General features: G+C 32.2%; 11 protein-coding genes and 1 long non-coding RNA gene across 26 annotated transcripts; 6 read left to right on the top strand and 6 right to left on the bottom strand.

The window, feature by feature from the left end:
* The first annotated feature begins 12631 nt into the window (after positions 1–12631).
* On the top strand, positions 12632–61351 carry LOC139522921 (protein FAM135A-like). Of its 3 annotated transcripts, none has more exons than XM_071316569.1 (22): positions 12632–12802; positions 23200–23281; positions 25605–25684; positions 27023–27162; positions 27961–28031; positions 28522–28698; positions 29173–29266; positions 30503–30650; positions 31058–31107; positions 31471–31626; positions 33441–33514; positions 34620–34780; positions 39173–39232; positions 40739–42098; positions 44543–44602; positions 48843–48949; positions 49311–49402; positions 50171–50265; positions 50919–51070; positions 52198–52308; positions 55022–55138; positions 55813–61351. In XM_071316569.1, the coding sequence occupies exons 2-22, from the start codon at positions 23205–23207 to the stop codon at positions 56016–56018; spliced, it is 3588 nt and encodes a 1195-aa protein (XP_071172670.1). In that variant the 5' UTR covers positions 12632–12802; positions 23200–23204; the 3' UTR covers positions 56019–61351. The 3 variants fall into 3 exon arrangements, with proteins under 3 accessions (XP_071172670.1, XP_071172660.1, XP_071172678.1); XM_071316559.1 differs by lacking the exon at positions 39173–39232 and adding an exon at positions 36998–37099; XM_071316577.1 differs by lacking the exon at positions 39173–39232.
* Positions 61352–79411: 18060 nt separating this feature from the next.
* On the bottom strand, positions 79412–84051 carry LOC139522899 (uncharacterized). Of its 2 annotated transcripts, none has more exons than XR_011664517.1 (2): positions 83892–84051; positions 79412–80028 (listed from the first exon to the last, which is right to left on the bottom strand). It is a non-coding gene; the product is annotated as an uncharacterized lncRNA (long non-coding RNA). The 2 variants fall into 2 exon arrangements; XR_011664516.1 differs by lacking the exon at positions 83892–84051 and adding an exon at positions 82314–83226.
* A 5811-nt stretch (positions 84052–89862) lies between these two features.
* LOC139522935 (ankyrin repeat and SOCS box protein 13-like) lies at positions 89863–97307 on the bottom strand. Of its 5 annotated transcripts, none has more exons than XM_071316618.1 (3): positions 97164–97307; positions 93906–95183; positions 89863–91756 (listed from the first exon to the last, which is right to left on the bottom strand). In XM_071316618.1, the coding sequence occupies exon 2, from the start codon at positions 95176–95178 to the stop codon at positions 93910–93912; it is 1269 nt and encodes a 422-aa protein (XP_071172719.1). In that variant the 5' UTR covers positions 95179–95183; positions 97164–97307; the 3' UTR covers positions 89863–91756; positions 93906–93909. The 5 variants fall into 5 exon arrangements, with proteins under 5 accessions (XP_071172719.1, XP_071172692.1, XP_071172711.1 ...); XM_071316591.1 differs by having other exon boundaries at positions 97164–97302; XM_071316610.1 differs by lacking the exons at positions 93906–95183; positions 97164–97307 and adding an exon at positions 93108–93191.
* Positions 97308–97388: 81 nt separating this feature from the next.
* On the top strand, positions 97389–123400 carry LOC139522954 (dimethyladenosine transferase-like). 2 transcript variants are annotated; one of them, XM_071316636.1, is made up of 11 exons: positions 97389–97565; positions 102633–102706; positions 102970–103056; positions 106469–106530; positions 114360–114503; positions 114993–115116; positions 117010–117102; positions 118267–118331; positions 119724–119787; positions 120534–120640; positions 123337–123400. In XM_071316636.1, the coding sequence occupies exons 1-11, from the start codon at positions 97508–97510 to the stop codon at positions 123377–123379; spliced, it is 921 nt and encodes a 306-aa protein (XP_071172737.1). In that variant the 5' UTR covers positions 97389–97507; the 3' UTR covers positions 123380–123400. The 2 variants fall into 2 exon arrangements, with proteins under 2 accessions (XP_071172737.1, XP_071172746.1); XM_071316645.1 differs by lacking the exon at positions 97389–97565 and adding an exon at positions 102380–102403.
* Positions 123401–132132: 8732 nt separating this feature from the next.
* Positions 132133–144858, bottom strand: LOC139522880 (tetratricopeptide repeat protein 4-like). Of its 3 annotated transcripts, none has more exons than XM_071316515.1 (12): positions 144766–144858; positions 142300–142455; positions 141997–142105; positions 141229–141390; positions 140383–140460; positions 139846–139912; positions 139339–139396; positions 138234–138320; positions 137728–137930; positions 133623–133713; positions 132828–132910; positions 132133–132237 (listed from the first exon to the last, which is right to left on the bottom strand). In XM_071316515.1, exons 2-12 carry the CDS (start codon positions 142450–142452, stop codon positions 132138–132140), a joined length of 1191 nt encoding a protein of 396 aa, XP_071172616.1. In that variant the 5' UTR covers positions 142453–142455; positions 144766–144858; the 3' UTR covers positions 132133–132137. The 3 variants fall into 3 exon arrangements, with proteins under 3 accessions (XP_071172616.1, XP_071172624.1, XP_071172607.1); XM_071316523.1 differs by having other exon boundaries at positions 144720–144781; XM_071316506.1 differs by lacking the exon at positions 144766–144858 and adding an exon at positions 144548–144565.
* A 2880-nt stretch (positions 144859–147738) lies between these two features.
* LOC139522873 (digestive cysteine proteinase 1-like) lies at positions 147739–161878 on the bottom strand. Its single transcript, XM_071316493.1, has 10 exons — positions 161747–161878; positions 157450–157605; positions 154903–155078; positions 154181–154418; positions 153477–153672; positions 152733–152926; positions 152545–152636; positions 151432–151593; positions 150459–150648; positions 147739–148337 (listed from the first exon to the last, which is right to left on the bottom strand). Exons 1-10 carry the CDS (start codon positions 161799–161801, stop codon positions 148150–148152), a joined length of 1647 nt encoding a protein of 548 aa, XP_071172594.1. The 5' UTR covers positions 161802–161878; the 3' UTR covers positions 147739–148149.
* A 3168-nt stretch (positions 161879–165046) lies between these two features.
* Positions 165047–178570, top strand: LOC139522859 (D-amino-acid oxidase-like). Of its 2 annotated transcripts, none has more exons than XM_071316480.1 (11): positions 165047–165287; positions 167846–168041; positions 168311–168428; positions 171381–171457; positions 172280–172345; positions 173331–173385; positions 173832–173933; positions 175769–175845; positions 176678–176795; positions 177830–177925; positions 178262–178570. In XM_071316480.1, the coding sequence occupies exons 2-11, from the start codon at positions 167848–167850 to the stop codon at positions 178373–178375; spliced, it is 1017 nt and encodes a 338-aa protein (XP_071172581.1). In that variant the 5' UTR covers positions 165047–165287; positions 167846–167847; the 3' UTR covers positions 178376–178570. The 2 variants fall into 2 exon arrangements, with proteins under 2 accessions (XP_071172581.1, XP_071172574.1); XM_071316473.1 differs by having other exon boundaries at positions 165236–165333.
* A 6824-nt stretch (positions 178571–185394) lies between these two features.
* On the top strand, positions 185395–192877 carry LOC139522846 (uncharacterized). 2 transcript variants are annotated; one of them, XM_071316461.1, is made up of 6 exons: positions 185395–185737; positions 188616–189352; positions 189588–189684; positions 190617–190694; positions 191068–191373; positions 191949–192877. In XM_071316461.1, the coding sequence occupies exons 2-6, from the start codon at positions 188651–188653 to the stop codon at positions 192767–192769; spliced, it is 2004 nt and encodes a 667-aa protein (XP_071172562.1). In that variant the 5' UTR covers positions 185395–185737; positions 188616–188650; the 3' UTR covers positions 192770–192877. The 2 variants fall into 2 exon arrangements, with proteins under 2 accessions (XP_071172562.1, XP_071172555.1); XM_071316454.1 differs by lacking the exon at positions 185395–185737 and having other exon boundaries at positions 188398–189352.
* A 2658-nt stretch (positions 192878–195535) lies between these two features.
* On the top strand, positions 195536–222203 carry LOC139522830 (D-amino-acid oxidase-like). 3 transcript variants are annotated; one of them, XM_071316442.1, is made up of 11 exons: positions 195536–195587; positions 205182–205378; positions 206164–206281; positions 207166–207242; positions 208749–208814; positions 210093–210147; positions 211115–211213; positions 211489–211568; positions 218762–218879; positions 219668–219766; positions 220489–222203. In XM_071316442.1, the coding sequence occupies exons 2-11, from the start codon at positions 205185–205187 to the stop codon at positions 220603–220605; spliced, it is 1023 nt and encodes a 340-aa protein (XP_071172543.1). In that variant the 5' UTR covers positions 195536–195587; positions 205182–205184; the 3' UTR covers positions 220606–222203. The 3 variants fall into 3 exon arrangements, with proteins under 3 accessions (XP_071172543.1, XP_071172525.1, XP_071172534.1); XM_071316424.1 differs by lacking the exon at positions 195536–195587 and adding an exon at positions 200190–200331; XM_071316433.1 differs by lacking the exon at positions 195536–195587 and adding an exon at positions 200420–200520.
* Positions 222204–225769: 3566 nt separating this feature from the next.
* On the bottom strand, positions 225770–228969 carry LOC139506744 (uncharacterized). Its single transcript, XM_071295533.1, has 2 exons — positions 227520–228969; positions 225770–225819 (listed from the first exon to the last, which is right to left on the bottom strand). Exons 1-2 carry the CDS (start codon positions 228967–228969, stop codon positions 225770–225772), a joined length of 1500 nt encoding a protein of 499 aa, XP_071151634.1.
* Positions 228970–229340: 371 nt separating this feature from the next.
* LOC139506734 (uncharacterized) lies at positions 229341–232847 on the top strand. The gene is made up of 2 exons (XM_071295525.1): positions 229341–230790; positions 232777–232847. The coding sequence occupies exons 1-2, from the start codon at positions 229341–229343 to the stop codon at positions 232845–232847; spliced, it is 1521 nt and encodes a 506-aa protein (XP_071151626.1).
* Positions 232848–233098: 251 nt separating this feature from the next.
* On the bottom strand, positions 233099–267303 carry LOC139522828 (phosphatidylinositol-glycan-specific phospholipase D-like). Its single transcript, XM_071316409.1, has 24 exons — positions 267190–267303; positions 263486–263541; positions 261762–261840; positions 260983–261080; positions 257390–257500; positions 256618–256666; positions 256037–256100; positions 255389–255496; positions 254714–254741; positions 253919–254058; positions 250422–250617; positions 249462–249586; positions 248845–248963; positions 247807–247910; positions 246357–246470; positions 245950–246021; positions 242852–243002; positions 241453–241508; positions 240721–240806; positions 239971–240313; positions 234903–234990; positions 234291–234391; positions 234012–234095; positions 233099–233319 (listed from the first exon to the last, which is right to left on the bottom strand). The coding sequence occupies exons 1-24, from the start codon at positions 267275–267277 to the stop codon at positions 233218–233220; spliced, it is 2562 nt and encodes an 853-aa protein (XP_071172510.1). The 5' UTR covers positions 267278–267303; the 3' UTR covers positions 233099–233217.
* Between the last annotated feature and the right edge of the window lie 554 nt (positions 267304–267857).

The raw sequence follows: 267857 nt of genomic DNA, 5'->3' as shown, positions 1-267857 counted from the left end.
AAGTCAATTTTGTATGCCAATTATTTTAGTTTGGATTCTGTGAACAAATTTGAATACAAAATTGACTTTTGTGAGACAAAATTGATTTTTGTGAGACAAAATTGGATTTTGTGAGACAAAATTGACTTTTGTGAGACAAAATTGACAAAATTGACAAAATTGAATTTTGTCTCACAAAATTGACAAAAATAAATATTGAATTTTGTGTCTCACAAAAGTCAATTTGGTCTCACAAAAGTCAATTTTATCTCACAAAAGTCAATTTTGTCTCACAAAATTGAATTTTGTATCACAAAATTGAATTCTGTCTCACAAAATTGAATTTTGTCTCACAAAATTGAATCTTGTCTCACACAATTGACTTTTGTGTTTTAATTTCCATATCAGGTAACAAAAGTCAATTTTCATACCTTTTTGACAAAATTGACTTTTGTCATGGCAAAAATGAATTTGATCTACAAAAATGAATTTTGTCTACAAAAATGAATTTTGTCATGACAAAAATGAATTTTGTTATGACAAAAATGAATTCTGTCTACATAAATGAATTTTGTCATCACAAAATTGAAGTTCTCATAAAACAAGTCTGTATCACATAGTTTTGTAAGACAAAAATGATTTTGTTATGACAGAATTGAATTTTGTACAAAACCACAAGAGTCCCGTTCGGCGCCCAGTATAAAGCTCATGTCTATGTTATATAGATATCATAAATAAGACGATGTGTGCTATTTGCAGTTTTTCAGTTTAAATTTAATGCAAGAAGTATAAAACCAATTTAAGATTTTAAAATTCAAAACTATAATTACTGATATTTTACAAACCAACGTCTTGTGGCCATCTGAAGGATTTTATTGCTGTGTTGAAGACTCATTGGTCGGATTGAGCTGTTGTCTGCTCTTTAGTAGGTTTGTTGACTCTTTGACACATTCCCCATCTCTATTGCCAATTCTATGGTAATTTTCATAAAGAACAAGGAACGATAAGGCCTGTTTTCTCATTTTCAAAGTTTGTTTTGGAAAGCTACTTTTCATGTTAAAATATTCCCCGAGGTTTGAAGTTAGTTAAAACATATTTATCTATAGTGGATTGGGAAACAAGTTTTGCAACTAATATTAATCTTTTTCCACTTTGCGGGTGCGAGTGCTGCCTTGTAGTGGCATTAGCCTGCTCTTTTTCGAAATCTACAAGGGTGTCTTTAACGTGCAAGAGATATGGCTCTCTCTTAACACGGGTCATTTATCGTCCTCTTCGGAAGTTCCCACGGACTATTATCGTTTCCTCAAGACCATACTCGCAAATGGTGTCAAGGGAGAGCCGAAAATTCAGTCCCTGAAATTGTCATCCCGGAACGGGAATCGAATCAGGAACCTTTGTGTTAGTAGTCCGATGCACTAACCACTACACCACGGCTCTCAGGTTTGAAGTTTGCTTGGATGAATTTCAAAACCATTTATTTTAGCAACTGGATGAGGTGAAGGAGGTAAACTCTCTGTTATTATTAAAATATTGTAATTACTATTCACTTAACAGGTGTTCCGTACAACGATTTTTTTAAGTGCCTGCGCCAACGTGACCCGAGAATTTTATTATTCCAATGTTGTTAGAACTGTGTTTGCTGTCTCAATCGTCATAATTTTCGCCGGGTCACTTAGGCGCACGCTATTTTATTTTAAGAAACAATGGCCAAAAATCTTAATTTTTCCTTCTTTTGGCGTTTTTGATGCATCCCAAACAAATTTCAAACTTATGGGAATATTTTAACATGACAAGTAGCTTTCCAAAACAAAATTTGTAAAATGAGAAAACAGAGAGCCAAAACAGATGCTTATCGAACCTTGTCCTTTCGATTTAAAGAAGACAACGGGAATCCTGATCATCCATTCCCAAGAGTTTTTATATTTTGTATCAACATTAATTGAGATGTAGGTTGACTGTGCTACTTCATTCTATCTATTAACTGCATACTAAATATACCATCTACTTTTAAGTTGCAGTGATACTGGTAATTTAATTAACAATGTGTCTCTTTCAAAAATCAGTATTATTGGTATGTGTGAATGTGTTTTATATTGTGTATACCTTGTTTATTGTTATTGTGTATATCTTGTTTTCTGTTTGTCCGTCCATAATTTAATCAAAACTGTTTCCTTTTAGATATTTTACTTATTGATATTGTATAATTCAGAAAACTTCATAGAAGACCTATTTGTGGCATATTTGATTTTTTACCTCTTATATATTTTGATTTTTTCATTTATCTAATTAATAATCTTTTTTTCGATGTTTGTGATTTATTTTTACTAATAAATATATATATTTGTACCTTATAATCAAAGTATTCGAAATAGAACAGAGGACAATTTATTGTGATTAAAAAAATGCTTCCATCTGTTAATCAACCAGTTATTTCGCTTTTCATTTATAATAGTTCATGCAATTCAGTGAATAAAGGCCGATGCTTTTACCTAAAAAAAATCCTCATGACATACTTTGCATAAATTTACTGCAGACTTCGAACGAAAATGTACTACTTCAATTCCAGCAAGCTTACAGAAAATGTCAGATTTTCCAATGAGTCAACTTAAGCAACTATATATCATCGTACAGACTTCAATAATGAACAAATACTTATACCGTATAGAAAGCGATAAAAGGCAGCTTCATGACACAAAGTAAAACCGTTCAAACAAGCAACCAACATCCGAAAAACAAATATATCAATACTGAGAAACGACTACAACAACTAAATGTAATTCCTCACTTGGATCAAATGTATACAGAATGTTTCAATGTTAAAACATGTTTAGGGGCACCTAACCCTTGCTTAACAAAGGCCAGCGGCGTAACAGCACAATATTAGAACAACTATAAAAAACAGTTTGAATGTTGACATATCTGATCGACAAGAAACACAAAGACAACTAACAATATGATCGACAAGAAACACAAAGACAACTAACAATATGAAAGACACAAAGACAACGACAACTAACAATATGAAAGACAAGAAACACAAAGACAACTAACAATATGAAAGACAAGAAACACAACGACAACTAACAATATGAAAGACAAGAAACACAACGACAACTAACAATATGAAAGACACAAAGACAACTAACAATATGAAAGACAAGAAACACAAAGACAACTAACAATATGAACGACAAGAAACACAAAGACAACTAACAATATGAAAGACAACAAACACAAAGACAACTAACAATATGAAAGACAAGAAACACAACGACAACTAACAATATGAAAGACAAGAAACACAAAGACAACTAACAATATGATCGACAAGAAACACAAAGACAACTAACAATATGAAAGACACAAAGACAACGACAACTAACAATATGAAAGACAAGAAACACAAAGACAACTAACAATATGAAAGACAAGAAACACAACGACAACTAACAATATGAAAGACAAGAAACACAACGACAACTAACAATATGAAAGACACAAAGACAACTAACAATATGAAAGACAAGAAACACAAAGACAACTAACAATATGAACGACAAGAAACACAAAGACAACTAACAATATGAAAGACAACAAACACAAAGACAACTAACAATATGAAAGACAAGAAACACAACGACAACTAACAATATGAAAGACAAGAAACACAAAGACAACTAACAATATGAAAGACAAGAAACACAAAGACAACTAACAATATGAACGACAACAAACACAAAGACAACTAACAATATGAAAGACAACAAACACAAAGACAACTAACAATATGAAAGACAAGAAACACAACGACAACTAACAATATGAAAGACAAGAAACACAAAGACAACTAACAATATGAAAGACAAGAAACACAAAGACAACTGAGAATATGAAAGACACAAAGACAACTAACAATATGAAAGACAAGAAACACAAAGACAACTTACAATATGAAAGACAACTAACAATATGAAAGACAACTCACACCATGAAAGACAAGAATCACAAAGACAACTAACAATATGAGAGACAAGAAACACAACGACAACTAATAATATGAAAGACACAAAGACAACTAACAATATGAAAGACAAGAAACACAAAGACAACTAACAATATGAAAGACAAGAAACACAAAGACAACTAACAATATGAAAAACAAGAAACACAAAGACAACTAACAATATGAAAGACAAGAAACACAACGACAACTAACAATATGAAAGACAAGAAACACAAAGACAACTAACAATATGAAAGACAAGAAACACAAAGACAACTAACAATATGAAAGACAAGAAACACAAAGACAACTAACAATATGAAAGACAAGAAACACAAAGACAACTAACAATATGAAAGACACAAAGACAACTAACAATATGAGAGACAAGAAACACAACGACAACTAACAACATGAAAGACAACAAACACAACGACAACAAACAATATGAAAGACACAAAGACAACTAACAATATGAAAGACAACAAACACAACGACAACTAACAATATGAAAGACACAAAGACAACTAACAATATGAAAGACAACAAACACAAAGACAACTTACAATATGAAAGACAAGAAACACAAAGACAACTAACAACATGAAAGACAAGAAACACAAAGACAACCAACAATATGAAAAACAAGAAACACAAAGACAACTAACAATATGAAAAACAAGAAACACAACGACAACTAACAATATGAAAGACAAGAAACACAAAGACAACTAACAATATGAAAGACAAGAAACACAAAGACAACTAACAATATGAAAGATAAGAAACACAAAGACAACTAACAATATGAAAGACAAGAAACACAAAGACAACTAACAATATGAAAGACAAGAAACACAAAGACAACTAACAATAAGACAGACAAGAAACACAACGACAACTAACAATATGAAAGACAACAAACACAACGACAACTAACAATATGAAAGACACAAAGACAACTAACAATATGAAAGACAACAAACACAACAACAACTAACAATATGAAAGACACTAAGACAACTAACAATATGAAAGACAAGAAACACAACGACAACTAACAATATGAAAGACACAAAGACAACAAACAATATGAAAGACACAAAGACAACGACAACTAACAAGATGAAAGACAACAAACACAACGACAACTAACAATATGAAAGACAACAAACATAACGACAACTAACATTATGAAAGACAACAAACACAACGACAACTAACAATATGAAAGACAACAAACACAACGACAACTAACAATATGAAAGACAACAAACACAAGGACAACTAACAATATGAAAGACAAAAAACACAAAGACAACTAACAATAAGTAGACAACAAACACAAAGACAACTAACAATATGAAAGACAAGAAACACAAAGACAACTAACAATATGAAAGACACAAAGACAACGACAACTAACAATATGAAAGACAAGAAACACAAAGACAACTAACTATATGAAAGACAAGAAACACAAAGACAACTGACAATATGAAAGACAAGAAACACAACGACAACTGACAATATGAAAGACACAAAGACAACTAACAATATGAAAGACAACAAACACAACAACAACTAACAATATGAGAGACAAGAAACACAAAGACAACTAACAATATGAAAGACAAGAAACACAAAAGACAACTAACAATATGAAAGACAAGAAACACAAAGACAACTAACAATATGAAAGACACAAAGACAACAAACAATATGAAAGACACAAAGACAACGCCAACTAACAATATGAAAGACACAAAGACAACTAACAATATGAAAGACAACAAACACAACGACAACTAACAATATGAAAGACAACAAACACAACGACAACTAACAATATGAAAGACAAGAAACACAACGACAACTAACAACATGAAAGACAAGAAACACAACGACAACTAACAATATGAAAGACAACAAACACAAAGACAACTAACAATATGAAAGACAACAAACACAAAGACAACTAACAATATGAAAGACAAGAAACACAAAGACAACTAACAATATGAAAGACAACAAACACAAAGACAACTAACAATATGATCGACAACTAACCCAAAGACAACTAACAATATGATCGACAAGAAACACAAAGACAACTAACAATATGAAAGACAACTCACACCATGAAAAACAAGAATCACAAAGACAACTAACAATATGAAAGACAACAAACACAAAGACAACTAACAATATGAAAGACAACAAACACAAAGACAACTAACAATATGAAAGACAAGAAACACAAAGACAACTGACAATATGAAAGACAAGAAACACAAAGACAACTTACAATATGAAAGACAAGAAACACAAAGACAACTGACAATATGAAAGACAAGAATCACAAAGACAACTAACAATATGAAAGACAAGAAACACAAAGACAACTAACAATATGAAAGACAAGAAACACAAAGACAACTAACAATATGATCGACAAGAAACACAAAGACAACTAACAATATGAAAGACAAGAAACACAAAGACAACTAACAATATGAAAGACAACAAACACAAAGACAACTAACAATATGATCGACAACTAACCCAAAGACAACTAACAATATGAAAGACAACAAACACAAATACAACTAACAATATGATCGACAAGAAACACAAAGACAACTAACAATATGAAAGACAAGAAACACAAAGACAACTAACAATATGAAAGACAAGAAACACAAAGACAACTAACAATATGAAAGACAAGAAACACAACGACAACTAACAACATGAAAGACAACAAACACAAAGACAACTAACAATATGAAAGACAAGAATCACAAAGACAACTAACAATATGAAAGACAAGAAACACAAAGACAACTAACAATATGAAAGACAACTCACACCATGAAAGACAAGAATCACAAAGACAACTAACAATATGAAAGACAAGAAACACAAAGACAACTAACAATATGAAAGACAAGAAACACAAAGACAACTGACAATATGAAAGACAAGAATCACAAAGACAACTAACAATATGAAAGACAACAAACACAAAGACAACTAACAATATGAAAGACAAGAAACACAAAGACAACTAACAATATGATCGACAAGAAACACCGATATAAGAATACTCACAGTTACTGAATGTTCGCAATACAAAGAATATACAATTACTAATAAAATATAAAACGGCACTAACGAAACGGGAATGGAGAACGCGTTTGGAAATACAACAACCAGGACCCGTTTGTTCATCTCTCGTTTAGATATAACACTTGGTTGAATATAGCAATGGTTAAATATAACCATGGTTAAATTTACTAACCGTTCCAATATGTTAATTTCCACAGTAAAATTACAGAATTCTATATCATTTAACCCCAAAGTATAATCAATGTACAGCATTAATTTTTATCAATTTGATTATCAATCATGATGTAGTCGGTTTTTTGTGAGCTTGGTCATAAACTATGATTCATTACAATACAGGAACAATCTGTTATTAAAAGGGTTCAACCGGTCCCCATAGAAATACATTCAACTTGCCGATACACTTTATTCCCGAAACGTATATGAAAAAATATCAAGGAGAAAAATGTAACAGTCTTAATCCTTAAGGCTTAATATTAATTGAAGCAAATAAATTTCAAATAAAGGGCCTTTTAAATAAACAAGTACTAGTATATCAAAATGTACTTTTTCAGCAGACCTGCTGCGAACTCCTTTATAGATATGGTATGAGGGCCAATGAAATAGATACTAATTAATTTGCATAAGCATACAGATTTATGGTATGCAAATGGTATGTCCATCTACCATGTCCTTGTACCATTATACATTCGTATATGTACTTTTCTGAAATATTTTTCTGCATGGCTGGTATTCTGTTCTAAAATATTACTTGGCAATTACTTCATAAAATCTGTTTTTTGATTAACACAAGCTTGACATGAAGATATTCTGGTTATTGGTCCATTCCTCGCACTATTTCTTATTAAGGCAAACTGGTTAACGAAACGGTAAACATATTTGTTTATAATAGTGGATTGGGAAACAAGTTATTGCAACCCTTTCCACTTTGTGGGTGCGAGTGCTGCCTTGTAGCGGCATTAGCCTGCTCTTTTTCGAAATCAACAAGGGTGTCTTTTACGCGCAAGAGATATGGCTCTCTCTTAACACAGGTCAGCCATGTATCGCCCCGTTCCGACGGACTATCATCGTTTCCTCAAGACAATACTCGCAAATGGTGTCGATGGAGAGCCGAAATTTCAGTCTCTGAAATGTTCACCCCGCAACCTTTGTGATAGTAGTCCTATGCACTAACCACTACGCCACGGCTCTCAATTTTTCTTTGGTGAAGCTTTGCAATTCTAGAAGCCATAATGCCATCAAATTAGGCATGTTGAAAATAAAAATCTTTTTGTCGGTAATAAATGAATTATTTAAAAAAAAATCTTGTTTGCTGAGCCAGATCAGTACTTAGTGTCTTTTTGTTGTAATGTACAAATACCCTGTCTCGTCCACTCTGTGTTTCTGTTAGATGTATTTCTATTTGCATATCGATCTGATTAGTGAAAGCCTTTTTCAACTGATTTATTATAGTTCGTTCTTGTGTTAATTGTACTGTAACACCACTGTCTCAGATTAGGGGAGGGTTGGGATCCACCTTACATCCTCATTCCCGCCATATTCTCTATGTATTTGCCTGTCCCAAGTCAGGATCCTGTAACTCGATGATTGTCGTTTATTGCTGTGTAACATATTTGTTTTTTGTGTCTTTTTTGTTTGTACATTAATTAAGTCGTTAGTTTTCTCATTACATTTGAATTATTTTACATTTGTCATTTCGGGGCCTTTTATAGCATACTATGCGGAATGGGTTTATATCATTGTTGTACGGTGACCTATAGCCGTTAATTTCTATGTCATTTAGTATCTTGTGATGAGTTGTTTCTCATTGGCAAACATACACAAATGTACCACATCTTCGTGTTTATATTACCAATCATTTAAACAAACTCATCTTAAAAGTTTGTCAAAATCAACTCTGTTAAATTAGTAAATTGTTTTGTGTCATTGACAATTTAGAATATCGATGCATTCTTCGTGAAATCAAAATAAAATAACAATTACCAAACACTGCCATTGAAAGATACAAAACTAGCGACCAAAACTACTTGAGTCAAAGAGCAGATAACAGCATGGTCATATAATATTAAGAAAGAGAGAAAATATCCCACAAACTCCTACACAGAAGATGAAAGACTGATTAACACTAAATAATAGCCATTTATAAATCGTCTAAGGCTAACTTTTCAATTTAGGCCTGTAAATTTCGAGTTCATTAAAGCATGATTGTACACTGAAACTAAGATTGCTATACTCTGACGTTAATTACTATATTTGTTTTAATATAAGAGTTGTCTCATCTTAACTTTCCTAAGATTGAAAAATGTATTCGAACAAACACAGATATTTGGTTTTGGTTAAACAGTTATAAAAAAACGCAATTAATGTTTTTCTCATTTAAATATAAACCCAGTCTTACATTATTTCAATTGCTAATCTGTCTCGTAATTTGCAGATTTAGGCAAAGAACAAAAACCGATTGTGTATTGCTATTTTTTACAATCCAAAATGGCGGTATACCTTCTTCGTTTTCTTTCGTAGTTCCCTGCTGTTTCAGTAGGAGCACTCGGATGAGATCGATTAAATTTAAAGTATCTGCACATATTAACACATATAAAATCCTTTGTTAAAAATGAATTAACAGTTGTAATATTCACTGTATTTACTGAGACTACTATAGCATAGAATTATACAACAATTTTAAAAGTTGTGAGTTTACATTTTAGCATCAATATAGGGACTTTAAAAGTAATGTTTAATAGTTTACAATGTTGCTATTTTAGACTCCTTTTATAATCTAAAAATATGTATTTGATGGTTTTGACTAGCATTGTTTTTTTTTAAATAGCTTAGCGGCGTTAGTTTGAAATGCCAAGACATAAAAATAATGTATCTATGGCGCGGAGTCAGGGTCATAAATATCGATTTTAGTATATCCTAAAATGATTTCAGTATATACTAAATTACGTAAATATCGATTTTAGTAAATCCTAAAATGATTTCAGTATATATACTAAATTACATTTTAGCATATATACTGAAATCATTTTAGGATATACTAAAATCGATATGTATGACCCTGATTCCGCGCCATATGTATCTATAAACTAGAGGCTCTAAAGAGCCTGTGTTGCTCACCTTGGTCTATGTGAATATTAAACAAAGGAAGCAGATGGATTCATGACAAAATTGTGTTTTGGTGATGGTAATGTGTTTGTTCATTTTACTTTACTAAACAGTCTTGCTGCTTACAATTATCTCTATCTATAATGAACTTGGCCCAGTAGTTTCAGTGGAAAATGTTAATTAAAAATTTACAAATTTTATGAAAATTGTTAAAAATTGACTATAAAGGACAATAACTCCTTAGGAGGTCAATTGACCATTTCTGTCATGTTGACTTATTTGAAAATCTTACTTTGCTGAACATTATTGCTGTTTACAGTTTATCTCTATCTATAATAATATTCAAGATAACAACCAAAAACAGCAAAATGTCCTTAAAATTACCAATTCAGGGGCAGCAACCCAACAACAGGTTGTCCGATTCATCTGAAAATTTCTGCGCAGATAGATCTTGACCTGATAAACAATCTAACACCATGTCAGATTTGCTCTAAATGCTTTGGTTTTTGAGTTATAAGCCAAAAACTGCATTTTACCCCTATGTTCTATTTTTAGCCGTGGCGGCCATCTTGGTTTGATGGCCGGGTCACCGGACACATTTTTAAATTAGATGCCCTAAAGATGATTGTGGCTAAGTTTGGATTAATTTGGCCAAGCAGTTTCAGAGGAGAAGATTTTAGTAAAAGATAACTAAGATTTACGAAAAATGGTTCAAAATTGACTATAAAGGGCAATAACTCCTAAAGGGGTCAACTGACCATTTCGGTCACGCTGCCTTATTTGTAAATCTTACTTTTCTGAACATTATTGCTGTTTACAGTTTATCGATCTCTATCTATAATAATATTCAGATAATAACCAAAAACAGCAAAATTTCCTTAAAATTACAAATTCAGGGGCAGCAACCCAACAACGGGTTATCCGATTCATCTGAAAATTTCAGGGCAGATAGATCTTGACCTGATAAACAATTTTACACAGTCAGATTTGCTCTAAATGCTTTGGTTTTTGAGTTATAAGCCAAAAACTGCATTTTACCCCTATGTTCTATTTTTAGCCGTGGCGGCCATCTTGATTTGATGGCCGGGTCACCGGACACATTTTTGAAACTAGATACCCTAAAGATGATTGTGGCTAAGTTTGGATTAATTTGGCCAAGTAGTTTCAGAGGAGAAGATTTTTGTAAAAGATCACTAAGATTTACGAAAAATGGTTAAAAATTAACTATAAAGGGCAATAACTCCTAAAAGGGTCAACTGACCATTTCGGTCACGTTGACTTATTTGTAAATCTTACTTTTCTGAACATTATTGCTGTTTACAGTTTATCTCTATCTATAATAATATTCAATATAATAACCAAAAACAGCAAAATTTCCTTAAAATGATCAATTCAGGGGCAGCAACCCAACAACGAGTTGTCCTATTCATCTGAAAATTCCAGGGCAGATAGATCTTGACCTGATAAATAATTTTACCCGTGTCAGATTTGCTCTAAATGCTTTGGTTTTTGAGTTATAAGCCAAAAACTGCAATTTACCCCTATGTTCTATTTTTAGCCATGGCGGCCATCTTGGTTGGTTGGCCGGGTCACCGGACACATTTTTTAAACTAGATACCCCAATGATGATTGTGGCCAAGTTTGGTTCAATTTGGCCCAATAGTTTCAGAGGAGAAGATTTTTGTAAAAGTTAACGACGACGGACGACGGACGACGATGGACGACGACGGACGACGGACGACGACGGACGACGGACGCCGGACGCAAAGTGATGGGAAAAGCTCACTTGGCCCTTTGGGCCAGGTGAGCTAAAAAGGAGATGTGGTATGATTATTAATGAGACAACTCTCCACAAGAAACCAAATGACACGGAAATTAACAACTACAGGTCACCGTTTGACCTTGAACAATGCCTAGCAAAACCAATACCGCATAGTCAGCTATAAAAAAGTAAAATCACTAAAATACTGAACCTAGAGGAAGATCAATTGGGAAAGTCCATAATCACATGGCAAAATCAAATAACAAAACGCATCAAAAACGAATGGACAAAAACTGTCATATTCCTGACTTGGTACAGGCATTTTCAAATGTAGAAAATGGTGGATTAAACCTGGTTCTATAGCGCTAACCCTCTCACTTTAATGACAGTCTGATCAATTTCCGATATTTTTACATTGATGCGTTAAATAAACAGACACAATAAATATAATAGGACCCGAAATGACTTGTTCGTTTGGCTATGGAATCATAATAATGAATAACAAGTGTTCTTATCATGCAATGATAAAATAAAATGCAATTTTAAAATCTTAAAGTATGATTTTAATAATATGTGTCATACAAGCAGCTTAGACTTTACAAGTGTTTGCTTGACAAAATATGGTCTAAGGGAGATAAACCTGATTAAAATCTGGTTTTCTCAATAATTGATTTGGGACCAGTTCAAACCATTACGCAGGAAAACCGGAAGTGAGTGAATGGATTGGTGTTCAACTCTTGTTGGTTGTTATGATCAGAGACCAAGAATTATTATCATGTAGAAGCACTTCTGATAAATTTACATTTACAAAGACAATAACTCAGGTGAAATACAAGCGTATAAAATGATCAGTCAAGATAGCTTTGCCGATACTGTCATGTAATTCTGTGTGTCACTGATAAAGAATTTGTATATGTTCCAGACCGTATGAGTATTTGGACCGTACGCGTACGGTCTGGACCGTATGCGTACTTTTTCGAAATACTCATACGGTCGGACCGTACGCGTACGGTCTGACTAATATCAAGGAGTTGGTCAATTGTACTAGATACAAATACATATAACAGATCAACATAACTTAACTCTCAAATAAATAGAAAAACAAATCAATTGTAATTGAAATAAAAACTTTATATTTTAACTATTTAAAAAATTCACGCTAATTAAATCTGTAAATCTCTAGTATTTTAATAGCATGTAGATCAGTACATGTAATATTATACATAATACACTAATTGAATTATGACAATTATTCTCACTGAAATTGAATGTGTATAATGTGGGAGGACAATTGCTTTAATATTTAGCAACTTTTCAAATAAATGCTAACCGAAAGGAACATGCATGAACTGAAAAAATGTAAATATGAAAATATACTTTTGGTAGCGAGTGTCTTTTGGTGAGAGTTTCAAAATAGGATTCAGATATATACAATAAAACAAATATCTAATTTAAATTGTTAGGTAGTTCATTTTATCCATCTTATAGTAATAATAACAATTTGTAAAACTAAAAATAAAGATTGTGATAAATGTTTGTATAGATGTAACCCATATGATCCAATAACATGTATGGTCAGCTCATACTGGACCATACGCGTATACTCATACGGTCCGACCGTACGCGTATGGTCGGACTGTACGAGTATACGTATACGGTCCGGACCGTACGCGTACGGTCCAAATACTCATATGGTCTGGAACATATACAATAATGTCAATACATTTTTACACATGTACTTGTTGTTGGTACATGTACATCCCCTCATAGGTAAATGTTCATTTGCAAGTGTTCATCTCACTATGGAGGAGGGGAAAAAACCTTAAATGTGTCATATGTGGAATTAAATAACTTATGCTTATTAGTCAGTTATCAAAGATCTGTCAGGAACCACATCAGCTTTTATTATGGTTTCTTTATTATTTAGATCAAGTATGTTTTGCCTTTGGTCAACTTGTAAATTTATCAATTATATGTTCCTATTTTGGGTGGCAAAAAATAAGAATATGTTTGGTGCAAATCACTAAATTCCTTCAGAATTTTCAGTCAACAGAGAAAATTTCTAGCTAAGGTCTTAACTGTTGTAATTGTATGACGTCTTTTGTTAACAAAGGCAATCTGCAACATTAGCCGCTAGTTGGACGCCCACATACATGTATAGTAAAATTTTATTCAGACCAGTTTATTGTAGTATTTTCATAAGTTAGTTTAGACACAAGGTAAATGTCAGAAAATTGGTCTTCAGACAAGTAGATTTTGGTGTAGACTGAACAGGTACATTGTACTTGAAATCTGCAATCTAGGATTTATTCATGTATAAATGTATCATCTGATTTATCTTGCCCTGATTACTGTTTTGAGGCTTTATTTTCACCTGTTGATATAAATGCTGTGAAAGTAGTTTTGTGTAAAAATATATATAGCAGCATTATAACTATGTTGAAAGGTGTGCTTAATGTCAAATCATAAAAGACATATTTGTTCATTCTCTAAGAAAGCTTGTATAATTTCTGCTGCAATTCTTGCTTAGTGGGTGCAATTTGGGTACTGTGATGTTATATATCCCAAAAACTTCTTGTAATCAGAAGGAAACTTCATGAAGTTGCATGCTCCTTTATCATTAATGAAAATATCAAAGAATCTTTCACACCAGATCTACCAAAGTACAGACAAAATTTAAGAAATATTGATTGTCTAGTCTTGTAAAGGCCACTTTACCAAATTTTCCTCTCTTGCTTTGTTGTAATTCAAACTTACCACACTGGCAATGAAGGCTTTATCCCCAGAAGTTGTTGCTGGATCCAAGCTCTTTTTCTACTGTTCTCTCCCTTAAACATGCTTTTATTATTTATTTAACTTCTGTAAATTCAAAATTATTGCGTGCATTTATTATTGCAATGATGTCATTTTAGACTAAAATGCAATTTTAATTTTTGCTTTATTTATTTAAAAAATTTAAAATACAAGTTTAAATTATTTAATTACAACCCTGTTGCATTTTTCACAATAATGAAAGCAGCTCAATAATTTCTGAATTAACAGTACATGTATCATTTATATATGTGTCAAATATTGTGGTTTTCTTACAATTTTCTGATGGGTTGGTTTAAAAACCAAAGAACTTGCTTATTAGATATATGATTATGGACTCTGCATACAATGTGTGACTTGATCATGACCCACACACTTTAATAGATACATGTAGTACTTTTATTTTTATTTTTGGCCATGGCGTTGTCAGTTTATTTTCAATTTTGGCCATGACATTGTCAGTTTATTTTCCCACTGGTATCTTTCTTCCATCTTTTACATTTGTACACATGCAAGTTTACAAGGCTAAAGACTCACCCTAACCAGAAACATAATTCAGATTTTTTTTTAGTGAAGGTTTAATAAAGTGTATAAATTTTTGGTATTATTTTGTAGGGTTAGGGCAATTTTGAGCCTGTCCCAAGTCAGGAGCCTCTGGCCTTTGTTAGTCTTGTATGATTTTTAATTTTAGTTTCTTGTGTATAATTTGGAGTTTAGTATGACGTCCATTATCACAGTACTAGAATTCATATTTTTTAAGGGGCCAGCTGAAGGACGCCTACGGATGCGGGAGTTTCTCGCTACATTGAAGACCCATTGGTGGCCTTCGGCTGTTGTCTGCTCTATGGTCGGGTAGTTGTTGCTTTGACACATTCCCCATTTCCTTCTCAATTTTATTAGTTACATGTAACATGCTTGGATAGTTATGGTAATGTAATAATGGTGTCTTGTCTATTTATATACTAGTTTAAACATATTTATTTATAGTGGATTGGGAAACAAGTTCTGCAACTTATATTAATCCCTTTCCACTTTGGTGCGAGTACTGCCTTGTAGCGGCATTAGCCTACTCTTTTTCGAAATCTACAAGGGTGTCTTTAACGTGCAAGAGATATGACTCTCTCTTAACATGGGTCAGCCATTTATCATCCCCTTCCGACGGACTATCATCGTTTCCTCAAGACCATACTCGCAGATGGTGTCAAGGGAGAGCCGAAAATTGAGTTCCTGAAATTTTCATCCCAAACGGTCTATTTATATAATGAGGTGCCAAGGACTAAATGGCTCATCTTAGTGACTTAAGTGAGGACTTTATTTACTACCCTTGTTGGATCCTCATGATCAAGATAATTGACAATTTTAATTAAGAAATAAGTTATAAATTGTTAATTAGTATCAAGGATCATAGCATAACAATAATATTGCACAATTTAGATATGGTTTGATGCAATGAGTTTGACATATAATATATATGATATCAATAGTATATTGATTAGTCTTCTTGGCTATCAATATTGCTTATGTTTGTTTGGATATTTTCATCAATAACTTTCTACAAGAAAACCTTGATTAAACAAAAGATGTTAGAAAAACAATGACAATTGAGATTTTAGACATGTAAAATGAGGTCTCAATATTTTCTCAGATAGATAAAGACTTTTAAAAAAAATGCACTTTTAAAAGTTTAATTTTTGTCACAATTTATTGCCGTTGAAAATAAAAAAATTCTGATGATTATAGAAGCAGTTGAAATTACACAACAACAGTTATAATTTTATGTTTAAATGTCAAATGTTAATAGCCTGTTTGCTTAGATTGGATATATAACATGAATGAATGAATTTATTTGCAAAAAGCATTTACATGCTATACAATCAAAACATATATTACATATATAAAGTATTGATTCTTTCATTTCCATGTGATAAACCTGAAATTATAATTCCTAGAAAGATAGAAAGCTATCAATAATCTCTAGAAATCATATTAAAAAACTGCTGGTTTGTGTAAACATCATTATTAGTCTGTTAAATTGCAATTTTGTAGTTGAATATAATATACATGTATATTTTATTCATCCTGCATGTATGCAATCAGTTATTAGGTGTTCATACTTTTGGTTGAATTTTAACATATATATTCTGTTGTAAATTAAAAAAAACAAAACAATAAGAACCTTACTGATTGCATTTTGAGGAGCTTACCCTTAATCATAACCTATCTCACTTTATAAAGTACATGTAAGCGACTATTTAGTTTATCATGTAGCTATTTCACTATACCATGTATATGTTACAGTAAATAGGTGAAATTAGGAATTACATGTAATTCCCGAAGCACTTAGTAAATACAAGTAATTCCTAAAACTGCCCAGTTATTACCAGTAATTACTATTTTTTTAATGAATTTTTACACCTATTTACTAACTGTTAAAACAATGTTGTTGTAATATGGTCAGCTGATCAAAAGTTATGGTAATACCTACTAGAAGATCAGTGAATACTCTTCGAAAGTGATCAACCTAAAATGTTCTTTTTTGATATTGGTGCATAAGCTACGAAATATATAGCAAATTAAATATGATTTTTGTGTTGTTAAGTCATTAATTATAATGAAATTAGAATTCACTTTTAGCAGGCAATCTCACTGGTTCTATTTTGTTAAATATGCTGAGAAACATGGTTGATGAGTTGTGCACTTGCAAGTTAATAATTGGACCTCTTTGAATGTAAATTAATGTTAACTTGGAAAAAACTAAGATCAGCTATAAGTAATATACGATAAAAGTATTATTTTACAAACTTTACTTCAAGATATTATCTTATGGTCATAAACAAGCTTCTGTCCAAGTTTGGTGGAAACCCAGTCATAGTGAAAAAGTTAATGTTAAATAGCATGAAAACTACAAACAAGCTCATTATAACATGTATAATAAAATGAAAAGGATTTCATTTTTACATGATTTATTTACCTCTTAATATTTGTCTTATGATCATAAACAAGCTTCCTTTCAAGTTTGGTAGAAATCCAGGAAAATTTAAGAAAGTTATCAACATTCAGCCGCTGATGACGGAACATAGGTTGGTTCGCTATGTCTCGCGTTTTTGCGATAAAAGCAGTCTGCACGGTTAGCCACTAGTCCGATGCCCCAGATTAGTAAAATTTCATTCGGACTAGTAAGCTTTTGCAAAATTTTGCTTGGCCCAATAAGAAAAATGTCAGAATATTGGTCTTTGGACTAGTAGTTGAAAAAGTTTTTGGTGCAGACTGTAAAAGTCACATGCATGCTCGACAAAAATGAAAATAATGCCAACAAAAGGGGTGAAATTTTAAGGTGACTTATTCAATCCACAAAAAGATTAGATTCATCACAAATGTCCGACAGAAGAAGTCATTGTTGTCGCTTTGACACATTTCTCATTTCCTTTCTCAATTTTATAGTTAATAGATATAGAAAGATGTGGTATGAATGCAAATGAGAAAACTCTCAATTCAAGTAACATATTTTTTTTTTTTAAATAAACCATTGTATGTCAAGGTATGGCCTTCAATACTTAGCCTTTACTCACACCGAACAGCAAGCTATAAAAGCCTCCCAAAATTACTAGTGTTAAACCATTCAAATGGGAAAAAGAACAGTCTCCCTATATAAAAACGAGAAACTAGGAAAACTGATGAACTATTTAGAACAAGGAATTTAACTTTTGTCATTAATATTCCCTAATCCTTAAGTATAAGCCCTAAAAATCCCTATCCCTTTACTTTCTTGTTTGGTATCTTGAATTATGTCTTTAATTTTAAAACCAAAAAAATCAAGTCAGTAAATAGCGGTCCAACGATTTACAGAAAAGAGCGACGATTTACAGAAAAGAACCGAAAAGAACCGAAAAGGACCAAAAAGAACCGAAAATGGACCGAAAAGAACCGAAAAGGAATACATATATATTTATTAAATAAAGTTAAAACCATGTATATATACGTGGATTTTTTATAGTGTTAAAGTTTTGACTGCCAACAGTCCTTGTTAAGGTAAATATTTAGAAAATTATTTATCTTTTTATAGGTAAAATACACTAATAAACCTGGAGCGCATAAGTCAATGTCAACACTAGTATTATTGAATTATTAGAGTATATTGATATTATTTTGTTGCGTGTTTCCTGTAGTATTTTTTCATTACTCATATTACATATCTATTGTCTGTGTATTGCATATATATATATATATTGTTTGTATGGCTATATGCCCTCCTAGGGGCCCTTATTTGGTGAATAAAAAAAAATCTTTTCTATTTTTCTATTCTATAAAATAGGCATCCAACCCTACCTGTAATTTTTCACATACATGTGAGTTAAAATTAGTCCTCTCACAGTATAAGGTTTTCAATGATTTGCAATTTGCTTATTTCCTTCGATTACAAAAAAAATCGATATCCTTTTCGGTTCTTTTCGGTCCTTTTCGGTTCTTTTTGGTCCTTTTCGGTCCTTTTCGGTTCTTTTCTGTAAATCGTCGCTCTTTTCTGTAAGTCGTCGAACCCGTAAATAGCTGTAAAAATGACAAAAATAATCAGTAAATACCAGTAATCACTGAATCAACTAGTAAATACATGTAATTACTAAATTGGCTAGTGATTACAGGTATTTACTGAAATGTTTAGTAATTACGTGTAATTCCTAATTTCACCTATTTACTGTAACATATACATTGACCTCTTTCATGTCTTTGGACTTGAAATATACAAGATAATGATTCATTTTCTCAAATTTGAGAACAAACTTGAAGCAAGGATGCATCTGGAAAATAAAATAAGCCTCCAATGAAAAGCATGTCTACCTTGTGACTTGTGACTTGTGTTTATCTTTTTCTAGTTTCTACATTCTGATTGTGTATCTTAAAACTTCCATAAGAGCTATGTGTCACATAGGATGTGAGTAGTAGCTACTGCTGGTTATTGTACTACTCCAATGTCCTCCATTCATTCAGGTTATCTTTGTCGTCCTTTCTACTTAGTTTCCTTTGGGCGTCCTACATTTGTATTCTTGATGGTTCCCACATAAAGGCTATTTAACAGTGGTTCCAGGGGTTGGAACCCTTCTTTTTTTTCGGACGATCAATGTGTTTGAATTGGGGCACATGGTTGAAACCCCCCCCCCCTTTTGAAAATGGATGGGTGCAGCCCCAGCGTTCAATTAGCATTCTGTCAGTCCATTCATAGTTAATTTAAGTAAAAATTGAAAGACATTTGAATGTGTTGTGAAAAGTATTCTGTTAAATAAGCACATTATCCTTAACTTTTTTCTCTCACAACACGCGCTATGATTTTTTTTGTGGTAATGACCATGATGATACATGTAGGTTCACCATGGAATCTTCACATCTCTTTTAAATAGATAAACATGGTGGATTTTGAAGAATCATATTAAATATATGGTATAATTGTACAAAGGTGCAATTGGTGTTCTTATACATGTTATACAGCACTTATGATTAGACACATCATGTACATACTCAGAGCAAATGAGATACAAAATATTATAACTTGAATGTTTTTTTCTATATTTATATGATACTGTATTTGATATATTGCCTTTGGCATACTAGGGTTGTGGATCATGGCAGTTATTATTAATCACACCTGATAAGCATGATAAGTGTAAATATTTTGCACTGAATATTTCATAATATTATTGATTTGGTTAAATTTCCTCAGTTATATAAAAGTTGACACAATTTGTTTGACCTATGTCATTTCACAACGAGAGGTGTTTGTCAAGACATTGGGAATTACATTATAGAACTACCAACATGACCAATTGGGAAAGCAGTGAAAAAGGAATAATTTCTTGAAATTTCTATGTTGCAAAATATATTTCAAAATGAATTAAAATAGTTTTAAAAAAGTATTATTCGAAGGCGTTTCTTTTTATAAAATAATGATAACTATTTCTGAAGACTATTAGTTATAAATTGATGGGATTTAATCTAGACAGGGTTTTACAGCTTTTGTATTGAATTTTTCGACTGTTTTTTTTCTTTTCGAAATGAACTTTTGATTGTTTGCCTTCTCAACTAGACAATAAAAATTTGGCTGACACAAGCATTTTGTAGAGAAAAACCCAATATAGGTGTAAAAGGTAGAAGTGATATATTTATTGATATCTGACCCGATTTGCAAGGGAACTGATCATGATGTGGATGGTTAGATTTTAGGCTCCTTTTAATTAGCCAACTTTTTATGCCCCACCTACGATAGTAGAGGGGCATTATGTTTTCTGGTCTGTGCGTCCGTCTGTTCGTTGCATTCGTCTGTTCCGCCGTCTGTCAGTCAGTCCCGCTTCAGGTTAAAGTTTTTGGTCAAGGTAGTTTTTGAGGAAGTTGAGGTCAAATCAACTTGAAATTTAGTTCACATGTTCCCTATGATATGATCTTTCTAATTTTAATGCCAAATTATATTTTTGACCCCATCACGATCAACTGTACATAGGAAGTGAGAGTGCAAGTTTCAGGTTGAAGTTTTTGGTCAAGGTAGTTTTTGATGAAGTTGAAGTCCAATCAACTTCAAAATTATTACACATGTTTCCTATGATATGATCTTTCTAATTGAAATACCAAATTAGATTTTTACCCCAATTTCACGCTCCACTGAACATAGAAAATGATAGTGCGAGTGGGGCATCCTTGTACTGTGGACACATTATTTTTTGTAAGATCATTTTCCTCTGGATTTTTTTTTTGAAGAATTTACATACATGTATAGCTTTAATTTGTGATATATTTATTCTGTTAATTCATTACATGTTTTAGAAGTGTGCAATTTGCCATTTCTCTAGCTAAATACATGTACCATCATCATGATCATTACTGTTGTATTGTGTATGTTCATGCTGTTCAGTGGTATAAATATATTTTGTGCATCTACATTCTTTGTCCAGTATTTTTTCACCTGTTGGAATGGGTGATTACTGCAAGTTCATTTGTGAAAAGTGTCTAATTGCGTTATATTTTAGTTTACAGGTTCTGAAGTTGAATCGTTATATTTTGGGACTTGAAATTAAATCAGTGCAAATGATAGATATATAGTGTCTGATTTTAAAAAGAGAAATGAATAATTTTGTTGCTAAAACTTGAATGATATATGTTTTATGCTTTTGGAGTTTTTCTTTTTAGTTGATCAATGAAGTACACAAAGTTTTAAGTAGGAATTTTTTTTATGCCCCACCTACGATAGAAGAGGGGCATTTTGTTTTCTGGTCTGTGCATCCGTTTGTTCGTCCTTCCGTCTGTCTGTCCTTCCGTCCATTCGTCCCGCTTCTGGTTAAAGTTTTTGGTCAAGGTAGTTTTTGATGAAGATGAAGTCCAATCAACTTAAAACTCAGTACACATGAGCCCTATGATATGATCTTTCTTATTTTAATGCCAAATGAGTTATTTGACCCCAATTTCACGGTTCACTGAACATGATAGTGCAAATTTATGGTTAAAGTTTTTGGTCAAGGTAGTGTTGTTGAAGTTGAAGTCCAATCAACTTTAAACTTAGTATACATGTTCCCTGTGATATGATCTTTCTAATTTAAATGCCAAATTAGAGTTTTTACCCCAATTTCACGGTCCACTAAACACAGAAAATGATAGTGCGAGTGGGGCATCTGTGTACTATGGACACATTCTTGTTTTTTATGAATTTTACAAATTACCAGTCATATTTTTTTTTAAATGAAATCCTTTTAAAAGACAATTACTCAGGTAAAGATATAATTATAGTAGACAAATATTTATCTATATTGTCTACAAACTGATGAAATACCTTCATCAGAATAAATAAATCATATAAATTTACTAGATTTCAGAATGACTTCTTATGATTTGTTGTTCATAATGTATTGGAAAATTATAAAACTACATCCTTCTTTAAGTGTTCATAACCTTTTAGACCTGATTCTTGACAATAAAAAATCCATAATCCTAAGTAAATGATGATACTGAATATCTGCAGTAAATTACATGTTAATTTCTTTGTTATATCGCTGACAAAGCTTACCTTGCTACAAACTGTTATAATAATGATAATGGTTTACATGGTTTGATCAAACTCATCAATGAGGGGAAATGATCATGTAGAATTACATGAATTGACACGGTGTATTTGTTTTTGTAAAACAGATCTGAAAGTTAGACATTTGTTTTTTTTTATCAACATGAGACCTGAGAAGCAGGATAGGATTACATAGAGGTATATTTTATACACCTCCAATTCAAATTATCAAATGATCTACATATATAACATATATAATCATGATAAATAAAGGTATGAATCTGGAAATGGACATAGAGTTTTACTTTGAATTTGGTATTTACTATAAGAAAATGCTTTGTTTTAGAGTGATCAAACAACTTTATATATTATTTTCAGATGATATGTCTGAACTACAGGCCATCTTAGAGTTTCTGGTTGAATTCCATAAATTCTACAATGTAGATCTGTTTCAAAGAGGGTAAGTCATATAACTTATTTTCTTGTCATAACTGTAATGAATGTTTGTGTATGACAGTTACATGCAGTAACATTAAATATATTAATATTGGACTTACCAAATGATATTTTATTTTAGTTTAATTCATTTAACATAGGAATTGGACAAATAAGGGCATCATTTATACATGCAAGTCTTTTGAAAGAAAAGAAATAGAATTTTCACTCTAAAATATTGGTGTAAGGAACCATATTGATAATTTTGCCTTCACTATGTCTTTTCCAATCTTTATCTGTATTAGAAGTCAGAGTTCTGTTTATTCTATTCATTTACATTTCATGAAATTTATATATAAAAAAAATTTTTGTTGGTTAAAATTAATTCGAAATGTATTTGTATGATATTCATATTAAACATTCATCAGTGACATGTCTGAGGTAAATTTGTACCTGTTATAACAAGTTTTGTGTATGAAGAAATTGTTATAAAGAGAAAGATATTGTAGATTACATTGTAGTTCTGATTTATCTGTAATTTCAACATGTGTTGAGATAACAGTTATTGGCAATTTTCTTTTTCCATCGATATCCTCAAATGAATTTCTGAAGAAAAATATTGTGATACATTGGTACAATTTTATTCTGCCTACAAAGCCATTAAGAATTAAAAAAATAATATCAAAAGTTTCATCATAATAGATTACATGAATGGAGTGTTGTATACATTTAAGGCCTATGTATGTATGTACTGAGATTCCGCCAATTAAGACGCACCCCTTGATTGACTGCAAGGGTACAGCGGATCCATGTACACTCCCTAAGGATTAATGGAGATGTGTCCTTTACAATATTTTCCCACCACCAGAACAATCCCCACCCAACACCGCCCAAGGGAGCATGTAGGACACCAGGAAGTCTGTTATTATGGTGGAGGAAGCCGAAGTACTCGGAGTGAACCACCGGGCCACTCGGTGGAAACAGACAAACCAGAGAGATATCAGAAGATTGATCTCCAGGTCAAAGTAGGGGACAACTTTGACCAACCGAGGCCCCCAAAGTACCCATTCTAGTTTAAACTCCGGTCTGGGTACCAGAGATGTGTGTGAGAGGGTGAAAATTACCCTTCTGATGTACTGATATTTTTAGCACCCCGAGTGAAAATCGAACTCGGGACCTTCAGCACTGTAGCCATCGGTCTTAACCACTAGACCACGAACTTACATAAAAAAATGGAAAAAAAACATGTTTCAAGTATCCTGTAAAAATTCAGACATTGCCTTTTTTTTACATGATGCACGACTTTTGTTGGATTGCTGATCATAAAAAATAATGATGATGGTTAATTTTCTGACCTTCTCAAATAAGATTTTGGTTTGTAAATTATGTTCATTGAAATCCAAATGTTTAAAACGACATGGGCATAGCATGTGATACACAAACACTGCAAGATGGTGCCAAAGGAACATCACGGTCCAAAAAAGGAAAACAACTCCACTAATTTTTTTTTTTTACAGAATGATAAAAATTACCAATATCATGATTATCAACAATTGTGATACATTAAAACGACTTACTTTATATTGAGTCTTTAAATATTCAAGCACATTCCATTCATGCATAATCATGATAGCAGTTGATACAAATACTATGCCCATCTCAAAGGTGCAAAAAGACTTCAAAACAGATCAACTGACTGGAATGATGCTTGAATCAAAAAAAATATAAAAGCTAGATAAAGTATTAAGTTTAAAGAGCATGAAGAACCTGTAAGGATTTGTCTGTTGTCAATATTGTCAGAAAAGACTGAAAAGGTTGCTTAAGGAGGCTCGAGGGTATAAAAATTTCGGAAAACAATTAAACATTTGTTTTTCATTACAAATTTTATTGATTATCTTTTGTAGTTGTTACTTTATCATATGGTACAAACAACATTCAAAACTATTAATTCATGTCGGCCCCAGATGACTTTTAAAATGTAAACATTTTGAATGAAGAATGAGTAACTGCCTGACTGGTAAAAAATTGTAGCAAATACAGAGCTTTCATTTTTCATGGTTTTGTAAAAAGGTTTGTTGTGAAGTACTTAGAAATCATTAGATTGGAAGCCTCATTAAGATGCAATTTAACCCATTGAAAATGCGAAGCTTTGTTGTGCTTTATAAACAAAGTATATCATGAAATCCATTACTTTCTGATGACAGATTTTTGGCAGAATTACTGCCCTTGGAATTCATGAAATATGTAAAGATTGTTTTGTAATTATAAAACATGTTCATGCTCATATCCTGTATTATATTGCTGTGTTAAGGTGCTTCAATCTATTTATTAATTGACTTTATGTTTAGATATTACCAAATAAGAACAACTTTAAAAACCTCAGCCAGAGTTCCAGCTAAGATAGAAGTTACTCTGCCTAAAGCTACAGGTTAGTTAATGATAGGGAGGTATAGGATGTTGAGTAATTATATTTGATGTAGTATGTTATTACATTAACAGCTGAGTTGTCTTATTGTTGTTTATACTATATCTTTAGAAATAAGAAGATGTGGTATGCGTGCCAATGAGACAACTCTCCATCCATGTAAAAGTAAACAATGAAAGGTCAAAGTACAGCCTTCAACACAGAGCAGTAGCTCAAACAGAACTGCAAACTATGAACCACATCAACAAACTAAAACATCTGAATTTCCCACATCTTGCATTATGAGGCTTGACAGCTTCTTAAAATGCCATTATCCGGTAAAAAGGAAATTCCCTTATTGTCATCTCAGGAAATAAAATAATTTAATTAACTTTGATTGATTGTTATCGCTTAACAGCACTCGTGGCCACATTTAATTGGTGGTGGAAGCCCAAATTACCAGGCGAAAACCACTGTCCTTTGGCAGGAAAACTGGGAATTCTTGTCAATGAAGATGTGAGTCAAACACATTTGCTGCAAGCGAATTTAAAACTCACAACCTCATATTTGACAGGCTAGTGATCACTATAGACAAACTACTTCGACCACTGGGTCACTGAGGTCCGTATCAAATTATTAACCTTTATTGATCATGCACAGTTTATACAGAAAGTTTTGTCAATAATGATTCAGTCATAATAGTGATATGATGATACATGTAATTAAGATATGACTGGGAGTGGTTCAAAGTATAGATTGATTTCACTTAGAAAACATAATATCTCTAACTATATATATATATATATATGTAGGTGTTTTCTCATTTTAGACGATTAGGGTAATTATAGTCTGTATTATTGCCATTCTTGACACCTAACTTTTGACCTGCTAATTATCTGTCTGGTTATTCTTCAGCCTTTATTAACACAATATACAGTATCAATATTTTATTGCAGATTTACAAAAAATGGATGATGAGATTTTTTCTGTAACAGTCCCATTAGTAAAAGTAACTTTTAAAGAAACCCATCACTTTTACCTATTTATTAAATCAGGGTCATAAGAAAGTGATTGTTAAATACATAGACAATGTATGTTATCAGTAATATGCATGATAATGTGAAATGTAACATAATTTACTGCTGCATGGAATGAAATGGTCTTGCCATCTTTCTGACCCACTTTCTGCATCAGCTGTTCATTATATTCTCAGATATATCACATTCTGATCTTGACAGCTAGACAGAATTTGATGAATCTTTCACAGAATCAGAACAACATTTTCTTTGCTATTGGTATAGCTTGCTTATCAGATTATATGAATGTGCTTTATACTTGAGAAAATATATCTATTTCTTATAGGTGAAACATTAGTGCTGCCCTCTTGTGTCAATGGTGGATCAGCAATCAGCAAAACTTTTCAGATCTTGTATCGTAATGAAGATGTTACAATAAATGATTTGATATCTTTTAGACTTCACACCATTATAGACAGTTCTAAGGTTGGTTAATTTGAATATTTCTTATGTAAAAACTCTTCTTTATTCACATACAGTCAAACATGTAATAAGCAGTCACTCATGGGAAGTATCAAAAGGGACATATTAAATCAAGTTGGAATTTGGATGGCTTCACTTTCACGGTTCTGAAGTTATGTGCCTTCTAAATGGAAAATTTGCTAAATTGTTGTTTCCACATTATAATTTTAGTTTGCCTCAACCAAATGCTCTTAAACTTAAACACATTGCTTATTAATACCAAACACAAATTAAAACCAAACTTGGGTGGCTGCACTTTCACAATTATTTATTTTAGTTATATTCCTTTGTTAATTAAAAAAATTGCAGAATTTGTCGTATATTGACATGCAGGGGAATCTGTGTCCCATGTATAAATTCTTCAGTTATCTTTATTACATTTAAAATCAATTTGAAAACAATATCAATAAAATCATATCAAAATTTGTTTTTTTCTGAAAACTTAACAGTTCATGATTGTTGTTAGTTTGTTTATAAGAATTATAACTAAATATGCGAGTGGTTTATTTCTACACATTTTACATAATCCCAAATAAGAGAACATTCTACTTTTACACCGTTAAACAAATTTGACAGACAGTATAGTGGACGGAAGAATAAATTATAATAATTTGTATTAAGTTCTACAGTCGGCAAGTTAAAAGTTGTTTAAGCGCTGAAATTATACAAAATAAATTTGAGGATAGAAAACCATCTGTTTAACTAATTAATTTAAAAGAGTTCAACATAATACAATTACATGTTTTTATTTTGTATTAACAGATAGAAGAATGTCTTGAGAAATTAGAATTACAGCTGGTTTTAGAATTATGGTTTTCAGAAGAAGATGCAGGGTAAATATCTAAAAAAAAATTACAACTAAATTATACTAGATATGTACTTTGTGCTTTAATAAATTAACAGCTTAAGTTAACTTGTTTGTTTTGTAATCAACGGATACTTTAATTTATTTGCTATTTTAAAATGGGAACAATTTGATCAAACAGTTTTATTCAGTCACTATTATGTTACATATACCATGATTTGATTGACTCATATATAGGAGTTAACTCAGCTGTTACCCGGTCATGCAGTTAATAACAACATTTTATTTCACCCAGGAAACTAGAAAACATTTATTAATTCAATATTCTTTGTACTCCTTCGAGTACTTAATAATTTCTGCCAAAAATAAGTATTTAATCATGGATCTTTCAAGTGATGTTTACATTGAAGCCTATCATTGCATTGTTTCATACTTATTCATACATGTATCAACACTCAGTCAACAATTTTTCTGCAAGTTTCAATAAAATTTACATAAAATGTATATATTTATTGCAGGCCTGGTTCCTTGCAGGACAAAATGGAGTCTGTAACATCCAGGACTTTATCTCTCCACTTCAGTCCAACTAAAGGCATACATCATCATGTTCCTGTTCTGTTTGATTACTTTCATTTATGTGCCTTAGATACAACTGTACACGGCACACTTATAGGTCTTCACCAACCTGCAATTACGTAAGTAACGTACGCATAGATACATGAATGATACACTGACATATAATAGGTCTACATCAACCTTCAATTTGACAACTTCATTGCAATTAAACCAGATATGTTGCATTCTAAAATTAATTTGCGCAGGTTGTCAGTTCTAACACTGTCCAGGTCATAGTAAACGTCTTGAAAGTTAGTATTTGCTGCTTCTCAGCTAAGCACCCAGTATTGACAAGTAAGTGCCAACTGTTTTGGATTGGAGTCAGAATAATGTGTCCAGTAAGGGTGACATGTCTTCCTGCAGACTACCAGAATAAAAAAAAATTAAAAAAACATAATACATTTATCATTCTCAAGATACACAATAGGTGATCAAAGGTTATATGGAAGAAAACACACATTTTGAAATTTCATTGAGTGCAAATTGTGATTAATAATAATGATATAGCAATATGGTTTGAAGGATAATTTGATATTTGTAAAATGCCATTGCAGCTTACCAAGACCACCAAAATCAGCATGGACTAAGAATGGACCTGGAGAGAATAGTATAGAAATGGTCTACTTTGGGTCAGCAGCACAGTATGGGGTAAGACATATCTTATTTCTAAGCCTGTAGGACTTTATGTAGTGTGAGCTACCCTAAAGTGGGTTATTTTCGCGGGTGTAAAATTTTGCGATTTTCATTGACTAAGGTACATGTATATGAAATATTTTGGCGGTTATTATTTTCGCGGATTCAAAACTTTATAATAACTTTGCATGTACACTTTTATTTTGTGGAATTTATTTAGGCGATTTTGTTCTATCCGCGAAAATAAGCAAAACTTTACACCGTGTGATAATAACCCGATATACAGTATTAGTTAACTCTGTAAGCAAAACTACAGGAATATTATGTATAACTTTAAGGAATATGACACTATCTGTATGTATAATAAGTACTTATAATTCTCATAAAAAAATATTTTTGATTGATGAAAGTCAAATTTCCAGTATTAATATGCAATGATAAAGTGTTCATTTTATATCCATGATATCCTCATAATTATCGTATGTATTGGAAATAATAATGTCATGCTGGTGTTGCTTTTGATAAGAATTATTTTACAATTCAAAATTCATTTATAGCATTTGTTTATGTATCTGTTTTCTTTAGGTGACATGTTGATGGTCTAATTGACACATTCGATAGTCTTTAATTTGTTGATCACTTTATTTCAGGTTTATTCGTGTGATCACTACAATTTACATGAGTCAATGTTTACTTTGCAATTTCCATAGACAATTTGTAACCTTCATTTCTAATGGCTTCAATTTTTCAATATTTTTTTTTTAGAAAACTAAAATCCACGAATTTAAAACCCCACAAACATTTAAATGTTGCCCAAACCAGGAAAATTTATACCCACAATATGTGATGTTCGGAATGAGACAACTATCAACCAGGGACCATACAATGTGGATATTCACAACTATAGATCACTGTATGGGCTCCTACAATGAGTAAAAAACGTGACTGTACAGTTTGTTATTAAAGGCTCTTACATGACAAAAATAGATACAATTTAAAAGAGAAAATCAAATGCTTTAATCATGCTTAAACAATAATTGAAAAACAAATATGACAGCCAGCAACAAACAACAATCACTGAATTACAGGCTGCTTACTTCGGACAAGCGTAATGAGAATGTGGCAGTGTTAAATATGTTTGTCCCTAGAACCTAGAACAGTGTTGAAAACTATTCGTAAGGGCCTGTCTAAACATATCAACCAGTTGTTTGTAGTATTTATGGCCACTCATACTTTATAACTTTTTTGTAGGATTATTCCAGAAACGATACAGTTAGATTACACACAGCTTTCAACGTTCACAGAAAACTTTGTACTGTTTTGTTATCTGCTTATGAAAGTTTACAGGCAACATTTGAATTATACCTCAAAACTATGAGAAATTCCATCTTTAAACTTGGTAATATTACTTTTAGAACTCATTTTGCTATATATGTGCAGTATGCCTGCTCCTCTTGTGGACTTGAATTTAGTAAATGAATCAAGGTCAATTATTTTCTAGTTTGATGAACTCACATGACTGAAAGCTTTTAATATAAAACTCAATCATGATCAGGAAAACATTCAAGAAATAAACTCAGATATTTTCGTAAAGTTGCTAATTTAAATTTTCTGGACTTTAATACAAAGAAGAAGAAATGAATTGGTTCAATGGATGAGTAAATGCATAATGATGAGTGCTTACCAACCCTCATACATACATTTGATATGAAGTAGATCTAAAAATAACTTTTGTTTTGATTTATATTGTGAGAAAATAATGTGATGCTGTTTTAATTTCCCTTTTTCATAATCATTCTATTTCAGAACACATGAATTGTCATAGACGTCTAGAGATTATAATGGATAGTATACAGGTTAATATTTACACAAACATAACTTATTAATGACTTTCTGTTAAATAGAAGATTGATTTTACAGTTGATTAATCATAGATTAAGGTACAAATTCATTAAAATAAAGAGTACATAAAAATATGCAAAAGTCATTCTTAAAGATCATGAAGCCCGCATTATCATTAGGATTCATCTATCAAGGTATCAGACTTTATCAACATTATTTTTAAATGGTCTATTCATACAAAACTTGTTGGTAAATTAAAAATAAGATAATCTGACTAATAAAGAAATTTGTCTGTTTATTGTATGAATTACATATGGCAGTTGCCTACAAAATTTACTTGTAGTATAAGATGAAATTTTTTTGCCATTTCATTACAGTGTTTTGACAACGAAGAAGACCTGATTAACAAGGCGACAACAGATGTAACACAGCTTTGTGCAGAGAATGTCAACTTATGGTTCCAGTTTGTAGAAGTGGTAGCTTTAGACAGAAGTGTTCTTCATCTCCTGACTCAGGAACATCATACTTCTAGGGTACAACACTAAGAAATATACATTTTAGCATAACCATCTTTATTACATGTACATGTAATCCTAAAAGTTTTGAAATTTGTTGTAAAAGAACCTGAAAACTTTGTAAGCCCAATGATGTAGAAATTCAAATCAGAGACTGTATCAGTATGTTAAAATTGCAACAAATCTACCCCCAAAAAAAGTCCATTAAAGTTATTTATTATTTTTGAGTTTCTAACAAAACAGCTTGCTGTTCTATATTTGTTGTAGTTTGACTTCTCTGTTAGTCAGTGATCATGTGATTATGAGAGCTGAGATTACACTTGTGCATCTGTAGATACTTTCATAATACACTCTGAAATTGTTTTCCCAACTTTAACTTTAGTTTGCCTCATCCAAATGCTATAAAACTCATACATAATACTTATAACCACCAATCACAAATTAAAGTTTAAATTTGGTTGGTGTCACTTTTGCTGTTCTTGAGTTGTGGCCCCTTTATAAATGGGAAATTTTCTGTTTCCACACTCTATCTTTATTTTGCCTCAATCAAATGTTATGAAAATTGTACACAATGCTTATTACCACCAAAATCAGATCATGTTTGAATTTAGGTGGCGTCATTTTAACATTCTTGAGTTATGTCTCTTCATACAAGAAAAATTGTTGAATTTGCCATTTCTGCATTCTAACTTAACTTTGTCTCTATAAAATGTGATGATACTTATACACAACACATATTAATTACCTCCAAACACAGATCAAGTTTAAATTTAGGCATCACTTTCACCATTCTGGAGTTTTGCCCCCTTTCTCATCCTTTATAAATGAAAAATTGCCAAATCTGCTTATTGCAAATCTCATTAGGATTCAAAGAAAACAAAATATCTATTGATGTGAATTAGTACACTGACTCTTTTCATATGTGAGGTTGGGGCATCTGTGTCACATGGACACATTCTTGTTTTGTTGTTGACAGATTTGCATCAGATATATTATAATTATAGCTCCTTTAGTTTATATAGAATTAAGAACACTTTATAAAGTAAGTTCAAATACTTTTGTTGATAATCCTTTATCAGAAACACTCAAACCTTAACATTTGAAGGCAAGGAATTCAAATGCATAAACAACGTCATATTATGGTTAATTAAGATATTGTTGACCATTGAAATCATTTATACTGATAATGATAACAAGAACATGAATTAAGTGGTAGATATTTGATTTACCCTGGAAGAAACTAATTTAAACTTGCTGCTTGATGATTATTTAAGTGTGTGTAGACTCTGATGATTTTTAGAAATATTTTATGTTCTCCACAGTGAAAATTATTATAGTTGTAAGAAAGCATTGGTGAGAAAATCGTTGTGACTATTAACATGTAACCAGTTTCTGTATGTCTCCCTGCATTTTATGATTAAAATACAAATCTGCTTCAATGGAAAGGAAACAAGTGTGAAGACTGTTTGGTGATGGTACTGTTTTGTGATAAGCCTTGTTTTCTTGGAGTCATTTTTGTTTAGAAATATTTTCCTCATTTTTTTTTATTCCTGAATTCTGATTACAAAACAAATTAATACAAACATTATATGATAATATATGACTTTAGTTTTATAAATGATTTACAGAAATCTTGTCGAAGAAATATTAATCCCATAAAATTACTTTAATTAAAAATAGAAAATGTAACACTAGCTGTAACAACCATACTCGTTCATGGATTTAACGGTATATGTTTCAAACATTGCTCAACCAAAATGTTATTTCATAATCGATTGCTTTCATTTTCATTTTCTGATTGCCAAATTTGAATTGTTATATCTTTTTTGTAGGCCAAAAGATTTGCAGAAGGGTTTTTCACACATGATTACCCCAAACCAGAATGTCTTTCATGTTATGAACCAAGGTTTGTGTTTGTATAAAAATAAGATGTATGATTGCTTATGGGACAACCTTCTGCCAAAGACCAAATGACGTAGCAATTACAGGTGACTGTTCAGCCTTAAATAATAAGCAAAACCCATACTGCATAGCAAACTATAAAAGACTTTGATTTGAGAAATATAAAGCAATTCAAACAAGAAAAATAACATCCTGATTGTATATTAGAGACCATTGGCTTTGTATGAAAGAGATGAATAATTTGAATATTCATGCCTGATTGTATATTAGAGACCATTGGCTTTATATGAAAGAGATGAATAGTTTTAATATTCATAGATATAGGAAGATGTGGTGTAAGTGCCAATGAGACAACTCTCCATACAAATAACAATTTAAAAAGTAAACCATTATAGGTTAAAGTACGGCCTTCAACACGGAGCCTTGGCTCACACCGAACAACAAGCTATAAAGGGCCCCAAAATTACAAGTGTAAAACCATTCAAACGGGAAAACCAACGGTCTAATCTATATAAACAAAACGAGAAACGAGAAACACCTATATATTACATAAACAAACGACAACTACTGTACATCAGATTCCTGACTTAGGACAGGTGCAAACATTTGCAGCAGGATTAAACGTTTTAATGGATCCAAACCTTCTCCCTTTTTCTGAAACAATAGCATAACATCACAACAAAGAAAAACATACGATAAAATATCAATTGGCAGACTTAACTCAATCAAAAAACGTATGATTAAACAACGAACGAATAAATTTGATCTGCGATATCTGAATACAAATGCACAGTTAATTAAATATTAGAGACAAACATTCATGACCAAAAAGCTAACAAACAAATTCAAACACAGGACATGACTGAGAAATATTTATTCATTTAATGCCTTCATGAAAAGTTGATAAAAATTTTAAAACATAAATTGCTGCTGAATTGAAAATTTAGAAGGGGAGACAACCTGAATGAAATCTAGTTTAACACTTCTTTCTAATTGGTAATTGGACAATCTCAAAATCTTTAGTAATATCATGTCTTTGTCTAGTATAATGATTGATATTGAACTTACAAGTTTTCTTGATGATAACTGTGAGATTATTTATTTGACAGTTTCCATGGACATGCTGAGTTGTGTAACATTGTACGGAGCTCTGAGTATTTCCAGAACCTGCCGTCTTTACAGTTAGAGATCTGTGATATTGATGGAGATTATACCACACTACCTATTATCTTTGAAGATGTTTATTGTGATCACATTCCTATGTCAAATGGTATGTTTATACTTATATATAAGGAGGAATGTGGGAGATTGGAGAAAATATGTAGGGATTGTTCGCCCTCTTATAAGTCGTAATCAAGGCTTTAAAAATTTGACATTGTGGTATGAATAAAGATTATATGGTCAATCTGTTTGAATTTTATGGTCAGTTAGACAAAATATTGTTGTATTTATTTATTTTTAGCTCACCTGACCCGAAGGGCCAAGTGAGCTTTCCCATCACTTTGCGTCCGGCGTCCGGCGTTGTTAACTTTTACAAAAATCTTCTCCTCTGAAACTGCTAGGCCAAATTAGACCAAACTTGGCCACAATCATCATTGGGGTATCTAGTTTAAAAATGTGTGGCGTGACCCCGCCAACCAACCAAGATGGCCGCCATGGCTAAAAATAGAACATAGGGGTAAAATGCAGTTTTTGGCTTATAACTCAAAAACCAAAGCATTTAGAGCAAATCTGACAGAGGGTAAAATTGTTTATCAGGTCAAGATCTATCTGCCCTGAAATTTTCAGATGAATCAGACAACCCGTTGTTGGGTTGCTGCCCCTGAATATGTAATTTTAAGGAAATTTTGCTGTTTTTGGTTATTATCTTGAATATTATTATAGATAAAGATAAACTGTAAACAGCAATAATGTTCAGCAATGTAAGAATTACAAATAAGTCAACATGACCGAAATGGTCAGTTGACCCCTTTAGGAGTTATTGCCCTTTATAGTCAATTTTAAACCATTTTTCGTAAATCTTAGTAATCTATTACAAAAATCTTCTCCTCTGAAACTACATGGCCAAATTAATCCAAACTTGGCCACAATCATCTTTTGGGTATGTAGTTTAAAAAATGTGTGGCGTGACCCGGCTAACCAACCAAGATGGCCGCCATGGCTAAAAATAGAACATAGGGGTGAAATGTAGATTTTGGCTTATAACTCTGAAACCAAAGCATTTAGAGCAAATCTGTCATCGGGCAAAATTGTTTATCAGGTCAAGATCTATCTGCTCTGAAATTTTTAGATGAATCGGACAACCCGTTGTTGGGTTGCTGACCCTGAATTGTTAGTTTTAAGGAAATTTTGCTGTTTTTGGTCATTATCTTGAATATTATTATTGTTAGAGATAAACTGTAAACAACAATAATGTTCAGCAAAGTCAGATTTACAAATAAGTCAACATGACCGAAATGGTCAATTGACCCCCTTAGGAGTTATTGTTCTTTATAGTCAATTTTTAACAATTTTCATAAAATTTGTAAATTTTTACTAACATTTTCCACTGAAACTAATGGGCCAAGTTCATTATAGATAGAGATAATTTTAAGCAGCAAGAATGTTCAGTAAAGTAAGATGTACAAACACATCACCATCACCAAAACACAATTTCGTCATGAATCCATCTGCTTCCTTTAATATTCACATAGACCAAGGTGAGCGACACAGGCTCTTTAGAGCCTCTAGTTTCTATTGGTAACAAAATTAAAGAAATTAAATTATTTTTATTTTGATAATTAATTACATCAGTGATTATTTCCCTTCATATGTTTTTTTCATGATAAATAGAATATCCCTCCTATTATATAAAACTTTATTATAAGCTTTTTTCATTTAATACTATAATGCATAAGAAAACTTTAAGCTTTCTAAAGTATTTTCTGTACATTTTTCAAAACAAGATATACGTTTATTGAAAATTAATAATGCAAAAAGATGATGTAGGCTTTCCTTCACTACTCACAATGTCACAACAGTTTATTAATTTTGTACATTAGCACTTAGATTGATCAAACTTTGAAAACAGAAGAATCATAGGATTGGGATATATGTCACTCTGACCTTGACCCCTATGATAGTTAATTGTTTTCAAGCAAAACTGTTCATAAGAGATCTTATGTTAATTGAATAAAGTCAAAATAAAGACATACATGATACTAAGAGAATGTCCTTTGAAAATGGGGTACCTTCTTAACAAGCAATTTTAGAATTTTAATTACATTTTCACAATTCAAAAAAGGTACTTAAAAACCAGACACAGTAAAGATTTTGAAGTACATTTGCTGTGTCCAATGTATATTTTAAGGGAACAGACCAAAGTGACACAAATTAGGTGTTAAACCAATAGATAAAAAATATTGAGAATTGTATAATTTAGACAATCTATTAACTGAAATTACCTTTACATGTTTTGACAAATTTATGTATGATTATGATAACACAGATGACCTACCAGTATCACCTCTGTTTGAATTATTTCAAATATTGACGGTATCCACACATAATCTGCATAATGCAATTGATGTTAGTGATGTAAATGTAATTGGTGAGTAGATGACCACTGGTCAAATAATGATGTGTGACCATCAATCATCAATAGAAAGCTAGTCAGTCATGTAATTGCATGAAATACAAAGATGTAATGAAATTAAGGTTGTCATTTGAATTTCACTAGGATATAGGGATAGTAAGATACAGTAAAAAACACAATCGTTTTCAATACTCTAAATGTTTCCAAGACCATGATTTGGGAACCTCTTCAAGAATGTAGTATAGCATTAAGCAAGAAACAATCAAAAACTTAAAAATGCATGTATAATTAGTTATACTTTCTTTTATTCTGAAACTTATATGAGTATTTTACTCAGATCATCTGGATATCAATAGGCTTAATTTATTGTAAGGTAGATAGACACTTAAATTTAAATATTCATATTTTTTCCTAAATTTGTCCTCTTCTATTCCTTAAAATACTAACACAGTTTCCAAAATATTGGTCCTTAACTTTCAATATTTTGTGCAAGATATTTATGGGAAAGCATTCTTAAGTGAAGGAAATAGATACTACATCTAGAAAGACAACAAGTTATGATAACCTTAATTTCTCAAAAGTTAAGCTTAATCATTTACCATGGAGTTGGTCACATAATTATTTATTCTGCACCAGGTTTTTTTTTAGCAGATACTTTTTTTACACCGCATAAAGATTGATGACAGAAACTCATGTGTTAATAAATTTTCTTGCAAGTTGTCAGTTTTATTTACATTTTTACAGAAGCTATTTAAAAAAAGTAATAGTTGGTATATAATTGTTTTGGTGAAACAGCTAGACTTGCATTTTTATTATTAATATATATATTACCAAAGCAATTTTCATTTTAACAACTATTAGTTTGGCAAACAGCCTCTTGAAATTTCTCAAAGTTGGATCCAGCACTGTCAAACTAAAAATAGAAATGGGCTAAAATACCACAATTGTACTGCAAGAAGGAGAGCCCTAGCCTGGATCCACCTTTGTTAAGATAAAGCTGACTATTTAGAAGAAATCATAATACATGACATAGGTATACACTTTGTGATGCATGTGCCACTTTGTCAAGTCATGCTTGTAACTTGAACAGGCCTTGAATGTGTTTTTGTTTTGCCTTGATGACTAGAAGTTGAAAAAGCAAGACTTAGGTGTGCTGTATCCAGTGTTTGTGGCAGTATCAACAATGTATTAGTTTGTGATGAGAAGGTCTAGTTTAAAGGGAACCACTTGTGAAAGGTCAATTATATTTGGTATGCAGATGTATTAGCATTGATACATCTCATTTCCATTGAGTTTACTTGGCCTAGCCAGCTAAGTCATCTATTGACTTTAAAACTTTTACCTAGTTTACATGTTCAAATTTGTGATTATCAGTTTAGGGGACCACTAGTGGGTTGTTTGTGCTAGTTGACATGCAGTTGTATTATCATTTCCATGGATATAATATGACCCCTCCCCCTTCATTATTGTTCTTTGACTTTGAAATTTTTCATAGTTTAAATATTAAACTTTTTTGTTTGGGTCAGTTTAAAGGAAACTACTTATTATAATCAATGGTATTTTACACTGCATCTTTAGTCCATGGTTCAATGTTCAAAGAAAAAAATTATCAATACATTAAAGTATTACTTTATAAAATCTATCTGAATAACATGAAGCATGCATCTGTTCTTTTGTAGTTCACACTCTGAATTGTGAAAAACAGAAAAATTTATAAAATAACAAATAAAAAATAATAAATTTTCCTTTTGCTTAGATAATAAATGTTCTAATCGCATGTATTTTCAAGTGATGACAATGTTCAAGTTAACATTTGAGAACAGTGGATTAACACTTATAGTTAAGATATAAAGTTGATAATAAGTTTCTATCCAAACCATGCAAACCGTCAAGGCAAATATTTCCATTTATTTTCTATTCTTTTTTTTTGTGTGATTTCTTTCTCTAGCTATGAATTTTTATATTTTATGCAAGTTTTAATTATTTCCTGAAAGAAATTACAACATCAATTTTAAAGTATTTTATGTAACTAATTTCAGACCCAGAATTTATTTAAGTTTCTAAACATGATGATTTGGGTGTTTTCAGTTGAATCCATACCAGTACCAAGTAGAAAAATAGTAGAGAGAGCACAGAGCTTTACTTGTGGTATACACAACATGCATGTTATGTTTGATGATTTGTAGTGTTTGAATTATTTGTTTGTTTATTTTCATGGGTGTCATGTTACAATTAATGCTTTTGTTTAATGTGTTTTACAGTATTTACTTATTTTGTATACCATGACCAAAAACAACTTGGGCGCAATAGCAAAAAATTGTCATTGTTTTGAAATTATATGGTTTTGACATTGCTTGTTCCAGACCATGCAAATGTATATCTTTTTCTGTTAAAATACATTGCCTAACAATATAATTTTAACACACTATTTAGTATGTTAATATAAGAATGTTTAGAATATTTACAAAATGATGAAAATAAATGCAATATTATGTAAGTTCATAAGAAGGCATATTTTAATACAGACTTTCTGACAGCAAAATGGGTGTTGTTTTATAAATGTTGAAGATCCTTGCCTGACTGAATGTATGTAGGATGTCCCAACTTCCATAATTAAAATCAATTTGGGGCATTCATTTGGCTGTGTCGGATGTATAAATATGCTGCTTTGTTTGTTCAAAATGGGACTGTAAAATCTGGTTCCTGTGAGAAAGAGAGGTTTTCTGCATGCTAAAGAACCATTACAATGACTCTTTTGTAATGAAATTGGCCTGTTTCTAGGCATTGTTCTGACCTTTTGAAACAAACCTTTAAAAAATTTATGGTGGTAGTCAAAATTTATTCACTTCATCCGATTCAATCTACTTTAAGAATCTGGCTATTGGAATTATTATTCATCAGTTCCTACCTATTTAAAATATCCATAAATATATTTGACACTTGATGTTAAAAAGTTTAGTTCAATGTAAGTTTTATTTAAAGTTTTAAAAGGTCCAAGTCCAATTAGAATGTTAGTAATTTGAATGCTGTTATGTTTTGATTGGGGCGTCTTAATTAAGGGAAAGGAGGTTGGGTAGATTTTCATTGTGTCAGTTCTTGATCATTTTGAGATATATATACATTTTTGTTCAAATTCAAATCGAGGAACATAGAGTAAGTGACACTACATGACTACAGATGCAACATGTTTCCAAGGATATTCTTATGTTTATGTTGACAAGTTGAACGTGGTTTGTTTAATATAGTTTTGTTGTCTCTGACTAATACTTTAACCAGTGTTAATAAGAAAAAAATGTTTTATATTCATAAACAATTAAAATCAGTTTAAAAGACTATTAAGATATTCTTGTTTCAGGCAATTTTCAAGGCTTGACAAGCAGTCTAGTAAATAATTAAACTGATGGATTATAAAATAATTACCGTTTAACTTTGTAACTGTCAGTATTATTTTGCATGTAGATGTACATAGATTAAAATAGAAATTGAGGTGTAACTTCTAATTGCATGAAAACCAGTATACATCCATATTCCTTTGTTTTAGTGGATGGTTGTCTCATTGACAAATTTAACACATGTCCTTATTTTGATATGGTTCAGAACTTATACACTTAAATTATTCATTGGTTGCTGAGACATTTCTTTTTTTTTTTTCAGAAAAATTTCGAATCAAAACTCAGGGATCACAGAAAGAAAAAACAGAAAAGCTGAAAGCAATTAGATCTAATTCAAATGCTTCAATCAGTTCTAATACAAGTAAACAAAAAAAGAAATTTATTAAAAATATCCGACCAGACACTTTCAAACGTCCATCTTCTTATTCCTGCTCTGAAGCTGAAGCAATTGCTGCCAAGGATCCAGTAAAGGATTGTATGCTAGTTGGGTACCGAAAACTTGACCAAACAACGACAGTGACAGCCACTGACACTAGATCCTCTAATAGACAGTCAATAGTTCTCGGAACATTTAGTCCTGCCCCAAACAGGGGTGAAGCTGCAGAAAACATTGAACATCCGCCATTATCAAATGCAGCGTCGATGCCGTCCCTTTTCAATCGGTCAAGTTGGAGTAGGACCAGTATAACATCCTTACCTGAATATACAGGTAGTTCTGGGTCACCTCACACTCACCGTAGGTCAGTCAAGTCAGCATTAATGAAAAACAAACACATTCATTCAGATTCAGAAGTGTGTGTTAGGAAAAAAGTTTTTGCCGATGAATCATCTTTATCTAAAGAAGATTCAGTTGAGGAGAGTGAATCTTTAGGTGGTACAAGTGAATTAACACAAGGTGACGACAAGGTCAGTGAACGTGATATAAACTGTGATATAAATAGTGCTACAGGAGAAATCGGTAACGAAAATGTTTCTTTGTCCAAAATTGATGAACAATCTTCATGTAGTAAATTAGCTAATGATATTACACAGGCCTTAAAAAAGGAAGAAGATTGGTTTATAAGGTCAGATGTCGAAGAAAATGACGACCAAAGTGATGATGGGACTTGTGTTGCTAATGGATATGATGATATATTAGAAAACTATAATAAAAATGACCAAACAGAGGCTAAAAAGCCTGTAAATAGTACTGTTCATAAACTAAGCAAAGGATCAGACCAAACTAATGGGTCTACACCTAGTCTTTCCAAAGACAGTGGCATTATTACTCAAGATTCAGATGAATCTGAGCACGAACAGGAAGAAAAAATGACTGTTGCTGAATTTTTACGTGACGAATACCTCAGATTAAGAAATTCATCGGAATCTAAACCGGTGTCTACAGACAATACAGACACGACAAAGCCTGATAATTCCACAGAAGAAACAGCTAGTGTAGCCCATCATAGAGCAGCAAGTGATTCTAACATTGTTAAAAGTTTGGAAAGTTCAACAACATCCATTCAGAATTCTTCATCCGAGTCTAAAGGTTTTCATCCATCAAAGTCTTATCCAGAACTTTTATCACATTTACAAAATGATAGTCCTAAACTTGTTTCACAGATAGGCCATGCAACATTAAGGTAAGTGTTTTTCAGCAAAAGAGAAGGTTTAACTGTAGATAGTGACCTGAATCATCTTTTTGTTTTTAATCTTCATGTTACAGTGAGGAACTGTTTTTTTGGGAGGATAAGGCATGAAGGGGAGGCTTCTAAAATCTTGTGTCGTTTGTTGGTCTTGACAACATGTACAACTAAATTTGTTCAATTTCATTAAATTAACAATTTCAAGACAAGTTTTTCCAGTGGCCAAAATGATGATTGAAATAAAAAATTACACAAACTTTTAGATTAATAGAAACATTTGCAAATGATTTGAAGAGGTCTAGGAAACAGACTGCTAGTAATGTTAAAAGTCTTTAAGGTTATTTGTTATTTAAGAATTAAATGCTTCTTTTTGTAACTTCATTGGGGTGTAAAAGTGTTGACCGAAGTACATTTTGTATTTCCGTGCTTCATTCTTAAAATGTGCACATGGTCAACGCTTTTACAACCCTATGAAGTTACAAAAAGAAGCATTCAATTCTTATTATTACATTTTTTAGCTAGGATGATGAAAACATGATTTTTATCAAGTTTTTATTTAGTGTACTTGTGCACTTTATTGTGGGACCTCGTGTTATCGTGAATGATAAATTTTATTGTGTAATGAAATTGGTTAAGGAATAACACGAGATTGCACATGTTGCAGTGTAGCCAATCAGAATAACGTATTATGATGAAACATACATCTAATGTAATTATAACAAAAATGTTAAACAATGTTGAAAGTTCTTTTTATCAAGTCAGTCGACACAATACTACTACTGAGTACATCATCTTTTTTGTGTATTGATGACATAAAGAAGTCTTGTATATGAAAATAGATTATAATTAACACTAGATATATATACATGTATGTATTAGGTTTGGTGTTGGACTTGTCGGGTATGTAGATATATTATCATTTTTCAGTTGACAATGGGTTTTTTAATACATTCCTATTTTAGTTTTATTTTATCCTTTTATTTTTAAAGTACACGAAACTTCATGAATGATCACACATAACGATATGATTTCTCTTCTTGATTTATTAAACAAAGGCAATATTCAATATCAAGGCAAGTTGATATACAGTGTTATGCAACCAGTAACTATATGAAAGGCACATTTGATGTAGTTCTGTAATGCTAGACATGAAAGGTATGATTGGAGCTGTTTAAGATCAACTTGCCTCATATATATTGTTTTGTTGATATCAAGGATGAAAACTAATAGCTTGTGTGTGATATCATATCCAGTGTTCAGGCCACCCAGACATTCCATGCCATAATACATTTACATGAAGGTCTACAGTTTTCATGAAGGGTTACAATATAATGTTTTTGACTGTACACAAAAGGAGTTCCTCTGTTCCTTGAAAAAAGTGAACACTTGTAGTATCCCCATCACATTTTTACCATGTTCATGATTTTCACATCATTACTATTACAGAATTTATAATTTTGAGCATGACAATAATAACCCAAAGATACAGAGCAAACTACTTGATATTTTATTTTGAGATCACGACGTACACACCACATATTTGTTGTTATTGTAAAGCTTGATGCATAGTATGTGTTGTAAATTTGGACACGTTCACCATCATGTGACCATGTTTACAAATTATTCTGGTTTATTCCCAATTTCCATTAATTTCCTTTGTACAAGTTAGATGCTTTTTTTCAAAACACAGATGTTATTTACTGTACATTATGTATCATGTGTTTTGAGCTGATTAAATATATTGTAATACAAATGTAATAGTAAAAAGAAAATTGTAAATTAAATATTAAATTGTCTTAACCATTTTTACAATTAGATAGGTATAAACTTACATTGAGAAGATGTTACATTAAGTTCTGCTTCCTAAATAAAAAATACCAGTTTTAGGACATAAAAAAATAATTTTACTCTTGTTTTCCATAGTACCTATGTGTGGTGTATGTCACAGATATATTATGAAAATGATTTATCACATATTGAATAAACATTAGCTATTTTGCCAACAGTTATAACATGCAAAGTAAAAAAATATAAAAACAAGGAGATATGGTATGATTGTCAACGAGAAAACTATCCATCAAGGAACAAAAATACCGGTTCAGCAAATATCATGATTTCAGGTCTTCAATGATGAGCAAAGCCTGTACTATCACCTAAGCTTTGAAAGGCCCAGGATCGAAGTAAAAGTGAATCTTTTCTAAAGGCACGACTAGCAGCCTTAGTTAAGTAAATTACATTTAACCAGTACAATAACTTGTCTGGGGTTCCACATAAGAAAATTGCTTATTCTTCATACCCTTTTGTTTGTCTAATCGTCTGATTAAAGATATATATTGATTCAGGACTTTGGAAAAATCAGAAAAACAATGATTTCATAGAAACAAAAATTGTTCATATCCCATTTTTTTTTAACTTGTCTTTTTTTTTTTTTTTAATTTCAGCTTTGTAGAGGCAAGAGAGAATCTGAAAAAACAAATGAAATTTGATGGGCAGCTTTATAGGTGAGTTAATACATATGATGTCTGATGGGCAGTGTTATAGGTGAGTTAATACATATGATGTCTGATGGGCAGCTTCATGTTTGAGTTAATACATATGATGTCTGATGAGCAGCTTTATAGGTAAGTTAATACATATGATGTTTGATGGGCAGCTTTTTAGGTGAGTTAATACATATGATGTTTTCCTTTTCAAGCTACATGTTCATCATGTTTATAGTATAAAATATACTTGTCAGTTCTGTTTTATCAAGCTACATGTTTATCATTTTTATACGACCGCAAATTTTGAAAAAATTTTCGTCGTATATTGCTATCACGTTGGCGTCGGCGTCGTCGTCGTCGTCGTCGTCGTCCGTCGTCCGAATACTTTTAGTTTTCGCACTCTAACTTTAGTAAAAGTGAATGGAAATCTATGAAATTTTAACACAAGGTTTATGACCACAAAAGGAAGGTTGGTATTGATTTTGGGAGTTTTGGTCCCAACATTTTAGGAATTAGGGGCCAAAAAGGGCCCAAAAAAGCATTTTCTTGGTTTTCGCACTATAACTTTAGTTTAAGTTAATAGAAATCTATGAAATTTTGACACAAGGTTTATGACCACAAAAGAACGGTTGGGATTGATTTTGGGAGTTTTGGTCTCAACAGTTTAGGAATTAGGGGCCAAAAAAGGGCCCAAATAAGCATTATTCTTGGTTTTCGCACAATAACATTAGTTTAAGTAAATAGAAATCAATGAAATTTAAACACAATGTTAATGACTACAAAAGGAAGGTTGGTATTGATTTTGGGAGTTTAGGTCCCAACAGTTTAGGAATTAGGGGCCAAAAAGGGACCCAAATAAGCATTTTTCTTGGTTTTCGCACCATAACGTTAGTATAAGTAAATAGAAATCTATGAAATTTAAACACAAGGTTTATGACCATAAAAGAAAGGTTGGGTTTGATTTTGGGAGTTTTGGTCCCAACATAATAAGGGGCCCAAAGGGTCCAAAATTAAACTTTTGTTTGATTTCATCAAAATTGAATAATTGGGGTTCTTTGATATGCTGAATCTAACTGTCATGACTGTGTATGTAGATTCTTAACTTTTGGTCCCGTTTTCAAATTGGTCTACATTAAGGTCCAAAGGGTCCAAAATTAAACTTAGTTTGATTTTGACAAAAAATGAATCAGTTAGGTTCTTTGATATGCTGAATCTAAAAATGTACTTAGATTCTTGATTATTGGCCCAGTTTTCAAGTTGGTCCAAATCGGGGTCCAAAATTAAACTTTGTTTGATTTCATCAAAAATTGAATAAATGGGGTTCTTTGATATACCAAATCTAACTGTGTATGTAGATTCTTCATTTTTGGTCCTGTTTTCAAATTGGTCTACACTAAAGTCCAAAGGGTCCAAAATTAAACTTAGTCTGATTTTAACAAAAATTGAAATCTTGAAGTTCTTTGATATGCTGAATCCAAAAATGTACTTAGATTTTTTATTATGGGCCCAGTTTTCAAGTTGGTCCAAATCAGGATCTAAAATTATTATATTAAGTATTGTGCAATAGCAAGTCTTTTCAATTGCACAGTATTGCGCAATGGCAAGAAATATCTAATTGCACAATATTGTGAAATATCAAAAAAAAAATTAATTAGAGTTATCTTTCTTTGTCCAGAATAGTAAGCAAGAAATATCTAATTGCAAAATATTGTGCAATAGCAAGATTTTTTTTTAATTGGAGTTATCTTTCTTTGTCCAGAATCAACTTAAATCTTTGTTATATACAATATACAATGTATATTCACTTTTTACTACCAACTGATAAATTAAAATAATCTTTACCATTCAGTGATAACAAGCAGTTTTTTTACATCTTAATATTTTATGATGTATTTAAATGAGTAGTTATTGTTGCAAACTCCATTAGAAATTTTAATTGAGATTAGTTTTGGAATAAGGGAAAGGGGGATGTGATTAAAAAAATTGGGTTCAATTTTTCTCATTTGAAATTTCATAAATAAAAAAGAAAATTTCTTCAAACATTTTTTTGAGAGGATTAATATTCAACAGCATAGTGAATTGCTCTAAGAGAAACAAAAATTTTAAGTTCATTAGAACACATTCATTCTGTGTCAGAAACCTATGCTGTGTCAACTATTTAATCACAATCCAAATTTAGAGCTGAATCCAGCTTGAATGTTGTGTCCATACTTGCCCTAACTGTTCAGGGTTCAACCTCTGCGGTCGTATAAAGCTACGCCCTGCGGAGCATCTGGTTATAGTATACAATATACTTGTCAGTTCTGTTTTATCAAGCTATTATAGATCACTTATCAGTTCTGTTTTATCAAGCTATTATTCATTTGCAACTTTTATTGATCTTAAGAAAGCGTTCGATTTTGTTGACCGAGATTTGCTGTTATATAAGCTTTTGTTAAATAACATTGATGGGAAAATTTACAACTCGATTAAAAACATTTACCTTAGTACTTCTGCTTGTGTTCGTGTGAACAACAGACTTTCACAGTGGTTTGTATGCAGTTCTGGTGTTAAACAAGGGGATAAATTTATCCCCGACGTTATTTTCGATTTTTATCAACGATCTGGTAGAGGAAGTAAACAGTCTCGGACTTGGTGTAAATATTGGCGACTCAACGCTTTCATTACTTTTATATGCGGACGACATAGTCTTATTGGCATCATCCGAAACTGACATGCAATGCATGCTTGATAAAGTTCATGAGTGGTGCAAGCGATGGCGTGTTTTGATAAATACAGAGAAATCAAAAGTTATGCATTTTCGTCCGTCTCGATCTAAAAGAAGTGAATTCCAGTTCAAAAGCGGTGACAATCTACTTCAAATAACTGACACATACAAATACCTCGGTGTAACTTTTCACGATTCATCATCTAAAAGACTTTGGAATTAAAACTTTTGAGAAACTTTTTACCTCTTGTGTAGTACCAGTGCTTGACTACAGCTCTTCGATCTGGGGATACAAAGACTTTGCTTGCTTGAATCAAATCCAGAACAAAGCAATTCGTTATTTTCTTGGCGTCCATAAATTTGCACCGACATTGGCAATAAACGGTGAAGTTGGTTGGGTGAACTCAAAGGAACGACGATGGTGCAATATGATAAGGTATTGGAACAAACTTATATCAATGGACGACACTCGTATATGTAAACGCGTCTTCAATGAAAAACATCATGTCAGTTATAGGACTAGAGATCAATTTTATTACAAAAAACATATGCGATTCACTGATGTGTAAAACATTGCTCAAAGATAAATGCTGCGCAGATTGGCAGAAAGGTTTAACAAACTTTCCGAAACTACGAACATACAGGCTCATAAAATCTGAATACTGCTGTGAACAATACATTGAACTTAATCTTAATCGTACTGAAAGATCCATAATAGCGCAACTCAGGTGTGGCATTCTTCCTCTCAGGTTAGAAACTGGTCGTTTTGTAGGTGAAGACGAATGTGACTGTTTGTGTAAAATGTGTAGCGATAACTGTGTGGAAAACGAATTTCATTTCCTTATAAACTGTAACTTTTATAACAATCTTCGACTGCAACATTTCTCACAAATAGACAATTTATGTATACTATCAAATGAAGAACAGTTTAAATATTTACTATGTCAACATCCGAGAAAAACTGCTAAATATCTATTGCAAGCTTTCAGTAAGAGAAAAAACTTTTTATATGAAAATTTTCGATAACATTTTATTTATTTTTGTTCGTCGTACCATCGAAATTTATGTTTAAAGTGACTTATAGACCCAAAGGGTCGGGTGTTTTAATTATTGTTTTTACATCTCACTGTATTATATAATATTTTGTGAAAAACACATGTCACTATAATAAATAATTTACTACTACTTACTACTACTATAGATCACCATACCATAAGTATATTAGATAAAGAAGTGTAATTCCAGATTTTTGTATTTACCAAATAATCTTTATATATTTGTAATGCTTTTTCTCAATTAAAGTGTTCCATATAATACAATAGTTTGTACGTAATAATGACTCTTATCATTGGGTGTGAGCAATTGAAAGACTATATTCTAGCAATATTTTCAATATTTTATTATTGAGTTCCACATACGTGACACTACAATTCAGTGGTGCCAATCATGGTGTGGATTAGTATTCATTATTTCATAGTTTAAAAATGGTTTGGGTCTTTGTACCACTTAAGAGTCCATATGCCACCATAAACTAAACTTAATCTTTTTCAGTGAGTTCCAGACCTTAGCATCCACTATCCCATATTTTATGATGCCACCAGATGGCGTTGATGACAGTGAAGGCCATCATTTGATTGTTTGTGTTCATGGATTAGATGGTATGTTTGTAATAAGACGACAGAATATTATCAATTCTAAAATAAGAAGTTCTGTTAGTTTTTAAAAAATTGCTTGACATTTGATCAAGAATAGAGTTATGTCCCTTCCATCAGTATTTGCTTCCCAAATCATAATTGCCATGGTAATTTTGTACACAATTATTTATGCATGCTATTTATTGTGTCCTAAAATGAGAAAAATATGCAAGACACAAAAATATAAAGGAATTTCATGTCCATCAGTTAATCAGAAATAAATCACAATATTGAATAGTTTCAACATACATGTAGTGAAATGTGTATTAATTCTTTATGCCTAATTATGATTTTACCATGTAAATCTATATTTTTCTATTGCCAGGTAACAGTGCAGATTTAAGATTAGTAAGAACATATATAGAAATGGGACTGACAGGGTATAAACTGGAATTTCTTATGTCAGAAAGAAACCAGGTAGGTAAATGCTAACAATAAAAACAGAGTTGTTATGATTTGTTTAAAATACTAAAGATGTATATAAAGTTTTTTCATTTATTCAGTTCATAAATGTTTCTGCTTTAGAGGCATTAGCTACCAAAACATGTCCTTTGAAATTGAGAGTTTGCATAAATTTGATCGACATAATTTTTTTAGCTAATACCTCTTTATAATTAGGATACTGGACTACTTGAAACACAATTAATTTAGTCATTCAAAAAACAGCATGTTTGTCTTAAGTTTGTTAACAGACATTCAAATGCCAATAACTGGTTCAAACCTAGAATTCCTTACCATTCTCATGATGGTGCCTGGACATTCCATTCTCATGATGATGCCTGAACATTCCATTCTCATGATGATGCCTGAACATTCCATTCTCATGATGATGCCTGAACATTCCATTCTCATGATGATGCCTGAACATTCCATTCTCATGATGGTGCCTGGACATTTATGATGTACAATTCTTTTTCTCCTAGGTAGATTTATAAAACTGCTGAATAGTTGTTTATTTTAATCTAGGTGTAGTTTCCCTGATCTCAGTTTTAATCAGAATTCAATTATGACTTCAAATAACTTTTTGTCTTCTGATCTCACTAGCTATTGTGAAATCCCAAAAAAGACAATTCTACCTGATTACCTCAGATTTTATTGAAGAAAACAAACTTAATTCTGGTTTGTTTTTGGAGTAGGCGTAAAAATAATTTTAGAAAGTAAATAAAAAATATTGTTCTTTTACAGGACACATTTGCAGACTTTGATGTAATGACCGAAAGATTAGCCAATGAAATTATAGCTTACATTGATATGTATGGATTAAATGTTACAAAACTAAGGTAATATATTTGTATAAGATCATGAAGAGTACATGATTTTGTATATATTAGTTAACTGGTATATGTATATTTAAGAACTCAAAGCAATTATCATCACAGTTTTCAGTGTTTCACCAAGTTCTAATTAAAAATTTGTAGTGCTAGTGACTTTTTCCCTCAATGATTAAAATTCATGAAAATATGACTACATTAACACATTATTGATTTAAATGCTGATTTTCATGTCTCTATGTATATGTATGATAATGAGGAATATTTGATAATTGTTTATATTTATATAACATTCAGAGTTCTGTTTGACTTATTTTGTTAATTAAATTACATCTTATGGACTTAAAAAAAATCACAGAAGACATATAGAAGAATAAAGATCTGTATTGTAACGTATTTTCATCACTGGGATTTTTGTATGTAATGATTATATAGCCATATGAATACTTGTTTTTTCAAGGAGAAATTTAGAGTCCCATTGAAAAATCTCAACAAGTGTTAATAGCTATATTATTCAATTGGACTATTTACTTTGCTGTAATATAAGTGACAAGGAAAACAACCAAGTGATTTCCAGGAAAGGTTTTGCTTCCCTCACAATAAGACTTGTCTATCATTTTATTTAAGATTCTACCTTCACATTTTATCACTTGTTTTTACAGTTTTATTGGTCATTCCCTGGGTAATCTCATCATCAGATCTGTAGTGTCTAGGTCTAAACTGAAACATCTAGTCCCAAAGTTATATACATTCTTATCTCTGTCCGGACCTCATCTAGGAACATTGTACAACAGTAGTGGACTAGTTAATATGGGTATGTATGGTTTGACATGTATATAGATAAATCATAAGCCTTAAATTTACAGACTCATTATTTTATGGACCCATCAGAGTTGTTGCTTCTGCTCTTTCGTGTTCTGAGAGTGTTTCACTCTCTTTACAAGAGGCATCAGTTTGAGTTTCCCAAATTTCAACTTCATGTTGCTACATATTTTGTATCCTGCACAGCTAAACAGATGCCCACTTTAGTTAAGAATTCATTGCCAGAATAGAAGTCAAGGTGACCATATATCTGTACCCCAGTCCACCCTTATTGTCTATACATCTTTAAAATATCATGCATGTATATGAAATTTTAAATTCTCCCTCGCCCTGCTCATCTTAATTTAAAGTATTTAATCTCTAAATTCAATAGGCTATAAACAAGACAAACACAGGATTAGTTGCTCGCAGTAACATATTATTTTCTCTTACAACTGCAAGCTGACCTTCGATACTAATGCATTTAAATGCCAAACTTTATATAGTACCATTAAACCACACCCATAGAAGTCGCCAACACTTTCCTCTTACCTTATGCACCTAACACCAAACTTTATAAATAGTACATACTGTTGCAGAACCAGTATCAGAACTAGTTATACTAGTTCCCATCTATAAATAATTACTACAAATAGCAAACGGGAAAACCCCAATTTCAAACGAAATAAAATAGATTTAAATTCATTTGTTTTCTTCAACTACAAGTCACAAATTGTTGGTCAAAGTATGTTTTATGGACTTTATGATATCAATAGTTATTTAGTATGACTACGGTTAGTTCCCTAAGAGTTAGACATCTTTGAAGGTTACAATTATAAGATAACAAGTAAATCATTATGGTGGTAAACTATTGTTATCTGTGAAAGAAGTTAATTTGATTATAATCTTAGTTATAGATTTTAATGAATATTATAATGCCTGTAAGATGATAATAATACTGCTGATAATACATTTTATTGTGTTAACTCTAGATCTTGTTTTTACAAATAAATATAACTTACAAGAGTACATCACTGCTAGACTTTTAATCCTTTCAGACAACACAATTTTTTTTAAATGTATAAATATCAATATTTTGAATTTATATCTGTAATTCAGTTTGATTTTTAAACTTTTTAGGGATGTGGTTTATGCAGAAGTGGAAGAAATCTGGCTCCCTGTTACAGTTATCACTGAAGGACAATGTAGATCCCAGACAATCATTTCTGTACAAATTAAGTCAGAAACCAGGTAAGTGTAGACATCTGGTTCCCTGTTATTGAGCTTTTCATTTTGCCATTTTTATCAGGGACTTACCGTTTTGAATTACTCCAAGGAAAATTCAAAACGGGAAGTTAATTATTTTTGTGATTTTACTTTTTAGCATCAAAGGACACTGTTGATCAGAGACAATCTTTTTTTGATACTTAGAAACCAGGTTAACCCTTAGACTGCTGCATTGATTTCTATTGTACTTTTGTGTAATGCTGAGTAAAATTTTAATCACTGATGAAATAAACATGTTCACTTACAATTGCTGTATCTTTGTAAATATTGAATATTCATCAATAAAAGTTATATAAAAAAGTATTGTTAGATTCTGTATTTTTAATTTATTTTATTTTTGTGTGAGTCTCTGGTCATGTTTTACCTGTACAGGTGCGAAAATAGGTAAACAAAGGTAAACTTATGTTTTCATGTTTTATTAAACGATCCATCAATGTAAAAGTATCCATGACTTCAGAATTGAACCAATATAGTTTAAAATCTCTTTTAAGAACTAAGTTCCATTGTGATTATCAAAAAATAAAAGTTTCTTCTCAGACCAACGGCCTTTTTTATGCAAATATTTTCCGGTATTTTCCTCCAACTTTCACTGCGCCGACTTTTACTTCCATGTACAAATATATTTACACGACAAGTTCATTTTTAAAGCTTTCATCAATATATAATCTTGACAAACTTAAAGTTCGGGTCTATCGATGTTAGTCAATATTGATTCACATTTGAAAGGCGAAATGATAAACATCGCAAATCCTGTTTCATGTCATCCATTTTGAACAATGTCTGGGAATCCCCGTAATTCTCGCTTTAAAAGTCTTCTGTTTGCAGTTTTGATAGAATACTTCCATTTCTGTCTAATATATCTTCGGTTCTCGTCCAAATCCTTTTAATCGTCCGCCACTGTTAAATCGTTATCATTGAAATACTCCGAACGTGTTGGCCATTTCTCCAAACAATGTCCGCCATTTTGTCACTTTTTTCATCAAAAATTTTCACTTTCGGTTTATCACTTATACCTGATTAAAAGTCAAGAGACACTCGAAAGAACGCAGATTTTAAGCCAATCAGAATCCATACAAGTCGAAACTGCCGCAATCTCATGAATATTGACTCCGCCCATTCCATGGTAACTGTGTAAACAAACGAGTACGGAAAACGACTATAGTCGCGAGTAGCAGTAGCGGACTGTCTTATCGGAACGACAATGGTCGCGCGTAGCAGTCTAAGGGTTAAGAAAGAAATCTGGTCCCTGTTTTCTGCTCAGTTATACTATGCATAATATACAATATAAATAATTGTGTTGTTTTTTTTATAAAAGGATCTTCATTATACAAAAAACTTTTATCTCCCTAAAAAGATTTTGATTCAAAATTTTGTGGAAAAAAATCATAGCTGGTAGTTGAAATTTAGTTTTTGATTTGTCAAAAAAGTGATATGATAGATGTTAACCATCCCCAAGTTAATATCCAAAATCCAATACTCGATCTTATTAAGTTTGAACTGTAGATCTGAGTTCTAAGTCAGAATTTTAAAATGCTTATACATAGTTGTAAATTCTTAGTTAAAGATTATTACATGCTAAAGCTGTGGTCACACCTTACCGGATAGCACAAACTGACGCCTAACGGATGAAAATAAAAGTTTTCCGTTGACAAAATTGTTATCTGTTGGGAGTCCGTTGATGTATTGACCAAATAAAACAGATGCGTAACGAATGCATAACGGACACACACCGCATATGCAACGTACCAGAAACGGAAATGTACCGGACAGAACTGATGTCAAACGTACATCCAACAGACGAGTACGGCATAAAACAGACTCCTAACGGAAGCGTACACAATGAAATAAATGAACAAGATATACAAAAAAGTTAAAGGCAACAATAGTAATACATGTAAATCACATAAATATTCAAAAAGTTTCTGTTTAACTGGTTTTGGTTTGTTCTTCAAAATGCTGCCAAAGGGTAGTTTCTGGCCTGAATAAGATCTGTTTGATAGTGAAGATGGATTATGAATAATAAGAATTCATGACACGCAAGAAATCTGAGATACTAATAATTGGCATTTTTTACGCGAAATTTTCAGTTTGCATTTATCCCTTCAAGATCCGTTCATCATCCATTTTATCCGTTATAGGTTCGGTAGAAGTCTGTTTCACATTTGTTCAACATCCGTTTTATCTGTTATACGTCCTGTAGAAGTCTGTTGGTGAATTTGTCTACCGGACCTCTAACGGTTGAATAACGGATAAGTAACAGAAAAAAAAACGGAAACGAAACAGACGAGTTCCGTACAAGTTGGACGCCAACCGGACGTTCAATGGAAAATTCATCTGTTGGAAGTCCTTTCAAAGTTTTGAACATGCTCAAAATTTTTCAACGGACAGAACGAACATTGACGGATAAAATGTACGCTAAACAGACATGAAACGAATATGGACGGACATCTTACGGACACGAGCGGATTGAAAAAAAGTTATCTGTTCGAGCTATCTGTTAAGGTGTGAATGAAGCTTTAGATATCAATGTGGCATTTCTCTTCAATGTTTTGTCCTTAAAATAGAACTAATATAGCCATTCTGTCATTATACATTCTTTTTTATATAAGTAAATCTTTTGGTGAAATGCAGTGGATTTCAAAATATTGAGAAATTTATTTTGACATTATGATTACAGGTTTGGAATTATTTAGACATGTATTGCTAGTAGGATCATCACAAGATAGATATGTACCTTATCATTCCTCGAGGATAGAGATGTGTAAAGCTGCACAAAGAGAGAGTTCTGGCATGGGTAAGAGCATAGACGCCAAATTTATTGAAATAGAAATGTTAGCAATCAAAGCATAAAGTCAAAAAGGGTAGTCTATAAATGACAATTGATACAGAGCAGAATGAATTGTACAATGCAATGCTATTATTTGAAAATACTCCCCTTAAACCAGTGATGGATTTTAGTGAAACTTTCTGAGTATTCTAGATTTACTTTCCAGGGGTAAAAAATGTGTACTATACCCACCTTAAGATGGTACATTTTGTATCTGCAGCTAATAAACAAACAGAATAAAGTAACTATTGGATTTAATCAACTTCTACTTTGAGGTTTACAATACAATACACAGACTTTGCAAAATAGATGCCTAGAGCCAGTACAAATAGAATGAACTCTACTCACAGTTTTCTAGTTTTCATGTGTGATAGATTTGAAAAGACAGTATGATGTCTTTATTATTTTCATGTATCACAAGTCAAGATTGCAACCCTGTTCTGTTATACTTACACTTATCTCTTCCAGTTTGTGTTGGTGGTTTTTTTTTTTACTTAAACTATTTTAATTTATTGAAATGTGAATATCAGATTAAAGATCTGTTACAGCTTTTAAGACAAAAAATATTTATTTGTTACAAATGCTTATTTTTTCCTTGATTTGAAACTGCAGTTTAAAGATGTTAATTTTTTTCTTCACAGGTGCTATATACAGTGAGATGGTTGCTAATATACTGACTCCAGTTGTAAATAACATAAACTGTAAACTGGTACGATATGACGTCTTTCATGCTTTGACCAGCACAGCAAATACAATTATAGGCAGAGCAGCACATATAGCTGTGCTGGATTCAGAATTGTTTATTGAAAAGTTTATGATTACAGTTGGTTTACAGTACTTTCGGTAGCTTGTATGCATATTGGAGGTAAAATGTGGAGGAAGAAAGTACAAATTTGTACTAGTTTTAGAAGTAAAATCTAAGTAGAAAGTACAAAACTGTACTTATTTTAAGTTTAAGGTGTAGGTTACATCTTATAACATTTGAAGTTAATCTGTTGTACACTGAAACATTAATCATAGTCCAGAAAAAAAAGTTGTGTAAATCTGGTCCATATCCAATAGATCTCACACTTTGTGATTTTCACTGGTTGTAATCTTTTTTTTAAAAAGAGCAAATATTGTTGTGGTATTATTATTGTGTTAGTTTCAAATATTGTCTAAAAGTAAGTGATTCAAGGAGACTATTCTCTATAAATTTGTTAACTGTGATGTTTCCAATGAACATATTTTGTAAAGAAAATAGTAATCTTGCTCTTGTAAATCTCAAACAAGTTTTTAGAGGGTCTTAATTTTATTTTTATGAGTACCATGACCTTTGAACTCAGATATATTAACAATACATTATGCTGTTATAAGCATGGCTTACAAATGATGATTTTAAGATGGAATATTATATGGTTAAAGTTTGTATGGTTATGACTTCTGTACAAAGCTTACTTCACACTTAATGGTCAAGTTTTAAGATGTATTATTGTATTTCTTACAAAATATTTAATCATGTTTTGAAATGAGTAATTTATATGTCTTATGTTAAAAAATATGTACAGAATTAAAAATATTGAATAAAGAACTTGTACATTTTATAGATACAAGTTACAAAAGAAACTGAAGTTAAAAGAGACCTGTATTTCTTTAGATATTTTTGTTGGTGTGTTAAATACAATCATACTTCAATCTAATAAAAAAGAAAGTTGATTAAGGAATGACTAAAATAAATTTATATATATTTATGGTACTGAATATTTTTAATTTTCCATTACTGTCAATTTGATGAATAGATCTTATGATTCAATACATGTTGAATTATCCCAACCCTTCAGATCTTACTATTTTGCTGTTTTAGTTTTGTCCTTATTTTTTAGTTTATATGCAGCAGATAAAGTCAGCAATACTTCTCAATTAATTTGAATTTCACAAGAATAATTACTTATGAGTATGTTTAACTTTCTTTAATGTATTTTGCGAGTAAAATAATTTTAGTTCTGATTTGTTCAGAATTTAAGACAATTATGGGCATTAACTGACAGACAGTTTTACTGTATAGCTCAAAAACTTAGTTATCTTTATAAACCTTAATTACAATGGAGGGTTTATTTGATGTTGTACCCTCTTTATGTTTGGTGGTATGAAATAAATTTATCTGTAGTGCTAGTTCCAAAGAAAAGGTTGCTGAACACTTATGTTGTCTATTTAATCTTTCAAAATACCTCGTACATTTGGTAAATACAATACATATATAGCATTTGTATAGTTATATGTAAAAGAATGCAACAAAAGTTTGTAGTTTCAAGCTGTCTTTAATGAAATGTTGTGCCTCCATGTTAGTCAATATGGATACTGTACATATCAAATTTTATCGTTTCTGTTTTTATTTTGAAGGTTATTATTTTTTCGTTATGTTATTTATGTTATTTATAATCAATGTATTTTATTTTTTGAAAGTGCTGTGAATACACTTCTATTAATGTAAACTAATTCACCATTTCAGAATCTCATGAAATCTCTGTTTTATTATTATCAAACAAATTTCACAAAACATTTTTGATTAGTTATAAATGTCCGAAACAATAGTATTCTTACAGTGGCATATTGGTGGTGAGATTCTGTAGTGGCAATCATTTGTCTGAGATATATCATGTATGTGCTAGAAAATGTTTTGAATATAAATGAATAAATAAGAGGCTTGCATTGCTTAAGTGATATTCACATGTGGTTGTTTCTCACAATATGATAAATATTCGTAATAGTTTTTTTTCTAATTTTCTTTGCTTCATTTTACATAAAATATTTTACATTATAGTCATTGGTTATTTGTTGTATAAGAGTCTGTTATATAATCTAGTTAAGCATTGTAAATGATGTATACTTTGACAGTAGTCTTTCAAGAACTGTGATAGAATTAGTTTGATAAAGTCTTTATGTGAATTAGTCTATGTTACTTTAATAACTGAATCGACTTGTAAATAGTCATGAAGCTTTGAATCATAAAAAATAATTTAGTTTTCTAAAATCATCACTATAATAAGGTATCATGATTTATTATGTAACTTGTAGACACAGGTTAATTTGCTAATATTTATACAGGTGTTTTGGTGCAATTGTATACCTTTAAAAGTAAAATTTTGGGCAAATAATATATCTCAAATATATAGCAATTGGCATTAAAAGGACTGCAGCCAAGTCTTCAAAGGTGATGGTTTTTTCTTGACATTCCAATTTATAGTTGGTCACAGAACCCCTGGTGATAAATACTGTCATTAAACCAGTTTCACGAGATACTCAAGACTAAGAATGAATGTATTGAACCGAATGTTGAAATAGCAAACCAAGGGCTCAATAAATATATCTTAGTTATAACATGGAAAGGAAAATATATTGTTTAAAGTCATAAGAAACCTCAAATTAAAAAAAATTATGCATATGTTTTTTATAACTAAATGGATAGTTTTCATTATACAACTTATGTACATATACTTTTTCTGAGGAAAATTCTTTAATTTGTCCACATTTAGAAGTAGTTTACTTTTTTTTAATTGCTTCCTTCCAGGAAGCAATTCAACGACATATTTTCCGTATGCATAGTGACTTGAGTGTAACCCTCCTTGTAAAAATCTGGTGGTCGCAAAACGCATGGATCTGTCATTAAAATAAACAATTCTCTGATTGTATATGTTAAACATGTGCTCAACACCCATGCTTTTTGTTATTTGTTTACTATAAGGTGACAATCCGCAAATTTCGGCTTCGAAACACGGCATTTAATGAGCAGCCATATTTGTTAAATTATAACAGAGTAAAAAAAATTGATGATTATACGTTATATTTGCGTTAAAAATGAGAAAATTGCGCACAGAGGACTAAGTTTATGATATATACATGCACTGGAACAAGAATTGGATAAACATTTTTTTTCACCACTCACTCGTTTCATATGACTTTAAGTAATAAGATTTTCAAAGATGCCAAGCTTATAGTTTAGTTTGCAAGACAGGTATAAATCATAATTATTATTTGATATACTAGACCCAGCAATGATAATGAACTGTTCATATATTGTCTATCAAAAAGTCTTTACATACTATTTAAATGATTAAAAGTACTTGAAACTGAAATGAAACTTGGGTAAAAAAAAATCAGTGCAAAAAATAAAACGATAATTTTATGGTAAATATTTGTTTTGTATACTTTTGATACAAGTGCAATTGGATGTTTACACAGTGGGACTCTGTTGTCCAGCTTCAAGACAATATTTATAAGTGTTTCCACTGTTTTAGAATTATTCTATGTATATATCAAAATATTATGTTAGGAGAGTAGATATATTTAGGTAGATAGTAACATAGTATACTATAATATCTCAATGATATTGTGTATTATTTTGTGCAATAAGAAAAAAATAGTTATACATTTAAAGGCAATTTGAGAAAAGATGCAATGTAGGTTTTGGTCATAATATATTTTTTTTTCGTTATACACCAGTAAATAGTAGAAAGGAATCAAGACATTATATTGGAGAAGAAAAATTTTACAGCATTTTTTTATTAGAACAGGATATATATATATACATTGGCATAATTCAAGACGTTGATGGTAAAGTTGGTTAAGCTAGGAGTACACTCGCCAGTAATAACAATCTACCCCAGCATTATACCCCAATTCTAAAACCCCTAAATTCCCACTTTAAAAATATCTCAATCCCATTGTCTGTTCATTTGTCAAAAAAAATATTTTGTAACATTTCTCTTAAAAATTATTGAACAGAATGACCGAAAATTTGATCAGCAACTCAGCTATGATGAGTTGAAATGTATGTGCACTTTCTTAGAAACTTTTCTATAGCTTGATGTAGCAATATATTTTCCAATGGCATTGGCCTCAAAGTGGAAGTTGGACAGACTATCTATAGGATGAGTGTTCTATTCCTAGATAATGTAGTTCTTTTGTTTGATTAGAACTGTCAGACACATACTTCCGGTTTTCCAACACTTTGAATTACCTTTAGGGGCAAAAAATGTATTCATGTTCTATTTTATTGATAATTTTTCCTGTAAATTTATTAATATAAAAATTCAGAGAAATGGTTGGCCTTTACATATTAAATATTTTTTGTAATGCATTAGTATAAAACAATGGGGATCTGATTTGTTTACATTAATTGTTAAAAGCATAATATAAAATTATATAATGACCTTTTAAACTACCTTGCTGCATTCTGGTTGAACTAAATTTATAATGAAAAGTTTTTTTTTATTCTTCATGTTGGCAGAACACTAGTTTTCCATTCAATATTTGTTACTTTTCAAAATATAATGAAGAAAAGGAAGTGCCTACGCCTTTATGTGGATCAAAATTTATATTACACTTTTATAAAATATTGTCTAGTAGAAATATGAACCTCTTAAAATATGATAATGATACGAGAAAAAAATAGAAGAAAAAATAAATGCAAAATTCAACCTGTCATCACTTGTTCCTGTCTCCTGAAATTTTAAAAAACATAAATATATTTTGACCATGAGTATGAAATGGGTCCAAGTAAAAAGGTTTTTTTTTAAATTTTACTAAAAACTTAAAGATCTGGTCGTTCTGACATAAATTAAGAAATCACATTACTGTGTTGAAGGATTTTTTATTTTCTTATATATAAAATTGAGAATGGAAATGGGGAATGTGTCAAAGAGACAACAACCCAACCAAAGAGCTGACAACCTGAAGATCACCAATGGTTCTTCAATGGTAACATGTTTGTTTTTTCTCTTTTTAAAGATTTCAGTTTTACAAATATGAAGATTGAATATGCCCTATAGGTGTATTTTGACTATTTTACAATTCCTTTCATCTACATCTGTAATCAATTTCTCTTTGATAAAGAAAAGTTGAAAAAAAAAAATTTTAGTGTAATTTGTTTTCCACTAAAAATAGGACTTATACTATATGTGTACCGGTTTATAACTTTTCTCAATATCATTTATACAAATAGTGAATGTTTACTAAGTAAGGAATACAAGGGAGAAATTATCATTACATTTATTGTTACTATTTATAGATATATTATGCTTGTACTATTGGAAGGGATTTGTTAGATTGTTAACTTTCTGTATATATAAATGTATAGTTATTTCTCTTCAAATTTTAGATTTTGTAGATCTATGTAAATAAAATACAGTATGAAAAACAAAATATCTTGTCTTCTATTTTTTGTCTTTACCCTCTGATTTCATTCTACAAACTTAAAAGTTGACGTTATGGTCAAAACTACAGAAGTGGTCAAAATATACCTACACAAATCATGAATTGCTGAATTAATCAATTACATGTACTTATTCATTTCTTTTTGCAGATACAAATTTATTGATAAAGGAAAATTTTGATTCCTGTGGATATTTGATTTTGTGTTTATACAAAAACCTCCATACAAGGCTATAGAAAATGTGTACTTTGTTGAACATTCAAGATTGACCAGTGAATCAAAGAAAATTGGTTTTACAGTAATAAAAATCAATTCAATTCAATTCAAATATTATTGCCGTATTAACTTTAAATATTAATTTTATGACAAAATAAGTAGACAATATAACTTAAATTCACATATATATAAAAGTCTGAGATCACCATTTTTTGACATGACAAAATTTCACTTATTATTAAGAAAAAAAGGTAAATAACAAAAGTACTGAACTCCGAGAAAAATCCAGAAAGGAAAGTCCCTAATCAAATGGCAAAATGAAAAGCTCAAACACATCAAACAAATGGTTAACAACTGTCATATATCTGACTTGGCACAGGCACTCTTTCATGTAGAAAATAGTGGTTTGCACCTGGTTTTATATTTAGCTAAACCTCTCACTTGTATGACAGTCGCATCAAATTTCATTATATTGACAACGATGTGTGAACAAAAAAAAACCAGACACAATAGGTAAAAACGTCAAAAATAGGGGTGCAGCAGTCAACATTGTGTTATCATCTTAATCACTATAAAAACAAACAAATGTAACAAAGAAGCACAAAAAGACATACATCAAATTTAACAAGCTCATTTTGCTTTTTTATTGTACAATTTTATTTATATATGTAAAATTCACGCATCATGCCCATAAAGGATTGAAAGATTTTAAGTACTGGTACCTAATCCTTTATACCCTGACAAACACATGGCTACTATTAAAGTATGTCATATCAGTGAATGAAGTAAATATTAAAGTACTTAATCTACTGCTATGAAAAACAGGCTTCTTACAGTCTAAAATCAACCGCTGTATTTGAAGTATATTTCATACTGAAATGTGACATCGACATAATTCATACTTTTAATTAATTGGAGAAAAAATATTGCTAAATTGTAACAACCGTCTCTTACAACATGCATATTTGAATCTTATGTGTTTTTCATTTTAAATTTGTTATCATATTCATTAGTGAACTATTCCAAAAGATCCCTTATTTAGGAGATAATAGGTTAACTTTCTGTTTCAATTTCTAATTGTCAGTGACTTTCAAATATAGGTGAATTAGTTCGATTTTTATTTGACCTGATTTATATGTAGAACGAGGTTAATGGCCTCATACATGTAGGTTAAGTAAACTAAAGTTTCTGAAAATCATTTATGTAATAGAAGAAATGCCGATTTGCTAAAAATTGGCCGAATATTTGAAAAACCGAAACTGAAACTACATTGAATAAAGTAAGTTAAGTCTCAAAATAAAGTAAACAGAATTAAAAAGACAAAAGCATTCACCTCAAAGAATATCAATAAGTCTTAAATTAACATCTGAAGTATTTTTTTTCTCTCTCAATTACACAAGTGAAATTTCATGTAAACATTAAACTGACTAGGTATGCAAACTTTGTAACTTCTCTTTTGCATGAATAAAATGATTTTAATCGTCAGATATTTTGTAAAAATGGTCTCTGTTTTGTGGATTTCTATATTAAGTGACAACGAAACGAAATAACTCATTTTAATTGATCCTCCAAACAGATATTTTGCACATAACACAATTTGTGAGACATTAACAGTTTGGCGGGAATAATGGAAAGAATCTATTTCACATTATATATATTTTACAAACTAAATATTAATTTGAGAAGAAGAGATCTTCTTGGTGCCATTTTAAATAGATTATTATAGTCAAAATCGGTTATAGGAAGGATCGAAAAAATATGTGATGTTGATAATATGCTGATCAAATGTTGTATACTATTTTTTTTATTTCGCCTGCACTACTATTTCACAATTAATAGACATTCAAATGAATTGTTGGCTCTTGTTAGAATGCTTTTATGTTTAATCAACTATGATGTCAAACGTCGGGCTTTTTTTTTCCTGTTTCTAAAGCCCATAAAAGTAAATTTTATACTTTCCGGCAATGTACGTACACTGCATATATCCCAGTAAAACTAGTTGTCAAATTACAGTCAAAATAGGCCGCCGAGGAAAGAACAACCAATCTACCATTTTGTTTTGTAAATGATTGTTTGTTTTGAGATTGTAAGTAACACAGTGATGACTGATGTATCCATTTTATTTATTATGTCTGTTTTGTTCACTCATCGCTGTAAATATAACGGAATTTGATGAGACTGTCGTACAAGTGAGAGGTTTAGCGCTATAAAACCAGGTTCAATCCACCATTATCAACATTTGAAAATGCCTGTACCAGTCAGGAATATGACAGTTGTTGTCCATTCGTTTGATGTGTTCTGTCATTTGATTTTGCCATGTGATTACGGACTTTCCGATTGAATTTTCCTCGGAGTTATGTATTTTTGTGATTTTACTTTTTACTACAACGCAGGCTTGCTATTTTGAGCTTAGTTTCAAATGAAGTCTATATATTATATGATTCGTAATACTTTTCGTTTATTTCCATTTATTCATTATTTAACCAACGTAGTTTTATCTATATGATATTCATAATGATTATCACACTGTACAACATTTAACAATCGAAATATGTGCTAATTAAGCCAGTTTAGAATAATTCCTTATTCATACTATTGCAATTACTTAAATTAGACGAAGGTACCATTGTTAGACTTTGGGACGTTAATTCAAAGTGGTTTATCACTGATCATACGAAACAGAGATTATTGTGCTATTTTTGCTGTGACAAGCCTTTGATAATAACTTCTTTTCATTCGTCTGTTGAAATTTCATCAATATATAACTAACTAAATTTAGATTAAGCATTTTATATTTTCTGAAAATCATATTACAGAGGATACATGGTACTGAAAGTTGAACTGACCTTGATTAAGTAAAATTGTTATTACAGTGTTGAAAGTGAAATAGTAGAATAACCGAATTTATCTATAATTATTCTATGTAAATGAGAATGAACGTTTACAAAAAGAGAAAAATGGTAATGGGTACTTTGGTCATTTGTTCTATTCAGAACAATCGATAATTCTATCAAGAAAATCACTCCGGATGTACGAAATCTATAAATGATTATTTCCATGATGAACTTTTGTTTTAGTAATGACCTATTATTCTTGATTTTATACGAAAGCATTCGTTCATGAACATACAGCAATTATAAACTATGAAGACCAAACTGTTTTCACAAATAACAGCACTGTAACCGAAAGGAGAACATTCAATTATTCAAACTAAGTAATAGAATGAAGTGAAATACCAGTGTACTTAGTTCAAATATTCACCAACTACGTGTCTGACTAACTGTTATTTAATTTCTTTTCATTTATTTATATGCATGGGAGAGGAAATAATCTACGCATGTATGGCCCGCTTTTTTTATATAAACTTTTGAATAATCCACCATCAAATGAAAATAACTCTTTGTAAATTAGAAAAAAGTAAAATTACAAAAATACTGAGCTCAGAGGAAAATCTAATCGGAAAGTCCATAATCACATGGCAAAATCAAATAACAAAACACATCAAAAACGAATGGACAAGAACCGTCATATTCCTGACTTGGTACAGGCATTTTCAAAAGTAGAAAATGGTGGATTAACCTGGTTTTATAGCGACAAACCTCTCACTTTGACGACAGTCTCATCAAATTCCGTTATATTTACAATGATGCGTGAACTAAACAGACATAATAAATAAAATAGTCAAAATATGGGTACAGCAGTCATCATCGTGTAACAATTCTAAAAAGAACAATTTAACAGAACACAAAAACATCTATCTACAAACACATCCATTGATTCGCTTGTATGACGTCAGAAAATTGTATACGTCACATATATTTGTCGTTCAATGTATATACAAACAATTTTAAAATTTCGCATGAGCAATGTTAGCAAACATCGACTTTACTAAACTACTCCTGGATTAACCGCCAACCAGAAGTGGTATCGGCCCAGTGCTACACTGTAGTAAATGAACATAACACTTTATACATTATGTGCGTTCGAAGCGTGTTTTGATCTTATCTCAACATTTAAAAGCCAGTGACGTATAAATATGTAGAAAAATAAAGAGCCACTTGACCAGAATGGACCGTGGCTAAAAAATAAACAAATTTATCTCAAGTTTTTCCAGAAGGAATTGGAAACGTAGTTTCTCTAATAATTTTCGATTTATTTTATCAATGGGTAACGAAGCATAATTTAAATCATCAATAACTTATATCTGTCTGAGTCAAGACAGTTTTTTTGTTGAAAATTAAATCCTTCCTTTATATATACTTCAAAAAGATTTCTTCAATTTCCGGTAGTATTTTTTTTATGAAAATTAAAAAACTGTTTTTATATCAATAGTGAAAGAAACACAGAATGGAAAGTTTTCTTTTCAACTTCGTACTTTATTAGGCCTTTTTCATTTATTTTTTTATTCGAGCGTCACTGATGAGTCTTTTGTAGACGAAACGCGCGTCTGGCGTAAATACAAAACTTAATCCTGGTATCTATGATGATTGTATTTGGACAACATGAGAGTAATTGTTTAACTATATATAAAGAAATGGATCAATTAAGATTTTTTTCAGTGGTCTTGAAATTATTGAACTCTAATCTGTTTAATCCAACCATGCATATGCGAATTGAACATTATACATGAATATTCATGAATTGAACTTTGGTTATTTTCGGACGTTCGTTTATCTGTCCGTTCATCCCCATCGAATTTTGCTGTTTCAATACTTCGTAATATGCTTTTGGATCAATTAAAACAAGTAATGCTCTTTATTTAATTTGTATTGAAGCAATGGGTACAATACCTCTGTATTTACATATATAAACCTAACAAATATTAAGGGTCGTTAGTAAAATAAATTGTAGATTAATATAACATATCTACGAATAACGTAACTAAAAAAGTAGAACAAATGAAAAATCCGAGTCTTTTTTTTTAAAGTTATAGGCGAAACTGGTACCTTTTGTGTTTTAATCACTTTGAAAAGTAACACGAATTCTATACTTTTAGAAAAAAATCGTACCGAACTATATGTAATATAATTATGCAATTAACAGTAAGGCTAGCGAGTAAAATGTGTTATGGCATTACATCCGAATACGAAAGTATAATAAAAGTACTACCAGGGGGTGCTAAACGACCTTGACTTAACCCATTAGGGTCTTGTAAATGACAAATAGTCAAAACAAGATAAGCGAGCTTCCTTAAAAGTAGCAATGGGAAAAATCTTTTGGTTGGAAATTATTTACACCTGGTAAGAACTCATCATGAATGCTTGCAGTTCGGTGTGAGCCAAAGCTTCGTGTTGACGTCCGTACTTTGACCTATAATTGTCAAATTTGTATATATTGTGACTTGGATGAAGAGTTGTTTCATTGAAACTCCTACCACATCTTCTTATTAATGATACATGTATAAGCCGATATCGTGGGTGCTATCATTACTGAAATGTGAATATTTCATTGAATCTATTTTGGTCTATAAAATGGTATATATTATAGTCGCCGTCAGCTGAAATTCGTAGCGGTTATCGGTAAAAATAATCTAAACTATCAATCGCGTTCACTCGAGATATAGTTTTTTACATTCCATTCATAAATCGCAAAAAGAAAAACCACTGCTGACATACCTTTTAAGTGATCGCACTATAATAATCCTGACCTTCACATTTTCCAGAATATTTTCCATTGTAATTCCGCCATCTTCGTTTCTATGAGGATCATTTGTTTACATATGACATTCGTCACTGTACGCAGTTTCCTGAAATGTTCCTTTCATTGATGTGGTAAGGTTTCCCGCGCTTTATGCAAATTTTATGAAAAGTGAAGGTCAGGATTATTACAGTGCGATCACTTAAAAGGTAGGTCAGTAGTGGTTTTTCTTTTTGCGATTTATGAATGGAATGTGAAAAACTATATCTCGAGTGAACGCGATTGATAGTTTAGATTATTTTTACCGATAACCGCTACGAATTTCAGCTGACGGCGACTATAGATAAATCAGTACACTGATGATGTTATCATCAAAGAGTAATTACTTTTGGACGCATATAACTGCCTGGATAATACAAAACGCTAAACTTCACACGCTATGCAAATTTCAAGCATGGCCAAAAATTAAAACAAAAGCACAGAACCATTAGCAATTATGTACACAAAAAAATGGATAATCAGTTTCAGCACAAGTGGAATGTGTCAAATGGTAATAGAACTAGTTGGAATTTACATAAGGAACATTACTAAAAATGTTGATTGTTTAAAACTTGAACAGCTTAAATTAATAGAATAGAAAGACAGTATTTGGAATTTATTGATTTATAACTTTTGAACACCGATAAACTAATTTTGCCTTTATTTATTGGCATGCTATTGACGAAACATCATGTCAGGTGTCATGTTTCTTAGTGCAGTAGGGTTTTCTCAGTTGCCCTATGTGAAAATATAATAACATTATTAAAATTTAAAGTGGTCCTTATCCTATTTTCTGTTGATAATTCATTATTAACCATATCTTCGATAGACCAACTTTATTGCAAGTACCCTGTAATTTAGTATAAATATAACCTGCGAAAAAAAGACTCTTTAATTGTATTTATATAGTTGAAATTTTCTGGCTTTAATGAAAGTTTAAAGACAAGTATCTTCTGATGCATTGTAAATAGTCATCAAAGTTACCAGGCTTACAAATAGTAATATGAACACACAATCAATTTATTTATGAATTATTTGGAAATCTTCATCTATTTTAAAAGAGGGAAGTAATAGATAATATGCATTCACATTTACAGATCTTTACAATGTTTGTGAAAGCATAAGATCAATTTACAACTTGATATATTTATCACAAAAAAAAGTGTATTATTTTCAAATCCGGCATGATGCTTAACAAAGGGGAACAATGGTCAACATAAGGGGACCAACCATATAAGAGGGAGGTTTGGCTAGCCATAAAACTTGGTTTAACCAACCATGTTATACAGTTAAACTTTATACAAAAAATATTCTTGAATGAGTCTGATTTTCAGGTAAAAAATGTAGGACGTGTATTATTTCCAGATGACATTATGAAGTAAATAATACCAATGTTTTACAGTAAAGGTTTCAATATCTCAATACATTGACACATTAATGGTGAATGTAAGATTATTTTCATCGTTATACTGTACAAGTCAAATTATCTGAAACGAAGATTCTGATGATGGTCTTTTAATAAATGCTTTATTCATCAGATATACTTGTAAAAGTTGTCAAATTACTTGTCGAGATGTTCCCATACAAAATATTTACAACTTCACTGATTGATAGAGCCACATTTAAAGTTACCGTAATGATATTTTTTCGTTTGTAATCAAGAAGTATCAACTTTACTAAATACTATTTCTAGGCATATCAATAAATACTAAAATACTATATATAGCCGATAGCCCAGCAATACTGGTGGACCCCATATTTTATTAATATAAATATAATAGATATACACAATATACATGAAGCATAAGTATCAATGCACTCTAAATAAACTTTCATAAGGAATTCTTTAGAAAAATGAGTAAATTGTGTTCAAAAATATGGGCTCTGTCATAAACGATCCCGCCGGTCAGGAAAAACCAATCAAAACGAGTTACCTCGGTTCGAACTCCATTTAAACTGCAGTCAAAAGACTACATTTTAAATAAAGTGGAAAATTTTGGAAACCTGTGTCCAAACCCAAATGCTCGGAAGACCGTCTCGAGAGGTACACTTGGACTGTGTATAACTGAATAAATATACTATAAGAAGTAAATAATAAATCAAGTAACTATAAAAATCCCTACTAAATACAAATTAGAATAACAATTCAATTGAAAATGAAATTTATTTCACTGTTGTCCAGTCTGATGCTTGGCTAGAAGTGACCAACAAGGGAAAATGTTCCCGCTAAATATCAGTATCACGTGATACATGTATGTATATACGTGTACATAAGAAGTACCCGTATTAATAGTATTCACTAGTACCGTTATTACAATAATTTCCCACTATACTATCGAACCGTTGGAAATTATAATTCTCTTAATATACTACCGAAATGTACGCAAAGAAACCTATTTTAGATAAATTCAAATATCAACAGTAATAACTATCTTTTCCTACATTTAGACATTTCATTTCACAGTGGTAACTGTCTTGCCCAACAATTTACAAGAGAGACGATTTTTTTTATCTTCATTCCTATGCGGTATATGTTTTTTTTTCTTTTTATATTGTTGAAAGCCACACAGCTGCCTTTATTTGCTTACAACAACTTCATTTGAACTTTGGTGGATAGTTGTCTCATTGGCAATTGTACCACATCTCCTTATCTTAATCTTTATTTTATTTATATACATATATGTACGCTTTTATGACGTAATGTTGTCATTTTGGCGATATTTTTAACATTGTTATATAAGAGGGAGGTTTGGTTAGCCATAAAACTAGTTTCAACCCACCGTTTTATCTTTAAATATCCTGCACCAAATCAGGAACATGTCAGTTGTTATCAAATAGTCCGTTTCTATATATGTTTCATTTTGTAGTAGTTCATTGTTAATGTTTTTTAGTTGTTTTCCTCTTATAGTTTATGTATTTCCCTCGGTTTTGGTTTGTGACCCGTATTTGTTACAGTTAAATAGATTTATGACTACTGAACAGTGGTATACTACTATTGCCTTATTTACAATATATCGATACCTATATTTTGGCATTGCACAATGTTGTGTTTTTTCTCCGAGTGTAAATGACGACTTTACAATAAATCCATCACCTGTTGAATGTGCACTGATTAATATTATAGTCTAATATGCATGAGTTTGTATAAGTTGTTATTGGCTATTGGCTTCGACCTTGCTAAAGTAACTTATTCTAAGATCTTTACTTTGTGTCGTTTGTTTGGGTTTTGTTTGTTTTTTTTGTTCCGTTCAACTTATATTTATAGTTTTGTCTTTTATAGTACTGCAACAACATACTACCAGGTAAGGGGGAGACTTTTAAGCAAACAAACCAGTTTAATCTCACATCATTCAGTATATGTCTGTCCAAAGTCAGAAGCTTGTAATTCCATGGGTTTACTTTTGTTGCTGTATACCCTAATTTATTTTCGTTAATTGTTTTGTACATACATTAGGCCGTTAGTCTTCTTATTTGATTTGTTCAATGATTTGTAATTTCAGGACCTTTAAAAACTTTTAAAATGCTGTTTTCATTTAGCTCATTGTTGAAGGCCGGTGATCCATAGTTATTGACTTCTGTGTGATTTTGGTCTCTTGTGGACAGTTTGCGTTGTTTTAATTTAATAATTATTAACAACGCCCAACGGTCAATTGAGCAAGATCATCAAGGACGATAAACGCATAGTAAGTTTCATAAAATTTGGGTCGTAAGGCTCTGTCAGTTTTTCACAATTTGTATCTCATTCACTTTAAGGTTTTGATTCTGTGTATACTTCTATGGTTTTGTTAAATGGTTTCCCGTTATAACCTCTTTATTCTTAATATCTCTTCTTTTTTTTACACTCGAAAGAAATCGTGCAAAATAACTGTCCCTAACTTAATGTGACCAATACGGTTGTTAGAAAACGTGTTCACAGCACAATGCAGAAAAATAGACATCATTCAGACATGATATTAGTGGTCATGTCGCTAATTACAAGGAAACATATTGCACAATCTATAATGTTACCAACTGTGTTATTTCCCCGCGGTTGGGTGGTCGATAAATGCAAAGCAATATAAGCTTATCATGTCGAGGCATGCGGTCTCGTTCTTTTTAGAGGTCATGCAATTCTTTAAGTTTGATAGCTTCCTTGGTTTATCTTCTTAATCGAGTTATTGGATTTGAACATCGATAACATATTGTTATCTATGTTAACAAACGACTACTGGTAAAAATTAAAAACAAACATAAATGATCAAAAGACGGGTAACAAAGAGGCATTTAATGGGTAAATGCTATACTGTTACAATTGTTCTAAAATTCTGATAGTAAAGTCTTATAATATAGTATTAAAACTGTTAATTTATCTACGTATATAGACTATTCCTTTGCTGGTGGTTTTGACCAGTACTTCCAGGGATTTTGTGTCATGAATGTACCACATCCCTCCTTCTTAACGAGGTTTCTTATATTTATTCATATATATTTACTTCCTTTTCCTTATAGTAAGGATGCAGCCTACAACTTGCTACCCACACATTTTACAATCACGGAACACACACTTCAAAGTTTGGTCATATTGATCGAATTGTCATCTTTTTTTTTATTTCAAAATGATTTGTTTTACTCCATTAATCGTACAACAATGGAACTTCAATATCTTAACACATTATAATGTCCCTTTTTTGTGTAATTGTTTTGTTGCTAACATAAAAGGTTCCCGTGCAAAAAATTAGTCCCGTGCTTTTACCTTTAGATTGGTTATGTTTTAACATTTTAACATTTCTATTTCTTTTTATTTCTAGTGATTAGTACTTGTGCATGATAAAATGGACTTGTCCTGCCTCAGAATCCCAGTTCCACCTTTTCGTTGGTGAGCAGGGAACTTAGACTACCAGAAGGGGTGCTTGTACTTGTAAATATTGGAATCAATTAATGAGTATATAAGTATTATTACCTGTATTTACCTGAGTCTACCTATCAAATAAATGCGCACAAATTTAATCAAAAGATGCGCGCAAACGTAATGATTTGTGTGCGCAAATATAGTGGCAATGGGCGAAAACGTAATGCAATCATAAAACCAGGTTTAATCAACAATTTCATACATAAAAAAAAATCCTGTGCCAAGTGAGGAATATGACAGTTGTTGTCCATTAGTTTGATGTGTTTGAGCTTTTGATTTGCCATTTGATAACGGACATTCGGGTTTGAATTTTCCTACGAGTTCAATATTTTTGTGATTTTTAACAGGATTACCGTCTAAACTGTGATGTTACCAATTGAGTTCTATTCTTGGTAACGCGGTTGGCGAGTGATCAATGCAGTAGAAGCTTCCCTGTCGACGCATGCGGTCTCGATCATCTTTGAGGTTATGTAATTCCCTCAGTTTTTGTTTGCTACCTTGATTAATCTACTTAATCGATTTATTGACTTTGAACATCGAGAAACTATTCACTGGGGTAAAGCTGATGACCGTAACTGCATTCACGGTCATCCAAAGATGTCGGATGAAAAATTAGGTCAGTTTCTGTATTGTCTGTTAAAGTGTTTCTATGTCATTTTCTTTACAAATCATACATTGAAACGATGTAAATTTATAAAAGAATCACTCGGAAATCACTAATTACTTCTGAGAAATGTGAATGAAACGGGAAATTCGATTTGAAAAAATCGCCAAGATGACCGTAAATCACAATCGAGATGACCGTAACAGAATCAGCGATTCATAACAAGGGTGACCGTAACTGCTTTTAAGATGACCGTAATTTGTAAATGATGACCGTAACTTTTAAAGGATGACCCTCAATTCTAAGAAATATCCGTGTTTATATAACTATCTTTTTGTATCAAATGATTAATCGTGTTGGTATACACATGTTAATATGAGAGTATTATCCTATAGGTAGAAGAAAATAAGACGTGCTTCAAATGCAAAGATTACCTTATGTATCTTTTTTACAGTAGAGGGTTTAATTTTTAAAATGAATTTGCCAAAAGACATGCAAATGAACAGGAAGGGAAAACATGCTACAAAAGAGCGATAAAATGACACCTTACAAGCATAATGAAAAAAATGCGGTGCACAGCCTTCAACTGCTCGACAAAATATTTTTTGTTTGTTTCTGGGATTCCTTTTAATGACATATAATAAATACATATTTTTAAAAATGCCAAAAAATTGCATGTTCACCCATTGATATTATATCGTCTTTCATTTTTTCGTGCAAATAAAATAACAGAAATATTTTGAAAATATCATTCGAATAAACTAGTGAAGGTGAGCTCCAGCAAAGTAGATCCTTAAAATAGTACGAAATTGTACGAAAAGCGTATCACAAGGCGGAACATTGTCAATTTGTATACATACAGAAATGTTATTCATACAGTCAGGATTCTACTTCTTCAAAATTATCTCCCCATTACGCCAGTTCATGCTCACAATCGTAGAAATGGAAGCCATTGTAGGGATGACGCTCTGCCAATTTTGCTCTTGAAAACTGATAAATTTATCCACATAGCACCATTACGATCGATCGTTATATGCCAGTTATATTTTAAAAGACAAATGTATCTACTAGCTAATAAGCATTAGTTAATGATCTTGTCTGCATTGATTCAACTTAAAAATATTGTCTGTTCGGATGTCAGGTGGAATTTTTGAAAATTCTTAAGCATTTAAAAAAAATTCTAATTAAATATTTCGTTGAAGGGCAGACTAAACATTTTCAGTGGTTGAAGATTATAAACCCTAGTTATCACACACAAGAAAATCATATTTTTTCGAAGATATCCATTTTCATCATCCAAATTAAAAGACTGTCGTCAAGTACTTTTAGAAAAAATAGCTATTCGAACACACCTACTCTGTTTTTGTGATTCATTAGATAGGTATCTCACTTGACCCATATATTTCATCTTTTCGTACTGTCATTTTTTTACGTTATAAAGTCAACCTGTAGCTTTGATATATAATAATGATAGAATCTGAAGCGAGATGCTATATAAAATACTCTTGCTTTGTACGTTTTAAAGACAAAATATACACCCCAAACATGCCCTTACATAAAAAGGTGCACTCGATTTTTCTCTTTTCGATACAATCGTTACCTGTTTTGGGGAATTTTTTCTTGATTCACATAATGGAAGGGCAGAAACGAACATTTCTGAACTAAAAGATTGATATGTTCTCCGTCCGTGATAAAAAAAAATCGGAGGTTATGCATTTTCTACATCCAACTTATAGATACTATATATCTAAAAAAGAAAATGTGGTATTATTGCCAATGAGACAACTATCCAGAAAAGACCAAAATGACACAAACATTAACAACTATAGGTAACCGTAAGGCCTTCAACAATGAGCAAAGCCCATACCGCATAGTCAGCTATTAAAGGCCCCGATAAGAACCATGTCGTCGACTTGATATCTTATTGTTTTGCATTACTATGTAAAAGATACATTGAAAACTTATGCAAATGGTGTCTTTAAAATAAGAAAATTGTCGTTTTATTTGTTTCTATTAACTTTTTAAAATTTTGTTACTATATCAAACATTACAGTTAACATTTATCGCTTTCTCGATAAACACAGAGCTTCGATTCTGTTGTTCTATTTCAAAAGTGTTTCCGCCTGCATATATCAAGACAAATTAAGATTTTAATCTGCTTCCTCTGGAACCATACACATGGGCTCGATTACCAAATATTCGTATGTATTATTAATGTTTTTAATGCTGCATTTATTGGCAATATGTCAAGTTTTTCTGGTCTGTGCGAACGTTCGTCCGTTCGTCTGTTTGTTTGTCCGTTTGTCCAGCTTCAATTAAAAAGTTAAATAAAATTGAAACTTAGTACACATTTTCCCTATGGTATGGTCTTTTTAATTTTAATGCCAAATTACAGTTTTATCCCATTTTCATAGTCCACTAAACATAGAAAATGATAGTGTAGATGAGGCATCCGTGTACTAGGGACACATTCATGTTTCTTCAAATTTTCGTCGTATCGCTGTCAATTTGTGTTAAAATTTTAACGTCGATATCAATAAATATTTCATTGTTTACGAGAAATATGCAATTTACTATCATTGTTATAAATCCTAAATATGGCCAATTATATTATAGTTTAAAAAACGAAATTTATGAAACATATTTATATCCGCTAACCGAGCCCCTATTGAGATCGACAAACTCAACAAAAAAAGCTTTGAATACAGTACGGATATTTCTTAGAATTGATGGTCATCCTATAAAAGTTACGGTCGTCCTATATAAATTACAGTCAGTCTTTACAAATTACGGTCATCCTTTACAAGTTACGGTCATCTTTTTACCAATCACGGTCATCCTTGTTTTATGTTACGGTCATCTTGAAAATATTTTGATTATGATTTACGGTCATCTTAACGATTTTTTCAAATCGAATTTCCCGTTTCATACACATTTCTCGGAAGTAATTAGTGATTTTCGAGTGATTCTTTTATAAATTTACATCGTTTCAATGTATGATTTGTAAAGAAAATGATATAGAAACACTTTAACAGACAATACAGAAACTGACCTAATTTTTCATCCGACATCTTGGGATGACCGTGAATGCAGTTACGGTCATCAGCTTTACCCCAGTGAACTATTGTTGCCTATCTTAAAAAAAAAATAACTTTTTATCATGCTTAGATTTAAAAAAAAATATCTTCAAAAGACAGATTACAAAAAGGTATGAAATGAGTACATGCTAGTCTAGGTTTCGTGTTGCTTATTCCTTTGTTTTCTATGTTGCTTCATGTGTTCTATTGTTTGTCTGTTTGTCTTCTTTCATTTTAGTCAGGCGTTGTCAGTTTATTTTCGATTTATGAGTTTGACTGTCCCTCTGGTATCTTTGTCCCTCTTTTTCAATTTAGCTAAAATGCACATACACTTTTCCTTTGTTGATGGTTTGTCAAGTACGTCCAGGGATTTTGTGTCATGAATGTACCACATCCCTCCTTTCCATCGGAAGTTTCTCATATTCATTCAGATATACTTATTTCTTTTTCCTAATATTAAGGATGCAGCCCACAACTCGCCACCCACAAATTTATAATCTTTCAATAATTTGCACCGGAACACACTATAAAGTTTAGACATATTGATCAAACTGTAATCTTTTCCATTTTAAAATGGTTTATTTTTACACCATTAATTGATAACAATAGAAGTCCAAAATAACTTAATACATTGTAAAGTCCCTTTTGTATGTGTCGTTTTTGTTGCTAAAGAGAGAAAAAAATAGTTCCGTAAAAATTGAAAATAAACAAAAAATACGCGGAATAGCCTTACCTCTTTGCAGAATAATAGAAATAAGGAAGACTTGTCTCCAAAAACAATTATGATAACAGATAATTGCCATAATCCATTTTATTGTCATAGATTAAGATAAAGCACTGATTGTCGCCTTAAGTTAGATTATGTTACGATAAAACAAGGAAATAAAAAACAAAGAACATGTAGGAGGCAGCTCTCAATTATTCATTTATTTAACAATATTTAAAGAAGATGCAGCTTAATGTTTTCTTTTAAATAGTTATTATAAGAATGATAATATAGAAAATATGTTCACATGGGAAACTTTGCAACGATCTGATTAAAATTCAGATCTATAGTGATTCACTTACTTGTCAATAATATCGAAAGTAAAATTACAAAATAACTGAACTCCGAGGAATATTCCAAATGGAAAGTCCATTATCAAATTGCAAAATCAGAAGCTCAAACACATCAAACGCATGGACAACAACATATCTATATTTTATTTAGATTAATTTTCCGAATAAGTATAAGCATACTTGAAAATAAATTACTCTTTTCTTCTTGTCCAAATGATATTTGGGTGCCCATAAAAAAATTTACTTGATCATACATTAACAATTTAATTTTCCGTTGTTTCATACATAGGAGTTTTACATGCACGTACGCAGTCATCGTATCGTTACTGTGGTCAAATTATTTTCGTCATTATCCCGTAAAGTTTTATTTCCAAGAAGATGAGTTATACATATTAATCTCCCAAATGATGCAATATATCAGTGTTTGAATTTCCTTTAATAATTTCCTTAAAAGAGGGTTGAGGCTTACAAGGAAGCTATTGAACCAAGAGTTCCAAATGATGAATTGAAAATCATCACTTCGAAAGCTGTGTCACGAGTTTGTTGGTCGTTATGAAATATCTATCTCTCATATGACGATGGATATATTCCAATTGTTGTAACAATTGTCGGAGCACTTTAAGTTACAACCCCTTTTTTGTTGGGTTTGTGTAGCCCAGTCTTTTGTTTTCTATGTTGTCTTGTGCACCATTTTTGTCTATTCGTCGTTTTTTTGTGTTTTTGCTATGGCATTGTTGGTTTGTTTTCGACTTATGAGTTTGAATGTCCCTATGATATTTTTCGCCTCTATTTTGATGGTCCACAGACATATACTTTTATCATGTAAATCATAAACAGAACGTTTTAGTTATGTCAACTTACATACCAAGGCGCTTCCATGCAAAACGTTTTAAGTATTGGGTACAAGGATGTTTCTTTTAGATAGTTATAGGTCGAATCTTGTCTACTCGGTATCCTTAAAATTTGGTACATGCAGCTTCAAAACTAATATTGATATATTTGACATCTTTTCACTGTTTACTGCATTTAATCTTAAAACATAGGAGTAGTAACTTTCAACATTTGACGTCTTATACGTTCACTAATTTTTGTTTGCCTTGTATGAAAAACCTGTAAGGAAAATTAGCAGAATCGTCTGAAAATCTCCACTGCTGAATAATTGAAACTGAAAGGAGCAGTGTTCCCACATACACATTTGTTAATTACGATAACTTTTAAAACTAAAACTGAGTACAATGTATAAGGAAACTTATTAGAGCTCCCAGGCTAATAATTAGATACACCACACACACGCTTATCAGAATCAAAATTATTTTGGAGCCTTTTATTGCTTTTTTTGCAGTACGCGGTTTTAGTAATTGTTGAGGGTATTGTTGTTATTAGTTACCTATTATAATTGCAAACTTCTACATTCGTTTGTCTCCAGTGGAGAGTTGTCTATTTGGCAATCATACCACATTTTGGTATTTTCATATAACACTTCATACTCAAGACTTCGTATGGAGTTGTCTGGACAAACCTTTGTGTATTGAAATGCTGTTGCATTGCCACTCTGTGAAATTGGTACTAGAGAGAGCACAACGCATTTATAGTATCGTTGCCTCGGCTACACGCCATGCGTTAATAAATACAACAACAATCCTTTGTTATTTTCTTTGTTGTCTTTATATTTTAAATTAAATGTTGTAAAATTCCATTGATTTACATTGTTCTTGCTTTTTTCCAAACAATATTACAATAACAGTAGTTTATATGTTAGTCCCTCTATTCTTCTTATTCACAATACAAATAGAGGGACATAAAAAAAGACAAAAATAAAATGAATGGGACAAATTGGGTGAAGGAAACAAAGACAATTTTTGTCGAAAAAAAATATTGTTTTATTGTTCAATGGAATTCAGTTATTCAATATCAAAAGATTTAAATACTTATCTTGTTTAGCAGGGTTGGTACGCACAAAACTGCTTGCTTAATAAAAGGACAGATTTGTCTACATGTCCTGCGATAAATGAGTACTACGATTCGATTTCTTAACTTATGTGGTTTTATGCACATCAGCCAGTTTCTACAAAGTATAATTATATCTATGAAAGTTGTTTCCGAATATATATATATCACTTTCAGTTTATCTTATTTTATTTTTGCGTTCATCATATTTTTTATTTCCAATTTTTGCATATCTGTCATTTAGTGTTATCTTCCGTTTTGAATTATCCTTTGAGTTCTGTGCTTTTGTTATTTTACTTCTTGAGTATTAACGTATAAAATGTAATTATATCTATCAGGAAACAGATTAACATAATTTAACCACTTGTTTCCGGATCCTACATGTCAATCAATTGAATTTGTAAGGATATGTTCGTGTCCGATGACATATATAGTTCAACTTGAATTTAATAAATAATAATTATAATATGTTTACTACTAATTGCATTCTTATTAATTCTAGCAATGATTTGTATCTCACCATACAAATCCTTGATTATGTTACGAGGGCACAGGGACATAATTCCTAAAGAACACGATTGAAGCAACTTTATATTATTTATTTAACGTAAAAATACAACATGAAAACCAAAAGGCATAACACATGTAAGAGTAAATGATACTGACTTAGATTACAATAACATCCTACTGACAACAAACTTTCAGAAGAAGTACAAATATACTGGCAAAATGTCAAAAACGTTCCAAAAAAAGTAAGATTATACTGGCAAAATGTCAACATATAAATATATCTCTGTCTATTTTTCTATCTTAAGATCCTGTTCTTTGTCTATTTTTCGCCGGTCTTCCTCGTTTCAGATTACATTTTGGCCAACCTTGTTGTTTATTGGCTAAGCAAGATAAATAATGATGTTCCTTAAAGTTTGCACCTTTAATTTCTATCCATCCTAATTTTATATGTTCAATCTTGTATTCTTTCGGCAATGTTTTTAAATAAGATCCAACATTTTGGGCGTCATACCCTGACAAGTGACTCAATAATCTTTCTCTGATACAGTCCCCAGATTGTCCGACGTAAATGATATGTTCGTCCTCCTTTATAACAAATATTCCACTCGTTTCCGCCTCGGGTAAATCTGATACTGGTCTATTCTGTGATATAAGTGAGCTGCATTGATAATCTTCGCAACTACGCTTCTCCTACAATATAACCAAAAAAAAATATTAGAACTAATAAATAAAGCGTATATATAAAATGTCCGTATCTTACAGAAATAAGACGTCAGTTAAAATGAAAATCTTCACAACCACGCTTCTCCTAGAATATAATCAAAGAAAAATTCTTAGAACTAATAAATAGAACATATATAATATATCCTTATCCATTAGAAATAAGACGTAAGCTGAAATGAAAATCTTTATAATAATGCTTCTCCTAGAATATAACCAAAGCAAATCCATAGAACTAATAAATAGAAGGTATATAACATATCCTTATCTTATAGAAATAAGACATGAGCTGAAATAATAATCATCCCAACCACGCTTCTCCTCGAATACAACAAAAGTAAATTCTTAGAACTATTAAATAGAACATGTATAACATTTCATTATCCTTTAGAAATAAGACGTGAGCTGAAATGATAATCTTTATGATAATGCTGTTCGTACATATCATTGAAGAAAATTCTTAGAACTAGTCAATAGAAGGTGGTAATAGTTATCAAACGTACCAGGATTATAATTTAATACGCCAGACGCGCGTTTCGTCTACATAAGACTCATCAGTGACGCTCATATCAAAATAGTTATAAAGCCAAACAGGTGTGCCAGGTAATCTATTCCTGGGATAAGAAAATCCTTAGTTTTTGAACAAATTTAAAGATTTGTAAGCAGGAAATTTATAAAATATCCTTACCCTGTAGGCTTCACAACCACGCTGCTCCTATAATTTAACCAACTCATAAAAAGAAAGTCTTCACATATCCTTACCCTAGAAATTAGACGTGTGCTGCATTTATAATGCTTCCTCTAATACAACCATAGCAATTATTTAGCGCAGACTTAAGAAGTTAAGTAAATTGTAAGTTATCATACTGTCCTGTCAAAGATTCTACGGACTGATTCGACATTGAAAGTGAATACAGATTTTTTTGTTTTTCTACTTTTGTTTTCGATTTTTGCGACATATGCAGAAGACTTATTACACGTTTGGCATTATTCTTGAGAACATAGAATATGTTCTTATGCGTTTGATGTCTGATGTAACGAACGATCTACTGGATTTGATGCCCAACAAACGTTCGGTGTTAAAAAAATAGTTGTGAATCTTCTGCCCTAATGAGTAAACGAAAATTATTGATACCAGACAGATTTACCGAGTCATGTTGGTGACTTCTAGGTCATATTGAAATGGCAAAGTGAACTAGTAAATTGTGTATGCTGCCAACTACACTGCAAATACCTAATTAGAAATGATGATTACTACAAGTAAGTAACAAAACGTATGCAAATGTGAATACAATTAGATATAAGGTGAAAGTCAATAAAACAGCAACCCAACACCCAAAGAATGGATAAAGGTAATCATACTTTTTTATCATTCATAAAATTATCATCGAAAAGTTAAAACAATGTCTATGCATTTTTAAAAAAACATATATACTTGAGCAAAAAATAAAATCTGAAATGAATGTTGTTTAAAAAAATATGAAAATAAATAAAAAGAACAAAGATAGGTAAACGGAAGTGTAGATTGATTAAATTGTTGAAAGCACCTCCTCTCCCTTAATCTAATGACAGAAAACATGATACGATGAAAATCACTTTATAAAAATCACATAACTGTTGAACAAAAGTGCAACTAAAACACATATCAAAGTAATTTCAATACGAAAAATGTTCACAGGAACTGTGAAACAAGCTCACGTATTTAACTTTCTTTAAAAATGCAGTCTTAGTCTCGAATGTTGTAGAATTTATCATAAAGCAATGATTGAAAATTCACTGTTTTACTTATTGGTACATTTAAAAAGTTGTAACGTACCCAAATACATTTCAACTTAATACCAAAAAACAGCAAAAAACAACTTTATTAATAGACATTTTTTTTTTAATGAGCTTTAATTATTTATTGTTTGACTCGTTTAATAGGATGTGAAAGATCGTAAAAAAAATAATAAAATCTACTTTTTCGACTAATGGATTTATCAAAATTTATACCAGGCTGGCTTTAAATCAATTTCTTTTTTAATTACGAAAAAGTTGTATCAAAATATCATTGGTTTATTCGTTCAAATTTTTTTTTATATAAAGAAGAAGATGTGGTATGATTGCCAATGGGACAACTGTCCACAAGATAGGTCACCGTACGGCCTTCAACAATGAGCAAAGCCCATACCGCATAGTCAGCTATAAAAGGCCCCGATATGACAATGTAAAACAATTCAAACGAGAAAACATATGTCTGTAAGAACAAAGTTTACCAAGATTGGAATCAATAGTTTTACTAGTATGTAAGTCGTTGACAATTCTGCTTTTAATCTATCTTGACTGAAACACGTTTTTCAGTACCATACTTCAAAGTTCGATTGCTTAAATATTACAACTATTATTACTACTTATAATAATAATAATTGTTAATCATTATTAAATGATAAGATGGAATTATATCCGTGTAAAACAATAAAAACAAGTAATCCGTTTCTTCAGTTTTTTCTCTCGGGTGTCCAAGAAGTTTTGTCCACATAAACACATAACAAAGTATGCCTAAGCATCAAATACACATACAACATTGACAAACATTCTATCAAATTGGTTTGATGTCGCAAAATTGAACAAGTAAACTATTCCTCACCATCTCTTGCAATTGTCTGTAGTTAAAATATTAAAATTTGCGTAAAAAATCTAAATTAATATGATCACAATCCCGATTTAGGGGATTTTACGAATTCGGGAAGTCCGTATTTCTAATGAATGAGTTCAATATCCCTTCCGAGAAACGAAATCGCAGAGGAAGTTGTTACGAAAATAAATAACGTCATTTCAAATATAGCATCGGGAACCATTTCTATTGATGTATACGCAACCATTGGCAACATTGTGCTTATAGTAGGTAGATCGGAACCTAGTTTCACTTTAACGTATTTACAGAAAATGAGGGTACGGACACTAATTGGCCTCATGCCACCAGTCCAGGTTAAACGTCCGATATCAGTTGTAGTCTAATTTAATAGTGTATGCAACTATCTACGATTTAATACAGGAACAGGATTAACTTTTTTCAGTCCGGGAAGTTACAACTTGAAGGGAATCCAATGAAATTTTAGAAGGAAGAACAAAAACTTCAAATTCCTTGATGCTCTTTTTAATCCATTGCGGTTGAAAATATTTCTTTAAATATCTTACTTTAGTGCTCTTTTTAATCCATTTCATTTGTAAATATAGCATTTTTGTTAAATAAATTTATCAAAATAAACATATGAAATAAACATTATAAGTTTTAACGATGTAGTCACGAACTTGTACTATATCTAGACCACTGACCTCGTTTTCTAGTACTAGTATACCTGTGAATTTAATTTTGGTCTGATTATTTCAATTCACCAGTAAGTCAACCAAATATAATACAAAGGAGAACACAAAAGACGTTCAGGGCATTAACCTCTTTTAATTTTTTCTATGTTGTAGACATTTACTATATTTTTTTTAACTTTGTCAAATAATTTCTTGTTTTGTTTAGTAAGTTCTTGCAATAACTAACACATTCTCGCTTTGGGATAGAAATGTTTCGCCCCTCTATTCCAATTTACTACTTTAAATCATTTTTGCAAATACTAACAACACAGAAAAAAAACGAGGGAGAAAAGGTCCATGTCTCGAGCGTCTATAGGTGTCCATCAGACTAAAACATATCTTTTTAGAAATTGGAGTTAAGGCATTAAACATAACCTGAGAACATAACAAACGTCAAGAGGGTTGTTGATATAAGTATGTCCACTGGAAATTAACAACAACAAAATATTTAAATTTGTAATATCGCTTATAAAATTTGTCAACATTACCCCTCTGGAATAAATACTTCACATAACCGGGCCTAAGTCCCATGTATATCACCCAATCGATGATGTGTCTCATCGGATTGTACGTGCACACAATTATTTCGTAAGAAAACTTTTATTTGGGTACAAAGCAAAGTTTATGGAGTGCGTGTAAATACTGTATATCAACAATCATTTCGCAAAACATGTAAAAATACTCGGAAATAAAACCTCTTCCTACATTTTCTATAAATAGGTATTTTTGTTCCACTTTACACTTGTAGTGCAAAAGTCTTCACAATGTGTTAATTTACAGTTTGTCATTTTCTCACCCACTATTTCAGCCCATACGGGCAAAAGATTGTTTATCGATTTAATACTTAGTAAATGATTGATTTAGGTATTTAAAGTAATAAATTATACCCTTAAAATACTGCAACTTTCATTTTTGAAGGAATTTGATTAAAAAAAGAGTTAAAATGAATGTAAGGGAAATTCTATAGAAGTAAGACAAAAAACATGTCATTAACAATAAGTTCATTGATCACGGTTATAATAAAGGAATGCAATAGAAGGCATATACTGGTTGGGAAGTCTATTTGTATTGTCCCATTTTATTTTATTTACTTTTGTGCAATTCCTACTTTTCGGCTTTCTTCTATAACTGAATACAAAACTGAATTAATCTACACGCAACACATCGAGATATTTCGAACCTTTACAATGATTACAAGGATTCCTTCAATTGTTTTTAGAAAAGCTGTGTTTATTTGTTATGAAAAGTCCTGGAGACAAAGTAGATAGGGAAAATGTTAATCTATTCCATGATGAGTGGTTCTGTAACATTGTAATGTGGATTTTACAGGATAGTTTATCACTGGAATAGATTTTTTTCTTATTTCATCAAAATAAAACAATAATGCTGATGATAAATCATTTTCAATTGTGAAAAGTTTTAAAATCATTATCCTATTCTTTTTACGTGTACACGAATGAAGCACCACAACGGCTGCTATTAAATCTCTAGAAATGTCTATAAAAGAAAACAAACATCCGTTTGAATAGCCACAAGGTCAAACTGTAATTGGTCAGGGTTCGTTGGAAATTTATATTTGGTAGCAGGAGTTAACCCTTTATAATTTTGATAATTTGAAATCTAATGTACCCGCTATCACTATCATCAATCAGATTTACTCCTCTATAACAAACAGGATTTACTCCTCTATAACAAACACGATTTACTCATCTATAACAAACAGGATTTACTCCTCTATAACAAACAGGATTTACTCCTCTATAACAAACACGATTTACTCATCTATAACAAACAGGATTTACTCCACTATAACAAACAGGATTTACTCCTCTATAACAAACACGATTTACTCATCTATAACAAACAGGATTTACTCCTCTATAACAAACAGGATTTACTCCTCTATAACAAACATGATTTACTCCACTATAACAAACAGGATTTACTCCTCTATAACAAACAGGATTTACTCCTCTATAACAAACACGATTTACTCCTCTATAACAAACACGATTTACTCCTCTATAACAAACAGGATTTACTCCTCTATAACAAACACGATTTACTCCTCTATAACAAACACGATTTACTCCTCTATAACAAACAGGATTTACTCCTCTATAACAAACATGATTTACTCCTAATTGACACTTCTTCTTAACCACGTTAGTATATGGTCTTCTTTGGTTTGTTTTGATGATTGCATGTATTGCAATTAAAATCTTTCACAAACCAATCAAATCTTAGGAATGTCTGTAAAAGAGGGACGACAGATACCAGAGGGACAGTCAAACTCATAGATTGAAAATAAAAAGACAAACAGACAAATAATAGTACAGAATACACAACATAGAAAACTAAAGACTAAGCAACACGAACCCAACCAAATACTGGGGGTGATATCAGGTGTTCCGGAAGGGTACGCAAATCCTGTTCCACATGTGGCACCCGTCGTGTTGCTTATGTTATTGCAAATCCAGTAAACAGTCTAATTCGGTAGGTCACATTCGTGAAAAGGGAAGAGTATGCTAGTTACGACATAAGGGACATATCCGATATCATCTGTGAAACGGTTATTCCATAACGGTCACCCAACTCGTGATGGCATCCGTAAAATGTACGACGGGATGATTTCAACTTCACCATTTGAAACTCTTTGTTTAATAGCTTCCTTGTGACAGCAATCCTCTATCAAGGAAATCATGATAGGAAATTCAAGCCTTGGAGATACATACTCCGTATGCAGGCGCTGCTGGGATGTTGCTAGATGAAAATGGAAAGTTTGCAATTGGGAATCTGAAATCATCTCTTTTGTTGAAAAAAATTTGTTTTCAACCGACCCTCTGTCAATTTCTAGATGTAAGTCAAGATATGAGGCACACGTAACTATATCTATGGTATCCTTTATCAATAGTTCGATGGAATATATTCGTTCAACAAAGTCACCAAATTTTGTATTATTTAGTGAGAGAACATCATCTATATAGCAATAAGTTAAAGGATATGGCTAACTTGTTATATTTCTTGCTAAGAAGTTATTGTATGAAGTCAGCCTCGTAATAATACAGACAAAAGTCGGCAAGAAGAGTTGCACAATTGGTTCTCATTGGAATTCCGACAGTCTGTTGAAATAACACGTCCTCCAAACGTAACAAATATGTTGTCAATAAAAAAACCAAGCATCTTGATAATGTCAGTTTCAGAGACTGTTTTGTTTGAATCAGAGTGATACTTGCATCTACGTTCGACATTCTTTTTAATGAAACAAAGTAATACTTACTCTTTCAATTTGTCTTTTAGTTTGGAATGGGGAATACTTGTGTAAAGTGTAAAAAAGTCAAATGTTTTAATACTTTGAGATGAGAGATTCTTAGATTGTATGTACTTTAAAGGATCTTTAATTTTTTTTATTATCCACATCTGATTCACGCCACCTCTAGAATAGGCAGTTACACAATAGCCCCGCTTTGATTGCTGATAAAATAGATGTTAATAATTTAGAAAGATGTTTCATGGAGAACTTTGAAGGACTTTGAACTTTGATACTGTTGTCAGGTCATTAAAGATTGCATATTTTGGCGTTAATATTGATTCACTTATAGGGTCTTTGCATCGGAACTAAACACATTTATTCAAAAAACAGTTGTTGGCATGACACGGGTTATGTTCTTCTCATATATGTTATGATGGTATGATACTAAACCCCTAACGGGAAGGATTGTGCCTGATGTTCATATGATGAAATCATAATCTTTCAGTCAGTTTAATTGAAGTCTGGAGCTGGCATGTCAGTTAACTGCTAATAGTCTGTTGTTATTTATGTATTATTGTCATTTTGTTTATTTTCTTTGGTTACATCTTCTTACATTAGACTCGGACTTCTTTTGAACTGAATGTTAATGTGCGTATTGTTATGCGTTTACTTTTCCACATTGGCTAGAGGTATAGGGGGAGGGTTGAGATCTCACAAACATGTTTAACCCCGCCGCATTTTTGCGCCTGTCTCAAGTCGGGAGCCTCTGGCCTTTGTTAGTCTTGTATTATTTTAATTTTAGTTTCTTGTGTACAATTTGGAAATTAGTATGGCGTTCATTATCACTGAACTAGTATATATTTGTTTAGGGGCCAGCTGAAGGACGCCTCCGGGTACGGGAATTTCTCGCTACATTGAAGACTGTTGGTGATCTTCTGCTGTTGTTTTTTCTATGGTCGGGTTGTTGTCTCTTTGGCACATTCCCCATTTTCATTATCAATTTTATTTGAAGACCCAGCAATATACCTTTGTTTGTAAGGACACTTATTTAGTTTAGGTATCCAACACGGTGATGGAAGATCCAGTTCTTCATCGTTTTTTGTTGAAATTCAAAAGGAACATAGAACAGACCTATGATTATCCAGGATTTCCTCTTTGGTAAGTGTCGTGAGGTTATATGTTGAGTTTCCAAGTGAATTGTCAATACCTAATTCATTTATCAAGCCGTTTAGGACAAGTGTTTTGCAACATTTGGGTCTTTATAAATTGACGTAGCGTTGGTATTGATAGAACCATTTAGTTTCTTAATTCGGATTTGTATCAAAGATCTTACAGCCTTAATCCATTCGAAAAGAATATCTGCGTCTTCTATCTCGCGTTAAGCCCATTGCCTGGTATAATCCTCGACTGAATCCATCAGTATTTTGAAGTCCAATTGATGGATTTAGGCTCACGAAATATCGGACCTTTGGATAACAATTTTCGCAGACTCTGAGAAGTTTTATTGACAATGTTGAGGTCTCTTGTAATAACGTTGACAGCCGGATTATATGTGAATTGGGAACTAGCACAGGTACAACCTTCTACAGCCTTAATCCATTCGAAAAGAATATCTGCGTCTTCTATCTCGCGTTAAGCCCATTGCCTGGTATAATCCTCGACTGAATCCATCAGTATTTTGAAGTCCAATTGATGGCTCACGAAATATCGGACCTTTGGATAACAAATTTCGCAGAGAAGTTTTATTGACAATGTTGAGGTCTCTTGTAATAACGTTGACAGCCGGATTATATGTGAATTGGGAACTAGCACAGGTACAATCAGAAGGTTTAGAAGTCGTCAATGTTGAGATCCTGGAAAACGTGTTTGTAATTGAAAATTTTAGTTGCAATTGATTTGGTAAAGGTATAGGTTATTTTCGACTGAACTTATTTATGATGGAGGATATTGACTAAGTTGACGTCATTTGGACCTTTATTGGCAAAGGAAAGTTTAAGAAAAGATATTTTCTCTTTTTCATTTTTCCCAATGCAAACTGGTTTGAAAAATCTGTGACTTACAATATCCGAAATGATAACTGTAAGTTTGTATTGTTTGGAATAAGGGTTTGTAACAGTAGTTTGTAACTGAACTGTTACTGTGCTTATGTTACTAAGTTACTTCAACTGATAGGCAAACTTATCAAACTTATGATAAAGAAATCCTTTTATCATACACCTCTCTCTCTCTCTCTCTCTCTCTCTCTCTCTCTTTTGTCCGCAACGATTAATTATTGGATTTCCTAATTTCCTAGTCGTGTATTGTCCTCGTGGTTGTTTTTAAACGACTCGGTCTTCACTTGAAACGCATTGTCTGCTTTGGTCGTGTTGTTATCCATTTGACCTACTAGTATTCCCCATATCCATTTCAATTTTTTTGTGGTATTATAATTTTCTCAGTTTATATTTTCACTGATGTTAATATTGTTTATTTGACACACATTTCATCTTATTTTCTCACATTGGTTTCAATACATATCATACGTTCACATTGATCACGTATACAAGAAATAAGAAAAATACATGTAAAAGCTCTACAAGTATAATGCACTAGATAAACACTTAACTGCACTTAAGCTGTTTGATACAAAAAGTTTTCAAATGAATTATAAAACGGATGTGCATATACTAGACATTCAATTTTGCACATATCGAAACTTCAAAAGTAAGGAAGTGCTTTTCTGGCAAACAACATGATCATATATAATGATAAAAGGGACTAGCCTGTTTAGGAAAGACAATTAAATCTTTGAAGAATACGATTGATTAAGGATGTGTGATTCGCACCCAATTGCTAATCACGTCTCTCATAAATCTGTACAGATTGGCTTATGTATACAAAATGTATCTTTTATAAATGTATTGTGTAATTTTATACATAAGGTGAGACGTAAATAAAATATTGAATTGAATTGAATTGAATTGCTATAAATGACCCTTCATTTGTGTGTGCGTTTTGTAATGTATTCACAGAAAAACATAATAGATTCAGTGTTATTTCTTTATCGTCTTGAACTGCAATTTATAAAAATGGAACGTTTTTAAGAGAACTTAGTGATACTGTCAATTAATGACAACCGTTTGCAGAAAAAAATTATATCGAACATATTTCAATTTATACCAAAACGAGAAAAGTTCATACAATATATACTATACTAAACGACGACAGCAACATGGTTATTTTTAATAATTTAAAAATTCACAATAAAGAACATCAAAATGTTGTAAAGTCACTTCAAATGATGTATCGTACACAAACGTATAATATGTATCGTTTAATATGTAACACATATGTTCCCACTGCATGGGTAACATCTATTATTCATAGCTAAAGTATCGCCTTAGGGTTTTCCTATTTAAAGAAGTTAAAAACAATCATTACGTATAGAGCAATTAGGGACTTTCTCTTAAACAAAGTGTAACTAATGACCGATTTTGTCATTATTCATAATATCATACACAGAAATAGAAATACAACCCTTATTTATAACCATCAAACAGTCCTCTTCTGAATTATAAGACAGACCCATTGGTCGGTAAATGTCATCCTTCTCTGTTCCAATAATCGCCAATAAATTGCCTTCTTCATCAAATTGGTGAATATTGTTTGATAACCACCCAGCAACATAAACAAAACAGCGTTTGTCCACGGTCACACCAACGGGGCCTTTCAGTGAAGCTAGTTCATGACTGAAAACAGTACTTCCTTCAGTGGTCACAGCAAATACTCGGTTTTTACAATAATTAGAGCAATATATCACATTTTTATTGACACACATGTAGTCAATTGCATACTCTGTTTCTATAGTTTTCTGATGATTGCCTGTAATGTCAATGATGGTTAATTTTCGATAAGATATTTTAACGAATATTTTCTTGTTCATGCATGCTACAGCATAAAACGAGCCGTCACATCTAATTCGTTGTCCCGGTGTTAGTGAGGGTATGTTAATAATTTGTATCCCACCTTCTCGTAGTGTCACCACTGCCCGTGAAGAATCGAATACTGCTATATCAAGTGCTTCATGCTCAAGACAACGCTTCTGAAATGTTTCATCTTCAACGTTTAATAGATATATACTAGAATTTTTCATGTCTTTCAACAGAACCCGGTTATTAGAAATGAAACAACCACGGTTAATTTGAACGTTAACTTCTATGTCCAAAGTATCAAATCTAGATTTCAAAACTAAACTGTTTCTTTTTATCGAACAATTATTATCTATAATCATGTTTTGGGTATCGATACAGTGATCGTTACGTCGATATAGTTCGATAACGGGCCCATTTGGAATAGAACTAGCAATATCCGGCATATCTTCATTCGTCAAGGATAATTTTGGTTTAAGCTGTCCAAAAGTTGGTATCAAATATTTCTCTTGGAGTTCTCTGATTAACCCATTCCATTGAAATTCTGCATCTTGTTTTTGCCTGAGTCTGTTATTACTGCTAAGAAAATTAGCTATACCTTTTTGAATTCCACTGGCTTCAATTAGTTTACGGAATGATTTCTCGCTTATTTCATTTATAAGTAATTCTTGAACGCATTGCTGCAAAGGCTCTATCTTTGATTGCTGAATCAAAAGATTGTGTTCGTCCATTTCAGCATTGTTCAGCATCCTACCTATCTCATTATTAATAGCTAAATGAGCATCTCTTTCCATGTTATCTAAAGTTTGTATCATTCTTTGACGAAAGGAACTTATTTCTTCTTTTATCTCTTTTGACTTTCGTTTGAGAAGTAAAATATTCTCTTCTTTGGCCTTTATGGAGGTTGTTATCGTGTGGTTCAATAAGTCAGTACGCTCCTGTATATTCTGAAGAGTTGAATGTAAATCAACGGATTCTAGTGCACTTGATAGGGTTAAAGTCATGCACTTGTTGTGTTTATTGCTTAAGCAACTGTTGCATATCATTTGCTCGTGTTGTATGCAGATTGTGTCAGCACAGCTTTCCATGTCAGCACTAGAGCATGAGTTCTCAATTAACACATCGCTTAATTCGGTATCCATTGAGATAATTTTGCAAAATTAAACTAGCTGTAGTCATTTACTGAAGTATGCTGAAAATATAAATTATACAATAATTGTTGACCAAAGGATATACCACAAGGCGTAAGCACCGATCATTTATAATTGTAGGGTGGGCTTGGTTTTTTTTAAAATTAATTTTATTTATTCTAAATTTCTAGAAAAAAACAATTGTTCAAGAAGAGTAGTGAAAAAATACATAGATTTGGACCAACTGTTGACATGCAGGCACTTGTCTCAGAAAAAAATTTCCTATATACCTTAATATAACAATTTTTTTCTGAGACAAGTGCCTGTGTAACTTTCAGTTATTACGATAGTCGGTAAGATAAATTCGTTACATACATAGTGTGTTAGTGACCTAATATATATATATACGACATAAATGGGGTCAATGAATTCCTTATGGGGATTCGATCTTCGCTCTCACCCCATATGGAATTTACTTACCACATATATATCGTATTAGGTCACTAGCACACTATGTAACTAATAATATTGCCCACAAGGAAGCTATTGAATACTCCGATGTCACGAAAGCATTACTTAGAACACAATTCTTCATAAAATACATGTTATCTGAAATCTTCACCACAATCAACATATTCAATGTAATTTTGAATCCGAGCATGATTGAGAAAAAAAAAGGACATTTACTCTAATTAATTGAGATGCGTGTAAGCTAACGGAACTGTATAACTATTGTCAATTACATTGTTGCGTAGTAATTGAGATACATGAATAGTGGTGAAATTGTATACTTTTAATCTTAATGATATATCATAAGTATTTATTCTGAAGTGGGCCTTCATTATGACGTTTGCCACGATGTCCCCAGACAAGTAACTTCTTTGGCTCGATTTGCTATATCTGTAGTAGGCTAGACAAAAGAGACGTTATATCAATCCACCTACTTTTTAAATTTCTTTGAAGACTTCTCTTGTTGTTTTTTTCTCTAAATTGGACAAAATGTTATATATATATCACCTAAATGATCGATTAACGCAGTAACTAACCATGTTTATTCAAAAACGAACTATTTTTTTTATTACTTATTTAGTATTTTAAATACAAGTTAAGTAATAACTATGTGGTAAAACGGAAATGCATTAGTGGTAGAGATGCTCTTTAAATGGTTCTGTAGCAGGTTTTTTTTAGAGAGATATTATCTATATCTGATAATGAATTTTGATTCTATTCTAGATCATTAAATCCATTGCTAACGTTTTAAAATACTGCAATATAATAACAGTGATTTGTACCCAATTTAGACCAAACGAAAGCTGAAACTTACGTGTTCTATCTTGATACTCGCTATCCAAACAAAATTTGTAAATGTACAAATCAAAATGAAGTAAATCTGAGAAGTAACGATGTACTTACTTGCAATGAAGGTGTGTACGGCTTGTAAAATTCAAAACAACATTGTTGTTTAAAATATGAATCATTATCTAACAAGTTTGGCTCGATGCCTGTACACGGGGTTAAATATGTCGTAATTATTTTAATGACTTTAATGAGGGGTGCATGATCTGATACGAACCTATTCAGGTACAATGCCTTAACCTTTTAAATATGTTTGTTAAAATGGAATATATTATTTTATTATAGATTTGGAGACTTCATATAGTAAGTACTTTGGATATTACAGACCACCCAAGCATAGCTTAGAAACAATTTGGAGAAAGCAATTTAATTTGTTTTGTAAAAAAATCTTTCTTGTACATTGATTTATGCCGGTGAACAAATACTGAAGACAGCTGATATCTTTATTGATCCAATTGTACCACATATCCTTAAGCTTATTTTCAAATAAAAATTCGAGACTTTCCATGGCATTCATTTTGTTATCAAACAGTAATGAAAACGCAATGTATTTTTTTGGATGGTATATTTCATTTAATATTTTGAATAAAACGTGTTAGAAAAAAGTAATATATACCGCCATGCAGTGTGTGTGTGTGTGTTTTTTTTCTATGTGCATGTGTGTTATATCAATTACATATTTTTTTCACGAATGTGTATGCATAATAACATTGGTTAAGAGAATATAGCTGTAATCTTTTACGTGTGGACACAACAAAACAACAACATTTATTCCCAAAAACGCCGCACAACATTTAAGTGTAAAGCACAACACATGTTTCTGTATATTTATCATTAACGAATGCCAAAACTTACTTGTTCAAGAAATATCAGGAATGAACATATCTCCAAAATTTAAATAATCTGTTATTTGCTTTGGCAATAGTAAGCTAGATAAATTTTTTTTACATGTTTTTCCCAGAATACTTCTGATCTTAATCCTACATATATCCTTGAGAGTGTGAGGATTGGTTGAGTAAATATTTAAGAGTTCTATAGAGTCTTTCAGACAAGCTAGCTTTTTAGCGTGGTGCCTTTCAATTGTGTCCACAGTCTCCTTAGGTATTGTAGTCCCTGCTGCGTAAAACAACTTAATAATATTAAAGATTTGAGTAGGATCTAAGATGGAGGTCAGGGCCGCAGTAAGAGGCGTCAGTCCTATATCATCTACAGCATTAACGTTAGCTCCATGTAGTATCATGATCTTAGCTTTGTTTATATCTAAATTTTGTGCTGCGTAATGCAGAGCAGTATCCCCTGTTGCACTTGGTATTGATACATCTGCATCCCAAGACAGCAGCTTCTCAACAACTCTCAGTTCAATTGATCTTGACATGCAAGCGACATGTAAAGGTGCTAGTTCAAACACTGTTGATGTTCTACGGCTGTTTACATCTATTCCTAAAGTTCTCAAATATTCCATCATGTCTATGCGATTAAAGTCACAAGCATAACTTAAATAATCCCCCGGTCGCTTATGAATATCTTCTCCTTTTTCCAAGAGTAGTGTCACGGCCGGAATATTTCCCCTGCTAATGCACGTGATGAGTGGCATGTTATTTGGATAGTCAATACGGCATCCATATTTAGTCAACATATTAATGAGTTCAAGATTTCCAAGACAGCAAGCAATCACAAGTGTAGTTTCACCAGTATCCCTATTGAGTGAGTCACAATCAGCACCCTCCTCTAACAAACACTCTACAATCTCGATATTTTCCTTGGAGCATGCTAAATGAATCGGAGTTACACCTCCAGCATTCTGTTGGTCTATATAAGCCTCAGCATCTATCAATTCCTTTACAATACTCGTATTGGTGTTACATCTTTTCTCTTTATCGCAAGCCAAATGCAGAGGCATTGTACCATCCATCTCAATACGCAAATTTGGATCAGCACCAAAGGAGAGTAGAAGCCTTACAATGTCTATGTTATCTGATGCAGCAGCTGCACAAAGAGGTGTTCGGACATTGTCCGTATAATTGAATGAAAAGTCGGGGTCATTACCGGCCTTTTCCTGGAGGTAAATGTATTCCACTTGTTCGCGGTTGCCATTATTTATTGCTGTTAGCAGTAATTCAAAAGCCATTTTATCTGAAAAAAGTATTTTAAATAAGATCATGACTTTAAAAGTTGCACATGCATGTTTTGTATTAATTGAGCACAGTGAAAAACAAATAATATGATTTCAGTTTGCACAAAACGTGTTTCTGAAATCAAAATAGGCCGAGTAGGGAATCAAATAACTTTTTGCAGAGTCGAGGCATAAAGTTGGGAAAGACAAAATATATAACGTTCATGGGCATTAAATAACTATAGAGGCTCTCAAGAGCCTGTGTCGCTCACCTGACTCTACTTGGGTTTTTGAAATCATATAAAAAAAATCAAAATCAAAACAGATACTTAAATAATGATTGAGGCCAAATTTGGTTTAATATTGGCCCAGTAATTCAATACCAACTTGAACAGTAAATTAGCAACAAAGTAGCAACTCTTCATCAACACCTCATAAGGAACATTCACGCTATGTTTGGTTTCATTCCATTCAGTGGTTCTCTAAAAGAAGACATTTGTATGTATTTCCCATAGGGTCCTATGTTAAACGAAGTCCTTCACGGGCAGCCATCTTGGATGATGGATCAGCTACAACTTAACCATACTTGGTCAGCACCTCATAAGAAACATTCATGCTATGTTTGGTTTCATTAAATTCAGTGGTTTTCTAAAAGAAGACATTTGTATGTATTTTCCATAGGGTCCTATGTTAACTAAGTCCTCCGCTGGCAGCCAGCTTGTATGATGGATCGGCTACAAAGTAACAACACTTGGTCAGCACCTCATAAGGAACATTCATGCCATGTTTTGTTCCATTCCATTAAGTGGTTCTCTAGAAGAAGTCAGTCAAAATGTAAAAAGTTAACGACGATGACGGACGACGGACGCCAAGTGAAGAGAAAAGCTTACTTGGCCATTCGGGCCAGGTGAGCTAAAAAGGGGTTTTAGAAGAAAAAAAACCTACAAATTCGCTGAGGTAAATTCACATGATGTTGCCGATGATCATTTTGTTTTCCGGCCCATATAGTAGGTAATTATATATAACACTAGAACACACCCGTGATATCGCGGGTCCGTGACTGAATTAAAGTATATAACTATGTGCAAGCCTTATTTTAGTATTAGTATTGTGATCTCTGCTTTCAAATCTTTCTGTTTGAACCCGTCGAACTGGAACTTATCAATTATTAGTAATATTAATTATTTGGAAAACAAAAGGTCCTGGAATGGAGTATTTTTTAATCAACAGCATTGTCTTATATTAGTTATAAATAAAGTTGAATTTTTTGATTCGCTGTTTAATGTCATGCCCGCTAACAAATTGAAAACGTTGTACCTATAAAAAGAAACAACAGCTATACCAACAAGCGAAGAAAACTAAAAGGTGGACAAACTACAGACAGTTCCAAAAAGAAATAAAGCTGCAAGTCAGGAAAGCAGAATACTCGTACATCAATGATACTATCATCAAAGGCCTAGAAACAATACAATACAAAGCCATTCTGGAAGTACACCAAATCCAGGAAAAACAGACTGGCCAACATTGGTGAATCACCTTTAAAAGACAAGGGGAAATTAGTCAGCGACAGCAAAGGAAAGGCAGAAACTTTATAAATCCAACAATTTAGATCCGTATTCACAATTGACAAATCAACATCAATTCCAAAAACAACAAAATACATACTGCAAACATTTCAGTTCTGTAAGGCCAGTCATTTGAAGGCCGATGACAGATATGGTGCACATAGCTAGTACTAAACATACAAATCTTTGCGCCAACGTAAATAAAATAACGCCAGGCAATACGAAAGATATAATTACAATGATGTGACTAGTAGAGACAGTCCCTGTGTATTAACTGACAGCTATAATTTGATGTCCGTCGTAGTTTTTTAAGATTTCTACTTGAATTTTTTGGGTACTTAATTGCACCACAGTATAATTTTTAAAAACGTTTAAAATTTTTCTTCAATACCTTGAAATGATTATAGATTTAAATATGAAATTAAATCAACTTACCGTTGAGTTACTAAATACAACAATTTTAATTTGTACGGTATAATAATTACAATAATTAAAACACTGAAGAACAAGGTACGGAATGTTACCGACGTTGACCCTTAAACTAAAAACGTAGGTGAAGTGGGAAAATAAGTCCATATAGGTCTTTTGGTTCCCCATAACTGTGGTGGTTCTTTTTTTCATTTAGTTTCTAATAAAAGCAACACATAATTAAAGTAATGTGAAAACTCACACAATAGCAAATGAAAAATATGACATGAGTGTTACTATTTTTAGGCATATTTACATCTAGCACCGTTTGAATGTAAACAATCACACACGTGGATTGTGAAAGATCAAAAATGCCAAAAGAAAAGACTGTTAAGAAATCTAGACAGCACCAGGATGTCCAAAAGCAAGGTACGCATACAACATTGGTTTTGCCTAGTGTTTCACGAATGTAGGACAGAAAGTTACAGGACAAAAAGTCACAAAAAGTCACAATTCATTTTTTTCTGATTATTTTCTTTGAATAAATACGCTTATTTCTACAAAAATATTTTTGTATTGTTCTTGAACTATTGTATATAAACCAACTTTGTAAACAACATTTCAAGATATTTCTCTTACATATTCAAACAATTGTCAACATATTATTTCAATATTTGTGACTTTTTGTCCTACCAAATTTGTGACTTTATGCCCTGTGACTTTTTGTCCTACCAAATTTGTGACTTTATGCCCTGTGACTTTTTGTCCTGTGACTTTCTGTCCATTTACAGTGATATTGTTTGCCTTAAATTACTTGAGAATAAAGGCTTTTTCCCCTGGAGAAAAATCCTAGTCCGATATTACTCTGACGTCCAACAGCTGTTTTGCCACGGCCCTAGTCCAAATAATTATGACGTCTTGAAAGGCTATTATAATTTTTTTCTTTGACGCCTTACATCGACTTCGTAGCCTTTCAAGACGTCATAATTATTTGGACTACCACGGCCCCAGCTTGTCTGGCAAAACAGCCGTTGGATGTCAGAGTAATCTCGGACTAGAAAAATCCCAAATTGAAAAAAAATGGCTTAAAATTATTCCCAAAAAGACTACTTTTTTTTTCAAACAGTGCAGTCTCAGTAGTAATTGTGCATGAATACAAACTGAAAAACACTCATTTAAACATTTTTCATGCCTAAAATGACTATATGTACAGATTTGAGGGTCTATTTATGTATCATTACTGACAATAAGGGTTTTTATTTCAAATGAGGGTTTACCTCTCTCTTGAAAGAGGGTCTTCAAATTCATGGTTTATTATAAATTTCCCAATTTGAAAAAAATGACGCATATTTTCCTATTTATAAAAAAGGGTAGAGGTAGTTTTGAAATAAAACAACAATATCACTGGTTTACCGTGTTTCACACATGTATAAGAGTTATAACGTGAGGCAGGGATCTCCATGGATGAAAATTGAACCATGGAGGAACTTTCACCATCATAAACTGTATCTACGCCGTACAGTGTAGCGCGATCGAAAGTATTTCATTCCTCCACATAAGGATAGGTGAACATGCAAATTCATTGCTTATTTAAATTATATGTATTTAAAATTTCATTATAAATACTATATAGAAGTATATATATTTTCAATAATTGCCGTTTGTAACTCTTCAAAGGACAAGCCCTCATGCCCCCTCCCTTTCCCTTAGTCGAAAATGACCAATAGCTATCACGAAGGTCACCATGTAGTTTTCTTGCTATTTTTGGTAATTGTTATGGGGGTTAAAAATCATTGGAGCTTATTTTTCACGGTAATGTCGATTTCAGAAGTCATGAAACCATTACCGGTATGGCTGATTTGCAGCAACGAAAAACGAGTCGTACGGGATGTAAAAGGTTAAAAAAAGATTTGTAAAGCAAACGCTGTCAAATTGAAAGGTTTTAATGACTTTGTTTAGCAAATCGATGCTATGCAACATGCATCTTTCGAGTCTGAATAGAAACCGGAAACGCGGATGTATCAATTTCATTGTAAACTACGAAATGAATTCGGAATTACGATACGACAGGAAATATTAAAGTTTATACTTTTAACTTTAAAAGTAATTCTATATTATCGTTACAATACAGCAGTACTCGAGTTATTTGCGATGAAATAATAATTACTGTTTTACGTGTTATTTTGTACTTCTTAAAAAGGGGATGCTGGTTGCATAAGTCAAAATAAACGCACGTGTTCGACTTGTTAAAACTTTGTAGCTGGATTATTAATTTATTTATTTAATCTGAATTATCATAAGCATTTGCGGAAACTAAGTTAAATAATTCAACAAATGAATCGTCTATCTCGGATAATCTTATCCTGTGTGGTTTGTTAATCTACCTGTACAAGCTCAGGTACAAGTGATTAGCGATCTTAATCCGTATTTCCCTCAGGCGTTAGAACTGTATTGGATTATACTATAAAAAAGCCTGAGGGTTATGCAATTACATGCATTTGATTATAATTGCTACAAAAATGGCGTCAGGCTATAAAACAACCACTGTTTTGAACGATGGCGGAAGACAATTGAACGATGGCGCAAGTCATTTGAACGATAGCGCAAGTCATTTGAACGATGGCGCAAGTCATTTGACGATGGCGCAAGACATTTGAACGATGGCGCCCCGCCATCGTTAAACAGGCCATGGAGATCCCTCGTGAGGGTACCCAAATTGCACCTAATTTGACGTTATTTTCGCCTACATTTATTTATGATCTAGACAAAAGTTTTCATCCTGGGTTTATTTTGTAGATGTATTATTATTATTATTTTCTATATATGGTTCCATCAATTAAATTTTGAATCCATATATATTGAATCATAGAAAAATGGGTTTGAACAGACCTCCAAACGATCCATTATTCTGTAATAAAAATTGCATCTATGCCAAAATTCACATCCATAAAATTCGATAAACAGATCTTTTGTTTTATTTGTTCAAATATTAAGAACAATTTGACATAAGTCCAGCGGCATGCATGCTTACTATTAATTTTTTAAGGTTCATCATAACAAACGGACAAAAATGGCCGTGTTTAGACCTCAAAAACTACTCTGAGTACAGACTTACCTGTGCAGAATGAAAAGTTTTATGGCCTGGCATCAAATAGATATATAAAAGTTAAATGCATTTTGTGGTTCAGAAAGATAAAATCTTTTTTGGATTTTGATGGGAAATTTTTTCGTTCCTGCAGAAGGACCGAACTTTCAGACCCCATACAATTAATTGTACTTTGGTTTACGAGAATAATGTTGAAAGAGCTTCTTCACTCAGTCGTGCTTTGTAAACGTACATTGTATATGTATTTTATGTATCCTTTTCTGGTCCATGTTTTACCATTGTCAAGTCAACATCCAGTATTAGGAAAATGTGATTTTAAAAACAAAAGTAAAATGTTTTGACAACGTAATTTTGCACAAATAAAGAGTCTAAGGCAGAAATGAGCACGCTTATATGCACTCTTCGAATGATGCACTGCCAATTAAACAGTTTACGTCAGAACATCAAATTCATATCAAAGTAAAGTTTATTATGTTTTTTTTTAATCTAATGTCAATCAATGGGATGGCCATCTGATAACCATAATTGCCTTTTGTGACTTAGTCTTAAGGTGGCTCGGGCCTATTCGAAGTTTCTATCAGAAGTGCCGTATTTTTGGTTATTTTATTCTTTAAACAAAATGAATCAAATTGGTCGAAAAAAAAATAGGGGGTCACGGACCATTTAAGCTCAAAATTTTACTTTTAAACAGGTATGTAAAAGGGGCCATTTTTCAATGAAATGATAGGGAAAATAGAGGTGTTGACATATTTTTATCGGAATTACAAAAAATCGTTCTATGACAATTGGTCCAAAACTGTAATATGGAAAGCTGGAATATAGCTTCAAAGAATGAGCCAATAAAAAACATAGGTCACCAATAAGGGAAAAAAAATATTTTGCCTTAAAACCCAAATTTTGGCGGGAAAATGGTGAAAATGGTTGAAATGTCATTTTGACCCTTTAACAAATACGGATAATAACGAAAATATTCTATAAGTCACATAACAACAATGATTTAACATTTCTAATCAATCAAAATATTTAGAAAAATTATGTCAAATTTACGACAAATACTTTTGTAATTCATGCATGAAATTATGCGCAGTCATATAGTCCCGAGCCACCTTAAGGATTAAAAATTGAATCCGATATAAAATGTCCGGCTGGCTCAAATATTTTTTGGAATCCCTGGTATGTAGACCCTCTACCTTGTTTGGTTTTGTTGTATATCATACTTGTCCAAACACACACAAGATCAAAGAGGCCAAGCTGTTAAAACATTTATCTTCCATCATGTTAATTATACCCCCTCTTTAAAAAAAAAGTGGGAGTAAACTGTTTTACCTCTGTCTGTCAATCTGTCAGTCCATCCATCCGTCAGTCTGTCCGTCCCATGAATATTTTCAACACAGTTTTCTCAGGAACTACAATACAAGGATTTCTGAAATTTGGTTTCAGGGTTTATGTAAGTCAGATATATCTTGTGATGCGTTTTCAGATTCATCACTCAACAACTTCCTGTTTACCGAACACTTGTATCATTTTACACATATTAGCAAAGTTGAAAATTTTCGTCACATTTTTCTCAGGAACTACAATACAAGGATTTCTGAAATTTGGTTTCAGGGTTTATATAAGTCAGCTATACTGTGTGATGCGTTTTCAGATTCACAAATCAACAACTACCTGTTTATCGAAATATTTCAGCGGGGGTATCATTAGTGAGCAGTAGCTCACAGTTTCACTTATTTTTTCTATTTGGAATCTTCTTTTTACTCCTACCAAGCTAACTACTTGTATTTCACTTTACACTAAAGCTAGTTAAAACAGCAATCATTATTTTCAAACATATGACAATCATATGACAATAATACCAAATTAGCTAGGTAAATACCAATTAATAGTTATCATAAATAACTAACCTTTAATAATTAATCATCTTATCACCCCAAAAAATATTTCATTTCGTGAAAATATAAATAGTTTGACATGTTTGATATATACATCTGAAAATACATCTAATAATTCAACCTGTATTTGAATTAAATTAGGGTGCAAACGTGTAGGGTGTGAATGTGTTTTGGGAGCGAACAGACCTGATACCTTTGTTTTATAAGTCAGGATTTTCAGCTGTGTGTGTGGATAAAAAACACCCAAGGGATACAGATAATTGACTTTGGTTTATCATTGTTGTTTCTATTGCAGAAAACTAAATTATAAATTTGTTTAGTAATTTTATTTATTTCTTGATTCTTCTTTTGTACAGCTAATGACAGCCTAGACATGCTAGACAGTTATATAACACATACATTGTTTTTATGTAACTAAATTTGCACTAGTTACATATTTCCAGTGTAACTGTTTCATATAAATGTATATATATATAACATTATTTGTTTCAATTTCAGGAATTAATTTCAACAAAGATTTCGGGCAGCATATTCTAAAGAATCCATTAATTGTCACAAGCATGGTTGAAAAGGTAAAAGGTTAACCAATAAAGTTTAATTTCATTATGTTTTCATTGAAATATTAATCTTGGTGATCAATCATTATCACATTCACTGTTTGATTGATCAGACAATAAAGAAAGATCAGACTGATCTCAAGAATTCTGAGAGCCAAAAATGTCTGAGTGGAAAACAGTCAATTTGAATATAATCATGATAATACAGACTAAAGTCACTTATTTTTTTTCATTTAGACCATACATCTATAGGGAACATTTTAACTGTATAATTTCAGGCAGCATTAAGAACAACCGATGTAGTATTAGAAGTTGGTCCTGGTACTGGTAATATGACTGTTAAATTGTTAGAAAAGACAAAAAAGGTAAATTATTGCTGATTTCAAATAACTTAATTGATACATTTATGATTTAGAGAACTGTTGCAAACAACTTAAAAATACTTTTGCAAACTTATAAGAAAAATATAAAGCACTTTTTAAATGGGTCAAATTGCCTTTTGAAATTGATGTTACGAGACAAACAGAAAAGCAACTTCATGCAGTAGTGTTAAAACATTAGATTATGAAACTGCTAAGATAACACATAGGTGTAACAGACATATGTACAACAGACACAATTTAAAGGGATGATTGTTTTACACATCATGAACAATGCATTTAAACAAATAATTGAGTTTTTCCTTATTGGGTAAAGAATGCAATCAAAACCCTATGGTACTGACTTGATATCTAAATCTTCCAAGGGATTATCAATACTTTTGAAATGCACAAAATATAGTATAAAATTGAGAATGGAAATGGGGAATGTGCCAAAGAGACAACAACCCGACCATAGAAAAAAAAAACAGCAGAAGGTCACCAACAGGTCTTCAATGTAGCGAGAAATTCCCGCACCCGGAGGCGTCCTTCAACTGGCCCCTAAACAAATATATACTAGTACAGTGATAATGAACGCCATACTAATTTCCAAATTGTACACAAGAAACTAAAATTAAAATAATACAAGACTAACAAAGGCCAGAGGCTCCTGACTTGGGACAGGCGCAAAAAAGCGGCGGGGTTAAACATGTTTGTGAGATCTCAACCCTCCCACTATACCTCTAGCCAATGTAGAAAAGTAAACCCATAACAATATGCACATTAAAATTCAGTTCAAGAGAAGTCCGAGTTTGATGTCAGAAGATGTAACCAAAGAAAATAAACAAAATAACAATAATACATAAATAACAACAGACTACTAGCAGTTAACTGACATGCCAGCTCCAGACTTCAATTAAACTGACTGAAAGATTATGATTTCATCATGTGAACATCAGGCACAATCCTTCCCGTTAGGGGTTTAGTATCATACCATCATAACATATATGAGAAGAACATAACCCGTGTCATGCCAACAACTGGTTATTGAATAAATGTGTTTAGTTCTGATGCAAAGACCCTATAAGTGAATCAATATTAACGCCAAAATATGCAATCTTTAATGACCTGACAACAGTATCGTAACTATATCCCTTCTTAATAAGTCTATTCAAAGGTTTTGTTAGTTTTTGAGGTGAATACTGACACCTTTGTGCTTTATAAAGAATATTTCCATAAAAAATTGGATGTGAAATACCTGAACGTATATGAAGTCTGCATGTTGAGTTATATTTACGAATGATGTCCTTATACCGATGATAAAATTTAGTAAATGTTTTGACTAGTTTGTGATATCGAAAACCCTGGTGTAATAATTTTTCAGTAATACATAAATTTCTCTCGTTAAAATCTAAAACATTGTTACATACACGAGCGAATCGTACAAGTTGAGATATATAAACAGCGTAAGATGGTGACAAGGGAACGTCACCATTTAAAAATGGATAATTAACGATAGGAAATGAAAAATCATCTCTTTTATCATAAATTTTAGTATTCAGCTTTCCATTAGTGATATAGATATCAAGATCGAGGAAAGGGCAGTGGTCATTGTTAGTATTAGCTTTATTTAAAGTAAGTTCAACAGGATAAATTTCTTTAATATACATACTGAAGTCGTCATTATTGAAAGCCAAAATATCATCCAAATATCTAAAAGTATTATTAAATTTGTTTATCAGATGTTGTTTCGATGGGTCTTTGCTTATTTTTGTCATAAATTGTAACTCGTACATGTTTAGCTATACAAATAAATAGTGCATTGATCATAGCATTCTACACATCCTATCCATGAACATTTTCAGAAATGTATCAATGAAATATATATGATCAGATATTCAAGCTACAAAATGATGTATATTCTTGTATGGGGCAACAAAACAAATCAAATAAAATATAGTGAGAGTTCCTCTGGGTCAGCCCCACCCCCTCTTGTTTGAGAACTTGTAATCGGTTGAGATCCCCACCCCTAAACCATATATATTCTTTGATTGAGACAATAAAACAAATCAAATGAAATATAGGGGGAGTCCCTGGGTGTCACCCCCACCCCATCCTGTTTTGAGAACTTGTAAACAGTCAAGATCCCCACCCCGAAACCATATATATTCTTGTACGGGACAATTAAACAAATCAAATGAAATAAAAGGCGAGTCCCCTGGGTTCACTCCCACCCCCTTCCTGTTTAAGAACTTGTAAATGATTGAGATCCCCACCCATAAACCATATATATTTTTGTATGGGACAATAAAACAAATCAAATGAAATACAGAGGAAGTCCACAGGGGTCACCCCACCCACCTTCTTTTTGAAAACTTGTAAACGGTCAAGATCCCCACCCCGAAACCATATATACTCTTGTATGGAACAATAAAACAAATCAGATGAAATAAAAGGCGAGCCCTAGGGTCACTCTCACCCCCACCCCCATCCTGTTTGAGAACTTGTAAACGGTAGAGACCTAACCCTAAACCATAAATATTCCTGTTCATGATTTCAAGAAGATTTGAATGACATACAGGGGTAATCCCTAGGCGGCACTTATGCATATCACCTTACTAGACCAAACCAATTTGTACTGGACTTTGCCCAATGTCAGGCGACCGTGGGAATGACTAATTATGGGAGCTTTGGGAGATTTCGAAACAGCATCCTGTTACAATTATTTCTTGTATTAAGTAAAAAAAAATTAAAGTTGGAAAAAAGTTAACCACACAATCTTCACATTTACATCCTATTTGAAATATTACAATCTACCATTGCAAACTTTCCCAGGTGCTATCCAGCACTTTGATTATTTTAAAACAATTTATAGATATTTTACTAAGGCAAATGAAAAAAGGATTTGTAAATTGTATACAGATTCTCTTTGTATTGCAAGTGGATAATGCATTTTTAACACAAGATTGCTTAAAATTTATCATGTTCAACATCTATGAAATATACTACGTTATATTAACATGTTGAATTTTCATGATACCCATCGAGCATAAAGGAATTTTTTTGTCAATTTTCTAAAAACAAGATAGATCATTCTTCCCCAAACTTCATATGCAACTTTTTGTTATTTCTTGCTATAATTTTGATTTTGTTCAAACTTAACCAAAAAAAGGTTGTCTCAATTTGTTGAATTTACATTAGATTTCTCACACTGTGCCAGATTTGTTAACCTATTTTACCCTATTACCAGCTGGTACTTAGTAAAGCTTAATGGGCTTCAATTTTGTTTGAAAGACACTCATAACATGAGGGTAACAAATATTTGTTTTGCTCTTCAAAGTGATACACTGTCTGATATCATACAGAAATGTAAAATAGTAATTGTTAATAACTGAAGCATGAATACATTTATGTTAAGGTGGTAGCATGTGAAATAGATCCAAGACTTGCTGCAGAGTTACAAAAAAGAGTTCAGAGCACGTAAGTTTATGTAAAACAAATAGCTTTGTTAGTCTTGTATGTTTTTTTGTTTTTTTTAATTAAAGTTCATTTATATATTTTGGAGTTTAGTGTGACGTCCATCTTCACTGAACTAGTACACTATTTTATTTAGGGGCCATCTGAGGACCACCTCCGGTTGCAGGATTTTCTCGCTGCGTTGAAGACCCATTGGTGGCCTTGGCTGTTGTCTGCTCTTTGGTCGGGTTGTTGTCTCTTTGACATATTCCCCATTTCCATTCTCAATTTTATCTTTCTGTAAACATGGTAAATTTGGCTAAATTTGAATATAAGGAGCATGCATGCATGGATAAGGATTTTGTTTTTTATGTGTTTTATTGAATTTTAATTGGAATTTGAGACTTTTCATTTAACATGTTTAAGATTTATTTTTGTGTGGTGTAAAAGTTAGGAAAGAATTAAAATCTTTCTAGTTAAAAATAAAAAAATAGGTTCTCTTGGCCTTGGAGTGATGATATCACAAAAAAACATTCTTATTTCGAAGACAAGCCATTTTTGGGGGAAATTTATTTATTTTTATTGATTTTCAATGTTGTTTTTTTTCTACTTCAATTTTTAAATAGAATAAGAATCTAGACCATACAAAAGTTAACTAGATGATTTATGATTGCATGTATCCTTATGGGAATTCTTTTCTTATACCTGTACATATTTACATTCTATTTTCCACTAGTAAATTTATCAAAACAAATATCTTAAATATTTTTTTAGCAAAAACTGTACAGTATACCATTACCAGTAATATTAAAACAACATCTACATGTATTTAACATTATTTAGCAAAGTTCCTAATGTTTTGAAATACATATGTAACACTCAGAAACGTGTCCTTCCCCCCAAACGTGTCCGATACTCCCAAACGTGTCCACGTCGACGTCACTGAACTGCAAAACATGTCTAGTTGTAAAAAGGGCGTTAAAGCGTGTCATTTGTATTATTCAAACGCCTAAACGTGTCCATTTTTTAATAAACACCCAAAACGTGCCCAATCCTTCAAACGTGCCCAATTCCCCAAACTTGTCCTATAATATAAAGGGAAATAAAAGATTGTTATACTAATATTCCGTAAAAATAAAACTGCCCTTTTCCGCTCCAAAAAAAATTAATTTAATTCCGAGTTACGATTAGTGTAAATTCCAAATAACCGTAAAGTGTAAATTCTTATAACTGTACACATTTATGCCTAATCCCAAATTTCCGGAATAATTAAGGTACAATCCAAGAGTTCCGGCAAATATAATGAACTATTTGCCACTGGACGTAATGTCTCTTGTTTGCGTGTATTTAAGTGATGCTCGAAAAAAAAAAGTACATAATATAAAACCTTACTACCACTTTATAATTTCAATAGGTTTTTTTCTATTTTTTGAGAGAATCAAATAGTTTCTTAGTGAAGTTATAAAAAAATCGGTCTTTACTGGCCTTTAGATTTTTAAGTTTAACTAATGTTAATCCCGAATAATCGTAAACAAATTTAGGCCCAATCCTAAATCCCCGGTATGATAATAAAACTTATGTATAGTATTTATTGTTAATATGATATCGTTCAAATAATGCATGAAATATTTGGCACTGGACTTATGACTCTTGTTTGTACAAAAATGTATGTCTTCACTTTAGTGGTGATGCTGGAAATCTAAAATTTATTAAAATATCTGATAACCAGTTTATGATTTGAATATCTTTTAAAATATCAGAACTGTTGAAAAAAAAGGAAGTCAATTCTTTTAAAAGCCCGCCGTGCAGTATTCGCAGATTACAGCTGATTTCCTAATGCTTGCAAAGTAAAACTTTGTTTGGCTTGCTTGCTTTGTTAGTATAATTGTTAATACAAGCTTTGTAAATAAGATTGAGATCTTTAAACAATATATATAGGCGTTGTTTAACCTGAATATATTATATTTGAATTTAATTGGGTGTTATCCTATGGATTGTACAATATAAAAACCAAGCAAGCAAGCTAACCAAAGTTTTGTTCTACATGCATTAGGAAATAAGCTGTAATATAAAAGGCATCATCGGAGTTTATTAGTACAGAATAATTACATAGTAAACGATTAATTCAACTGAACTAGAATTGTTTGTACATGTATGTGCGCTCTAAACGAGCATAATACTTGCCACTGGAATATAAGCAATTTCAGTCAAAAGTTGATTTATATGTTACAGGTTAAAGTTGCAATAACAACCGGCATTGAACCAACTAATACTAATAAATGACCACTTCATCAACTGTATCCCCCATTATAGAATTGCCGTAAACGTTATTGATTTTATTTATGTATTATCGCTAAAAGACGTGAGACTTACCTGCGTTTAAAAGTGGACACGTTTTGGCGAATAACATTTATCGGACACGTTTGGGGGTTATAAAATCAGACACGTTTGGGGAATATTGGATATTACGGACACGTTTCGGGAGAATAGACACGTTTGGGGGAATCGGACACGTTTGGGGGACAGGACACGTTTGGGAGTGTTACACATATACTTCATTTCATAGGCTCAATGAGACAGTCAATACATTTTTTTTCTTTTTTGAAATTAGTTTATTAATTGACAACAGTTTAAAACTATTTTAAAACTTGATAAACAATTCAAAATCTTTGCACAAAGGACATTTCCCCTTATTCTATTTAGCACCTATTTATACGACCAGATTACTTTGTAAGTGTTTTTATTGTCAAGCCTGCAGAAAGCTCGACATAGGGATAGTGAGCCGGCGGCAGTGTTAGCTTACTTCTTAAAAGGTTTATATTTTAGAAGGTGAAAGACCTGGATGCTTCATACTTTGTATATAGATGCCTCATGTTACGAAGTTTCCGTCAGTCACATGTCCAATGTCCTTGACCTAATTTTCATGGTTCAGTGACCACTTGAAAAAAAAGTTCAGAATTTTTGTAATGTTGAATTCTCTCTTATTATATAAGTAAAAGGATAACTATATTTGGTATGTGCGTACCTTGCAAGGTCCTCATGCCCATCAGACAGTTTTCACTTGACCTCGACCTCATTTCATGGATCAGTGAACAAGGTTAAGTTTTGGTGGTCAAGTCCATATCTCAGAAACTATAAGCAATAGGGCTAGTATATTTGGTGTATGTGGAAGGACTGGAAGGTGTACATGTCCAACTGGCAGGTGTCATCTGACCTTGACCTCATTTGCATGGTTCAGTGGTCAAAGTTAAGTTTTTAAGTTTTGGTCTTTTTATCTAATATTATATGCCAAAGGTCAACTATATTTGGTGTATGGAAATATATTATGATCTATATGTCAGTCCCGCAGGTTTTATTTGACCATGACCTCAATTGCACGGTTCATTGCACAGTGTTAAGGTTTTGTGTTTTGGTCTATTTTTCTTAAACTATAAGTAATAGGTCAACTATATTTGTTGTATGGAAGCTTTGTTAGCTGTACATTTCTGCCTGGCATGGTTCATCTGACCTTGACCTCATTTTCATGGTTCATTGGTGTTTGTTTAGCTATCTTGGTTAATGTTAAGTTTATGTGACCGTTGTAATTAAGCTTTATACTTAGGACTATCAACATAATATCAATGATTAGTAAAGAAGGCGAGACATTTAAGTGTTTGCACTCTTGTTAAAATCTTATATTTTTGTTTATTTTTAGTCATACTGTTCATGTTGTTACATGCAAATCCTTTTTAGCTCACCTGGCCTAAAAGGCCATGTGAGCTTTTCTCATCACTTGGCGTCCGTCGTCGTCGACGTCGTCGTCGTCGTCGTCGTCGTCGTCGTCTGTCGTCGTTAACAATTTTTCAAACATCTTCTCCTCTGAAACTACTGAATGGATTTGGTTAAAACTTAACATGATTGTTCCTTAGTATATCCTGCACAAAATGTGCGCTTCAATTTTTGATACGTCAAAAAACATGGCCGCCGTTACTTAAAATAGAACATAGGGGTCAAATGCAGTTTTTGGCTTATATCTCAAAAACGAAAGCATTTAGAGCAAATCTGACATGGGGTAAAAATGTTCATTAGGTCAAGATCTATCAGCCCTGAAATTTTCAGATGAATCAAACAAACCATTGTTGGGTTGCTGCCACTTAATTGGTAATTTTAAGGAAATTTTGCAGTTTTTGGTCATTATCTTGAATATTATTATAGATAAAGATAAACTGTAAACAGCAAAAAAGATCAGCAAAGTAAGATCTACAAATAAGTTAATATGACCAAAATTGTCAATTGACCCCTTAAGGGGTTATTGTCCTTTAATGACAATTTTTCACAATTTGTTCATCATATTTGCTAACTTTAAAAAATCTTCTCCTCTGAAACTACTGAATGGATTTGGTTAAAACTTAGCATGATTGTTCCTTAGATTATCCTGCACAAAGTGTGTGCTTTGATTTTTGATCCGTCAAAAAACATGGCCGCCGTTACTTAAAATAGAACATAGGGGTCAAGGGCAGTTTTTGGCTTATATCTCAAAAACGAAAGCATTTAGAGCAAATCTGACATGGAGTAAAAATGTTCATTAGGTCAAGATCTATCAGCCCTGAAATTTTCAGATGAATCAAACAAACCATTGTTGGGTTGCTGCCACTTAATTGGTAATTTTAAGGAAATTTTGCAGTTTTTGGTCATTATCTTGAATATTATTATAGATAAAGATAAACTGTAAACAGCAAAAAAGATCAGCAAAGTAAGATCTACAAATAAGTTAATTTGACCAAAATTGTCAATTGACCCCTTAAGGGGTTATTGTCCTTTAATGACAATTTTTCACAATTTGTTCATCATATTTGCTAACTTTAAAAAATCTTCTCCTCTGAAACTACTGAATGGATTTGGTTAAAACTTAGCATGGTTGTTCCTTAGATTATCCTGCACAAAGTGTGTGCTTTGATTTTTGATCCGTCAAAAAACATGGCCGCCGTTACTTAAAATAGAACATAGGGGTCAAATGCAGTTTTTGGCTTATATCTCAAAAACGAAAGCATTAAGAGCAAATCTGACATGGAGTAAAAATGTTCATTAGGTCAATATCTATCAGCCCTGAAATTTTCAGATGAATCAAACATCCAATTGTTGGGTTGCTGCCACTTAATTGGTAATTTTAAGGAAATTTTGCAATTTTTTATTCATTATCTTGAATATTATTATAGATAAAGATAAACTGTAAACAGCAAATATGATCAGCAAAGTAAGATCTACAAATAAGTCAATTTGACCAAAATTGTCAATTGACCTCTTTAGGAGTTATTGCCCTTTAAAGACTTTTTTCACAATTTGTTCACCATGTTGACTTACTTTAAAAAATCTTCTCTTATGAAACTGCTGTATCAATTTCAGCAAAACTTATGCTAAATGAGTTTCAGAGTTTCAGAGTATCTAGTATAAATTTTATATTTCATTTCCTTGTATGTCAAGAAACATAGCTCCTATGGCTAAAATAGAACATAGGAGAAAATGATTTTTTTTTGCTTTTGAAGAAAATAGGACGATTCAAAGAACATTTAAATAAATTGAAAAGCCAAAATAATCATTGATGAGAGATTAAACCAAAAAAATTCAGGTGAGCGATTCAGGCTCTTGAGAGCCTCTTGTTTAGCACACCTGGCCCGAAGGGCCAAGTGAGCTTTTCTCATCACTTGGTGTCCGTCTCTGTCGTCCGTAGTCATCATCGTTAACATTTTACATTTTGAACTTCTTCTAGAGAACCACTGAATGGAATGAAACCAAACATGACATGAATGTTCCTTATGACCAAGTGTTGTTACTTTATAGCCGATCCATTATCCAAGATGGCCGCCAGCGGGGGGACTTAGTTTAACAAAGGACCCTATGAGAAATGCATACAAATGACTTCTTTTAGAGAACCACTAAATGGAATGAAACCAAACATGACATGAATGTTCCTTATGAGGTGCTGACCAAGTGTTGTTACTTTGTAGCCGATCCATCATCCAAGATGGCCGCCAGCGGGGGACTTAGTTTAACATAGGACCCTATTGGAAATGCATACAAATGACTTCTTTTAGAGAACCACTGAATGGAATGAAACCAAACATAGCATGAATGTTCCTTATGAGATGCTGACCAAGTGTTGTTACTTTGTAGCCGATCCATCATCCAAGATGGCCGCCAGCAGTGGACTTAGTTTAACATAGGACCCTATGGGAAATGCATACAAATGACTTCTTTTAGAGAACCACTGAATGGAATGAAACCAAACATGACATGAATGTTCCTTATGAGGTGCTGACCAAGTGTTGTTACTTTGTAGCCGATCCATCATCCAAGATGGCCGCCAACGGGTGACTTTAGTTTAACATAGGACCCTATGAGAAATGCATACAAATAACTTCTTTTGGAGAACCACTGAATGGAATGAAACCAAACATGAAATGAATGTTCCTTATGAGGTGCTTACCAAGTGTTGTTACTTTGTAGCCAATCCATCATCCAAGATGGCCGCCAGCGGGGGACTTAGTTTAACATAGGACCTTATGGGAAATGCATACAAATGACTTCTTGTAGAGAACCACTGAATGGAATGAAACCAAACATGACATGAATGTTCCTTATGAGGTGCTGACCAAGTGTTGTTACTTTGTAGCCGATCCATCATCCAAGATGGCCGCCAGCGGGGGGACTTAGTTTAACATAGGACCCTATTGGAAATGCATACAAATGACTTCTTTTAGAGAACCACTGAATGGAATGAAACCAAACATAGCATGAATGTTCCTTATGAGGTGCTGACCAAGTGTTGTTACTTTGTAGCAGATCCATCATCCAAGATGGCCGCCAGCGGGGGACTTAGTTTAACATAGGACCCTATGGGAAGTGCTTACAAATGACTTCTTTTTAGAGAACCGCTGAATGGAATGAAACCAAACATGACATGAATGTTCCTTATGAGGTTCTGACCAAGTGTTGTTTCTTTGTAGCCGATCCATCATCCAAGATGGCCGCCAGCAGGGGACTTAGTTTAACATAGGACACTATGGGAAATGCATACAAATGACCTCTTTTAGAGAACCACTGAATGGAATGAAACCAAACATAGCATGAATGTTCCTTATGAGAAGTTGACCAAGTTTTGTTACTTTGTAGCAGATCCATCATCCAAGATTGCCGCCAGTGGGGGGACTTAGTTTAACATAGGACCCTATGGGAAATGCATACAAATGACTTCTTTTAGAGAACCACTGAATGGAATGAAACCAAACATAGCATAAATGTTCCTTATGAGGTACTGACCAAGTGTTGTTACTTTGTAGCCGATTTATCATCCAAGATGCTGCCAGCAGGGGACTTAGTTTAACATAGGACCCTATGGGAAATGCAGACAAAAGTCTTCTTCTAGAGAACCACTGAATTGAATGAAACCAAACATAGCATGAATGTTCCTTTTCCTTATGAGGTGCTGGCCAAGTGTTGTTACCTTGTAGCCAAATTTTATCTTTTTTTATATGATCTCAAAAACCCAAATAGAGTCAGGTGAGCGATACAGGCTCTTGGGAGCCTCTAGTTCTGATTCTTACATCTTTTTCAGCTTGGCATGTTTTAAAATTTATACAAAGGATCAGAAATGATATTTGCTGAAACGGTCACTCTAATTGTTGCCACTTGACATATTACCCAGAACTTCTCTAACCAAAACTTGCCATAAATAGGGGTGAACCACTTATGTTAATGACATATAATTAAGATCACTGATATGTGTCAAACTTAATATGAAAAATATCAGAGAGAAATTGTAAAAATAAAAAGTTTTTAAAGTGTTATAATTATTTTTTGTTTTAATTTCATTATAGTCCTAGTCAGAACAAACTACAACTAATGATAGGGGATGTTCTGAAGACAGAGTTACCATTCTTTGATGTGTGTGTAGCTAACTTGCCATACCAAATCTCATCACCGTTTGTATTCAAACTCCTTCTACACAGACCATTCTTCAGGTACTTGATCTGTAATATGTGCAGCATATACATTTGTAGAAACAGATCTCTTTGGATAATTATTAACGTACACATCATTAATGCATTTCTTTTAAATTATTTATTTTGTTTGCATGTCTGATATATGTATGTTTGATAATGAGCAACCTATGCATCACAAATAGTATTAAGATAAAGTTATGATTACCTGCTGTAAATAAACAAACATTTCTGTAGGTCATGGAAAATTGGTAGAGAAGAATGCCATGTTACATAACTATTAAATAAAAGATTAATAACACGAAAAAATTAATGTGAAATACCAACATTTCAGAAGTACAAATATTCTTCTCGTAGATAAAATAGGTTAGAAAACGTTACATATATTTTATAAGAATATATGACATAATAGAAAATTAAACTAAGGATGAACAAACTATTTTAAAACATATGTGTTATTAATAGAATCAGCTTTGTTCATGTAAACACCACTGATTAAAATATTTGTAGATGTGCTGTGTTAATGTTCCAGAGAGAGTTTGCCCAAAGACTTGTTGCCCAGCCAGGAGACAAACTATACTGTAGACTGTCTATAAATACACAGTTGTTAGCTAGAGTTGATCTCTTAATGAAGGTTTGTATTGAAAATATTATCTAAAGTTCATAGTGGTCTACTTTGATCTATCAAACACCAGCTAGAGTGATATTTAAGAGAATTTATATTAAAAGTGGCTGGGGTTTCTGAAGAAAGAAATGTGCTAAATATTGGAAATTTTGTTTAAACTTTGGTGATTATTAATTATTACATTGGTTGCAATGAATTACATTGATTTCGCAGTGAAATAAAAACCGATTATTTCATATGTGAAACAACAATAGGCGTTGTCAAGACGTCGATAATGTCTGATCATAACAAATTGTGAATGCGTAGAAAAAGATACAATTCCTTACATTTTCTACTTTAATTTCATAAAAAAAACACTGATAATAAACTCATTCACTACGCGCATTCGTGAATTAACGTGTTGTTTGGTCACTTGTTGAATATTTTTCTCTATTTTAATTTTTCGATAAGTTATTCTATAAACAATCTGCTCATACAAATTAATAACTACCATTAAATGTCTGAGACTATTCAAAATAAAGATTTAAAACTTGATAGCAGGTGATGGTATATAATGTAATTGTGCACTGTTAACATTTAAATGGGGGACAAAATCATGGATTTCTTATTCTGCATATGAAACAAAGTCGTAGTAAAATAAAAAAAAATTATTATATACTTAGTAGTAAATACAGATAAATTGTATGTGTAATACAATCATTGGCAAGCGTGCTGTATCAGCCACCCGTGATGATATGGATATCAGCACGGTTGCAAAAGCTTTATCACACCTTTAATCTGTATGACGTCACGTCATCGATTGCAATCACTGTTGCAAAGTCTTTATCAAATCCCTAATCTGTATGACGTCATTTCAAACCTCCTTATCTGTATGAGGTCATGTCACATAAAAAACATCTACTTGAGGTATATGTATATAATAAAGTGTATATGATATGGCTTTTTCAATATCACACACCGTATCAACCCTCAACCAATATAATCCCTCGAGCAGAGCTCTTGGGATTATATTGGTGTCTCGGATTGATACGGATGCGATATGGAAAAAGCCATATGATATTCTCTATTTATTACAAGAAATACAAATATTTGAATGATCAAAATTTTGAATGTTCAAAAGTTCACAATGGTCACACACTGGTCCATGTATAGATTTCAATATTAACCTGTACTGAATTCTGATGGTAATGTATTGCTTGTTTTTCTTACCCACAGGGGTAAAACTGGTGGAATTCCCTTCTTTCTTTCAAAGTCCTTTTTATATCATCTTATGTTACTAGTATTGTACAAGTTTTATTGTCAGTAGGATACATGTAGTACATGTAGGACTGTCAAAATGACTATGACAAAATTTATATTCTATTAAAGTACACATTATCTGAATCAGTGTATGTAATAAAATATTGTTTCTGTCCAAATTGTGTTACACATAAAATTGAAGATAAATTTAATTTAAAAAAGTCTGTTTGTTCTCTTTTAAATGTTAGCACACTAGTCAAAATTATCATGATTATGCTCCTGAACGTATATAATCTTTTTCAGACTCCAGTCTATGCCCCAACTTTCTTTTTGCATATTGCAATTTCAGTAGAAGGCACAACATCAATAGTCTGCTCAGAGCTGAAGATTTTTGTGTAGTTCCTGGTTCCTCTAAAACAAACTGTAAAGAGAACATTAGAATCTTTTTCACATGAACCAGTTCAGTGCTTAATCTCAATACCCAACAGACCACAAAGAAACATTAATCAGACATAATGCTTATGTATACCTAATTAGTGAAATCTGTCATTCTGCAAACAAGGGTCTAGCGATTTTTGGGAAACTTGAAATACATGTTATAAATGTTTGATGGAAGATATTTGAGAAAAATGCCAGTATAAGCAATTTGTTTTTACATTGCAGGTAGGAAAAAATAACTTCAGACCTCCACCAAAAGTAGAATCAAGTGTGGTCAGAATTGAACCAAGAAATCCACCTCCTCCTATTAATTTCCAGGTAAGAACATATTCTTCCACCTTATGTTTTTTAAACGCCCGTCAAAATTTTGACAGGACGTATTATGGTATACAAATGTCCGGTGTCCGTCCGTCTGTCCGTATGTTCGTCCTTCTGTCCGTCCGTCTGTCCGGCGTAAACATGTCGCACCGTAACTTGAGAACGACTTATCCAAATTTCATGAAACTTTATGTAGTTGTTTCTTATGATGGTCAAATGATCTGTATACTTTTTGGTGAAAATAAGATTTAAACTTTTTGAGTTACGGCACTTTGTAACTAAAACAGGGGTGTGTTTTTTTTTACATGTCGCGCTGTATCTCAAAAACGATTTATGATTATTGCTTAAAACTTTACACACTTCTTTGTTATATTAATCTAAAGATCTGTATACTTTTTGGTGATGACTAAAAATTTCATTTTTGAGTTATTGAGTATTTTGTAAAAAAGGGGGAGGGTTTTTTTACATGTCGTGCCGTATCTCAAAAACGATTTATGATTATTGCTTGAAACTGTACACACTTCTTTGTTATACTAATTTAAAGATCTGTATACTTTTTGGTTTGATTCAAAATTTTATTTTAGTGATATTTGTAAAAAAAAACAGGGTTGGGGGTTCACATGTCCCGCCGTGTCTCAAAAACAATAAATGGTTATTGCTTAAAACTTCCACACAAGACGTCGGGCGTATCATGCGCTCATGGCGCAGCTGTTTATTTTATGCCCCTGCCACAGTGGAGGGGGCATTATTAAAGTTTTACCTTGTATTTCTGTGCGTACGTCCCTAAATTGGTTTCCGTTCTCTAACTTTAGTTAGCCTCAACCAAATGTTATGAAACTTATACACAATCCTCACAACCACAAAACTCAGATCAAGTATGAGTTTGGGTGGTGTAACTTTTACCGTTCATTTAAAACGTTCTACACAAGCGGGGGCATCAGTGATTTCCCCAGGGCATTAAAACACCGTTGAACCCTGGTGCTATATTTTCTACAATGGTGCTATGTTGGATGATTTTATAATAGAATGTATAGGGGCCATGATGCTATAATTTTTCGCTCACCTGACCTGAAAGGTCAAGTGAGATTTTCTCATCACTTGTCTCAAAAAGTGTATTGTTGTTATAGTTTAATACATGAAGAATCATTTTTTGTTTTTTTGTAGGAATGGGATGGTCTGGTCAGAATTTGTTTTTCTAGGAAGAATAAAACTCTTGGTGCAGCTTTCAAGTAAGTATATCTGAACAGATATATAATTGGGAAATTTATAAATTTAAATGTTCTGATAAACTAAATGCAGCACTGAATCAGGGACCCATCAAATTTAACATGGTTCAAAATTTGTATTAGATAATTTGAAAAAGCTAGTCGAAATTAATGAAATAAATATGTATCTAAAGGGTTATTCGTAGAGTATGAGAATATAGTCCTGAGTAGCATTTTATATTGGGATGTCTAATGTTCTATGATTCTATGAGAGATAATTCCTTTAATTAGATGACAAAACTTTTAAGATGACAAAAAACAACATATTTAGCTGCATTAAACATTGATAACAATTTCTTAGCCATTTGTTTTGGGTACTACCAGGACATTTTGCAGACTAATTTTTGGTTTGTTCAATAGAAAATATTATACTATACATTTATTTCCCATGCCTGAGGGAGATATGAAGATTTGTTCACCCAAGAATATTCATATGATTTTTGAGGGTGAGCAAATCTTCATATCTCCCAAGCTAAGGGAAATAAATGTTTTATTCCTCTGCCTTTGCTTTGTTTACTACCTGAACATAAAAAATTAGTTTGTATACATTTTTTTCTTCTTATCTGCTTGGTTTTATAACTAAACACGACAGACACATAGATAAACAGTATGGATCAAAAGTTAATTATAATTATTAGTCTTTTTGTTTTAACATCTTAAATAAATTTGAACACGATAATGATTTTTGCTATCGCTATATAACAAAAAAAAACTGTTCAAAACGTTATGTACATTAACCGTGCGTAACTTCATCCGAGTAGTTCTGAATATGATACTCAGAGGGGAATATGAAGATTTGTTCAATGACACATGGGATAGTCTCAACCAATCAAATATTGATTAAACTATCAATATGTTTATACTATGGAATAATATGTAATATTACAATTGAATAATGACCAATCATGATTTAAATCTTTTATTCTCTAGGAAAGGTTAGATCATGACCTTCTTTAATAATGAAAATGCTGGACCGACCTTAGTTATATCAAAATCATGACATGCTTGCAATACATGGTTTTATTTCAAAGTTTGCCAAATTTGTAACTTTTACACAATTGTAGTAAGGGACGACATCAAAAGATCGATGTAGGATAAAAAACTTAAATCAAATAGTTTGGGGGTGGGGGGGTTAAAATTCTGCAAGTTTTGTATATCTTAAATCGATTTTTACATATATCCCTATTGGTAAATCAATTTTTCTCAAATTAAGTTAAAAGGGGGGGGTGAGGGGGTCAGTGAAAAAACTATGTGAATTAAGTCTTTTATCCTACATTGAACTTTTGATGTCGTCCCTAATTACACATGTGCAACCAACATCAAATCACATTTTATTTTAGATGTTCAATTTTGTAGATTTACAAAGATTCTAGAATTGTTGGAGAAAAATTACAAAACAAGCTGTTCTCTGAAATCAGTTGTAAGTATATAGTCAACCCTACTGTGAAGGGGAGGATGTACCTGTTCATCTCTGTCCATAACACATTCCTGTCTAATTTTTTTCAGCAACTACATTTTAAAGCTTCTTGATGTATGGCACCAAGCTTCATCTGGAAATACTCTGGGCTGTTCCATGAAAATATTCATTTTAACCAGGAAAGACAACTTTAATTTGTTGCTATGGGTGGCCAGAGTGGGTTTAATATTTTCTGTTAATGTATGCAGGCTTTTAATTTGCTTCTATTTGCCCTATTTTAAAAGTGCATTTCTGAATACCTTGTATGTTTTAATGGAACAGCTTGGATTCCTTCAATGTTTTGTTTCCTGATTACCGTTGTCATGTATCTATATGAAAATGTTGTCACACCTTCTCAGCAACTACACATCATTACATTTGATATATGGGCTTGGCACCAAGCTTTATCTTATTATGCCATACAGTGTGGGAGAATGTCAAATAGTCAGTAATTTATATCTTAATTGCAATTTCTTCTAAACATACCACTGGATATTTTGTCATGGGGATGACTGAAAAGTAATCCAGTTTTAATAGTGCCTGTCCTTGCAACCTATGTATGTATCAATGAAACAACACTTATTAACTAAGGCTTTATTAGACTATTTTGCATTTATGTTATCAAATCTCATCACTCCCCCTCCATGAAAGACTTGCATAGCTACCTGACAATTTATGTACGTAATGAATAATTTTCTTTTTGTGTTTAGCCTATCCCTCCAGACTTTGACGTGAAAACAAAAGTAGCAGAATTATTACAGAAAAATGAATATGATAAAAAGAGAGCCAGGACCATGGACATTGATGACTTTCTAGGGTATGTCAAACCTCACTAAATTGAAATGGTCCCAAATCTGTTTTATATATATATATATATAATAATAATAAAATTAGAAGAGACAGTATAATTGCCAATGAAACAACTGTCAGTTAGAGACAAATTGGTTGATTGATTGGTATTTGCTTTACGCTGCATCAGTGCAAAATAGTATTTTTATGCCCCACCTACGATAGTAGAGGGGCATTATGTTTTCTGGTTTGTGCGTCTGTTCGTCCATTCCTTTGTCCGTTCGTTCGTCGGTGCGTCTGTTTGTCCCGCTTCAGGTTAAAGTTTTTGGTCAAGGTAGTTTTTGATGAAGTTGAAGTCCAATCAACTTGAAACTTAGTACACATGTTCCCCATGATATGATCTTTCTAATTTTAATGCCAAATTAAAGTTTTGACCCCAATTTCACTGTCCACTGAACATGTAAAATGATAGTGCGAGTGGGGCATCCGTGTACTATGGACACATTCTTGTTTTAGCTAGTTTATTTTTATGCCCCCGTCGTAGCGGAGGGGGCTTTAAGTTTTACCGTTGTCTGTCTGTACGTACGTACGTCCCAATATTGGTTTCCATTCTCTAACTTGAGTTTGCCTCAACCAAATGTTATGAAACTTATACACAATGCTTATAACTACAAAACACAGATCGAATTTGAATTTTGGTGGTGTCACTTTAAGCGTTCTAGAGTTATGCCCCTTTATAAATGGAAAAATTGCAAAATTTTTTGATTTCGTTCTCTAACTTGAGTCAGCCTCAACCAAATCTTATGAAACTTATACACTATGCCTATTACCACAAAATACAGTTTAAATTCGAATTTTGGTAGCGTCACTCTTTCGTTCTAGAGTAATGCCCCTTTATAAATGGATAAATTGCAAAGTTTTCAGTTTCAGTTCTCTAACTTAAGTTTGCCTCAACCAAATGTTATGAAACTTATACACAATGCTCAGGGTTTCCGCTGGCAGTCGCCATTTTCGCAATTTGCGAAAAAATAATAATTGTGGCGATAAAAATTCGTCATTTGCGAAAGAATTTGGCTAAAGAAATTATATATAACATTTATTTTCCTCCATCTTGTTTATTTACTTTTTTTTCTAGTTTCTCGGACTTTACCGGATCAGACTATACTCGGAATTTACCTTGACCTCATTAAGATTTGGACAGAAAATCAATAATCAGCTGATTGCATTTAATAGCTATCGACAACAAAGGACTAATTAATAAAGGTGTTGATTGAATTGTTTGACAACATGATATGTTTAAATGGCTTCCACTAAATGTCACATACATAATTTATTTACCACTTTGTGACGCATGTTTGAAGCAAATTTTTGACGTCTCCTCTCCTTTTGAAAATAGTTTAGAAAAGAAAGCTGTTGTGACGAAAAATGTTCAAAACCAAAAAAAATCTTCGATTTAAAACTTAAATTATCCATTTACTTAATATAGGTAATTGATTAGGGAGACTACTTTAAAGTCGTTTGAGTGACACACGTCACGGTTTCAAGCATAGTTTTACGTCTCAACTTTTTCATTTATGATGGTCTAGAAAAGAAAACTGTCGTTTAATATGAAGAAATATATCCAAAAGGTTGGGAACAACCCCTCGAATGAGAGTAACCCTTCAATGTAATGACTACACATGAAAACCACTTCTTAGTACAAAAGGGCGAAATCATCTTATTTAAGGGAAGGAAAGGGGGGGGGGGGGGGGGGGTAGATAAAAAAGATAAATTTTAAACTAAAAATATATTTATGTTACTTGGCGAAAAAAATAATAAAGTGGCGAAAAGTATATTGTTTTGGCGAAAAAGGTGGCGAAAAAAATAATTGACCCAGGGGAAACCCTGCAATGCTTATTACCACAAAACACAGATCAAGTTTGAATTCCTTTATAAATCGAAAAATTGCAAAACATTTTGTTTCCGTTCTGTAACTTAAGTTTGCCCCAACCAACCATTATGAAACCTATACACAATACCTATTACCACAAAACTCAGATAAAGTACAAATTTGGGTAGCGTCACTTTTATCGTTCTTGAGTTATGGCCCTCATAATGTTTTATGCAAATGGGGGCATCATCTGTGTCCATGGGGACACATTCTCGATTTATTTTCAAATAGAAGATGAAAAGACAAGGATATTAAACAAACTACCTTTAGAGGTCACTATAAATTTTTAACAATGATTTATAAAAAGCCTGGGATAACAAACTGTTAAACAATATGAAAGTGAAAACTAAAGGCCTGATTTAAGCAAATAACATTGAACAAATTAAAGCATCAAGGATGTTGTGTTTTAGCCAATTTTTTAGCTAGTCTGACATTTTTTCTGACCATACTTTCTATATATAAAAAAGAAGATGTGGTATGATGGCCAATGAGACAATTCTTCACAAGAGACCACATGAATCAGAAATTATCAACTATAGGTCATCGTACATCCTTCACCGTACTTTGTAGGTAGGGGACTAAAAATGAGCTGAAACTGGCTCATCAGATCGGTACTAAGGATAAAACGTTATCTTATGAACCCAGTCTTTATAACATGACTTATTTTCTTTCAACCTGAGTACAAGCATACTGTATGTTGAATTTTAAATAGGTTTTTATGAAAGGTTCACTTACTTTCAGATTACCCATAACTATAGTTGGTTTATAGTTTATTGACTTGTTTTATTTTGCAGGTTATTAAATTGTTTTAACACAGAGGGATTTCATTTTACCTGATTAAAGAAGAAACACAAACAACATATCTGTGATATCTACCTTCAGATGAATGAAGACACCAAGGAAAGCATCAGAAATATCATCATCTAATGTTATGTTACTGAACATTTATAGACAAAAAATAAAACATCTTTTACTGAATATGCACATTAACATATTAACTAAATGATATTGAATAATGTTATGCTAATGTTCAGTATACAAGTTGATCTTTGAAGGATTTAAATTGTCTATCTGAATTAAATTGTATTAACAACTCAACAATGAATAAAAGGACAGGTTGGGTATAGTGGAGACAATAAAACCAGAAGACAAATATGGAAATAGCTTACTACATTTAATGATAATATAATTGTTAAATTGCTTTTACAAGTTTAATATGATCTGATTACATTTTATTATACACCACTTGATTGGGCTATCGCTATATACCGTAAATTCAGAAATTATTGTGTGCATTTATTATTGCGATTTTGTCATTTCAGACTAAAATGTGATTTTAATTTTTGAGATATTGAGAAAATTCCTGTTTAAATCATATAAAAATTTATATAAAATCTGAGTTTAAATTATTGCAATAATAACCCTACCACATTTTTCGCAATAAAAAAACATTACAATAACTTTTGAATTTACAGTAATTTTACCATTATTATTTTCATCCTTTTTAGCTCACCTGGCCCGAAGGGCCAAGTGAGCTTTTCCCATCACTTTGCGTCCGGCGTCCGGCGTCCGTCGTCCGTCGTCGTCCGTCGTCGTCGTCCGTCGTCGTTAACTTTTACAAAAATCTTCTCCTCTGAAACTACTGGGCAAAATTAAATCAAACTTGGCCACAATCATCATTGGGGTATCTAGTTTAAAAAATGTGTGGCGTGACCCGGCCAACCAACCAAGATGGCCGCCATGGCTAAAAATAGAACATAGGGGTAAAATGCAGTTTTTGGCTTATAACTCAAAAACCAAAGCATTTAGAGGAAATCTGACATGGGGTAAAATTGTTAATCAGGTCAAGATCTATCTGCCCTGAAATTTTCAGATGAATCAGACAACCCGTTGTTGGGTTGCTGCCCCTGAATTGATAATTTTAAGGAAATTTTGCTGTTTTTGGTTATTATCTTGAATATTATTATAGATAGAGATAAACTGTAAACAGCAATAATGTTCAGCAAAGTAAGATTTACAAATAAGTCAACGTGACCGAAATGGTCAGTTGACCCCTTTAAGAGTTATTGCCCTTTTTAGTCCATTTTTAACCATTTTTCGTAAATCTTAGTTATCTTTTACAAAAATCTTCTCCTCTGAAACTACTGGGACAAATTAATCCAAACTTGGCCACAATCATCATTGGGATATCTAGTTCAAAAAATGTGTGGCGTGACCCGGTCAACCAACCAAGATGGCCGCCATGGCTAAAAATAGAACATAGGGGTAAAATGCAGTTTTTGGCTTATAACTCAAAAACCAAAGCATTTAGAGCAAATCTGACAGGAGTAAAATTGTTCATCAGGTTTAGATCTATCTGCCCTGAAATTTTCAGATGAATCGAACAACCCGTTGTTGGGTTGCTGCCCCTGAATTGATAATTTTAAAGAAATTTTGCTGTTTTTGGTTATTATCTTGAATATTATTATAGATAGAGATAAACTGTAAACAGCAATAATGTTCAGCAATGTAAGATCTACAAATAAGTCAACATGACCAAAATGGTCAGTTGACCACTTTAGGAGTTATTGCCCTTTAGGTGTAACACCACTAATTCAGGCCCGCCAGAAAGCACATACCAGAAAGTAGTACATATTTAACACAAAATAGTTCCTACGCATGAGTGTAACTTTCAAAATATGTAGAATATTTAGGTATTGTTGGTATCAAATGAAAGCTGAAGGACTGGTGATCATTGTAAAACACTTTTGGACTTTTGATTTTGAATATTAAAAAAAATGCACCAAATTTTAAAAAGAGGGTACATTTTGTCTGTTTGTCAGATCTGAAGTACCTGTTTTGGTACATCCAAAGTTTCGGGAACCAGTTCTTTCTTATATGCAATTAAAGGTATGTTGATTTTTTCAGTACAAGACACCATAAAGTGTTGCTTTGAAATGCAATGATTGCCACTTTATTTGAACTTAAAACAAAAGAGGTGTGCCTACTTGAAACGGAGGAATTTAACATAGAAAGCAATGGGACCATGAATTAGTGGTGTACTTCCTATTACAGAGAATCATCAGAAATCCAATTTTTAGAAGTTGTACCTATTCCAATGAAAATAAGTCAAATTTGATGTTAGTAATCATGTTTAATCATCTTTTTTTGGTGAAACATCCTGTTTATGGGAAATTTAAGCTCTTGAATTGGCATACACAAGTATTTTAGCCTTTTATGGTCATACAACATGCATGCAGTTAAGACTTGACTCCAAGTTCTTATTTTTGCATTTTTTGTGATTGAAATCAATAAAATATGTATTTTATGACTTGTATATGGTATAAAATAGCTCTTGGTCAAAATAATCTTATGATTTTTCAAGTTTTTTGTGTTTTATATGGTAGCCTTTTACAATCTATGCAAATGGAATACACTAATATAAGAATTCTAAAAGCTCACTGTACATGCAATTTTGAACCAGTTTAGCAAGTTATCTAGCTGAGAGATATATAAATTGCTCTTAATAATCTATGTTTTACCACAGAATTATGGTTTATACAAAAAAAAGCCCTTTTCCAATTTAAAGAAAAAAGGGGGGACAATTTTCTCATTCATGTCTTAAGTTTGGACTAATATATTTTTATTTGATGAAGAACCTCTGATTAAAATATGACTATTGGTAAGCACATAGCTTTCCTAATAGAAATTAATAAATAAAACAATGATATTGAGAATAAAAAAAGTATATTGGCCATTGGTAATACCCGTATGCAGTTTTCTTTGAATAACCCATATGTTACTACCAGTCCAATTTGAGCTTAAAATTAGTAAAATAGTATTTGAGCTAAAGCTTTATATGTTTTTTATTGCTTGAAATAGATCATAGAATGAAATAAAGTAATGCTCAAGTCAATATAGCAAGTTTGGTTCTGTTATAGGTGTAACACCACTAATTCAGGCCCGCCAGAAAGCACATACCAGAAAGTAGTACATATTTAACACAAAATAGTTCCTACGCATGAGTGTAACTTTCAAAATATGTAGAATATTTAGGTATTGTTGGTATCAAATGAAAGCTGAAGGACTGGTGATCATTGTAAAACACTTTTGGACTTTTGATTTTGAATATTAAAAAAAATGCACCAAATTTTAAAAAGAGGGTACATTTTGTCTGTTTGTCAGATCTGAAGTACCTGTTTTGGTACATCCAAAGTTTCGGGAACCAGTTCTTTCTTATATGCAATTAAAGGTATGTTGATTTTTTCAGTACAAGACACCATAAAGTGTTGCTTTGAAATGCAATGATTGCCACTTTATTTGAACTTAAAACAAAAGAGGTGTGCCTACTTGAAACGGAGGAATTTAACATAGAAAGCAATGGGACCATGAATTAGTGGTGTACTTCCTATTATAATCAATTTTTAACCATTTTTCGTAAATCTTAGTAATCTTTTAGAAAAATCTTCTTCTCCAAAACTATTGGGCCAAATTTAACCAAACTTGGCCATAATCATCATAGGGGTATCTAGTTTAAAAAATGTGTCCGGTGACCCGGCCAACCAACAAAGATGGCCGCCGTGGCTAAAAATAGAACATAGGGGTAAAATGCAGTTTTTGGCTTACAACTCAAAAACCAAAGCATTTAGAGCAAATCTGACATGGAGTAAAATTGTTTATCAGGTGAAGATCTATCTGCCCTGAAATTTTCAGATGAATCGGATAATTGGTTGTTAGGTTGCTGCCCCTGAATTGGTAATTTTTAGGAAATTTTGCTGTTTTTTTTGTTATCTTGAATATTATTATAGATAGAGATAAACTGTAAACAGCAATAATGTACAGCAAAGTAAGAACTAAAAATAAGTCACTATGACCAAAATAGTCAATTGACCCCTTAAGGAGTTATTGCCCTTCATAGTCAATTTTTAACAATTTTCTTAAAATTTGAAGATTTTCAATAACATTTTCCACAGAAAGTACTGTTATAGATAGAGATAATTGTAAGCAGCAATAAGGATGATTAGTAAAGTAAGATCTACAAACACATCACCATCACCAAAACACAATTTTGTCATGAATCCATCTGTGTCCATTGTTTTATATTCACATAGACCAAGGTGAGCGACACAGGCTCTTTAGAGCCTCTAGTTGTTTTTTGTTATGTATGATTACTAGTATTACTGACCCTGAACAGTATAGCATGTAAAATAAACTTATGAATATTTTATTGTCTAAATAATTGAAGCCAACATGTGAAAAATAAATAGAGGTTCCTACTACATGTACTAGACTATTGCTCTCCTAATAATTCTGTTCCTTTGTTCTTTTTATACTTATAAAATCAAGGTTGGCAGATTTGCAGTAACTTAAGATGTAGACAATAATAGTGCATTGACTTGACATATCAACGATATAAGGATGAGGCTTAGAAACGGGGAATTGCGAGGCTGTGCCGAGCATTTTCCCCGTTTCGGGCTGAATCCTTATATCGTTGATATGTCAAGTCAATGCACTATTATTGTCTTTATACTGCAATCTAAAAAAAAAACATTTTCAATTGTTGTTTATTGTGTTAATTTTATTTTTTTGATTTAAATATTGGGAAAAACCCCCCCTTTAAAAAGGCCTCATATCACACAGACGGAGAAATATAAAACACGATGAAATGTACATCATTACCGCAGTCAATAGTAAACGAATTCATTGCAGACTAAAATATCAACAATAAACATAAAACATAATGATTTATAGGTTGCAAACAAAAAAATATTAAAAAGTGAAATATGTTTTTCCTGAAAATTGCAAAAGAACCAAGTTTGAGTCGTTAAACGCATCATTGTTTACATTGAAAACAAGAACAGGTTGAAGAGGTCGTATGAATAATCAAACATAATTTCGACAAGTTCTATTTAAATATTCATGAGGAAAAGTGATATCAGGTCAGTGACTGTATATGACATAGAAATATACGGTCAACACATTTTGACTGCTCAAATAGAACGAGTGCAGTATGAATGATTTTAAAACTTGTTTTATGACCCACTTGCCAACATTTTGTTCCATTGAAACTTTATACATTTTAGACCTATTCTGACTTAGCTGACACATCAACTAGAAATACAAGGTTATCTGCAGTGATAAAAAAAAAACCCAAAGATTCTGCCTTTTGACATATTGTACTTTTTGTATGAGATTTATCATCTCCATTTAATTTTCAACATTAGCTGCGGAACCATAGCTCCTGAGTCCACAAACTGCAAAAATCATGAGGACTTTAGAGCTAAGGGTCCACAGAATAGTAATACTACCATTATGTCAAAAAGGGGTAAACAAATTTCAACATGATCACTTAACCAAATCCTTTTAATCCTTTGGATGGTTTTGATTTGATATTAACTTCAGTGAAGTTACTTTGTTAAACTTTTAATGCACATGATATGTATAAAGAAGATGTGGTATGCTGGCCAATGAGACATCTGTCCACAATAGACTAACAGCTACAGAAACTAACAACTATAGGTCACAGTACAGCTTTCAACAATGAGCAAAGCCCATGCAGCATAGTCAGCTCTAAAAGACATCAAAATGACAAATGTACAATTCAAAATGTCTCACCTTCTTTTCTAACCATTGATTTTATGTTAATACTAGTAGTCCTAAATAAAAAGCTGTACTACAAGTATCACATAAACCTAACATGATCCAAGAAAATGAGGCCAAGGTCAGATAAACCAAACAAGAAATACATATACACCTTACAAGCATTCAATACACCAAATATAAATGATATATTGCTTATAGTTAAAGAAAAACAGACCAAAACACAAAAATTGAACACTGAGCAATGAACCATAAATGATGTCAAGGTCAGATAAAAACCTGTAAGACTGACAGTTACATAAACAAATATTTCCATGCACCAAATATAGTAGAATTATTTCATATAGTATAAGAAAAACAGACCAAAACACAAAAAACTTTTTAACTATAACCACTATACCATGAAATGAGGTCAAGGTCAGATGACACTTGCCAGTTGGACACTTCACATTCCATACATCAAACATAGTAGATCTATTGCTAATAGTATATGAGATATGGACTTGACCACCCGAATTGGGTTGAGGTCAAGTGAAAATTCTTTGACTGGCATGAGGACTTGCAAGGTATGTACATACCAAATACAGTTATCCTATTACTCATAAGAGAGAAATTAACATTACAAAAAAACATGAGAATGAGGTCAAGGTAGATGGACATATGTCAGACGGACAATTCATAATATAAAGCATCTCTATAGTATGAAGCAGGTGTTCTACCTTCTAATATATAAAGCTTTTAAGAAGTAAGCCAACACTGTCAAGTCATTAAAGATTGCATATTTTGGTATTAATATTGATTGTCTTTGCATCGGAAATAAACACATTTATTCTAAAACCAGTTGTTGGCATGATAAGGGTGATGTTCTTCTCATATATTTTATGAAGGTATGATACTAAACCCCTAACTGGAGGGATTGTACTTGATTTTTATATGATGAAGACATAATCTTTTAATCAGTTTAATTGAGGTTTGGAGCTGGCATGTCAGCAACTGCTAGTAGTCCTTTGTTAATTGATGTATCATTGTCATTTTGCTTAGTTTCTTTTGTTACTTACTCTGACATCGGACTCTGACTTCTTTTAAACAGGGTGTCACTGAGAGCATTGCTATGTGTTTCTTTATTCTACGTTGGCTAGAGGTATAAGGGGAGGGTTGAGATCTTACAAAACATGTTTAACCCTGTGACATTTTGGCCCCTGTCCGAAGTTTGGAGCCTCTGGCCATTGTATGTTTTTAATTTTAGTTCATTTATATGTTTTGGAGTTAAGTGTGACATCTATTTTCACTGAACTAGTACACAATTTTATTTAGGGGATAGCTGAGATTGTCAGGTTGTTGTCTATTTAACATATTCCCCATTTCAATTAACAATTTTATGTAAATTGATGGTGTTTATGAAATTTTAAGTGATCCATCCTGGCACTCAACAACTTAACATCACAGTTATCCAAAACCAAATTTATGATAATTTTCAATATAGCTCCTTTAGCCATGTATACAAAATTTAACTTTCATACCAAGTGTTGACATGAAAAAACGAACTATAAAATACTATAATACGCCCTTTTAGATGGTTGGTGTAGATTGACATTTAGATTGACCCATCCTGGTAATCATTTTAAAATATGTAATAACAAGAATATGTCCCCAGTACACAGATGCCCTATCCGCACTATCATTTTCTATGTTCAGTGGACATTAGAAAGATCATATCATAGGGAGCATGTGTTCTAAGTTTCAAGTTGATTGGACTTCAACTTCATCAAAAACTACCTTGACAAAAAACTTTAACCTGAAGCTGGACAAACGGACGGGCAAACAGACAAACAAACATACAAACAAACGAACGGAGGCACATACCATAAATGGGGCATAACAAATTAATGGCAACTTTCTATATTGCCAATTAGGTCATGTGTTCAAATGAATGCTATTTTTTTTTCTTCTAAAGAAAACACAAGAGAGCACATGCTGAAATGTCTTGCCTTCTTTACTAATCATCGATATTGTATTGATAGTCCTAAATATAAGGCTTTATCACAACTGTCACATAAACTTAACATAAACCAAGAAAACTAAACATTGACTAATGAACCATGAAAATGAGGTCACAGTCAGATAAACCATGCCAGGCAGGCATGTACAGCTAAGAATTCTGCCATACAACAAATATAGGCGACCTATTGCTTTTAGTTTAAGAAAAACAGACCAAACACAAAAACTTAACACAGAGCAATGACCCGTGAAAATGAGGTCAAGGTCCAATAAAACCTATGCGACTGACATAAAGATCATAAAACACTTCCATACACCAAATATAGTTGACCTATTGCATATAGTATTAGAAAAAAAGACCAAAACTCAAAAAGTTAACTATAACCACTGAACCATGAACATGAGGTCAAGGTCAGATGACACCTGGCAGCTAGACATGTACACCTTACAATCATGCCATACACCAAATATAGTAGGTCTATTGCATACAGTATAAGAAAAACAGACCAAAACACAAAAACTTAACTATAACCACTGAACCATGAAAATGAGGTCAAGGTCAGATAACACCTGCCAGTTGGACATGTACACCTTACAGTCCTTCCATACACCGAATATACTAGACCTATTGCTTATAGAAACTGAGATATGGACTTGACAACCAAAACTTAACCTTGTTCACTGATCCTTGAAATGAGGTTGAGGTCAAGTGAAAATGACTGACCGGCATGAGAACCTTGCTAAGTACACACATACCAAATGTTATCCTATTACTTATAATAAGAGAGAATTTAATATTACAAAAAATCTTTAACTTTTTTTTTTTTTAGTCACTGAACCATGAAAATGAGGTCAAGGACATTGGACATGTGACTGACGGAAACTTCGTAACTTGAGGCATCTATATACAAAGTATGAAGCATCTAGGTCTTCCACCTTCTTAAATATAATGCTTTTAAGAAGTTAGCTAATGCTCACAGGCTTGACAAAAACCGAAGAAAGAAAAGACAAAAGACTGTTATGTGTTTATTATTTTATGTCTTTCCTTAAAAACTTTTTGGTAGTTGGAACCATCTACTGTTACAACATAACAAGGAGTTCCACCATGAATAAAATGTCTGCAAAAAAAGAAAAAGAAATAACAAAGAAGCAAAATTTTAGATTATTTATAGAATTGCTAAATTATGTGCTAGATTGACAGAATGTTTTGTCTGTTTCTCAATCAAATTTAACCATGTTCTTCCAAAAATGTTAAGAGATTTGATTGCAGTTGAAAAAGTTTGATATCAATATTTGTCCTCTGGAACCTTAACTAAGACAACAATGTAAAACAATGCCCATATTAGATTATACTCAAACTAGTCTTGTTGAAGTAGAGTAGCTCACATAATCTAGAGTCTCTAGACCCCTCTGTGATTCATTTATGTGATGTAAATATTTTTCAAGGTTGTACAGAATTGTATTGAAGACCCATTGGTGGCCTTTGGCTGTTTTCTGCTTTATGGTGGAGTTGTTGTCTCTTTGACACATTCTCCATTGCCATTCTCAATTTTATCATTATGTTTGGCTTCAGAGATTACCTTGTAGATTTGACAAAAATGTAACAAGATGACCATTGCAATTAAAAAGGAAGATCATATATACATATATAATTAATAATAAGAAACATATATGTATAAAATAAAATTAAAAACTAATTTGTTTTTACCTTTTATGCTGTAAAACGTTTAATAACGTTGACTTTGGGTTGACTTTGTACATTACTTCATTATCTCGGTCTTCAAAATAAACCTAAAAATGTAAACAGGCTTCATTTCAGTACTTACTAGTACTATACTTTGTAATGACTAAAATGACACAAAACTGATTAATACTTTGGATTTATTGTTTTAGTAAGTACCAATTTTCATATTTGGATAGTGGAAATTTTTATTTTCTTGGTAATGATGATGTTCAGCTGATGAAATTTGAAATCAGCATTTGATTTTAAGAGGGTTGTTTTTAACCCATAATTTTAGAAAAACCTTCACATGTGTATGTCTGATGAATTTAACAGATTTATTGGGTTTGGCCCCAATGTGGAATTTCTTGTTTTGAATTCTAGTTTCTTTGTCACACTCTAAAGAACATCAAATTACTTTACTATAGTAATAATAATGTTTTTTTGAAAGAATTTATTGATGCATAAACTCACAATCATATCTAAATACTTTTTATTAAGTTAGTGGATGAAAGGGCAAGTTTTTAAAAACATTAATAAATTCTTTAATATTGATCTTTATCACCTATAATTCCAATAAAATATACTCTTATAACATTTGTTATATAAATACAAAAATTGATAGAACATAATAAGTTTTAATACTTACATACAAAAATTCTATAATTATATTTAATTCCATACTACTGATTCTGATATTAAATTTAAGCCTTGTATTTTACAAAGGAAAAAACAAAAAAACCAAAGGCATATATCTTACAGTGCCTTAATAAATTAACCTACCAGTAATTTGTCTGTTGTATATTTCCTGTCAGTATCCCATTGTGGATGTTCAAATCCATCACTAAACATCACCTTCAAGTGCTCTTCAAACCTATAATTCATAACAAACAATGAGAATTACAGCTAGTTAACAATTCCTCGGAAAACAAAAGCTATATAATGGCAAGTAAATAACACTAACAACAACTGGACTGGGTCAGGTGACATAAAAACTGCAAAAATCCTCAAATGATACAAAAATAAGGAGATGTGGTATGATTGCATATGAGTGAGTCAACTATCCATCTGTTCGATCTTCAGCAATGTGCAAAACCCATACCATATAGATGTCATTCTACTATAACTTGCTGTTTTCAGCATGTAAACAAAACTGTTCTAAAAATAGCACAAACATTTTGACACATACAACTTTTTTTTCATTTTTTGCAGGCAAAGGTATTTTTTACTAGCGAGCAATAATATTTAAAAAATATTAAAAAAATAAAATATATGAAAAGCATTTTATGGAAGCGGGCGATCAGACATTTCCACAGTTTTGGTGCTTGATTTTTAATACATCTCATATCCTACTTCTTATATTACCCTTCTTAGTATGTTCTCAAGACGCCCTGTGGAATCTTTTCACAACATTTCTAGTACAAAAATGGCTAACTAGTAGCAAAGCCTAGACAACTTTGTGTAGTCTGCTCAAATAAAGATCTAGCTGAATATGTACAACAGCATTGGAGAGGTACACATCTATGTATGATAACAGTTATCATTGATGCATTATAATAATAAGGAGAATGGGTATGATTGTCAATGAAACAACTATCCACCCAAGTTCAAAGTAAATTTATATTTACAGTTATAGGCAACCATACAGCCTTCAACAATGAGAAAACCCATACCATATAGTCTGCTATAAATGGACCAGAAATGTAAATTATGAAACAATTCATTTGAGAAAACTGCCGGCCTAATTCATAACAAAACAATTTACAAAGAACAAATTTGACAGACATGAACCAACATTTAATAAACTACAGGCATCTGACTTGGGACAGGCACATATAGAATGGTATGTTGTTTCGAATAAACATATGCAAAGCATATATGCATGTATAAAGCTTTTATATTTTTAAACTATACGTATTTGTGTATACATTGCTCCACTCTAGCAAGAGTTTTACACTTCCATTTGGTGGAAGACTTTTGGTTAATATATTTATATTGCCCAGGAGAAGAGTTTCATAGCAAATCTTTATGTATATGGGGATATTTTTCTGTGTTGAAGGCCATACATGAACTGTGAACTTAACTTGTTACAAACCTCAACAAATTTGGTCACTGGTGCCAGTGGTGGAAGTTTGTCTCATTGACAATCATACAAATTCTTTTTTTTTTTTTAGAAAATTTTGTAAATTGTTGAGTTGGATTTAATAATGTGTTATATTTGTATATTCAATTACCACAAACACTTTCTAGTCAAATTCTATGCTGTATAACTTATGAATAAAAAATAGCAAATATAAATAAAAGTTTCAAGGGAAAATTTTTTTTATCTTAAAAGATAAAAAACTGAGTAGAAAATGTAATAGTGTCATCAGGTTTCCATTTTAATGCATGTACCGCCACCTTCAGAATTCTCACTTCATGTATTTTATATTGCCATCATTCAAATCTTCCAATTCGGAGGCATTGGTGCTTAGTGCCAAATTGTGGTCTTGCACAGATCCATATATTGGCTTTAAACATATTGGTAAAAGAATTATTTAAATCACATTCAACTGCAGTGTTGGGTAGTAAAGCCGTAGCCTGTGTTACCACTGTATCTACACATATTTCACTCATGTCTTACATTTAGAATATACATCATATCATATTTATCCATAATGTTGTGATTGTTAGATCTAGATCGTTTTGGATGTCATTTTCCGTGTCTGTATGACGTTACTTTAAAACGCACAACTGATTAAAATTGTGGTTATATAAATTTAGAAACAGACGCGTGCGGCTCCGTACTGGACACAGGTTTTTAAAAAAAGTACTTTTTTCTCGTCCACCTTTCACAACACGCGGGAAATCTGAGGAACAAGGTATTAATTTGGTGTGGTCTAACCATTTAACTAATTATCAATGTATAAATGACAAACAAATCTACTTTTATATATAAACACTGTTTACAGTATTTTATTAAAGAAGACCAACTCTCCACTGGTAAAGATATTAGTTTGAAGATTAGCTATAGTCTACTAACAATAATTAACTAGAGGCTCTAAAGAGCCTGTGTCGCTCACCTTGGTCTATGTGAATATTAAAGGAAGCAGATGGATTCATGACAAAATTGTGTTTTGGTGATGGTGATGTGTTTGTACATCTTACTTTACTGAACATTCTTGCTGCTGAAAATTATCTCTATCTATAATGAACTTGGACCGTTAGTTTCAGTGGAAAATGTTTGTAAAAATTTACAAATTTTATGAAAATTGTTAATAAATTGACTATAAAGAACAATAACTCCTAAGGGGGTCAATTGACCATTTCGGTCATGTTGACTTATTTGTAAATCTTACTTTGCTGAACATTATTGTTGTATACAGTTTATCTCTATCAATAATAATATTCAAGATAATGACCAAAAACAGCAAAATTTCCTTAAAACTAACAATTCAGGGTCAGCAACCCAACAACGGGTTGTCCGATTCATCTAAATATTTCAGAGCAGATAAATGTTGACCTGTTAAACAATTTTACCCCATGTCAGATTTGCTCTAAATGCTTTGGGTTTTGAGTTATAAGAAGCCAAAAACTGCATTTTACCCCATGTTCTATTTTTAGCCATGGTGGCCATCTTGGTTGGATGGCCGGGTCACCAGACACATTTTTCAAACTGCTAACCCAAAAGATGATTGTGGCCAAGTTTGGATTAATTTGGCCAAGTAGTTTCGGAGGAGAAGATTTTTGTAAAAGATAACTAAGATTTACGAAAAATGGTTAAAAATTGACTATAAAGGGCAATAACTCCTAAAGGGGTCAACTGAACATTTCAGTCATGTTGACTTATTTGTAAATCTTACTTTGCTGAACATTATTGCTGTTTATAGTTTATCTCTATCTATAAAAATATTCAAGATAATAACCAAAAAGAGCAAAATTTCCTTAAAATTACTAATTCAGGGTCAGCAACCCAACAACGGGTTGTCCGATTCATCTAAAAATTTCAGAGCAGATAAATGTTGACCTGATAAACAATTTTACCCATGTCAAATTTGCTCTAAATGCTTTGGGTTTTGAGTTATAAGCCAAAAACTGCATTTTACCCCATGTTCTATTTTTAGCCATGGCGGCCATCTTGGTTTGATGGCCGGGTCACCGGACACATTTTTCAAACTACTAACCCAAAAGATGATTGTGGCCAAGTTTGGATTAATTTGGCCCAGTAGTTTCAGAGGAGAAGATTTTTGTAAAATATTACTAAGATTTACGAAAAATGGTTAAAAATTGACTATAAAGGGCAATAACTCCTAAAGGGGTCAACTGACCATTTCAGTCATGTTGACTTATTTGTAAATCTTACTTTGCTGAACATTATTGCTGTTTACTGTTTATCTCTATCTATAATAATATTCAAGATAATAACCAAAAACAGCAAAATTTCCTTAAAATTCAGGGGCAGCAACCCAACAACGGGTTATCCGATTCATCTGAAAATTTCACCTGTTTAACAATTCTACCCCATGTCAGATTTGCTCTAAATGCTTTGGTTTTTGAGTTATAAGCCAAAAACTGCATTTTACCCCTATGTTCTATTTTTAGCCATGGCGGCCATCTTGGATGGTTGGCCGGGTCACCGGACACATTTTTTAAACTAGATACCCCAATGATGATTGTGGCCAAGTTTGGTTTAATTTGGCCCAGTAGTTTCAGAGGAGAAGATTTTTGTAAAAGTTAACGACGACGACGGACGACGACGGACGCCAAGTGATGAGAAAAGCTCACTTGGCCTTTTAGACCAGTTGAGCTAAAAAGGCTCACTTGGTTCGTTAGAAGATGACTAAAACCTAAAAACATGACAGACAAAACAAACCCAGATAATAATTCCCAGATTCATTTAACAACTTACGTATGTTGTTCATTAAAAGCCTCAACATAATCTGTCATAGTATGCTCTGGATACATAAATAATACAGGCCAGTTGAGTGATCCATCGGAGGTCACATGTACTTTAGCACCACTAGGATTCTGAGTTTCTAAATTTGTCAGCAATGAGGGATGTAAACGAGTATTTTTGCTCGTCTTCATGCTGGCTAACTGTACGCCTTTACTCTGAATAAGAATAAAAAAAATTCTGGTCTATTAATAAAATCACATGTAAAATCAGGTCAGGGATTCTAATTACCTCAGTTTTTTTAAATATATAAAAATTATTGTTTTCGTTTCCTGAGAATTGTCAGGTCCATACATATGAAATGATTTGTCATGTTCAAGGTTTTTATAATTTACAAGTAATACCCATCGTTAATTTATTTTGTTTGTAAGTGAAAAGTGTATATAAATGGTTAATTACATTTAAAGTATTCATGAACTGAAATTTCACATGAATGAGTGCATTGTAATAAAGGGTGTTACCTGTATCACAGCAAGGAGTTTTTCTTCTTCTATTCTTTCTTTTCTTTCAGCTGCTTCCTCTTTTCGTTTGTCTCTCTCTAGTGATTTCTATAGATACAAAAATGCTTTTATTATTTCCTTTTAATAACATATGAATGCAATTAATATAACCTCATTTCAGAAACTATAATTACTATATATAGCTAAATTAAAAATTTTAAAGTTTATTTCTGTTCATATTGATAAAAGTGTCTAGTTCAACACACATTTGTATGTCATAGAATTTGTATAAACTTTAGTTTTTTTATCCTTAATTGATTGATTGTTGCATGTGTTTAATGCCACTTTCAACACTATAGTGCTATTTCATTGTGGTCAGTTTTATTAGTGGAGAAAGTTGGAGTTCCCAGCAAGAACAGCTGACTTTTGGTATGAAAACTGACATTACTAGTCAACTGAGATTGGAATTGAGTGGACCTGACTGGTGCAGGATTCAAACTTACAACCTCAGTGTTCACTGGCTAGTAATAAAGTAGTTCTTAGACCACTCAGCCATCCAGGCCCTTGTTAATCCTACAACTATTAGTGCCAAACAACAAGTATGTAAGATTATTTAATTTATGTGATTACATGTGCATGTGATAATCTTTTTAAAAGACACAGAATTATTTGTCTCATCCACAACTGCTGCTGTCAGTGTCAAAGTGTAATGTTGACTACCAAAAAAGCTTTGGAAACTTTGAGAATCATTTCCTGAAAGCAGATTAGGGCTATTCAATTAAAATGTATGTGCGTTGGTAGGGGACTTTCAAAATATCCATACAACCAAGAACCTTTTTTAAGATAATTTTGCTTATTGGTAATAGATGCATATTGTAAAAAGACCCATGACCGACTAATTAAACTTCCCTTCCTACCCTCCCACATACATTTCATTGGAATAGTATTTAAACAATCTTGCCTCCTTTATCAATAAATGTACAAAATAATTACTAAACTATGTCAGCCCTCTTGATCATCATTTATATGAAAAACATTTTGTATATAACATTCTTATTTCAGCTATTTAATCATTTATAAATACTCTTAAACAGGTAAACCGTAAAACTACTAACAATAGGTTTACCTTTAAACTTTCAGCCTTGTACTTCATCTGTAAAAATTCTTCATTTTCATTTTCTATTTAATTCCAGTAAAGGAAAAGTAATTCAGAAAGATGTTGATGTGTCATGTGGAGTATTATAGTGTGTTAGATAATCATTTTCACAACAGTTAATCAATGATTCACTGATCTCAAATTGGAGTAAATCAAGATTAAAAAAATAAAATAAAAAAATATTAAGACTTCTTACAATCTTGTATCAGAGAAATATGCACAGATACTAAGGTAAAGCTTGTAATTGGTTCTTAATTATGATTTTATTATTTGCGAATCATTTAAACGAAAATAATTATCGTTCAAACGTGTTGATTATTAAATCATTTTTTATATTAATACCTTTGAAAATATTTTTATATTTTAATTTTCATTCTCACTTAGGTATAATTCAGATTCTACAAATATCAACTCCTTTGTATATTTTACTGGATTCATGACGATGGACACTACATTATCACTCTACAAAAGGATATTAATAAACCTGTATCACACCATCTACTGGCTTCATCGTATCTTTTTAACTTTAAACAGCACATAGCACCTGTAAATATGAATAACAGTTCTTCAGTTATTCATTATTTTTGTATATGAGTTACTAATGAGATTTTATTTAAAGATAAAGTTAACATGATTGCATAGTTGTATCATAAATGTCCCATTCTCTGTTTTCTGTGAAATAGTCACAAGGTGTGAGAACTGTAAATATAAAAAAAGAAGATGTGGTATGGTTGCCAATGAGATGTACACCTCCATTCAGGGATTTTTGTTTGCTGTTATTTTTTTTTTAAATTTATGTCCATTGGTTTTCTCTGTTGAATTGTTTCAAGTTTTGTCATACCAGCGCCTTTTTGAGGGTACTATACTATTTTGGTTTTACTCCTTGTTGAATGACGTATAGTGACCTATAATTTGTGGTCTAACGATAGTTACCTCATTGGCAATAATATTACAACTCTTCATTTCTATATTCAATCCAACATAACCTAAGACAATAATAATACAAAAGAATACCCCTTAAAATAGCTTTCATATGATCTGACTTGAATTTTCTGGCAAATATACAGTCATGTAAGGAAGTTCCGTAATTTCCTGAAAAATTAGAAAAAAAGGAATTATTAGTTGTAATAAAACCAAACCATTTGTTATTCAAGTAATATTTTGAAATAATATCCATAGCCTACAAAAAATAAGGTAAAAATGTGTGATTATTTTATACTTGCTTACGTCAGTTGTCGATTTTAGTTATGCAAAAAGAGAACTTTCAGTATTTAGTACTACCAAAAATCTATTTATTTTATAAACATTTCCTTTCATTGTTTACTTGATGTAACTCATTTGATTAGTTTTCTACAGGTATGGCCAGCATCTTATAATGTAATTAACCAAACTGGGCAAAGGGAGATAACTTCAATTCACTAATGTTAAAATATCATTTACGTAGCAGTTGGTTTTTAGAGTTTAATGTTTATTTTTGAAGCAGTTGGTTTTTAGGTTTTAATGCTTATTTTTTCTTCATTTTCATTTTTCAGATTAATGTGAAAGTAAAATATGACCATTGGAAATGAAACAGGAGACTTGATACCCATAACAGTTTATATAATTGAGGGAATGTATATAGGGTGTAATTTTTTGCATCTGATATCTAAATCCAAATACTGTTGTCAAATAAATACATACATTAAAATTAAATGCTAACCTATCTCTGAACCAAAGCAATCTCACATTGACATATTCCATTCCGATGACTATACATTCAAGTTTATCAGTATGACAAATTTCTTTGAGAAGACAGGAATTTGGAGATAAATGAGTTTGCAGATAATAAGTTTAAAACTGTAATTAAAAATTTGTCCATACCTCTATGAAATTGTGCAGCTGCTCGATTTGTATACAATACAGAATTCAGAAGTTTATCAGGACATCTCAATTTAATTCCTTCTGTATAATTGTCTATAGCTATATCATATTTCTTCTTTTTAAACTCATGGTTACCATCCATTTTATATGCTTCTGCTCCGGCTTAAATTATAACACTTATAAACATTATACAAGACATAATATGAACAGCTTCTCCAGCTAAAAAGATTGATTTTATTCTGCTTTTCTGTAATCTGTTTGTTCATGCATTAAAATTATAACTGACTCTGCAGTATGGGCTAGCTCATTGTTGTAGGCCGTACGGTGACCTATAGTTGTTAATGTCTGTGTCGTTTTGGTCTTTTGTGGACAGTTGTCTCATTGGCAATCATACCACATCTTTTTTATTTTGACCTATTTAATCAATTTTTTTTATTTATTTTTATTATGAACCAAGTAGATAAAATTTGTGTCCAACCTAAATGTGTTGTCCATTCCTCCACCAAAGCTCAAGCAATGAATAGATGCACCAAAATACAATCCATTCATTATCACTTATAAAAAGCTATTCTCAAAATCTCCTTTTATTGTAAACAATGATTATCAGAATCATGAAATACTTATGAAGTATTCTTGTTTGATGATTCATGGAATGCTTTATCTTATTTGACAACAGAAGAATTTTTCATATTTTTTCATTTAGCATTTAAAAGGTTGAAATCAAATAAATTAGATATTTTTAAAAGATGATAAATATCAATATCAAACCTGTTGGATTTTCATCTTCGTACTTGAGTTTCATCAAAGCTTCTAACTCTGGTGTTAATGGTTTACTCCAATCTACTTCTGTCATGAAAGCTGGATGATTTGCTATGTCCTAAAACAAACATTACAGATAAACTTTTTTTAGCGACTTACATATGGTCAAAATCTTCATTAATTTTTTTTTTTAATTCTTTTTTTTTATATGTCATATTTAAAATGTATTATTGATTCTATTAAATATCATATTGGTTGTATTAAGCAGAATCTCTGCGCAAAAAATACAATACAATGCGTTGACTCACATACTTCTATATTTAAGTCACTCTCTTTTTCTCCTTCTTTCTCATTTTTCTCCTTTTGTTTGGCTATACAATCTGCCACATATTCTTCTAATTCAGAATCTAATTTCTTTGCTAATTCTGCTCTTTCTTCATCTGTCCATACTTTCTTTTTTGGCATTTTCTGTAAAAAAAAAAGATATGTTCATCCTTAAGACATGTAAGATGAATTGGTGTGATGCTTTTAAAAAAATGTTTGACTAAGTATTCACTCATTTTTTTGCACCCTGTCAGCAGTGTGTATGCAATCTTTAAATTATTCTTACAAGAATATGAAAAAGTTATTAATTTTCTTAAAACATATATGTTTAATGAAATTTAAAAAAGACAACACTCAGTACATGTTTGCAAAGTTTCTACAGATACTTTATAGGCAATTAGAGTCAATAGTTCTACCTAATCATTTATATGAATAAATTAAAAAAAATAGTTTACAAAAAAAGAGATTATTTCAGTTTCCCAGTAGTGAACTTTCTATTTCTATGTAGCAACTATCCAGCAGGCTGAGCAGAGCCTATGCATCATGTGTATGAAGTACAAAATGTATAAATCTCAAAGTTAATACAATTTTTCCAGATCTTACACTTCCTATCATAATATCCTTGATAGATGGATGCAGCATACAAGGAAGCTATTGAGTTCCAAGTCTTGAAGTCAAATCATCCCTTTGAAAATTTTATGGACAATTTTAATTTAAAGAGTTAGTTGACCTTTATCTTTTTTATGAATTGTTTGTTTCACAGATGAACAGGACGACCAATATGTTCCAATTTTTCAAATTCATCATGTCCATGTCTTGTTGTTTTTTTTGGGGTTTTTTCTATGGTCGGGTTGTTGTCTCTTTGGCACATTCCCCATTTCCATTCTCAATTTTATTTACCTTGAATGTGACCTAATGAAATCAACTTTTAATGGGTTTGTTCGGCCACAATACACAAACAGTAGTCCAAATAATTAATATAGCCTTGCTAGACGTCCTAATTATTTGGACTTCATGTACGGGTGCCACATCAAGTGATGCAGGATTTTCCTACCCTTTCCAGAGCACTTGGAATCACTGTTGATTTTTGGTAGTCCGAGATTACTCTGACGTCTAACAGCTGTTTTGCCAGACAAGCTGGGGCCGTGGGACGTCAGAGCTCGTCCCATATCAAAAAGTGGATATTTGCCCACCCAAAATAGATGGGCTGCTTCGTCACTTCTGGTGCCGGCTGACGGCCTTGGAATTATATAAATCGGGCATCAATCTGTTTCTTTTTGACATTTATCTTTTCATTTATGCAAGTTTCACCTACCTGCCAACCTTTATTTTTCCATATTTGAACAGTTTCCACAGAGACCCATCGATTTCTGCATTTTGCCTTTCATTTTCAAAGATTATCACGTGACCACGAGAAAACAGTGATGATTTATGCTAATGACCATAATGTAACACCTCGTTCATTTACGATGCAAGTTATATAAGTGTCTGAGAGCTTCCGATTGTTCTCGTGGTCGAAACTAAATGCTGAATACCGATCTCCTGTAAAGGAGGTGAAAAATCGAGGTTGGCTACTAAATGTTAAACATCGATCTCCTACAAAGGAGATGAAAAAATATAAATATTTGCATATTTGAGTCTCGAGGCCACAAACTCTCTCGTAACTTGACTTCCATTTGAAAGTGAAAGTCAAAATGCAAACATCAATGGGTCTCTGTGAAAACTGTTAAAATATGGAAAAATAAAGGTTGGCAGGTAGGTGAAACTTACATAAATGAAAAGATAAATGAAAAATGAACAGATTGATGCCCGATTTATATAATTCCAAGGCCGTCAGTCGGCACAAGAAGCGAGGAAGCAGCGCATCTATTTTGGGTGGGCAAATATCCACTCTTTGATATGGGACGAGCTCTGACGTCCCACGGCCCCAGCTTGTCTGGCAAAACAGCCATTGCCGTTGGACGTCAGAGTATGCACCTTATCGCTATTTGTCCGCCATTACTGGATATCACACAGGTTCCCGTAAAATTTTGATGTCATAAAGCAAAATATTTGACACCACAATGGAAAAGTGACTGTTGTTGACGTCAAAAGTTCAAGCGGCCGGGTCAGCCGGTATTAGCGATAAGGTGTATTATCTCGGACTAGATTTTTGGAGGAGTTTGTGTTGCTCAGTCTTTAGTTCTATGTTGTTTTTTTTGTGTACTTTTTTATTTTAATTTTTTTGTGTGTTCACCATGACATTTAAGTCTGTTTTCGCCTCACAGACAAGTGCCTGCGTTTCGACTGCTGTCACTAGTGTCAGTGATGAGTTTGGAAACCATTTGGTAAAACGATTTTGGTCTTTATGATGTCCCTACTACTTTTAAACTACTGAAAGAAATCAAAAATCGCTTCATGTACTTTACATGTTTTATCTAGGCTCCATTTTCTGTGTTTTGGAGTGAAACTTACAGAAGAGATGAAAACAATAATATAAAAACGTGATTTTTTTTACAGGAAGCAAGAAACGAATACTAAATACCGGCAGCGTAACGTAACGGATATGCATATTCCGTATTTAGTGATCTTCTTCTTCCAGTTAAGCGGCCGCAATCAACTGTCTGATTATTCTGCCACTGTGATAATACAAGTATTAGCTTTTCTAAAAAATCTTGCCGTTTTATAGCTTAATATATTGAAAATGTATTTTTTTATTTGTAGTATCATCCATTCAAAAAGATAACTCTTGTATATATATTGGGAAATAAAAGTGGAACATTATAAATAAAACACAGGTGTTTGTGGAGTAAACCCCCCTTTTTTATTTTTGGTTTTTATATTTTATTTTATATTTTATATTTGATATTTTAGCTTACTGTCAGTATATTAACTTAGTTTTATCTATTTAAGGTGTTCAAAGACTTTTCAATGCGATTTAACAATATTAGTAAAAAAAAAATCCCTTCCATCCTTATCTTCCACAAGTCACCATTTCAGAATCTAATGCATTCTGGGTAATACTTTCAAAAGCATACACCAAAATGTTGTGATTGATTTAAATTGTACAAAACAATGGAAATTAAACCAAAGACGTAAAGTTATTTACATTTTAGTATACGAACAATGAGATTACCATATCGTCCTTTAGATTCGAAAAAGACAAATTGTCCCTTTATTGTGAAAAAAATGGTTCAACTGTTTCAAAACTTGCATGATTTTGACCCAGCAGAGCAATGTTCTAAAGATATACTTTTATTGATTTTTTTCTTAAACTAAGTTACCAAATTTTGTTGTTTTCTAAATTTCTCCAAGTTTTGGTCACTCAGATTTTAAGTTTATTGAGAAATAAGCATTTTATTCGATCTATGGCCACTTTTAGTTCTTTATCATACAGTGTATATATATAGGACCCATATATTAAAATCCTTGGTATAATTCAGTATCGGGAAGGAGCTCTCTGTATTTAGGTATATCATATAAAATAACCAAAATATGTTTGGAGCTAAATATAAAACTACTAGTGAATGTGTTTGAGATTTTGATTTTGCCATTTCATAAAGGATTTTTGAATTTTTCTTACGGATCAGTCTTCTTGGTATCTTTATAGATTATCTTTGATCATCTCAAAGAGATTGATTTTATTGCTTGAGCCGGGACGTGCTATTTTACCCATGATGACGTTGTCAATTTCGTTAGCAAAGCCACGTGCCTGCTTAGTTTCTAGCGATAATTTTCCATCTCAAGCGAGTAGCATGATATGAAAAAATTATCACAAAAAAAGATCAAAGGAAAAATGCACAAATTAGCGATAATTATAGATTATCGTTGATCATCTCAACGAGATTGATTTTCTCGCTTGAGTCGGGACGGCGAAAGCGAGAAAGGCAATCGAGTTGAGATGATCAATGATAATCTGTTTATCGCTATTTTACCTATGACGACGTTTGTCAATTTCATGTCAATTTCGTTAGCAACGTCACGTGCCTGCTTAGTTTCTAGCGATAATTTTCCATCTCAAGCGAGTAGAATGATATGAAAATTATCACAAAAAAAGATCATAGGAAAAATGCACAAAATAGCGATAATACTATTTACAGGTTACTAATTTGACTTTCACCTCATGTTTATGGATTGTACATTTCATGTTTGGTCAAAGTTAATTTTTTTCCGTATTCGGTCTATTTGTCAGATACAATAGCAGTAAGGCTACTCTGTTTTATGAAATGATTGTATGGTGTACATGTCTGTTGTGATATATTCGACTTGACCTTATTATTATGGTACATTGGTCAATTTAAGTTTTCATGGTTTTGTCCATTTATCAGATATTAAAAGCAATAGGTTAAGTACATATGGTGTAATGAATAATCATGAGGTTTTCATGTCTGTCTGAAAAGGTTCATAAGTTGAATGGTTCATTAAATAATATATAGTTTTTATGGTTTGATCTATTTCTCAGATACTATCAGCCATAAGGCCACTAAAATTGGTGTACATAATTATTCTAGTTGTACATGTCTGTCTGTTCATCTGGCCATGACCTCATTTACATAGTTCATTCGGCAATGCTCAGTTTTTGAGGTTATTTTTGTTTGTTTCTAAAATACTTTTGTAAGCAATATGGCAATACTATTTGGTGTATTAAATGTTGGCTAGCAGGGTTCATCTGACCTTCACGTCATTTTTATGGTTCATAGGTTAATGTTCAAATTTTGTAATTAATTATGTTTCTCAGATACTAACTGCAATTGGCTAACTTTATTTGGTTTTTGGTGTGACAGTATGGTGTTCAAGACTCTCTGGCAGGGTTTTAATGACATTAACCTAAATTATATTGATCATTTATAATGTTAAGGGTATGTGGTACTGTTATAAAAATGTTCATGTATACAGACTTTCAACATGAATTCAAACATGAAAAGTGAAGCAGGCAAGACATTTCAGTATATGCACTCTTGTTAACACACAGTCTAATGAAAAGTGTAAAACAAGCATGCAAACCTTTTCTTATGCAGAGTAGCAACATGACAACCTATAGAGTTAGGAATAGATTATTATCTGCCTTTTATGGTAATTTTAAAGGAAAAGAATCTAGTGTATACATTTAGAAACAATACAAAATTAAGATGTAGTCTGATTGTGAATGGGACAACTCTCCACCAATGCACCCCCTTCCACTAACCTGGGACAGTGATGTAAAGGTGCAACACAAGAACAAACTGTAAACATCAGATGAAAAGGACTAAACTCATCAGATTGGTTTTAAACATAAGTTTGGTGATGTATAATATAATTTTTATGTTTTTAAAAATTGAATGATATCAAAGACAGTTTGGCAAAGTATTCAAAATAACTGTCTTGGAGGTCAGATAATAACCCCTATACTACCTAAAATTGCATTACACAAAAAAAAACAACCTTGTAATAAAAATACAACACAACATATGGCAAGATATATTCATTTTTATTGAAAAAAAATGAAAAAGTAACAAATCCACCTGTACAAAACTTTTTGTTTTATATTGCACCAAAAGACCAAAGAAATTTATTTACTGCTCATCTTTTTTTACACTTTAGCGTATCATGTTTAGCTGTATACACCTATTTCTATATTCAAAACGAAAAAAATTTAATACAAACAAACAAACAAAAAACAAAAAAGGAAATTAGTCATGTTAATTGAAGATTATGATTATGTCATAATCTAATGTCCAACAACTATACAAAAAAAATCTATTTTCATGTACAATTCAGTACTATAAGAGTAATATCTATCACAGTTAACTTTGATTTGAAGAAGCGCTCATCTGATCTGTGTTTCTGGTAAAATTTAATACATTTTATTCAAATGAATGTTTATTCAATGACAACATATGTAGCATCAGTGGCCACTCCACAATTATTGTCTTTTTGAGACATAAGTACATATCCATCCATTCCCCAGTATGTTGACCAAGAATTTTTAATTAACCAGTAAGCTTGACCATTCATTGTCCCATATCCCACAGCTAAAACGGCATGATCCAAATCATCTGGTTTATTTCCTAAAAATATAAAAAGTTAAACCTACTGTTACTCTCATTTCTAACAATTATTACTTTTTGATATAGATAATCTTTTTATTTATTTTTATAATTTCTACTCTTTAAAACCAAGTAACCTATGCATTTAAATCTGCATTGATTTAGAGTTCAGCTGTATAAACAAATATTTTTTATCAAATTCTAAAATACCTTATAAACCAAGGATGTTAAATTTTGAAATGCCTTATAAACCATGCCACTTTGCTTCCTGTTTTATTACTTGTATTGATACAATTTGTTATAGCACATACAATAATTTTTAATTGATAATAGATAAAAAAGGCACATCAATAATAGACTTTTTTTTAAGGTAACTTATAATGCACACATTGTATGTGGCAAATACCAGAAATATATTATCTAAATTATCTATAAACAGGACCTTTCAAGTGATATGTGTAGCAAATTTTGGACCATAGTAAATATTTTATTGTGAGTTCCACATAAAATCAAGGAAGTATTAAATAACTTTATATCCTTTTCTAAATAGAATGTTTGCACAGAAATAAAGAGCTTTCTGGTAAATAAAAACCCACAGAAATTAACAGTTAACAAAGGTAGGACAGACAATATATGAATCTAAGAATATTGAATTCAGAACCTAAGTAACATGGCCATTAGACCTATAAACTTTGGTTCATAGTATACACCATTAGCATAGAATGACACTTACCACACTTTGGTTCATAGTATACACCATTAGCATAGAATGACACTTACCACACTTTGGTTCATAGTATACACCATTAGCATAGAATGACACTTACCACACTTTGGTTCATAGTATACACCATTAGCATAGAAGCACACTTACCACACTTTGGTTCATAGTATACACCATTAGCATAGAATGACACTTACCACACTTGGTTCATAGTATACACCATTAGCATAGAATGACACTTACCACACTTTGGTTCATAGTATACACCATTAGCATAGAATGACACTTACCACACTTTGGTTCATAGTATACACCATTAGCATAGAATGACACTTACCACACTTTGGTTCATAGTATACACCATTAGCATAGAAGCACACTTACCACACTTTGGTTCATAGTATACACCATTAGCATAGAAGCACACTTACCACACTTTGGTTCATAGTATACACCATTAGCATAGAATGACACTTACCACACTTTGGTTCATAGTATACACCATTAGCATAGAAGCACACTTACCACACTTTGGTTCATAATATACACCATTAGCATAGAATGACACTTACCACACTTTGGTTCATAGTATACACCATTAGCATAGAATGACACTTACCACACTTTGGTTCATAGTATACACCATTAGCATAGAATGACAGTTACCACACTTTGGTTCATAGTATACACCATTAGCATAGAATGACACTTACCACACTTTGGTTCATAATATACACCATTAGCATAGAATGACACTTACCACACTTTGGTTCATAGTATACACCATTAGCATAGAAGCACACTTACCACACTTTGGTTCATAGTATACACCATTAGCATAGAATGACACTTACCACACTTTGGTTCATAGTATACACCATTAGCATAGAATGACAATTACCACACTTTGGTTCATAGTATACACCATTAGCATAGAATGACACTTACCACACTTTGGTTCATAGTATACACCATTAGCATAGAATGACACTTACCACACTTTGGTTCATAGTATACACCATTAGCATAGAAGCACACTTACCACACTTTGGTTCATAGTATACACCATTAGCATAGAAGCACACTTACCACACTTTGGTTCATAGTATACACCATTAGCATAGAAGCACACTTACCACACTTTGGTTCATAGTATACACCATTAGCATAGAAGCACACTTACCACACTTTGGTTCATAGTATACACCATTAGCATAGAAGCACACTTACCACACTTTGGTTCATAGTATACACCATTAGCATAGAATGACACTTACCACACTTTGGTTCATAGTATACACCATTAGCATAGAAGCACACTTACCACACTTTGGTTCATAGTATACACCATTAGCATAGAATGACACTTACCACACTTTGGTTCATAGTATACACCATTAGCATAGAAGCACACTTACCACACTTTGGTTCATAATATACACCATTAGCATAGAATGACAGTGACAAATATGATGCATCAATACCCACAGAAACTGGTCCCATATGGGCAATAGCAAATGTCAATGCTTGTTGGTCATACTGTGTTATGTTCACATAGTTCTTCAGTTTAGCAATTGGTGTCACTTTGTCTTTTCTACATTGACCATCCTGAAAGATTTAATATTATAGTTATTAGTATGTTTCATAAAAGTATGTTACAATAGATAAATACAGCATATAAAGGACATTTGCAAAAACAACATTAGAAACAGACATAAAAGTGAAGATTGCCAACATTTTTGCTGATATCCATGCTCTTATATAAAAACAAGATGTCAGGTACTATGAGATATAGCCAAATAGTGTATAGTGTAACTCCATCTGCAAATTAAAGCTTGTTTTGTCTCAAAAACCCATTTATGATGGCATGGCAAAGAGTGATCCTGATATTACTAAAAATAATAGAAATAAGTACCAATACTTACTAATTAGTAAAATTTCTCTTATTTGGATAAAATTCAAGAAGCAATATAAATGCTCTTAACAAATCTGAATTCCCATAGCTATTCTTTATAGATTGATGCTATTTTTAGAATATGCCTGCTAGCTGACCTCTCTTCCTCATCGGGTTAATTTTAAAGTACATAATAAATAAAGCATTTTTTAAGAAAATAGTTTTAAAAGCAGATTATCAAAGCACCATCCATACTGTGCACCAGGCAATATGTATTGATCACCAATAGCAGCATATCTATATACATGTAAGTTATAACATTTAAGTAAAATGTTTCTTTACACATATTTTATTCCAAGCACTTTCTAATAGCTCTCTTTTCAAGTCTTATTTGTCCAATACATTAATGTGTCAAAAAAATTCTGTGTGCTTTCTTATATATACATTATGTGTATATGAAATTTTTTATTGTCTACTTGCTGTGCTTTATGTCATACCTGGCCTAAATATCCACCATATTGTTCCTCTGTTGTGAGACCCCCATTTTTCATGATATACTGGTATGCTCTGAAATCTTCTCCTCCATCACAGGCATTGTTACCTTCTCCCCAGGAACAATCCATCAATTCTTGCTGGGATAACCTTACCAAATTTCCTGTCTGTAAAATGAAAAAAATATACAAAAAACTTCACCATGTTCACTTGACATAACATTTTGTAAATTTATCCTTTTTTGTGATGTTTTATTGTTGTAAAAATTGCAGTTTTGGCAAAAAAATAAAATATAATAATTTTGATAACATTCTACATATGTAAATAATGCAACATTTCTTAAAAATCACAACAATCAATCTTAACTTTTGGCCCATTGGTCAACAAATGGCAATTATAAATTTCTGAATTTACAGTCAACAACTCACTATAATTTATATCATGAATAGTGCACCCAAATCAAAGACAAAGTCATTTTCTTTCTCCACAGATTCAAAATCAAAAACAATTACGACAAAAAACAAAATTAAGATAGGAACACTTTTAAAAAGACTATCATTCTTGTATTTAAAAGGTTTGCAACTTTCAATTTGATAGTTACAAGATTATACTGTATGTGTCACCGGTAAAGCTCTTATCTTAAACACTCTATTTATATGATTCAGTTATGATCTTATCACAAACAGTCAGAGATACTTTATTTATGAACTACACTAAGCTTATAAAGTTATATATACTACTAGTGAATCATGATGACAAATCAAACTTTATAAGAGGTACTTTGTCAAATCAAACTTTATAAGAGCCTTAGAGGTACTTTGTAAAATCAAATTTTATAAGAGGTTCTTTGTAAAATTAAACTTTATAAGAGTTACTTTGTCAAGTACAAATGTACCTAGAAATAAACTTTTTACACCATCAACTTTGCAAGTGATTGAATATATACCATTATATAGCTCATACATTGAGAGGCAACTAAAAGTACTAGTTTACACTTTTCAGGATCAATTTGACCAATTTGAATGTACCGAAAAAAGTAAAATAACAAAAACACCAAGGAAAATTCAAATCGGAAATTCTCTTATCTAAGGAAATAAGCTCCCTTTATTGTCCCTTACCTTAAGGAAATAAGCTCCTTCTATTGTTCCTGTGGTTCCAAAACTCCAACATGATCCACACACTGCCTGGTCTTTGACAGGATTTACAGCACCTAAAATATTATTTTCATAAGTTCAAAATCTAATATATTTCTTTTATTTAAAAAATTCAACTTTAATCAGAAGTATGAAACTATAAAATATCTTACCATATAATCTCCAATCCAGATTAGCTGGAACATCTTTTAAGTTATATTTGGATCTTTCAAATGGCAGACCACCATGGTTACCAGGTGTATATCTAAATCCTCTCATTAGTTTTAGTTCTTCTGATGATTTATCTGCCAGGTGATTGACAGCCAGTCTGTATGTTAAACCAGCTCTGTTCTTCGAGTGGATATATCTACAATCAAAAAGTAATAATCAATGCGTATTCTAGGCATTTGTACCACAATGAAAAGTTGTCAAAGTTTTATGTTTGACTTAACAATATAACAATTTAGTAGAATTTTGCGAATCCTGCATTTTAACAGTTTATAAACTGTCTAAACTGAATTATATGCATTTAAATGTATTCTGTCTAATTTTTCCTCCACACACAGGTAACCTGTCTTATCTATCCTGTATTAACAAGAAAGCTGTCTGATTTGATCTTGCGTTGACAGGTTTCATCATAAGCTCAATACAAGTGAAATATCAAACTTTTAAGCATGTTAACCATTTGTTTATGCCCTAAGAATAATAATCACATGCCTTATCTATTTGTGGCATTTGCTGCAAATGAGACAATAATAATCAGTGGAATATCCAATAAAATCTGTTTCATTGTTACAAAGACAGACGGAAAGTGTGTACCATGCTTTAATTTCTACCACCATGCTTAATTCCGTGCCACGCTTATTTTATTGTTTTATACCATAAAAGAATAAAACTAAGTAAAATTCAATACTGACCTAACATTATGTCTAAATATATGTTTTCTTTGCTCATGCTCTTCTACTGAGGGGTATTGTTTACTGTGCTGGTTTTTATAGAAGCCAAACATTTGGTCAATATGTGTTTGGTCATTGTTTATATATTCTCTCATTGGGTTCATCATGATTCTATGTTCTTTTATTCCTGGACCAGGGAATCCTCCACATGTCATGTCTATCAGAAAAAATACATCTAAATGTTGCATGATGCTATATAAATATATCCACTTAAAAAAATAATAAATGTGAGAAACGGGTAAACTCAATGAGATAGCACCCCAATATCAGTTGAATATCACAAAAAACAACAACCAATAAACTAGTGTCTCTACAATATAAATAAATTAATTATCTATGTTTATATATGTGTCAAGCTTTGAATATTCTGGGGTGTAAAATAAGACTTTGAAGTTGTCAATATATTTAACAGTCTATCAAATACTAAATTCTTAAATTGAAAAAAACAAAACTAAGAAGTTTGCTTTTCATATATACATTGTATCAATAAAAAGTACTGAAAATTTGCTTGCCTCAGTTAAACTGTTAGCTGCAATTTGGTGTATTTATCCATACAAAAGGTAAGCTTATTGTACTTTTATATATAGAACTAGTACTCTTAAAACTTGCTTGCTTAATTTTCTGCCATAATCATGATTATTATTTCATCTTAAATTAGAACTTACTAGTTGGTGGATCAAATTTCTTTGAGTCTATATTATTTGTACCAAAATTGATATAATCCAAATAATATTTGTCATAATGTGATCCAAGAAGTGAATCGTATCCATGCATCTCATAACGGACTGGCATTTTACCATCTGGTCCTACCCACATTGTGTAAACATTCTTCTTTTTTCCCTGGAAATCAACTTTCTGCCATTTTGTACAATTATTACCACTCTTCATCTCCACACCAATCATCTTTAATCATAAAAAAAACATTTAATAAAAAATAAGAAAACATAAATTCTTAATGCCATATGAACTGAGTTGTTAGCCAATATAATAAAGTCCTATGTTCACTTTTTTTTTTAACATTTATTACAAAATTGTTTGTACCTGTCAAGTTGGTAGAATACTTGTCGAGACTTATAATCTAGCATTTAACAAGGTCCTGTTTTCCTAGACTGTTTATGACGTCTTTACACTAAATCTCTAGTTGTGCACTGATTGATATTTTGTCTCAGCAACATGATTTTTGTGCAGTTGTTATTGTTGGAAACTAGAGTACTCTCAGATCAGTTCTTCTTGTTTCTAGCATTTCTGTTAAAAGTATTTTTTTGCTTTGTATTGATAAGTCAAGCTAATATAATCTTAAAATTAGTAAACTATATCACATCTATCAAAGATTAGTAAACTATATCACATCTGTCAAAGATAAGTATAAAAGTAAAGTATGATTTACCTCAAATCCTGTGAGATCTGGTAGAATGGACTGGATTGTAACAGCATCATCATTGTTTGTACCATTGACTTGGAAACACATATCCATATTCAATTGTTTCTCTGTTGACATGGGAGCAAGTTTGTAACTTACACCAAATTTCGTCATATCTGATCTCTGGATAGTGATAACCATACCTTAAAGTTTAAAGTTTCTATTATAATCAAGGACATGATTTAATTTGATAATCAAAACTACTCCCTGTCAGGCAGCTATTGACATTATAAGCAGCTATTGACATTACAAGCAGCTATTGACATTACCAGCTATTGACATTACCAGCAGCTATTGACATTAACAGCAGCTATTGACATTACCAGCAGCTATTGACATTACCAGCAGCTTTTGACATTACCAGTAGCTATTGACATTACCAGCAGTTATTGACATTAACAGCAGCTATTGACATGAACAGCAGTTACTGACATTACCAGCAGCTATTGACATTAACAGCAGCTATTGATATTACCAGCAGCTATTGACATTAACAGCAGCTATTGACATTACCAGCAGCTATTGACATTAACAGCAGTTATTGACATTACCAGCAGCTATTGACATTACCAGCAGCTATTGACATTAACAGCTATTGACATTACCAGCAGCTATTGCCATTAACAGGAACTATTGCCATTAACAGGAACTATTGACATTAACAGCTGCTATTGACATTAACAGCTATTGACATTACCAGCAGCTATTGCCATTAACAGCAACTATTGACATTAACAGCTGCTATTGACATTAACAGCAGCTATTGACATTAACAGCAGTATGTGTTTATCAGGTTTGTGTTTATTTTTAGTTATTTTAAAAAATACTTCAACAAGTCAAAAGTAAAATCACAAAAATACTGAATTCAGAGGAAATCAAATCGGAAAGTCCATAATCACATGGCAAAATCAAATGAGAAAACACATCAAACGAATAGACAAGAACTGTCATATTCCTGACTTGGTACAGGCATTTTCAAATTTAGAAAATGGTGGATTAAACCTGGTTTTATAGCGCTAAACCTCTCAAATGTACATAGCTGGTATTGCTGCATATCAAAGAATACTTTGAACTTTTCTCAAAATAACAGAAGTTAACTCATTCAAAGATCAGGAAAAAATACCAATCATGTTACAAATGTTAAAAATGTTTTGAAATAATAATTCTAATATGACGTGCTTCTTTCGCTTTGTAAACAACACCGTGATAAAATTCTCGATATATCTATACTTAGCGCAGACTCCAAGATGTACACAAATGGCTGTTTAAATATGCCTCCCACGTAAATCCACGTGTATCGTAACCTATGTGTAAACGGTTGTGGATTTCGCTGTGTCAACAATTACAATTGAATAAAACCCTACAGAACATTTATACTGATTCTGACGCATAACAAAAAGAATTTACACATTAGAGAACGGAAAAATGGATAAAAACAAAATAAATTAAAATTCCGCGAAATTCCAGTAATGATTTTGGCGCATTAACGTCATTTCAAAACATGACGTCATACGAATGAAAACGTCAAAGCTGAAGGTTTTTCTATTGCGTTTACCTTCTAAACTCGGATACAATTGCATTAAAATAAAGTATTGAGGTAGGTGTTGCTTGTTTTCTGTTCTATTGCATTATTCGCACATTTACTAATTTCAGCAAGTCAACATGGCGGCTCCTTGGTTACAACATGTCAACAGTGAATTTAACGGCAGCTTACGATAAACAAGAATGTGTCCTCAGTACACGAATGCCCCACTAGCACTATCATTTTCTATGTTCAGTGGACCGTGAAATTCGGGTAAAATCTCTAATTTGGCATTAAAATTAAAAAGATCATATCATAGGGAACATGTGTACCAAGTTTGAAGTCAATTGGACTTCAACTTCATCAAAAACTACCTTGACCAAAAACTTTAACCTGAAGCGGGACAGACGGACGAACAGACAGACAGACGGACGAACAGACGCACAGACCAGAAAACATAATGCCCCTCTACTATCGTAGGTGGGGCATAAAAATGTAAATTTAAAATTGCAAATGTTGGGTTTACTGAGAAGTAAAAAAAGTAATCACATTTTTTTTCTAGTGGTTAGTTAAGAAATCATTCATGCAGGTTTATTAGATTTGTTTTACATTTATCGAACAGTGGGTAAAACAGAACAGCCACACACACGGTATACCCATCATCGCTTCAGTTTTTTAATGATCGTATTTGTCCTATTAGAATCGAAATAATTCATGGAAGCCATAGATTTGTTGTAAATTTACACATGGCCTGGGCCGTGATATTCGTTAATTTTATCCCTCGCTAACGCTCAGGATAAAATTCGAATATCACGGCCCAGGCCATGTGTAAATTTCCAACAAATCTATGGCTTCCATGAATTATTTCTTAAATAACAAACTGGTACCAACAAAGTTGAGCCTATTTCGAAATGGCAGTTTCTTCTACAAATACATTGAAATATATATTAACTAAATATTTACAATATATATAAAACTTTCTTTTTCCATACCTCCATAATAATCTATTCTGCTCTTGTTATTTTTGGCATCATAATAAGCTGAGAATGGTTCTGTGATCTCAGCATATGGCAGTTGTAGTGTTCCTTCTACAGTGTAAGTTAATGCATTCCAATTGGGTGCTGTAGCTTTGGTGCTGAAGGATACACCTGAAATCAATATCAAGTCGTGTAAGGAGAAATAATTATATACATGTTCAAAAAATGTATTTATAACAGTCATTGACAGTTAAATATTTTATTGATCAATGTCATGAAGGTCCAGTCAACATGCTTCTGACTTTAAGATGATCATGGAAAAAAGAAATCCACAAAACATTATAGGAAGAAGTACTGCAGTTCTTATAAAATTCATTTATTTTGAAATTGCTCTGGTAACTAAAATTTAAAATCATTAAAAGCATTTCTTTACACATGTTTCACTTTTAATGTTAACTCATACATACATTTTTTATACATGGTATATGAACAGCAAATGGTAATAAATTTCACTCATAAATCTGAGCAAGTTTGAATATTTTTTATTGACCCAAAGTAAATAATTTGATGGTGACTATGTTATAACTGTCAAACAGTAAATTTCAATGCTTCATTGACAATTATTGATAATATAAAGACAGTTCACAAAATGGTAATTACAGTATGTACATGTTATCATATACACTTTGAAAAGGTTTAGAACTTGATCATGTTTATAAAGAAGAATATATGTTCACAGGAGACCATATATATCCAGCTTTAACTATTACAATTACATGTACATGTATTACATTTTGAGGATCACTACCTGATATCTTATTATTATGGTCAAACTCTTATTTCCAGGACCACTCTTGATTTTCTCAGAATAAACATTACATTTTAAAACATAATATATATACATGTATGAGGTATATAATAAAATTTAGAATGGAAATGAGGAATATATCAAAGAGACAACAACCTGACCATAGAGCAGACAACAGCTGAAGCCCACCAATGGGTCTTCAACGCATTGAGAAAATACTGCATCCAGAGGTGGTCCCGATCAAGCCCCCAAACAAAACTGTGCACCAGTTCAGTGAAAATACATTTAGATGTCAGTGGCATCATGTCACACTAAACTCCAAAATCTATATTTATACATGTATATGTATGGGAAATGATTCTCGATCATTATCAGTATAATTTTGAAAGAATATTGATTCAGGGGCATTAGCTGTGAGATGTGAAAAAAATAGAATGATTAAGTTTGATTCAATCCTTAATAAATGAGAAAAAATGAAAAACATAATTGCTTTTTAGCATCCTAACCCTCCTCCTAACCAGGGACAGTGGTGTAACAATACAACATAAGAAATAACTATAAACATCAGTTGAAAAAGGCTTTTAAATCTCATCAGATGGATACCCATGTATTACATGTATTAGTTTAGTTCCACCCTTTAAAGGAAGAGAATGAGAACATTGAATGTGAAAGAGGTCATTTCATTGATAAAAAAAAACAACATTCTTTTACAGGTAAAAATGATAATTAATCTTATTTTTTTAACCTATAACATGAAATCAAACAAACTTAAAAATATCCAATTGCACTAGGTCTCATTCTAGCTATATTTATGTGTTGATCAGGTATTGTGACTGTTTGCATTCTTTAGAGGTCATCTAACATTTGTCTAAAGAGTTAATTATATATACACACAAGATTCTGATAAATATTATTGAGTACATGCTTGCTTACTGCTTATTTCAGACTTATTGTAATATATACATGTACATTTTAGTACATGTGTAAAACTGAATGTTATATGAAAATGTATGAGGGTTGTAATGGGGTATACCTTCATGACAAATAACGGTAAAAATTCTGGCCAAATGAGGTTTAACATGTTTAACAATAATTTTGTACATTTTCTTTTAGAGGATAAACATCAACTGATTTGGATTTGAGAATTTTGGGCCTGACCAGAAAGCACTTACATACCAGAAAGTAGTACATATTTAACACAAATAAGTTCCTACGCATGTGTGTAACTTTCCATATGCAACTATTCCAGTCATAATTACGTTCGATAACTCTGCATGTGACTGGTTTAATTAGGATTATGTAAAATGTCCTGGTTACCCATGTGATGATTTGAAAAAATATATATATATAGATATTTCATCTTTGTTACCATCCATTCAAGGTTTTCTTTTGTTAATATAAAATGTTATCATAAAATGATTTCATAAACAATTGTACAAATAATACTAATATATATATTTGCACCTGTCCTAAGTCAGGAATCTGATGTACAGTAGTTGTCATTTGTTTAAGTAATATATACGTGTTTCTCGTTTCTCGTTTTGTTTATATAGATTAGACCGTTGGTTTTCCCGTTTGAATGGTTTTATACTAGTAATTTTGGGGCCCTTTATAGCTTGTTGTTCGGTGTGAGCCAAGGCTCCGTGTTGAAGGCCGTACTTTAACCTATAATGGTTTACTTTTTTAAATTGTTATTTGGATGGAGAGTTGTCTCATTGGCACTCACACCACATCTGCCTTTATCTATATATAGGTCTTGTCAAAACATTGTGATTAGGCCAATTTCGCGCAGACACAGTTCTTTCATTTTAAATTCAAATAAAGTGACATTCATTGCATGTCAAAGCTAAACTTAATGGTGTCTTGTATTGAAAAAATCAACATACCTTTAATGGCATATAAGAAAGAACTGGTTCCCAGAACTATGGATATACCGAAACAGGTACTTCAGATCTGACAAACAGGCAAAATGTACCCTCTTTTTAAAATTTGGTGCAATTTTTTTAAATAACCAAATTAAAGTCAAAAAGTGTTTTACAATGATCACCAGTCATTCTGCTTTCATTTGATACCAAAAATACATGAATATTCTACATACATTTTGTACAATATATTTACATATCCAACTATATCGGTCATCACATGACTTTTACTCTTAAGTTGTATATCATTAATTGCCGATTGGTTATCAATGAAAGTGAACAGGGTATTATTTTAAACGGTCATAACTTTTTTGTTATATCGTGTATTTTACCTCCCAACCCTGCGTTTTACGGTATACAAATTTTTACAATTAAAAAATTGAAAATTGAGGTGTCATAACCACACAGCCTCCATTGACTTCTTCGTTAAAACTCGATAAAATTGCAATGGAACCTTTTTTGTTTAATCAATTTTCTAAACTTTTTTATTGTTACTTACATTTATATCCTCCCAACCTCTAAAAAAATCGACAACATATTCATATAAATGAAATCGAAAACCATATCAGTTCAGGTATCAAACTTTTTGCTTCAAAATTTGATTGAAAAGTTCATATTTTGGCATTCGTTAGCAATATTTTCCAAATGGTGGCCACTGTTGGAAGGTTACAAACGACACGACATGCCAGTATTCATGTAGTTATAAATCAAAAAGTATTATTTCAAATATTTATTGGAATGTGTCTTTTTGTATTTTAGAAATTTCTTTTTTCAAATGTTCTTTAATATATTTATTAGAAACAGTCTTTCCCACTAAAAAAAATGTATATGCATGAACCATGCAGTTTACATTGATAGCTTGGGCCGACATTTGAATATATATTTTTTTAAGATTTGTACGATGAAAATTAAAAAAAAATGTTAGATGCATGTCTTTTCAATAATTGTCTTACCTCAAAGCAGCACAGAATCAAACATTGTTTCTCTCTGTTAAAGAGGATACATGTATGCTATTTGTTTTGATAAAATTTTGAAGTTACATAAAACAAAATGGCGACCAAATAATTTTCAAACGTAGACGATGTTCAACACTTATTTTTCCCATGCAAATAATTCAAAATGATTTAACTGTTTTTATTGCAATTAAATATGACACGTTATTGTAACTTGTATGATAATCAAGGATATAGCTAGATTGTGGAGATACTAAGTAAGTCATCAACGCGATCAAAGAAAACAAACATGGCAACGTGAGGAATTTAACATAGAAAGCAATGGGGCCATAAATTAGTGGTGTACTTCCTCTATATTTATGTATATTGTAAAATGTATATAAATATTTTTACATAATTTGCTAGCAATATTTTTTTTTAAATTGGCTGGGGGATAAATCTTCATTGAAAAAATTTAATTCGAACATCAACAAATTATTCATTATACATGTTATAAGTTGAGTCTGAAACATATTTTTTTTCCTTTTTGGCTAAAGTTTTATAGCATCGTAACGCAACAACTTTTTAATGTAAATTAATTGAAAATTTTGAAAGATTTCAAAAAAGGCAAAAACCCATAATTATCTTACCAAAGCATAAAACTATGCAGACTGCAAATTGTACTTCTTTCAGCATTTCTACCATTTTGAAGTGTGACAAAGATGGTCACATGCGAGATCACATGATCGAAAAGTGTTCACGTGATTAACAGCCAAGTGAATATAGGTCTATACAGAAAGTTCCATACAGGAATCTTTAAACATACAACTAAATTAGAGCAAATAATTTTTATGAACAACGCACCAGAACTTCCAAATCTTGCAAGTCAAACGTCCAAGAATATTGAAAATATACTTAAGAATTGAATGCTTCATTTGTAAATTCATTGGGGTGTAAAAGCGTTGACCGAAGTACATTTCGTATGAAGCGCAGAAGTGGTTCATTCTAAAAATGTGCGCATGGTCAACGCTTTTGCACAACCCTATGAAATTAATAAAGAAGCATTCAATACTTATAACTACATTTTTTCGCTATGATAATGAAAAATCGATTCCTTTCACTTATTTCTTTAAATAACATACAGTGCATTTCTTTGTGATAGCACGTGTCATCATGAATGTTTAACTTCCACTGGGATATGAAGGTGAATTTTAGTATGACAAACAAGCGTTGTTATCCAATCAAAATAACGGATTCTTCTGAAACATACATGTAATGTAATTATATACAAATATAAATACTGTAGCTAAATCATTGGCACAGTCATTTGTGATATATGTAACAAAAAATTTGTTCCGGCGTGACATTTGTTCCACCGGAACAAATTTCATAGGAAATATGTTCCACCGGAACTTATGTCACAGAAAATATGTTCCAGCACTATAAAATTTGTTCTGGAACTAATTTTTTAACCAAGTGTGAAATAAGTTCCGGAACAAAAATCACAGTACCATGAATTTTGTTCCAATATTAAAATAAAAAAAAAAAGTGAAATAAGTTCTTGTGATATTAGTTTTAAACGAAGGTATTTTATAGAAATCAATGAAAATGTTCTGCTCGAACCTATTTCACAGAAAATAAGTTCTGTGCTTGCATGGGGTACATTTGCAATTGAAGGAATGACTTTAGGATAAAGATAAGAAATAAAAGCGATGATAATGTATCTATGTTTGATCGTTTATGTGGTATTCAACCTCCTTGTTTCTTGATGATCTGTCATTGGTGTTCTAATCATACATGTACTTAGCTATGGTCATTGCACAGTTTTTAAAGAGCGTGTATTTTGTTTCTTTATGTCTTTTAATATAATTGATCAGCCACTTTGTTCTTTTAAAAAAAGTACAAATATTCATCTTCAACTATAATACTTTTTTTCGGAATGACTTTTATTATTATTTCTTATTCTACTCTTTCCTGGCTCATAAGTGCCATTTTTAGTATTATTACTTGAGCATGTTATTAAACTTTTTCTTTACTCCACATGATCCAATTGGATGTTTACACTTTTTATTTATTACATTATGCAATATAATACATGTTTTTTATAATGACTTTAAACTCACTGATGACAAGTGCTCAGTATATAAGAAAACTTGTTTAACCAGTGGAACATATTTCACAGACAAGGAACTTATTTCACCAGGTGAGGAACAAATTTCACAAATCCAGAACTTATTTTACCAGGTAAGGAACAAATCTCACAAACATGGAACTTATTTCACTAGGTAAGGAACAAATTTCACCAACCCAGAACTTATTTCACCAAGTAAAGTGTGGAACTTATTTCATAGAGATGGAACAAATTATATAGAAATTGTCTGTGAAAAAAGTTCTCCCAGAACATATTTCCTGTGAAATTAGTTCCACTGGAACTTTTTTCACAGGAACAAATTTTGGCTCACATATACAGTCAATGAACGTACATCAACTGATGGTTTTAAGGCTAAATATTGCGCTTTTGATAATGGACCATGATTTGCGCTTTTTAAAACAGGACATTTTCGATTTTTCTATAGGACATTTGAGCTTTTTAAAACAGGACGTTTGCGATGTTTCTATAGTTCATAATTTGCGCATTTTAAAACAGGACGTTTGCTATTTTTCTATAGGACATTTGCGGCGCTTTGTCAACATTCCATTTGAGTAATCATGGTTAAAGGTTTAAAAAATCATTTGATACCAAGAATTAATTCAATTGATATATTTATAATACCCACCTAGCTAAGCGCACATGTCCTGCCAAAAAGCGCAAACGTTCCGATCCGAGCAGGTTGGTTTACGGTCACCGATTGCCGGGTTATGTGTACCGGCCATGACGAGCTGTGCCATACAAGATACACTTTTTATAGCCTACCCACATACGTTTCAACTAAAATTATTCACGAGAAAAGGAGTTGTTTTTTTCTACCTGAGAAGAAAAGGTCAGATCTTTCACAAAAAAGGCAGGGGGTAATGACAAACAAACACTTCCAGAGGGGGGGGGGGGGGGGGAGGGGTGAAATCAAAGTTGTCATGTTAAGTAAAATAACAAAAATACCGAACTCAATTCAGTTCAAAACGGAAAGTCCCGTATCAAAATGCAACATGAAAAGCTAAATCATATCAAACGAATAGAACACAGTTCTCGTATTTCTGCATGGCTTATTTTCATTTTGGCCAGCCAGGCTGGCAGAGAAATGCCTCCTGGAAGGCAATCTTTATCTGAAAACAATCAGTATTATGGCAGTCTCTCTAAACAGTTTCCAGTAAGCTTATCAATAAAGCTTTGTTAAAGGGGCATTGACTGTCAAATTAATGTTCACCGATTTAACTCAAATTTTCATGCTTGATTTATAACATACTAAAACGTATCCATTTCTCTATACCTTGTCAAAATGATTGTTAATTGAGAATAAAGTATATATCCAAATTATAAAAAAGTATAAATAAACAATCAAGTTACAAGGCATGGGGTTGATAATATGTATATTATTATTTTGTGTGTGTTTTAGTGAAGACACCATAAAATTTCTAGTAACTATTGAGTAGACCTCCAAAGACTGCCGACTTTCATATATCGATATACATAGATATAAATAGATAGCATAAGCGAACTCGTGCAATTGGATTTTTCTAGGTCTGCTTAATCTCATATTATATATAGGTTAAAATATATGTTAGTCATCGTTTTTACCTGTATAAGAATTATTTTTTGTGGATCTCATCAGTCAATCAAATGATTTACTTTTGTTTCACTTTCAATGTTGATATTTCCCCCCTTTAATAACTGAATAAGCATAACTCGTGTGTAATCCATCTCTAGCTAAGTGGTTTAATTGAAGATCACATGAATACGGATGCAATGAGGTCGAATTACTTGCAAGTGAAAAGTTTATCATCGATGTTTCTTAGCTTATTTTGACGAAATTGAACCTCTTAGCTTATTTTGACGAAATTAAACCATGCTGGCCGCTAAAAGCGAATTATTATTGCACTATTTCACTTTTATTAATGATTGAAAAAAAATCGTATTTTTATATATCTCGTAGCTATTGTTCCTTTAACAGGAAATCATTATTAAACTGAAAAAAACCAGTATGTGTGGCGAGGATATGGCACAAACAGTCACCTATAGATAGAAGATTTAAGCAGGTCAGCTATTTATAAAGTTAACGTATATGTATTTATTCCGTTATAGGTAAGTTTTTAGCTGTGTGCTAAAATTTAGGACGTTTTACTTTCTTACTTACTTTGTTCGCATTTATATTATAGTTACATGTATTATTGGTGTACATGTTTGACATTAATATATCAATCTTGCAATCTTAAAATAACTTAGCCTTCGACATTATAATGGTAAATGTATACATGTATGTGTAATATTACACAATACAATACAATACTTTATTTTTATTGTCAACCAAGGACGTACTCCCTAAGAGGGCTACAAACAATTTATTACAATGATTACTATATTAATTCTAAATGATTATAAATGACAAAATAAAGAATAGAAAAGAATGAACATTTTTATGTTACAAAGGATTTAAAGTTGTAATAGATGAGCATATCAAGCACTATAATAGTCGAGTCGATCAGGAGGGAGAGGGTGCTTCAATTCTGCTTCAAGGAAAGCATCTAGTGCCCAATCCTTTAGAGATTTACGTAACTAACTATAAAACTACAAAAGTTAAAAGAATGAGAACATTTATTTTACATAGAAACCACCCACATCTTATATCATGTATATGAAATGTAATTTGTTCACCCTAATTATGTAAAATAGTAACCAATACCGGCTGCTCATCCCTACCATTCAGTTAATATAGTGAGACAACCAGCACTTCGGTCTGGTATTGTGACCTATTGTTCTTTTTGTTAAATATCTAATATCTGCAGAAAGAGAGATCTATGTACAATTATGCATGTTGTATCTCTGGTTGAAACTAACGGTTTTACCGAATTAAAAAAATATGCTTCTCTTTAATAATTGAAAAAAAGCCTTGTGACTATTTCAGATGTAATCTGTTAAAATCAGATATCTTGAACCAAAAAACTTTATCATGTGCAAATCAAGTGTAAATTAGATAAGAAAAGTAACACATATTTTCTCATTTAGTCTTTATTTAATTTTTATCTTTACTCAGTCATCACCAATATTGATATTTCCCACCAGTTTAATCCGTGACATTTTCTATACTGTACGTTTCTTTATTTACTGGTATTTTCACAGAACAAAGATATCGTGATCGTATAATGGCCGAAGTCAAGGATAAATATAAAGCGTTTAATATTATCAATTTTCAGTATATTTTTGTTAATCAGCATACTAAAATTGAATTAAGTCCATATCTAAATTTCAAACACCTTATGATGCTATAATGTTACAATTGAAAAAATATATGCTGACATAAATGAACTAAAAATGCAAAGGATTTTGGCCTCAAATTTCAGGTTCATCTGACAAAAGATTTTGACCACTTTTTAAACACTTAAGTGTCTATTTCATTTGAATCAATTAGTTTATGTGAAAGATTTGAACTGATTTAGTCACTAAATCGATCCGATTCAAGCTCAAATATGAAAAATCAACCAAATATGCCGAAAAATGTCACTTTTCTGATGTTTTTTTGTCAAAAATGAAAGTGGCCGCATCCGTGTTCATCCTCAACATTTATATATGTTATCATAAAATACAACTTCCATTTCAATATTAAGGATGAACACGAATGCGGCCACTTTCGTTTTACACGAAAGCCGTCTAAAATTTAACTAAAATGCTAAAATTGTGAAGAATTCAGTAATTTAGCATGACTTTAAGGTGCCAGTACCCGATATATGTTCATTGTATAGTCAAAAATAGCCGATATTTATGTAGCAGAAGCACTCTACTGTTCAATAAATAACTAAAAGTTTACATTTTATCAATTTTGTAAAACTGCTATATTTTGAGGCCAAAAAGGGCTCTTACTGGACCTACTCCTTTTGAAAGAAAGAACAAATCTGCACAACAGACATCGGAATCTTTTTAAAAACAGAATACGATATAGGTATATACAAGATGAAACAAGCTCGTGGACCAAGAAAATATTTATTTGAATATGAGTTTTGTTCATAAGGGCCAAGGAAGGGGATTTCTTATTTCTTCCAGTTCGTCCGTCCGTCCCACGTAGTTTACTTCGTATTTATCGCATGGACCACCTCAAACTTGATATCAGGCTTTGTGTGATCATTATATATACTGTGTGATGCGATTTTATATTCATTTTTCATATTCTATTCTTTATAACCTTTTATACTCTATAACACAAAAAGACCGTGCATGGATCTTCGTCGGCCTTTACTGGGTAGCTTCAAATAAGAGCTTCCTGAAATTTTATCATGCTTTTAAAATGCTATACCGTGTGATGCATTTTCATATCCATTGCTTTTCAACTTTACCGAATACTTGATGCCGTTGTATTATTAATGAGAGATATCAACAGACACACCTGTTGTTTCGTCTTGCTTTGGTAGTTTTGTTTTGCTTTTAACTAAGTATAAGGTTGTTGTGTTTTACCGTTTAAATTAATTTTATAACTCTAGAACCATGTCGAATCCGTCTCTAATACGTACACACATGCAATGTTAGACAACCACGAACACATTATGTGATGTGTATGCCTTAATCTAGGCACCACACGAAAGCATTAAATATGATAATGTTTTAGATATGAATCGGCGGAAGATCTGTGTGATTGGAGCTGGGGTTATAGGACTGTCATCTGCTGTTCGAATACAAGACAAGATACCAGACATCGATATAACCATTATAGCTGATACATTTTCTCCACACACAACTTCTGATGGGTCTGCTGGTTTTTGGGAACCACATTTAGTCAACCCGGATCAAAGTGAAGAGATAAGGTTTATTATACATCATTGAACATAGTCAAATAATGAATACAACATTTATTTTAAAACATGAAATGGAAAAAATAGGTAGACACTTAAACTTTAATAAAATACCCCAAAATTACATGCAGTAATGAGTCGTTTTGAAAGAAAAATAATGGGTTAAATGTGTAGAAAGATAAACGTCAAAGTCAAACATACTTTTGTAAATGAGAATTTCATTAATTATTTTTATGAGAAAATATCATTAAAAAATGAACATGCAGCATTTGAATTTAAAGGAAATGGGGCCAGGCGACATTTGACTATTTACTAGATTTGGTCCAGTCACCGGAAGCAGGAAAACTTGGTGCCCAGCTTGTATCTGGTTATGATTTCTCAATTGAACACGACGACCAGGTATTTATGTTGTTATGTAACTATCAACTGTTTTAAAAACATTATTAATCAACCATCATTTATGTGTTTGTTTGTTTGTATGTATATATATATATATATACAACTCGTCTAAACATCAACCAACAATGTTAGATCTGTAAATTTGCTTCCCTCGCCGGGATTCGAACCCATGCTACTGTGATATCGTGACACCAAATCGCCTGCACTGCAGCCGTCCCGCTAGACCACACGACCACCTGGGCTCTCAAAAAAAGAGCTTTCGGTGGGCATGTGTTACCTTTCCACGTCAGTTTTAATCTAGCGGCGTACTACAGTACATGATATATAAGGCATGAAGATGTTATTGTTACAGATCAGCTAAATTATCTATAGTAAAGGATCCTACAAATTAATGTAAGATACAGTCACAGAAAATAATTATATTCATAAGTACGTCTGAGTCAGTGACAACCCTACAACAGATGTATCCATCGGATCGCCATCAATGATGGCGATACATGGCTGTGTACATAATGTATATACAACTCGTCTAAACATCAACCCAACAATGTTAGATCTGTAAATTTGCTTTCGCAAATTTTTGGTTCTTCCCTCGCCGGGATTCGAACCCATGCTACTGTGATATCGTGACACCAAATCGCCTGCACTGCAGCCGTCCCGCTAGACCACACGACCACCTGGGCTATATATATAGTGTATTTAAATAAATGTTTGGATAAGGGTTTTTTATCTAAAATGATTACCAACAAAAATTAAACCAATATTGATATTAAAAAAAAAGTGTTGTGTGTTCCAATTTTACGGCATACGGTTTAAATTCATAAAGCGGGTGGTCTGGGAGCACGTGAAAGTAGTTAAACTCGATTACATTGTGTACCTATATTAAGTTTGGACAGTGCAGTGTACGTTGTTGTATTTTTGTCTCTATGTCTGATATTTTTCAGAGGAGTCGATGTTTTTGGTTGCAGTTGTCATTTGTGCTATCCAGTACTTTTGGTAATTCCTTTGTATGTTTTGGTTCTGTATGTTTTTGATAAAAGTTAGAGAAAAAACATGCCCACACGAAAAGATAAAATAGATCGATTTAATAAACTCTGTATTTAATATTTTTTTTAAATTGTTTATCTTATTTATTAAAATATGATAATATTATATTGTTCATCAGTCTTTAATGATATGATCTGTCCAATTCTAATGCCAAATTAGAGTTTTTACCCCAATTTCATGGTCCACTGAACATAGAAACTTACAGTGCGAATGTGGCATCCACGTACTGGGGACACATTCTTGTTTTTTTTTTTATATATATAAATTAGGCCAAAAGTTTTCTCATTTGAATTGTTTTAAATTTATAATTTCGGGGCCTTTTATGTCTGACTATGCGGTATGGTCTTTGTTGAAGGCCGTACGGTGACCTATAGTTGTTAATTTCTGTATCATTTGGTCCTTTGTGAAGAGTTGTCTCATTGGCAAAAATACCACACCTTATCTTTTTATATTTGAACGTGCATTTTAAATCATATTCATTTGTTAATGTATGTGTTCTTGCCGAAGCGTTGTACAAATTAGGGGTTTGATAAATCCTAAATACAAAGTAACGTAGCTTAAGTAATACAGATTATCAGTTCTTTAGTTGATATGAGCGTCACTGATGAGTCTTATGTAGACGAAACGCGCGTCTGGCGTACTAAAATATAATCCTGGTAATTTTGATAACTACTTTAAAGCATTTGCAACCGAAACAGAAGTATATTACAAAAATGGATTTCATAGGAATGCAATTCATTGTTATAATTTTATATCAATTATCTATATTTTAGTCTATTTCGTTTTGCCAATTAAAAAATATGTGCGTTTTTTTTTAAAGCACAACCGTTTGCACAAAGAGAAAAGCTTTGTCAATAAAGAAGATTATAAAGCTAATAATTTCAAAATCTTCGTTTGCTTTCATACAAACTGAACATACATGACAGGTTCAAACATTCGTCTTAAGGCCGTCAGAGATCAGTATGTGTATGAATTGAACTCCTGCTATAGCAATTCCCTAATACATCTTGAATGTGACTGCTCTGACATTAATACAATGAACACACTGGAAACTCTAGGTATAATTTGATTCTGATACAGAATGTTATTACTTAATCAACGTCTACATTCTTATTATTCTACCAAAATGTAATGCTATGGTCAAAGGTATTTGCAATTTGCCCTTCCTGATTGTGTTCATATTTTCAAATAAGCTCCTCACCTAAAATTCCAGACACATATATATCTTTGAAAAAAAAAAAAAAAAAACTCATACTGTCAATATTCTACTGTTGTAACCCTATTTTTGACATTTTTACCTTTTGTGTCTGTTTGTCAATATAATGGAATTTTATTACGGAAAAAGTAAAATCACAAAACTACTGAACTCCGAGGAAAATTCAAAACGGAAAGTCCCTAATAAAATGGCAAAATCAAAAATCTCAAACACATCAAACGAATGGATAACAACTGTCATATTCCTGACTTGGGACAGGCATTTTTTTATGTAGAAAATGATGGATTGAACCTGATTTTATAGCTAGTTAAACCTCGCACTTTATTGACGGCTACATCAAATTCCATTAAAGTGACAACGATGTGTGAACAAACAGACATAAATGTCAAAAATACAGCAGAAAACATGGTGTTATAATCTTAATTACTAACAAACCCACCCCCCAAAAAAACACCAAAGCAACAACCATTTAACAAAGAAGCACAAAATGTCATATAGACCAAGAATATTAGCAAAAATTAAAGACAAGAATACACAAATTTACCATTTGCAATGGCACAATGACGGGATTTATACTTACATAGACACGTGATATATGTAACAAACTTTCCTTTTTGAATTTTCCTAGGAGTTTTTTTTTCATGATTTGCAAAAACGTATGTAACTTTTGTATACTATGTTTGTAACAGGACCCATTCTGGAAGGATCAAGTAATAGCCTACAGACGATTAGAACAGAAAGAAAGAAAACTTCATCCTAAAAATAAGTATGCACTAGATGTTTACTCAACAATAAATGATAGCATAAAAGTTTGATAATAAAAGAGTGTCCTTTGATTAAGATGTATAATAGTTATACTACGCAGTCACAAAAAACTCTGTTCTAAGCACCAACAGACGACATTACTAAGAAAGAACAAGACTAGAAAAGTCAAATTGTATAGAACTTATGAGTAACATCACAACAGAAGAATTCGCTGAAAACTAATCATATCGATACAAAGCACAAACACAACTTACGCAAACGATAAAGACAAACATACAGCTCTTAGAGTTCTCTCAGGTACTAAAAGCTATTCCAATGCTAATACAAACTAAAAAACAATAATTTATCCAAGACTAAAACACACAGAAACGCAGGACTCCGAAGAAAATTCAAAACAGAAAGTCCCTGATCAATTGGCATAATTAAAAACTCAAACGAATAGATAACAACTGTCATATTCTTGACTTCGTACAGACATTTTCCTGTTATAAAGGAAATGGTGGATTAACACTGGTTTTAACGCTAGCTAAACCTCTCACTTGTATAACTGCCGTATCAAATTCAATTTTATTGACAACGAAGTGTGAACAAAACAAACAGATATAATAGGTACAAATATCAAATATATGGGTACAGCAGTCACCGTTGTGTTATTATCTAAATCACTGTGGAAAAAAACAACCAATTATGTATTTTATTTTATAGAGGAGGGATATTTTACACTTCAATAGTATTAGACGTCAAAAGTAGGGGCACAGCAGTCACCGTTGTGTTATTATCCCAATAACTATAAAAACAAACAACTATGTATTTTATTTTATAGAGGAGGAATATTTTACACCTCATTAGTAATAGACGTCAAGTCATATCTCCCCTGGTTAATGGAGAAGTAAGTTGTTAACATTTAATGTTGTAATAAATAGTTGTATGGTAGAAAACAATGTTAAGTATAAAAAAAAAAAAGATGTGGTATGATTGCTAATGAGACAACTCTCCACAAGAGACCAAAATGACACAGAAATTAACAACTATAGGTCACCGTACGGCCTTCAACAATGAGCAAAGCCCATACCGCAAAGTCAGCTGTAAAAGGCCCCGAACTGTTTTTTTCTTTCCAAATAAGGCATATAAAGATAGTAAAACTCATTTACGTAATATTTCCATATCCTTGACTGTTTCCTTAACTGAGGAAAAGCAGAATATGTTGGCGTGCGTTCTTGTCATAGGAAAGTGTCGCAAGGACTAGGCAAATAATTTAATCTTTTGTATAAAGAAAACAATTTGGAATATTGTTCGATTCCAACTATTGAGTCGTATATCTAAAAAATTTCTATCAGCATATAGATTACCAGGGTCGGATCGAGAACTTTTTATAAGGAGGGGGGTTTGGCCCTCCAGTCATGGTTCAGTGATTCCCTATATAAGCCAACAGTTTTTTCCACAAAAAAGGGGGAGCCCCCTACAAATGCCACACCTCCACCTGGATCTGCCTATGAAAATAACAGTGTCGTATTATATGGCAAGTAAAAAGCCCCCGACAAAATACGTACTGGAGAAATGTTGATTTTGTTGAATTATATAGATGTTGCATTTTTCCATTTTGTAATAAAAAGTAAAAACACAAAAATACTGAACTCCGAGGAAAATTCAAAAAGGAAAATCAAAAATCAAAAGGCAAAATCAAAAGTCCAAACACAAAAAAAGATCAGATACTAATAATTATCATCAGATTTGACTTCTGATTTGAATTTGTCATAAAAACGAGATTTTGTTTTATATGAAGCAGAATTCCACATATTTCCGATAATTATTCTTTAATATTTTAGGTGTACTTTTATAGACATATAAGTATAAATTATTATTTTTTTCGATAGGTTTAAGTCGAGAGGAGGAAAAGTTCAGTTTGGCACAATTTCTTCTGTGAATGAGGTAATACATATTATTTTACATGACAAGAACTAATGCGCAGACTGTCCCTGTATATTTCTAACAATTTTTGCATTGTGTTTTGCTGCAAAAATGTCAGTATATTTAAAATTATACTGAATATTGTTTTCCTGGAAAAATATGTATAATCAAGTTTGCGGCTCTATATATGAGGCTATATGTTAATCACATTATTAAACAAATATTTAGAACAGTTTTAATGAAAAGAGTATGCGATTATATTGTTATATAATGTAATAATAATTATTTTGAGCAGATTTATATGTTATCAGATAATAAAAATGGTTTTGAATTTCCTGTATTTTTTTACTCGCTTGATACAAAAATATACAACTGCTATCTTTTACTGAGATATTAAAGATGGTTTTTTATTGACTTTTGAAATATTCACTGATTTACTTGATAAAAATAACTTGATATTTATTTAGATTTCAGATAAATTCGATTTGATTATTAATTGTGTTGGAGTGAGAGCTTTTCAGCTTTTGAATGACCAGGACGTGAAACCAATTCGTGGACAGATTATCAGGGTATATTAAACGTTACAACAAAATATAACTCTTTGTGTATAGACGGGAAATGTTATGAAACGTCGCACGATACTGGTGTCACCTAACGTTACACACTCAAAGACGTAAGCCAAAATAAAAACGTTGGAATGCATGTTGTTCAGATGTTTTTTTACAATAAATTTTAAAGGATTGATTTTTTTCCCTAAGAAAGGATTAATTGTTTTTTCTTAGATAAAAGATGTTAAGCTTTAGTTTTATTAACAAATTAAAAAGTAAAAAGTAACTTGAATTGAAACCATTTGTTTTACATACATTTTAATTATAAACGCAATCGATTACTTTTTTAACTATGCACTGCAAATGCACTCATCTTTGCACTCCTGAATGTCAAGGCGAAAGGACTACGGCATATCTAGCATGTCAGTTAAGGGAATTAGCGAGAACAATTATCATTGCTGTTTTTTTTTCTTTTTATTTGTATTATAGCGGATCCGACTATTAGAGTCCGGAAAACACTTCAGTTCCGCGAGAAAATCTCTCCCAACCCCTTCTCTGTGAATCGGTAGAGCTTCAACATAAAACATTAATTTTAAAGTTTTCTTATTAAGCAACAAAATAAAATAGCCGTATTCCAAATCGTATGTGAAAACCGCAATAATGACAATTAGACGGAACGTTAGAAGTATATTTTATTAAATAACGTCAAAATCGTATGTGGGGACATTGTATCGGACATTTTAGTTTTATCTGATATCTCGTATATTAGATTTAATTTATGGGAATTTAATACCAAAATAGAGATAATTTTTTGTAATTTTATCCATTATAAGATTTTTTATGTGCCGAATGGCACTATATTGAATAAACATCATGAAAAAAACCAGAAAACGTAACCCTACGTTTAATTTGGTTTGAAGGGGACAAAATGTCGGACATTGCTATTCAACTCGAAAAATAAGAATTTATTTTTAAAATTCCTGATTATTGTATGAGGCGAAAGTGTGATCTTTGTACAAAATACTAGTATAAGAATTATTTACTTTCGACATAGGGATTGCTCTGGAATTCCCTTTTTTTTGGACAATTTAACAAAAATTACGACAACCTTTCGTGCATGGGACACATAATTTGTATCATCTTGATCCCCTTTTTTTTATATTTCAGTCTTTTCGAGAGAAAAAAATCGACATTACGTCAACGCCCAATTATGAATTGCTTGTTCTAGACAAACTTTTATATCGTTTGGTAATAAAATTTATATGTTTTTTACGGTATTCAGAATTTCACAAAACTAAAAGTGTAACGCGGGACAAGGAAATTATATTGCAAAATAAAGGTTTTATTGAGTTTTGATTAATGAAAATGGTCTGTTACATATACAAAATTGCAATAATCTGAAAGAAGAGTTTAAAAGCTTTAAAATGATATACAACACTTTATAATATCAACTTTTATGTTTAAAAATTAAGAAGATGAATGTGTCTTGTCCGTGATTTTACCAAAGTAACACCAGTAGCGTGCGACGTTTCTATAGCATCGGGATAGGATTGCTTTTTTATATTTTTAGCATCGGGATAGGATTGCTCTTTTATATTTTTGTTAGTAATTCTAAGTACTTCTATGCTAATTTATGATTAAAACTGGTAAAAAAAACCGTCGTACAATTAGGTACTTTTTTTTTTTTTTTTTTAAATAACCAAAGCATATTGAAATAAGAAAAATTGTAAGAAGAACCGACGATAAAAACAGTACAAATTGGATGCCAACTCGAAACTCTCTACATATTAGATTAATTTTAGTGAACAAATGCACGGCTACATATATGGTACTAAACCCACAATACATTTTTACAGGTATCTGCTCCATGGATTAAACATTTCTACGTAGATTTTGATCGGGCTGAAGGTACTGAACGATATATACTGCCGGGGTAAGAAATTAAATTTTTGAGAATATACTTGAAAATATAGAATAGCAAAATTATTTGTGAAGACTATGTTATCAACAGGGAAAACTCAAGATCATTTTAGCAATTTTATGTATGAACTAAAATGAACACCTGTTATTTCATCAATACCGTATCTGATTCATTAAAATGGTTCATCTGCTTAAGTTTTCAAAGAAACAACGTTATTCATTCTAATTGGTTAAAGTGTGCACACAATATCATACTAGTGCTACATTTTATTAAACTATTTCTAATCCAAAAATGTTTACTGAATATGTCATGAGATATTATTTCATGCACAGAAATGAACCCCTAAATCAAGCTCATCCAATGTCAAAAAATTAGGTAAAAATGAATATACCCAAGCCTTTTCCAACTGATTTTAATGGTTGCATAATGATTTTATATTCGTGAGTTAGTAATGTGATAGGATATACAAGGTTTTTAGATTATCATATCTAGTCATTTGCAATTCCAATTAAATGAGGGATGAAAGATACAAGAGGGACAATCAAACTCATAGATCGAAAATAAACCAAGAACGCCATGGCTAAAAAAGACAAACAAACAAAAAATAGTATACAAGACACATTATAGAAAACTGAATATGTGCTTTTAATATGCGACAAACATGCATGTTTCTTAAGTACATTTGTAGTTTTACATTTCTCATTTGAGTGTTTTTCACAGTTTTTTATCTGTATTTGGGATAGCTTGGTGTTGAGTTTCTTCTTATTAACCAAATGTAATATACAATGTATTGTAAACAATAAACGTATCATTTGCTCTCAGACCAAACATATCATTATTACAGACGTGATTATGTTATCCTCGGTGGAACAGGACAAGAGGGAAACTGGAGTACAGATATTAACCAACAGGATAAGGACAAAATTTGGGAAAGTTGTGTTAATCTTGTTCCAAGTTTAAAGGTTTGTTTTAAATTATTTATTAAATATATGTTGAAGGGACAAATGACAAATTATTTAATAGTTCCTTGTTATAATATGATTCGTATGAAGACGTTGTAGATACAAGTACATGCTTTAATACAACACGGGAAAGGACTCCGTTAATATGCAAAAACAGATTGAAGTTCCAAAACGTCGATTCACAAAATCATGTCGCCATCTGTTTTTCCTCCTCCCTTCCTTATAATGTGTTGTATGTTAGTTAGGTGATATAATTGTCATTGGTCGAGCTGGCTTAAGATATCTGTATACCCCAATAGCAAGAATCATCCCGTCAATCGCATTGTACAAAAAACTAGTATTTGGCTCAAGCGTCGTTGCTGGAGTCCTTAAAGTTCACATTGGAAGCATGTTTAAAATGCATTCATCCTCTCGGTATTATTGTCGCGAGTGATGAATTGGGATGCTCGATGTTGTATTCCTCAAGATTATTGAAAGCACAAACACACCATAGACAACTACATACTGAGCAGCACAAACCCCACCAAAAAGTGTGGAAAAGGGTGGTGGGGTGATCGTAGGTTCTCCAGAGGGTAAGCAGATCCTCCTCCACATGTTGGATCCGTCTTGAAAGATAGTTCAAAGCCATTTACAACTAATGCATACTAAACTGTTCTCCTAGTTTGTTTTGCTCCGTCTTACACATGACAGTAGATAAATAAAGGCAACAGTAGTATACCGCTGTTCAAAACTCACAAATCGATGACTGTAGATAAAACAATTGATTCAATTGTCATTCTCAATTTTATTAATTTGATATGATATGATATAACGACTACTGGCATTCTGATATAAGTCTGGCTGCTTATCTGTTGACATTGAACAATGCATATCTTTAATAGTTCTTTTTATTGTTCAGATAATTTCGCATCCCTTTCGCATATTCCTAGATAGATCAATACCCAAAACATTTACACTTTCTGTGCGAAAAGATTGCAATCAAAGAAATTCGTTCATTCGTTATAATCACAAAGATATTTTCTTTTGTTGTATAGAATGCACAGAAAATTAGTGATTGGGTTGGGCTCCGACCCGGAAGAACCAAAGTAAGATTAGAAATAGAAGAAAATAGAAGAACTTCCGGATGTATGGTATTTATTTTCATATGATACAAAAATAATTATTGTTTTAATGTGTAATTCTTCAAGATTATTATTTTAAATGCACACATTTAGGTCCATTTATTTTTTCTATTTTTTTTTAATTGAATATGAATTCAGAATCAAAAGTAAACAAAATGTAGTTTGTGATGTCTTATCTTCAACTTAGTACTTTATTTGGCCTTTTTTACTTTTTTGGATTCGAGCGTCACTGATGATTCTTTTGTAGACGAAACGCGCATCTGGCGTATATATAAATGTAGTCCTGGTATCTATGATGAATTTATTCATATCCTATTATATATTATTATTTGGATTTTTTTCCAGGTAATACACAATTACGGTCATAGTGGAGCAGGCGTAACCTTACACTGGGGATGTGCTGGTAATGTAGCTGAGCTTGCACACGCAGTACTGACAACGTTATCATCCAGACTTTGAGGAGGACAGTAACATTTAAAGACATTACATCATGCATATCCTAGTCAAATGAAATGCGATAACCATTAAAGACTAATATTTATTTATGATTCAAAATGATTGTGCCTAAACACGTTTTAAAAATGTTTTATTTAGAGGCAGTTTTATTTGATAATTTATTATTTTAACTGAATAAAACTATGTATATACTTCTTATATATGTATTTCAATGCTAATAAGGATTTTAAAAGTATGCTTCAGTGCAACAAAATACTGTGCGTATCACAGTTATGTCATTCGCAACTCGAAACTCGAAAGGGTTTTTTGTAAAGTCTTCTTACAAGAATTGTGATGTATTTATGAGATTGCATTGACATAAATAAAAGACCACAGTAGTTATAGAACTTGACAAAACGAGAATATTAAAATCCGGCTGGCCATGTTATTACCGGTGACCTCAACACTGTTAATAACACTTCGCTACGAAATGTGTTATCGAAAGGTCGTGAGCCTAAATCCATCAATTGGAAATACAATTTTGATGGATTAAGTCGAGGATTATGCCAGGCAATGGGCTCAGCGCGAGGAGGAAGACGTAGATACTCTTTCCGAATGGATTAAGGCAGTGAGGTCGTTGATACAAATCAGAATTAAGAAACTGAATGGGTCTATCAATGCCCATGCTACGTCAACCTTTAAAGACCCAAATGTTGCAAAACACTTATCATACCTCTATGACAAATATGTTGTTGTTCCCTCAGAAAGCCTCAAACAACATCGTTTTTGTGTGTAAAACGCATTACATTAACTGTTTGATAAACGGATTCACTTGGAAACTCAACATATACCCTCACGACACTTACCAAAGGAAATGCGGGAAAATCATAGGTCTGTTCTATGTTCCTTTGGAATTTCAACCAAAGATGAAGAACTGGATCTTCCATCACTGTATTGGATACCTAAACTACAAAAGTGTCCTTACAAACAACGGCATATTGCTGGGTCTTCCAAGTGCTCCACGAAACCTCTTTCAAAATTATTTTATCAGCAATCAAAGGTGGGCTTCAAAATTATAATGAAACTGCCTATTCTAGAGGTGGCGTAAATCAGATGTGGATACTTAAAAATTCCAAAGATCTTTTCGAATACATACAATTAAACTCTCTTTCATTTTGTAATAGTATTAAAACATTTGACTTTTCTACACTTTACACAAGTATTCCACATTCCAAACTAAAAGACAAATTGAAAGAGTTGGTATTGCTTTGTTTCATTAAAAAGAATGGCCAACGTGGATACAAGTATCTTGTCTTAGGGAGGGATAAATACTACTTTGTAAAGGATCACTCTGATTCAAACAAAAATTCTCTGAAACTGACATTATCAAGATGCTTGATTTCTTAATTGACAACATATTTGTTATGTTCGAAGGGCGTGTTTTTCAACAGACTGTCGGCATTCCAATGGGAACAAATTACAACCCTCTCCTTGCCGACTTGTTTCTTTATTATTACGAGGCTGACTTCATACAGGAACTCCTTAGGAAGAAAGATAAGAAGTTAGCAACATCCTTTAACTCTACTTTCCGCTATAAAGATGATGTTCTTTCACTAAATAATTTTAAAAAAAATGGTGACTATTCCATTGAACTAGAGATATAGGATACTACAGATACAGTTAAGTCGGCTTCATATCTTGACTTACATCTAGAAATTGACAATGAGGGTCGGTTGAAAACAAAACTTTACGACAAAAGAGATGATTTCAGCTTTCCAATTGTAAACTTCCCGTTTCTAAGTAGCAACATTCCAGTAACACCTGCATACGGGGTATATATCTCCCAATTGATACGATATTCCCGTGCTTGTATTTCCTATCATGATTTTCTTGATAGAGGGTTGCTGCTCACAAGGAAGCTTTTAAACCAAGAGTTCCATATGGTGAAGTTGAAATCATTCCTTCGTAAATTTTACGGACGCAAACACGAGTTTGTTTACCGTTATGGAATAATCGTTTCACAAATGGTACCAGATATGTTTCTTGCGTCGTAACTACAATCCTCTTCCCTTTCATGAATGTGACCTACCGAATTTGACTATTTACCGGATTTGTTATCACATCAGTAACACGACGGGTGCCACATGTGGAGCAGAGCCTGCTTACCCTTCCGAAGCACATGAGATCACCCCTAGTTTTTGGTGGGGTTCGTGTTGCTTATTCTGTCCTTTTCTATGTTGTGTCATGTGTACTATTATTTGTCTGTTTGTATTTTTCATGTTTAGCCACGAAGTTTTCAGTTTATTTTCGATTTATGAGTTTTACTGTCCCTCCGGTGTCTTTCGTCCCTCTTTTAGATGATTGATCAAGGTTATTACCATAATTTGGCTAAATAGCCGGAATAAATTACGTTTATGTACGTATAATAATCAATGCGTACTGTGATGTTCGAAATAAAATTGAGAATGGAAATGGGGAATGTGTCAAAGAGACAACAACCCGACCAAATAAAAAACAACAGCAGAGGGTCACCAACAGGTCTTCAATGTAGCGAGAAATTCCCGCACCCGGAGGCGTCCCTCAGCTGGCCCCTAAACAAGTATATACTAGTCCAGTGATAATGAACGCCATTAATAATTAGTCGAAAGACTATATCAGACTGCCAATAGAAATTGATAAACTTCCTCTTAGCATATTAAGTTGTCTTTCTTATCGTTTAAGTGAAAACTAATAAACTGAGTACAATTTTTGTTTGGAATCTGCTTGTTAGCATGCGACTATTTTGCTATTATCTGCATCAAATATTCTTATGTATTAAAATTGTGGCTTCTTAGGCCGTGTTCACATTGACCTAAATTCGGTGTTGTGTTTGTGTAACTCACACGTAAACTAAACACAATTGCGTTCCCATTGATAAAACTCAATGTTTACATGTAGTTTAAATCATGTTTTACCTACACACAGTCGATAGTCAATGTAGGCCATGTGTAGGTTAAGTGTACACAAAACTGCATTTAGGACATTAGTTTTATCGTGTAAATATTTAAGGAGGAAACTATTTTTGAGTAAAATTGATATTTTTGATAATTATTAGTTGTCTAAATTTAACAGATTTTTTTTTGGTTAAAAAAAATTAACGTACTTTATTAACCCCTAATCAAGACTCAAAGCAGCATCATTGCCGAACCCATAAGGCAGCAACCAATTGATTTTCGGGGGGGGAGCTATTATAGTCGAGTATAAAACATAAAGGCAAGGGGGTGGGGGTGGTGAGCTATGGATTTTGTTTTGGAAACAAAAAATGTTTCCAGTTTTTGGCCCTGAAAAAAAAATGTTTGTTTCACCCTCAGCTGCCACTATATATAATGCTAAAATTGATTTCGACTTGTCACCAAAATTTGTCCTAAAAAAAATCAAAAGCTCACGCCCCCCTCCCCCTCCACAAAAATTTAAGTAAATAGTTGCTGCCTAATTCATTTGAAAAGGTCTTCCCGAATCGACTTGACGTACACAGAAATATTCGCCACTGGTCTTTACTCAAAAAACGATTCACGCATAAATGCATGACTAAAAAAAATGTGAGGTAAATGATCTGTTTGTCTAGTATCTCAGTTCCGTTAAATAACACGTAAAATAAATTAAAAAAACGTTACCCTATTCCTTTACCAAATATTCCTTGGAGAAGAAAAACCATTTGAAACGAACAGAAAAGATAAAGATGTAGTGATCCATAATATCTCAATCCTTTTTTTCCGGCATTTGCGTTATCGAGACATCTCTAGTGATATTCAAACTACTGCAAATTATAAAAATGGCTTTCATAAAGTAGCAACCACTTAACTTACGTACGTTTTTAAACCTTTTTGTTCGATGCTGGTGATCAAACACTTTTTTTTTCCAATTATTAACACTATAATGTATGGGGAAACTCTTGATTCAGAATAATTTTTTTTATTATCTGTATGACCTTTTTTTTTTTTTTTTTTTATCAAATTGGGGATCGGAATATTTCCATTCCCATCCCCCACCCCTCTTTTGAAGTCAAATAGTTGTTCTCTTACCGCTAGAAAAAAATTTCAAAAATTTTGAATTCAGTTCTACGTAATGAACATTTAAATGACATATAGTTTACAAGTGGGAACAAATCTTATGCACAGGTAGCTAAACAAGGTGTATAGATGTGAACAAATGTAATGTGAAACCAGTGTACACTACACTAAACTAATTGTAAACATGTTTACTCTACACGGCGTTTGGTGTGAACACGGCCTTATTTGTTCTATCAAGACAAATTATGTAGTTAAGAGAACAAAAAACTCACCAAAATTACAAGGTGTATATTTTTTTACGTCAGACGAGCTCGTTTCGTATACAACAGACTCATTAGTGAATCTAAAAAAAAAAGAAGCTGTCATGCCAAATAAAGTACAAAAGTTTCGAGTTGCGATTGACATAACTGTGATACGCACAGCATTTTGTTGCACTGAAAAAAAAAGTAAAATCACAAAAATACTGAACTTAGAGGAAGATCAATTGGGAAAGTCCATAATCACATGGCAAAATCAAATAACAAAACGCATCAAAAACGAATGGACAAGAACTGTCATATTCCTGACTTGGTACAGGCATTTTCAAATGTAGAAAATGGTGGATTAAACCTGGTTCTATAGCGCTAACCCTCTCACTTTTGTAATGACAGTCTCATCAATTTCCGATATTTTTACATTGATGCGTTAAATAAACAGACACAATAAATATAATAGTCAAAATATGGGTACATCAGTCATCATCGTTTAACAATTTTAAAAGGAACAATTTAACAGAACACAAAAACATCTACTATCTACGAACACATTTATTGAGTGTCTGACGTCAGAAAATTTTATACGTCACATAAATTTGTCGTTCAATGTGCGTTCAAACAATTTTAAAATTTTCATGGGAATGTTAGCATACAGGGTTAAAAAATCAAAAGTATGTAAGAATAAATTTAAGAATTAGACCGAGATTTAAACTAGTCCAAAAGTTATATATAGAATTGAAGCATACTTTTAAAATCCTTATTAGCATTGAAATACATATATAAGAAGCATATACATAGTTTTACAACCATTTTGCTTGGAGGTTACAACTACTCTGAATATTATTTTTAAATACTTTAGATGGAGCTTAAGGGGTAAGGGAATTAAATCTAATCATGACTCCTATTTATATATTTAGAGAAGTACAGTGTTCATGTAGTCATCATTTAACTACACATTTGAGAAGGCATGGTGCAGTGTATCAGCTGTCAACTGTAATTTATTAAATTGTTTTGGCATATTAATATTTACCACTCAAACCTTTCAGTAGAAGCTGAAACAAAATATTTTGCAACATCACATTAATATCACATACGTTGTTTCAATTTGCTTTAAATATTATTGTGTATTAAATTATATCTTCTTACTCCTTATGTTAGTGTTTTGACAAATAGTTAACTGGCCTAATAAGAGAGACGACAAGTGAGTCGAGGTTAAAACACGTATATATTATTTCTGTTGGCCAAACATACGGTTGCCTTACAACATAGTTATTCACTTCACAGAGGTGATTTTTATAGCAACCTGTACTGTTAATGGTTTGAATTGTATAAATTGGACACGTTTTAAAACCATCAAGACCAGCAATACGGATGGAAATAAGGTCAACTAAAAGGAAGGACGGTCACGGTATGAATATAAGCTTGGTTAAAACAATAACATTAGAACACATATTATTGAAAAAGTTGATTCAGAAATCACATGGCTATGTAATAAGTACATACATGTTTGTAGAAAAAACACCCATTACTATAAAACTTGAAACGACAACAGGGGTCACAATCCATAGACTAAAACTAAAGGTGGGACAATAACTACTTCATAAAAAACCACGAGAACGCACTGCGAAACGGATGGCTGATACTTCTATGTCTCTAAATACATAGGATCGAGTTGTTAGTGGCAAGTACAACTTCTCTTACCATCTACCTTCGGTGATGTTGTAATTCAGAAAGAGAGATGTGATCAAAGAATGAAAATATGTAAAATATCCGTGGTTATCTTGGACAATAATGTTCTGTATCGATGACGAAAATCTTATAAAATTGAAAATGGAAATGGGGAATATGTCAAAGAGACAACAGTCCGACCAAAAAAGCAAACAATAGCCGCGGGTCACCAATAGGTCTTCATTACAGCGGGAAAATCCTGCACCGAGGTTGTCCTCTGCTGGCCCCTAAAAAAATCGTGTACTAGTTCAGTGAAAATGGACGTCACATTAAATTCCAAAACATAAATGAACTAAAATTTAAAAAAAACATATAAGACCAAAAAAGGCCAGAGGCTTCTGATTTAAGACATGCGCAAATATGCGGCGGGGTTCAACCTGTTTTGTGAGATCTCAACCCTATACCGATATATCTAGCCAATGTAGAATAAAAATAAAACATAGCAATACGCACAGTAAAGTTTAAAAGAAGTCCAAGTCCGATATCAGAATGGGTTACAAAAGAAACTAAACAAAATGACATTGCCAATGTCTCTAACATGGGTGACTAACTTTATCATAAAATGAACTTCATGCTGTAATCTGGTAATTTCATCAAAATATGAATGAATTGCTTAAAATAGTTGCAAAATACATTTTGTATCCACATCGTTAAAATCCATATTGCAAAACCTTTTGATGTACAATTTAATATTACAGTTGTATGTGCAATTAAAAAGTTCTGGGAAACGTTTAACTTTGATAATAAGTTTCAATGTACGCTTCATTGTCATGAATGACGTTAGGAGAATTAATCAATATTTTTAAATGTATAAAAAAGTGTCAGCTTTTATTGTGCAGAGAACAAAATGTTACTGTTATATTGACCAAAGCACGAAACGTTTTTGCGACAGGGCGTCCTTACTCTTGTTCTGTATCCGTTCTTATTTGTCAAGGGTGTCTATCAGGAAATCTAGATCGGATACAGACAATTATCTTTTTAATTTATGAAAACGTGAATTACATTTCCCTTTAGAAAGCATGATGTATAGAATATATTGATATTTGACAAAGTAACGTATATTGAATCTTTCCGAGATTGTAGTTGCTAGACAATACAAAATATTTTTATTTATGGATTTAAAATCAAAACACATATTCTCATACTTTTCTACTATACTTGTTCTTTCGAAAAATTGAAACTTAATTATGCAATCAACAGCCTCCTAGAGGAGATTACTTTTTATAAACTCATAAATTTCAACATTATTATATAAATAGTGGGATTTCCAGTGTGCATTTCCGTAAAAATAAATATAACAATCAATAAACATAATTCTTTGTTATTTTGATGTTTGCGGTTATACTGAAAGGAAGGTAAGTATGGTTGTATATTTCAACAGACATTTCTTTTTGTGAGTGCTTTTGCAAATATATTAACAGTTGTGTTCTCGTAAATGTAATTTGCTATTACTTTAAACACAAAGTTGTGTGTTTTATTCATATCTATTTTCCTATTTTCTAAATTATTACGATTGTAGTTTACCGAAGTTCAAACCATCTAAATAGATTAGGAAGAGACAAATAACCGAAATAAACAAACCCATGGGAATCACATGAATTCTAAAAGGAGAGAAATAAGTTAAATACTATATAACAAAATACCTCACTTACCAGGACATTCTAGACTAGTCCCTAAGAAAAGGCAAAATCAAAAACTCGTAACTCATCAAAAGAATTGATTACAATTGTCACAATCCTAACTTGGACAGGCATTTTCTTATACGAATTGCTAAAAATGCAGGTTAAATTAAGGGAAAGTATGTGTTATAATTAACTACACTTTTGAAAATACAATTTAATCTTTTTTTCTAAATTATAACCTTATCCTACCAAATGCTGCGATGCTGTGAATTTTAGAAATGATTCAAGATTATTTTTCTAGTATGTATATATCCACTTAACATTTTTATTGGTTAACGCGTTGCTTGTTCTTTTTTTCAAATTAGCATAATTATCTTTTTCGAAAAACTGGGACTTTTCAGAAATGAGTCTCTTGCATTTTTATCATTGCAAAATATCGATTGAGAAACAATTTTATTTTACTATTATTTTAAGATTATACTTTGTGAGTTTTACAACATAGAGACGAAAGATATCAGAGGTACAGTCAAACTCGTCAATCGAAAATAAACTAATAAATCGAAAATAAACTTAAAATACGTACAATTGTTAAATATCACATAGTTCGTTGAATGCCTATATGACAGCAATCCAAAGTCATCAATACATTAAGTTGACAAGGTGTGTTATGAATATGTTTCATGAGAGTTGTATTCTATATTTGTTATATAACGACTCTAGGAGGGGATGCTTTATTGAAATGATTATGTCCGGAAAGGGAAATGTGCTATATATAAATTTGTAGAAAAAAACAGAATGTCAGGAGCCTGATTTTCCGAAGTTGTCGTTTATGGATGAGGTTCAAAAATGTTTCTTCTTTCTCATTTTTTTTTGTATAGATTAGACCGCTGGTTTTCCCGTTTGAATGGTTTTATACTAGTCAGTTTTTTTAGTCCTTTAATAATAAATTTATTAAAACATATATATATAAAAAAAAACATTCCCACAATAATTTATCTAGATATAGGAAGATGTGGTGTGAGTGCCAATGAGACAACTCTCCATACAAATAACAATTTAAAAAGCAAACCATTATAGGTTAAAGTACGACCTTCAACACGGAGCCTTGGCTCACACCGAACAACAAGCTATAAAGGGTACCAAAATTACTGGTGTAAAACCATTCAAACGGGAAAACCAACGGTCTAATCTATATAAACAAAACGAGAAACGAGAAACACGTATATATTACATAAACAAACGACAACTACTGTACATCAGATTCCTGACTTAGGACAGGTGCAAACATTTGCAGCGGGATTAAACGTTTTAATGGATCCAAACCTTCTCCTTTTTTCTGAAACAATAGCATAACATCACAACAAAGAAAAACATACGATAAAATATCAATTGTCAGACTTAACTCAATCAAAAAACGTATGATTAAACAATGAAGCTGTATGAATGTATTGCTATTTAAAAACAGCATTTTGTGTTTATTATTATATAAAATATCTAAGATTTTAATTTTTAAATACAGTTTATTTCCGTTAACATTTTAGTAAACTTAATTTATTATGCAATAAATCATTTGGAGGAAATAATTAAAGGAAGGTTATCTATTTGCATATTTTGTTTTAGTTTTTTAGAAATATATTTTTTTAGTATGACTTTGAAATGTATCATTTATCAACAAAAAGCTCAGATTTTGGCAATATAACCAAAAATATTTATTTATTACTTCTATGTATATTCGATGTAATCGTCTCATATCTTGGAGAATGACGGCCCTTAGATATGAGAAGGAAGCTTACATCTAATACATATACAACTATAATAAATCGTATGTGCATTTGCATGTGTTTAACTGAACATTTTGAACCATGATTTTTCTATTTGATCAGGTGAAGTGAATAGTATCTGACAAACATAATTTTATAAAAATGGGTTTGATTGATACATTAACAAATGAATTACCATTATATAGCGTAGCATTCCAACTATTAATTGGAAAAGAATGATTAAATCAAGATTATTTCCACTAGAGGTAAAATCCATATGAACAATATATCAATGTAGATTATGCATGTGGTTTTGTTTTGAATGTCCAAAATTAGTTGTAAATTTACCAATGTCTCCGAATTTTTCTCTATAGAACCACATTTAATTGCCTTTAAAATGAAGTCCCAACTGAATGTTTTATGACGCCATACCTGTATTTTATTTTGTAATATCTAACATTACGAAAATACCGAACTCCGAGAAAAATTCTAAACGGAGAGTCCTTAAGCAAATCACATAACTGAAAATCCTGAGTTGAACTGAATTCAGTGAAAATATGGATGTAAGGTTACTTTTTTTTCTGGCGTAAATACAAAATTTAATCCTGGTACAAAAATGTATTTATGATGAGTTGATTCATTGCGTTTTCCACATGTTTAGATAAAATAGTCTTTATTAAGAACGGCAATCAATACATGTCCGTTTGCGTCCTTTTAAAAGGAAAGGGATCTAAATGATGCATCAAAAAAATTGTTACAAATGCTCGATAGCTTTACAAACTACAGATTCAGTACATTTTTTATGGAATATTTAAATCCAAACAATGATCATTTATCATATTCTCTTATAGGCATACAGTTTCAGGATAAACATAATATTAAAACAATGAACCAGGACGAAGAAAACCTATGTAAACTTGTATTGCTTATAGTAAATATCGCAATGAACGTTATAAGGAAAGTTATTAGTTGTAAATTGCTAAACAGTGAAGAAAACTTTATTTTATATTTACAAAATAACATGCATGTGTTGTTTCATGCTTGGCATAACAACAAAAAATGTTGCCAATGCCCAAAAGATGAATGTAACTATTCGGAAAGCATGCTTACAGGTGATCAGTTCCGTCTGATGTTTAATACAGGCAGACAAATAAATAAAGAACATAAACACGGGACAAATAACAAAATGTATTGTTTTAACAAGATATCAGTTCGGGAAGATGCTTCCCTCGATAATTTAGATCTTACATTAGTTAACTGTCTCCTTATTTGTACATGTACACCTGCATTAGTAAAGGATACTATCGCAAGGTCGTCTATTTTGGACTGGTGTAAAAACATAAAAGATTCACGCAATGAGATATTTCATCTAGCAAATTCCAAATGTTTACCTACTGAGGAGTTCAGACGTAAATGGACAAAAATTGAAGGAGCTGTGTGTGGACTAGCACGACTTGTAGGCAGTCAATACAGTGACCAAATTAAAAAGGAACTAACGACTTTAAAAGCCAAAGATGTGACAAACTGTCATAAGGAACTAAAAGAAATATTAATTCAGTGCAAACAAGACATAAACCTACTTCTTCATGTAAGTATTGTAAACTTTGATGTAGTAGTTTTTATGAAACAAAAAGAATTTAAGAGTTGGATCTACGTCATATCTTTGAATTAGTTAAATGCTGTTTTTGATGCCTCAATCTATTTTATATACATATGTTGTCAGTAAAAGATCGTGCTTAAAAATGACAATATTCATGCAATAAAATAATTGTAATATTTTACAATTTATTTTATATTATGCTGCTGCCAAACTTGATCAATAGCAACAACATGAGAAAAGTTTTAATGACAAATTAAAGACAGTTGGAATCCAGAAACTCGAGGATATAAGTCACCAATGGACAACGATATACAACCGAGGTAAAGATAAGATGAAACTCTTTCAATGTGTTTGGACTTTTGATTTTGCCTTTTGATTTTTGATTTTCCTTTTTGAATTTTCCTCGGAGTTCGGTATTTTTGTGTTTTTACTTTTTTCTTTCATAAAATTGTCATTTTTAAAATATGCATCCTTATATGGTCTATATCATGCAGAAATGGTCAAACTGGAAATAGTAAAACAAATGTCAAATGTTATGCGCAATGTCTTCCTGTAGATAACAAGTTAGTATAAATCAAGATTCATTATTTAACAACAATAACATATTCTTTTATTCCACGGAATGTTGACCATAATGATTTTGATAGCAACATTAGATTGGTTGAAACTTTCACGCGTGACGTCGAACAAAACTTCATAATCACCTCTGATTATCATGAAATGTCAGGACTAAACTCTTATTTTCTAAATAGCTTTAGCAAATATCATTTTCGTGTTTAAATTTATTTCAGATGTTGAAAAAAGACTAATTAAATAATCAATGCTTATCCGTACTGTTTATCAATGTGTATGTCGTCTGTAGTAATTAAAACAAGCGTATAAGAAGAAATGCCGGTATGCAAACTAATATTTGAAGTTAAGATAGTATACAAAGCTTAGGCAGTGGAATAAAACATTCATTTCCCTTAGCCTCGGGCAGAGTCCTCGTGAAATATAAATATTCTTGAGTGAGCAAATCTTTATATCTCCCTCAGGCACTTCAAATAAATGTGTAGTATTGAATGTGCCTTTGATTTGGCACTGGAGATTAAACAGCCACTTACGTCATATTGATAATGTTAGACAATGTTTGCAACAAAATGATTAAGATTATGATGAAATTTATGTTGGTGATGAAAATTTTAGAGTATAAACTTGAAAGCAATTGTTTTACCATATAACACTATTGAAACATTTTATGTTAACATTTCAGAAAAAATATGTGCCAAGGCAGGCGAGATCAACATCAACATTGTAGACACTACATATATAAAGGAAGATGCTGTTAAAGGTTATAATGATCCAATTATATTTTACTGGTTCTATCATATCAGAAGTAAAAAATGTCTTTCAGAACTCACATGTGGTATTGCACACTAATATAATGGAGATACAATATGCTATACCAAAAATTATCCGTCAAAGACAGATTAGTTCCCACTCACAAAGTACAGTATTTACTTTTGTTTATTGAAAAATACTAACTTAAATAATTGCCTTTTTTGTTTTAATATTCTTGCAAACAATCGCTTGCCAAAAACCATAATTTCCACGAAATTTTCATTTCTCTGAAAAAAACTTTAAATTCATGATATATGATGAATAATGTAATATTTCAATATAGTTTGTTTCCTCTATTCCTTTCTGTAATCTAATTTGCACAGAAAACAAAAGAGTAGAAGTACTTTTACTCGTTCAGACCCCTGAAGAATGGGATGAGGATACCATAATCGAGACCATACGACGTATGTGTGATAAGATAAATAAAGGTGGAAACATCATTATTAAGGAGACAACCCTGGAACAATTTATGCTGGTAGTTGAAATTTTGATTGACACGCTACGCATACGACAAAATTTGAAAGATGAAATTGAAATATTTTTCCGGAAAATATTTGATCTGTGCAATATTGATACCGGTCAGTCGGACACAGTAAACGTTTCTATTGAATCCATCAATGAAATTCAAAGTAAGTTTTTGAAAAAAAAATATTTGTGAGGAATATGTTATCATGACTTATATAATGTAATACGTATTTTGAGGTTGAAGGTAAAACATGTTGAAAATGAAACGGACTCTCCTTGAATTTTTTCGAGGTATCAGTTTTAACAAATGACCATCGATATTGCTCGTTTAGCTAACATCAGTTATCTTTTTGTTGTTTAGATATTGTTTTGATTTTTGACATCACATTCGTAACTGAGTCGAACCTATTTAGCCTTAATAACAAATACTTCCTATTGCTCAATAACTTATCTCTAAAGATGATTTTGATTTCTATTGGTCTCTTAATGTGAACAGTTTTGTCCAGTTTTACTTTTTTTGCATGTCCGGACAGTTGTTATCTAATTAACCCTAAGTATAATACCATTATGTTTATCACGACACCATTTGAAAGATTCTTTAATACAACTACTGAACGACAAATAGAAAAAGAGAGACTTTGAGAGCGCCAAACAAATTTTAGTATATTCAAACCAACATGAACATGTTTTAACTAGAATATTTGTAGTTTTGATAACAAAGCTTAGCTTTTAATTTCAGGCCACGTTCCAGCTGATGTTGAACTACTTTTTATGAAGAGCCTGACAGTTCAAAAAAGACAAAACGCATTTTTTACCAGTTGTGCAGTATGGTCTGACAATCATTATATTTTTATTGATAGCAACAATATGTGCCTTATTCTGTCCAATCACAAAACTGGTGATACTGAGGAAATTGAACTAAGAAATAAGCCATTTAGTATGGCGATTATTGATAGCAACAACGTAGCTATTTCCTTCCCAGAAAAGCAGGAAATTGCAATTCTCAATTTAAGCACTATTAGCAAACATGGACCGACAAAGTTTAAAAAGGTTAATGGTAAATGCTATACACTTACAAAATATGATGACAACATATTACTTGTGTACATACAGGGCAAAGGAATACATTCTTATAACATGTCAAAGGACGAATTTAAATCACTTAATATACAAATTCCATCTTTTGTCCCACATTCTGATGAAATTTGTGCTCGAAACAATCGTCTTTTTCATACTAACCGATCTAGTGGCTCCGTATTCTGTTATGAAATAAATGAAACAAATGGTAGTCTGTTGTGGAAATTTGAAAGCGATTTGAAAAGACCTACGGCGTTGACATGCGATACATTTGGTAATGTTTATGTGACCGATTATACATCCCACCAACTATATTTCATTTCAGCTAATGGTCAGTCCCATAAATCGTTATTGAGTAAGAAAGACAAGCTATGGCTTCCAACTTTTGTATATTTTTGTGTGGAAAGAGATTGTTTATTGGTAGTTAATAGAGACAATGGGTATGCCGCAAGTTACAGCATAAAGTATGCAAAGATAGAATAAAGAATTGTTAATCATATTTTGCTATTCTTGAACTCAAACATTTTTTTTTATTCATTTAGTATATGTCTTTTTGTTATTTGTTTCTGTTTTGTTTATAATAAATGGTTATCTTTGATTATAGATCTACTTGTAAATAAACCCCACATGATTAGTTAAACACTTAGTGAATTTGATTCGTTTGTTGCAATTGAAAAATTATATAACGTTGTCTAAATTTCTTTTTTTGAACCTGTCCAGTTAAAGGAAAGAAAAAACATCTATATATAACTCTTTGGTCTAATACGCATACCTTTATGATTGTTGTAATAATATTTTAAACTTGGAAAACAAAATACTATTAGTTACATGGTATGCTAGTGACCTAATACGGTATATATGGAATTTACTGACCCCATATATACCGTATTATGTCACTAGCACACTATGTAACGAATTTATCTTACCGACTATCTTAACGTGTGAAATTTAGACTGGTGAGCTATCAAAATGAGCAAGTCTTCGATACTGTTAGCATTAAGAAACTACTTCCATTGATCCTACAAAAACAGATGCCAACAAGAACAACTTGTTAGGTTTAAATGTGTTTTATGAATTTATTTCCATCGTAATCATCAATTTCTTCGTCTGTTGAAACCTTTAAAAAAATTTCTCAGTACCATTTTGTTTTAATAAAGAGACGTAACACCACCACTTACCGTGGTGGAAACAAACCCCGCCTCCCTTCTTACCTAATATGGAATATAAAGGAACGTAACACCACTACTAACCGTGTATGAAATAAGCCCCGCCTCCCTACTAACCTAATATCAAATATACACGGTTTGCACGCGGACGCCGTTAACCAATCATATTCCTAGAAATGTATTGGAGGTAAGATAATATTGTATTCTTGAAAAAAAAACCCAAACTAATATATAACCGCTATATACTGATTAAAAACAACTCGTTTGTCTAGCTTAAAACATAATATAAACATTTTTTTCCTTGATGGTGTCTTACTCTAGCATTTTACTGCCTGTTTGTGAAGAATGATTTGAATCTTGAACAGAAGTTGTGTATGATTGATAGAGAAAATGGTATTATGTGATTCAAAATAGCAATAGCATATATTCCAGACTACAAGCCGGTTAATTCAAAAATGGGGAAAGTCCTCAAAACAATAAAAAAAAAAAAAACGCTCAATTATATCAACAAACGGAACTAATGGAAACCAACTGTCTAAAAAACTAATTTAAGATCGAAAGTTTTGTTCGCCGGAAATGCGTTTTATAATTGAAATTAGAATATCATACTAAAGTATGTTCGACAGTGTTTGACCACTTTTGTTCCCCTCTACGAACACTTACTGTCTGTGTTCTCTTTAATGTTTGTTTGACAGCCGATTTTTCCAACTAATGTTGTTTCAAGTCAAACAATGTATTTCAATACTTTTAATGGATTTATACAAATAGTATGGTCATACTGGAAAATAGTTCTATAAAATACTATTCACGTCACATTCTCAGACACATGAAAAGATTATTACTCGATTTATTTCACTTAACTGAGCGGAGTTTAACCGATTCGCTCACAATAAACCGGTCCATCTATAGATAGGTGTTTTAGGATAAACTCATCAATGAAGTCCAGTCATTGTTTTGTAAATTCCTTTGATGACAGTGAAAGGTGATTAGAAATCAGTAATAATTATAACGGCAATCATTCTTATCACACACATCTTCAAATAGACTGTCCTTATTCAAACTAAAACATAGGCTCCACCCGATCAGTTGAAATAGCATTGGTAATAGCACATGTGTCTAAATATGAACCCCGAACTCAGTTATCGTGCATAACGTTGTAAAGTTTTAATCCACATCAATATACAATTTAAAAAAAAAATCACAAATCTGTATATGCAGCAGTTTTGACAATTAAAAGTTCACTTTGAACGAGTTAGCATGCATTATAATCAATAGGACAAGAGTAACTTTATGATCGTCATAGTCTAGTTTATATGGTAATAGCCTTTTGCGTGACTCGGTTATTATACACTCCGCCATTGTCCTATGGTCATTTTTTGTATTCTTGTGTTTTCATGTTGCCTTTGGGCTCTGTCTATATACCATTTATTTTTACTTTGTTGACTAGATTGTTAATTTTACAGCAATTAGGACTATAATACAATGTTGACTGTTGAACTCAAATTTTGTCCTTTTTACCTAGTAAGTATGTTTGTTTTGTTAAAACCATGTTTGGCTAGCTTTAAAACCATGTGAAATCCGGTGCTTTTTACACACAAAATGCATGTACTAAGTCAGGAATACAAGAGCTGTTTTTGATGTCTTTAATTTTTTGGTTTTGTCACTTTATAAAGGACTCTCCGTTTTGAATTTTTCCTGGAGTTCTATGATTTTCTTATTTTACTTTCCCAAAGATCAAACTGTACAAAACAATAAACGAAAAATAAATAATATATACAAGAACAGACAACCACGGATTTACAGGCACATACAATATATAGATATGTTAAAAATATTCACGGGCGCCTGGGACATCACAACGGAAAACATACAAAAATCAGATTGACTAACCAGATCGATCGAAGGTACACACTATAGTGATCAGAAATCATCATTTAATAATATTGATAAATTATCAAACAAGAATACCGTCTGCACATTAGTACAAGTTTTATAAGGTATGACATAATAGATAAATCTTACATATTGAATCCACCGTTTCTAAGAGAGATAAATATGTTTGTGCATTTTTCGCCGTTTAGATAACCACCCCCTGTCCCCAATCCACAACGAGTTGTATGACAATGAGATAAAAGGTAAGACTACAGTGTATGTAATGGTTACTGCTAGATTGAGGAAACCAAAAATCAAAAGAGGAAAATTTCCATTCACAAAGATAGATTTAACGAAAACTGAGAGCTTTTTTATGTTTAAATAGCTTTTACCTAATGGATTTTTTATGCCAAAAAAAAACCTACAAAAACATCCCCTGAAATATTTTTATGGCACACAAAAACGAACATTAACCTAGATGAGGCTGCCAAGTAGTCAAAACCAGACGACAAAAGGGATTAATAATAGCCACAAGTGTTCTAACTCGTCGCAATTCCTGTACATACACTTGATAACTTCATAGAAGGTTGTTTCTTTGCTATTAGCTAAACGTAAAGGGCAGACGTGTGTTGTTTTAGTCTAAGTTCCATTGAATTGTTCTTAATACGGTCCCCGTAAAGTGTATAACGTCTTCCTCTTTAATTTACAATTTAACTAGTTCAATTTTGATCATCAGTAAGTTCCCGAAAAAAAATAAAAGGTCAAAAAGGAAAGTATGTGTAACGGGTGCAGGTGGTATAACTTTATTGTGTGTGGTATCATTTGTCTTCTGATAAGTGGAACGTGAAGTTTGAGCATTCCAGGAGGGCCTGCATAGGTAGTATACATCTCCCAGTTGACACTATATTCAAGAGCTTTATTTCCTATCATTGCTTTTTTTAACTTACAAGGAAGCTATAAAACCAAGAGTTTCAAGTGTGAAGTTGAAGTCGTAACTTAAATATTGTACATTTTCCCGATTGTGACCTACTTAATTATAATTATACCGGGTTTGTAATAACACGAGCAACACGACGGGCGCCACATGAGGAGCAGGATCTACTTCTTCTCGGGAACCTGATATCAACCCAAGTTTTGGGTGGGATTCATGTTGCTCAGTCTTTAGTTCCATATTGTGATTTGTGTACTATTGTTTGTCATTAGTCGTTTTACTTTTTTGGGGCATGGCTTCGTCTGTTTATTTTTGACATATGAGTTTGGATGTCACTCTGGTATCTTTCGTTATTCTTTACAAGTCTGTACAAGTTTGCTATTACAGGAGAATTGTAGGTCCTTATAATAATGCGATCATGCCGACTGTGCTTTGTATACCATGTCCATGAACTATCAACTTTATCAATAAGAAATCAAGAAACTTGATAAATTAAGAAGAATGTGTCTTTGAAAAAGTAACCAAATATGATAATTTCTCATAAACCAGTATATCTTTTGGACCTTAAAACAACACAACAAAACAAGCTTTTCACTGATAGCAGGGGTGGATAAACAGGGTTGCGCAGAACCATTTAGAACAAAAGCCTAGTTATATATCTAAATAAAAAAAACTAATGACAAATATGCCTATAGTTTGACAAGTGTTGGATTTAGTGCTTTCGATAGTATTATCAATGCGATAAAAGTATGAAAAGTAAGAGCTTACACTGACAAAAATTAAATCAATAGTATTTTCTTTATCTATGCAAACACATTTTGTATTTTTTATCATTTAAGAACTGAGCTGTTACGTTTTCAAAATACCGTAAGATATCTTAAAATAAACTGTTATTTTTTTTTAAGATTCGCGAAACTTTGTATTTGTCATGGAAACACGGACATTGAACATGTTGAATGAAATTTGCTGTTATTCATGTTTTGATGTGTTTGAGCTTTTGATTTGGTCATTTGATTAGGGACTTTCCTTTTTTAAATTTTCTTTGGAGTTCGGTATTTTTAGGATTGTATTTTTAATTCAAAAGTTCTCATCTTGATCGGCTTTTGTTTTTACTTTTTTTGAGTTTTATTAGCTCTTTTTAATGTTTCAAAAGGCTTTGGATATTCAAATATTTTGACCTCGATCATCCCTGAAAAAACATTCATTATCTGGTGTATAATGTTTTTGGTTTAGGTAAGCGATGGAAAAATCAACGCAAATGAAATACATGTATCCCAGTTATAACATGAACGGCCACTCATAGATATATGATTGTATATAAAAGCATTTAAATGTGTTTACATTGATACGCTTGACGAGAAATAGTAGACATTCTTTTTCTTTAATCAATGTATTACGTCAACATTTAAACAGGTCGGGACCACTACCTTATATGGAAATGCATAAATTAGCATACTTATGCTCTCGCACATGTAATTGTTTATTTACATGTGACGCAATTTATTTTTACCTAGGTTTTTAACCAATCCACCAAATGAGTTGCAATGCATGATGGACTACTACATGTTTACAATCAACCAAGAACACGTGTTATTTACTGAAATACAACACATTTTTTCGTGCAATGCGGGATTCACAATTTCGCTTAGTTTTTAATTTTGTGTATCCTCATTTATAGTTCGTGATATAAAGTATTACTTCCATGCTCAGATTAACGAAGAGTTGTTTCTATGCGAAGAAAACAGGGTTTGAATTACCCGATATATAGCCATTAACATGTTTGACGATGGCACAGAGATTTCGTGTATTTGTCAACCAGACAGCAACGAAACAACAGCGAAAAAACACAATTACCCATGAGACAAACTTACTAGTGTAAAGTAAGCCGTCGATAACAGCCGGTGCTGATATTCACGAGTACAGCAATTTTCGTATAGATAACTAAAGGCAAATGTACGTGTGATCCTTGAATTTTGTGTTCGTGAAAAAGTCTTTAGAAATATTTACATACATTGCAGTGTTAACAAAATCTATAAGTAGTTATTTTTTTCACATTTCAGTATATGGGACTTCCAAACTGTTCCCTTTGTTTTGAAGGTAGTACAGGGCCGTAACTAGCCTCTTCTATTAGTGAGGCAAATAATAAAATTGGTCGTTTTTTAACAGGCTCGGACTTTTGCCAAACTGAATAAATCATTACAGCCGATTTCGTATACCTGCAAAGTAAAACTTTGGTTGACTTGCTTGCTTTGTTTGTATAGTTGTTTATACAATCTTTGAAATAAGATTGACATCTTTAAACAATATACATTGTATATATAGGCATAGTTTAACGTATATTTTATATTTTGTACAATATACAAAGCACGCAAGCTAACCAAAGTTTTGCTCTACATGCAGTAGGAAATAAGCTGTAATGATGTTATCCATATGTATGTGCGACAAGGTGGAAAATTTGATATATTTTGTGAAAATTAATTTGCAGAGTTGGATCGATAATAAAAGAGAAGATGTGGTATGATTGCCTATGAGACCGCTGTCCACAAGAGACCAAAATGACACAGAAATTAACATTTATAGATCACCGTACGGCCTTCAACAATTAGCAAAACCCATACCGCATAGTCAACTATAAAAGGCCCCGATATGACAATGTAAAACAATTCAAACGAGAAAAATAACGGCCTTAATTATATATATATAAAAAAAAGAACGAAAAACAAATATGTAACACATAAACAAACGACAACCACTGAAATACAGGCTCCTATACAATATATTTTCTTTTATGGGATAGATTCTTCTCCATTTATATATTTAATTGGGCCGGGGTTTTTTTTTTGGGGGGGGGGGGTTGTTTTACACAAGTAATATTTGGATCATTTATAGCATACTTTTCAGCATTGAACCTATGACTGCTTACTTTACTGAATTATGTCTTTGTTGGAAAGATGTCTCATTAGGCACTCATGCCTCATCTTCTTATTTCTATATACAAAGCACGTTTAAGAAGAAAAAAATAATAGGTAATATGGCACCCTCTATGATCCAGAGACTTTTAATATTAGAGATATTTTACATATGTCAACAGGACAGCAGCCGAACGATAAAAAACTTCTGAGGTATATTTTGTGATAAAATTAGCAACAAACGGATATTATCGATGGATGAAACTATAAAAAAAAATGTATTGAGCTATATACCGTACCCGCTCCAGGAGGGAGGGGGTTCCGGGGATGGATCCCCCTTTTTCGGACGATCAGTGTATTTGGATGGGGACATGTAGTTGGAACCACCTCCTCTTTTGTCAAGGGTTAGGACCCACCCTTTTAAAATGGCTGGATCCGCCCCTGCCGCTTTCATAACACTTATTTTTAGCATACTGAATATTATGATGTTCTTACTTTTAGTTCAGGTCCTGATAAAAAAAAATACACATTCAGTACAGAAAGAAGTGTTTCAATGAAAGTTTCGTGTTTTTCTAGGCAGAAATGATTTTCGAATGACATTATACCGGTTTAAAAGAGCTCAAATTATTTTCTTATACCAGACAGTGGTCACTTAATTGGAAATTTCACTGTTCTATGTCGTGAAATTAATGCAGGTTCAATTCATAACAATGCACGAAACCGGTCCAGCTACTTTTGCAAGGCGAAAAAGAAAGTCGAATCGTGAAGCCAGTAAACAATATTTTTTTAATCTGAGCATGCAAATTGAAGATTATGTTATATATTTTACATTAAATGTATTTGCAGAATAAAAACATTGGTAATGAGAGTCCCAGACAATATATAAGTTGACTGTTTTCCCACTAATTCCACGTGTTTTAAGTAGTAGTTTACTCGTAGTAGCCCACAATGCATTGTAGTTCATTGAGTCGATTGGTCAGTTTTTCAAGTCCATATTGGCCTTGTGTTTGGGAAATTACTATGCAAATATATTCTGACGTCAGAAAATCTAGAGTTCTTGACCTGTTAAACAGTATCGCATATCCATATTGGCCCTTTACTTAAATAAGTACACACTTACCTAGCAATGATGACAGCTTATCAGAATGATCACAAGAAATAAGATAAGTAGGAACCTTTATTTATTGTTTATTGTGTATGTTTATACCTTATTTGTATCAGTATTTAAACATACAAAATGTAACTTAGAACAAACGGGTAAATTCAAAGTTTATCATTTTTATTCCTGGTCGAGGTTATTTTTAGTGCAAAGCATAAACAATGAGTACAGTAGTGTAATTAGTGTGCAACTATCCGGTAAGTTTTCGTCTTACTGATCTGCAGCACTCTAAAAATATATTTTACATAAGATTTGCACAAAAAAGAATTGTATGATACATTGTTGGTGTCAGATACTTTGTTAATGAAATGGTAATAATTTATATGTATTCTTTGTCCAAGATTAATTTATATTTGGTTTTTATACATTGTTTTAATGTTATATTTATATTGTTTCATAAATAATATTTACTCGTTCAGTTTATATTAACTTGATTTTGTTAATATTTTGTAACGTGTAACCGGTCGATCAATGGATCCGTATCTGAATAAATCAGGATTTCAAGTGTTCACCTCAATTTTTCACCACAACCAGTTGTCCTATTCAAAACAATTAACACATCCTTAAATTGATTCACAACAAAAACTATATACACAGCACAATGCACATAAATCAAAATGCAAGGTGAAGTACCTCATACACAATGCATAAACACTCTGTATCATAACATAAAATATATACACAATGTCACTATGCAATCACTATGCAACATGCATCAGACCGATTTATTCACAATGTCGCTAGCAGATTATTATGCAACATGCATACGGCCCTTTATTACACCATGTCACCAACAGATTACTTTGCAACATGCATCAAGCAAGTCTCACACAAATCGTATGGACACAAAATCACATATATACAACTTCTATTTACAACCAATATGTAGTATCACCTTGTTAGTCTGCAACTAACCACAATAACACAATGACACAATTACACATGCACAATGTTTCAATTCACAAGGAAAATACATATAAAAACACAGCTGAACTCACGCACTAACTATCCCTTTTAGTTCCCACACAATGAATATTATCCAACTGGTAAGGTTTAACACAGTGCACTTTCACTAAATTAAATACACTTCCACAATATAACAACTTGCAACACCAGCAAGTAAACACCTTGTATTCGCACTAATACAAATCTATGAAGTATTCACACTTCCACATAGTACAACTTGCAACACCAGCAAGTCTACACCTTGTATTCTCATTAATACAATACCCACTTATATATATCAGATTCACTTTATACATTGTATCACAATCACTATTGCAATATCCACATATAAATCCGAACACTATTATATCCTTTAGAATCACTTAATTCACTCTACTTACCAGTTGGAAATAATCCCTGATGTTATCACTTCAACGGTCCACATATAACTGACGAAGTTTCTCTGTCTTGAGCTGGCTTATATACTACCATATGGAACGGTCCATTATACGTGAAGGGGTGAAAATCAAGACTATACCAAAATTAGGGGTGTTTTAAGTACACATGGTGCTCCAACTATGGAGAAACTTATATATATATAGAAACACAATTAACAGGGAAAGACAACTGGTGTTTCACCTAAAAATAAATAAACTATGACCAATTTTCGTTACACTACCCACGCCTCAAAAATCATGCGTCCTCGCATGACTCCTTGAATACATCTGACATGCTGATAAATCATCTATCAAAGTGGTAATTTTTCATACCCAAACTCTTACCATAGTGCAGTCACTATTTCCATTGGACATATCTTCTGACCACAACGTCAGGCACCATTACATCCGACAATAATGTCAGGCTACCCTTTTGTCCATCAGGTCTTAACTGATGACATCACAAGGCACAACCCGTAGATACAAAGTCTACCTATATGTCCAAATTCCAGTCAGCCATATCAAACATATTGAACTTTCTTCTTATGCACAAACACTATTCATAGTATTTCTCTTTTTGTCCGATTAAAACTTTTTAAAATTCCCTACTTCAAAATATCCTTGTTTCCAACATAAACCTTTTTCCTATTAACGTCTGTAATTTTGAGCGTCACTGACAAAGAATAAAGTACGAAGGTCCCTAACAAATTTTGCCTCTGCAGCGGCCCCAATGAGCCTACTCTTAACGAAATCTGCAGGAGGGGTCTTTTACATGCACAGGGCGTGACATGTTCCTGTACATGGGGCCTCGGATTTAACGTCCCCATCCGACGGACTCAAATGTAACTATGTATACTATATACACTACAAAACTACAAAACTATCTATATACACATTGATCCTTTACCCCAAAGTTCTTCCTCTTTGCAGGCTCACGATTACTTTCTTCCAAACACTACAGTATCTCTAAATTAATTCAACACCATCTGTAATTACTGAATCATTTTCCTTTTGCAAAAAATTAGAGGCTGAATGAATAAAACTGTGTCTGAGGCAATATTTCAATTTTTCAATTTCACTTGTTAAAAGCCCGATTTCCACATCAAAAAGATTTTCTTCCATTTCAATTTCAACTGTCTAAATGTTCCTGCTTACTTTAAAAAAAATATATACTATACTTTGACCACAAACACAACACACCAATAACTTTGAAATATTACAACTGATTCAATGATGTAAATATTTACAGAAACAAAATCAACACATGAAATCCCACCGCTGCCACCAAATTTGTAACGTGTAACCGGTCGATCAATGGATCCGTATCTGAATAAATCAGGATTTCAAGTGTTCACCTCAATTTTTCACCACAACCAGTTGTCCTATTCAAAACAATTAACACATCCTTAAATTGATTCACAACAAAAACTATATACACAGCACAATGCACATAAATCAAAATGCAAGGTGAAGTACCTCATACACAATGCATAAACACTCTGTATCATAACATAAAATATATACACAATGTCACTATGCAATCACTATGCAACATGCATCAGACCGATTTATTCACAATGTCGCTAGCAGATTATTATGCAACATGCATACGGCCCTTTATTACACCATGTCACCAACAGATTACTTTGCAACATGCATCAAGCAAGTCTCACACAAATCGTATGGACACAAAATCACATATATACAACTTCTATTTACAACCAATATGTAGTATCACCTTGTTAGTCTGCAACTAACCACAATAACACAATGACACAATTACACATGCACAATGTTTCAATTCACAAGGAAAATACATATAAAAACACAGCTGAACTCACGCACTAACTATCCCTTTTAGTTCCCACACAATGAATATTATCCAACTGGTAAGGTTTAACACAGTGCACTTTCACTAATACACTTCCACAATATAACAACTTGCAACACCAGCAAGTAAACACCTTGTATTCGCACTAATACAAATCTATGAAGTATTCACACTTCCACATAGTACAACTTGCAACACCAGCAAGTCTACACCTTGTATTCTCATTAATACAATACCCACTTATATATATCAGATTCACTTTATACATTGTATCACAATCACTATTGCAATATCCACATATAAATCCGAACACTATTATATCCTTTAGAATCACTTAATTCACTCTACTTACCAGTTGGAAATAATCCCTGATGTTATCACTTCAACGGTCCACATATAACTGACAAAGTTTCTCTGTCTTGAGCTGGCTTATATACTACCATATGGAACGGTCCATTATACGTGAAGGGGTGAAAATCAAGACTATACCAAAATTAGGGGTGTTTTAAGTACACATGGTGCTCCAACTATGGAGAAACTTATATATATATAGAAACACAATTAACAGGGAAAGACAACTGGTGTTTCACCTAAAAATAAATAAACTATGACCAATTTTCGTTACAATTTCTTTCTGATCAATTTTAGCCATTTTCATTGTAAATAATATTTTTATAGTGTGTTCTACTAGATTGTAATGTCATACTACTATTTAAGGTCAGGGTGAAGGTTGGCGCCTGTTAAAACGTAAAACCAGCTGTAATAATTTGTTGGCACCAGTCAGGAACCTCTTGTTCAGTGGTTGTCGTTTGTGGATGTGGTTCATAAGTGTTTCTCGTTTGTTTTTGTTTTATTTATATATTAGACAGTTGGTTTTCCTGTTTCAATTGTTTTACACTAGTCGTCTTTGTTTCCTTTATACATTGCGGGTCGGTGTGAGCCAGTGCTTCGTGTTCAAGGCCGTTTTTTGACCTATGAAGGTTTACTTTTTACACATGTACGATTCGAAAAGGAAAGAGCGTCAGTGTTGTTTATATGTAGACTAAGGGAAGGATATTTGTTCATTTAAAAAAAAACCACCTGTGCCCTTCAACTAGCGTAAATGCTCGCTATGTAACACAAACAATTCTCTGTCAAAATACCAAAACCATCGCCATCAACATCAACATCATCTCCCCATCACTAGAAAAACCAACCACTGCATCATTTCTTCGTCGTCTCACTGATATCATCAAACGTATCGAAGGGCAATGTTTGTGTGATGCTAAGCGTACAACTAATCTGTTTGTTGTTAGTTCTTCGATCGTGGGTAATGGTGGACAAAAGACATTTACCCCACAAGCAACACAATCAGATGAAGCATTTAAAAAATCATAATCTTGTTAAGTGGATAAAACTTAATGATGGTATAAATCGTGTATAGATGTGCTTACGTGTCACAGTCTCCGTATTACAAAATAATATGTACCTTTATATTTATACAATGCAATACAATACAATATGCTTTATTTCAAAAACACTCAGAGGCAAATTACAACAATATATAACATATATAACTACACAAAAATACATTGACACATGTATGGTGTTCAAGCTTAGTTTACTTTAAATCTAAATTCTTTGAATTTGTATATGAATTTTTTAGGTAATGTCAAAACAGAGAGTATGTGTAGTTGGCGCTGGCATCATTGGCCTGTCGTCAGCTGTTAGAATTCAAGAAAATGTACCAGGGATTGACATTACCATTATAGCAGATAAGTTCTCCCCGAACACATGCTCTGATGGATCAGGAGGATTTTGGGAGCCATTTTTATTACCCGAAGAATCACTTGCCCAATCCAAGTAAGTTTCTTTTTTGTTTTTCATTAGTGATGACTCCATATGAAAATATATCAAAAAACTGTGACTTTAAACGATAAAGTCTTTTTTTTAGAGCGATCAAGGATATTTTTCATTGCATTGGAACTATTAGAAAACACCATTGCCAAAAACACACGATGGATAAGAAAGAATTTACACGAACAATAAAGACAATATATTGCCAAAATATTATGGACTGGTATGTAACCAAGAATATCGCATACGTATCAATATATATATTTATATTACGGATTATAAAAGTGTCTAGTTTTGTGATTATATATTTGTTGTAAGACAGGGGTAATCCGTAATATATGTATAATTCATGTCTCAGGTGATATAAATTCAAAGCTGGGAATGTGACAGTATGTACCATGTCTGAGACCTGAATTGTATATAATATATCTGTGTAAAATGATAGAAACCCACCCAGTTTTACAGTACAAATATTTAGATTAAAGTGACCTAAATGTTTTGCGTTTGTGTAAAGAAGCAAATAAAAAAAAATAATCTAATTATTATAGTTCTAACATCGACATATATAGATATAGGAAGATGTGGTATGAGTGCCAATGAGACAACCCTCCATCCAAGTCACAGTTTATAAAAGTAAACCATTATAGGTCAAAGTACGGTTTTCAACACAAAGCCTAGACTCACACCGAACAGCAAGCTATAAAGGCCGCAAAAAATTACAAGTGTAAAACCATTCAAACGGGGAAAACCAACGGTATAATCTATATAAAAAACGAAAAATATGTTTTTAGTAAATGGTGTAAGGATACATGGGATTATTTAATGAGCCTCGTCAAGTCGCCAACTGCTGCAGCTCTTGGTGTCCATACAGTTTCTGGATATAATTTTACAGGTGTAAATATTCCAAAAGTAAGTTTTATTATTTTCATGAACGCTCTTTTATCATATTGCATAGGAGATACTAAAATTCTACGAGATATTTAAGAGTTGGTATATGTTCTTCCTACCAATCAATTGATAAGGACGTACAATCATATCAATAAGTGTGGATGTTGATCTTTCAAAACTTAATACTACCAAACACAATTACTCATACCTCCATACTACTCACATTCTCCAAAGTTAGTTCATCAAATAACAGTCTTATAAAGGTAACAGTAGTATATCGCTGTTCAATAGGCTTCAATCGTTTCAGCGACAACAAATCCAGGTCTCAAATCAAAACAGAGCGAAACGCATCAATTATAGCAGGAAAACACCAGAACAACATATCATGGAATGATATAAAATCAAACGTCAACATACTTTGGTATAACAGAAACGGGTTTAATCTACATAAGACTAACCAGTCGCTCGAAAATTTTTTTTATTGTAAAGCAAAATCAAATATTACGAAGTTGCAGAGTATTACTAACCGAGTACAGTCCGAAAAGTTGTGCCCAATACAAGTAAGGCAACCTAATCGTTTGTGTGAGCCTTGCGTTAAGGATGTCATTGTGGAAAAAGGAGTACGAACATGCCAGAATAAAATCTTTAAAATAATAAGTCGTGAAAGTAAATGTCATTTAATAGGCAAATAACACAAGAAACAGCAGAACACTAAACGCGTTTTTGAATTATTTCCTCTTGATCAAAAGACTGTAAATCCTAAAAACAACATATCATTGGTAGCAAAGAAATATCAAGTCATGAAATTTTTTTTATACGACTCTACTATATGAATTCAACGAGTAACGATACAAATTCTGATTCTTAAAAGAGTAATTTAACAATAATGTATATTCTAATACAAGGATCCTCCATGGAAAGACCAAGTGCTAGGTTATAGACGTCTCTCTTCCAAAGAGATAAAACTGCACCCTGATAACAGGTTGGATATACTTATTTCTATTAATTTTGTTTTATTTGAAAGAGTAAATGTGCCTACATTTTATGAGAAAATATATAAAATAAATTATGTTTTAGAATTTTGTTATTTGAATTTGTCGACAGAAGCTTGTATAAACTTAGTCAAATTGTTATGATTTTATTTTAAGCAGTTTTTTAAAACTTTTTGTTAGATTGAAGATTCTTCAATAACTTGTAGCAAGTTACAGATTGAGTTAGAATTTTCTTTCGGTCTGATGATTTTGTGCAGAGTTATAGTCTTATGACATTTAAAAAATCACTTAAATAATCAGTTTTCAACCGTTTTGTTTGTCATGATTGAAGATATTGATATATGACAACTTATACTATATCAAGTGAGAATTCCGTTGCATTAAAATGCATTTTTAATCGGTAGGGGACCTTGCATTGCCATGCAATACTCTAAGAATGCTTGTTAATTTTGTATTTTTTAAAATTTTTACACTAAGAATATGAATCCACATATTAATATTGTACTTGATTGTGATTTTCTACATAAGGCAATGCATGTAAGAAGTAAATAACGTTTTTGTCCCAATGGTTTGATGTGTTTGAGATTTTACATTTAAGAGACTTTACGTTTTGAATTTTCATTGGTGATCGGTATTTTTGTTACTTTTGTTTTAACACATACATACTAGTCAAGAACTGTTTTAACACGTACATACTAGTCAAGAACTGTTTTAACACATACATACTAGTCAAGAACTGTTTTAACACGTACATACTAGTCAAGAACTGTTTTAACACAAACATACTAGTCAAGAATTGTTTTAACACATACATACTAGTCAAGAACTGTTTTAACACAATACATACTAGTCAAGAACTGTTTTAACACAATACATACTAGTCAAGAACTGTTTTAACACATACATACTAGTCAAGAACTGTTTTAACACAATACATACTAGTCAAGAACTGTTTTAACACAATAAATACTAGTCAAGAACTGTTTTAACACAATACATACTAGTCAAGAACTGTTTTAACACAATACATACTAGTCAAGAACTGTTTTAACACATACATACTAGTCAAGAACTGTTTTAACACATACATACTAGTCAAGAACTGTTTTAACACATACATACTAGTCAAGAACTGTTTTAACACAATACATACTAGTCTAGAACTGTTTTAACACAATACATACTAGTCAAGAACTGTTCTTGATAGTTTAATTTTTAATAGTTACACTTAGGTCATTTTGAAAAATTCATTATCATGCTTAACACGTTACTGTGAAATTATTATTAATCGTAGGACAACTTTCGAAGGTTTCGTGAGAACAGGTGAACCACAAATTTAAATGTTGAAATAATACAAATATATAATATATAGGGTTTGTATGCAAAGATTGGTAAAACCAAGAGATCAATTATCCACGAACATGCAAGTTTTCCTCAATCCACGAAAATTGATACCTACGAAAATAAATGAATCCACAGTTTTTCTTTTCTTATAGAGATGGAGTGTTTTATACAACAATGATGATAAATGTAAAGAAATATCTACCCTGGCTCATGAGACAGTAAGTATAATTCTTCCTTAATTTTATACACTTAAAGAAGTATATAAAATCTGTAAAATACTGGTGTGTACACATCTTCAGTTCACTGATACATTAAAAAATAAATAAAGACAACAGTAGTATACCTCTGTTTAAGATTTAGAGAAATTCAACCCGGATAACAAACTCCCAGGGAAACATATCAATTATAAGAGGAAAACAACGTAAGATATAAATGATGCTTATCATAGAAAAACAAATATTGCTTATTTTATAGTTTTTTTATACAGCTATACAAGTAAAGGACATACAACTACGAAAATGAAAGAGTTTTCAGATATACCCAAAAAGTAAGAATCCAATGATCATGCGCTTTTATTGTTTTCTTGATCAGAAACAGAATACATATACGTTATAGATATGTATTCAGTAGATTTTCAACTTTTTCTCAACATTTTGCATGCGTAAAAATCAATACCAATCAATTGCGATCAAAAGTGGTACTTTCCCAATACTTTTTGCAAAAGATGTTTTCTTTTTTTCTTAAGAAAAATTGTTACAAAGTGTCAATCTGAAGAATGATTGATTGATAGATGGTTCCTTAACGTCCTGTTGAATTTATTTCATGCATGTTGAGGACGAGAACAACACAATAAAATGTGTAGTTCCTATACAAGCCATGTGGGATAAGGTAAGAGAAATTTGAAATGCCAGTGCAAAATAATAGTAATGGATAGGGACAGAAATTTGATCATAAACCTGATGACCCCTCGAAGAGTTGTTTGTAAAGGTTCTAAACGAGCAGATAGCTTGCATTCTCTCAACAAGAGGCATTGGGTTTAACGTTCACGTACATCCCGCACAGTCAAACGGATGTCCCATTTTGAAAAGAGTTTTACTGAAAGCCAGACGATAACCACTAGTGACACTGATTATATTCCATAGTCACACTTGGTCATCATTCGAAAGAGGAAAATGATAAATGTAAAGAGGAAAATTTACATCAAAATATAAAATGAACTCACAGTTATCAACGCAAACATAAGAGATACAATAATTTAGTGGCAATATTCCATTAAAATATCCTCTAATATAATAAGTGAATATACAACTACGTGAATTTAAACACCACTTTTCTGAGGTAATATGTCACTGCATTGCCAACTTGTTCTTCTGTTTTGAATGATGGTTTGTAAATTGTATCAACTTTTTGAATCAAAAGTAGAAATAAGAAAAAGAAAAAAAAAACTAAAAGTAAGAAGGGTTTGAATTTAATGAGATATATATTTTCTTTTACAGATTTAGAATAAAAAATGGAAAAGTTATTAACAGAAAGATAAAGTCTTTGGAAGAGGTATAAAGCTTCAACATATAAAGCATTAAATATTCAATATTGAAAAGATTTATTGAAAACATTTCAAGAAACAACAGGCAGCTATTTTCATTGATGTGTGTTCAATTACATATTGAATACTACATGATTAATGTCTACATGAAATAAAGATTGTTAATGAATATTGATCGCTTTCTGTTAGTTCCCTTTCGTAATTGAACCATAACAATTAAAATAAATACATATGTATAACAAAAACCTATAACAAAATCAAAACAACTCATCTCAAACACATAGTTTTAGTATTGTTTTACCTTATAATAAAGATGTTATTATATAGACATTTGATATTTGTTGATTTGAATTGTAATCATTTAAGAACGGATGACTTGAGAGCATAAACCTTTAGATTTTTTCAACGACAAGGACTGAAAAAGAGGGACAAAAGATACCAGAGGGACAGTCAAAAACATAGATTGAAAATAAACTGACAAAGCCATGGCTAAAATTAAAAAGACAAACAGACAAATACTAGTGCAGAAGATAAAACATAGAAAACTAAAGACTAAGCAACACCAACCCCACCAAAAACGGGGGGTGATCTCAGGTACTCCGGAAGGGTAAAAAGTCTAATTCTGTAGGTCACAATCGTGAAAAGGGGAGGGTATGGTAGTTACGACATAAGGAAGATATCCGTTATCATCTGTGAAACGGTTATTCCATAACTCTCAACCAACTCGTAATGGCGTCCGTAGAATTTACGAAGGCATGAATTCAACTTCTCATTTGGAACTCTGTTTCAATAGCTTCCTTGTGAGCAACAATCCTCTATCAAGGAAATCATGATAGGAAATACAAACCCGGAATGTCGTATCAATTGGGAAATATATATTCCATATAAGAAACAAATTGAGGAAAAAAACCTCTACACTCGTTTTTCCCAAACTAATTTTAAATCATTAGCTTTGAATGACTCTTTTCTCACCAGGTCATGGCGGATTATGATTTAGTTGTAAACTGCACCGGCATTGGTGCGTACGACCTTGGAGATAGTTCTGTTTACCCAGTTAGAGGTCAAGTAATACGGGTAACTATTTTTTTTTACCGTCTTTCAACCAAATTATGTATTAAAAGTTACTTTAAACGTTTATACTAAATGCTTACAGACCTATTCTAACGACTTCACCAATAACAGATATAGCAGAATTTACAAAAAGAACGAGTTGGAACTACTTTTTATTGAAAAAGCAAAGCCAATTAACTGAATATAATAAGATGTTTACTTTAAATAACTATGATTATACATATAGCCTCTGACATTGTAGCAATTTCATTTTTGATCAATGGACAGTTATTTTGTAGGTAAAAGCACCCTGGGTAAAGCATTTTTACTTTGACAAGGACCCTTCAGAAACAGGAAATAAATTATATATCTTCCCAGGGTAAGTATAGACTAATATGGTATGTGTGTACGTTTTCATTCACCTGGTCTGCGTGTTTTAATCTTCATTTATCCACATTTTCTTAAAATTATCAAGAAACTCATTGTAAGAATTATTACATCAGGGTGTCCGAAATCACAAACTAGTCAAAACATCTCATAGATTTTATCATCGGTACAAGGAAATCATTTGTTAATATAAATCAACATGCAGACATCTTATACGTTCAGTAATTTCTAATCCAATAGATAATTGTAATATTCTTTACAAAGAACAAAATTGTCTGTATTCACCTCAAAAGCTAACAAAACTTTAAAACAGACTCATTCGGAAGGGATACAGTTAGTTCTTGTCCATTCGTTTTTTATGTGTTTTGTAATTTGTTATTTGATTTTGCCATGTGATTATGGACTTTCCGATTAGATTTTCCTCTAAGTTTAGTATTTTGGTGATTTTACTTTTTACGATACGAGTCATTAAGAATCCCATATTTTGGTATTTATATTGATTCACTCATATGATCATTACATCGGAAATAAACATATCTATTTTAAAATCAGTTGTTAACATGATACGGGTTATGGTATTCTTAACTAGTTTATGATGGTATGATACTAATTACCCCTAGCGGGAGGTATTGTACTTGATTTTCAAATGAATAGAACATAATCTTTAAATAAGATGTAATCAGGACTAGAGCTGGCATTTTAGTTACTGCTAATATTCCTTGTTTCATTTATTTATCATTGTCATTTTGCTTAGTTTCTTTTGTTACCTTTTCTGACATAGGACTCGGACTTTTTTTTAAACTGAGTTTTACTGTGCGTATTTCTATGTGTTTCTTTATTCTACATTGGTTAGAGGTATAGGGTGACGGTTGAAATCTCACAAACCTTGTTTATCACCGCAGCATTGTGGCGCCTGTCCAAGGCCAAGAGCCTCTGGCCTTTGTTAGTATTGTTTGTTTTCATAATTTTAATTTATTTATATGTGTTAGAGATTAGTGTGACGTCCATTTTCACTGAACTAGTAAACAATTTTATTTAGGGGCCAGATGAAGACTGGGGTGCAGGATTTTGCATCTTTGAAATATTCCCCATTTCCATTCTCAATTAAAAGAAACTCATTAAATCTACCATGCTTTTTTTACGACACGCGCGCAAAGAAACTCTATATTTTAAAAAGATTATCTAAAACAAATTGTAAATATTCATTTTATTTATTTTAAATTTACTGAAATAATTTACTAAATATGAACAAAATTCAAATACGAATATGCTTAAATTCTTTTTTTTAATACAGGTTTTTATTTATTTTCACAAGTAAATGATAATTCTGATTGCAAAGTTGATTTTCATATGAATAATCTTTTCTCAATCTTTCCTTTGACAACAAAGGTCTCGATGGCGTCAACTTAGGCAATATCCTTCATCATAAATTAGTTCAATCGAAAATAATCCTTATTTCAAAGACCAGCATGTACCAATCGTTTCGAATGCACTTGTGCTAGTTCCCAATTCACATATTATCCGGCTGGCCACGTTATTACCTGTGACCTTAACATTATAAATAAATCTTCCCTACGAAATGTGTTATCGAAAGGTCTAAAATATCGTGAGCGGAAATCCATCAATTAGAAATACAACTTTAAAATTTTGATGGATTTAGTCGAGGATTATGCCAGGCAATGGCACTGGGGTAAAGCTGATGACCGTAACTGCATTCACGGTCATCCCAAGATGTCGGATGAAAAATTAGGTCAGTTTCTGTATTGTCTGTTAAAGTGTTTCTATATCATTTTCTTTACAAATCATACATTGAAACGATGTAAATTTATAAAAGAATCACTCAGAAATCACTAATTACTTCTGAAAAATGTGCATGAAACGGGAAATTCGATTTGAAAAAATCGCCAAGATGACCGTAAATCACAATCGAGATGACCGTAACAGGATCAGCGATTCATAACAAGGCTGACCGTAACTGCTTTTAAGATGACCGTAATTTGTAAATGATGACCGTAACTTTTAAAGGATGACCATCAATTCTAAGAAATATCCGTAATTATATAACTATCTTTTTGTATCAAATGATTGCCAAAAAAACATGCAAATGAACAGGAAGGAAAAACATGCCACAAAAGCGCGATAAAATGACACCTTACAAGCATAATAAAAAAAAAAATGGGGTGCACAGCCTTCAACTGCTCGACAAAAGATTTTTGTTTGTTTCTGGGATTCCTTTTAATGACATATAATAAATACACATTTTTAAAAATGCCAAAAAATTGCATGTACACCCATTGATATTATATCGTCTTTCATTTTGTCGTGCAAATAAAATAACAGAAATATTTTGAAAATATCATTCGAATAAACTAGTGAAGGTGAGCTCCAGCAAAGTAGATCCTTAAAATAGTATTGTACGAAAAGCGTATCACAAGACGGAACGTTGTCAATTTGTATATATACAGAAATGTTATTCATGCAGTCAGGATTCTACTTCTTCAAAGTTATCTCCCCATTACGCCAGTTCATGCTCACAATCGTAGAAATGGAAGCCATTGTAGGGATGACGCTCTGCTAATTTTGCTCTTGAAAACTGATAAATTTATCCACATAGCACCATTACGATCGATCGTTATATGTCGGTTATATTTTAAAAGACAAATGTATCTACTAGCTAATGAGCATTAGTTAATGATCTTGTCTGCATTGATTCAACTTAAAAATATTGTCTCTTCGGATGTCAGGTGGAATTGTTGAAAATTCTTAAGCATTTAAAAAAATTCTAATTAAATATTTCGTGGAAGGGCAGACTAAACATTTTCAGTGGTTGAAGATTATAAACCCTAGTTATCACACACAAGAAAATCATATTTTTTCGAAGATATCCATTTTCATCATCCAAATTAAAAGACTGTCGTCAAGTACTTTTAGAAAAAAAATAGCTATTCGAACACACCTACTCTGTTTTTGTGATTCATTAGATCTATATCTCACTTGACCCATATATTTCATCTTTTCGTACTGTCATTTTTTTACGTTATAAAGTCAACCTGCAGCTTTGATATATAATAATGATAGAATCTGAAGCGAGATGCTATATAAAATACTCTTGCTTTGTACGTTTTAAAAACAAAATATACACCCCAAACATGCCCTAACATAAAAAGGTGCACTCGATTTTTCTCTTTTCGATACAATCGTTACCTGTTTTGGGGCATTTTTTCTTGATCCACATAATGGAAGGGCAGACACGAAAATTTCTGAACTAAAAGACTGATATGTTCTCCGTCTGTGATAAAAAAAAAATCGGAGGTTATGCATTTTCTACATCCAACTTTAGATACTACATATAAAAAAGAAGATATGGTATTATTGCCAATGAGACAACTATCCAGAAAAGACCAAAATGACACAAACATTAACAACTATAGGTAACCGTAAGGCCTTCAACAATGAGCAAAGCCCATACCGCATAGTCAGCTATAAATGCCCCGATAAGAACCATGTCGTCGACTTGATATCTTAATGTTTTGCATTACTATGTAATAGATACATTGAAAACTTATGCAAATGGTGTTTTTAAAATAAGAAAATTGTTGTTTTATTTGTTTCTATTAACTTTTTAAAATTTTGTTACTATATCAAACATTACAGTTATCATTTATCGCTTTCTCGATAAACACAGAGCTTCGATTTTTTTGTTCTATTTCAAAAGTGTTTCCGCCTGCATATATCAAGACAAATTAAGATTTTAATCTGCTTCCTCTGGAACCATACACATGGGCTCGATTACCAAATATTCGTATGTATTATTAATGTTTTTAATGCTCCATTTATTGGCATTATGTTTTTCTGGTCTGTGCGTACGTTCGTCCGTTCGTCTGTTTGTTTGTCCGTTTATCCAGCTTCAAGTTAAATAAAATTGAAACTTAGTACACATTTTCCCTATGGTATGATCTTTTTAATTCTAAAGCCAAATTACAGTTTTATCCAATTTTCATAGTCCACTAAACATAGAAAATGATAGTGTAGATGAGGCATCCGTGTACTAGGGATACATTCATGTTTCTTCAAATTTTCGTCGTATCGCTGTCAATTTGTGTTAAAATTTTAACGTCGATATCAATAAATATTTCATTTTTTACGAGAAATATGCAATTTACTATCATTGTTATAAATCCTAAATATGGCCAATTATATTATAGTTCAAAACAAGAGGCTGTCACAACGACAGCAAACCGGATTTATTAATATGTATTTCTGTCCTGGCAATATCACAAGAACCATTACTGATGAATGGTGAAAGTGAAAATCGTCAATATCAAATTTGACCTCCCTTTTGTCATCAGTATCAACATCTTAAAATTTGAAAAGCTTTATAGATTGAATGGTTCATGAGTAAATGCAACAACGTGAATGGAAACTCCATTTTTCAATCTTTCAAGAACCATAACTCCTGAACGGTAAAAGTCAAAATCGCCATTATTGAACTTGACCTCCATTTTGTCATCCGTAACAACATATTAAAATTTGGGAAGCTTAAGTAGAACAGTGCATGCGTAAATGCACGGACACGACTGGAAACTCCATTTTTCAATCTTTCAAGAACTATAACTCCTGAACGGTAAAAGTTAAAATCGCCATTATTGAACTTGACCTTCATTTAGTTGTTAGTAACAACATATTAAAATTTTAAAAGCTTTGGTTGAACGGTTCATGAGTTAATGCACGGACAACATTTGATTGTCGGCCGGCCGCCCGCCCGCCCGCCCGCCGTACATCCCCAAATCAATAACCGACATTTTTGTCACAAAAATCCGGTTAAAAAGAAATTTATGAAACATATTTATATCCGCTAACCGAGCCCTTATTGAGATCGACATACTCAACAAAAAAGCTTTGAATACAATACGGATATTTCTTAGAATTGATGGTCATCCTATAAAAGTTACGGTCGTCCTATATAAATTACAGTCAGTCTTTACAAATTACGGTCATCCTTTACAAGTTACGGTCATCTTTTTACCAATCACGGTCATCCTTGTTTTATGTTACGGTCATCTTGAAAATATTTTGATTATGATTTACGGTCATCTTAATGATTTTTTCAAATCGAATTTCCCGTTTCATGCACATTTCTCGGAAGTAATTAGTGATTTTCGAGTGATTCTTTTATAAATTTACATCGTTTCAATGTATGATTTGTAAAGAAATTGATATAGAAACACTTTAACAGACAATACAGAAACTGACCTAATTTTTCATCCGACATCTTGGGATGACCGTGAATGCAGTTACGGTCATCAGCTTTACCCCAGTGAATGGGCTAAGCGCGAGATGAAAGACGTAGACACTCTTTCCGAATGGATTAAGGCAGTGAGGTCGTTGATACAAATCAGAATTAAGAAACTGAATGGGTCTATCAATGCCCATGCTACGTAAGTCTTTAAAGACCCTAATGTTTCAGCCTTCATGACAAATATGTTGTTGTCCCCGCAGATAAAGCCCCAATCAAAATCGTTTTTGTGTGTAAAACTCATTATATTAACTGCTTGATAAACGAATTGGGACAGTGGGTATTGACAATTCACTTGGAAACCCAACATATACCCTCACGACACTTAGCAAAGAGGGAATTCCGGATAATCACAGGTCTGTTCTATGTTCCTTTGGAATTTCAACCAAAGATGATGAACTGGATCTCCATCACTGTATTGGATACCTAAACTGTATAAGTGTCCTTACAAACAACGGCATATTGCTGGGTTTTACAAGTGCTCCACGAAACCTCCTTCTAAATTATAAACATCTATTTTATCAGCACTCAAAGACGGGTTTCAAAGTTATTGTGAAAATGCCTATTCTAGAGTTGGGTGAATCAGATGTGGATACTAAAAAATTCCAAAGATCTTTTAAAGTACATACAATCCAACTCTCTTTCATCTTGTAATAGTATTACAACATTTGACTTTTCTACACTTTATACAAGAATTTCACATTTCAAACTAAAAGACACATTGAAAGAGTTGGTATTGCTTTGTTTCATAAAAAAAGAATGGCCAACAAAGATACAAGTATCTTGTCTTTGGAAGGGATTAATCCTACTTTGCAAAGGATCACTCTGATTCCAACAAAAAATTCTCTGAACCTGACATTATACAGATGCTTTATTTCTTGATTGACAACATATTTCTTACATTCGGAGGACGTGTTTTTCAAAAGACTATCGGCATTCCAATGGGAACAAATTGTGTCCCTCTTCTTGCCGACTTGTTTCTTTATTATTATGATGCTGACTTCATACAGGAACTTATGAGGAAGAAAGATAAGAAGTTAGCAATATCCTTTAACTCTACTTTCCGGTATATAGATGATGTTCTTTCACTAAATAATTCAAAATTTGGTGACTATGTCAAATGCATCTATACCACTGAACTAGAGATAAAGGATACTACAGATACAGTTAAGTCTGCCTCACATCTTGACTAACATCTAGAAATTGACAATGAGGGTCGATTGAAAACAAAACTTTACGACAAAAGAGATAATTTCAGCTTTCCAATTGTGAACTTTCCATTTCTAAGTAGCAACATTCCAGAAGCACCTGCATACGGTGTATATATCTCCCAATTGATACAATATACCGTGCTTGCATTTCCTATCATGATTTTCTTGATAGAGGGTTGTTGCTCACAAGGAAGTTATAAAATCAAGAGTTCCAAATGGTGAAGTTGAAATCATCTCTTCGTAAATTTTACGGACGCCATCACGAGTTGGTTGACCGTTATGGAATAACCGTTTCATAAATGATATCGAATATGTTCCTTACGTCGTAACTACAATCCCCTTCCCTTTCATAAATGAGACCTACCGACTTAGACTATTTACCGGATTTGATATCTTAACGCGACTGGTGCCACATGTGGAGCAGGATCTGCTTACCCTTCCGGAGCACCTGAGATCACCCCTAGTTTTTGGTTGCGTTCGGTTTGTTTATTCTTTAGCTTTCTATGTTGTGTCATGTGTACTATTGTTTGTCTGTTTGTCTTATCATTTTTAGCCATGGCGTTGTCATTTATTTTAGATTTATGAGTTTGACTGTCCCTCTGGTATCTTTCGTTCCTCTTTTATAATATTTTACGTTTTTCTAGTAATAGTTTTTCGTTCGGTTTTTTTATTTCATAGAAAAGACTTCGTGGTTTTAGGTGGCACGTCACAGATAGGAAATTGGAGTACAGATGTAACAGCATCTGACAGGAAGAGGATATTGGATGGTTGTTCAAGGTTGATACCAAGTCTGCAGGTAAATAGAATGACAGAATTACTCTTTTGTACACTTTTTGTTTTCATGATTTTAGACAGACAATATATAAGACTGTCAACTATAAATCAGATTTCATTAAAAATTGTGAAACTGATCGCAATGGTTCGAGCCTCCATATTATAATTAACTAGATTGCTATATTGTTCTGCTTCAGATAGTCATTTGGGAACAATTCTACGTCATTGTATTATGTATGGTTAAAAGTTGTCTCATTTACATCACACCTATACTCCATCTTTTTATCAATTTTATTCATATCATTTCATATTGCTTTATGTTTATTTATACACTCCATGACCTCAAATATTTTGGTTTGAGCGATCAAAATGAATTTCAATATTAAATGGAGCTTCGGACGAATCATTTTAAAGTTATTTTCAGTTACTAAACTTAGGTCGGCACTGATGCAGTTAAGACTGTTAGACCAGTGGGGTATCATCGGTTCAGTTGTCAGAACCTCGGTACTTATCTAGTTTATAACACACTTTACGTAGATTATCTTTAGAAAAAGGTGACAACAGAGGAATTTGGCTAATTTTTGTAATCCATTTGTAGTCATAACACTGCTCCGGGTTTAGGTGTTCGTGTATCATTATCTTTCAAATCATGCAATTTCAACATTCTTCGTAAAGGGTCAGGTGAAGCTAAATCTTATTGATTGCTAAAATGTAGAAAACGTTTTTTTTTTATTCTCAAAATACAATTCACCTCCTTGATAAAATGTTTATAACAACAAAAAAATAACTATGAAAACAAATTGAATTAAGGAAGCGGAAGTATTAGAGGAATGGACAGGTTTAAGACCATCAAGACCAACAATACGATTGGAGAAAGAAGATGTATGTTTTAATGGAAGGACGGTAACAGTAAGTTTCAAATTTGGATCAGTTTAAGAAACAAAAAACCCATGAGCACAAGCGATTTCAAAACATCGTAACAAATAGTTTTCTGATGTGATTTTATCCATGCTTTACAGCATGCAAAATAGTACATAAAATTACCTTAAATCAATTTTATCATAATCTACACTTTTAAAACACATTACTCTGCCAAAAGTTAAACAACAAAAATAACAACTCCGAGGAAATTTTAAAAAGGAAAGTTCAATAAATGGCAAAACCAATAGTTCAAACACCATAAACGAATGTAAATCAACTGCCATAATCCTAACTTGGAACAGGCATTTCCTTATGCAGAAAAATTAAACCTAGTTTCATATGCAAAGCATGTAAATATCTCTAATCAACACGGAATTAACCGAAATAAAATTTAAAAAGAAACATGTCACGGTGTTGTTAATTAAAACTAGAACTGGAACGACTACATTTCAAGATAAAAATGCATATGCTATAATACACCAACATACTACGGGGAGAAGTTAAATAATCATATGTTTATGTAAAAATAATTAACCAGCTAAAGTGAGGTTCATTTAGCTTTACGGTGTGGGTGAGTACGTAACAACTTTCAGATGTATTTTGGTAACGTTAATTCCGACGAATAGGGCTACCATTCTCTATGAACGTTTTATGCATTGCAGTTAATATGGTGTTGTAAATGATTGAAACAAAAACCATATATATTTTAGATTATTCACAATTATGGGCATGCAGGCTCAGGAATTACATTATTTTGGGGATGTGCAAAAGTTGCTACAGATTTCGCCATGGAGAGCTATAGACTTAATCAGCAATCAAAATTGTAGGATTGGACTTAAATTATGGCCTTATTTCTAAGATTTGTATTTTATTTTACATCATTATACATATCCACTAATGTTGTATTAAGCATGTACACATATCAATGTACTCCCGTATATTTTATTCATTTGGTTAAACAATGTTTACATAATAGGTACCCTAAAATAAATCAATGGTCCATGTACTAGCTAAAAAACACCAGAAAACTTGTTTACAGCAAGTTTTAGGGTGCGTTATTAATGACATTATAAGGTAAATCAGTTTGGACGTCGATTAGGCACCTGACGTCAATTTGGGTAAGACATATACATGTATATAGATATTATATTGGAAATGGAATTAACTTTACGGAGGACATGAACCTTTGCTTTTTCAGTTATTTATTTACATAATACTAAATAGATATGATATATTATATAAATATATAAAATGGTATGGTTGTATTGACGAATGTAACCCATATGTGACCCGCCATGACATTTGCAGGCTTATGGAGGTAGAACGTTATTGTTAGATAAATTATAAACATGATAAATATCGAGATTCAATGAAATACGTATTTGTGAAGAAGAGATAAACACTTTCCTTCGCTTCTTTTTTGCGGACGCCGAACTGTACATCATATATAAGTTTGAAGAAGTTTTACTTTATCGTTTGAGGTGAAAAATATTTGAGTCTCCATTTTAAATTTATACAAAAAAAAATTCCAAATCAAAATAATTAAAATGAGAAGATAAATACCTTTAATACAGATTCCTTTACCGTCGATGCTGAAATGTTTAATGTTATAAACAATTTTAGCGTCTTTGACATCAAATATCTGCTCTATAGATTTCCTTTCATAAATGAAGTCTGAATATATCCATAATTAATGCACCGTATCAAATGCATTTAAAATAACACCTACTTATAAACTGTTACGCGTCGCATACTATGTATAGAGACATGCATAATAAATCTAAATTAAAAAAAAAGGAATTCTTAATGCTTACTTTGACAAATTTTAAACTAACTTCATTTCAACAAGTTTAAAATACATGTTCTAAAATAGAGCTAAGAATTGTTTGCATTGGAGTAAATTTAAGTCTTTGAAATTTTTTTCAAATACGCTATTGAACATCACTAAAAGCCAATTAATACAATAATTTTGTGTTTGATAAATTAGTGCCTTCAATTAATGAAAGTCGTAATAGAACAGTCTCATTTTCATACCGGTATTCGAAATGACTCGTTTCATTGCTATTACAACAAATATGTCATAATAAAATGACAGAGAGTTTTGTTTCGGACTATTCTAGATAAATATACAAAAATCATATTTTAGACAATGTACCCTCCTAAGCCTGGAAATGGCTAGTCATATATTTAACGGCGTTTTTCTCACATTGACGTTCTACCTCCATAAGCCTGGATATGTCGTGGCTGGTCACATATTTGGGTGGATGTGTCAAAAACGTTATTCGTTATTTTATGTAATCTGATAAATATGTATGCTATTTAACAGCTGGACAATATTTTGAAAAGAAAAGATTATTAATGATTATTTCACTATTGTTATATTTGTCAACTGTTTATGATATAATGAAAAGACACTTTTAATTGATACCTTTATAAGTGTGTTGTTCTTTTAACCCTTGTAAGAGATGAAGTTAGTGTTACAAAACGAAAAAAAAATAGTAACTGTGTTTCAAGTTGATTAAAGTATTGACTTGTCTTGTCCTATACATGTCAATATTTATACACATGGGAAAAAGTATTGCAACACCAAATTGAAATTCAAATAAAAAAAAACACTCTTTATTTTTTTGTGATATAATTTGTTTAAATAGAAATAGTGAAACATTATTTTAATATCACCTGAGTTTAATCAATAAATATCGACTCGATAAGTTCTTATCTGCAAATGCAGCTACTGTACTCGTAAACAGCAAAACAGATGTTTTTATCCTCTTTGTTTTCAACACTTTAAATAACCAAATTTATAAAATTATGTGATTGACACCTTGTAATAGGCCATCAACAACTCATAACTGCAGCAAGATGGCAGATAATATGCATGAGAGAAGCAGATATGTCGCTGTGACAATTGCACGTATTGTTGGTCATCACCATTCCACTATAAGTTGTTTTGAGAATACAAATCAGGCAACAAACGATGTTAAAGACCTTCCGAGATCAAGAAGACCCCCTGTAACATCTGCTAGGGAAAATCAAGCATAACGAAGGTTGGTCAGAAGGAAACCCATTGCAAACGGTACAATCCTTAAAAGGGAGTGATTACCATACATGAGCCTTTAAACAAGAACTGTTCGAGATCGGCTCATCGCTACATCGTGCGATAAGACCATTTCGGGGACCTTTGCCTACGAACAGACACACAGTTGCCCGTATCCAATATAGGGTAGAGCTCGCCAAAGTTGGAAATTAGCATCGTGGACGAAGATCCATTGTTCCAATGGAATTCTGTTTATCTTCTTTGGCCCGATCGTAGCCCGATTTTGTACCATCTCGAGCATATATGGGACACTATTGGGCGTAAAGTGCACAAAGGACACCCCAGTTCAAACACGTCATGAAATAAACAATACCCATTTGTGAGGAATGGTTGCTGCTACCATAGCAACAAATTAGTCGACTTATGGCAGGTATCAGAGGACGTTAAGATGCGGTTATCTGTTTGAATGGAGGCTGCGCACAAAGTACTAATTATTTGGCCAATAACGATCAACCATGATGTGAACAATCATCTATAGATTAATTTTGAAATGTCTGACATAGTAAAGTTCGACTACAGTAAAAGTTGTAAAATGCATTTTTTTGTACAAAAACACTTCATTTTGTATAATAAAAATTTTGGTTGAATAAAACATTTTTTTTCATACATTTTTTGTTTGTTTTAATGCCAATGTTATCATTAACTACATTTCAATATTATTTTACAAATATTTTATCATATTTCATCCAAAATAAGAGGCTGATTTTTCAAGTTTTAAAAAATCAAGGTGTTGCAATACTTTTTTCCATGTGTATAGATTAATTTCGAAGTCACTTTTACTCAAATTTTAAACTAAATACACTAACTTATGTTCATGGCACAGATGTATCCGTAAAATTATGCAGATGCCCTAAATTCTTAAGGTGCTATTTTTCATTTTTAGCACTAAGGCAGTTGTTGTTAGATCTATATGTATGTTTGTTTGTATTTCATTTTGCGTTGTTTATTTGTAATGTATGAGTATACAGTATTGGCTGCTGGGTCTATAATTGTCACATAAACCTATAATGTCTGACTGATGTGCATACATTTCGTTAATATAAAGGAACTTTAAACAATTGCCATGCCAGTAAGAGGTTTAATTAGCTATAAATCTAGGATTAATACACAATTTTCTTCAGAGAATGCATGTACCTAGTCTCTTATCGTTTCGTTTGTTGATGACGTTCGATTTTGTCACTGTTTATGAATTTTAACTTGAAGTTCGGTGTTTTTGTTATACTAATTTAAAACCGCTGCCGGTGAACATCATGTCTCGAGGGTATTGTCAATGCAGAAGACATACATTTGAGACGGACATCATTATTAAAACATATTTCTAAAACTCTGCGTTGATATATTAAAGACAATCAATAAACTAATGTTCTTATTCCAATGTTATGCTGAGCTTTGATAGACCAGGCTACTAGCTTTATGTTTTTGGTCCATTAAGGTCATACACATTTGTGTTTGGGTGTTTCTGGTGAAAATGACGAAAAGACGTGTTGGAGAAAGTATATTGTAATAAAAGGCCGGGACATGCAAATTATAGTAGGACATATGAGGACAAAGTGAATGCTGTCTTTTTTGTTTTTGTTTAAAAAAAAAAGGATGAATCTTTGTTTGAAACAGTCGAAAACAAGCTAAAGATGCAATGGCAAATGAAAAAAACTACGAGCACAAATATAACAGTATACTAAAAGTATTGGGGGGGGGGGGGGGGGATGATCTCGGATGCTCCATAGGCAGTCGTTACAGGGATAGTGATTTTTCGTAAATGGAATTTTTACAATAGGGAAGCTGAAAACCGACCAAATCAGGAGCCTGTAATTCAGTGGTTGTCGTTTGTTTATGTGTTACATATTTTTTTTTCGTTCATTTTTTGGTATATACATTAAACTGTTAGTTTTTCTCGTTTTATTTGTTTTACATTTGTTATTTCGGGCCTTTTATAGCTGACTTTGCTGTATAGCCTTTGCTCATTGTTAAAGTCCATACGGTGACCTATAGTTAATTTCTGTGTCATTTGGTCTCTTGTGGAGAGTTGTCTCATTGGCAATCATACCTCATCTTCTTTTTTTTAATACTTATTGTCAATTTACAGATTTCAGGATTTGTGACTTAATAGATATATGAAGACATCTCTCTCATCCAACTCACATTTTGTTAAAGTAAACGATTATAGGTCAAATAGATATAAGAAGATGTGATATGAATGCCAGTGAGACAACTCTCCATCCAAATAACAATTTATAAAAGTAAGCCATTATAGGTCAATGTCCGGCCTTCAACACGGCCTTCAAAGTATGGTCAAATGATAAAACCAGCGTCTAATATATATAGAAAACGAGAAAGAAGAAACACTTATGTGGCACATTAACAAACGGCAATTACTGAAAATCAGATTCCTGACTTAGTTAAGACAGGTGCAAAGAAATGCAGCGGGTTTAAACTTTATCTATTATATATTTTATTTCAAATTTGCTGTGCTTAACATAGTCACCAAACTTTGAATTATTAATTGAGAATACTTCATCTACATAGCAAAACTCGACGTTAAATAAAGGCAACAGTAGTATACCGCTAGTTTACTACTAGTAAATATAATTTTATCTCTAATTTAACACGACCAAATTTACAATTAGTCAAAATATTCTTGTTTTTTAATAGTTGTGAATAAATAGGAAGACTTAAGATGCACAAAATCTGATTTCAGTCATGCACGTTTGAAAATAGCATTTGTTATCTCGCAAAATCATACAAAATACATATAGTCCAGTCAGTCTAGCAAAAATTTGACCCTAACCTCGAAGTAATTGCAACAGAAGATTTAATGGTTTAATCTTGAGCATTATACCTCAAAGATACACAGAAAAAAAGTCCAAAAAAATCTGAGTTGAGGAAAGCTTAAAACATCACGTTTTTAAAATTTCTATTGGGATTTGCATTGACATGAGAGATAACACTGCAAAAAATGGCAGAAATATCAATAAAAATTGATACAAAATTATAACTTTACCATTTAACTTCTATTCAATATATTGTATTGATTTCCCCTTTAAAAGAGGGACGAAAGATACCAAAGGGACAGTCAAAATCATAAATCTAAAATAACCTGACAACGCCATGGCTAAAAATGAAAAAGACAAACAGACAAACAATAGTACACATGACATAACATAGAAAACTAAAGAATAAACAACACGAACCCCATCAAAAACTAGGAGTGATCGCAGGTGCACCGGAAGGATAAGCAGATCCTGCTCCACATGTGGCACCCGTCGTGTTGCTTATGTGATAACAAATCCGGTAAATAGTCTAATTCGGTAGGTCACATTCATGAAAGGGAAGTAGATTGTAGTTACGACGTAAGGAACATATCCGATATCATTTGGGAAATGGTTATTCCATAACGGTCAAAATTAAAATCACAAAAATACTGAACTTAGAGGAAAATCAATTCGGAATGTCCATAATCACATGGCAAAATCAAATGATAAAACGCATCAAAACGAATAGACAAGAACTGACATATTCTTGACTTGGTACAGGCATTTTCAGATGTAGAAAATGGTGGATTAAACCTGGTTCTATAACGCTAACCCTCTCACTTTAATGATAGTCTCATCAAATTCCGTTATAATTTACATTGATGCGTTAACTAAACAGACACAATAAATAAAATAGTTAAAATATGGGTACATCAGTCATCATCGTATAAATAAAGGCAACAGTAGTATACCGCTGTTCAAAACTCATAAATCTATGGACAAAAAACAAAATCGGGGTAACAAACTAAAATTGAGGGAAACGCATTAAATATAAGAGGAGAACAACGACACAACATTAAAATGTAACACACACAGCAACGGACTAAGCATGAGACAAAATCCGATGAGAATAACCAATATAACATCAAAACCAAATATATATATATATATATATATATATAAGTGTCTAAGAATGTAACTTTAACACACTAATGAGTGTTATAAAATTAGTTGTTATATTTTATATATTATTCACGCAATATTTCGCTAAACAAATTAGCTTCATCGGGCGTGTGCATCTATCTAGGTGAAATCGGATGCATGACAAAAAAATATCTTTGTAGCTTGACGTTTTTGTGTAAAAGTTTAAAATATTGATTGATGGGGTATATACAAGATATTTTTGCCGTTTATTGTACATAATAATTTTTAAATCTAAACAAATAGTTGTTTTAGTTAAATAGAATGAAATTCATGATTTATTCCTTTGGTTTTGGGTAGAACTGTTTTTCATCCCTCTCATTAAGTCCATCAGGTTCAAGAGTACGTAGCTGATGCATCCAGAACCTTTCTCTCTGTTTTCTCCTTTCGGAGTCCCAATTTTGATTTACCTCAATTATTTGAAAGGTGATATTATCAAAAGTATGTCCTGTTCTTAAGAGGTGTCTCGTAATTGGACAGTTTCTTCCTTTTGTATAGAACGACCGGTGATTGTTAAGTCTGATGTTGAATGTAGTTTCTGTTTCACCAACATACTGCAGCTTGCAAGTTCCACAAGTAAGAATATAAATACTATTTTCCGTTTTGCAATTAGATGTAACATAGATGTTGTATCGCTGCTTTGTTACTGTGCTGCTAAAAGAGTGGTCAGTGTTGGCGGCTTTACAGCACTTACAATTGCTTCTACCGCATTGTTTGTAACACCCAAATTTAGAAGTTTCTTGTTTCTTTACTTTTGATGTCACAAGTATGTCTTTGAGATTTTTGGGTCTACGATAGGCAATAACAGGAGGTGATGGAAAAATTTCTTTTAAGGAAGAGTCATTTTCGATAAGACGCCAGTGCTTTCGGATAGTAGATGAAATATTTGTCAAATCGGGATGGAAGGTTACAACAAACGGAATTCTATCTGCACGGGTCGTCTTATCTTTGTATTCCATGAGGCTAGCTCGATCTTTTTCTTGGGCTTTATCAAAAGCGTCTGTGATGTTTTTGGTTTTATATCCTCTTGATTTCAGCTGTGTTTTTAGTTGTCCCAAACGATAGTTAAGTTTGGATTCCGAGGAGCAAATTCGCTTTAGTCTGATGGCTTGACTGTAAGGTATACTCCTGGAGCAGTGTTTCGGGTGACAACTTTTTGGAGAAAGGAACTGGTGTTTATCAGTTTTCTTTGTGTGGAGATCAGTTGTCATGATCCCGTTTTTTACAAATGTGGTGGTGTCGAGAAAAGCAATTTTCTCGCTTGAAAATTCAGATGTAAATTTAATTGAGTGATGGAACTGATTACAATGATCTAAGAAATCTTGCAAATGTTCTGCAGTATCGTTCCATTTCATGTCAATATCATCAATAAAACGGAGCCATGACAAGGGTTTGTATGGCACACTTAAAAGGATGCGTTCTTCGAGATCCCCCATAAAAATGTTGGCAAAAGAAGGTGCCATTTTTGTTCCCATACTAGTTCCGTCAATCTGTAAAAAGTGCTTGTCGTTGAAAATAAAGTTGTTATTTTCAAGCACTAGCTTGAGCAATTGAACTAGACAGTCAGTTTGGGGATGTTTATCCTTTCGAGTATTCCATACTTTTTCACACGCGGCAATTCCTTCATCTTTTGGAATATTTGTGTATAAAGAACACACATCCATTGAAACCAAAATTGTGTTGTTAGGTAAAGGACTTAAGGAATTCATTTTCTTCAAATAGTCAGTCGTATCTTGAATATGAGATGGTAGTTGTTTAACATGTGGTCTGAGGTGGTAATCAACAAATTCTGAAATTTTTTCGGTGGGATGGCCATTAGCTGATACTATAGGTCTCCCTGGGATCCCTTCTTTGTGGAGTTTTGGAAGTAAGTAAAATCGACCGGCTGTGCACGTTTCGTCTGGGCGTAGATAATCGTACGTATCGTCATCAATTTGTTTATCTTTATTCATTTCTGAGAGGACGTCATTAATTTGTTTGCTGATTTCTTTGGTTGGATCACATTCTAGTTCTTTATAAAATTTAGCGTTTGAGAGTTGACGATTTCCTTCTTCGATGTAGTCTGCCTTGTTCATCACTACAACGGCACTTCCTTTGTCAGCTTGTTTGATAACAATTTCGTCACGGTCTTTTAAGTTTATCATGGCTTGACTTTCTGACTTTGAAATATTTCTGACTTGTTTACCACTGATTGAAGATCTGACTTCAGCTTTGACTGATGTAATGAATGATTCCAAATTGTCGTTTTTGCTTTTAGGGGGATTCCATTTACTTTTCTTTTTAAATTTTGGAATGCATATGTCTCCTTCATCACTCTCATAATCTGAATGAATCTGATTATGAGAGTGATGAAGGAGACATATGCATTCCAAAATTTAAAAAGAAAAGTAAATGGAATCCCCCTAAAAGCAAAAACGACAATTTGGAATCATTCATTACATCAGTCAAAGCTGAAGTCAGATCTTCAATCAGTGGTAAACAAGTCAGAAATATTTCAAAGTCAGAAAGTCAAGCCATGATAAACTTAAAAGACCGTGACGAAATTGTTATCAAACAAGCTGACAAAGGAAGTGCCGTTGTAGTGATGAACAAGGCAGACTACATCGAAGAAGGAAATCGTCAACTCTCAAACGCTAAATTTTATAAAGAACTAGAATGTGATCCAACCAAAGAAATCAGCAAACAAATTAATGACGTCCTCTCAGAAATGAATAAAGATAAACAAATTGATGACGATACGTACGATTATCTACGCCCAGACGAAACGTGCACAGCCGGTCGATTTTACTTACTTCCAAAACTCCACAAAGAAGGGATCCCAGGGAGACCTATAGTATCAGCTAATGGCCATCCCACCGAAAAAATTTCAGAATTTGTTGATTACCACCTCAGACCACATGTTAAACAACTACCATCTCATATTCAAGATACGACTGACTATTTGAAGAAAATGAATTCCTTAAGTCCTTTACCTAACAACACAATTTTGGTTTCAATGGATGTGTGTTCTTTATACACAAATATTCCAAAAGATGAAGGAATTGCCGCGTGTGAAAAAGTATGGAATACTCGAAAGGATAAACATCCCCAAACTGACTGTCTAGTTCAATTGCTCAAGCTAGTGCTTGAAAATAACAACTTTATTTTCAACGACAAGCACTTTTTACAGATTGACGGAACTAGTATGGGAACAAAAATGGCACCTTCTTTTGCCAACATTTTTATGGGGGATCTCGAAGAACGCATCCTTTTAAGTGTGCCATACAAACCCTTGTCATGGCTCCGTTTTATTGATGATATTGACATGAAATGGAACGATACTGCAGAACATTTGCAAGATTTCTTAGATCATTGTAATCAGTTCCATCACTCAATTAAATTTACATCTGAATTTTCAAGCGAGAAAATTGCTTTTCTCGACACCACCACATTTGTAAAAAACGGGATCATGACAACTGATCTCCACACAAAGAAAACTGATAAACACCAGTTCCTTTCTCCAAAAAGTTGTCACCCGAAACACTGCTCCAGGAGTATACCTTACAGTCAAGCCATCAGACTAAAGCGAATTTGCTCCTCGGAATCCAAACTTAACTATCGTTTGGGACAACTAAAAACACAGCTGAAATCAAGAGGATATAAAACCAAAAACATCACAGACGCTTTTGATAAAGCCCAAGAAAAAGATCGAGCTAGCCTCATGGAATACAAAGATAAGACGACCCGTGCAGATAGAATTCCGTTTGTTGTAACCTTCCATCCCGATTTGACAAATATTTCATCTACTATCCGAAAGCACTGGCGTCTTATCGAAAATGACTCTTCCTTAAAAGAAATTTTTCCATCACCTCCTGTTATTGCCTATCGTAGACCCAAAAATCTCAAAGACATACTTGTGACATCAAAAGTAAAGAAACAAGAAACTTCTAAATTTGGGTGTTACAAACAATGCGGTAGAAGCAATTGTAAGTGCTGTAAAGCCGCCAACACTGACCACTCTTTTAGCAGCACAGTAACAAAGCAGCGATACAACATCTATGTTACATCTAATTGCAAAACGGAAAATAGTATTTATATTCTTACTTGTGGAACTTGCAAGCTGCAGTATGTTGGTGAAACAGAAACTACATTCAACATCAGACTTAACAATCACCGGTCGTTCTATACAAAAGGAAGAAACTGTCCAATTACGAGACACCTCTTAAGAACAGGACATACTTTTGATAATATCACCTTTCAAATAATTGAGGTAAATCAAAATTGGGACTCCGAAAGGAGAAAACAGAGAGAAAGGTTCTGGATGCATCAGCTACGTACTCTTGAACCTGATGGACTTAATGAGAGGGATGAAAAACAGTTCTACCCAAAACCAAAGGAATAAATCATGAATTTCATTCTATTTAACTAAAACAACTATTTGTTTAGATTTAAAAATTATTATGTACAATAAACGGCAAAAATATCTTGTATATACCCCATCAATCAATATTTTAAACTTTTACACAAAAACGTCAAGCTACAAAGATATTTTTTTGTCATGCATCCGATTTCACCTAGATAGATGCACACGCCCGATGAAGCTAATTTGTTTAGCGAAATATTGCGTGAATAATATATAAAATATAACAACTAATTTTATAACACTCATTAGTGTGTTAAAGTTACATTCTTAGACACTTATATAATTTAATTTAGTAACTGCATCAGTTTATTTACAAACTGATCCACACCTAGATAGATTGAATGTTGATTGTTGCTATTTTTAGACACTATATATATATATATATAAGTCTGAAAATTACACCAAACAGTGTTACAGTTAGATTTTATACTGACAAATTTTTGTCCGTCCCTCAGCGGGATTCGAACTCACACCTTTGATACACTACAGCACCAATCGCTTAGCCTCATGTCCAGCGCTCTAGACCACTCGACCACATCCGCTATATATATAAGTACGTCTGAGTCAGTGACAACCCTACAACAGATGTATCCATCGGATCGCCATCAATATATATATATATATATATATACAACTCGTCTAAACATCAACCCAACAATGTTAGATGTGTAAATTTGCTTTCGCAAATTTTTGGTTCTTCCCTCGCCGGGATTCGAACCCATGCTACTATATATATATATAGTAATGTGAATTCCCACTCAAAAATAGGAGAAAACAAACGACACAACGGTAACACAACGTAAAAATGTTACACACACAGAAACAAACTATGATATAACAATGGCCATTTTCCTGACTTGGTACAGGACATTTTTAAAGAAAAAAATGGTGGGTTGAACCTGGTTTTGTGGCATGCCAAACCTCGCACTTTGATGGCATTGTTAAATATAATATTAAAATGACAATATAATAATTTTAAAAGGAACAATTTAACAGAACACAAAAACATCTCGTGATGGCGTCCATAAAATTTACGAAGGGATGATTTCAACTTCACCATTTGGAACTCTTGGTTTAATAGCTTCCTTGTCAGCAGCAACCCTCTATCAAGAAATCATGACAGGAAATGCAAACACGGGAATATCGTATCAATTGGGAGATATATATCCCGTATGCAGGTGCTGCTGGAATGTTGCTACTTAGACATGGAAAGTTTACAATTGGAAAGCTGAAATCATCTCTTTAAAATAGAGTCGAGAAATACTGAATGGATTTACAAACGTCAAAAACAAACTGATAATATGATGTCAAAATGAAAAACGAGCAAAAAACAAACAGGACGTAGTATCTTTTGTCCTCAGGTTTTTTTTTCTACTGTGTAATCTCTACTAAAACATCAGTCTAGTCCAGTTGATTATGAGATGTGCCTACGAAAGACTATAACCACATATTGCAATGTTAAAGTGAGCATATTCGTGTATCTCCTCTTAAACATAAAGGACTGGTGTTTTATCATTTTACACCTTAAACACATATCAATGAAATATAGGTGTTAGCCGTAGTAAAGCTGTTTTTAATGTTACTCGAATAGATAGCCTCAAGCAACGACAGACAGACTAAAAGACGAAGTGATTCTAATGTGACACCTCCTAAGATCTGTTGGGTATATATATGCATATACATATAACATTGCAAATAGATCATTGCTGATAATGTAAAATGAAACCATAATTTTATAATATGATTATAAAAATGACGGTTTAAACATAAAAACAAAGTCAATTTTCCTTGAACGTGTCATCTATTATTTTAAACAGAATAAGTGTTATTGAACGATGAAATAACAGTTCATTAAAATCGAAATGAGGTAGTACAGTCAATTGGTTTTTATCATCAACACAGTGAACGAATTTCAGATATAGTTGAAAACATGTCAATCTTGTCACCAGGTTTACAACGATTAAAACTAGCAACATACGACCAGTCTAATTTACTGTCTATTAACATAATAATGATGAACACCACCACATCGTTCTCCAGCGTAAACAACATCTTCACTGAAAGGGTAGCGTATGTCTGATGTAAACAGAATCTAAAATAAACGTTGAATACAATATCATAATGTTAAAAATAAAAAAAATAGGTTAAAAGATCAAACAACATTAGTTATTCCTGATCTCGCTCTCTCTCGGCATGAACGTCATTAGGTTCTGACTGATTTTTCCATGTTTGTCGGTCTTTTTCATTTACTTGTTTTAGAAATCGTTTGTTCGTGTTTTGTGTGGGTTATTTTTATGGAATATTATATTTGGCTATTCGTGTTAGTCTTTTCTGTGTTAAAACCTTAGCAATAGGAACTCATTCAAAACAGGAAGAGGTATCCAAAGCTTTCTGAAAAAGTAAGCAAATCCTGGAAATTCGTGGAAAGACTATATTCAACAGCAAGGTTCAATTCACAACATTTTGGTTGTTTTTCAATGATGTTAGTTCATATGAATGAAGAAATATCTGATATATAACTTTATATATCGGTAATTTTTCTGATTTGTTTTCGTAATTGACTAGTCATTATGCCTTACTTTAGTTTAAATTGACATGTATTTGTCCTGCATACGTCCAGTTCAAATGCTAGACCAACTTGATTTTATATTCAGCAATCAATAATTCTGAAGAAAAATTCTGAAATGTTCATATTTGTTCTTCATGACTATCGCTGATATGTACTGTTTACCATCAATGCACTTTTTAGCAATTTATGCAATAAAATATATTATAAAATAGTACCTGTTCTGTCTTGGTCTTTAGTATTCTAGATTTATATCCATTATTTACACCAATATAGTCAAATTGCTTTGTTAGAAAATTAGCCTAAAAGAATAATACAAATATTTTATTCTTATACTAGGTACCTTTTCAAATATCAAAATTGATTACATGTTGAAAATTGTATAAGACTAAAAAAATGTTAAACCTTACGAAGCATTTTAATCAATTTCAATAGGAATTTATATTGCTTTTTTCAAATAAAATATTTATGATCAATCGTTATGGAGAAGTGCTTACCGCTTTCTGTGGACAAGGTTTTGTCAAGCCGCAATGTACTCTTGTAGCATCCCCTTTTGGAAATTTTTTCCCTCCATAGTAAACATACACCAGTCCATCCACTATATATAAAGGAAAGCCGATAGTGTAGAGAAAACAATGGTTGTTTTATATTGTCAATTGGTCTACATGAAGAAAGCTATATTGTCAAGCAGAATGTTTTATGAGTTCACAAATCTGGAACATAGAGTTCGTTTAATATAACATTTTAATGGGGAAAAAAATTAAAAACTTTAAAATTAACATTGATGGTATCAATTCCCCGCACCAGATGCATATTTTGACCGTCCAAATGATACACGAGGCAAACATTTTGAAAAAGCAAATTTTAAAAACACAAATCCATAAAAATACTGTATACTTGGCCGGTGGTAATTTTTGTGACTTTTAGTACGCCAACAGAGGTATAAAACCAGTGGTAGTATTGACATTAACGGCACCAGTTGTCCTGCACCAGACAGTAAATGTCTCTTCAGTTATACTCGATGCCAAAAAAGTAACATAGTCAGGAAAGTGATACATAACACATATAAGTATGTCCGAAACAATGAGTTTTTCATTTGTTAAATTTACCATCATTGATAATTTCCGCTTTGTTGCTGTTACGGGCCGGTTCTCCTATTAACAAATCATCAGTACCGTCTCCATTCACATCTTTGATCTGCAAAACAAATATCGTTTTAGAAACATTTTATACAGATTGTCGTTTGGGTTTGTCAGGTTTCATAAACTTCATTTTTTTGTTATCCTTGGCAAATAATTATCAAAGGTACCAGGATTATAATTTAGTACGCCAGACGCGCGTTTCGTCTACATAAGACTCATCAGTGACGCTCATATCAAAATATTTATATACAAATTCCTTAAAAACTTCATTTTTGTTATCCTTGGCAAACAAATTCCTTAAAAACTTCATTTTTCGTTATCCTTCGCAAACAAATTCCTCAAAAACTTCATTTGATGACAGCAACATGCACATTTTGTAAAGTACTTTGAATATGTATTGAAAATGAAGTAGTAGAGATTTCCAATAAAATGACATACGTACCTAACTCGACGTACGCACGTAACGGGACTGGTTATTGCTAACCAATTAATTTTGTTAAATGCGTTACTCAAGTTTTAACTAAGTACTCCTAAACTATGAAACCCATTCATAATAAATGTTATCAATATCAAATATTTCTAAGATGATGAAAAACGAAAGAAATCATGATTTTTATATATCACGTGATAATTGAGATTCCCGCCTAAACTTCACTGTCATAAGACCACGTATATATACGTATCTTTACCTATCATACGATTCATTGGAGTTGTCTTTCATGGTTTTGACAATGACTTTGATTTTCAGATATAATTGCAAAATTTAATGAACCTATTATTTGATATTTGTATTGATTTTGTTTGTCGTTATCAGATAGATTCTTCTTTTCGATTTTTAATGTTTTATAATATTTAATTTCCGTGGGTATTAATTTATATAGATTTTGTCGTAATTTCGATTTTCGGTACTTATACATCTTCGGATTTCCAATGTTTGGCTTTGAGCGTTCCTGATGAAGGTAAATCCAGAAAAGCGCTTCGGACGCAATAAATTATTAAACGTGTTGTTTTATATTTTTTCAGAAAAAAATGAACTCAAAATTTTAATCAGAACGTGTCTCAGTTAAAGTTGAAAACTGGGATTGCATCATACTTTATTAAGTATCATTTCAAACGTTCTCTTCTTCTGCACTTAATCTCCTCAATTTACAATCTTCTAAAAACAAATTCAACAGGGAAAACGTACGTCAACGGGAAGTGAATATTTAAAACAAAACCATTACAGGTCATGTACTTCTTTAAATTTTAGTAGTTGGCATATACTTTTCTTTCAAATGAAAGTCAACGAACATTAAAAAAAAAAAATTGTAGCTGATAGTAATGTGTGTAAATAAATGTGTACACCAATTCGTTATATAGATTTTAATTTAGAAGGTGTACTTGATTATCAATTGATGACTAATAGCCTGCATTGACCACTGTGGATAGTAAACTATCAACTTATTATAGTAATTGGCCAGAAATATCCTGTCCCCAAGTTTTTCTAATTAAAAGTGGATGAGAATGTCAATTTATATAGTTGTTACATTTTTGAGACAACTATAATTTCACTTCAGTCTTTACGGGAAGTTTCTTTTACTCGTATTTATTCAATTAGAAGTAGATTCTAAAGCTATCGCATATATTGATTGAGTTAGCGCAAATTTTAAGTTTCAACTTTTGTCTCGCTTTTGAGGTATATATATATATATATATAAGTGACAACTATGCGACAGATCCAATGACAGGATCACCAGTGAAGGTGTTACACGACTGAAAAAAAACATGTTATATTCATAATTATATACTTGTCTATGGGATTGACTGGTAGCAGGCTAGCCTCGAATAAAAATTCAATTATTCTGTTGGAACCCCTGATCGAATGACTTAAAGACCGTATTTTTCGGCTTCTGCACCAAGCATGATGCATTCACGAGCAAAAGCAGGTATTGGTTTACTCGTAGAAAGACAAGTGTTTCTTTATAGTGGTTACGCTCTCTTGTTAGCTAGCATATGAAAATGCGATTCTTAATTCGTCGGGCATGTTTAAAAAGGTATATGTATTTATCATTATAATTAATTTTCATCATCCTCAATATATATGTAATATTTGTCGCTGGATATAAGACATACATCCGTATCATCATCATCATCATAAGTGCTATAGCTTGAAGCATAATCTTCGTCGTAAGTACATGTATTATATATAGCTTGAGGCTTCTTCGTCGTTAGTAGAACGTGAGGTTTAATTCTTATTTTATTTTTAAGCCAGTTTATGTCGAGAACTTATTTTACGCATGAATATCTATGAGACATAGTTTTTATAAATATCCAAGTTATAGCCAATGGAGATCATAGAAGTATGTTTATCAAATGATCATGATCACAATTAAAACAGATAGAAAGGGATTGACTGGTGAGACTGAAACGAAGCATAAAAACAGCTAGCCATTTCTAGTATTTCCAAATAAGCTCCATGTACCGAAATGATAGTATCCACAGCTGCTGAACACTATCTTTAAAACAACTACAACTGATAAATAAAGAATAATTATCCCGTTTATAATATTGATTTCGTATTGTTACACCATTGTCCTAGTACGGATGTGACTGTCCCAAGTCAGAAGCTTTTAATTCAGTGCTTATCGTTTGTTGTTGTGTTTTCGTTGATTTTTTAAAAATTAATTTGGCTGTTAGTTTTTGTTGTTTTACATTTGTCATTTTGGAGCCTCTTATAGCTGACTATGCTGTATGGGCTTTGCTCATTGTTGAAACCCCTTCGTTGGACTATAGTTGTTAAAATTTCTGTGTCATTTGTTCTCTTGTGAAGAGTTGTTTCATTGAAAATCATACTACACCTTGATTTTTGTATACATCACAAATTAAGAATAAAAAAATCATAGACAGTCTAGAAAAGCGAGACCCTTTGTCATGTCAAAAGTACAGAGTATCTAGGATCATTAGTGGTCATAATTGTATAGCAGATTTTATGTAGTGCCCATGTGTCCATTAGATTACACGTCAGTATCACATTTCTGTATTCAGTGAGCTACTAAATCACGGGAAAAAATCTAATTCAGTTTGTAGTCTTAAACTTTTAAATCACATGCGAGATGCCTAATGTTCAGAAATTGTTGTTTTTAAAAAGTATTTATCAAAGTCAAACGACAATCATTTAAGTTTTTTTTTCGTGCAATACAGTTCGTGATTATGGCCGAATACAAGATATTTGAAAGAGGGTGTAGTTTTCGATAATTGAATTTATACTGACGAGCCAAGCGATGCAAAACACAATTTGGACAATTATACGCTAAAAATGATATTGTGGAAAACATGAGATTTTAAAACTTATTTAGCGATCGAAAAGGGGGAGTACGCCCTCTACCCATGTATCCTCGGATGCAAGTTTAGGTATACTTAAACAAAAACCTCGCCCCATAATTTGGTATAGGTAAAGACGAGAAAGAACTTTTGAAAAATATATCATTGATATGAATTTCTGCCCACATCAAATTATCTTCAATTAAATTATAGAAAAATATTATTTTGTTTTAAAAGTCGAGTACACCTTTTACATTCGGGTGTGTTGGAATTTACTTTAAACGTTAAATCTTTTTAAAACAATAAAAAGGCAACCTTCTCGGTTCGGAATTCGTTATTTTAATATTTGTATGCTAAATGTCGTCTTGGTAGTTTTTAAAATTCATAATGTGAGAAGAGCTAAAATATGGGTCAAGTGAAATGACAAGAAATGATGGGTGTGTTTGATTACAAGTTGCTAATTTACTTGTTCCATTATAGTATTTATGTCAATAAAATCATTCAAAGTTTAATGACAAAATATTTAAAGAGTAAAAAAATAGTTGGGGTTGATTTTTACTGAAGGCATATTCCAGCAACAATGCGTGTAAAAAGAGCAAAACATGCATGCAGTGTATGCTCCCCTCCGTCATGCTTCAATGCAGTAGAACGAAATACGTTGAGTTAGGTCGGTTATGTCGAGTAAAGTCATTTTATTGGAAATCTCTACAGTAAGACACTATTTTTCACTTGGTTTAGTCATAATGCCTTATAAAGAAAAACTTTTGCGAAAACGATGAGAAGATTGTGCAAACTAGTTAGGTATCTTATATTTGAGTTATAATTTGGGCGGTTATGATAAAAGGCTTCGGTTAACTCGAAACGTAAGTTTTCAAGTAAGTGAGAAGAGTTGAAAGCGGAGGCAACCCGAAGAATAACACTCTCCTTGGTGAAAAAGGACAGCTCAATATTTAATTAAAAAGTAACAAAGGTAAAATAAATCAAAAAATGAAAAAGCTTTTGCTTGCACATGAACAAAAATATGTTCAATTTGTACTTGTAACAGCTGTTCTGATAAAACAACAAGAATGTGTCCATACTACATTGTACACAAATGCTCTTATCGCACTATCACTTTTTATGTTCAATTGACCGTGAAATGATGGTCCAAACTATAGTTTGGTATCAAAATTAGAAAGATCATATCAACAGGAAATGCGTACTAAGTTTCAAGATGATAAGACGCCAACTTCATCAAAAACTACTTTGACCACAAACTTTAACCTGAAGCGGGTCAGACGGACAGAACGATCTAACGGGCGGACGAACGAAAGCACAGAGCAGAAAACATAATGTCCATAAATAGGACATGAAAATACATATGATAATAGAATATGCATCGATAGTATTTGACAAATAAAACAGCTTATATTACAAGTGTTTAAAAGATATAAACACAGAAATAGTCACTATTCATAAAACCATAAATCATACAAAAGTACAATATTTTGGATGAAAAATGGCCGAACTCCCTTCTCCTGTACTGTCTATGAATTTTTAAAATCATTCGAAACGCCTATCTTACCAACCCAAAGGAGAGGTGACCTTAGTTAGATTTGAAATATATATATATAATTCCCCATTTCCATTCTCAATTTTATATATATATATATTTATTTTTTATTTGTTTTGAAATCACTACAACCCAAATTTAAATAGGACTATATTGATTAATTGAGAAAAAAATAATTTGTACCATAACAAGTGTTCCGAATCCACCATATCTACTGTTACCCTCAAATCTAGCAACTTCAACAGGTGTCGAGCCTGTCATATTATAAAGTATAACCATCCCAGCACGTGTTATATTGACAGGTAGTGTTAGATATGATCCCTCCACAGTCATTCCAGGAAATGCTACAGCAAGGATCATTGTCACTTTGTCATATAAATATCCAAAATCTAAGCTGTAGCCTGCAGATTCATGGGATTTTGTTCCTAGTATTGTCAGATTTTTAATTGTTGACATATTTCCATAATTATAAATATCTGCACGACCTATCTCCTGGACGTCGTGTATATCAAACTTACACACAGGACTGAAAATATACAGAGCTGTAGTTGAAAGTTATGTTTTGTATTTAAGGAGATCCCATACAAATATGTTATAATATTCCTGGATACCTTTAACTATTAGCCACAAGAAAGATGTTCCTCAAATGTATGAAGTTTATTACCTCTCGATAGTTTAGCTTGACTCTATAGAACAGCTATTGTCTGATCTTATCTAGAGGACAACTATTCTTAAGTGTTTTTCATTTCAATGATTGCAATCAGTAATACAACTTCCAGTCGATAAATGTAGATTTCATTGTTTTTATAATCGTAGAGAAAACAACTCAATCGGTAAGATATGAATAACAACATTCTAATTTAATATATTTCAATTAGTTCATTGTTTTTTTAATATCACTTTATAAATTACATATAAATCATACGAACTTACTCGATGCACTTCCGTACGTTTGGTGAACTTATTTTCAGTGTTTGTTTCTTGGTAACAACATTAAAACCAAACCAAGCGTATGGTTGCTGAAAATAGAATAATTTTTGGAGTAATAAATTTGGTGGAAATTGTTCGTTTAGCAGGCGTCCATGTAGTTTAAACAAAAACGGCGATGGATTGAACATGTGTTGTCTGTATTACATAAGTATAAAAGTTCAAAAATGATCCACAATCACACAACCATGACAGAATTGATCATTCGGGAATGTAGAAAAATTTAGTGATATGTGTTGGATAGAAAATATTTCTTAATTCAAACTTACAAATTTACATGGAAGAAACCGCTTTACATTTCATTATGAGTCTCTAATGTTTTAAACAGAACACAAACATTTCTTTTTTAATATATTATGATAAAATTGAGAATGGAAATGGGGAATGTGTCAAAGAGACGACAACCAGAACAAATAAAAAACAACAGCAGAAGGTCACCAACAGGTCTTCAATGTAGCGAGAAATTCCCGCACCCGGAGGCGTCCTTCAGCTGGCCCCTAAACAAATATAAACTAGTCCAGTGATAATGAACGCCATACTAATTTCCAAATTGTACACAAGAAACTAAAATTAAAATAATACAAGACTAACAAAGGCCAGAGGCTCCTAACTTGGGACAGGCGCAAAAATGCGAATATATTTATTCCCGTCTTTCCAAAACAAAACCCGTTTACTGACCTCTTTATCTGGAATCTGCCTCCATTTTAGATTTTCAAATGCAATGGTCTTGTGTACTAAAAAGTTCAAATAATATTGGATAAATGTAAACCGCTTTTTGTACTGCATATTTATACCGAATTTTACCGGAAATTTTATGGTTTAATAATTTAAAGTCTACATTTCACATATGATTTTTAATCTCTTTTTAATAATATGAACAGCATCACTACTATACGATATTCGTGTAATTTGATTTTAAAATTTTGTTTTTGGAGTAGCAAATCTTTCTAGAAATAAAGCTAATCATCTATTAAAATTTACTAAAAAGTATTTACTGTATTTTGACACACTATAAGCCTCTGATCGTCATGAGGTATGAAATTTGGGACTTGATATTTTATGAACTTATATTTACTACTTACATGTAGTAGCTTTAAATACGGTTCTTGTGTTATAACAAGCTCAATAGTATCACCATAACACGAGTTCGTGTTGAAATTGCAGGTAGGTATGGAATTTTACCCTGTTATTGAAGCCCAATTGTGACATTTGGATGGAGAACAGCAAGCAAACCATCAATGCTGTTTAATTGCTTTGGGTTTGAACAGTATATACATAGGAAATGATACGTTATTAACCCCTTTTCCGATTTGAATAGCCTTTTCCTCTTACTATCAAAAAAAATAGAGTATAAAAAGTCCTCCACTTTGATTCTTTATTTCCTTAGTGCATAAAGCATATTAAGGAGTTCGTAATCGTCTTGGTGCTTCAAATTGTATTTTATTTCAACATAAGGAATGTATAATTTTTGTCAAGTCCTTATTGGCTTTGACAGTCACATTGATATCTTTCGGTTACACCGTTTTCTCAAAATTATTGCGCAATGATTTGTATAGACTTTTTACAAATGGTGCAACTACGACAGATGCCACATGTGGAGCAGAATCTATTTACCCTTTCGGAGCACATGCGATCACCCTCAGCTTTTGTTGGGATTCGTGTTGCTCAGTCTTCTATGTTGTTTCTTGTGTAATATTATTTGTCTGTTTCATTTTAAGCAATGGCGTTGTCAGTTTATTTTCGAATTATGAGTTTGACTATTCCTCTGGTATCTGTCGCCCATTTTCTATAAAAATTCATTTTAAAAAATATATTTTTCAATAAGTTAATTAGAACGTGCCTTTTACTATGCGATTAAAGAGAAAACAATGTTTAATTTCAAAACCTTGCTTTTGGTAACTCCAAAAATTTGAAGTATTAAAATAAAAATAATGAAAAGGTTTTCGTAATCACGCTATCCAAGACGTTTGGAAAAAGTTGTTCATTCGTTTTTCTCAAGACAATGATTCAAATTCATAAAACTAAGATAAATCCTTGAATATATCTTTGACGTTATTGTGTTAAAATCGTTTATTACCTGGAACATCTTTGCTGGACATCATTGCAGCCACAAGTCCACTCTGATTATATTTATCTGTATAAAATGGTAGACCCATAATGAGGTCATCATGTCCGTCGCCATCGATGTCACCAGATTCAAGGTTGTATCCAAGGTTACAATACTGACTCTTTAAAGTATAAATAAACGCATAATATAACGTATGTACTTGAATAAACATTACTTAAGCAACACAAGATAATCACAAATTAGAATATGTTTGTTTACGATGTAGATCGATTTGATAAAGGCAACCAATTACTTGACAATAAGCCTTTTCAATCAATCAAAGAGAGAAATTAAAAGCCAACAAAAACTTTCCGCTCAGAGTATTTTGTGTTAACGCTAATCATTGTACCGCGGCAAGAAATCTTCAAAAGGATAGACAATAACAATACTTTAACTTGTACTTTATATACATATAAGTAAAATCTTTAAAGTGAGATAGCTCACATATCTAATCACTTTACTAGTATGAGTTCTAATTCCAGAAAAAAATGTTTCCCATTTCAGATCTGTCTGATCATTAACATTATATTCAAATAAAATTGAGAATGGAAATGGGGAATGTGTCAAAGAGACAACAACCCGACCAAATAAAAAACAACAGCAGAGGGTCACCAACAGGTCTTCAATGTAGCGAGAAATTCCCGCACCCGGAGGCGTCCTTCAGCTGGCCCCTAAACAAATATATACTAGTCCAGTGATAATGAACGCCATACTAATTTCCAAATTGTACACAAGAAACTAAAATTAAAATAATACAAGACTAACAAAGGCCTCCTGACTTGGGACAGGCGCAAAAATGCGGCGGGGTTAAACATGTTTGTGAGATCTCAACCCTCCCCCTATACCTGTAACCAATGTAGTAAAGTAAACGCATAACAATACGCACAATAAAATTCAGTTCAAGAGAAATCCGAGTCTGATGTCAGAAGATATAACCAAAGAAAATAAACAAAATGACCATCATATATAAATAACAACAGACTACTAGCAGTTAACTGACATGCCAGCTCCAGACTTCAATTAAACTGACTGAAAGATTATGATTTCATCATATGAACATCAGGCACAATCCTTCCCGTTAGGGGTTTAGTATCATACCATCATAACATATATGAGAAGAACATAACCCGTGTCATGCCAACAACTGTTTTTAGAATAAATGTGTTTAGATCCGATGCAAAGACCTTATCAGTGACTCAATATTAACGCCAAAATATGCAATCTTTAATGACTTGACAACAGTATCGTAATTATATCCCTTCTTAATAAGTCTATTCAAAGGTTTTGTAAGTTTCTGAGGTGAATACTGACACTTTTGTGCTTTATAAAGAATATTACCATAAAAAATTGGATGTGAAATACCTGAACGTATTAGAAGTCTGCATGTTGAGCTATATTTACGAATGATGTCTTTATACCGATGATAAAATTTAGTAAATGTTTTGACTAGTTTGTGATATCGAAAACCCTGGTGTAATAATTTTTCAGTAATACATAAATTTCTCTCGTTAAAATCTAAAACATTGTTACATACACGAGCGAATCGTACAAGTTGAGATATATAAACACCGTAAGATGGTGACAAGGGAACGTCACCATCTAAAAACGGATAATTAACGATAGGAAATGAAAAATCATCCCTTTTATCATAAATTTTAGTATTCAGCTTTCCATTAGTGATATAGATATCAAGATCGAGAAAAGGGCAGTGGTCATTGTTAGTATTAGCTTTATTTAAAGTAAGTTCAACAGGATAAATTTCATTAATATACATACTGAAGTCGTCATTATTGAGAGCCAAAATATCATCCAAATATCTAAAAGTATTATTAATTTTTTTTATCAGATGTTGTTTCGATGGGTCTTTGCTTATTTTTGTCATAAATTGTAACTCATAACAATACAAAAACAGGTCCGCAATAAGTGGTGCACAGTTAGTCCCCATTGGAATTCCGATAATCTGACGATATACGGAATCCCCAAAGCAAACAAAAATGTTATCTAGTAAAAATTCAAGGCTTGATTTGTCAAAAATCTTTGTAAAAAATGCGACGAAGGTCTGATTAAAATATCAAAAATGTCCGTTCCTGCTTTTAAGAATTTATAAGAGAAATAAATACATATTGTATTCCCATTAAAATGGTCTGAAATTTCAGATTTTGTGATTTGACCACTAGATTAATCTTTGGTATTGATGGTGAATAAAACAACAAAGCGTCCATAATAGAGAGTGACGGATGGACTTACAGGCGAACGAATGGACTGGCGGACTGTTGAAGGAACTGGTATAACGAGGTCAAAAGATTGTTATATTGTTATAGCAATATACCACATAGTCTACGGCAAACAAAATTTTGACATTAGAGAAAATAGCATAAAGCGAATGAATTTGGCGAAAGAAGTACTCTTAATACTCGTATTATTTTTCACAATCTAAATTTTAAAATGAAAAATTCAAATAATTCGTGATAATTCAATTGACAAACCCTTGATTTTGCACGGGTCTTCTAATGGATAATAAATAAACTCATAGTAGATACCAGGATTATTTTTTAATAACGCCAGACGCGCGTTTCGTCTACACAATACTCATCAGTGACGCTCAAATACCAAAAGGTTAAAAACGCCAAATTAAGTACCAAGTTGACGAGCATTGAGGATCAACATTCCCAAAAGTTTTGTAAAGGTTAATTTATAAATATGACTATATCAATGATAATTCATGTCAGCAATTCTGTGCTGACTACTGGGCTGGTGATACCCTCGGGGAATTAAAACTTCACCAAGATTTAGATTAAAGTTTGCTTAATAGATGCTGAATTTTTTGCACATGGATGTTCCACCTTGTAATTAATACGAATAATAAACATTATTGAAGAGTTCAAGACGAAGTTGTATGGGCGGTTTGGTAATACTCTAGAATCTACTCAGAGCCTGTCACGGCAAGAACTTTAAAATGTATTTTTTTCTTTAAAAATCCAAAGGAATTTGCCTTAAATGTTTAAGCATTTATGAACATTTGTAATATATATTCTTATTTTTCTTTTAAGCATATGATGAGCACTTACCTGGCATGTAATTACAATGTCAACTTCTTCATACTTTCTGGTCTTTGTCCCGAGGTAAATTGAAATTAATCCCTGCAAAGAATCATTGCATGAACATATCAAATGCGAAGGTAGTGTTAATGGATACTCTTTTTTTTTTAATTCATTAATTTAGTAATACCGGGTAAATCAGGAATAGATATAGAGTTAAACGAATGAATTATGACATGAATGTATCTCCAAAGTCTCATCTGGACCTGTCCTAGACATCTTTTTAATAGTTTTTATTTCCTTTCAATGAAATCAACATAAGTAATTAAAGTGCATGTTGAGCATGATTCTTGAACTAACTCGTTCACGTACTCATACTCAACATATATAAGTTCTAAAAAGGATTTTTTAGAAATATTCTATTTTAAAGAAAATACCTTATACTCCAACGGGCTATCGATCCAATATGCAGGAGATCCTACAGCTATATCTAATATGCCATCAAGGTTTATGTCCAAAACAGCCAGGCCTGATCCAAATCTCGATTGTTTCTTTAAAAATAGAAACATTGAACAACTGGTTAATGTATTGGTTGACTAATTGAATATATGATATATTGGTTTATTTGATGAGTGTTTGACGTCACGTCAGCTCATAATAAGCTAAGTTGGGTTGAAAACAGACCTCATAGCAAAAAACAAATAATATGTCAAATAAAAGACTCGTAAATAAACTCATCATCGATACCAGGATTAAAATTTTGTATTTACGCCAGACGCGCGTTTCGTCTACCAAAGACTCATCAGTGATACTCGAACCCAAAAAGTGTTAAAGGCCAAATAATAAAGTATGAAGTTGATGAGCAGTAAGGACCAAAATTCTTAAAATGTTTACAAAATACAGCTAAGGTAATCTATTCCCGAGGTAGAAAAGCCTTATAATTTGAAGAAAAAAAAATCAATGTTTTGTAAACAGTTTATTTATAAATATGACCATATCAATGATAATTCATGTCAGCACAGAAGGGTTGACTACTGGGCTAGTGATATCCTCAAGGAATAAAAACTCAACCAGCAGTTGCAACCACCCAGTGGTTGTAAATAAACTCATAATGATTTTCTTATTGATTTGAACAATTGTGTTTTATGTTCAGATGAGAGGGTTAGCGCTATAGAACCAGGTTTAATCCACCATTTTCTACATTTGAAAATGCCTGTACCAAGTCAGGAATATGACAGTTCTTGTCCATTCGTTTTTGATGCGTTTTGTTATTTGATTTTGCCATGTGATTATGGACTTTCCCAATTGATCTTCCTCTAAGTTCAGTATTTTTGTGATTTTACTTTTTACATACTGTAAACCAACTTATTTTCGCGGATACTTTATTTCGCGTTAAGTCCTTTCTAGTCCATTTCGCGGCGATTTTCAAATTTACTTGATGTAATTAAGAATGGAAAGATCCAAGTTATACATAATCGCGACGATTTATATTCGCGTTATTTTTTCTACTCGCAAAAGTCACGAAAATAAATCGCTCGCAAAAATTAGTTGGTTTACAGTAATTGCTACGCATAAGCGCCATAGTTGTTCTGGTAAATCAAAATTAAAGATTGGTATTAGTTGAAAATTTATTATTTGACAAATTGACTACAATTTCGATTTTTTTATTTATAAGGGGTGGTAAAGTGTTATTTTCGTGCAACGTTTTTTGCCATTTTATTTTACGAGCAGCCGTGAAAAGGGTTGGTTATTCACTGTGTTTCGTAAAATTGATAAAAAGATCAACGTGCAAGAACTTTTTAATTGTTCGTTCTTCGTAAAATAGCAATTTCATTTCGCGTTCTTCCGTGCAGATAACCCCTTTACGCCCCTCTTAAGTATACTTACGTTGTGGTATCCGTGTATCGTTGATATGTGATCGTGAATGGGATTAAATCGTGAATTAACATCCAGATTTATTCCATAATAATCAAATCCACCAGAATCAGAATCTAAAATATGAATAGCGATAGTAAACGCTTATTATTAGTTAACTATATTCTTCATATACGAGTGAACTGTAATACGTACAGTATAGTACACACTCAAGTTTTTATACATATATATATAATGATATTGAATATAGATGCGTTTAAATAAATGAAATATAAAATAATGATTTGAAAATGTCATAAAGCATACATTAATAATTATAAAAAAACAAAACAAAAAAAAAACAAAACAAACAAAAAAACGGTACGAGCATTAATTTCTTCACATTATAATATGAAATCATTGAACATTCAGTACCGGATGCTGGTTTTATTTCACATCAAATCACTTTTACAAATTAGAAGCAAGTATGATAATGACAATGAACATGTATCTTGTAACAAAATTTACATAATATCATTTTCGTTTCCATTAAACAACCAATCTAGAATCAATAACAAACGTTTGTTTTTTGCATTTCCAGTTGACGCAACGCGACGCAACGAATAAGTAATACAATATCTGGCCGTGTAAACAGTCAGGATTCTATTTCATCAGAATTATCTCCACATTACGCCAGTTCATTTTCACAATCGTAGAAATGGAAGCCATTGTAGGGATGACGCGATACCAATTTTGCTTATGGAAATCGATAAATTTATCCACATTGCACCATTACGATCCTTATATGTCAGTTGTATTTTAAAAGACAAATGTATCAACTAACTAATATATTGGTACGTTTTCCGTCCGTGGTAATTTTTTCAAAAAACTCAGAAAATTGTAATTTTGTTTGGTTTTTTTAACTTTTAAATTTTTTGTCACTATAGTAAACAATACAGTACACATTTATAGCCTTTTCTAACAAAGAGCTTCGATTCTTTTGTTCTATTTCAACCGGGTTTCCAACTGTGTAAATAAGTCAATCGCATAAAAATTAATTCCTTTTGTTACCATTTCCATAGATGATGTAAACTCTGCCTTCCTGTACACTCCCCTGTACACTATATCCTGGAGCACCAATGAGTAAATCGTCAAAACCATCTCCATCCACGTCTCCAGTCTCAAGGGACCTAATAAAAGTAAATATTTGTACAGCCACTAAAGGGTTCCGTTAAGCTTTGTCACTTGCATGCGATTCCCGCTGTCAGTGAAAATGTGTAATAGTGATTTTCAACAAGTTAGTCCATTAATCAGTAAAATACAAAACTATTCTTTGAAATGAAAGGCTCCGTGTTGAAGGCCGTACCTTGACCTATAATGGTTTACTTTTATAAATTGCTATTTGGATGGAGAGTTGTCTCATTGGCACTCATACCACAATCTTCCTATATCCATTCAACCATAGACCTTTATTATGTTCAGCTGTAATTTATCAAATTGAGTACAGAGGAAATATAACATCGATATGTTAAGACTATAAATATAAAACAAATAATCAGGAGTCGGTTTCACAAACATACTTCGGCTAAGATTGATCGTAAGTATACTGAATTGTTCATGATTTACGATCAATCTCTTAAATTGGAAACAATATCCAGATGATTAGAAAGTGAAGAGATAAAACATACCATCCAAGTTTAGCATATGAACTGTTAACTGCATATATACCAGTACGGGGATCATTGTGATCTTTGTTTTTCCTACTCTCCTGTATCGCTGATCGTCTGTGATTTAACTTTGAACGAATATCTTTCTACAAACAAACCTTTAAATGTTCTATACTGCCATCAAGATGGAACACATTGCGCTACTTAATGGAAATCTTTTGTGCTGTAATGACTTTTAGTTGCCGTATCTATTTGTGTATAAAACCGTTTTATGTTTAGCCCTCTAAACCCGATAGAATGATTATACTTAGACAAAGTCAAAAAGAAACCCTTTAAAAGAAGTTCAACTATATATCAAAACTATACGTATGTGTTCGACAATGAAATAATCAAATAGTCAATTTTAAAATAAATCTTTGTCCTTGATCCTAGTGGATAGTTGTCCCGTTGGCAATCATACTACATCTTTTAAGTTTAATATGAAAAGAATTAAAAGACATGTTTTGTTGCAACATAATCATAAGCACATATTATGAATAACATGGCTGTTTTAAAATGTAACGGAAGTAAAGAATGTAATAAACTATAACAAGCGACTTATACGTCCTTACATTGTTTTGTGTGGCACTAATTTCATATACACTTAAACTGAGATGCACTTTTTTTATTGGTTAGTCGATTAATCGCAGTTAAGAAAACATCGAACATAAATAAAAAGAATCTTCGACGTTTTCATTATAACAAATGACCGTTGTTTACCTTGACGTAAGTGTCCGTAAACAAGGCGCATAGCCATGTTAAGCTAAATTTTGAGTTTGACATATATTTCTGAATTTTACATCAACGTGCCGAATCAAAGAGCTTAGAATCAACAAATGGTAATAGCGAAATTGCTGTTTGCAACGTACTGTCAGACATAATTTTTACTATATATCTTAATTAGTTGATTTCTTGGTGTTTGATTTTGATGAAATATCGTACCTTCAACCTATCTGAAGCTTTAATCGTGATTCCTCTGTGTTGTTTTTGTACTTCCATATCATCTATTGTCAAGCCATGCATGTCAGGTTGTATAAAATAGCCGTTCTTGTTTCTACCATTTCTATTTGTTTCAGGCTCAGCTGATGTCGATGTATTACAATGTACAAATAGTGGATTATGGTTCAAGTCACAGGCACTAAAATATACAAGCAAATTGCAAAACAGTTTCTTCATGACGTGTACCTCAAAACCAGACATGATGCAAAAGATAATTTTCAACACAAATATTAGTATCTTTGGTTTTCTTGCCTTACTATTTATATTTTTCTTGACTGATTGGTTTCGCTTTTTTATATTTGCCTAAATAATTTTGATTTTTTTCCGTCGCTCTGTTGTTTCGACACACTTATTTGCATTATTTGCTATTTTTACTTAGTTTATATTTTATTTAACACCTCATTGAAACATGTTTTTAGACCAAGCTTCATAATTCATATTCTTAAATGACAAGTGTTGATATATGTCGGTTAAATAAATCAAAAACCTTGTTAAATTATGACCTACATTGAATAAACACAAACCCACAACTAGATAAAACATGACATAACCTCATTAGCATGGATTCAATTTTTCATTTACCTTAAAAGTATCATATTTAGGAAGTATTATCAGTCTATGGAAGAAGCGTATCGATAAAAAAAATTCTTATATCACAAAGCGATATTGTCTAATATCAATTGTAAATATGCAGACATTCCATGCGGAAAATGCTGTTTTCGGCAACGAAAAATTAAGAAAATACTAACTTTAAAACTTATTGTTCAAATATAAACAACAATTGAGTCTAAATATACATTGAAAAGTTAGTTAGAAGCTAAAGTTAATGTCCGTGTAAAATTTGTGAATTGCTGTGTTTTTCTTATATACATAAATAAACAATGCGACATTTTTAAAATATCAATTCGATACTTTTAAAATATCATAGCAGTGTTTTTCTAATATCAATATTAGTACCGATTAGTATTATTATTAGACTGCTGTACCCATATTTTAACAATTTTACCTATTATGTCTGTTTTGTTCACGCATCGTTGTAAATATGACAGAATTTGATGAGACTGTCATACACGTGAGAGGTTAAGCGCTATAAAACCAGGTTCAATCCACCATTTTTAAAACTTGAAAATGCCAGTACTGAGTCAGAAATATGACAGTTGTTATCTATTCGTTTGGTGTGTTTTATCATTTGTTTTCACATTTAATAAGGGACTTTCTGTTTTGAATTTTCCTCGGAGTTCGGTATTTTTGTGATTTTACTTCTTAGTAGTATTGTATGTAAATAAGCAGTTTTAAGACCATTGCTTAAATTCAAATTGTTTTTGGTAACATCTTACAAATTTCTCAATTAGTTTTGGAAGCAAAACTAATCAAAAAAGGGTTTAATAAACAATGCCGTAATCAAATAGCTAAGTATCAAAATGATTGTTCACATATATAGCATTTAGAAAACATAATGAACGCACCGAAATAATATATATCCAATATGCTCGCAACGCACGCATGGAAAACTTTCATTGGATAACAATGAAACTAACTTGTGACAAAGATGAATTATACTGTCCTCGTTCAGATTGATTCGACAAAGTCTGACCTGTACTTTTGAAGCTCCTTTTTATTTTTAAATTAGACCGTTGGTTTTTCTGTTTGAATGGTTTAACACTAGCAATGTTCTTGTTCCTTTATAGGCTCCGTGTTTAAGGACCAGTCCTACTTTGATCTATAATGGTTTACTTTAAACAAATTATTACTTTGATGGAAAGTTGTCTCATTCGAACTCATGCACCATCTTCTTATATCTATAAATCTTTAAAATTTCCCCTTATAAATAACTGCTTTTCAGTCCTCCAACTGAACGATCTAAATGTATGAATATAGAAAAGATATATACACGTTTCTAACGTCAAAAGACATTTACATCTTATTTATTTGTGTTCTAAACATTTTTTAGTACTCTTTGAAGAAATGAATTTATAACAAGCGATACGGATTGCTATTTTGCACTAAGAAAAGTTCGCGTATTTATACGATCGGTTACTAGCCAAAAACGAAAGTCAAATCCCTGTGGCAACAATATATCGGAATACCCTCACGGTCATCGCGATGTAAAAGTGCGTCCGCGCGGCGAGCTGATTATGTTCATAGAGATATCGATTTAACAACGGGAAAAGTCTTTGATATCCAAAAAGAACTGTTTTCCTCCTCAATATCTTTTTCTATGTTAATAATAAATACATTATCTGTTTGACAAGATTTTTGATTTTCGTTTTATCTGAAGTTGTCCAATTCATAGTCTGAGGCTACTCAGTTGGTATATTCAAAGTTCGGGACATCAGCATTTGTACATTTTAATTTGTTTTGATTTTACCATTTGATTATTTATTGTAATTTGGAGCTGTATTGGATTGGATTGTTTGAATGAATGTTTCTCTTCAGTAATGATATTTTTTGTCTATTTCGATATTACCAAGGTGGATAGGCTATAGCAGTGTGACCAGTATATTATAATCTTATGGGTAGGTAGACGTATTTGCGACCGCATTTAAATTCCGCCATTGCATCATAACTTCAAATAGAATTATAAAAAATAAGATGTGGTATGATTGTCATTGAGACAACTGTGTCCACAAGAGACCAAAATAACACAGACATTAACAACTATAGGTCCCTGTACGGCCTTCAACAATGAGCAAAGCCCATACCGCATAGTCAGCTATAAAAGGCCCGATAAGACAATGTAAAACAATTCAAAGAGAAAACTAACGGCCTTATTTATATAAAAAAAAATGAACGAAAAACAAAAATGTAACACATAAACAAACGACAACAACTGAATTACAGGCTCCTGACTTGGGACAGACACATACATAAATAATGTTGCGGGGCTAAACATGTTAGTTAGTCAGTTAAACCATGTGATTGAAACCAATAGACTGAACAGATTATTAACACTTTCAACTATCAATAGGGTTAAGAAACATTTTTGAAATGATAAGTTCATTTAAGCGTTAATTTTGTTACAGTTACGAAATTTTAGTGATATTGATCCTAAAACATTAAACCGGTCATGATCTAAGTTTGTGAATTATTTTTGCAGTTTTCTTGACATGCATTGTGACGTATCATCGTATTCATTTTATATTAGAAAACTATAGCAGTTATATTAGAAAAGTATCGTATTCATAAATTTTTGATATTAAAAAATTATACACCAGACGTAAGTCGTGTTAAATGTCACCCTGTTTTAAGAAAAGAGTCATTACTTTATACCGAGAAATCTGCCCTTCTTCGTACAAATGCTAACATTCGTCTGAAATTTCCCACAATGCAACTCGTTGATATAAGACAATATCGCTCGTTGATATAAGAAAAGCTTTTATCGAATCGCTTCTTCCATAGAATGATTATTATGTCATTATGTAGCCTTTGCAATAAATTACCTTGTGCCTTTTTCTAACAGCGTCACTGCATTTTGCCAATTTCGGTTAGACCATCCAACCATATCATTTAATCCGCCCAGAAAATAATCCTCCATATTGTTTTCTAAAAATGGACTTGTTTCTGCAACTACTTGATAAAGCTGATCAAACAAACAACAAAGGAAGAAATCGTGATTAATTGTAATCGTCATATTAATAACAACTAACATGCACATGTCTTTAAATACAAATTTTTCTTGAGGTAAAATTGTGTAGAACATAATGACATATCTATTAGTTTTAATTGTGGATTTCAGTAACTGCAAGTACTCTTACATCAGTGAATTGTGTTTTCTAGCTTTAATGTTAGGTTTTGTGAGTTTTGTTTCGATCTATTGGGTATATTCAATTACAAATAATGTTTAAACGGTCACACATCATTGTAGATACCCATAACATTTGAGTTATGGTGGATTGTGTCTTATTGGCAATCGTGATCAATCTCCTTGTTTCTGTATTGGTTGTAAACACTTTTGGTCATATATATTGTGCATTGTCAATATTACACAATACCTCATTATTATGATAGTATTAAACATGATACAAAACTGTTTTTCTATGAATAGCGGTGTAAAACATGTCGCTGGTAAGTTTATACATCGATTCATTTAAGCGGTCAACGAGTTCATGATGGTAAACTTTTTATTATGTCGATTGCAGTCGTTCTTCATAAAAACTCCTTTGGAGCGTTTTTTGCTCCGATGCATACTTTTTGTGTCAGTACAAATCATACATGTTGGAATAATTAATGCTTACCTCTGGAAGTCCATATATTTCTGCAATGCTAAGAAATGAGAAGTATATGACTTACATTGTACATTTTGGTTTAGTCCATTTATTTCAGGACTTTCCGTATTAATTTTCCTCGGAGCTCGGTAATTTTGTTATTTTCTTTTAATGCATAGTTCAAACTTGTTGTGTAACAAAAACAAATAACCTTATGTACAAGGAGGTATTATAAGATCCTTTATTTTACCACTAAAATGCAAAATATAGTACCATTCATCAGTCCTCTTAAATTAGGTAAATAAGAAATACTTCATTAATAAAGAAATAAATTAAAATATCATAGAGACGTAAAAACAGACATTTTTATTGTGATGTTACTTCAACGTCATGAGATGGAAGTAGTTTGAAGCCGCAAGGAAAGCAATTGAGACACATTTAATGTATATAAATACGCATAAGCTTGTAGAATTAATCTGTATGAACAAGTGGAACAACTATTTTATCAAATTATTTTCGACTAGGGGTCAAATCGTAGCTTTATCATATTTTCATTTGTGTGGGTCTCACATAACCTTTCTACTATACCTGATTTTGAAAATTGTAATTTTTAAAGATTTCATTTGTCTTGGACAATTTTGCCTTTATTTCAATCATTTGTAAAGTAGTTCTTCTTTTCAAGTTTAACTTTTATTCAAGTGTTACCTTGCTAAAACAAGAAGTGTTGAACAGGAGTCAATTGTATCTTTGTCTATTTTAACAGTGCTGTAATATTGCTGATATATGTTAAATAAGTCATCAGTCGGAACGTACCTACAATGAAAATGTTTCATACTTATTCTAAAATACAAATTATATCTTGTGCTTGCATTGCCGTGTTATCAATTTCACTGAAAAACATCGAGTAAATTGTTGATCTTCGATCTAAATAAATAGAAATATGTTGTGATATTCCTAACCGTACACTGATGTCAAAACGTGTACATATATATGCGGCGTTTGCAAAAAATTTTAACCCTGCCACTCTCGTTTTTTTGCTTGTCCAAAGTCATGGGTCTGCTATTCAATGGTTGTCGTTTGTTGCTGTATGCTATATTTGTTTTTAATGGGGTTTTTTTTGTTGGCAAAAAATTAAACCGTTGATTTTACAATTTGAATTGCTTAAAATTTTGTCTTGTCGCGGCCAATTAAAGCTAACTCAATGTACAAATATAAAAAAAAAAGCCATGCTGTGATCTGTCAACTCTATTACCCGTTAGTTTTAAGGGATTAATGTAATTCTCTCATTGGCAATCATATCTCATCTCCTTACTTTGACATTAACATAACTGTACAAGGTAGTGTATGCCTCACCAGTCTTCTGTTGGGTCAAGATCCTCAAATACTTCCATGTCCCACACAGATATCACATCACCACCTATTGTAAATGTAAACAAAACCAGATAATTAGCTTAAAAACAGGACGTTCTAAATTAAATAATTTTCGTTTAATAAATGAGAAGACATCAGTCGAATTTTTTTCCATTTTTAAGTGCCCCTCGGGGAGATGCTCGGTAAAAAGGAAAAACATGTTCATATTGCTCTTCATCTACTTTATTTCATCTATCGGAAAACTGAAAATAGTTATAACACATTTTGCATAATTAAGACTTTCAAACTAGACAGCTTGGACAACAGAACCAACTACAAGGGTAAATAGGGAAGTTCTTCGCAGAGATATATCCTTTTTTTAATTATCAAGACCAATCTTGCATTGTTATAATTCAATATTTTTTTAATTCATATAGGAGTGAGCAATACTTTCTATCTATTTCTTTATTAATTATTTATATCTAAAATTCATATAAACTGACGTCAATATTCGTCATAATCACAATATGATGGTAAAAAAGCAGCAACCAAAACTATTCTGAATTTTCCAAATTATTACATACCCAAATCTGCTGCTTCATGGGCCAAGCTATAGTTTCCATGAAAATCTACCTATAAGTAACAAACAATCTATATCAAGTACAAAGCGTTTATTTTGCTTATTTAGTAAAATTAATTATAAACTTGAAATATTATAAACAAAGGTGGTGCCGTCTTCCATAATTGTGTGAACTAGACAAATCGAATTCGGTAACTTTTCTGGAGTCGGACAAACAGTCAACTGTAGCATTTACATAATCATACAGTGATTTTTTTTTAAGGCATCATTACGAAATGATGAAAACAGGAAAACCTTCATGTTTTAAAAATTTCATTCTTGTTTCTAACTGTTGTACTGGATACCTGTTGGTTACCGATTTATCACCAGCCCAGTAGATAGAACATTCGACATGGCATGACAATTTGAACATTGTTTTTTTTTTAATTTGCTGTCAAATTTAGTTACATTCGTTAGAGATTAAGAAATGTAATTCTCTCATGCATAGCTTTTTTCTTTCTGCCTATGCTTAGATATACTGTTGAAATGTTTTACTTCCATCAACGCTTCAATTTTCAAAGGTTTATTTGGTTTCCCTCTGTAATTGTTTGACCTCGAGCATTACTGAACATGCATTATTTTGTCGAAAGATGCAGAAAATATTTTAAGTGACAAAACAGATACAATAGTGAGTGTTTTAGATGAATATTGACATTGATCCAGATATAACTAAAATTCTTTTCCTAGCAGGTCACATGTTCCATACTGACTTTTTGATACAAACAAAGATGACTTACGGCAGCTAGAGTTGGAATGAATCCCTGTTCAATTCCTAGACTATGCCACACCACGTCTGACACTTGATGAGACATGATTCCAAGGATGAAAACTACAAGCTTTTCTGTGGCCTTCAAAATAATTTAATTATATCGAAATTTTAATAATATGTATATAGTCCTAGTAAAAAAAGTGTGCTTAAAAAATATATAGTAACCAAAAGTTTGATATCTACATTAAATGAAGAAAAAAAAACTAGTTTTGCCCCAGCCCAGTAGTCAGCACTTCGGTGTTGACATGAATATCAATTATATGGTCATTTTTATAAATTTACTGTTTACAAAACTTTGAATTTTTCGAAAAACTAAGGATTTTCTTACCCCAGGAGTAAATTACCTTAGCCGTATTTGGCACAACTTTTTTGGAATGTTGGGTCCTAAATGCTCTTCAACTTTGTATTTGTTTAACTATTTTTAACTTTTAACTATTTTGATCTGAGCGTCACTGATGAGTCTTATGTAGACGAAACGCGCGTCTGGCGTTTAAAATTATAATCCTGGTACTTTTGATAACTATTTGAGGAACATAATTTTAATTCGGTTAAATAATTATTATTCAAAAAGTTTTACCATCCTCATTATGAAATTGACATTAAAAGAATAAGAATTAAAATATGGTAAGAATAGAGAAATGATCTGTTATTAATTGATTTAATTTTTTGTAATGAAGATTAGCTTTTTTGTAACAAAAAACCATGAAGTGATACATATTACCAAGGCCATACCAATTTAATTCCTTGTTCGACGGACCCGCCCTCACCAATTTTTTTCATAACAGAATTTTTTTTTATATTCCCGCTTCCCGCATCCGATAATGTAATCATGTCCATTTCCCGCACCGTTTTTTGTAAATATTATAAAAAGATCTCAACATTTTTTTTTTAAATCACAATCTAACCTTTATATAATGATTTTAAACCTATAAGCACCCCACCACTGTGTAAATATCTGTGAGAATATTTGTTTCAGCATGAAACTAATTTATCCCAAAAGGGAGTGCTCCGTTAGAAATATATAACAGCGGAAATACCTGTACAGAACAAATAAAGGCAACAGTAGTATACCGCTGTTCAAACTCATAAATCCATGGACAAAAAACAAAATCGGGGTAACAAACTAAAACTGAGGAAAACGTATTAAATATAAGAGGAGAACAACGACACAACACTACAATGTAACACACACAGAAACGGACCAAGCATAAGAAAAAATCCCACGAGAATAACAAATATAACATCAAAACCAAATACATGAATTTGGGATAGACAAGTACCGTGACACGTCTTATCGCAATGTGAATTTACACTAAAAAATAAGAGAAAACAAACGACGCAACGTTAAAATGTAGGACACACAGAAACGAACTATAATATAACAATGGCCATATTCCTGACTTGGTACAGGACATTTTTAAAAAGTAAAAATGGTGGATTGAACCTGGTTTTGTGGCATGCCAAACCTCCCTCTTTTATAGCCATGTGAAATATAACATTAAAATGGCAACTCAACACCACAGGACTACAATATAAATAAATTGGAGAACACAATTGACAAAGAAACACACGAACAACACCCAACAAAAGGCAACAAGTTCAAAATTTTAATACGCCAGAAGTGCATTTTGTCCACACAAGATCTACTAGTGACGCCCAGATACAAAAGTTTGAAAGCCGAAACAAGCACAAAGTCGAACAACATCGAGGACCAAAACATTGGTTTCTTTCCCCCTGACTTATATTCCCTATCAAAACATGTTCGTTGTTAAAATAAAGTACAAAGAACTTCTGAAAGATTTGCCTTCAAATGCAATTATATTGTATGCTGACCGCCATACCCGCTGCAGGTTTGTGCAACTGTCCTGATTGATTCAGGGGCGTGTCGTGCAGCAGTTATCGTTTGTTGATGTGGTTCATTGGTATTTTCCCGTTTGGAAATATAAATTAGATCGTTGCTTTTCATGTTCGAATTGTGTACACTGATAATTTTTGGGTCCCTTATAGCTTGCTGTTTGGTCTGGATCAAAGCCCTGTGTGAAAGGCCGTACTTCGACTTATTTTTGTTATAGTCAGGTTGGGAACTACCCTCCCTCAGACAAGGGGTCATTTTACTGTTGTAGAAAAGAAATGAAATACTAAGGATTTGTATAGTGCTACTATATAAAATCTTTGAAAGCTTAGAATTACTCAAAAAGAGGAGAAATACATTATATTTTAAACAACTTTTCTGAAAGAGGGGTCCACTTATTTTGAATAATATTTAACTGTTAAAGTAAATGTGTTAACATAGTTAAAGTCCAGGAATATTACAAAATTCTTGGATATGTTTTGACCATTTAATACCATATAGATATTATAGTTCTTTGGGAAAATATGAGCCGTTTTGTACTAAGGCCAAATAAAAAAGTATGTGTGGTTCCAGTTACATCTGAAAAAAAGTTAGGGTAGGGATTTTTTTTATTTTATGTTTCTTTTTACATTGAGTCTATGGGAGCAACATTCTGACTTGAACAGTGCTTAATGAAAAATGACAATAAAATATTTAGGGTAAGCTACTTTTAAGCCGAAAAAGTAGGGACGGTAGGGTTACTGGAACCACACATATATTTTTATTTGGCCTAAAAAGTGTTTTAACAAAAAAAAAAATATATTATAACTTATATTGACCCCTCATAAAAGGGATATTTATAACATTAAGGGGTTGTTCTGAACCTGATTATGACTTGAATTGAGAATTGTCACATTGTCAGTCACACATACAAAGACCAGATTTAATTATTCAATTATTTCTTGTTGAACAGGGAAAAAATACTTCAAAGTGCAAGTGATCAATCAAGTTTTAATATAGTCAAAACCTACTATTTTATGTTTACAAAAAATAAAATTATAATCGCTCGCCTTTACTTTTTAAGCTTCGCCTCAAAAATTTGCAAATAAAATATTTTTTTATAAAAATTTTCAAATCGCTCGCTCGCCCCAATTTTTGGAGTCCAAAAATCCGTAGAACAAGAAATTAAATTGGTGTGGCCCAAGTTCAATTGGATTGCTAAAACAGGTTTATATTGCAGGTTGCACTTTGAAATACAGCTGATTTTCAAACCACGCCTCTTTTTGGGAGATATATACTATTTATAGATATGTTAATTTGTTAAAGTACTGGTTCCAGATATGATCGATGTGTTTCATCTCATAGAGACATAACTTGCAAATGTTAGCAGTATAGAAAAAAAAACACGGAAGCGGCAATAGTTTAATTCGTAGGAGGTCCAAGAGTGCCAGTAGGGGTAGTATTGAATTCTAGTATAAGATTAAACACTTAGAAGTTCAGGGCATATACATGTTGAAAATATGCCGCACAGCCCTATATTTTGACCTTTGTATAAAAGAATAGTGCATATCAACTTTCCGTTCTGGGATGTAATTTTTACGAAACTTCATTGTAAAAGTGGCACAGTTTGAGCCGCAAAGGCAGTTCCTATTGGAAATTGCATTATCTATATTAACAGAATTGCAAACTACGATAGTATTTTGCATTATTTTAATTACAACAAATCAAACCTCGTTCCATGGTTGTGGATATTTGTTCCTGATGTAGTTAACTGAGGCGGTAATAAAAGGTGTCCAATGAGTGTCTTCTGATACTTGGCTGTAATTGCCTACAAAGGTGTAAATTATGAGTGTTATAAACACAAGCTTGATAGTTCATACAATATAGGTCTTCCTGTGCAATAGTATAGTATCCTTCGAACGACGTCTGCTCCTTTAATAAATCAAACACATAACGCATAACAAGTATAACTTTAATAACTGATCGATCTTGTTGTAGGAAACCCTTATTCAAACCAAACGTTTACTTAAAGTGACATCACAATACTATTTTATTCATAGAAAAAAACATATATCATATTGTTCAAAAGGATATGTCATTCCCGTTTTAAACAAAATCATCATTGTATCGAAAATACGGGAGTGTCTGAAGAAGTACGAAATGTACTGCAATCTTCGTAAAACTGTATCTTCCATTGTTTAAGTGTATACCTCTTATTGAATGTTAAAAGCGTCTCGATCAAAAATATCACATGACAATTTATATTAACAAAACACACATATACAAAATTTAGTCCTGGTATTTTTGATGATACACTCCAGTCGACTAAAAGAACCATGTATACCCCACACTAGACAGAAACGGATCGATTGAAAAGAAAGCTGTGAACATGGAATTATTTAGTACCCAGAGGATTAATTGTTTCCAGATATATATTCACTTATAGCATAGCTTTGATGTTTGCACTATGAACGGGGTAGTTATTATATATTTTATTTCATATGTTTACCTTCTTTACATAAATTACTGTAAAAGGCATCAGGAAACGCACTTCCAGCTAAGAAAGCATCATTGTGATTGTTCATTAACTGAAAGAAAACCCGTCATCATTATTGATAGTTGTACAACTAATTACTAAAAAAAAAGTAAATCGACTTGACAAATAATGTATTTTAGTAGTTCTGTATAATGACGTTCCTTCTCTATTGCTTGTTTTTCATTCAGATTTTCACATACTCAGAATGTAGTGTATGTTGATGTTGATGCAAAGACAAAAGATCTGAAGAAGTAAAGGCTAAAATTGATCAGACTGATGTATGTATAGTTGAGACGTTAAATAAAGGCAACAGTAGTATACTGTTGTTCAAACGTCATACATCGATTGAAAGAAAACAAATCCGGGTTACAAACTAAAACTGAGGTAAACACGTCAACTATAAGAGGAAAACAACGAAACAACTGAAACACTGAAGTTTAACAAAAAACCTAAACGACAATGGAACACACACAGAAACGAACTATTAAATAACAACTGTCATTTCCTGGTATCTATGATGAGTTTATTTCCTGACTTGGTACAGGACCTTATCATAAAAATGGTGGGTTGAACCTGGTTTTGCGACTAGCCGAACCTCTCGCTTTTATTGTATTGTTTAATATAACACTAAAATGATAACATTACATGACAGGACTACAGTACAAATAAATGCAAGAATATTACGGACAGAAAAAAAACCCACAAATAAACATTACAATAGGACATGTCGACATGCTAATTGTTATCAAATGTACCAGGCCTGTACAATATAATACTTCATACGCCCATAAGACCCACCAGCGACTCCCAGATAAAAAACTTAAGAAAACCAAAACAGTACAAAGTTGATGAGCACCGATGACCCAAAATTCCAAAACGCTTTGCCAAACACGGCTAATTTTATCTTTATCTGACACAAGAAAATCCGTAGTAAATAGAATAATTCGTACCATTGCAAACAGTAAATTTATATAAAAAAAAAGACTATATAATTGATTTTCATGTCAACACCGAAGTGGTGACTTAACACAGAAAAAACACAAAGAGGTAAAAAAACAACATATGACAGCACCAAAACCATGCATTGTCACACGATGATAGAGCTACAAAAGTGACGTCACATGTAATTTCATTTTTTGGGATATTGTTCAAAATCAGGTTTGTAATTATGGTATTTGGTGTATAATATAACAATTACAATTTGTAATTGTATTATCTAGATATTTTGGCATTTCTTAAGCTGCCTCATTTAAGATTCGTTTAATGTGTTTGAGCTTTTGATTTTACCATTTGATAGGGAACTTTCCGTTATGAATCTCTCTGGGGTTCGGTTTTAGGGTTATTTTGATTTTTCGGACTGTTTTCTTGTTATGTCTATCCAGTTCAGACAAGATTCACATGTTTTTCGTATTAACTACTTATCGTCCTGGATATAATTTAAACACTTGGATATATCAACTTGTACTCCAGTTGGTTAGTATCGCTTAGTAGTATCGGATATAGAATACGAAAGAACATGATTCTCGATTTCAGGATTTCCTATTAAAACAAAGTATTTTTTTAATCAAAATCTTAATTGCATGGGTTCAGAGTTGTAGTAAATTAATTCAACAGAGATGATATAAATCTACCCAAAACCTGACTGCCAATATTGTTACTACTAGATCATGTCTAAATAGATCAAATGCAAATTTTACCTTCTGATAATCAACTGTTTTTCCATTTCCCAGGAAATGAAATCTTGCCCTGTGGCCTGGAATAGAAATGAACATAACTGAAATAAGCTATATAAAGACGTATTGCTGAAATAAAAACACGCAGCTATATACGTATATTTTACTTAAATCACCATCACATTAGCCATGGCGTTGTCAGTTTATTTTCAATCTATGAGTTTGACGTCCTTCCGGTATCTTTCTCCCCTCTTTTAATGACAAATTACAACAAACGGCGGCTGTTGTAATGAAAAATGTAGTACTAAGCGATGTCGAAAAAATATGTCTTTTGTATACAATATCCCCACCACATTAGTAATTTTCAAAACTGTTCTAAATTATTAAGTAAAATAGGGAGGGGAAATGTCAAAGCCTTATGTCAACCGCTAATACTAGAATAGAAAAATACAAAGCCTGTTCACCTTGATTATTGCAAAGGAAGGTGATTTTAGTATACCACCCAATCTGTGCAGGAAAAATACAGCATTATCAATTTTGGAGTGGCTATAGCAAAAATTAGTCCAACTCTTAGAGAATGAATTAAAGCTGTCAGAAATCTCATTTTGATTTTTGATTTCGTTAGAACAAAAATTTTAAAATATTACGAATAGTACTCATATATTCCCGTTAAAAGCAATCAAATATTACTTGACTTACATATTCATCCAACATTGGACATGAAACGTTGCCTTAAAAAATGTATCAAAATTCATATGATTTGGGATATCATCAGAATCAAACTTCTCTTTTGTATTATTAAAAATTTAACCCTACTTGATTTTTTTTTAAACTCCTTAAAGACTTCAATAGAAATAACCGAACTGCACAATTGGTTGTTCAAATGATCTTATTGAGAATCGTTCAAAATGTCTTTGTATCAATTAGTCTAATAAAAATCGAATATCATTAAACAATTAATGGGTAAAAAAATGTTTGCGTAATTGACAACCTTTTACGTTTGAAAGACATGGTTTGCAACAAATAGTAGACATTCTCAAGCAAACCAAATGGCGAATTGTTCTTTGTGTTCATATGATATTGACTGTATCAGGTAACTTCTAATGGAGATGGGGAAAAAACTCTTTTGTGTTAACATGAAACTTATATCTGTTTCTGAAAATTAGTTTTTTACATAATTATTCGTAACATAAGAATAAGATAAGAAACTTTATTTTGATTCGGCATTTAAGTAAAAATATACAACACAAGCTCTAAGGGACCGTTCAATATTTATCAGATGGATGGGCCGGTGCATTCTTAATATTGTTTCATTAAAAAGTTAATGTTCATCCTTTTAAATTCTGAAAAAAGTCCTCGCCCATCTAAACAAAATCTATAAAAAAGCCCTTGCCCCTCTAAAATTTAAAACAATCAAAAATCATTTAAGTTTTTTTTCTATTTTAAAGTTTGCATGTTTATGTCTTGAAATCAAAGAATAGACTTTGGTGTAATTACAAAATTTAAAATGTGCTAGTTAATTCCATTTATATATATATTGTGTATCAGAACCATACATTTTATTGTTTTTAAAACCAGTATGAATATACATGTTTATATTTGATTTTATATTTGCGGCATCAGATACAATATTGATTTAAAATAAAGGAAGAAATTGAATTAAGGGACAATAACTCTTGGAATAGTAAAAATATTATCATATGCTGAATTACTAATTATTATCTTAATAACAGAGCATGTTTAATATAGTTCAAATATCAATGTCCCTTTATCTAATCTACTTTTCAAAATAGAAATTATGGTCTTTTTAAGCAATTTAGGCAGACATGTTTTTGACTTTGATGCACCCTTTTCACCTATTAATTTATTACCTCAATTTGACAGTAAAAAACCAAACAATCAAATAACCTGGTATTCTGTAAGATCAATATATAAATGAGATAGCTGTAGAGTTATATAAAGATCTAAGTTGATTTGAAAAAGTTATAATTTTTTTTATAGTTGACCATCTAAATTTAGTCTAAACTTAGCTTTTTTTTTAAACTAGTAGCTAAATCCATAAGAATGACAGCAATAAATCAAGGTACTAAACAGCCTGGCGTTCTGTAAGATCAATATATGCTGTAGAGTTTTATGAAAATTCGAGTTGATTTGAAAAAGTTATGAAAAAATTTAAAGATGACTATCTTGAATTAGCTTAAACTGAAAATTATTGTTGAGACCATGTCCCTTATGTTTTTTGTGCATGCAAAGGAAATTTCTTAAACACCGATAAAATTGATAGCAATTTTTTTCCAATAAAACAAATTCTAGCCCATCAACTATACATATTAAAAAAAGTTCTCACCATCAAAATATTTCCACAAACAAGAGGCTCTCAAGAGCCTGAATCGCTCACCTTTATTTTTTAGCATTTATCTTTCGTTTAAGAGTTTAAGTGTCCAATTTCATCGTAATTTTTTTTTTTTTTTTTTAATGTATATTAATGCAGTCTTTTGTCATATTTTCTTCAAAAGCAAAAGAAAAAGGTGTTTGGTGTGAGATTTTGAAGTTTGTTAGGTTTTTAAAAGGTGATTAACTGCAGTTGACTTGAAGATGCTTACATCAACATTGACTGATATGTTGCAAATAACTGTCTCATTGATTCAAGATTACAAAAAACAGCAAAAATCATATCATTCAACTTAAGTTTGGTTGGAATTGGTTCAGTAGTTTAAGAGGAGAAGATTTTTAAAATTTGAAAACATGATAAACAAATTGTGTAAAATTGTCTTTAAAGGGCAATAACTCCTTCAGGAGTCAATTGACAGTTTTGGTTGTATAAACTTATTTGTAGATATTACTTAGTTGAAATTTTTTGTTGTTTACAGTTTATCTTTATCATTAATAATATTCAAGACGATGCAAAATTTCCTTAAAATTGCCAATTTAGTGGCAGCAACCCAACAATGGGTTATTAGATGTATCTGAAAATTTCAGGCCTGATAGAACGTCACCTTATGAATACTTTAACCCACATGTCAGATTTGCTCTAACTGTTTTGGTTTTTGTGATATAAGCCAAAATCAGCATTTTACGCCCTATGTTCTATTTTTAGCCATGGCGACAAAACAGAAAGTAAAACACAGCCTTTATTCTAGATACCCTAAGGATCATTCAGCTTAAGTTTGGTTGGAATTGGTTGGTTCAGTAGTTTCAGAGGAGAAGATGTTTGAAATAGTTTACACCAGACGGACGACCATGACAGACGACAGACGACGACGGACGCCAAGTGATGGCTATAGCAAAAAATGCTGACTACTGGGCTGGTGATACCCTCGGGGAAATAAATCTCCACCAGCAGTGGCATCGACCAAGTGGTTGTAAATAAACTCAATTAACGAGCGTCTTGCGCAAAATTTCAATCCTGGTATCTGTGATGAGTTTTTATTACAAGTTCTGTTTGAATGTGAATTATTTGAGAAAATATGGGATACTATCTGTATGTCTTAATATTTTTAAAGATTACTGTCTTTTAGAATTCAATCTACGTCTATGAGGAGTTTATTTATACCAGAATTTGCCAAAATTATTATTATTAGAAGTGTAGCATCTAAATGGTTAATGTTTTGCAATGAGCTTTAAACATAGAATGGCATCCAACAATAAGAAATCCCGAAAGCATGCATCAATATAGAATGAAACTGTATAACCAATAGAATAAACGTGAAACAAAACTATAAGCATACTTATCAACATATGTGTTGTAATTCCACATCCTTCAACTGATATTAATAGCAAACATGACACTAACGCTACTAAACATTTGGTATTCATGATTTACGAATGATGAAGTATAAGTTTGATAAAATATTTATTTGGTTATCAGTTAAATTTGATTTGATCACGAGACATATTTGACATGATATATATTACTATGGCATATTTTTCGGAAAATTACGTCTAAAAGCTTCGTTAGTAGTGCATATCATTTTCAGAGGAAACCGCCGTTCAATTTCTCGCCCAAATAAAAGGTTTCAACAGTAGACTTTACAGGTGGTTTTATACATATCATCCTTTTTGTTCCTGTCTAGGTCAAATGTTCAATTTTGAAATTTGAATACAGGAGCAATTTAGTCGAATACAAGAGGAGCGCATCTGGTAGGCCTTTTGTCGGATTTTAATAATCATGCTTTAACGAATAAGGTGGTTTTTTTTTTACATATGAATGTCATATATGTATTTGCAGTTACTAACCTAAAGCATACATAAAGGCAAACGCTATTATTTTACATATAGACTAATTGCATGTTACAGCCGTAAACAAATATTTCATAATGTCCTATTTATGTGTCTTTTAAGGTCATATCACAGACAGTCTACATTTATTAAAATTAGCTACAAATATTGTAATAAT

The sequence above is a fragment of the Mytilus edulis genome, chromosome 1 (assembly GCF_963676685.1).
Source record: "Mytilus edulis chromosome 1, xbMytEdul2.2, whole genome shotgun sequence".
NCBI lineage: Eukaryota > Metazoa > Mollusca > Bivalvia > Mytilida > Mytilidae > Mytilus > Mytilus edulis.
Note: the sequence above shows the minus strand (reverse complement) of the source record. Positions and strands in the feature narration are given on the sequence as shown.

Bases quoted from the DNA above. Each gene is read 5' to 3' on its own strand.
- LOC139522921 (XM_071316559.1), top strand. From the start codon at position 23,205: ATGTCTGAACTACAGGCCATCTTAGAGTTTCTGGTTGAATTCCATAAA. The intron at 23,282-25,604 runs GTAAGTCATATA...CTTTATGTTTAG, and splicing joins GTAGATCTGTTTCAAAGAGG to ATATTACCAAATAAGAACAA. The intron at 29,267-30,502 runs GTAAGACATATC...ACTTTTTTGTAG, and splicing joins GGTCAGCAGCACAGTATGGG to GATTATTCCAGAAACGATAC.
- LOC139522935 (XM_071316591.1), bottom strand. From the start codon at position 91,706: ATGGATACCGAATTAAGCGATGTGTTAATTGAGAACTCATGCTCTAGT.
- LOC139522954 (XM_071316636.1), top strand. From the start codon at position 97,508: ATGCCAAAAGAAAAGACTGTTAAGAAATCTAGACAGCACCAGGATGTC. The intron at 103,057-106,468 runs GTAAATTATTGC...ATTTATGTTAAG, and splicing joins TGTTAGAAAAGACAAAAAAG to GTGGTAGCATGTGAAATAGA. The intron at 117,103-118,266 runs GTAAGAACATAT...GTTTTTTTGTAG, and splicing joins CTCCTCCTATTAATTTCCAG to GAATGGGATGGTCTGGTCAG.
- LOC139522880 (XM_071316506.1), bottom strand. The intron at 133,714-137,727 runs GTAAGTTGTTAA...TATGAATTATAG, and splicing joins GCTTTTAATGAACAACATAC to GTTTGAAGAGCACTTGAAGG. The intron at 132,238-132,827 runs GTAAAAACAAAT...CTTTTTTTGCAG, and splicing joins AACGTTTTACAGCATAAAAG to ACATTTTATTCATGGTGGAA.
- LOC139522873 (XM_071316493.1), bottom strand. From the start codon at position 161,801: ATGGTAGAAATGCTGAAAGAAGTACAATTTGCAGTCTGCATAGTTTTA. The intron at 153,673-154,180 runs GTAAGTTCTAAT...TTTTTCTGATAG, and splicing joins GAAATTTGATCCACCAACTA to ACATGACATGTGGAGGATTC. The intron at 152,927-153,476 runs GTCAGTATTGAA...TTTTGATTGTAG, and splicing joins ATATTTAGACATAATGTTAG to ATATATCCACTCGAAGAACA.
- LOC139522859 (XM_071316480.1), top strand. From the start codon at position 167,848: ATGAATCGGCGGAAGATCTGTGTGATTGGAGCTGGGGTTATAGGACTG. The intron at 168,429-171,380 runs GTATTTATGTTG...TGTTTGTAACAG, and splicing joins CAATTGAACACGACGACCAG to GACCCATTCTGGAAGGATCA. The intron at 171,458-172,279 runs GTATGCACTAGA...TTTATTTTATAG, and splicing joins AAACTTCATCCTAAAAATAA to AGGAGGAATATTTTACACCT.
- LOC139522846 (XM_071316454.1), top strand. From the start codon at position 188,525: ATGCTCGATAGCTTTACAAACTACAGATTCAGTACATTTTTTATGGAA. The intron at 189,353-189,587 runs GTAAGTATTGTA...CTTGATCAATAG, and splicing joins ACATAAACCTACTTCTTCAT to CAACAACATGAGAAAAGTTT. The intron at 190,695-191,067 runs GTTATAATGATC...TAATTTGCACAG, and splicing joins AAAGGAAGATGCTGTTAAAG to AAAACAAAAGAGTAGAAGTA.
- LOC139522830 (XM_071316442.1), top strand. From the start codon at position 205,185: ATGTCAAAACAGAGAGTATGTGTAGTTGGCGCTGGCATCATTGGCCTG. The intron at 211,569-218,761 runs GTAAGTATAGAC...TTTATTTCATAG, and splicing joins AAATTATATATCTTCCCAGG to AAAAGACTTCGTGGTTTTAG. The intron at 219,767-220,488 runs GTAAGTTTCAAA...TATATATTTTAG, and splicing joins TTAATGGAAGGACGGTAACA to ATTATTCACAATTATGGGCA.
- LOC139506744 (XM_071295533.1), bottom strand. From the start codon at position 228,969: ATGATAAACTTAAAAGACCGTGACGAAATTGTTATCAAACAAGCTGAC. The intron at 225,820-227,519 runs GTAAGTGCTGTA...CATTTTTTGCAG, and splicing joins ACAATGCGGTAGAAGCAATT to TGTTATCTCTCATGTCAATG.
- LOC139506734 (XM_071295525.1), top strand. From the start codon at position 229,341: ATGATAAACTTAAAAGACCGTGACGAAATTGTTATCAAACAAGCTGAC. The intron at 230,791-232,776 runs GTAAGTGCTGTA...AATGAAATATAG, and splicing joins ACAATGCGGTAGAAGCAATT to GTGTTAGCCGTAGTAAAGCT.
- LOC139522828 (XM_071316409.1), bottom strand. From the start codon at position 267,277: ATGAATACCAAATGTTTAGTAGCGTTAGTGTCATGTTTGCTATTAATA. The intron at 255,497-256,036 runs GTGAGGCATACA...TTTTCATTGTAG, and splicing joins CTTGACCCAACAGAAGACTG to GTACGTTCCGACTGATGACT. The intron at 250,618-253,918 runs GTAATTTATTGC...TGTATATTTTAG, and splicing joins CTGTTAGAAAAAGGCACAAG to TGCCTGTGACTTGAACCATA.